The sequence below is a fragment of the Salmo salar genome, chromosome ssa03 (genome assembly GCF_905237065.1).
Source record: "Salmo salar chromosome ssa03, Ssal_v3.1, whole genome shotgun sequence".
Classification (NCBI taxonomy): domain Eukaryota; kingdom Metazoa; phylum Chordata; class Actinopteri; order Salmoniformes; family Salmonidae; genus Salmo; species Salmo salar.
In genome coordinates, this window is record NC_059444.1 from 49008276 (window position 1) to 49296633 (window position 288358).

The 288358-nt window shown below is 42.3% G+C and overlaps 6 protein-coding genes and 1 long non-coding RNA gene across 13 annotated transcripts in view; 5 read left to right on the forward strand and 2 right to left on the reverse strand.

The window, feature by feature from the left end:
- Positions 1-2809: 2809 nt before the first annotated feature.
- asphd1 (aspartate beta-hydroxylase domain containing 1) lies at positions 2810-99230 on the reverse strand. The gene is made up of 6 exons (XM_014192148.2): positions 98945-99230; positions 89123-89586; positions 37935-38141; positions 31094-31301; positions 30647-30760; positions 2810-4121 (listed from the first exon to the last, which is right to left on the reverse strand). Exons 2-6 carry the CDS (start codon positions 89570-89572, stop codon positions 4012-4014), a joined length of 1089 nt encoding a protein of 362 aa, XP_014047623.1. The 5' UTR covers positions 89573-89586; positions 98945-99230; the 3' UTR covers positions 2810-4011.
- On the forward strand, positions 22563-185217 carry sez6l2 (seizure related 6 homolog (mouse)-like 2). Of its 2 annotated transcripts, none has more exons than XM_045714905.1 (19): positions 22563-23001; positions 101511-101587; positions 102551-102679; positions 129729-129944; positions 130070-130203; positions 134550-134742; positions 135035-135220; positions 135440-135623; positions 156788-156951; positions 157254-157448; positions 157606-157744; positions 158300-158496; positions 158907-159101; positions 177473-177667; positions 179290-179481; positions 179636-179674; positions 180770-180887; positions 181078-181189; positions 183869-185217. In XM_045714905.1, exons 2-19 carry the CDS (start codon positions 101530-101532, stop codon positions 183896-183898), a joined length of 2676 nt encoding a protein of 891 aa, XP_045570861.1. In that variant the 5' UTR covers positions 22563-23001; positions 101511-101529; the 3' UTR covers positions 183899-185217. The 2 variants fall into 2 exon arrangements, with proteins under 2 accessions (XP_045570861.1, XP_014047622.1); XM_014192147.2 differs by lacking the exon at positions 22563-23001 and adding an exon at positions 99348-99789.
- Positions 143129-144597, reverse strand: LOC123741660 (uncharacterized). The gene is made up of 2 exons (XR_006769149.1): positions 144197-144597; positions 143129-143570 (listed from the first exon to the last, which is right to left on the reverse strand). It is a non-coding gene; the product is annotated as an uncharacterized lncRNA (long non-coding RNA).
- Positions 185218-197060: 11843 nt separating the features above from the next.
- On the forward strand, positions 197061-233113 carry kctd13 (potassium channel tetramerization domain containing 13). Of its 2 annotated transcripts, none has more exons than XM_014192149.2 (7): positions 197061-197315; positions 209098-209359; positions 211899-212068; positions 212369-212458; positions 212810-212862; positions 224024-224219; positions 231585-233113. In XM_014192149.2, exons 2-7 carry the CDS (start codon positions 209125-209127, stop codon positions 231819-231821), a joined length of 981 nt encoding a protein of 326 aa, XP_014047624.1. In that variant the 5' UTR covers positions 197061-197315; positions 209098-209124; the 3' UTR covers positions 231822-233113. The 2 variants fall into 2 exon arrangements, with proteins under 2 accessions (XP_014047624.1, XP_014047626.1); XM_014192151.2 differs by having other exon boundaries at positions 212372-212458.
- Positions 233114-239103: 5990 nt separating this feature from the next.
- On the forward strand, positions 239104-261870 carry hirip3 (HIRA interacting protein 3). 4 transcript variants are annotated; one of them, XM_045714300.1, is made up of 9 exons: positions 239104-239334; positions 240376-240496; positions 243859-244021; positions 244491-245102; positions 245269-245459; positions 246767-246911; positions 247647-247745; positions 259257-259416; positions 260426-261870. In XM_045714300.1, the coding sequence occupies exons 1-8, from the start codon at positions 239264-239266 to the stop codon at positions 259385-259387; spliced, it is 1533 nt and encodes a 510-aa protein (XP_045570256.1). In that variant the 5' UTR covers positions 239104-239263; the 3' UTR covers positions 259388-259416; positions 260426-261870.
- Positions 261871-262585: 715 nt separating this feature from the next.
- Positions 262586-273406, forward strand: antkmt (adenine nucleotide translocase lysine methyltransferase). 2 transcript variants are annotated; one of them, XM_014192152.2, is made up of 6 exons: positions 262586-262691; positions 265583-265745; positions 267371-267475; positions 271532-271672; positions 272232-272282; positions 272548-273406. In XM_014192152.2, exons 2-6 carry the CDS (start codon positions 265584-265586, stop codon positions 272758-272760), a joined length of 672 nt encoding a protein of 223 aa, XP_014047627.1. In that variant the 5' UTR covers positions 262586-262691; position 265583; the 3' UTR covers positions 272761-273406. The 2 variants fall into 2 exon arrangements, with proteins under 2 accessions (XP_014047627.1, XP_014047628.1); XM_014192153.2 differs by lacking the exon at positions 267371-267475 and having other exon boundaries at positions 272548-273400.
- A 3710-nt stretch (positions 273407-277116) lies between these two features.
- xpo6 (exportin 6) overlaps positions 277117-288358 on the forward strand; it is a 65154-nt gene continuing 53912 nt past the window's right edge. The window contains exons 1-4 of the mRNA XM_014192154.2: positions 277117-277675; positions 280710-280800; positions 281660-281772; positions 286053-286250. Of these exons, the coding sequence (XP_014047629.1) occupies positions 277673-277675; positions 280710-280800; positions 281660-281772; positions 286053-286250 (405 nt within the window). The 5' untranslated portion in view covers positions 277117-277672. The remainder of the gene's footprint in view (positions 277676-280709; positions 280801-281659; positions 281773-286052; positions 286251-288358) is intronic.

The window sequence follows — 288358 nt, forward strand, 5'->3', positions numbered from 1 at the left end:
GTCAGTCAAAACCTGGAAAATTTCAAGAACTTTGAACGTTTCTTCAAGTGCAGTCGCAAAAACCATCAAGAGCTATGATGAAACTGGCTCTCACGAGGACCGCCACAGGAAGTTACCTCTGCTGCAGAGGATAAGTACATTAGAGTTACCAGCCTCAGAAATTGCAGCCCAAAAAAATGCTTCACAGAGTGCAAGTAACAGACACAGCAACATCAACTGTTCAGAGGAGACTGCGTGAATCAGGCCTTCATGGTCAAATTGCTGCAAAGAAACCACTACTGAAGGACACCATTAAGAAGAAGAGACCTGCTTGGGCAAAGAAACAGGAGCAATGGACATTAGACCGGTGGAAATCTGCCCTTTGTTCTGATGAGTTCAAATTTGCGATTTTTGGTTCCAACCGCCGTGTCTTTGTGAGATCCAGAGTCGGTGGACGGATAATCGTCACGTGTGGTTCCCACTGTGAAGCATGGAGGAGGAGGTGTGATGGTGTGGGGGTGCTTTGCTGGTGACACTGTCAGTGATATATTTAGAATTCAAGGCACACTTAACCAGCATGGCTACCACAGCATTCTGCAGCGATACACCATTGTCACGTCCTGACCCTGGTATGAGGTCATTTTTCCCTAGTAGATTGGTCAGGGCGCGACAGGGGGGTGTTTCGTCTATGTGTTTTGGGTTTTCTGTTTTCTATGTGGGTTGTCTATGTTGTCATTTGATATGTTGCGGCCAGGTATGGTTTCCAATCAGAGGCAGCTGTCTATTGTTGTCTCTGATTGGAAGCCATACTTAGGCAGCCTGTTTTTCATGGGGTTTTGTCGGTGGTTGTTTCCGTTTAGTCTAGAGTACCTGACGGGAATGTTGTTGGTCATTTTGTTATTTTGTTGTTTAAGTGTATTCATTAAAGAAACAGAATGAGCACTATACACGCTGCGTCTTGGTCTCCATTCAGCGACCCCCATGACAGCCATCCCATCTGGTTTGCACTTAGTGGGACAATCATTTGTTTTTCAACGGCACAATGACCCAACACACCTCCAGGCTGTGTAAGGGCTATTTTACCAAGAAGGAGAGTGATGGAGTGCTGCATAAGATGACTTGGCCTCCACAATCACCCGAACCTGAACACAATTGAGATGGTTTGGGATGAGTTGGACCACAGAGTGAAGGAAAAGCAGCCAACAAGTGCTCAGCATAGGTGGGAACTCGTTCAAGGCTCTTGGATAAACATTCCAGGTGAAGATGGCAGAGAGAATGCCAAGAGTGTGCAAAGCTGTCAAGGCAAAGGGTGGCTACTTTGAATAATCTAAAATATATTATGATTTGTTTAACACTTTTAGTTACTACCCGATTCCATATGTGTTATTTAAAAGTTTGTCTTCACTATTATTCTACAATGTAGAAAATAGTAAAAATAAAGAAAAACCCTTGAATGAGTACGTGTGTCCAAACTTTTTACTGGTACTGTATATATATAAACCCAGCAAAAAAAGATATATCCCTTTTTCAGGACCCTGTCTTTCAAAGATAATTCGTAAAAATCCAGATAACTTCACAGATCTTCATTGCAAAGGGTTTAAACACTGTTTCCCATGCTTGTTCGATGAACCATAAACAATTAATGAACATGCGACTGTGGAACGGTCGTTAAGACACTAACAGCTTACAGACATTAGGCAATTACGGTCACAGTTATGAAAACTTAGGACACTAAAGTGGCCTTTCTACTGACTCTGAAAAAAAAAAAGAAAGATGTCCAGGGTCCCTGCTCATCTGCGTGATCGTGCCTTGGGCATGCTGCAAGGAGGCATGAAGACTGCAGATGTGGCCAAGGCAATAAATTGCAATCTCCGTTCTGTGAGGCGCCAAAGACAGCGCTACAGGGAGACAGGACGGACAGCTGATCGTCCTCGCAGTGGCAGACCACGTGTAACAACACCTGCACAGGATCGGTACATCTGAACATCACACCTGCGGGACAGGAAGGCAAAAACAACTGCCCGAGTTACACCAGGAAAGCACAATCTCTCCATCAGTGCTCAGACTGTCCGCAATAGGCTGAGAGAGGCTGGACTGAGGGCTTGTAGGTCTGTTGTAAGGTAGGTCCTCACCAGACATCACCGGCAACAACGTCACCTATGAGCACAAACCAACCGTCGCTGGACCAGACAGGACTGGCAAAAAGTGCTCTTCACTGACGAGTCGCAGTTTTGTCTCACCAGGGGTGATGGTTGGATTCGCGTTTATCGTCGAAGGAATGAGCGTTACACTGAGGCCTGTACTCTGGAGCGGGATCGATTTGGAGGTGGAGGGTCTGTCATGGTCTGGGGCGGTGTGTCACAGCATCATCGGACTGAGATTGTTGTCATTGCAGGCAATCTCAACGCTGTGTGTTACAGGGAAGACATCCTCCTCCCTCATGTGGTACCCTTCCTGACTCATCCTGACATGACCCTCCAGCATGACAATGCCACCAGCCATACTGCTCGTTCTGTGCGTGATTTCCTGCAAGACAGGAATTTCAGTGTTCTGCCATGGCCAGCGAAGAGCCCGGATCTCAATCCCATTGAGCACGTCTGGGACCTGTTGGATCGGAGGGTGAGGGCTAGGGCCATTCCCCCCAGAAATGTACGGGAACTTGCAGGTGCCTTGGTGGAAGAGTGGGGTAACATCTCACAGAAAGAACTGGCAAACCTGGTGCAGTCCATGAGGAGGAGATGCACTGTAGTACTTAATGCAGCTAGTGGCCTCACCAGATACTGACTGTTACTTTTGATTTTGCCCCCCCCCCTTTGTTCATGGACACATTATTTAATTTCTGTTAGTCACATGTCTGTGGAACTTGTTCCGTTTATGTCTCAGTTGTTGAATCTTGTTATGTTCATAGAAATAGTTACACATGTTAGGTTTGCTAGAAATAAACGCAGTTGACAGTGAGAGGACGTTTCTTTTTTTGCTGAGTTTATATATATATATATATGCATGCTCACATAAAATCTATTGAGTCAAACAAAATGAAATATCTATATCACAGTATATACCAAAAGGGGTCACCTTAAATAAACATCAGGCACAATTGAGAAAAGAATAGATAGAAAACAGGCACAACAAAATAACAAAAATGAATAGATAAAACAGTGGTTAATTGACTTTTTTCCCTCACAGTTTCTGCAGTTACTTATGAAAACCATGTCTACATATGTTGAGCAAAAACTGTGATGATACAGTTCTACAAAATAAGAAATATTTACTTGTTTTATTGGAGGATTCATTTGCATCATGAGGTCACCTATCAAAAAGCTGTGATCGTCCCGCAATGTAATTTGTCTGTTTTGCTATTAAGATAGTGCCGTCCAAATGTGTGTGTGAGTGCACGTGTGCAGTTTAAAGCAGCAAAGACCAGTTCTGATCTTAGATGACTGTATGTTCATTCTGTTTCTACCCACTGGGCAAAACTGGTTGAATCAATGTTGTTTATATGTCATTTCCCCCCCCAAAAATGATATGTCATGATGTTGAATCAACATGGATTTTAAAGAAGTCATCAACATAAGGAAATTGTAGTCTTTTTTTCACCCACCGTTTTACCGAAATCCAATGACATGGGGATTTATTTATTTTCACATTGAATTCAGCTTAGTTGACAACTCAACCAAATCCAGGCTGTATTTCATGCGGCCGTGATTGGGAGTCCCATAGGGCGGCGCACAATTGACCCAGTGTTGTCTGGGTTTGGCCGGGGTAGGCCGTCGTTGTAAATAAGAATTTGTTCTTAACTGACTTTCCTTTAAATAAAGGTGTAAAAAAAAATATATAACAAAAAAAATAATAATCTAAACTAGACATTTGGACTGTTTCAGTGGATTCACTAGTAACACGCACAGTGATACTCGGACTGGATGAACATTGAGGTTGAAGAGCACAGCCCTCGAGACTAGGTTTGGGCACCTTTCCCTCATATCAAAGAAGCGTGGAGCACAATTAGAACATGTGCACAGTGGAAGTTGTAGTTCATTGGTCAGGGCAGAAAATGTAGTCCAGGGCCTGTCTTTCTGCTGCAGCCACATTTGGATGCCAGAGGTCCACACTGAAAATCACCCGTGGCCCGTCCTCTGCCACCCCTTAACGAAAAACAAAAACAAGAAAACATTATAAACTAAGGCTGAGATTCAATCCAAGATGTGTTATAGAGCAGCACACTATACAGCCAACAATGCGCTTTTTAAAGACATTTTCCCCGACGTTCGCAGAGATTGCATTCATGGTAAGAATGTTGTCTCAAAAAGAAATGACCTTTAAAAGTCTGTTATAGTGTGCTGCTCCGTAACCCAGTTCAGATTGAATGCCAGTCTTTGTACAGATAATGCACTTGTGATTATGGAATTAGCTTCCAAAATTGAACAGAGTGGATGGGACTGTAACCAATGCTCACACACAGTCAGAATTCTCAGAACTGTTGTCTGCGAAACTACTGCTTACGGTACCATCTAGTGCTCTAAAAAGACTAAGTCTTGTTTTATGGTCATTTTTTTTTACGTTCAGAATGAGAAAGTGTTGGCTATATTAAAATTATGACACTCAAATTAAACATTACTAAACTAAATAATGGGGGCGTACAAAACATTAAGAACACCTGCTCTTTCCATGACAGACTGACCAGGTGAATCCAGGTGAAAGCTATGATCCCTTATTGATGTCACCTTAAAGAAGGATTTTTAAGTCTTGACATGACATGGTGTGTCATTCAGAGCGTGAATGGGCAAGACACAAGATTTAAGAGCCTTTGAACGGGGTATGGCAGTAGGTGCCAGGCGCACTGGTTTGAGTGTGTCAAGAACTGCAACGTTGCTGGGTTTTTCACACTCAACAGTTTCCCGTGTGTATCAAGAATGGTCCACCACCCAAAGAACATCCAGCCAACTTGACACAAGCATTAGTCAACATGGGCCAGTAACCCTGTGGAACGCTTTCGACACCTTGTAGAGTCCAAGCCCTGATGAATTGAGGCTGATCTGAGGGCAAAATGGGGTGCAACTCAATATCAGGAAGGTGATGGGGTCAACTTTGGGGTCATGCTAGGGGCTGCACCAATTGATTGATGTATTATAATAATTGATTATGCTTATGTTGTATTAATAGAAGGGGAAGGGCTATAAGAACCCTCCCTCACTACATCTATAGGGTCCTGGACTACAGATTATAAGGTTTAACCTGTTGGGTCTAGGGGGCAGCATTTGCACGTCTGGATAAAAAAAATGTACCCGATTTAATCTGGTTACTAATCCTACCCAGTAACTAGAATATGCATATACTTATTATATATGGATAGAAAACACTCTAAAGTTTCCAAAACTGTTTGAATGGTGTCTGTGAGTATAACAGAACTCATTTGGCAGGCAAAACCCTGAGACATTTTCTGACAGGAAGTGGATACCTGATGTGTTGTATTGACTTTAAACCTATCCCATTGAAAAACACAGGGGTTTAGGAATATTTTGGCACTTCCTATTGCTTCCACTAGATGTCACCAGCCTTTACAAAGTGTTTTGAGTCTTCTGGAGGGAGATCTGACCGAACAAGAGCCATGGAACGGTGATGTCCCATTAGACACCTGGCGCGCTAGTTCATGTTGGGTACCCTCGTTCCAATACGTTATAAAAGAGTATGCATTCGTCCACCTTGAATATTATTCATGTTCTGGTTAAAAAGGCCCTAATGATTTATGCTATACAACGTTTGACATGTTTGAACGAACGGAAATATATTTTTTCCCCTCGTTCATGACGAGAAGTCCGGCTGGCTTACATCATGTGCTAACGAGACGGAGATTTTTGGACATAAATGATGAGCTTTTTTGAACAAAACTACATTCGTTATGGACCTGTGATACCTGGAAGTGACATCTGATGAAGAGAATCAAAGGTAATGGATTATTTACATAGTATTTTCGATTTTAGATCTCCCCAACATGACGTCTAGTCTGTATCGCAACGCGTATTTTTCTGGGCGCAGTGCTCAGATTATTGCAAAGTGTGATTTCCCAGTAAGGTTATTTTTAAATCTGGCAAGTTGATTGCGTTCAAGAGATGTAAATCTATAATTCTTTAAATGACAATATAATATTTTACCAATGTTTTCTAATTTTAATTATTTAATTTCTGACGCTGACTTGACTGCCGGTTATTGGAGGGAAACGATTTCCTCAACATCAATGCCATAGTAAAACGCTGTCTTTGGATATAAAAATGAACTTGATAGAACTAAAAATGCATGCATTGTCTAACATAATGTCCTAGGAGTGTCATCTGATGGAGATTGTAAAAGGTTAGTGCATCATTTTAGCTGGTTTTATGGTTTTGGTGACCCTGTCTTTGACTTGACAAAACATTACACACAACTCTTGTAAATGTACTGTCCTAACATACTCTAAATTTATGCTTTCGCCGTAAAACCTTTTTGAAATCGTAAAACGTGGTTAGATTAAGGAGATGTTTATCTTTCAAATGGTGTAACATAGTTGTATTTTTGAAAAATTTGAATTTTGACATTTATTTGGATTCAAATTTGCCGCTCTTGAAATGCACCTGCTGTTGATGGAGTGCACCACGGGTGGCACGCTAGCGTCCCACCTAGCCCCAAGAGGTTAATATTGTTCCACAGTTCTTTTCTAGTCTCTGCCTCTTATAAGAAACGGTCTGAGAGATGTGTGAGTTATTGCAGTCAAAACAGGGTGTCAGTGAGAAAGCGCCTCAAGGCTAAAAGAGATGAATAGACACAGAACCATGCAAGGGAGTGAAAGAAATAAGAGACTAATCAGACATACCACTATAAAGCAACTTGGGGAGTGGAAAATTACTGCTGAGAACTATTGTTCTCTCCTGCAAGTTTGTAAAACTGTATATGCATGGGCTTGGTCTCATGAGTAGAAGGTGTTGACGTAGGCAGTTACATCACTAGGGGTTGACTGCAAGCATATTAAAAGCAATTTGGACTTTTCCTATTTTGCAGAACTCAGGAGAGACATCAGTTGTATGTTTGATGTTTGATCTTTGACTTCTGTCTACAGCTGTATTTTGATTAAAATTGTTATGATTTATAAGTGCACATTTTGAGTATTCTTTATTTGTTAAGTAAATAACAGAGCCCAGAAAAGTGGAACCAACAAAGTTGTTCCTAATGTTTTGTACGGAGTGTACTGTATATCAGCCTAATCGAGGTGAAGATTACACCATACATTTTGTGCATCTAATGGTAATGTCCGCAATAGAAGCCATTTGTGGTTTTGGCAGCTCTAACGCTGTTACACCTCTGACACAGCCTAAACGAAAGCAATGCGCTTGATGGCTAACGCAGGTTCCCGCTGATCTGATTGAATCCTGGCCTAAGTTTATATCTTAAAAAATAAATAATGTACACCACTGGTCAAAGGTTTTACAACACCTACTCATTCAAGGGATTTCTTTATTTTTACTATTTTCTACATTGTAGAATAATAGTGAAGACAGCAAAACTATGAAATAACACATATGGAATCATGTAGTAACCAAAACAAAGTGTTAAATAAATCAAAATGTATTTTATATTTGAGATTCTTCAAATAGCCACCCTTTGCCTTGATGACAGCTTTGCACACTCTTGGCATTTTCTCAACCAGATTCATGAGGTAGTCACCTGGAATGCATTTACATTTACAGGTGTGCCTTCTCAGAAGTTAATTTGTGAAATGTCTTTCCTTCTTAATGCGTTTGAGCCAATCAGACGGTAGGGGGTATACAGATGATAGCCCTATTTGGTAAAAGACCAAGTTCATTTTATGGCAAGCACAGCTCAAATAAGCAAAGAGAAACGACAGTCCATCATTACTTTAAGTCATGAAGGTCAGTCAATATGGAACATTTCAAGAACTTTGAAAGTTTCTTCAATTGCAGTCGCAAAAACTATCAAGCTCTATGATGAAACTGGCTCTCATGAGGACTGCGACAGGAATGGAAGACCCAGAGTTACCTCTACTGCAGAGAACAAGTTCATTAGAGTAACCAGCCTCAGAAATTGCAGCCCAAATAAATGCTTCATAGAGTTCAAGTAACAGACACATCTCAACATCAACTGTTCAGAGAAGACTGTGTGAATCAGGCCTTCATGGTCAAATTGCTGCAAGGAAACCACTACTGAAGGACACCATTAAGAAGAAGAGACTTGCTTGTGCCAAGAAACACGAGCAATGGACATTAGACCGGTGGAAATCTGTCCCTTGCTCTGGAGTCCAAATTTGAGATTTTTGGTTCCAACCGCCGTGTCTTCGTGAGACGCGGTGTGGGTGAACGGATGATTTCTGCATGTGTATTTCCGTTAAGCATGGAGGAGGAGGTGTTATGGTGTGGGGGGTGCTTTGCTGCTGACAGTGTCTGTGATTTATTTAGAATTCAAGGCACACTTAACGAGCATTGCTACCACAGCATTCAGCAGCGATATGCATCCCATCTGGTTTGCGCTTAGTGGGACTATCATTTCTTTTTCAACAGGACAATGACCCAACACACCTCCAGGCAGTGTAAGGACTATTTTACCAAGAAGTTGAGTGATGGAGTGCTGCATAAGATGATCTGGCCTCCACAATCCCCCGACGTCAACCCAATTGAGATGGTTTGGGGTGAGTCGGACAGCAGAACGAAGGAAAAGCAGCTAACGAGTGCTCAGCATATGTGGGAACTCCTTCAAGACTGTTGGAAAAGCATTCCAGGTGAAGCTAGTTGAGAGAATGCCAAGAGTGTGCAAAGCTGTCATCAAGGCAAGGGTGGCTACTTTGAAGAATCTAAAATGTAAAATATATTTTGATTTGTTGAACACTTTTTTGGTTACTACATGATTGTTATATATGTTATTATATGTTATTTAATAGTTTATGTCTTCACTTTTATTCTTCAATGTCAGAAAATAGTAAAAATAAATAAAAACCCTTGAATGAGTAGGTGTTCTAAAACCTTTGACCGGTAGTGTATGCCAAGCCATTTTCTGAGAACCCTAACCTCGAAAGCCATTGACCAATTTATGAAGGTTGATATTGCTAGTAATATAAATTGGAACCGGCAATTTTTTAAAATACACTGCTCAAAAAAATAAAGGGAACACTTAAACAACACAATGTAACTCCAAGTCAATCACACTTCTGTGAAATCAAACTGTCCACATAGGAAGCAACACTGATTGACAATACATTTCACATGCTGTTGTGCAAATGGAATACACAACAGGTGGAAATTATAGGCAATTAGCAAGACACCCCCAATAAAGGAGTGGTTCTGCAGGTGGGGACCACAGACCACTTCTCAGTCCTATGCTTCCTGGCTGATGTTTTGGTCACTTTTGAATGCTGGCGGTGCTTTCACTCTAGTGGTAGCATGAGACAGAGTCTACAACCCACACAAGTGGCTCAGGTAGTGCAGCTCATCCAGGATGGCACATCAATGCGAGCTGTGGCAAGAAGGTTTGCTTTGTCTGTCAGCGTAGTGTCCAGAGCATGGAGGCGCTACCAGGAGACAGGCCAGTACATCAGGAGACGTGGAGGAGGCCGTAGGAGGGCAACAACCCAGCAGCAGGACCGCTACCTCCGCCTTTGTGCAAGGAGGAGCAGGAGGAGCACTGCCAGAGCCCTGCAAAATGACCTCCAGCAGGCCACAAATGTATATGTGTCTGCTCAAACGGTCAGAAACAGACTCCATGAGGGTGGTATGAGGGCCCGACGTCCACAGGTGGGGGTTGTGCTTACAGCCCAACACCGTGCAGGACGTTTGGCATTTGTCAGAGAACACCAAGATTGGCAAATTCGCCACTGGCAGCCCGGTGCTCTTCACAGATGAAAGCAGGTTCACACTGAGCACATGTGACAGAGTCTGGAGACGCCGTGGAGAATGTTCTGCTGCCTGCAACATCCTCCAGCATGACCGGTTTGGTGGTGGGTCAGTCATGGTGTGGGGTGGTATTTCTTTGGGGGGCCGCACAGCCCTCCATGTGCTCGCCAGAGGTAGCCTGGCTGCATTAGGTACCGAGATGAGATCCTCAGACCCCTTGTGAGACCATATGCTGGTGCGGTTGGCCCTGGGTTCCTCCTAATGCAAAACAATGCTAGACCTCATGTGGCTGGAGTGTGTCAGCAGTTCCTGCAAGAGGAAGGCATTGATGCTATGGACTGGCCCGCCCGTTCCCCAGACCTGAATCCAATTGAGCACATCTGGGACATCATGTCTCGCTCCATCCACCAACGCCACGTTGCACCACAGACTGTCCAGGAGTTGGCGGATACTTTAGTCCAGGTCTGGGAGGAGATCCCTCAGGAGACCATCCGCCACTTCATCAGGAGCATGCCCAGGCGTTGTAGGGAGGTCATACAGGCACGTGGAGGCCACACACACTACTGAGCTTCATTTTGACTTGTTTTAAGGACATTACATCAAAGTTGGATCAGCCTGTAGTGTGGTTTTCCACTTTAATTTTGAGTGACTCCAAATCCAGACCTCCATGGGTTGATAAATTGGATTTCCATTGATTATTTTTGTGTGATTTTGTTGTCAGCACATTCAACTATGTAAAGAAAAAAGTATTTACTAAGATTATTTCTTTCATTCAGATCTAGGATGTGTTGTTTAAATGTTCCCTTTATTTTTTTGAGCAGTATATTTTTTCATATCTAAAAAGCTTATTAACTACGATCTAGTATAAGAAGTCAAACAGAGCTACTGTAGAACGTTGCGTTAGTACTAACTTCTGTTCCCAGGAGGAGGGAAAACGAGGTACAACATACTATGAGGAGTCACACTCTCATGACTTTGGTTGAAGGATCTGAAGTCAAACTTGACAAGGCCAATGAAATCCACGTGAAATTCAATGTGACCTTTGAGCCACGTTAATCTTGTTTATGCACTCTGGACATGCTTTAATATTATCCAACTTGATAACTACCATCAGGTCTTAATGGCCTGGTACTCAGGGCTCTATTGTCCCTTTAACCACTCTGACATCAATACAGATGCAATCAAAAATCACATCAAACACTTTATCATAACAGTAGGCCTATTGTACTTTTTAAAACTCACCTCACTGTGATGAATTTGAATAAAGAATTTCAAAAGCATGGTTGTTGTTTCAAAGCCTAACACAAGAAACAGACAGCGCTTTCTAAGGTGATGATTAATTCAAAACACCCATACCATATTAGAGCTTATGCTTATGATTGAGCCCAAGCCTGAAAGAAAAACCTGAATTAAAATTATGATTGTGCCATTATACAATACTCAGTGTACCGCATATTAGGCATGGCAGAAAAACATAAAACAAAACTGATTTAAGATATCTTTGGTACATAATTGTTCTAGCATTTGAGTGTGAACTGTATTATTTTGCATACTGGGTGGACTGGATACCTTACGCTAGGCTCCAAAATGTATATCCATGAGTTAGGGAGAGAGGGCGATGTTGTTGGATTATGCAGGGCGGCTTACAGTTAGCCTACAATTAGTGAGTTTGTATTGTATTGTATTTAATTTTGAATAGCCTAATAATAGGGATCATAATTAATTGGGTGACACATTACCTTTAGCAATACAGAATATCTCACTACCATGCATTTCCATCTCTTCCTCTCTGTCCTTTATTCCTTGCTCGAGCCGCAGATGGGCTGTCAACAGTTTAGTGAAATATGCTTCTTTGCGAAAACATTTTACTTTTGATATTCCTGAACAGATTTCACTTGGTTTCCAAAATTAAGCACTGGTTAGCTGCAGAAACAAGGTTGATGAGCCCATGGCATTCAGAGTTTGGGCGTAATATCACCTGTCGGGCAGCGAGAGCATGCTCCTCAATCAGTGGTTGATGCATGGAGTGAAATAAGTGTTCTTATATTTACTTCACAAAGCACGTGCTCTGCTATAAAACGAAGTAGCCTACAAAACGGACTGGCGGGAAAGCCCGTGGCCTCCATTCGCTACTCTAGCGCATACAGATTACGTATTTTCCCCAGGCCATATTCCTGCCCATGGGCCATTCTAAATCAAAACAAATTTGACATATTAGTAAAGACAAGATTAAATTGAGAATAGTCTGATGGGTGAAAATATTATCATTTGATGGGGGAACAGCTTGCAAATATTTTTTTTGCTACATTCTCAAATCATCAATAGCCTATAGTCACACCATGCAGCCCATATATTTTTTGATTTCAAAGGCATTCTATGGTTTGTATCACTCACAACAAAAGTTGCCAAATAACTCTAAATCTAGCTTACAGGACCTGTTTCAAATGATTGCTTTCATGCTCAACAACTTTACTCGCTCCATAATGGGAAAATATCCTTTCTATTTTATTCAGCTAAGTTCAATTATATTCTTCTTACTGAACTCAGCAAAAAAAGAAACATCCCTTTTTCAGGACCCTGTCTTTCAAAGATAATTCGTAAAAATCCAAATAACTTCACAGATCTTCATTGTAAAGGGTTTAAACACTGTTTCCCATGCTTGTTCAATGAACCATAAACAATTCATGAACATGCACCTGTGGAACGGTCGTTAAGACACTAACAGCTTACAGACGGTAGGCAATTTAGGTCGCAGTTATGAAAACTTAGGACACTAAAGAGGCCTCTTTACTGACTCTGAAAAACACCAAAAGAAAGATGCCCAGGGTCCCTGCTCATCTGCGTGAATGTGCCTTAGGCATGCTGCAAGGAGGCATGAGGACTGCAGATGTAGCCAGGGCAATAAATTGCAATGTCCGTACTGTGAGACGCCTAAGACAGCGATACAGGGAGACAGGACGGACAGCTGATCGTTCTCGCAGTGGCAGAGCACGTGTAACAACACCTGCACAAGATCGGTACATCACACCTGCGGGATAGGTACAGGATGGCAACAACAACTGCCCGAGTTACACCAGGAACGCACAATCCCTCCATCAGTGCTCAGACTGTCCGCAATAGGCTGAGAGGCTGGACTGAGGGCTTGTAGGCCTGTTGTAAGGCAGGTCCTCACCAGGCATCACTGGAAACAACGTCGCCTATGGGCACAAACCCACCATCGCTGGACCAGACAGGACTGGCAAAAAGCGCTCTTCACTGATGAGTCACAGTTTTGTCTCACCAGGGGTGATGGTTGGATTCAAGTTTATTGTCGAAGGAATGAGCGTTACACTGAGGCCTGTACTCTGGAGCGCAATCGATTTGGAGGGTCCGTCATGGTCTGGGGCGGTGTGTCACAGCATCATCGGACTGAGCTTGTTGTCATTGCAGGCAATCTCAATGCTGTGCATTACAGGTAAGACATCCTCCTCACTCATGTGGTACCCTTCCTGCAGGCTCATCCTGACATGACCCTCCAGCATGACAATGCCACCAGCCATACTGCTCGTTCTGTGTGTGATTTCCTGCAAGACAGGTATGTCAGTGTTCTGCCATGGCCAGCGAAGAGCCCGGATCTCAATCCCATTGAGCACCTCTAGGACCTGTTGGATCAGAGGGTGAGGGCTAGGGCCATTCCCCCCATAAATGTCCGGGAACTTGCAGGTGCCTTGGTGGAAGAGTGAGGTAACATCTCACAGCAAGAACTGGCAAATCTTCTGCAATCCATGAGGAGGAGATGCACTACAGTACTTAATGCAGCTGGTGGCCACACCAGATACTGACTGTTACTTTTGATTTTGACCCCCCCCCCTTTGTTCATGGACACATTATTCAATTTCTGTTAGTCACATGTCTGTGGAACGTGTTCCGTTTATGTCTCAGTTGTTGAACCTTGTTATGTTCATAGAAATAGTTACACATGTTAGGTTTGCTGGAAATAAACGCAGTTGACAGTGAGAGGACGTTTCTTTTTTTGCTGAGTTTATATATATATATGCATGCTCACATAAAATCTATTGAGTCAAACAAAGTTAAATATCTATATCACAGTATATGCCAAAAGGGGTCACCTTAAATAAACATCAGGCACAATTGAGAAAAGAATAGATAGAAAACAGGCACAACAAAATAACAAAAATGAATAGATAAAACAGTGGTTAATTGACTTTTTTCCCTCACAGTTTCTGCAGTTACTTATGAAAACCATGTCTACATATGTTGAGCAAAAACTGTGATGATACAGTTCTACAAAAAGAAGAACTGTAAGTAAGAAATATTTACTTGTTTTATTGGAGGATTCATTTGCATCATGAGGTCACCTATCAAAAAGCTGTGATCGTCCCGCAATGTAATTTGTCTGTTTTGCTATTAAGATAGTGCCGTCCAAATGTGTGTGTGAGTGCACGTGTGCAGTTTAAAGCAGCAAAGACCAGTTCTGACCCAATTTTGACCCTCCCTTTGTTCAGGGACACATTGTTCCATTTATGTTAGTCACATGTCTGTGGAACTTGTTCAGTTTATGTCTCAGTTGTTGAATCTTGTTATGTTCATACAAATATTTACACATTTTAAGTTTGCTGGAAATAAACGCAGTTGACAGTGAGAGGACATTTATTTTTTTGCTGAGTTTATAAAATCACATAAAATAAAATAATGGCACAGGACTTAGAAGCATATTTTGTCAGCTAAATGAACAAGCCTACAGCCTATGTCATGGAGCATAGCAATATAACATACTGTAGGCCTACAGTAGACAAACTCATATTCTGAAATACATTTTCTTCATATCACGTTTCCATCGGCCTGACTAAAATAAATAATGGCTCTATTGTGATGGTGTATATTAAATTGATTTATTATAATTTTTGTCAATGTAGGATGTTCCAAATGCGCCCATTAGCCGTGTGGAGGCCTGGAGACGCTAAACATGATTGTTGACTAACGGTCAATTACCATGAGACCAACAGTCTTTTGCATGGCAATAACCAGTTGACAAAATGTCATGACTGCCACAGCCATAGTCATAACATGACATTCCCTTTCAGTCAGTCAACTCCAGTACAACATATTATGGGGAAATAGAATCTGGCCCCATGCCGACCCAAAAGGATACTAAGCCCTGCAAGATGCGGCAGTCTGGGTATTGCGCTGCCTAGTGACTTTCCCCTGTCCCAGCTGTAAGCGCACTGGGAGCAGTGACATCAAAGTGATAAAAACTCACAAAAGTGTGTGGTGATGCCCAACTCGCCTCAGCACAAATATCTCCTACAGTCAACCCTTCTGTGACAACAAGCCTCACTCGGTTAAGGTCGTAAGATGTGTCCCGGCAATAGGCTGGCACCCAGTAGACCCAGTGAAAAACTGTTATTATACCCACCAGTCATGGGTGCCGGTGCCACAGAACCTTACAAGGTGCTGTCTGTCCATTTTCCAGCGGGCAAAATATTCTGTCAAAGTGGAATAATTTACATAATTATTCAACCCCCTGAGTCAATACATGTTAGATTCACCTTGCCATAGATTTTCAAGCAAATGTAAGTCAAAACTAACTCGGCATTCACTGTCTTCTTTTGTAAGGAACTCCAGTGTAGATTTGGCCTTGTGTTTTAGGTTATTGTCCTGCTGAAAGGTGAATTCATCTCCCAGTGTCTGTTGGAAAGCAGACTGAACCAGGTTTTACTCTAGGATTTTGCCTGTGCTTAGCTCCATTCTTTTACTTTTTTTTATCTTGAAAAACTCCCCGGTCCATTATGATTACAATCATGCCCATATCATGATGCAGCCACCACTATAATTGAAAATATGGGGAGTGGTACTCAGTAATGTGTTGTATTGTATCACCAATTTGTAAGTCGCTCTGGATAAGAGCGTCTGCTAAATGACTAAAATGTAAAATGTAAATGTATTGGATATGCCCCAAACATAACACTTTGTATTCAGGACAAAGAGTTAATTGCTTCGCCACATTTTTTGCAGTATTATTTAAGTGCCTTTTTGCAAACAGGATGCATGATTTGGTTAGTATTACAAAGTTTGGTTAGTATACAAAGTTGTTGATCCATCCTCAGTTTTTTCCTATCACAGCCATTAAACTCTATAACTGTTTTAAAGTCACAATTGGCCTCATGGTGAAATCCCTGAGCTGTTTCCTTCCTCTCCGGCAACTGAGTTAGGAAGGATGCCTGTATCTTTGTAGTGACTGGGTGTATTGATACACCAACAAATTGTAATGAATAACTTCACCATGTTCAAAGGGATATTCAATGTTGGCTATTTTCCATATTCAATGTCTTTTTTTTTTTTTTAGGTCTATCAATAGGTGCCCTTCTTTGCGAGGCATTGGAAAACCTCCCTGGTCTTTATGGTTGAATCTACGTGTGAAATTCACTGTTCGACTGAGGGACCTTACAGAGATGAGGTAAACATGCAAAAACCTGGTTAATCCTTAAGAGTCTTGACGCACCTGTGAAATAATAAAAATATTCCCCATCTAAATCTGTCAGTTTAAGCTAGAGATATCAGTTTTTGCATGGAATGAGTCTCAATCCATGGCATCCGTCTCTGTTGGCCTTCCACATCTGTGGTGGAGGGTGGCCGAGCTACAGCGGTGTTTCTCAGACCATGAGACAATAAAAAAATCAGTTCTCACAAAAACGTCTGTAGTGTCCAAAGTAATATGTGACTCGTTTCAGAAACTAGGCGTATGTCGCACGTCACTACTTCACAGAAGCGCCATTTAAACAAACTTTTTTTTTAAATCCAAATGCATTTCTTGGCAGAAATGCATTTTCGGAACATGTGAACTTTCATGTGCCTTAATAACAAACCTGTATGCCATCTGTAAATGCAAATACAATTGTTATATTACGAGCCTAGTTGGTTCAGCCACGTAAAAATATGGCAACCTTACCTCTAGCCATGACTGGCTGAGATAATGAGTGGGCTGGACATGCCAAGAGATGAGTTCGGATTGGTCTGCCATGTAGCACGTTTCTGTCTATAACATGAGCTGGTCAGTTTGAAAATCAGTGGTATGATAGCTAAAGAGATGGAGAAAAGTCTGCCATTTGTTTGCAAATATGCAGACATAGTCGAACAGAGAACACACAGAAGGCTGTTGTATGAAACACCTGTCTCCGGATTACATCTTCAAACTAAGGGCAACCATGGCATCCGTGACAGAGAGGGAGAAGCGTCGATCCATGTATATGGGTAAGATAGTCTAGCAAGCTACATTTTCAGATATTACACAATACTAAATTGTCAGAAAGTAGTTTTCTTTTCAAGTTAAAGTGTACTGTTAGCTAGATAGCTAATGTTAGCTGGCTGGCTAGCTAGCTAACGTTACGCGTATGATCTGTGTAGTAATATTATTCGTATCTCAGAGCCATTTGCAGTTATAGCCTAATGTTAGCTAGCTAACATTGAACCTGGTTGGTTAGCTACCTGCAGAGTCATACAGGGTAGTACTACTATGAGTTGGGATTATGGTTTATTGCTTAGCTAGCTAGCTACATGTCTAAACAACTATGCAAGTAACCACTTAAATAGAATGTGCATGATGTCACTACAACAACTGTCGATAGACGTACTGTAGCTGGTAAAGTCGATCTGGCTATCTACTCCGATTTCAGAGCACTCTCTTCAGGTGTGCCAGAGCGCAGAATAACTGACAAATTTACAAACGCTCAACACCCGTTGAATATGGCCGGTGTCAGTAAACATTAAATATTGAATTAATTAATTAATAATTAATTAAAGTAATTAAATTGTTGCCAGCACCTGGTTGCAGTCACCAATGCTCTGGATATCATTTTTAAAAAACTATCTAACCAGCGCTGCTAGGGTGAGTAAAATGGTCAGAGTGAGCTGTTCTCTCATTTGTGTCTGGAAGTAGCTAGCCAACATTAGCTTGGGTGCTTGACTATTGTTGTTCGGTCAGAATGCTCGGATAAACCCTACAGTCGTGGCCAAAAGTTTTGAGAATGACACAAATATTAATTTCCTCAAAATTTGCTGCTTCAGTGTCTTTAGATATTTTTGTCAGATGTTACTATGGAATACTTGCGTCCCACCCTAGTCAACAGCCAGTGGAATCGCGTGGCGCGAAATATAAATACCTCATAAATGCTATAACTTCAATTTCTCAAACATATGACTATTTTAAACCATTTAAAAGAGAAGACTCTCGTTAATCTAACCATATTGTCCGATTTCAAAAAGGCTTTACAGCGAAAGCAAAACATTAGATTATGTCAGGAGAGTACCCTGTCAAAAATAATCACACAGCCATTTTCAAAGCAAGCATTTATGTCACAAAAACCAAAACCACAGCTAAATGCAGCACTAACCTTTGATGATCTTCATCAGATGACACTCCTAGGACATTATGTTATACAATACATGCATGTTTTGTTCAATCAAGTTCATATTTATATCAAAAAACAGCTTTTTACATTAGCATGTGATGTTCAGAACTAGCATACCCACCGCAAACTTCCGGTGAATTTACTAAATTACTCACGATTAACGTTCACAAAATACAGAACAATTATTTTAAGAATTATAGATACAGAACTCCTTTATGCAATCGCGGTGTCAGATTTTAAAATAGCTTTTCGGGGAAAGCACATTTTGCAATATTCTGAGTAGATAGCCCGGCAATCACGGCTAGCTAATTTGACACCCACCAAGTTTGGCCCTCACCAAACTCAGATTTACTATAAGAAAAATTGGATTACCTTTGCTGTTCTTCATCAGAATGCACTCCCAGGACTTCTACTTCAACCACAAATGTTGTTTTGGTTCCAAATAATCCATAGTTATATCCAAATACCGCCGTTTTGTTCATGCGTTCAGGTAACTATCCGAAGGGTGACACGCGAGCGCATTTCGTGACAAGAAAATGCAAAATATTCCATTACCGTACTTCGAAGCATGTCAAACGCTGTTTAAAATCAATTTTTATGCCATTTTTCTCGTAAAATAGCGATAATATTCCAACCAAAAACATGGAGTCGTCTCGTGGACGCGCATCTCCAGTGTCATTGTTCCCTGCCTGACCACTCACAAAAACTCCTGCTGTTTTTCGCCCAGAGACTGCCGAGACTCATTCCACTTTCTGGCGCCTTCTGAGAGCCAATGGAAGCCTTAGAAAATGTCACGATACAGCAGAGATGCTGTATTTTTGATAGAGATGCCACAGAAGGAGAACAAATTGTCAGACAAGGCACTTCCTGTATGGAATCTTCTCAGGTTTTGGCCTGCCATATGAGATCTGTTATACTCACAGACACCATTCAAACAGTTTTAGAAACTTTAGAGTGTTTTCTATCCGAATCTACTAATTATATGCATATTCTCGTTTCTGGGCAAGAGTAGTAACCAGTTTAAATCGGGTAAATTTTTTATCCGGCCGTGCAAATACTGCCCCCTAGCCCCAACAGATTAAATACACAACAAGTAATTGATGGAATTGGAAACAGGTGTGATGGAAGAAAAGACAAAACCAATGGAAAATGAAAAGTGGATCGGCGATGGCTAAAAGGTCGGTGACGTCGACCGCCGAACGCTGCCCGAACAAGGAGAGGGACCAACTTCGGTGGAAGTCGTGACAATATGTGGATTCGCGTGGCGATTAACCACTGTGTCAAAGGCTTTTATTGACAATTACATTAAGTTGATGCAGAGTCAATATTTGCAGTGTTGACCCTTCTTTATCAAGACCTCTGCAATCCGCCCTGGCATGCTGTCAATTAACTTCTGGGCCACATCCTGACTGATGGCAGACCATTCTTGCATAATCAATGCTTGGAGTTTGTCAGAATTTGTGGGTTTTTGTTTGTCCACCCGCCTCTTGAGGATTGTTTCCTGGCCATGGACCCAAAATATCGATGTTTTGTTCCCCGAGCCACTTAGTTATCACTTTTGCCTTATGGCAAGGTGCTCCATCATGCTGGAAAAGGTATTGTTCTTCACCACACTGTTCCTGGATGGTTGGGAGAAGTTCCTCTTGGAGGATGTGTTGGTACCATTCTTTATTCATGGCTGTGTACTTAGGCAAAATTCTGAGTGAGCCCACTCCCTTGGCAGAGAAGCAACCTCACACATGAATGGTCTCAGGATGCTTTACTGTTGGCATGACACAGGACTGATGGTAGTGCTCACCTTGTCTTCTCCGGACAAGCTTTTTTCTGGGTGCCCCAAACAATCGGAAAGGGGATTCATCAGAGAAAATGACTTTACCTCAGTCCTCAGCAGTCCAATCCCTGTACCTTTTGCAGAATATCAGTCTGTCCCTGATGTTTTTCCTGGAGAGAAGTGGCTTCTTTGCTGCCCTTCTTGACACTGGGCCATCCTTCAAAAGTCTTCACCTCACTGTGTGTACAGATGCACTCACACCTGCCTGCTGCCATTCCTGAGCAAGCTCTGTACTGGTGGTGCCCCGATCCCGCAGCTGAATCAACTTTAGGAGAAGGTCCTGGCGCTTGCTGGACTTTCTTGGGCATCCTGAAGCCTTCTTTACAACAATTGAACTGCTCTCCTTGAAGTTCTTGATGATACAATAAATTATTGATTTAGGTGCAATCTTACTGGCAGCAATATCCTTGCCTGTGAAACCCTTTTTGTGCAAAGCAATGATGGCAGTATGTGTTTCCTTGCAGGTAACTATGATTGACAGAGGAGGAACAATGATTCCAAGCACCACCCTCCTTTTGAAGCTTCCAGTCTGTTATTCAAACTCAATCAGCATGACAGAGTGATCTCCAACCTTGTCCTCATCAACACTCACACCTTTTTTGGGATTCAGTTCATTTGCATGGCAAAGAGGGACTTGCAATTAATTGCAATTCATCTGATCATTCTTCATAACATTCTGGAGTATATGCAAATTGCCATCATACAAACTGAGGCAGCAGACTTTGAAAATTAATATTTGTGTCATTCTCAAAACTTTTGGCCACGACTGTACTCCTCGGCCAGAGCATCCAGTGTGCGCTCTGAACGCTTAGAGAGCGAAATGTTCTGATTTTTCAAGCTAGCATTTTTCAAGCTAGCATATAATGTCACAAAAACCCAGAAGACAGCTAAATGCAGCACTAACCTTTGATGATCTTCATCAGATGACACACCTAGGACATTATGTTATAATGATGGTGTGGGAGTCGTGCCTGGCCATGCAGTCATGAGTGAACAGGGAGTACAGGAGGGGACTGAGCACGCACCCCTGAGGAACTGATGCTCTCATGCATGCTTCAGTGTTGCTTGCCTCGAAGCAAGCACAGAAGAGGAGGGAGTTGGGACGGTTTTATGACTTAACAGCCGGTCATAAATAGTTTGTAGAGACTCTCCCTCTGGCTCCCTAGTGTGGGAAGACTAAAATCTCTTTGTTACAGAGAGACTTTTGCCGCCAAAACCTTTTCTCTCTAAGAGAATGAACTTTGGATCAGTAGTCATAAGATAGGAATGTTAAGAATGGTCCGGGGGATCTAAAGAATAATCCTGTGACATTGTTTATTATTTTGTGATGTGATTAAGGATGGTATAACAAAGTAACTAAGTTAGGAAGGAAAGAAGTTAGGAAGGAAACATCTGTCAAGTTTACATCTAAATGTTGAATAAAATAAATGATTAAGTGTCACGCCCTGGCCATAGTGAGGGTTTTGTTCTCTATTTTGGTTAGGCCAGGGTGTGACTAGGGTGGGCATTCTATGTCCTTTTTTCTATGTTTTGGTATTTCTTTGTTTTGGCCGGGTATGGTTCTCAATCAGGGACAGCTGTCTATCGTTGTCTCTGGTTGGGAACCATACTTAGGTAGCCTTTTCCCACAGGGTTGGTGTGGGTAGTTGTTTTCTGTTTGGTGTGTTCACCTGACAGAGCTGTTGCGTTTTGTTCCACTTTGGGTTTATTTTCAGTGTTCAAGTTATAATAAACATCATGAACACGTACCACGCTGCGCTTTGGTCTACTCCTTCTTCCACAGACGACCGTTACATTAAGTATGAGAGTATTTTTGAAAAGATTTAGTTTTCTAATGAGATAATTGTTTTTCATATAAGCTTTGCACAGTCAGTAGCCACGCCCAAGTGAACTCAGAGTTTGTGTCAGCATGATGGAACGCCCACTTTGGCCAGAGTGCGTAGGAGAGTTTACAGTCATTTGGTGATTTTCAGTAACCTATACTGTTCTCTTTGAAGTAGAAGAAGAATCGATATAAGTTTAAATATTAGACATGTGTAAGCAGAATGAAGGCTGAGCCCATGTGAGTGTACAAAGCTGGATCAACATCGAGTCAGCTATGTAAAAAACAGAACGTAAGCAGAATCTGTGTGGATGAGGCAAGGTAGACCAACAAGACGTGACTGGTCTGGGCCATATCTGATCTTGTGAAGGCTACTGGACATGCACATGGGTTAATCATACATAGACAACATCGGCCTGAACTTGTGAAGACCTTTGGACAGGAACATTAGATAATCAGCCATAAGCACCAGCAGGAGTGTGCATGTCACGCCATCAACAGAATCTATGCCCCAATGTCTGAGCCAATGGTAAATAAGTAAGACAACAAGATTCGTAAAGTGGAGTGACGATGTTATGTAAGGGTAAGACTGTATAAAAGACAAGTACAAAGAATGAATAGTCAGTTCTTCCATGGAATTGCTCGGCTTTGTTACTGTTTGTAATAAAGTGTAATTTAATTCACAAGTTCCGCTTTGGTGAAATATTTGATTAAATATTTTCCACAACATGTGCTTAAAAGGACTCGCTAAGAATGAACATATCAGACCAGCCTGACGGATGGCGTGAGCTGAGGGTTACGAAATGGTTTAAACTCTATAGGCCAGCCTGACAGACATTGTGAGCTGAACATTACAAAATGGTTTAAACTACTGACCAGCCGACGTACAGCGCGAGCTGAATGAGAATCCCCACAGACAACCATTGGTACATCTGAAGTATCTGTCTAACAAACACACCACTACCATAGAAGCTCTAAAAAGAAGAAGGACATAGTGCCCTTTGGTGGACAACCTGAGTCTTACATCGAGCCACGACCAATAGATGGATCGAATGGTCTCAACAGATAGACGATGATCAGGGACAGCTATGCGTAAGTATATCTTGCATTTCTAATAGTGATTCATATGTTGATGATGTAAAGAATATTTGCTGGTCTGTGGTGTGTAATGAGGAGCAATCAGACGCTGCACTTGACGCATTTATGAAACTACTTATTCCAGTTACTAATAAGCACGCACCCATTAAGAAAATGACTGTAAAAACTGTTAAATCCCCTTGGATTGATGAGGAATTGAAAAATGTTATGGTTGAGAGGGATCAAGCAAAAGGTATTGCAATTAAGTGTGGCAGCCCAACTGATTTGGCAAACGTACTGCATATATTAAGAAATCATGTGACTAAACTAAATAAAAAGAAAAAGAAACTACACTAGGAAATAAAGATACATGACATAAAGAATGATAGTAAAAAGCTTTGGGGCACCTTAAATTACATTTTGGGGGAAAAAATCCAACTCGCCTCCTTCATTCATTGAATCAGGTGGCTCATTCATCACAAAGCCCACTGATATTGCAAACTACTTTAATTACTTTTTCATTGGCAAGATAAGCAAACTTAGGGATGACATGCCAGCAACAAACGCTGACACTACACATCCAAGCATATCGGACCAAATTATGAAAGACAAGAAGTGTACTTTTGAATTCCGTAAAGTCAGTGTGGAAGAGGTGAAAAGACTATTGTTGTCTATCAACAATGACAAGCCACCGGGGTCTGACAATCTGGATGGAAAATTACTGAGGATAATAGCAGACGATTTTGCCGCTCCTATTTGCCACATCTTCAATTTAAGCTTACTAGAGAGCGTGTGCCCTCAGGCCTGGAGGGAAGCTAAAGTCATTCCGCTAACCAAGAATAGTAAAGCCCCCTTTACTGGCTCAAATAGCCGACCAATCAGCCTGTTACCAACCCTTTGTAAACTTCTGGAAAAAACGGTGTTTGACCAGATACAATGCTATTTCACAGTAAACAAATTGACAACAGAATTTCAGCATGATTATGTAGGGAAGGACACTCAACAAGCACACCACTTACACAAATGACGGATGATTGGCTGAGAGAAATTGATGATAAAGTGATTGTGGGGTCTTGTTAGACTTCAGTGCAGCTCTTGACATTATCGATCATAGTCTGCTGCTGGAAAAACGTATGTGTTATGGCTTTACACCCCCTGCTATAATGTGGATAAAGAGTTACTTGTCTAACAGAACACAGTGGGTGTTCTTTAAAATGGAAGCCTCTCAAATATAATCCAGTTAGAATCAGAAATTCCCCAGGGTAGCTGTTTAGTCCCCTTGCTTTTTTCAAATTTTACTAACGACATGCCACTGACTTTGAGTAAAGCCTGAATGTCTATGTATGCAGATGACTCAACACTATACACGTCAACTACTACAGCGACTGAAATGACTGCAACACTCAACAAAGAGCTGCAGTTCGTTTCAGAGTGGGTGGCAAGGAATAAGATAGCCCTAAATATTTCTAAAACTAAAAGCATTGTATCTGGAACAAAACACTGACTAAACCCTAAACCTCAACTAAATATTGTAATAAATATTGTGGAGATTGAGCAAGTTGAGATGACTAAACTGCTTGGAGAAACCCTAGATTGTAAACTGTCATGGTCAAATCATATTGATAGAGCAGTAGATAAGATGGGGAGAAGTCTGTCTATAATAAAGAGATGCTCTGCCTTCTTAACAACACTATCAACAAGGCAGGTCCTACAGGTCCTAGTTTTGTCGCACCTTGACTACTGTTCAGTCTTGTGGTCAGGTGCCACAAAAAAGGACTTAGGAAAATTGCAATTGGCTCAGAACAGGGCAGCACGGCTGGGCCTTGGATGTACACAGAGAGCTAATATTAATAATATGCATGTCAATCTCTCCTGGCTGAAAGTGGAGGAGAAATTGACTTCATCACCACTTTTATTTATGAGCGGTATTGACATGTTGAATGCACCAAGCTGTCTGTCTAAACTACTGGCACACAGCTCGGACACCCATGCATACCCCACAAGACATGCCACAAGAGGTCTCTTCACAGTCACCAAGTCCAGAACAGACTATGGGAGGCACACAGTACTACATAGAGCCATGACTACATGGAACTCCATTCCACATCAAGTACCTGAAGCAAGCAGTAAAATTAGATTTAAAAAACGGATGAAAAAAAACACCTTATGGAACAGCGGGGACGTGAAGCAACACAAACATAGACACACACACGATAACATACGCACTATACATACAAATGGATTTAGTACTGTAGATACAGTTGAAGTCACCTTAGCCAAATACATTTAAACTCCGTTTTTCCCAATTCCTGACATTTAATCCTAGTAAAAATTCCCTGTCTTAGGTTAGTTAGGATCACCACTTTATTTTAAGAATGTGAGATGTCAGAATAATAGTAGAGAGAATTATTTATTTCAGCTTTTTTTTCTTTCATCACATTCCCAGTAGGTCAGAAATGTACATAAACTCAATTTGTATTTGGAAGCATTGCCTTTAAATTGTTTAACTTGGGTCAAACGTTTCGGGTATCCTTCCACAAGCTTCCCACAATAAGTTGGGTGAATTTTGGCCCATTCTTCCTGACAGAGCTAGTGTAACTGAGTCAGGTTTGTAGGCCTCCTTGCTCGCACACGTTTTCAGTTCTGCCCACACATTTTCTATAGTACTGAGGTCAAGGCTTTGTGATGGCCACTCCAATACCTTGACTTTGTTGTCCTTAAGCCATTTTACCACAACTTTGGAAGTATGCTTGGGGCCAATGTCCATTTGGAAGACCCATTTGCGACCTAGCTTTAACTTCCTGACTGATGTCTTGAGATGTTGCTTCAATACATCCACAGAATTTTCCTGCCTCATGATGCCATCTATTTTGTGACGTGCACCAGTCCCTCCTGCAGCAAAGCACCCCCACAAAATGATGTTGCCACCCCCGTGCTTCACGGTTGGGATGGTGTTCTTCAGCTTGCAAGCCTCCCCCACTTTCCTCCAAACATAACGATGGTCATTATGGCCAAACAGTTCTATTTTTGTTTCATCAGACCAGAGGACATTTCTCCAAAAAGTACAATCTTTGTCCCCATGTGCAGTTGCAAACTGTAGTCTGGCTTTTTATGGCGGTTTTAGAGCAGTGGCTTCTTCCTTGCTGAGTGGCCTTTCAGGTTATGTCGATATAGGACTCGTTTTACTGTGGATATAGATACTTTTGTACCTGTTTCCTCCAGCATCTTCACAAGGTCCTTTGCTGTTTTTCTGGGATTGATTTGCACTTTTCGCACCAAAGTACGTTCATCTCTAGGAGACAGAATGCGTCTCCTTCCTGAGTGGAATGATGGCTGCATGGTCCCATGGTGTTTAAACTTGCGTACTATTGTTTGTACAGATGAACGTGGTACCTTCAGGCATTTGGAAATTGCTCCCAAGGATGAACCAGACTTGTGAAGGTCTACAATCTTTTTTCTGAGGTCTTGGCTGATTTCTTTAGATTTTCCTATGATGTCAAGAAAAGAGGCATTGAGTTTAAAGGTATGCCTTGAAATACATCCATAGGTACACCTCCAATTAGCATATCAGAAGCTTCTAAAGCCATGCCATCATTTTCTGGAATTTTCTAAGCTGTTTAAAGGCACAGTCAAGATAGTGTATATAAACTTCTGACCCACTGGAATTATGATCTGTCTGTAAACAATTGTTGGAAAAATGACTTGTGTCATGCATAAAGGAGATGTCCTAACCGACTTGCCAAAACTATAGTTTGTTAACAAGAAATTTGTGGAGTTGTCGAACGAATTCTAATGACTCCAACCTAAGTGTATTTAAACTTCCGACTTCAACTGTATGTCTATCCACAGTTGTCGTAGTGACATCATGAACATTCTATTGAAGTGGTTACTTGCATAGTTGTTCAGACATGTAGCTAGCTAGCTAAACAATAAACCTTAATCGCAACTCATAATATTACTACCCTGCATGAATCTGCAGGTAGCTAACCAACCAGGTTCAATGTTAGCCAGCTAACATTAGGCTATAACTAGCAATGCAAATGGCTCTGAGACACGAATAATATTACTACACAGATCATACGCATAACGTTAGCTAGCTAGCTAACAGTACACTTTAACTTGAAAAGAAAACTACTTTCTGACAATTTACTATCGTGTAATATCTGAAAATGTAGCTTGCTAGACTATCTTACCCGCATACATGGATCGACGCTTCTCCCTCTCTGTCACAGATGCAATGGTTGTCCTTAGTTGGAAGATGTAATCCGGAGACAGGTGTTTCATACAACAGCCTTCTGTGTGTTCTCTGTTCGACTCTGTCTGCATATTTGCAATCAAACGGCAGACTTGTCTCCATATCTTTAGCTATCATACCACTGATTTTCAAAACTCGGTCCTCCAGTAAGTGGAGAGCTTGATATCGTGATATTGTGAGCTTGATAGCGTGATATCTTTTTAAAAAACCTACACATACTGACCAGCTCATGTTATAGACAGAAACGTGCTACATGGCAGACCAATCCGAACTCATCTCTCGGCATTTCCAGCTCACTCATTAGGTTGCCGTCTTTTTCCATTGCTGAACCAACTAGGCTCGTAATATAACAATTGTATTCGTATTTACAGATGGCATACAGGTTTGTTATTAAGGCACATGAAAGTTCACATGTTCCGGAAATGCATTTTGATGTAAAAAATAAAGTTTCAGTTTAAATGGCGCTTCTGTGAAGTATTGACGTGCGACATACGCCTAGTTTCTGAAACGAGTCACATATTAGTTTGGACGCTACAGACGTTTTTGTGAGAACTGATTTTTGTATTGTCTCATGGTCTGAGAAACACCGCTGTAGCTCGGCCACCCTCCACCACAGATGTGGAAGGCCAACAGAGACGGATGCCATGGATTGAGACTCATTCCATGCAAAAACAGATATCTCTAGCTTAAACTGACAGATTTAGATGGGGAATATTTTTATTATTTCACAGGTGCGTCAAGACTCTTAAGGATTATCCAGGTTTTTGCATGATTACCTCATCTCTGTAAGGTCCCTCAGTCGAGCAGTGAATTTCATACGCAGATTCAACCATAAAGACCAGGGAGGTTTTTCAATGCCTCGCAAAGAAGGGCATCTATTGATAGACTGTAAAAACATTTTTTTTAAAGCAGACATTGAATGAGAGGAAGGAAACAGCTCAGGGATTTTACCATGAGGCCAATGGTGACTTTAAAACAGTTATAGAGTTTAATGGCTGTGATAGGAAAAAACTGAGGATGGATCAATAACATTGTAGTTACTCCACAATACTAACCAAATTATGCATCCTCATGCATCCGAAATTATAGTTTGTTAACAAGAAATGTGTGAAGTGGTTGAAAAACGAGTTTGAGTGACTCCAACCTAAGTGTTTGTAAACTTCCGACTTCAACTGTATCTATATATCTTTAGAGTTTAAGTTGTTGGTGCCCCAAATTCCTAATGAGTTAATTGTTACATGACTAATTTAAATCGATTAACAATTGAACTAAGTTAGTTGATAAAATAAATAAGTCAGCAGATTAATGATAGTCACGTCACGACAGCACCTCGTGGCTCTGCTTCCCTTTGTACCTATAATATTATGCAAACCCTGCCACATCCGATGAGCATCGGAGCCAGTGTAGTACAATTCAATCTTAGTCCTGTATTGACGCTTTCTCTGTTTGATGGTTCATTGGAGGCCATAGCGAGATTTCCGGGTTAGAGTCCTGCTCCTTGAAAGCGACAGCTCTATCCTTTAGCTCAGTGCGGATGTTGCCTGTAATCCATGGCTTCTGTTTGGGGTATGTACGTACAGTCACTGTGGGGATGACATCATCAATGTGTTATTCAATGTGTTTCTATGGGCTAAAGTAGTAAAGGACAAATTCAATGTTTTATGAAATAATTAAAATAATTAATACGTAAAGGTGTCCTACAATTCAAAATCAATTAGCTAAATGATCCATGGTATGACCATCTTAAAACAATTCCATATGTTAGCTTAGTAGACCCCCGAATACTTATTTACTCAAGACATTTCAGCTTTTCATTTTCATTTTATTTTCACTTTGACATGGGGTATAGTGGGTAGGCCAGTGACAAATATTTTCTATGTAATCCATTTAAAAAAAACACAACAAAATGTGGAAAAAGTCAAGGGGTGTGAATAATTTCTTAAGGCACTGCACCCCTTGAACACCATGGAACGGGGGTTAACAGAGGGCGCATTAAACATGGACAAGCTTCCAAACTAAGTTGTGCTTAGTTTTGAGACTGTATGAAGCCCAGCCCTTATGGACATAGGGGGCTCTGGCAATGGCTGACGTATCACCCCGTTTGTCCATAACCTAACATGGGGGCACTGATGTCACAGTGATGTTTTTGTGGAGGGGCCCACCGGTGCTAAGGCCCCTCACTCCGGAGGTCAGAAGCTGCTTCCTCATTGGAGGTGCCCGCAAGCCCCGCTTCCTCCATTTCCTTCAAATCCAGAAATTGGAAATTGGAATACGATTGCCATAACGCAAGAGGAAATTTAGCAAGCTTAATTTGCCGGAAGTTATGCATGCTAGTCAACATTAGCCATGATGAGGCTTCTAGTCTAAATTAGGCTAGCTAGCCTCTTTGACTGCAGCACGGTCCGTTGATATTTATAATAACCAAGCGACTTAATGCTAGCTATGTATACCAAACAAGAGATCTACCCAAGCAATTCCACCATTAGGAAGCCTGAATAGCTAGCCCTAATCTGCGAGTTAGCTAACCTGGCTAGCACGCTATGCAGCGCTTGTTAGCTAGATTGGTTTTGAAAGTTTACTTTGGACCGTAACCGACAACAGAGCACACAGGAGCCGGAAGACATTCGACTTGACCAATGACCCAATCCATCTCCACGTCCCTCAGCTCAAACTCAGCTGAGGTACGGGCACCGAGGAGAGGAGTCACCATCAGACACACCAAGCCCTCTAAAGAATGTTACACAATTGTCAAGAGAACCTGCGCCGTGGACTAATAGAGGAACAGTGCCCGCCATCTGCTAATCTCGCACACGAACTGATTCAAGTGAGGGCAGCGTGAGCATGCACTGAGCCCGATAAATACAAAACAACAAACCTGAGTATCTTTTAACTCATTGGGGCTTGGTCGCGAACCTGGCTTCTTAGACTTCATTGTTTTGGTCGCGTTAGCCATTTTACTTATTGCTATAGCCAGGTCAAGCTATCTGACGAATAATTAATTGTTCATCATTAGGAAATTTATGAGAAGTTTTCCGCACCTAGCGTCCAAAGGGTGAGCACGCTCTACCACTAAAGGACAGTTCAGTTGGCACAATGTAAGACAAATTGTTGCAAATTGTTTGTTTTAGTAGCATGAATCGTTCCTGAGGTTAAGAGCGGAATAATTGAAGGAATGAATCCGATCCTCAAGCTTATCACCTGTGGAAGGCGGGGTTTCCAACGAGGCGCGGATTTCATTGGCTTTGCCAGGCGTGATTTTAGATCCTTCGACCCAAGTCGCGAGAGTGCAACTCCCCATAGTATGTTGTACCTAAGTTGACTGACTGAAAGGGAACTGGAATCTGAGCACAGCTTGCGTTTGTTTGGAGAGTGACTGCCTTGTTGTGGGAGGTGGCGTTGACTGACCATTATGGGAGACAGTGTGCAGGAAGGAGTCATCCACCAGGAGGCAGTGTCCCTCTGACCAGCACTGAGGCTCTCCTCCCACTACCAGCTCACACTGAGGTGGGGTCTGCACTCCTAAAAAGTGGTGGTGTCAAAAGGATAGATTAATGGAATTATATAATTACACTGATTTGCATTGTATACAGCAGACCTGACTTACATATTAACACTTTGTTAACAAACAGTGGAGTAAAAAAATTAATTATTTGGGTTATGATGGAGTTAGATAGTTGTACTAAACTCATGAGGCATTTATCAAACAATATATCATTAATTTCAATGATCGTTAATATTAGACTGCACATTTAATGGACAAAATCATGCACAGAGAGCATGTAAGCAAAACTTTGTCAAGAACCATACTGAGACCCAATGATATGTGGGCTGGAATATGTCAGTCTCACTCACCGAGGTGGCAGCGTAGGCGAGTATTGGTGGGGCCATACGCTCCCCCTAGTGTGGTCCCAGGCCCTAGCAGCCAGAACCCGGCGGCCCCCAGGGAGTTGCTACTTATGAAGGTGCGCAAGGAGAGAAGAGTGCGGTAGGTGCAGGGACAGGAGCGGCAGTTCCCTGCTACACACACACCTGCGCTGTACAAGGGGAACACGGCTTGGCCCTGAGAGAGACACATAAACCTGTTACACATAAACCTGCCTTGTCACACAAACAACTGTGTTAAATAAATGTTACACACACCAATGCACCATACAAACACAGCTTTTTCAAACCCATGTACCCACACGTGTTTGTATTGTGTGTTTTGAACTGCTGCACTGCAAGCACGTTAGCACTTATTTTATGTATGACAATTTTATAGTTCTGATAATGTTGCCTCAATGCTTTTCCACTATACAAATAAGGAGAACGTAGCCATGTGGCTTTTGTAGGCTGGTATTTAGTTTAATAATTACATTTGAGTGTCATTATTTGTATCATCGATAGAGCCTAGGGGAGAGTGGGGTAAGTTGAGCCAAAGGGGTATGTTTCTGAAAGATTTGACCAAATATTTAAGAAGAGGTCATCATTTCATTGAGTCTATGAAGGAAGAAACCACATGGAAAAAGTGGTAAGGAAGTTAGGTCCAAAAAACATTAAGTCATTCATTAAGTCAAATTAATGTATTGTGGTAGAGGTTTCATGATACTTGTCTTTAAGCCAAAGTAGTTCATTTTAAGAATGTTCTATACCTCAGTTGGGGTCTCTGTAAGTATCAATATGAGGTCCTAAACCTAGCATGAAAGTGCATCATTCTAGCTCAGTGGGCTAATATAGTCAAAATGTTTGTATTCGGGCAAGTTGTGGCAATCGGAGGAGTTGAGATGGGACTTCGAATACCAGAGGGACAGGCTAATGGCTACTGGCAAGCAGATTGTCCTTTCCGGCCCTATCCCAACATAAGATCGTGGAGTTGATCGCTTCTCCCGGCTATTTGCACTGGACTCATGGATGAAATCGAACTCTGACCTGAAAAAGTGTTGGATTTTATCGACAACTTTGATTTATTTTGTGAGCAACCTCAGTTCTCAAAAACGGAAGGCCTGAATAGAAGAGGAGCTAGAATGCTGAGTTCTAATATTGCAAATATACTAAACAAGTGATGGGATTTCAGTCCTGGCCCTCAACAGCTAACCCTCATTTATTCTTGTATCTTACACCATTTCAAGCCAGACCTACAGTATTTTTAAACAAGGGGTTACCTACTGAACATAGCATGTTTGTGCTAGAGACTGACCATCTGATCTGAAATCCTGCAGCTGCAGGCTTGGCCTGATTCATGTAAATACAAGAAGTTTGATTTCGAAAATGGATTTTATAGTAATTCTGGCTTCTCCAACCAACGCAAACAGATAGGCTGAAAGATATTTGTACTGAGCTAAACTTAACTCCGCTGATAACTAAACCAACCTACTTCAACTTTAAACACCCTGATGAATCTACTGTTTTAGATATTACTCTGAACAATGTCCCTCATAAGTATATAGCCAATGGAATATTTGCTAATGAGCTCAGTGACCATTGTCCAATTGCCTGAATAAAATATGTTAAACTACCTAAATCTCTGCCATTCATTATTAAAGATCGATTTTTATTTATTTAAATGAGTAACATTTGTCTTACCTGAGGTTGTGTGACTGGGGGTGGGGGGTGTCATCCATCTCTGAGTCGGATCTGGCACTTAATTGTTTTACCTCTCTGTTCAACTCTGTTGCAGATAAGCATGCTCCATTTAAAATACTAAGGGTAAAAGACAGATCTAATCCATGATTCACCCATGAATTGTCTGAAAAAGTACAGGAAAGAAATTTAGCCTGGGCTAAGGCTAGGTTGACTGATTCTGCATCTGATTGGCAGTCCTTCAGACATTTGAGAAATAGATGTCTAACTCTGATTAGAAAGGCAAAATTGACATCTTACATTTTCTGAGAGTGGTGGAAATCCAGCTAACTTCTGGAAAGTGGTCAAGTCCTTGAAGCTAAATTCCACCCCCTTATTGCCCCAGCAGGTAATGACAGTCCCTGGTCCTATAATAGATCAAATGAACATTTTTGATGCTTTTAATAGCTCTTTTGCCTCAGCTGGCCACCTATTTGAAAGAATAGTTTCTGAAAATTCCTTTAATTCCACCTTTATTAAAATAATAATAATAAAAAAAACAGCTTGCAGAGAATGATCCACTCCTAGGCACACATTCTTTATTTTCAACCGTTTGTTGTCTCTGATGTACTAAGTGCCTTGCTAAAAATCCATGTAAAAAAATCTCTGCCCCACTTATTGCAGAAACATGAACCTATATTTTAAACTTAACAATTGTTTCTGGTATTATCCTTAAGATCTGGAAAGTGGCACATGTCCTCCCCCTACACAAAGGCGGAGACCATTTTGACTTAGCTTGGAAATCAGATGGTAGTTATCTATCTTGCCTTGTCAAAGTATTAGAATCCCTGGCCAACACTCAGCTAGGAACTTTTAACTTATCATTCTATTCTTAATGTGCAGCAATCTGGTTTTAGACCTGGACATAGCATCATTTCAGCTGCTACGCTTGTCTTAGATGATATGTTAAATTGCTTAGATCATAAAAAATATTGTGCTTCCTTATTTATACACCTGTCCACCACTACCTACTAATTCAAAGGTTTCTTGCAAGTGGTTTAAGAATTACTTGACAGACAGAACACAATGTGTATTTTCTGATGGTGTCAAGTCTAGTTTCCTTGATATTATGAAAGGTGTACTGCACGGGTCAATACTGGGACCTGTTCTTTTTACTGGTTATATATAAATAATATTGGTATATCTGTTAAAACCTGTAACATTCATCCGTATGCAGGCGAAACGGTTACGTATGCCCTTTCCTCAACTGTTGACCAAGCTTTATAAGAGATGCAAACTGACTGTTGCCATAGAAAAAGCCCATGTTGGCTTAAAACTTGTACTTAATGCAGGCAAAACTAAATATGTTGTTTTCTAATTCATGCAAATATGGCTCGGATGGATAAAACATTTATTCATTGGATGTTCTCTCATCCATCGAGTTTGCGCCTATAAATATCTGGGCATTTGGATTGACAAACATTTAATGCAAAAAAACCATAAGGATGAGATAGTTAAAACCTGTTGGGGTGTAAGGGGCAGTATTTTCAAGGCCGGATGAAAAAACGTACCCAATTTAAACAGGTTACTACTCTGGCCCAGAAACTAGAATATGCATATTATTAGTGGATTTGGATGGAAAACACTCTGAAGTTTCTAAAACTGTTTGAATGGTGTCTGTGAGTATAACAGAACTCATATGGCAGGCAAAAACCTGAGAAAAATCCAAGCAGGAAGTGGAAAGTCTGAGAATTGTAGTTCTTCTTTTGATTCTCTATTGAAACAACAGTGTCTGTGGGGTGACGTTGCACTTCCTAAGGCTTCCATTGGCTGTCAACAGTCAATGTACTCTCCTAACATAATCTAACTTTATGCTTTCGCCGTAAAACCTTTTTGAAATCGGACAACGTGGTTAGATTAAGGAGATGTTTATCTTTCAAAGGGTGTAAGATAGTTGTATGTTTGAAAAATTTGAATTTTGACATTTATTTGGTTTCAAATTTGCCGCTCTTGAAATGCACCTGCTGTTGATAGGGTGCACCACGGGTGGCACGCTAGCGTCCCACATAGCCCCAAGAGGTTAACTGACTTGCCTAGTTAAATAAAGGTTACACTAAGAAAATAACATTTCCACTTTCTAATTCTAGTCTAACCAATACCCAAATGGAGATTCAGTGAAAATAAAAATCTCATTGATTTATCAAGATCAGTCCCCATGCTTGTCTCAGAGCGACGCGAAACGGTGCTAAAATAGTTGTAGGCTAATGCTTCAAGTGCTATTGCTTCTAACTTCAATATGCTCTTTAAATAAATAAGACCTACACCACTTGAACAGCACATTACTCAACACTAGTGAGACTCATGTCGCCTACAGTATATCGAAAAATATGACGTGACTCTCTGCCAATAATTACATATAGAGGATTGGAGGATTCTATATTAAAACCAAAAGCCGCCTCATGGATCTCCCGCTGGCGGCCGGCACGGGTATCTGTAGCAACACATTTTGTATTGCGATGCGGTGACTTAGACAGCTGCGCAACTGGGGAGGCCCCATCCACAAAGTATCAAAATACAGAGAGGTGTTGGTAAAGGTATATTGTCCTGCTAATAGCCCATAATTTTCTATTCTAATATTGTACATGGTGTCCAGGTCAGGATAACCAAAACATTTATTTATTAAAGACTATCAGAAATAATGTTGGTACTTATTTATTTTGATCCAAAGCCATGAATGAGTGAGTCACTCAGCTTTATGCCAAAATAATATTTGTAAAGGCCAAAACATTTATTTCTGTTTTTAGAGGGAGAGAAACACTGAGCCAATTGTGATCTGCCCTATGGGACTCCCAATCACGGTCGGATCTGATACATAATAATATTAATAATACTTAACTGAGAAACTAACTTAGAAATACATTTGACGATAGAATTCTCCCACTACCCTCCATCTAGGCAAGTCTATTGTCCAGCTACCTGCTAGAACAGCGGGAACGTTTCCCTAGTCAGCGCCATTATTAGTGAAATGCCCCTTAAAGTGTTGCTCTGTGCTACCCAGTGTGGCGGGGTGGGGGTCCACCCCCCTTCCCTTCTCCTCCGTTCCCCTTGGGCTAAGTCTGTCTTCTGTGCACGGCTCTGTGGCCCATCCCGTATCCCCTGCCCTCATGCTTTGAACCTTGCGTGCTTTCAGTGGATACAGCTGGAGAACTGCAGTCCCATTGTGCACCACTCGGGAGCCATGACCAATATATATTGTCCTGCTAATAACAGGGTTAATAATTTATCTGTGAGAGTATCCAAGGGGCTTTTATATAATTCTAAATTAATAATAATAATAATAATAATCGCTCTGTTTTAAAAATAACAATATTTTGGAGATGATTTTGTTTTCAAATAACATAAAATTAGCGAGAAAAAGGCCATTCTTGAACATGGGATGAGACATTGTTACTAATTTGTAAATCAAGCCAGTTTGTTATTTAGAATTATTTATTTCTGTTTTTATAGGGAGCGAAACCAAAAACCTACAGTCATCTCATGGGTCTCCCAGTTGAGGCTAGTACGTGTATTGAACCAGCATCTGTAGCAACACAGCTTGCACTGCTATGCTGTTACGACTTCCACCGAAGGTGGCTCCTCATCCTTTTCGGGCGTTGCTCAGCGGTCGTCGTCGCCGGCCTACTAGCTGCCACCGATCCCATTTTCGTTTTCATTTAGTTCTGTCTGGTTTTAAACACCTGTGTCTTGTTTTTCTGATTTTGGTGGGTTTATATTTCCCCGCTGCAGGTTAGGCTGTGTGCGGGATTATTTGCTGTATGGTACATGTAAGGGGTGCGTGCCTGCACCACGGGCGTTGTTTGTTTTAAGTACGGTATGTGTTTACCGTCGACATATTGCTTGTGGCTAGTGGAGTTGAGATTTCTCCCCTGTGTGTGTCATTGGTGCATTTTCGGAACCGCCTAATAAACTGTTGATTTTCCTGGAACCTTTCTGCTCTCCTGCTCCTGATTCCACACACCCCCCTCCATCGAGAGGCATTGTTACATATGCAGTGTCTTAGACCATTGCGTCACTCAGGCTCTGTATAACATGACTGTTCGGGAGTGGGCTACAGTACTACAGTAAGAGCAAAATAATCCTAACAGTTTTAGTAAGTAATACTGAAGTCGTACACAATTATCAGTTTCTATTTAGGTTTATGTCGCCCATTCATTGTCAGAGACACAGTAGGACCCAAATGCATAATCAGTGCTCTAACTCCCCCCTGCGCTGGTCTGGAGCAATGAAGTGGTGACGCAGGGTACCGTACTAAACCACAAATTACCTCTAAGTACCGCAACATAAAACTTTTAGTGGAACAACCACTGTAGGTGCTGATACGATATGTATTGCGATTCTCGTGATTCTATATGTATTGCGATTCGATACTGTAATTTTATATTGATTCAATGTTCCAAACTTATTGCTCACCATATGTCTGCTGCAGAGGGAAAAGTGAGAGTCATGAGATAATGAGTGTTGATCAGTCATGTAAATTAAAGTGCTGAAAACAAATTGGCTCCCTATTTAAAAAGAAGATGGAGAACAAGCTATGATGGAAAAATACTGGAGTTCTGGTGCAGGTAAAGCAAACTAGCGCAAAAATAATATTGTGATATTCTCAAAACAATTCGATATGATATATCTTCAAAAATAATATCCCAACATGTAACTGTATCGATTTTTCCTCCCCATCACTACTAACTAGCCCCATAGATGTCCAACCAGCTTTGTCAAGGTCGCACACCAGTTTAGCCAATTCGCTTCGGCCGGCTGAAGAAATTGGGTAGCTAGTCAGTTCAGCCCCCCTTTAAAACTTCCGGTGGATTGTGGCATACCAAGAGTTAGAAGTGCAAACTTGTGGCACCAAAGCTTAGTGGCAGCTTGACTGCAACGGTGCAGACTGCCTCCATTTGAAGTAAATGACAGGCTCAGAGGCTATGGAGACATTAAAAATGTATTCTTTCTCCCTCTGTTTTGGAAGGACTCACTGATGTGACATGACTAGATCTGTGAAAGCTATGTAAGAGAACCCTTGCTTTCACCTAATTGTCCAATCAGGTTAGATCAGTGACTGAACAGGTACATGCTCATTGGGAGTTGTAGGTTTGTGTACCTTAGGTCCCAGGCCGGTCCAGCCAATCTTTGGATCAATGCCTCTCTGGTAGACCGCCTGAAACTCTGCGAGGATTATGGGATAGTTGGCCTCCAAGACCTCAATGTCATGTCGATGGGCGTCACGTGGAAAAAAAGGAATGCTGGGGACATCTGGGAGGAAGAAGAGATGAGGCTTTTGGATGGAGGAGCGATCATTTAATGTGGCCTGAGAAAGACAAATCACAGAGAAAGAGTCATACATTCTAGAGAAAGAACTAAACATTAGACATTGGTTAATACATATATATTGTAATTGTTTTACACTTAGGATGAAAACAAACAAAAACATGCAAAGGGATGTTTTGTAAATATTTTTCTTTTTGCTTTCTGTTCTTTAAATCCCAACCACCAGGACACCAAACACACACAGGGAGGCTGGGAACAACATATAGCAGCACCCCTGAAGCAGGTTAGGGATTGTCTTGCTCAAGGGCAAAACAGTAGTTCTTGAAGGGTTCTTTGGTAAGGGTGATGGTTCTATGTGAAACCATAATGACTCAAGAGCCATTTGAGGCCTTAAAGGGGCAATCTTTACTTCAAACAATAACACATTTGCCACCCCGCCATTGTTTTGGTAAACAGTTGAGGGATGTCATAGGAGAAATGTCACGTGACCGCCAAAACATGATACACCAAGCCGCGCTTCTTAAAACCCACTCGCTTAATGCGGAGTGCTACGGATCAGTAGTCATTTAGGCAGGTTACCTTAGTGTTCTTGGGCACAGGGACTCTGGTGGTCTGCTTGAAACATGTTGGTATTACAGACTCAGACATGGAGAGGTTGAAAATGTCAGCAAAGATACTTGCCAGTTGCTCAGCGCATGCTCGGAGTACACGTCCTGATAATCCGTCTGGCCCTGCGGCCTTGTGAATGTTGACCTGTTTAAAGGTCTTACTCACATCGGCTACGGAGAGCGTGATCACACAGTCACCCGGAACAGCTGTTTCAGTGTTACTTTCCTCGAAGCGAGCATAGAAGTAATTTAGCTCGTCTGGTAGGCTCGTGTCACTGGGCAGCTCTCGGCTGTGCTTCCCTTTGTAGTCTGTAATACTTTGAGAGCCCTGCCACATCCGACGAGTTTTGGAGCCGGTGTAGTACGATTCGCTCTCAGTCATGTATGGATGCTTTGCCTGTTTGATGTTTTGTCAGAGGGCATAGCGGAATTTCTTATAAGCTTCCGGGTTAGAGTCCCACTCCTTGAAAGCGGCAGCTCTACCCTTTAGCTCAGTGCGAATGTTGCCTGTAATCCATGGCTTCTGGTTGGGGTATGTACGTACAGTCACTGTGGGGACGACGTCCTCGATGCACTTATTGATAAAGCCAGTTACTGATGTGGTGTACTCCAATGCCATCGGAAGAATCCCGGAACATATTCCAGTCTGTGCTAGCAAAACAGTCCTGTAGTTTAGCATCTGGCATATAGACTGATTCACTGGTGCTTCCTGCTTTAATTTTTGCTTGTAAGCAGGAATCAGGAGGATAGAATTATGGTCAGATTTGCCAAATGGAGGGCGAGGGAGAGCTTTGTACGCGTCTCTGTGTGTGGAGTAAAGGTGGTCTAAATTTTTTTCCCCTCTGGTTGCACATTTAACATGCTGATAGAAATGAGGTAAAACTGATTTAAGTTTCCCTGCATTAAAGTCCCCGGCCACTAGGAGCGCTGCCACTGGATGAGCATTTTCCTGTTTGCTTATGGCGGTATACAGCTCATTGAGTGAGGTTTTAGTGCCTGCATCGGTCTGTGGTGGTATGTAGACAGCTATGAAAAATACAGATGAAAACTCTAGGTAGATAGTGTGGTCTACAGCTTATCATGAGATACTCTACCTCAGGCGAGCAAAACCTTGAGACTTCCTTAGATATTGTGCACCAGCTGTTTACATATATGCATAGGCCCCTGCCCTATGTCTTACCAGAGGCTTCTGTTCTATCCTGCCGATAGAGTGTACAACCCGCCAGCTGTATGTTCTTAATGTCGTCATTCAGCCACGACTCGGTGAAACATAAGATATTACAGTTGTTAATGTCCTGTTGGTAGGATATACGTGCTTCAAGTTCATATTATTTTCCAGCGATTGAATGTTAGATAGCAGGACAGAAGGCAAATACAGATTAGCCACTCGTCGCCTGATCCTCACTGATTCTGCAAAATCTCAGTTTCCCTCTCCAGCGAATGACGGAGGTCTGGGCCTGGTGGGGTGTCTGTAGTATAACCTCCTGTCCGACTCTTTGAAGAAAAACTCTTTGTCTAATCTGGAGGTGAGTAATTGCAGTTCTGATGTCCAGAAGCTCTTTTCGGTCATGAGAGACCGTAGCAGTAACATTATGTACAAAATAAGTTACAAACAATGTGAAAAAACAAACAAAATAGCATGGTTAGTTAAGAGCCGATAAGACTGCAGCCATCCCCTCCGGCGCCATCTTTCATAACACTTTCATATACAGTGTTTGTTTTTACTCTACTGTTTGTAAACAATGTCAATGATGTATATAAACCCTGGAAGCCACCGGCCGCCATATTGGTACACCTCATAAGGAGCAGTCCTCCATAGGAATAAATGGAATTCTACTGTATTTCAATAAAATGTATTTAAACCACAGCATTATTGAACACTTTTTTCTGATTAGTTTGAAGGGCATTCTAGAGTGTGCATTATTTAAGTGATAATGCCCTTGAAGCCGGTGTTTGGAGGAGATATTGGCACGGGTGTTGTTAGGTCCGTGCCAATATATTCTCCAAACACCGGCATTATCTCTGTTGTTGAAAACGAAATGTTAGTCTAATGTGAGATAATGTCTAGATGCTTTTTATAGTGGAAATCAGGTTTACAAATTGCCTGGCTAGGCTGATGAGACAGTGGATTGCACAGTCTGATGGAACATAGTAAATGAGCATTTTAACATAATAGATTTAGCTGGTGGTAACTTGTGGAATAGACACCGGCTGGAATGTGGTTTTAACATCTTACATCTTAGTCATTTAGCAGACGCTCTTATCCAGAGCGACTTACAGTAGTGAGTGCATTCATTTCATACTTTTTTCTCTAATTATTTTAACCAATCACCATTCAGGATTAGACCCAGCCGTTGTATAATTCTCTGTAATGCACGGCAATAACTAACAGTTACACGTTTGAGCTGTTTTTGCAAGCAAAAGTCAAATTGAAAACATTGGCATTGTTCAATTAGATTTTCATAATAGCAAGCTAATATTTATGAGGACTGATGGTTTGGTTAGCTAACTACTGTATCTATCAAGTAAACTTGGTAGCTACTTCAGTGGATGTTGAAAACATTTCTAGCAGCAAATGTGTTAAATTATAGCAGTGGTATAAGCTGGATAATAAACTCAGGGCTCAATGCGTTCTCTGAAAATAATGCAACCCCACGGAAGGTTACTGCCAATCGTGGCACATACCTTCCTCGTCGTGATTTATTTTCCAGAGAACCCATAGCCCCGTTTGATTATCCCTTAAGTATTTCTTGTTGTAGTGGGGACAGTAACATCAGGACTCTAAAAATAAATACTTGAAGGAATATGGATGGACATTATTCTTTGGCATCACCTTTCATTAAAAGGATCACAAACACATACATTCTCTCATCATACACATTTAAACCAGTCAGTCCATCATATTGAATACACTAAAAACAGAGGACATTGATACATTCACTCAACTGACCGCCGCCCCAACTGCACTGGATAGATACGTATGTTCAAAAGTTTGGGGTCACGAAGAAATGTCTTTGTTTTTGAAAGAAAAGCAAATATTTTGTCCTTTAAAATAACATAAAATTGATCAGTGTAGACATTGTTAATGTTGTAAATGGCTGATTTTTTTATGGAATATTTACATAGGCGTACAGAGGCCCATTATCAGCAACCATCACTCCTGTGTTCCAATGGCACGTTGTGTAAAACAGCAATCTCAATGTCAACAGTGGCGACTCCGGGATGCTGGCCTTCTAGGCAGAGTTCCTCTGTCCAGTGTCTGTGTTCTTTTGCCCATCTTAATATTTTCTTTTTATTGGCCAGTCTGAGATATGGCTTTTTCTTTGCAACTCTGCCTAGAAAGCCAGCATGCTGGAGTCACCTCTTCACTGTTGACATTGAGACTGGTGTTTTGCGGGCACTATTTAATGAAGCTGCCAGTTGAGGACTTGTGAGGCATCTGTTTCTCAAACTAGACACTCTAATTTACTTGTCCTCTTGCTCAGATGTGCACCGGGGCCTCCCACTCCTCTTTCTATTCTGGTTAGAGACAGTTTGCGCTGTTCTGTGAAGGGAGAAGTGCACAGCATTGTACGAGATCTTCAGTTTCTTGGCAATTTCTCGCATGCAATAGCCTTCATTTCTCAGAACAAGAATAGACTAACGGGTTTCAGAAGAAAGTTCTTTGTTTCTGGCCATTTTGAGCCTGTAATCGAACCCACAAATGCTGATGATCCAGATACTCAACTAGTCTAAAGAAGGCCAGTTTTATTGCTTCTTTATCAGTACAACATTTTTCAGCAGTGCTAACATAATTGCAAAAGGGTTTTCTAATGATCAATTAGCCTTTTAAAATGATCAACTTGGATTAGCTAACACAATGTGTCATTGGAACAAAGGAGTGATGGTTGCTGATAATGGGCCTCTGTACGCCTATGTAGATATTCTATTAAAAATCTGCCATTTCAGCTTCAATAGTCATTTACAACATTAACAATGTCTACACTGTATTTCTGATCAATTTCATGTTATTTTAATGGACAAAACATTTGCTTTTCTTTCAAAAACAAAGACATTTCTACGTGACCCCAAACTTGGCCCAAAAACAAAATTAGGATACTAAAAACATTTTCTATTTTGGCATCATAAACGGTAGACTGTTTGATTAGGCTAAACTAGCTGGCTGTATTTGCTAGCTACGTAAGTAAGTGAAAGTGAAAAGTGAACATCTCTCTATCCCTCTCTTGCTTCTCCTTCATTTTGGAAGAAATTAACTTGTTAAAAACGGTTCAACTATTGTCTTTCTCTCTTTGAGTCAACTACTCACCACATTTATGCACTGTAGCGCTAGCTAGCTGTAGCTTATGCTTTCAGTACTAGATTCATTCTCTGATCCTTTGATTGGGTGGACAACATGTCAGTTTATGCTACAAGAGCTCTGATAGGTTGGAGGACATCCTCCAGAAGTTGTCATGATTACTGTGTAAGTCTATGGAAGGGGGCGAGAACCATGAGCCTCCTAGGTTTTGTATTGAAGTCAATGTACGCAGAGGAGGACGGAAGCTAGCTTTCCTCCGGCTACACCATGGTGCAAACCAACAGAGTGCGGTTGAGGCTAATGCAGACCTTCATTGAAAAATAGTGTTTTAATCAATTATTTGGTGATGTGATAATATTTGCTTCAATATATCCACATCATTTTCCTCCCTCATGATGCCATCTAGTTTGTAAAGTGCACCAGTCCCTCCTGCAGCAAAGCACACCCACAACATGATGCTGCCATCTTCGTGCTTCACGGTTGGGATGGTGTTCTTCAGCTTGCAAGCCTCCCCCACTTTCCTCCAAACATAACAATGGTCATTATGGCCAAGCAGTTCTATTTTTGTTTCATCAGACCAGAGGACATTTCTCCAAAAAGTACGATCTTTGTCCCCATGTGCAGTTGCAAACCGTAGTCTGGCTTTTTTATGACGGTTTTGGAGCAGTGGCTTCTTCCTTGCTGAGCGGCCTTTCAGGTTATGTCAATATAGAACACGTTTTACTGTGGATATAGATACTTTTGTACCTGTTTCCTCCAGCATCTTCACAAGGTCCTTTGCTGTTGTTCTGGGATTGATTTGCACTTTCGCACCAATGTACGTTCATCTCTAGGAGACAGAATGCGTCTCCTTCCTGAGCGGTATGACGGCTGCGTGGTCCCATGGTGTTTATACTTGCGTACTATTGTTTGTACAGATGAACGAGGTACCTTCAGGTGTTTGGAAATTGCTCCCAAGGATGAACCAGACTTGTGGAGGTCTACCATTTTTTTCTGAGGTCTTGGCTAATTTCTTTTGATTTTCCCATGATGTCAAGCAAAGAGGCACTGAGTTTGAAGGTAGGCCTTGAAATACATCCACAGGTACACCTCCAATTGACTCAAATTATGTCAATAAGCCTATCAGAAGCTTCTAAAGCTATGACATAATTTTCTGGAATTTTCCAAGCTGTTTAAAGGCACAGTCAACTTAGTGTATGTAAACTTCTGACCCACTGGAATTGTGATACAGTAAATTATAAGTGGCAACAAATATTGTTGCCATAGGTTTGTCACATAATTAAATAGAATCTTGAGAGAATTGTTTGCCAGAAAATAAACATCAGGCGAACTGTTTAACAACAATAATATTTATTGCCACTAGTGGCAAAGATTTACCTCAGATACACCACTAGTGGCAAACATTGGCAAACTTCTGGCAACATCTTGTGGCACATTGTTTAGTTTGATGCAAATTTGCCACAGGAGGTTGGTTTGCAGCAACAATTCATTTTTGTAAAATCTCAAATTGGCAAAATTTGTGAGAAATATTTTGAGAAAGAAAAAGACTACGCTTCATTTACTATAGTCCTAAATGAACATAGTGAATTATCTTGCCATATCTAATTAATGTGTATTACGCTACTTTCCGACAGTATGTGTTACTACATGACATAAGATTACATTTTGAACACATTGAATTGGGGGTAATTACACTTTTTTTACCTCAGTTTGGTGATGTTAGTGTAGTGTAAAACATGATGATGCAAGATCAATTGCTTAACACTAGAACTGCTAAAGCAGTCATTTTGACTGCTCATGAATTGTAAAAAAGTATTACTTTGCCATTTTTTAAGTCATGCCCCCCTCCGTCCTTGACTTTTCCTAAATAAGTCTATATAACACACTGTTGTTGTTAGAATTGTAATATCACAAACAGAACTGGAGTTATAACCTGTTTTAGGAGGGCATGTCATTTATTTTAATGGTTTTCACCCTTTTCCCCTACTTCTCCAGACAGTAGGATCTGCTCCGCTCCTTCTGCTGACAATTGAATGTGCAGTGCTCAGATGATAATTGCCTCGAAACTTAACCTAAACTAATTTCACACATATAACAGATAAAATAAAGGAAGTAAAGTATGATGGGGATAAAGGGGATGAGTTGATGAGCGAAGGGAAGCGAACTATACATAACTATGTAATCACCAATTGTGAATGAACAGGGTGAGCCATTAAATTGTACTGATCTATTCTAATTATAATCTCAAAATGGTATGTACCCTATATCAGTCCACCGAATCCAAGCAGTCATATCAGTCTACTCTTGCCTACTTGGAGTAGGTGTCACACCCTGACCTTAGAGAGACGTTTATTTTCCTCTAGTTTGGTTAGGTCAGGGTGTGATGTGGGGTGGGCTATCTAGTTGGTCTATTTCTTTGTGTTGAGCCGAGTATGGTTCCTAATCAGAGGCAGCTATCTATCGTTGTCTCTGATTAGGAATCATACTTAGGCAGCCCTTTTTTCCACCTTTAGTTGTGGGATCTTGTTTTTGTGTTGTGCCTGTGAGCACACGATTACTTCACGTTTAGTTTGCTACTGTATTTGTTTTGGAGAGTTTCATTTATTAAAACATGTGGAACTCTACGCACCCTGCGCCTTGGTCTACTCATTTTGACGATCGTGACAGTAGGCTACACAGTGAGAGCGTGCGTAATTGTACATGCTTTAAATATTTGGGAAAATATGCACATCAGGCAGCAGGTGAGCAAGTGTCAGAGAATATGGTGATGAGGCTTGTGGAATCTTACATTGGCATGGGGATAAATATCACTTTGCTTGCAAAGAAAACAAGCCTGGCTGGCACCAGGAAAAAAGTGAGAAAAAGGCACTTGCACAGCCGTTGTACTTCACAGTCACAACAGTGCTGAAGAATGACAAGACAACTGGACACAATAAAGAGAAAAACGGAGACTATTATGCACTACAACCAAACAATGTTATGTCAAAGTGTGTCAAGCAGTGTCAACTGCTAGGACAAGGGTTAACAGCTAAATTAAATCCAACTGAAGACGCACACAATGTAAGCACGAGCTGACAATAATTGACTACTATATGACACTTATATTAATTATAATACCATTATTGCTTTTGTGCTGATTTTCACTATTTATCAAGGCCACTTAGCGCTTATAATGATATTTAGGTTGCTGATATTTTCATAATTTGACCACTGGCCTCGGTGGTTGGGGTATTTTTTTGATTTTGTCATTATTCTTTCTTTTCATAGTTGTAACAAAGGCACTCCACGAATAAAATCTATTGAACCCTTGAATGTTTTTGTTTTTACATATAGCCTAAAGTAACAAACTAATGAAAATGCTATTGTCTTATCTGAAATAAATAAAACAAATCCTATTCTAATGCTATCCAAGGCCTTTATACACACAAATGATTATTCTTACAATAGCATATTACATTTATTAATTACACTGTTAGAATGTTGCAGTCAGAATGACTGCTCATTAGCTTGAAGGGGGGTCCCTCAAGGCCCAACGGTTCTAGTGTTAAAACAGATCAATATCTTTGGTTTTGTACTGTTGATTTTGTCATACACACACACATGCAGGACTTAGAAAATTATAGCTGTGTTCTTTCTCAAATGGCACGGATAATTCTGGGCATTCACTATAAAAGTCACTGACCGCACACCAATACATGGATTTGAGAGTAAAACAATCACTGAAATAACAGCCAACACTTGTAGGGATCATGATTTGTTGAAGTTAAATAACAGAAAAAGTGGTTTGTTTACATTTTCATATTGGCAGCCCCCCGAAACCAACATCCGGCATTCCAAAATATAGATAGCAGCCTTACAATTCCTCATCTCACCAACCATATATAGGATTCCAAGATTCCATGTGGTCTTTGTATAATGTACAGAGTATACAACCCACATTTTTTTACCCTGTTCTGTTGATTTCAACGTTATATCAATATGATTGATTAAGAAAATAGTGTTGTGCTCACCTTTCCAAGTTGGCAACTCACTTGAAACAAAATGTAGAAATCCAAAATGTAGCTGGCTGTCTTCTACAAGTTGTCCTAAACCAGTGAAATAGACTGCATTCGGAAAGTATTCAGAAAGTATTTTTTCCCTCTCACACACACTCACACACACACACACACACACACACACACACACACACACACACACACACACACACACACACTACCCCACAATGACAAAACAAAAACAGGTTAAGAAATGTTTGCAAACTTATGAAAATAAAAACAGAAATATTACATAAATATTCAGACCCTTTACTCAGTGCTTTGTTGAAGCACCTTTGGCAGTGATTACAGACTCAAGTCTTTTTGAGTATGATGCTACAAGCTTGGCACACCTGTATTTTTGGGAGTTTCTCCCATTCTCCTCTGCAGATCCTCTCAAGCTCTGTCAGGTTGGATGGGGAGTGTCGCTGCACAGCTATTTTCAGGTTTCTCCAGAGATGTTCATTCAGGTTCAAGTCCTGTTGTCCTGTTGGAAAGTGAACCTGGTTCTTGGTCACCTCCCTGACCAAGGCCCTTCCATTTAAGAATGATGTAAGCAACTCTGTTCTTGGGGACCTTCAGTGCTGCAAAACATTTTTGGAACCCTTCCCAAGATCTGTGCCTCGACACAATCCTGTCTTGGAGCTCTACAGACCATGGTTTGGTTTTTGCTCTGACATGCACTGTCAACTGTGGGACCTTATATAGACAGGTTTGCGCCTTTCCAAATCATGTCCAATCAATTGAATTTACCACAGGGGGACTCCAAACAAGTTGTAGAAACATCAAGGATGCTCAATGGAAACAGGATGGACCTGAGCTCAATTTCGAATCTCATAGCAAATGGTCTGAATACTTATGTAAATAAGGTGTTTATTGTTAATACATTTGCAAACATTTCTTAAAACCTGTTTTTGCTTTGTCATTATGGGGTGTTGTGTGTAGATTGAGGGGGAAATCATTTTAGAATAAGGCTGTAATGTAAGAAAATGTGGAAAAAGTCAAGGGGTCTCAATACTTAAAACATTTTCTTAAACAGTGTAAGATTCCACAAGCCTCATCACCATATTCCCTGGCCATAGAGGGGTTTTTGTTCTTTATTTTGGTTAGGCCAGGGTGTTACATTGGGTGGGCGTTCTATGTTCCTTTTTCTATGTTTTTGTATTTCTTTGTTTTGGGCCGTGTGTGGCTCCCAATCAGGCACAGCTGAAGTTTGTTGTTGCTGATTGGGAGTCACACATAAGGAGCATGTTTTTCCTTTGGGTTTTGTGGGTAATTGTTTCTGTTCAGTGTGTTTCCTGACAGGACTGTTTCTGGTCGTTTTTGTTTCGTTTTTGTATTAAAATTCTAATGATGAACACATCCTTGGTCTAATTCTGACGACGGCCGTTACAAACAGGACATGCAACCTGACTCTTTCCCCCACCTAACTCTCGTTCTATTGATTTCAACTTGATAAACGCAAGTGTCGCGTTTTTCTTTACATTTTGGTGACCCCCAAACCAAAATGTTCTTTGGATGGTGGACCATTCTTGATACACAGAGGAAACTGTTGAGCATAAAAAACCCAGCAGCGTTGAAGTTCTTGACACAAACCGTTGCGTCTGGCACCTACTACCATAACCCGTTCAAACATTTCGATTTTTGTAATTTAGCAGACGCTCTTATCCAGAGCGACTTACAGGAGCTAAAAGTGCCTTGCTTAAGGGCACAGACATTTTTCACCTAGTCGGCTCAGGGATTGGTTACTGGCCCAACACTCTTAACTGCAAGGCTACCTTAAATATTTTGTCTTGTCCATTCACCCTCTGAATGGCACATACACAATCCATGTCTCAATGCTTAAACATTTCTTTAACTTGTCTCCTCCCCTCGCCTGCCTTTCTCTAAACAGATTATTCAGTCAACCTTTTAATCTGTTCTTGATTATGGTGATATTATTTATCAAAGTGCAGCTACTCTTAAACCTTTGGATGCCATCATTTAGTGCCCTTCGTTTTGTTACAGTGACAGTTTTGATACTCATCACTGCATCCTGTATCAAAAAGGTTGGCTGGACTTGGCTAAAGACCCATAGATCTCTACATTAAACCCTTTTTGTTTACAAGGCCCTACTTCATAAACTTCTGTCTTATCTAACTTTGCTGTTGAAGTATAGGCGCTGCCTCACTGTTCACAGGATTGGTTAACTCAAGGTTCCTAGGGTCTCCATCGAGCAAGGTAAATCAGCTTTTAGTTTTAATGCACCGTATTGCTGGAACAAAACTCAAAAAATACATTTCTTCTTGATGTTCTGGTGCCATTCAGGCAATTTAAAGTATTGATTGGGGACTTATTTGTGGAGGAATTTAACTGTTTTTTGGGTGATTTATGATGTTTTATTTGTGATTCCGATGACCATGTTGTATTATACAGGGTGTATTTGAAAAAGAGACCTAGGTCTCAATAAGTCTTCGCTGTTAAAATAAAAGGTAATACAAATATTATCTACATTGCTTGAAGTGGATTTAACAAATTACATCAATAAGGGATCATAGCTTTCACCTGGTCAGTCATGGAATGACCAGGTGTATCTGATGTTTTGTATACTCAGTATATTACAAATTGTTTCTGCATATTTGTTATTGATTTGAAATTGGACTATTTATCAAAATGTCTGGTCGAAAGGAAGCATCAACAGCATCATTATTGTGCTTGCGAAGCAACACTGCTATTAATGACACTTCAACTAATTATTATTACCTACAGCTTTTATACGAAACATTCCATTTCAATTTCAACTTAAGTTGCTTACATTTTTATTTCATACTTCATTTTTACTATTTCTACATTGTAAAATAATAGTGAAGACATCAAAACTATGAAATAACACATATGGAATCATGTAACCAAAAAAGGTGTTAGATTCTTCAAAGTAGCCACCATGCCTTGATGACAGCTTTGCACACTCTTGGCATTCTCTCCACCAGCTTCATCTGAAATGCTTTTCCAACAGTCTTGAAGGAGTTCCCCCAAGCTGAGCCATTGTGGGCTGCTTTTCCTTCACTCTGCGGTCCAACTCATCCCAAACCATTTTAATTGGGTTGAGGTCGGGTGATTTGTGGAGGACAGGTCATCTGATGCAGCACTCCATCACTCTCCTTCTTGGTCAAATAGCCCTTACACAGCCTGGAGGTGTGTTGGGTCATCGGCCTTTTGAAAAACAAATGATATTGTGGAGTAAAGTACATTGCGTCGCCGCAAGGGATAGTTAGAACGCTGATTATGCGTTGGTACACAGGCGGTAAAGTGTTTCTCTCCTCGCTGAATGACTGGGCGATATAAACTGATAATTGTTCATGTCTTCTAGATTGAATTTGAATGAACTGAATGGCAAGGATGAAGAAGAGGGTGATTGAATTTAGAACAATAGCTTACTAATTTCTCTTCCTCTGTCCAGCGTGCAGAACAGCTCACACCCAGGAAAAGACAACTTTTTTGTTGTTTCTACATTGTCAGAAGAAGCTACCTGGACTGTAACCTATTTCTGACTATAAACTCATGTTTTATTGTAAGAGAAACGGAAATGGCTTCAGGAATGGAATTTATACAACGAAAGAAAGTTGATATGAAAACCAATAGATCAGGAGAGAAATGGCATAGTGGTTGGCCAATAGGTAAGTACATGGAAATACATTTGCCAAAATTACACTGAACAAAAACGTGTTAGTCCCATGTTTTATGAGCTGAAATAAAAGATCCCAGAAATGTTCTATACACACAAAAATATTATTTAAAAATGTTATGCACAAGTTTGTTTACATACCTGTTAGTGAGCATTTCTCCTTTGCCAAGATAATCCATCCACTTGACAGGTGTAGCATATTAAGAAGCTGATTAAACAGCAGGATAATTACACAGGTCCACCTTGTGCTGGGGACAATAAAAGGCCACTGAAATGTGCAGTTTTGTCACAATACAATGCCACAGATGTCTTACGTTTTGAGGGAGTGTGCAATTGGCATGCTGACTGCAGGAATGTCCACCAGAGCTGTTGCCAGAGAATTTAAATGTTAATTTCTTTACCATAAGCCGTCTGCGTCATTTTAGAGAATTTGGCAGTACATCCAACCGGCCTCACGTGTAACCACACCAGCCCAAGACCTCCAAATCCGTCTTCTTCACCTGGGGGATTGTCTGAGCCCAGCCACTCGGACAGCTGATGAAACTGGCTAAGCATAACCTGTCTCAGGGAAGCTCACCTGCGTGCTCGTCGTCCTCACCAGGGTCTTGACCTGACTGCAGTTCGGAGTCGTACAACTTCAGTGGGCAAATGCTCACCTTCGATGGACACTGGCACACTGGAGAAGTGTGCTCTTCACAGATGAATCCCAGTTTCAACTGTACCAGACAGAGTGCCCCATGGTGGCAGTGGGGTTATGGTATATGCGACGGACAACGAACACAATTACATTTTTTATGAAAGGCAATTTGAATGCACAAAGATACCGTGACGAGATCCTGAGGCCCATTGTCGTGCCATTCATCTGCCGCCATCACATTTCAGCATGATAAGGCACACAAGGATCTGTACAAAATGTCCCAGTTCTTCCATGGCATGCGGATTCAGCAAGTTTGGGATGTTCTGGATCGACGTGTACGATAGCGTGTTCCAGTTCCCGCCAATATCCAGAAACTTCATACAGCCTTAAAGAGGAGTGGGACAACATTCCATTGACCACAATCAACAGGCTGATCAACTCTATACGAAGGAGATGTGTTGCACTGCATGAGGCAAATGGTGGTCACACCAGATACAGACTGGTTTCCTGTAAAGTACTTCAGTAAAATTACTTTGTCGTATCTGTACTTTACGATTTAACAACTTTTACTTTTACTTCACTGCATTCCTGAAGAAAATAATATACTTTTTACTCCATACATTTTCCCTGACACCCAAAAGTACTCGTTACATTTGGAATACGTAGCATGACAGGAAAATGGTCCAATTCACATACTTATCAAGAGAACATCCCTGGTCATCTCTACTGCCTCTGATCTGGTAGACTAACTAAACAAATGCTTTGTTTGTAAATTACGTCAGTGTTGGAGTGTGCCTTTGGCTGTACGTAAATAAAATAAAAACATTGTGCTATCTGGTTTACTTAATTATTTATATACTTTCTTTTGATATTTATTTATATTTTAAACAAAATACGTTAAGTCTTGCTCAAGTAGTATTTTCTATTAAAAAGGTATCTTTACTTTTACTCAAGTATTATACATTGGGTAATTTTTCCTCCACTGGGTATTTGTGACCAACAGATGCATATCTGTATTCCCAGTCATGTGAAATTCAGATAATCCCAGATAAAAGCCTAATATGTAGATGAAAGGCCTAATGAATTTAATTAAATTGACTGACTTCCTTATAGGAACTAACTCAGTAAAATCTTTCAAATTGTTGCATTTATATTTTTGCTCAGTATATATTAAAACTATTAGTTCTTAACAGTAAGCTTTTTGAAAAATCTTTCCAACAATCTCCCCCTTGATAATCACCAATCCTCGGTGTGAAATAGCAATGGAATTTATAGGCTTACTGCTGCTTTGGACTATAGGCTATGCATTCCAAACGATCATTTCTTTAGCCACCAGTGACTCACGGTGTATCAACATGTTCATATGGCAGAGGCTGGTAATCTCGCATTAGTTGACTTAACATAGAGATTATCATTTTAATTCCGATTTTTATGATTAACCACGTGACAATGATTTTGAGAAACAAAAAAGATAATTGAAATTAAACTGTTCCACAAAAATGCACATATGAAAATCAGATTTTTTTGATGTAAGGCATAATAAGTATCCTATTTTCAAAAATCAAAATCGCACCATTTTATTAACCCATGTTCTCTCAACTTCGGGTGTCACGTCTGCTGCTGCTCCTCCCCCCGCGTACGACGTTGCCAGAGTACTAACCACCGGTCCTGGGATTCATCATTACGCACACCTGGCACTCATCATTATGCGCACCTGTTAATCATTATGATTCACACCTGGACTCCATTACCTTCATCATCTCCTCCCCTTTATATGTCAGTGTCCCATGTTCACTCACCAGTTGGTATTGTTCTTGTGTATCGGCGGTTTGCCTTATGTTAGTGTCGTGTTCTTGGTTTTGTTGTTTTATTAAAATGTTGCACCTGCTTCCGACTCACCATTACATCGGGACCACCGGCCAGGCGATATTTTTTGCTTGATGCAGAACTAGTGCGAGAGGAGAGACTCTCGGACAGAAGCATCCACACCTCCATTAGTTTACAAAAGGATAGTCTAATTAAGGGGTCTCCAACAGGTCGATCATGAGCTACCAGTAGCTCGCAGCCCATCTATGAGTAGCTCACCAAACAATTCTGATAGTACATGCAATTCCACCGTTAACTGTCAAAAAAGTCTCACAAGTATCAGACACCGCAATCTCCCAGCTACTATTTAATCAATGCAACATTGACATTATCCCACCCCTGTTTAGCCACTATTGGCTTAAAAAGCCAAACCTAACAATATCTGCCAATTAATTTCCAGCAATATTGTCCGTCTGTCTGTGTGGTACACGTGTTTGTCTCACTCCATGTGTAGCCAGTTGTGATAACCGTCTTGTGGGTTGAAAGAAATACTTTCCCCTAAACGTTCAATAAAATGCTAACTGCAAAGTAGGCTAACCTGGCAGAAGTACTGTATATCATGAGTAAGTATATCATTAGTATCTATTATTTGCAAATGTTGCGCTAGATGCGCAATTCTGAAGTAATCCTGCTGCTGCTGAAGGCTGTTCACTGTGGCCATTATGGCATTCCCGACACATGAGTATCCGTCAAAAACACCACAACAAAGTCACGGACGGGACCGGTATATTAAATCAATGCCCAGGCTACATGAGTGTGTCTCCTGCTTTTCAGAGTCCAAAAGAGCCCATTCATTCAGTTTGGCGTGGGAGGAGGAGAAGGAGAGTAACTACTCCAGTCACTTATCCTATTCCTCCCTCTTTGGCCCAATGACTTGAGAGAAAGTTGACTGGGCTGATGTCGGGGGACACTCAAGAACTTGGATACCTGTGTCAACACCTGCTACCAACTAGCCAGCTTGCAATGGAGCTCGCGCCGCCTGGAATAGCTAACGAACGTTTCCAGCGCTGTAGAAGCCTAGTTTGTTACGTTTTTGTCCGGTACAATATTGACAATCCAGAGCTCCAATGTAGCAATTGTTTGCTGGCGGAGGATTACAGGAATGAGGTGGCTATGCTTAGTAAACAAATCTCAATTCTATGCAAACTTATGGGGAAAACTCTAATTTGAACCTTCTTAACTCCTATGGCTGGACGCCGCTCGGGCCAGATGGATGTTTCCCCGCCTTGTCATCTGTCCCTATCCAAATGGCTTGTGCTACCTGGAACTTGCCTGCCTACGAAATTATTTCCATCTGCTTCTCCTCCTCCATCCTGTAGTGAAGTAGACTGAGAACAGCAAGAAGAATGTTCCAATCAGCGCTCGGTCCCATTTCACAAGTAGTGGAAAACGAAGGCAGTGGCATGCTGCTAAGCGGACGGGAGTAACTGCGAGAGGTTCAGAGCAGATTGACATAAGGAATAGGTTCGCTGCACTGGTGCCTGATCTACCTGCGCCTTCATCGCTGGAACTGCCTGTGTCTGCGGCGGCGATGCTGACTCCAATTACGTTGTCAAGTTTAGCTCCTTTCCCCCTCTCTGGATCTGACGGGGCACTGGCTGCTGTGGGAGGTCTAGACCTATCACCGGGAGCAGCGGGCGTACGCTATTTGTATTTATTAGGGATCCCCATTAGCTGTTGCCAAGGCAGCAGCTTCTCTTCCTGGGGTCCAAGCATATTAAGGCACTTAGATTACAAGTAAAAGAAAATATAAAACAGTACATCATAACATTACACCACTACATAGCTACAATACAAAATGTATAATACCACCATACAACAATATTACAATGTACTGTACGTGTGTGTAGAGTGCGTGTGCTAGTGCGCCTATTCTGTACCTTTGTGTCTCTTCTCAGTCCCTGCTGTTCCATAAGGTGTATTTTTAGAAAAGACGGGGAGAAGCCTATCCATAATAAAGCATTGCTATCAACAAAGCAGGTCCTACAGACCCTAGTTTTGTCGCACCTTGACTACTGTTCAGTCATGTGGTCAGGTGCCACAAAGAGGGACTTACAAAAATTACAATTGGCTGTAGCACTTCTTGGAAGAACTTTGACATGAAATTCAATCCTTGGTCCAAATGCACTACCTGCTGAAGCCCAAACGTTGAAAATAATTTCACTAGGACCTTAATATTGGGAGCTGTGATTTTCCTCAGTAGAATGGCCTCAGGAAAACGAGTGGCAGCACACATTATGTTTAAGGGAAACTGGCTACCACTCTTGGCTTTGGGCATTAGACCCATGGTCTAATAGCTTGGCTAGGTGTGAATGCTGTGGTCAGTCATCTGAGTGAGAGTGAGGTCAGTCATCTGAGTGAGACTGATCACTAGAAATAGACTTCGATTTCAATTTGTGCCACCACAGTTCACAATGCAAGCTGCGAGAGCACTGATACCTGATAGTAATAGCGTGTAATTTATTTATTTTGTATTAGACCTTCCCCAAACCATAGCCCTAACCTTTACCACTTGAAATTATTAACATTGAGTTATTTCTGTTTTAACCCTGTAACCACACAAAATTAACCCTGTAACCACACAGAAATGTGGAATGTTACCAAATAGATAATAGTATCTATTGGCATTGGTAGAGAGGTAGCTAGAAAATGGAGTGAAAGTGCACTACAAATCTGTGGGCCAGGTGTAAATGGTTTGGCAGCCTTTCCAATAAATTGGAATACAAAAGAAGCCATCCACCCTTGATGGGCTATCAGACAAGAGAGCGAATAGACAGAGAGCAAGGGCTCCTGAGTTCTTCTGCAATATAGAATTAAATATAGAATTAGAGTTGGATGAAAGTATATTCAAACAAATGTGCAAGGATTTATACAGGATATTAACCTCAACATCAAAATCTTCATTCCAATTCCATATCTAAAACCTTGATTTTGGACAAAATTACCTGGATTGGACTATTACTATCAACGACTATGAAGAAAAAAAAATTCTAACAAGCGAAAACCTTCAGAAGAAACAAAGCGGAACCTGGAAATACCATCCAACACAAAGTTGAGTGAGCAATGTTCAGTCTGAACCTACTTTCCGAAGCCAAAAATTAAAGACAAACTCTAGGTAATTTTTTTATATAAAGTTTATTTATTAAGGCTACCAAGTTGCTAGGAAAGAATCTGACTGAAATTAACACTGAAGTGTGAGGTGTGAAAACTCACTTTTATAGATAACTTTGATACCTTCTGGAAACAGAAGATACTCTACAGGAATGATGGAGTCCATCCAAACCATCTTGGCTCCTGGACTCTGTCCATGCATTTCAAGGCTGCATTGAAACAATGACTTATCAATGACCCAAGACCAGCTCAGTTAATCCCTACCATTGTGACAATCATAATGCTGCATCAAATGTACATTATCCCAGGGGCATTAGCAGACAATGTAAGTAACTTAAAAATGATGTCCCACTAAATCCCTGAATACCTCTGATCCTACAGCTATTGTATGCAGTAATCATGAGCCAATGAACCAGAGATACACTGTTAGCACTGAGGCGGTGTGCCCTAGTAGGAAGACCACTTTGTGCAGCTCATCCTGCACTATCAGCTCTAACATAAATAACATGAGCAAGTATACTTCTGATAAGCTTCCCTGTAAAGCATTAAAAACAATCAAGAATTCCAGAAAAGTGCTAAAAATAGCCCATATTAACATATTCGGCCTGAGAAACAAGGTACATGAAGTCAATAACTTGCTTGTAACAGATGCCATTCATATTCTGACTATCTCTGAAACTCACTTAGATAATACCTTTGATACAGTGGTAGCAATACATGGTTATAACATCTACCAAAAAGACAGAAATGTCAACGTGTCACAAATCCCACCGAAGGTGGCTCCCCTGCCTGTTCGGGCGCCGCTCGGCGGTCGTCGTCGCCGGTCTACTAGCCGCCGCTGATCCCTTTTTCCTTTTCTGTTTGTTCGGTCTTATTGGTTGCACCTGTTCCCTGTTTTGTTTCTTGATTTCTGTTTATTTAAGCCTGGTAGGCCCACCTAGGTTTGTGCGGGATTATTTTCACTGTTTGTGTTTGGATGTGCTGGCTACGTCTTATTTCTCTCCAGGACTGTTTTGCCCTGTGTGTTTGGGCTGGTCCTCCTTGTTACGCGCCCTCTGTTTTTGGTGTGTCCGTTTTGTGCCGTAGAAATAAAGACGTTTGTACTTACCCTCTGCTCTCTGTGCCTGACTCCAGCCACCACTCCTAGGAATCTCTGACAGAATCCCGCACCCCGTATGGAGTCAGCAGGAGCAGCCGCGCCTCCTCTCCCATCGATGGAGGAACGGGTCCTTCATCACACAACCATTCTCCACCGGATCGGTTCAGCCATGGATCAGATGATGGAGAGGATGGACCGATGGGAGAGGAGTGGCCTCCTTACCTCATCTCCAGCTCCTCTTCCCCCCTCACCTACTACCCCTCCTCCGGCGTCCGGATCCGGGGCCCTACGTCTGGCTCTCCCCAGGGAGTACGATGGAGCGGTGGCTGGTTGCCAGGGGTTCCTGCTGCAGCTGGAGTTGTACCTGGCTACCGTTCGTCCGACTCCCTCGGGAGAGGAGAGCGTGAGCGTCCTCGTCTCCTGCTTAACGGGTCGAGCCCTGGAGTGGGCCAACGCAGTGTGGTATGGCCCAGACTCGGCGAGGGATCACTACCCCGAGTTCACCCGCCGGTTCCGGGCCGTGTTCGACCACCTCCCAGAAGGCCGGGCGGCGGTTGAACGGCTGTTCCACCTGTGGCAGGAGACGAGGAGCGTGCAGGACTTTGCTCTGGAGTTCCGGACCTTGGCTGCAGGGGCGGGTTGGAACGACAGGGCCCTGATGGACCATTATCGTTGTAGCCTCCGGGAGGACGTCCACCGGGAGCTATCCTGTCGGGACACTACCCTCTCCCTCGACGAACTCATCGATATGTCCATCCGTCTGGACAATCTGCTGGCTGCCCGCGGGCGTCCAGAACGGGCCCTGTTGGTTCCACCTCCAGGCCCTCCAGCTCCCATCCCCATGGAGCTAGGGGGGGCCGCAACGAGGGGGACCGGAGGAGGAGGCTCCTCCTGCACCAGGTGTGGTCGGAGAGGACACACTGCCGACCGGTGCTGGAGGAGCTCGTCTGGGAGTCGGGATGGCAGGCAGAGCACTCCTCGTTCACCCCAGGTGAGTAAGCACCAGCCTCACCCAGAGCTCCCTGTTGGCCATATGTTTGTGCTAATATGTTTTCCTGAGTTTTCACCCTCTTTTCAGCATAAGGAAACTTTATGGATCGTGGGCTCGCATTAAGGCTAGGGATTCCCCTGGTGTCGTTGGACCAACCTTTCCCTGTGCACTCCTTAGATAGCCAACCATTAGGGTCAGGGCTGGTCAGGGAGGCCATGGTTCCACTGGACATGGTAACGCAGGGGGATCATGGGGAAGGGATTAGTCTCTTCCTCATTGATTCGCCTGCGTTTCTGGTGGTGCTGGGGATTCCCTGGCAGGCCCATCACAATTCTGATATTGCATGGAGACAGGGGCTCTCAGAGGGTGGTCAGAGGAGTGTTCAGGCAGGTGCATAGGAGTTTCCATCGGTGCGACGACGGTGGAGAGTCCAGACCAGGTTTCCACGGTGCACATTCCCTCTGAATATGCCGATTTGGCTATCGCCTTCTGTAAAAAGAGGGCGACCCGATTACCACCTCATCGACAAGGGGATTGCGCGATAAACCTCCAGGTAAACGCTGCACTTCCCAGGAGTCACGTGTACCCATTGTCACAAGAGGAGACGCTGGCTATGGAGACATATGTCGCAGAATCTCTGAGACGGGTACATTCGGCCCTCCATGTCACCCATCTCCTCGAGTTTCTTTTTCGTGAAGAAAAAAGAGGGAGGTCTGCATCCGTGCATTGATTATCAAGGTCTGAATTCCATCACAGTGGGGTTTAGTTACCCGCTACCTCTCATCGCTACGGCGGTGGAATCATTTCACGGAGCGCGTTTTTTCACGAAACTGGACCTCAGGAGCGCGTACAATCTGGTGCATATTCGGGGTGGAGACGAGTGGAAAACCGCGTTTAGTACCACATCAGGCCACTATGAGTACCTCGGACTGCCGTACAGGTTAACCTGTTATGGCTAGGGGGCAGTATTTTCACAGCCGGATAAAAAACGTACCCGATTTAATCTGATTATTACTCCTGCCCAGAAACTAGAATATGCATATAATTATTAGCTTTGGATAGAAAACACTCCAAAGTTTCTAAAACTGTTTGAATGGTGTCTGTGAGTATAACAGAACTCATTTGGCAGGCCAAAACCTGAGAAGATTCTGTACAGGAAGTACCCTGTCTGACCATTTCTTGGCCTTCTTGATTATCTCTATCCAATACAGGGGATCTCTGCTGTTACGTGACACTTCCTACCGCTCCCATGGGCTCTCAGAAGGTGGCAAAAAGCTGAATCGTGGCTTTGCAGGGTCTGGCAGAATAAAAATATGCGCGTTTGGATAGTGGCCGGTCACAGTACTATGAAACTCAGGCTCGTGCACGAGGGGATCCCATGCTTTTATTTTCTCTCTCTTTGTACGTATACACGCTTTCCCGGTCGCAATATTATCGCTTTTTTACGAGAAAAATGGCATTAAAATTGATTTTAAACAGCGGTTGACATGCTTCGAAGTACGGTAATGGAATATTTTGAATTTTTTTGTCACGAAATGCGTCGTGCGCGTGACCATTATTTACACTTCGGATAGTGTCTTGAACGCACGAACAAAACGCCGTTATTTGGATATAACTATGGATTATTTTGAACCAAACCAACATTTGTTATTGAAGTAGCAGTCCTGGGAGTGCATTCTGACGAAGAACACCAAAGGTAATCAAACTTTTCTAATAGTAAATCGGAGTTTGGTCAGGGCTAAACTTGGTGGGTGTCAAAATAGCTAGCCGTGATGGCTGGGCTATCTACTCAGAATATTGCAAAATGTGCTTTCACTGAAAAGCTATTTTAAAATCGGACACCTCGATTGCATAAAGGAGTTCTGTATCTATAATTCTTATAATAATTGTTATGTTTTTTGTGAACGTTTATCGTGAGTAATTTAGTAAATTCACCGGAAGTGTTCGGTGGGAATGCTAGTTCTGAACGTCACATGCTAATGTAAAAAGCTGGTTTTTGATATAAATATGAACTTGATTGAACAAAACATGCATGTATTGTATAACATAATGTCCTAGGCGTGTCATCTGATGAAGATCATCAAAGGTTAGTGCTGCATTTAGCTGTGGTTTTGTTTTTTTGTGACATTATATGCTAGCTTGAAAAATGGGTGTCTGATTATTTCTGGCTGGGTACTCTGCTGACATAATCTAATGTTTTGCTTTCGCTGTAAAGCCTTTTTGAAATCGGACATTGTGGTTAGATAAAGGAGAGTCTTGTCTTTAAAATGGTGTAAAATAGTCATATGTTTGAAAAATTGAAGTTTTTGTATTTTTGAGGAATTTGTAATTCGCGCCACGCCGATCATTGGATATTGGAGCAGGTGTTCCGCTAGCGGAACGTCTAGATGTAAGAGGTTAAAGAATGCTCCAGCCGTTTTTCAATCCTTTGTAGACGAGATTCTCAGGGACCTGCATGGGCAGGGTGTGGTGGTGTATATTGATGATATCCTGATCTATTCCGCCACAGGCGCCGCGCATGTGTCCCTGGTGCGCAAGGTGCTTGGGCGACTGCAGGAGCATGACTTGTACATTAAGGCTGAGAAATGTGTGTTTTCCAAACGAGCCGTTTCCTTCCTGGGTTATCGCATTTCCACCTCGGGGGTGGTGATGGAGTGTGACCGCGTTAAGGCCGTGCGTAATTGGCCGACTCTGACCACGGTAAAGGAGGTTCAGCGGTTCTTAGGGTTTGCCAATTACTACCGGAGGTTTATCCGGGGCTTTGGTCAGGTGGCTGCTCCCATTACCTCACTGCTGAAGGGGGGGTCGGCGTGCTTGCGCTGGTCAGCAGAGGCGAACAGAGCTTTCAGTCGTCTGAAGGAGCTGTTTAACAACGCTCCCTCTTTAGCATTTATAGTGGAGGTGGATGCGCCCGAGACTGGGGTGGGAGCCGTGCTATCGCAGCGCTCGGGCACGCCACCAAAACTCCGCCCTTGCGCTTTCTTCTCAAGGAAGCTCGGTCCGGCAGAGCAGAACTATGACGTGAGGGACCGAGAGTTGTTAGCTGTAGTCAAAGCTCTGAAAGTGTGGAGACACTGGCTTGAGGGGGCTAAGCACCCTTTCCTCATCTGGACTGACCACCGTAATCTCGAGTACATCCGGGCAGCTAGGAGATTGAATCCGCGTCAGGCCAGGTGAGCCATGTTCTTTACCCGATTTCGTTTTACGATCTCCTATCGGCCAGGCTCCCTTAACACAAAGGCCGACGCGCTGTCCCACCTATATGACACCGAGGAGCGGGCCATCGATCCAACTCCCATCCTCCCAGCTTCATGCTTGGTAGCACCGGTGGTGTGGGAGGTGGATGCGGAGATCGAGTGGGTGTTACGGTTGGAACCTGCACCCCCTCAGTGTCCAGCAGGTGCTCAGTACGTTCCGCTTGGTGTCCGTGATCGATTGATTCGATGGGCCCATGCACTTCCCTCTTTGGGTCACCCTGGGATCGAGAGGACAGTGCGGAGTCTTAGGGGAAAGTACTGGTGGCCCACGTTGGCTAAGGACGTGAGGCTTTTATGTCTCCTCCTGCTCGGTGTGCGCTCAGAGCAAGGCTCCTCGACACCTGCCTAGAGGGAAATTACAGCCCCTCCCCATTCCACAGCGGCCGTGGTCGCACTTGTCTGTGGACTTTCTCACCGACCTCCCCCCATCTCAGGGGAACACCACGATCCTGGTCGTTGTGGATCGGTTTTCTAAGTCCTGCCGTCTCATCCCATTGCCCGGTCTCCCTACGTCTCTACAGACTGCGGAGGCCCTGTTTACCCATATCTTCCGGCACTACGGGGTGCCCGAGGACATAGTTTCTGATCGGGGTCCCCAGTTCACGTCCAGAGTTTGGAGGGCGTTCATGGAACAGCTGGGGGTCTCGGTCAGCCTGACCTCGGGTTTCCACCCCGAGAGTAATGGGCAGGTGGAGAGAGTGAACCAAGATGTGGGTAGGTTTCTGCGGTCGTATTGCCGGGACCGACCCAGGGAATGGGCGAGGTACGTCCCATGGGCAGAGGTAGCCCAAAACTCCCTCCGTCACTCTTCTACCAACATATCGCCGTTCCAGTGCGTGTTGGGCTACCAGCCGGTCCTGGCTCCATGGCACCAGAGCCAGACCGAGGTTCCTGCGGTGGAGGAGTGGGTACAGCGCCCGAAGGACACTTGGAGAGCCGTCCAGGAATCATTAAGGAAAGCGAGTGGACGGCAGAAGAGGAGCGCTGACCAGCACCGCAGTGAGGCCCCTGTGTTTGCACCAGGGGACCGGGTCTGGCTCTCGGCCCAAAACCTGCCCCTCCGCCTGCCCTGCCGGAAGCTGGGACCGCAGTGTGTGGGGCCGTTTAAAGTCCTGAGGAGGATAAACGAGGTGTGTTACCGGTTACAGCTTCCTTCTTACTACCGTATTAACCCCTCGTTTCATGTGTCTCTCCTCAGGCCGGTGGTGGCTGGTCCCCTGCAGGAAGGTGAGGTGCCGGAGGTCCCTCCACCCCCTCTGGACATTGGGGGGTCCCCAGCGTATACTATATGCGCCATTCTGGACTCCAGACGCCGGGTGGGGGGCCTACAGTACCTCGTGGACTGGGAGGGGTACGGCCCGGAGGAGAGGTGCTGGGTACCGGTGAAGGACATTTTGGACCCTTCACTTCTGAGGGACTTCCACCGCCTCCATTCGGATTGCCCTGCGCCTCGTCCTCCGGGTCGCCCTCGAGGCCGGTGGTGGCGCGCTGCGGGAACCGCGCATCGGGGGGGTACTGTCATGAATCCCCTGCCTGTTCGGGCGGCGCTCGGCAGTCGTCGTCGCCGGTCTACTAGCCGCCGCTGATCCCTTTTTCCTTTTCTGTTTGTTCGGTCTTATTGGTTGCACCTGTTCCCTGTTTTGTTTCTTGATTTGAGTTTATTTAAGCCTGTTAGGCCCGCCCAGGTTTGTGCGGGATTATTTTCACTGTTTGTGTTTGGATGTGCTGGCTACGTCTTATTTCTCTCCAGGACTGTTTTGCCCTGTGTGTTTGGGCTGGTCCTCCTTGTTACGCGCCCTCTGTTTTTGGCGTGTCCATTTGTGCAGGAGAAATAAAGACGTTTGTACTTACCCTCTGCTCTCTGCCCCTGACTCCAGCCACCACTCCTAGGAATCTCTGACACAACGAGGGCGGTGTTGCGGCCTATATTCAGAACCACATTCCTGTAAAGCTTAGAGATGATCTAATGTTAAATACTGTTGAAGGAATATGGCTACAGGTTCATCTGCCTCACCTAAAGCCCATTCTTGTGGGAAGCTGCTATAGACCACCAAGTGCTAACAGTCAGTATCTGGATAATATGTGTGAAATGCTTGATAATGTGATATCAACAGAGAAGTATATTTTCTGGGCGATATAAACATTGACTGGCCCACTAAATAAAAAAACTTCAAACTGTAACCAGTGCCTGCAACCTGGTGCAGGTTGTCAGTTAACCTAACAGGGTATTTACAAACAGCACAGGAATGAAATCATCAACATGTATTGATCACATCTTTACTAATGCTGCAGAAATTTGCTTTAAAGCAGTATCCAAATCCATAGGATGTAGTGATCACAATATAATAGCGATATCTAGGAAAACCAAAGTTCCAAAGTCTGGGCCTAATATAGTATATAAGAGGTCATACAAGAAGTTTTGTAGTGATTCATATGTTGATGATGTAAAGAATATTTGTGGTGTGTAATGAGGAGCAACCAGGCGCTGCACTTGACACATTTATGATATTGCTTATTCCAGCTACTAATAAGCACACACCCATTAAGAAAATTTGTAAAAACTGTTAAATCTCATTGGATTGATGAGGAATTTAAAATTGTAAGGTTGAGAGGGATGAGGCAAAAGGTATGGCAAATAAGTCTGGCAGCACAACTGATTGGTAAACATACTGCAAAGTAAGAAATCCTGTGACTAAACTAAATAAAAAAAGACACTGCACCATGAAACGAAGATAAATTATATAAAGAATGATAGTAAAACGCTTTGGAGCACCTTAAATTACATTTTGGAAAAAAAAGCCAACTCGGCTCCATCATTCATTGAATCAGATGGCTCATTCATCGCAAAAGCCACTGATATTGCTAACTACTTTAATGACTTTTTCATTGGCAAGATAAGCAAAGTTAGGGATGACATGCCAGCAACAAACACTGACACTACACATCCAAGTACATATATCTTACCAAATTATGAAAGACAAGAATTGTACTTTTGAATTCCATAAAGTCAGTGTGGAAGAGGTGAAAGAATTGTTGCTTATCAACAATGACAAGTCACCGGGGTCTGACAATCTGGATGGAAAATCACTGAGGATAATAGCGGACGATATTGCCACTTCTATTTACCACATCTTCAATTTAAGCCTACTAGAAAGTGTGTGCCCTCAGACCTGGAGGGAAACTAAAGTCATTCCGCTAGCCAAGAATAGTAAAGCCCCCTTTACTGGCTCAAATAGCCGACCAATCAGCCTGTTACCAACCCTTAGTAAACCTCTGGAAAAAAATTGTGTTTGACAATGCTATTTCACAGTAAACAAATTGACAACAGACTTTCAGCACGCATATAGGGAAGGACACTCAACAAGCACGGTACTTACACAAATGACTGATGATTGGCTGAGAGAAATTGATGATAAAATCATTGTGCGGCCTGCCTTGTTAGACTTCAGTGCAGCTTTTGATATTATCGACCAGTCTGCTGCTGAAAAAACTTTTGTGTTATGGCTTTACATCAACTGCTATAATGTGGATAAATAATTACTTGTCTAACATAAAACAGAGGGTGTAATGGAAGCCTCTCAAATATAATCCAGGTAGAAGCAGGAATTTCAAATTTTACTAACGACATGCCACTGGCTATGAGTAAGGCCAGTGTGTCTATGTATGCAGATGACTCAACACTATACACGTCAGCTACTACAGTGACTGAAATGACTGCAACACTTAACAAAGAGCTGAAGTTAGTTTTGGAATGGGTAGCAAGGAATAAGTTAGTCCTAAATATAAAAAAAAAACTAAAAGCATTGTATTTGGGACAAATCATTCACTAAACCCTGAACCTCAACTATATTTCGTAATGAATAATGTGGAAAGTGAGCAAGTTGAAGTGACTAAACTGCTTGGAATAACGCTGGATTGTAAAATGTCATGGTCAAAACATAATGATACAACAGTAGCTAAAATTGGGAGAAGTCTGTCCATAATAAAGCATTGCTCTGCCTTCTTATCAACACTATCAACAAGGTAGGTCCTACAGGTTCTAGTTTTGTCGCACCTAGACTACTGTTCAGTCATGTGGTCAGGTGCCACAAAGAGGGACTTGGGAAAATTGCAGTTGGCTCAGAACAGGGCAGCACGGCTGGCCCTTAAAAGTACACAGAGGGCTAACATTAATGGCATGCATGTCAATCTCTCATGGCTCAAAGTGGAAGAGAGATTGACTTCCTCATTACTTGTTTTTGTAAGAGGTGTTGACAAGCTGAAGGTAGCAAGCTGTCTGTTTAAAATACTAGCGCACAGCTTGGACACCCATGCATACCCCACAAGACATGCCACCAGAGGTCTCTTCACAGTCCCCAAGTCCAGAACAGATTATGGGAGGCGCACAGTACTACATAGAGCCATGACTACATGGAACTCTATTCCACATCAGGTAACTGATGCAAGCAGTAGAATCAGATTTAACAAGCAGGTAAAAATACACCTTATGGAACAACGGGGACGGTGAAGAGACACACACATGCATACTCACACATTATGATATTGTTGTATGGTGGTATTGAACATTTTGTGTAGGGATGTTAAATGTACAGTTTTATCTTTAGCTCATTCAGTACAAACATTTACCTTACGTTTTATGTATATGTAATGTGGGTGCTTTGGTGTGTTTGGACCCCAGGAAGAGCTGGCCTGTCTCCCCGTCTGGTACAGGTACCCCCGCCACACTCCCCCCCCTCTCTCCCGAGTTTCGCTCTCCAGCAAATATGCACAGTTGAGGCGAGTGACTGAACTTACAATGGCTAGACCCAAGTTGTTATATTTTTAGCTTATGCTTTATGCTATTTGCCTCCTGACTCCTGCGTGCTTTGTTGACTATGAACTTGCTTGTTTACCCAACCGTGGGACAGTCTGTTTGTTTCCACACTCGGGACTCTGACTCTATTGGTTACACGGACTCTTGGCCTTCCATCCTATTCTAACCACCTCATGTTACCTGATGACATTTCTGTACAATATGATCTTGTTGCCATCTAATGCACATTCAAATGTTATAAATGAACACTACAGAGCTCTCCCTGTCCTCTGCCTTAACCTGATTATATTACTGCTGATTATATATGGAAATGTGCATGTACACTGTTGCGAGCCCCAATTCTGATTTCTACTCTCGTAAAAGGCTGTGTTTTCTGCACATTAACACCAGCAGCGTATTACCTAAAATGTATCAATTGAAAGTGTGGGTTCACAGCTCCAATCCAGATGTGTTGGTCATTACTGAGACGTGGTTAAGAAAAAGTGTTTTGAACACTGATGTTAACCTTTCTGGTTATAACCTTTTTCGGCAAGACAGATCGTCCAAAGGTGGTGGAGTGGCAATCTTTACCAAGGAACACCTTCAGTGCTTGGTTGTCTCCACCAACTCTGTCCCCAAACAATTTGATTTGCTGGTTTTACGCATGAAACTTTCAAATGGCTCTTTGTTGACTGTTGCTAGGTGTAATCAGCCACCATCAGCACCGGCTTGTACCCTAAATGCCCTAAGCGCTCTCCTGTCCCCTTACACTAAGTCTGAATTTGTCCTGACAGGGGACCTAAATTGGGACATGCTTAAAATCACCAGACCAAATACTAAAGCAATGGGACTCCCTAAGTCTTTCTCAGATTACCAATCCTACAAGGTATGACTTCAAAACACCCAGAAAAGGCTACTCTCCTTGATGTTATCCTTAAAAATAATCCTGATAGGTATCAGTCAGGTGTTTTCTGTAATGACCTTAGTGATCACTGTTTTACAGCCTGTGTTACAAATGGCTGCTCAGTGAAACAACCTGTCCTGACTTGTCATAGACGCTTGCTAAAAAACTTTAATGAGCAAGCATTCCTTCATGATATGGCCTCTGTAAATTGGTATAGAATCAGCTTGATCCCCTCTGTCGAATACACTTGGACCTTTTTTAAATATTTTTTTGTGGTATCGTTAACAAATACATGGCCAAAGTTTGTTACTTTAAGGAGCAGTTCTCTCCATGTGGGTCTAACCCAAAGAAGTTCTGGAAAACGGATAAAGAGCTGGAGAATAAATCCTCCTCCTCACAGCTGCCCATGTCCCTTAATGTTGATGTGGTTGTTTCTGACAAGGAGAACATGGCTGAGCTCTTTAATCGCCACTTCATTAAGTCAGGATTCCTATTTGACTCTGCCATGCCTCCTTGCCCGTCCAACATTTCTCATCTCCTAGCCCTTCTAATGTGAGTATCCTCGATGCTCCTCCATATTCTTCCCCTGCCCTGCTACAAAGTTTCTCCCTGCAGGTGGTCACTGAGTCCGAGGTGCTAAAGGAACTCCTTAAACTTGACCTCCAAAAAAACATCTGGTTCAGACCCTTTCTTCTTTAAGGTTGTGTAACGTCCTGACCATAGAGAGCTCTTATTTTCTATGGTAGAGTAGGTCAGGGCGTGACTGGGGGTTGTTCTAGTTTATATTTTCTATGTGGGGTTCTAGGTTTATTTTTTATGTTGGTGATTTGTATGATTCCCAATTAGAGGCAGCTGGTTATCGTTGTCTCTAATTGGGGATCATACTTAAGTAGCATTTTTCCACCTGTGGGTTATGGGGTATTGTTTGTTTATGTGTAGTTGTATTGTCGTCACGTTTCGTTTATTCTTTTTTTTTTTTGTATATTGATAAGTTTCACTTTCTAATAAAAGATGTGGAACACTACTCACGCTGCATCTTGGTCCGTCTATTCCAACGAACGTGACAGGCTGCTTCCCCCATCCTCGCCAAGCCTGTCTCTCCTCTCTGGGGAGGTTTCCATTGCTTGGAAGGCAGCCACGGTGCATCCTTTATTTAAACAGGGAGATCAATCTGATGCTAACTGTAATAGGCCAATTACTATTTTGCCCTGTTTATCAAAAGTGTTGGGAAAACTTGTCAATCAACTGACTGGCTTTCTTGATGTCTATACTATTCTCTCAGGTATGCAATCTGGTTTCTGCTCAGGTTATGGATGTGTCACTGCAAACCTTGAAGGTCCTAAATTATATCCCCATTGCCCTTGATTCTAAGCAATGTTGTGCTGCTATTTGTATTGACTTGGCCAAAGCTTTTGATACGGTAGACCATTCCTTTCTTGTGGAGTATTGGAGTATTCGTGTCTGAGGGGTCTTTGGCCTGGTTTGCTAACTACCTCTCTCAAAGAGTGCAGTATATACGGTCAGAACATCTGTCTCAGCCACTGCCTGTCAACAAGGGAGTATTTAGATTAGATTTAGATTTTTATATCAAAATGCTGAATTTCCTAAAGTACCTAAAATGCATTAAAAACAGTGATTGTTGTCTCGGCATTGAATTGCCAAATAAATGTTTTTTTATGTAGAAAATATAAGAAACAAAGAGCTACTTTGTGCTATCGCAAAGGTCTTCAATATACTCTGTAATCCTGTAGAAACTCTTCTTCCTGGTTTTAAAATGAATAATTACAGAGGTGGGATAAAGGAGCGTCTTACTATAAGTCTTCAAGAAAGGAAATCAGGATGAAAGAAGTAAACAAAGAGATGGTAGCTAGGTATGGTAGCGGTTAGTAATCTCTGAAGTAAAGTAAGGCGAACAACGTTAGTAGTCGAGTAGCTGAGTGACGTTGGCCAAAATTAATTCCATTGTACCCAGGTGCATTAATGTTCCAGTCAGCTACAAATACACTACTCATTTCCACTCGTTTCCTGACCCCGATTGAGCTTTGTACTCTGGCTGCAGGCCATCCGACATCCTGCTTATGGTGTCGATATTTACATTTTACATTTTAGTCATTTAGCAGACGCTCTTATCCAGAGCGACTTACAAATTGGTGCATTCACCTTATAATATCCAGTGGAACAACCACTTTACAATAGTGCATCTAAATCTGACGCCTGAAGTGACGCCTGAAGTCATTCACCGGCTGTGTTTGACAGTGGCCAGTGATCACTTTGTGGACACTGACTACAATGGGGACCGGTTGAAACCTTGTTCTGTTCCCACCGTCTTTCCACCATTGACGGGAAAGCTCCTACCATTCAAGATATGTTGCTAGCTAGCTAAGTTGCTAACACTCGTAGCTCGTCACCACAAAGTAATTTATATTGTTATTTGTTTGCCATTCCTTTTACAAGTTTGTGGTGTTTTTAACTTAGCTACTACTGTTAACGGTAATGTTATGCTGTCCTACTGACTGGTTTGTTTATTTTGCTTTGTGATGCAAGTCCCTTTTTCATTATAATGTTACTGATCAGAAATAGTGTATTCTTTTCTACTAGGCATCACAGTTTTCTGTAGAGCTATTGATTGCATAAAATGACTTGCCCTAGTTAAGATGCATGAGTAGGACACAGCCCTAGCCAGAGCCATAAAGATAAATATATGGCTCTGGCTCTAGCTGGTGCATTAGTTGTAATGACAACAATCTAGCCCAACCTTTACATTATTTAAATTAAAACATTTATATTATCAGCTCCTGAATTGACATGCAATGAATGACTTTCTGTTTATTCCCAGAAAAAAAATACCCCAACCACCAAGACACACGGTCAAGATGCGCGGTCAAATGACAAAAACATTAGTAGACTAAACATCTGCCAACTAGCCTTGACAAATAGTGAAACTCAGCACAAAAGCAATAATGGAAGTATAATGAATGTGTCAATAAGACAACAATAAAAAATAATACATTATTGTCAGCTTATGCTTGTGTGCATCTTCATGCAATGGCCTCAGTTTGATTTCATTTAGCTGTTATCTCTTGTCCTAACAATTGACACAATTTTCGTAACTTTCACTTGCTTGACACACTTTGACAAACCTTTGTTTGGTTGTAGTGCCTAATAATCTCCAGCTTTCTCTTTATTGTCCCCCCATCATCTTGTCATTCTTCAGCACTGTTGCGGAGTACAACGGCTGTGCAGGTGCCTTATTTTGTGCAGAGGGAGGCAGCTCCTATCTCACTTTGTTCATGTTGCCGGGCAGACATGTTTTCTTTGCAAGCAACTGGTTTGTCAATGACAGTGAAGTGATTAAATTGTCCATGGTGACATTTCTCCCCTTGCAAACTTAAGGTTTCACGAGCCTTATCACCACATTCTCCATCACTCGCTCACCTGCTGCCCGATATGGATATTTTCCCAGATATTGAAAGCCATTCAGCATGTACAATTATGCACACTCACACTGTGTAGCCTACTCCAAAGTAGACTGATAAGACTGCTTTGATTAGGTGGACTGTTATAGGGTATATACCATTTTAAAGCTATGTAACTTTTTGGGTGACCTTACCAAATTCATATGGAAATGTGAGTCATTCTCACTGAAAGCAAGTCAAAGAAGCAGTATATCTGTTCTGTGTGCACTATTTCTAAGCTTCCCATTCTTAAGTTTCGTTTTAGCATCTTTTACTTTCAGTTTCGTACACCAGGTTCAAACAGCTGAAATACAATATTTTTGACAATGGTTTACATGGTATAATGATTCTCTACTACACTATACTTGCTTGTTTTGTCAACTGTTAGAATTTTATCGAACAGAAAATGGCAGAGCGATTTCTGCATATTGCATCTTTAATATTATAATTACAATGGATCAATGCAATGCTCTCCTGTTCTTCATTCATAAGTGGTGATTACATAATTATGCATCACTGTTTCTCCTCGCTTATCAACTCACCCATTCTACCCCTTTCTCCCCATTATACTTTACTTAATCTTTTTAATCTGTTATATTTGTTAAATTAGTTTAGGTTCAGTTTCAAGGAAATTATCGGAGTGATTATCTGTTGGGCTTTGCACTTTCCACTGTCTGAAGACGGAGTGGAGCAGGCCCTACTGTCGGGAGGAGATGCAACGGGGGAAAACCATTCAAAAAATGACAGGCCCTCCTAAAACTCTAGTTCTGTTTGAGATATTAACATTCTAACACGGACAGTATGTTATACAGACTTATTTACAAAAAGTCAAGGACGGAGGGTGGCATGACTTAAAAAAATGCAGAGTAATGAATAAATACAGTCAGAATGACTGCTTTAGCAGTTCTAGCGTTAAAGGTAGACTCTATGGCATTGTGGGTCAATTTCTGCAACAAGTAAGAGCATTGAAGTGCGAGGCTCAACTCCTCCGCTGTTTTGGTGCACATGCACAGAAAGTGTGTGACTGTGTGAGAGCGAAGTGTTGCAAATATCACCATGTTAAAATCTTTAGTGTTGCTCGTGGTAAAGTCATTTAGCGGAGTCTATCTTTAAGAAAGGGCTTTTCACAGCACCATAAAAGTTCTATAAAGAACCTTTTGAACATGGTTGTTTATAGAACCTTTCAAAAGGGGTTCTATATAGCACCAAAAAGGGTTCTGCTATCGTTACAAGCCAAAGAACCCTTTTCTGGTACTATATAGAATCATTTTTGTGAAAGGCCCAGTGAGGTAAAATTTCAGTTTTGTGTCATATTTGTACAACAGCTGGTGAAACCAATACTGTAAAAGTGTTTTTTAAATGTGATCAGTGTTATTGCTGATAGTTGCTAGCTGAAAATACAATCTACACAGGACCTTTTTGGCCTGCCTGGTGACATCACCAGACGGTATAAATGAATAGACCAATAAGAAACAGAGCTACAAACCTCTCTGCCAATAACAGCTCGTTTTCAGGTTACATATTCCTCCCATTAAGTCCTTCATTCAGACCACTCCCAGACAATCCTAGCAAAATTCTTCCATGAGAAAAGTTATATTTTCTAAAAAGCTATTTTTGTTTCGTTTTGAATATTTTAATGGAAAACATATTACAGTAAGGTTGTTCTGATAGCTGTACTCCTGTACAAAGTATTATATCTAGTGGTGAAGTTGGGTAACGTTAATGTAGCTTTTAATTTGCTAACTCTCGGTGCAGAGCTATTTCCTGTCAGAACAATCCGAGCAACAACAACAGACAGACTAGCTGTCATGACTTCCGCCGAAGTCGGTCGCTCTCCTTGTTCGGGCGGCGTTCGGCGGTCGACGTCACCGGCTTTCTAGCCACCGCCGATCCACTTTTTATTTTCCATTTGTTCTGTCTTTGTCTTACACCCTCTGTTCCCCATGTTGTGTTTGTGAGTGATTGTTCATTGTAATTCGGTCCGTCTTTGTGGGCTCATGATGTTACTTTGTAAATTTGTCTTTTTGAGTAAAGTACGTTGATTACTCATATCTGCTGCCCTGCGCCTGACTCTCTACACCAGCTACACACAGAGGACCCTTACACTAGCTTTATTTTTCTATCTTTGGTTAAAGATAAATCTGTAAGTACTTTGAGTTATTAGGACATGCTTTTGCTATTTCAAATTGTGTTTCTAGAATATTTGTTTTTTACATTTATTCTAGTTTTCTAAATTCCGATGATGCTAAGTTAATTGAGCCTATTCACTTAACATTGTGCGTTAGCATGCTAGCTAACGTTTCGTGATGTAATTTAGCTTCTTTGGGTTTTGGATGTATATAACTATTTTAAGTGTTCAGATATCTCTTGTGACAGAGCTAAAGTATAGTTATTATGCTATATGGACACTTATACACACAATCTATGTTTGTGATGTAAATTGTCATCATTTCTGCACGGTCATGTTGGCTAGCTAGGATTATTTTGTTGTTGCTAGCTCGTGATAGAAATGCTGTGCTGTATTTGTATCCATTTGTGTGAATGTATATAGTGATTTTTCTAATACATTTTTTCCTTTCAGTATCTGTTACAGTTTTACAAACTAAATATCTTCTACTAAAGATTCTTTTGTAACAGTATTTTTATTGGAATTTCACAATTTTCACCCATATTAAGAGATAAAACAACAAAGACAAAGCAAAAAACAGCACTCACTTAAACATACATACATACACCATCTTCCTCTCCCCGCTCAGCGCTTCTCTCACCCCATCCCCATCATTGCGTCTCTCAATACATACATTTTAAACAAACATACAAACAGAAATTAAACAAAAAAGCTCAGTTTAAACCAAGAAGTTAGGTTCAACACATGGAACGTACAGTGTAATTCTAAAATAAATAGATCACCACCATTCTAAGAGAATCCTTGCAGCATAATAGCTGATACCTCAGGTTCAAGATAATTTAGATAAGGTTCCCATATTTGTAGAACTGATATTTTCTAGAATGCAATGTACATGTTAGACAACAGGGGCACCCATTAAAATTGTATCTTATGCCAATCTTTAATAGAAGGAACCTTATCACTAATCCACTGTAAGAGGATGTTTTTCCTCGCTGCGAAAGTAAGGATGTTGAAAAGCCTCGTCTTACCCACAGAAGTAACATGCCTACTAGGGAGACCTAACTGTAAAGAAACTGGGTCCAATTGTAGATCAATTCTAGACCTAGGATCTTTTAAATTTCTTGCAGAACACCAGACCAGTATCTTTGTAATTTGGAACATGACCATAAACAATGTGTTAGGGTGCCTGTATCAATTTTAGATTTAAGACACAGAGGAGAAGAGGAAGAGGGGCTAAAAGCATGTCTGCGATTTGGGGATATATGCAATCTGTGTATTATTCTTAAGTGGATAGCTCTAGTACGATTACATATAGATATTGTTTTTGCATATCTCCAAATGTCCTCCCACATCTCTTCGTCAATAGTAACAGACAATTCTTTCTCCCACACTTCTTTCACCCTCTGTGTGTCAACAGCAGAAAAGGACCTTCAATTATCATAAAACAAACTTATAGACATTTTCCTTTGTGGGAAAAAAAAGCATTCTTTCAATGACAGACACATCAGGGTTGCCAATTTAAGATGATGCTCTTCAAAATATAATGTAGAAAGCGGAAGAAGTCCTGCTTTGGGAGTCGGTATTTCTCAACCATCTGCTCAAATGACAATAAAATCTTATAAGCAAATAAATAATTTAGTCTGCCTATGCCCTTATTAAGCCAAAAGTTACCAGCATTCAGCAATCCTGGACCAAAATCTGGGTTGTTAAGAATTGGGGTAAGAGCAGAGGTTAGTTTGGACCTTCCCAAAAAACGTTGAACTGACCTCCATACTTTGAGTGTGTTAAGTGTAATGGGATTATTGCAGTGATCTTTTACAGATGTGAAACTTCTGAAAAATAAAAGATCCTGTAATGGGTATTTTGAAAAAGAAGTCTCAATGTTTAACCAAATAGAGGAGTCATCATTTGTGATCCATTCAGAAATATAACATAGGTGGGCACACCACTGATAGAACCTAATATTAGGCTGATCCAAGTCACCCATAGAACTTGGCAGCTGCAATATTGCCATCTTAAGTCTTGGCTTGTATTTACTCCATATAAAGGAACTTAGCCAACCATTTACATCCTTTATTACCTTATTGGAGAGTAATACTGGGATAATTTGGATTGGGTAGAGTAGTCTAGGTAAAATGTTTATTTTCAAGAGGGATATTCTACCCAACCATGAAATCAGAAGTGAGTTCCAGCACTCCAGATCCTGTCTTATTGTATTAAACAAGGGAACAAAATTGGCTTTGTACATTTGCTGGAATTTAGGAGTTACAAATATACCCAGATACGTAAAACCTGAGGGAGACCATTTTAAAAGGAAAGGGGGGAGAAGTATTAGGTACAGAATGAAGGTTACCAAGTGGCATAGCCTCTGATTTACTTAAGTGAATCTTGTAGACTGAGAATTCACTGAATAATTCAATAATATTAACAAGAGATGTAATTGAAGTCTCGGGGCTAGAGATGAATATCAGGACATCATCAGCATACAAGCTTATTTTATGGTGAACACCAATGAGCAGCCCCTGTATAGCAGGCGTTACCTTGATGGCCTTGGCCAGTGGTTCCATAGCAAGTGCAAATAAGAGAGGAGACAGAGGGCAGCCCTGTCTGGTACCTCTGTGTATAGAGAAGCTATTTGACCTTAGCCCATTAGTGAGGACAGCAGCCTGAGGATCATCATATAAAACTTTCACCTATTTATAAAGTTGTCCCCTAGACCAAATTTAGTCAGAGCAAAGAATAGGTAAGACCCCTCCACATGGTTAAATGCTTTCTCAGCATCTAGGGAGAGCACAAGGCCATCCATAGCACTTCGTTGGTAGGCTTGAATTACATTAAGAAGCCGCCTGACATTGTTACATGACTTACGGCCCTTAATGAAGCCAGTTTGGTCTCCTTTCACAATAAGTGGCAGTGAGTCCTCTAATCTTGTGGCTGGAATTTTAGAAAGCAATTTTTATCCACATTCAGAAGGGAAATGGGTCTGTACGAGGAACAAGACTCTGGGCATTTTCCCTTTTTGAGAATAAGTGATATGTTGGCTTCTCTCAGCGTTTGAGTGAGGTGGTCATTTGAAAATGAGTGGTTAAACATATCATGCAATGGCTCAAGGATCAGGCCATGGAACTCCTTATAGAACTCACTACAAAACCCATCTGGTCCTGGGGCCTTACCATTTTGCAGATTCTTAATTGCGAACATTATCTCTTCCTCGGTAATAGGGGCATTAAGGAGAGACCTCTGTTCTTCGGAGATAGTAGGGAGCTCAATCTTAGAAAATAAGTCCTCCATTAATTTGGGTGCGTCATTTGTCAGGTCTGAGGCATAAAGATTTGCATAAAATTTCTTCAATTAGTCATTTATCAATTTATTTTTCATATAAATGATTGCCATCAGAATCAGTAATAGTAGCAATTGACTGTGAGTCAGCTCTCTATTTAGCTAGGTACGCCAAATACTTTCCTGGTTTATCTCCATGGTCATAAAGCTTTTGCCTGACAAATCTAATTTTCTTTTCAGCGTCCTGTGTTAGGAGAGAGTCCAACGTTGATCTAAGGCAGGGGTCACCAACACGGTGCCCGTGAGCTGCGTCTGAAATGTAATTGTATTCTGTTGCTATTCTTTTTAATCACACTTGCATTTATATATATTTAAAAATGACAATATCTTAAAAATATTTTCATTATATATGAGTTTAGATAAGTTTAGGTGAACTCTGACCTACTCTAGTTCAAAGGTCAGAATTGTGCGCATGAAAAAAACAGTGCTCGTGGAGAGTAAGCTAGCGGGCGCAGCAAAGATGGTAGCTGAATGCAGTTTCTTTCCCCAAAAACATGGCAGAAAAAAGGAAGAAAACGTATCACTTTTACAACGATTGGGAGGAGGATTTTTTTTTAATGACTGTTAAAGAAACCTGCGTGTGTCTCATTTGCGGGGTGACGGCAAAGCGGCACAATGTGGAGAGACACTTCACTACGTGTCACAAAAGCTACCATGCTAACTACCCACCGGGAAGTGCACTACGGGCAGAAAAAGCCTGTGAGCTAAAGGCAGCTTTGGGTAAGCAACAGTCTTTTTTCACGAGGACAGCGAAAAAGTCACAAAAAGCAACCGAAGCCTCGTTTAGAGCTACACCTTTTCTGATCAAGAAGAAGGCATTTTCAGATGGAGAAGTTATCAAAGAAGCAATGATGATAATTGCTAACACTGTACTTAAAGACGACATCCAACTGGGTGCATCTACGATGGTTAGACAAGTGTCTGGTAACTTGGCCGATCAGCTGGACCGGGATCTGGCGAAGTGCAGCTGGTTTAGCATCCAGTGCGACGAGTCCGTGGACAGCAGCAGTTTAGCGCAGCTGTTAGTTTTTATCCGGATGGTGTTTGAAGATTTCTCCCCAAGAGAAGAACTCCTGGCACTACTGCCCTTAAAGACAACTACGAGGAGAGTTGACATTTATAACACGGTGAAGGAGTTTTTCGTGCAGAAAAAGGTACCATTGGAAAAGCTAGTAGCGGTGACTACAGACGGGGCTCCTGCTATGATCGGCCGACATACAGGTTTCATTGCTCACTGTAAGTGACCCAGACTTCCCAAAATGTCTGCATTACCATGGCATCATTCACCAGCAGGCGTTATGTGCAAAAGTGATCGGCTTTGAGCACATGATGACTCCCGTTGTAAAAATCATAAACAACATCCGCTCCAAAGCAAAACAGCACAGAATTTTCAAGGTGCTATTGGAGGAGATGTCAGCTGAATATGGTGACCTGCTGCTACACACAGAAATCCGATGGCTCAGCAGAGGACGAGTTTTACTTCGTTTTTTGTCACTTTTGGGTGAAATCAAAGAGTTCAAGCAGTCCAAAGGCGAAGACGTCTCACTGCTAGAGGACACAGAGTGGACACTTGACCTTGCATTTTTGACGGACATTACTGGGAAACTAAACGACTTGAACTGCAAGCTGCAAGGCAAAGGTAAGACTGTTGTTGATCTGATAAGTGCTTTAAATGCATTTAAAGCCAAGATGAACATTTTCTCTGTGGATTTAATGAAAAAAATGTGCTGCACTTTCCCTCTGCGCAGTCGGTGCTGAAAGACAATTCTTCAGCATCTGAGACATTTGACAAAGTTGTAGAAAAGTACTGTGAAGTCATAAACGGACTTGGGCAAGAGTTTGAGAATAGGTTTTGTGACCTTCATCAGATTGAGCCATGTGTGTTGTTCATTTCCAATCCTTTCATGAATGTGGACACAACATTCTTTGCTGAGCAACTAAGTGCAACGTTCAACTTGGATGCTGGACAGGTGGAGATTGAAATCATAACATTGCAAAATGACCTCCACCTCAAAGCCTACCAGGCTGCACCAAACTTTTGGTGCCTTGTTGACACAGAGAAGTACAGTGGAGTATGCACAGCAGCTATGAAGGTTGCTAGCCTGTTTGGTTCAACCAATCTCTGTGAATCAGCGTTTTCTGACATGAACTTCATCAAGAACAAACACAGAACACGCCTCACTGATGCACATCTGAAAGACTCACTCACAATTGCAGTGTCAAGTTACACTCCAGATTACAATACACTTGTGAACAGCATGCAATGCCAGTCTTCCCACTAACAAAGAAACAGATACCAGATGTTGTCAGTGGCAACATGGCAGTGCCATGGCGAAGTTGAATTAAAATATTGAAGAATTGTGTTCAATTTAAAAGTGTGTTTAAAAATGCAGCAGATTTGGTCATTAGTTCAAAATGTGACAAGATTTATTTAAAAATAAGTAGTTTTTTCTAACATTACATAATTGATAACTTTTTGAAACAGTGCAACATAGTTCATGACTTGTTAAAAGGGTTTGTCAGTGGCTACTGAAAATGGGACATTTTTCCTACGAAATGTAGTGATGTAAGTGATCATCTGAAAATGTAACAATTACTGAGATTAAAGTGCTGAATATTGATATCTGTTTCCCACCTTATTGTCATTGTTGATAATTATTGTGAGAAATTATTAACGTGATCAGTGTCTTCACATAGATGAGTATCATTAATCATTATTAATAACATATAACTAATGGCAAACTGAGCAAATTTGTTATTTCAGAAAAGCGTATCAAACTGGTAGCCCTTTGTATGACTCAGTACCCATGAAGTAGCTCTCAGTTTCAAAAAGGTTGGTGACCCCTGATCTAAGGACTGATATTTCCTTTAATAGGGCAGGAGTGGGAGTTTTAATGTAGTCCTTCTCTTTAGTACCTAATTCACCCTCTAGCGTTTTTTGCTTTTTCCGCTTTTTCCGCCTCTTAGTAGCTGTGTATGACATAATCAAACGCCTGGCGTACGCTTTACAGGTTTCCCAAAAGAGCGAGGGGTTATCTGTTGATTGAGAGTTGATAGAGAAAAATGCTTTAAACTCTGTAATAAAATATGATGTAAATGTATGGTCTTTAAGAATGGTTGTATTCAACCACCAATGTCTTGACAGATTGGATGCCCTGCTGAGTTTTATGTCCAGGATCACCTCCATATGATCAGATATGACTATGCTTCCTATCCTAGCAGATAAAACAGACTGCAAAGTTGTCCTGGTTATAAAAAAGTAATCTATTCTAGTCTGACATCCATGAGGTGCAAAGAAAAAAGTGAACTCTCTGTTGGATGGATGAAAGGTTCTCCAAACATCAGCATACCCCAGATCATCACAAATAGCTTTAAGTGACTTAGCTTGTGGAGAGAGTGAAGCTATACCGCTGGGAAACTTGTCAATAAGGGGGTTCAACAAACAATTAAAATCACCTCCAACCACTGCAGTGTCTGAGTTTAATTCTGAAAAGTCTAGAAATACCTTAGTGAGGAAATCAGGGGGGTGGGGAGGGCTGGAAGTAAATATTCATTATGGAAATGTTCTGCCCTTGTAAAGTACCATTAATTATAACAAAATTACCAAATGTATCTTTCACACAATTCAACACCTTAAGTGGTAGGTTCTTTTTCACAAGAATTGCTACACCTCTACTTCTGGATGTAAATGATGAGAAAAACACTTGACCAAACGCCCCTTGCTGCAACTTCAGATGCTCCTTATCATCCAAATGAGTTTCTTGCAACAGAGCAATATCAATATTTTATTTTTTCAAAAAAGACTACCTTCTTCCTTTTAATGGGGTTATTGCTCCCTCTAATGTTCCATGTACCTACACGCAGTCTGTTACCTGCCATTGCACTTTGACCAAACAATATCCAGACTGAATCCTACTGTAAAGATGGGGTGGTACCTTTTCCCACTCTCATCAATCTCACCAAGCATAAACAAACGATATGAACCCTGAACCCGAACTATACTAAACCCGAAAATTAAACATGTAAAGATTCAAAAGGGGTTTTTCCCACTAGCTAACATGCAGGGGATTTCAACTCTCCAATGTAGACTCTTGTCCACATTGCCACTCAATAGCCTCATCCTTTATATATATGGAAATGAAAATCAATAGAAGAAGATTGAGGCTCTTCCACCTAAAACCAAGCCTGGGCACCAATATAGATTCAGACAAATACTGCTCAAAAAAATAAAGGGAACAATAAAATAACACATCCTAGATCTGAATGAATGAAATAATCTTATTAAATACTTTTTTCTTTACATAGTTGAATGTGCTGACAACAAAATCACACAAAAATAATCAATGGAAATTCAATTTATCAACCCATGGAGGTCTGGATTTGGAGTCACACTCAAAATTAAAGTGGAAAACCACACTACAGGCTGATCCAACTTTGATGTAATGTCCTTAAAACAAGTCAAAATGAGGCTCAGTAGTGTGTGTGGCCTCCACGTGCCTGTATGACCTCCCTACAACGCCTGGGCATGCTCCTGATGAGGTGGCGGATGGTCTCCTGAGGGATCTCCTCCCAGACCTGGACTAAAGCATCCGCCAACTCCTGGACAGTCTGTGGTGCAACGTGGCGTTGGTGGATGGCGCGAGACATGATGTCCCAGATGTGCTCAATTGGATTCAGGTCTGGGGAATGGGCGGGCCAGTCCATAGCACCAATGCCCTCCTCTTGCAGGAACTGCTGACACACTCCAGCCACATGAGGTCTAGCATTGTCTTGCATTAGGAGGAACCCAGGGCCAACCGCACCAGCATATGGTCTCACAAGGGGTCTGAGGATCTCATCTCGGTACCTAATGGCAGTCAGGCTACCTCTGGCGAGCACATGGAGGGCTGTGCGGCCCCCCAAAGAAATGCCACCCCACACCATGACTGACCCACCGCCAAACCGGTCATGCTGGAGGATGTTGCAGGCAGCAGAACATTCTCCATGGCGTCTCCAGACTCTGTCACGTCTGTCACGTGCTCAGTGTGAACCTGCTTTCATCTGTGAAGAGCACAGGGTGCCAGTGGTGAATTTGCCAATCTTGGTATTCTCTGGCAAATGCCAAACGTCTTGCACGGTGTTGGGCTGTAAGCACAACCCCCACCTGTGGACGTCGGGCCCTCATACCACCCTCATGGAGTCTGTTTCTGACCGTTTGAGCAGACACATGCACATTTGTGGCCTGCTGGAGGTCATTTTGCAGGGCTCTGGCAGTGCTCCTCCTGCTCCTCCTTGCACAAAGGCGGAGGTAGCGGTCCTGCTGCTGGGTTGTTGCCCTCCTACGGCCTCCTCCACGTCTCCTGAAGTACTGGCCTGTCTCCTGGTAGCGCCTCTATGCTCTGGACACTACGCTGACAGACACAGCAAACCTTCTTGCCACAGCTCGCATTGATGTGCCATCCTGGATGAGCTGCACTACCTGAGCCACTTGTGTGGGTTGTAGACTCCGTCTCATGCTACCACTAGAGTGAAAGCACCGCCAGCATTCAAAAGTGACCAAAACATCAGCCAGGAAGCATAGGAACTGAGAAGTGGTCTGTGGTCCCCACCTGCAGAACCACTCCTTTATTGGGGGTGTCTTGCTAATTGCCTATAATTTCCACCTGTTGTCTATTCCATTTGCACAACAGCATGTGAAATTTATTGTCAATCAGTGTTGCTTCCTAAGTGGACAGTTTGATTTCACAGAAGTGTGATTGACTTGGAGTTACATTGTGTTGTTTAAGTGTTCCCTTTATTTTTTTGAGCAGTGTATTTCAGTCTGAGCTATAGTGGCAGTTACTTTAGCAAGAAAAATAATAAAGATACACATATTACTGAACAGAAGCACATGAAGCACATGAGAACTCACACTACTGCTTCATGATCAGATTCAAATAAAAAAGTAATCAAATGCTGCGGAGGTGCAGCTTAAAGTTATTTACCCGAGAGAGTCAAACACAGCAGCCTCTTCAGGTGTGTAGAGTTTTTTAGGCGATCCGTTGACCATAATCTTCAATGTGGCCGGGTACAGCAGTGCGTAGCCCATCTTCATTCTCTTGAGTCGAGCCTTCACCTCATCAAACGCTTTGCGTCTTTGTACAACCGCTGTGGAATAATCATTGAAAAATGAGACCCTTGGACCTTGACGTTGACTACCGTCAGAACTGATGCTTCTAGCCACATCCATGACGCGCTGCTTGTCGGTGAAGTTGTGGAACTTTATAACCACTGGCTGTGGGCACTGGTTGGGGCCGGGTATCGGTGCTTGAGAGCGATGGGCTCTGTCCAGCTTCACATGACCAGCCTTAGTGTCCATTTATAGGTAACCAGGGATTAATTCCTCCAACATTTTTACTGAACGTGTCCCTTCAGAATTTGCCGTGAGTCCCACAACACGGATATTGCATCTGCGTCCTCGATTATCCAAGTCGTCAATGTGCTCTGCCATTTCACGCACCTGTTTCTCAAGTGCCTTTATCTTAGTGTCCATTGATGTAGTTGAAGTTTCCACAGTAGCAATTCTTCCTTACGCCTCATCCACACGCTTGACAACCCTCTGTCGTTCAGCTGAATGGCCTGCTATTGCTTCCAAGACCATTCCTACCTTAACATCGATCACTTTAGTAATGTTATCCATCATCCTTTGAATCACCAGGTCCATTGTGCCTGGATCCGTAGTGCCGTTAGCATCGCTAACATTAGCTAGCTCCTCCTGCACATCTACAGGGATGGTGGTTTTGGTCGAGTTCTTAGTAGTTCTGCAGGGCATGTTGTTGAACATTTTTGAGAAAAAGCAGTCAAGACTCTTTGTAGGATAACTTATTTAGCAAATGCTATCACTTTTTCAAGCTAGAAGATTAATGTAAAAAGAGAAATCTACGAATGCCACGGGAGCTCACTGAAACACAGTGTTCTCTTCCCGGCGCCATTTTGTCCCCCATACCTACTAAAGATTCTTAACCTGTTGGGGCTAGGGGGCAGTATTTGCACGGCCGGATAAAACACGTACCCGATTTAATCTGGTTACTACTCCTGCCCAGTAACTAGAATATGCATATAATTAGTAGATTTGGATAGAAACACTCTAAAGTTTCTAAAACTGTTTGAATGGTGTCTGAGTATAACAGAACTCATATGGCAGGCCAAAACCTGAGAAGATTCCATGCAGGAAGTGGAAATCTGATTTGTGGAATCACCTTCAACACTTTGCCTATGAAACACACCGTGAGTTAGGATTCATTTAGCACTTCATAAGGCTTCCACTAGATGTCAACAATTTTTACAAAGTGGTTTGAGTCTTCTATGGTAGAAACTGACCGAAAGAGAGGCTTGGAAAGTTGGTCATAGAGGGAGGGCCATTACTACTATGACGCGGGCGCCCATGGGTACCCTTTCATTTCGAAACGTTTAGTAAGACAATGCAATCGTCCGCCTTGAATATTATTGAAGCTCTGATTGAAAAAGGCCCTAAAGATTTATGTTATACAACGTTTGACATGTTTGAACGAACGTAAATAAATATTTTTGCACATTCGTGATGACAAGTCCCGTGCGCCTTATACATTATGAGTAGCCTCCGGAACGCGCTAACAAGAAGGAGCTATTGGGACATAAATTATTAACTTTTTCGAACAAAACTACATTTGATGTGGACCTGGGATTCCTGGAAGTGCCTTCTGATGAAGATAATCAAAGGTAAGGGAATATTTACAATAGTATATTTGATTTTAGATGGTTCCAAGATGGCGCTAACCTGTATCGCCTAGCCTATTTTTCTGAGCATAGCACCTCGTTTATTGCAAAGTGTGATTTCCCAGTAAAGTTATTTTTAAATCTGGCAATGAGGTTGCATTCACGAGATGTTCATCTATAATTCTTTGAATGACAATATTACATTTTAACAATGTTTTCGAATAGTAATTTTGTAAATTGTAGCGCTGATTCACCGGAAGCATTTGAGGGAAAATATTTTCTGAACGTCACGCGCCGATGTAAAATGCTGTTTTTATATATAAATATGAACTTTATCGAACAAAAAATGCATGTATTGTGTAACATGATGTCCTTTGAGTGTCATCTGATGAAGATTGTCAAAGGTTAGTGCTGCATTTAGCTGTGTTTTGGGTATTTGTGATGCATGCTAGTTGCTTTGAAAATGGCAGTGTGATTATTTTTGGCTGGGTACTCTCCTAACATAATCTAATGTTTTGCTTTTGCTGTAAAGCCTTTTTGAAATTGGACAACGTGGTTCGATTCAAGAGAGGTGTATCTATAAAATGGTGTAAAATAGTCATATGTTTGAGAAATTGAAGTTATAGCATTTATGAGGTATTTGTATTTTGCGCGACGCGATTCCACTGACTGTTGACTAGGGTGGGACGCAACCGTCCCAGGTTCCCAGACAGGTTAACGGTACCAGTGCCTCCCCGATTCTTAATTAGAAGAGTGTAAGGTGTCTGCCAAGCTTTGTAGCTTACACATTGTGAGAGCAGAAGAGTAAAAAGACTGACTACACCACAGGCCCAGCCACAGGAAAAGTGGATCCCTTCTTCACATCGCTATCGAGGACTTGCAATGATCCAAGCTTCATCTTCCTAAACACAGGAGGTTCAAGCTCCACATAGACTGAAAAACCATCAGAGAAGCACAACAGAGAACACAGAACTCCAGTGTCCGTAAGGAAGACAGAAGTTTCATCTCAGTCTGAAGCTAACCAGGCTCATCCCTCAAGAAAGACAGTTGAGGACCCAAACAAACAGTGTCCATTACACAACAAGCCTCACCCTCTGAGAAAATGCCGCAGCTTCAGGAGCAAGACACTGGATGAATGCAAGTCTTATCTCAAAGACAACCACATCTGTTTCAGATAATGTGCTTCAACCAAACATCTCGCAAAAGACTGTGAGACAGCTGTGTAGTGCAAAGAGTGCAACAGTGATAGACACCCATCTGCGTTACATCCGGGGCAAGCCCCATGGAAAACCGAGAACTCCGCAGCCAAGGAAGATCATGGCGGGGAGCATAGGGAAAGGGCAACACCTGCAGTAACCTCAGAGTTTACTGAGATCTGTGGAGAGGCAGTCAGCTCTAGATCGTGTTCCAAGATATGCTTAGTCAAAGTGTATCCTGAAGGTCATAGAGAGAAGGCAGTAAGAATGTATACCATCTTAGATGAACAGAGCAACAGGTCGTTAGACAGAATTGAGTTCTTCGATCTCTTCTCTGTCAGAGGAGGTTCAGCAACTACATTGTGGAGTCACTGGAAGGAAAAACACAGCTTACTCTTCCCACTCTCATAGAATGTGACATGATGCCTGACGATAGATCAGAGATTCCCTCACCTGAAATTGCACGTCATCTCCTGCATCTGATGCCTGTTGCAGACAAGATTCCAGCACTCGGCGCGGGCGCAGCAATCCTTCTCCTGCTCGGGAAGAGACATACTAAGAGTGCACAAAGTCAGAAAGCAATACAACGCACCCTATGCACAACGCCTTGACCTCGGATGGGTCATTTTCGGTGATGTATGTCTGAACGGATCTCACAAGCCAGCTAAAGTTAGCGTTTACAGAACAAATGTGCTGCAAAATGGACGCACATCATTCAGATCAAAGAGAGACTGAATAACACAACACAACTTTCAGAAGCTCAGAGTTGCATACAGGCCGCTGTCCCAGCTGGAGATACGGATGACTTCGGATGCAAAGTGTTTGAAAGAACACAAAACTACGACAAGCCAGCAGCCATCCTCAAACACACCACATGGTTCTCAGGCCCACTCTTCCTGACAAAGATAGAGATAGAAGAGACTACTCAGTTAGAAACCTTCGAACTCGTGGGATCCGATACTGACACGGAGATCTGGCCACAAGTCACAACCTTCATTACCGAAGCTACTGAAGTCCAACTTGGCTCACACAGGTTTGAACGTTTCTCCAGCTGGAAGTCACTCACCCGAGCAATGGCAAAACTACTCCAAATAGCCAAAGCATTCTCCAGGGCTCCAGACAGTGACAAGGGCAACCATCTTAAACAGGCCAAAACCACCATCATCAGATGAGTACAGCAAGAAGTCTTCAAAGAAGAAATCAAGTGCCTCACCAAAAGAGAAAAGGTCTCCAAACACTTTCCACTAAAGAAGCTGGACCCTATCATCGATAAGGACGGGTTGATAAGAATCGGAGGTCTCACAGTGGCAGCGGATATGTCATAGGAAAAGAAACACCCTCTCATCATGCCCAAGAACCACCACGTCACCACTCTGTTGGCGAGGCAATACCACAAGCAAGTTGCACATCAGGGTCATCACTTCACTGAAGACGCAGTCGGTCAGTTGGATTGTGGATCATTGGAAGTGAAAGACTGGTATCCAGCATAATCTATAAGTGTGTGATCTGCAGAAAACTTAGAGGAAAACTGGAAAAGCAAAAGATGTCAGACTTACCTGCAGACAGACTTGCCACTGATCCTCCGTTCACTCATATTGGACTGGACATCTTAGGGCCCTGGAGCATCACCTCTCATCGGACCAGAGGAGGCAGCGCTGAAAGTAAACGCTGGGCCGTCCTCTTCTCCTTGCATGAGTACAAGAGCGGTACACAACAAAGTGATAAACTCTGTCTACCCCCAGCTTCATCAATGGTTTGAGAATATTCTTCTCTATCCGAGGACCTGCAAAGCAACTACGCTTGGATCGTGGCACAAACTTCAGCCTGCAAAGAGCTGAAGATCAGAACAGCTGACTCTGAGATGAGTACTTACCTTCAAGACCAAAGATGCACATGGTCTTTCAATCACCCTGTGCGTCACATGTGGGAGGAGCTTGTGAGAGAATGATTGGAATCGCTCGTCGCATTCTGGATGCCATGCTTCTGGAAGTTAGTTCTACTCGTCTAACACATGAAGTCCTCACCACACTCATGGCTGAAGTCTTGGCCATCATGAATGCTCAACCCATAGTTCCAGTGTCCATGGATCCAGAGATGACAGCAGTTCTTACACCTGCAATGCTTCTGACACAATTTTTTTTTAAACTACAACAGCACCTCCAGGAGACTTCAACCTCAAAGATCTCTACAGCAAGCAATGGAAACATGTTCAGAGCCTCACAGACACATTCTGGAAAAGATGGAGGCAAGAATACCTGGTGACACTCCAGTCATGCAGATGGCAAGTTGACAAACCTCTCACTAAAAGACACGCAAGTCCACCGAAACGAATGGCCTGCTGGACTCGTCGTCAAAACTGTACCAAGCGGTGATAACAAAGTCAGGGCAGTGGAAGTGAGAGTCATGAGACAGGGCACCCCTAAGGTGTTCTTCAGACATGTCTCCGAAGTCGTCCTACTCCTCCAAAAGTAAACATAGTGACATAGCGGGGAGTGTTCTGATAGCTGTACTAATGTACAAAGTATCCTATGTTGTCATCTAGTGGCGAAGTTGGGTACTGTAGCTTTTAATTTGCTAACTCTCGGTGCAACGCTATTTCCTGTCAGAACAATCCGAGCAAGAACAACAGACAGACTAGCTCTATTTTTCCATTTTACTAGGATTTGGTTAAAGATAAATTTGTAAGAACTTTGAGTTATTAGGACATACTTTCGCTAATTCAAATTGTGTTTCTAGAATATTTATGTTTTTTACATGTTTATTCTAGTTTTCTAAGTTCCGATGATGCTAAGCTAATTGCGCTAACTATCACCCATTCAATTAACATTGTGTGTTAGCATGCTAGCTAACGTTTCGTGACGGAATTTAGCTTCTTTGGGTTTTGGATGTATATAACTATTTTAAGTGTTCAGATATCTCGTGACAGAGTTAAATTATAGTTATTAAGCTATATGGACACTTAGATTGTGTGTATATGTTTGTGATGTAAACTGTCATCAGTTCTGCGTGGTCATGTTGGCTAGCTAGGCTTATTTTTTTGTTGCTAGTTCGTGATAAAAATGCTGTTCTTTATTTGTATCCAGTTGTGTGAATGTTTATAGTGATTTTTCTAATACATTTTCTCCTTTCTGTATCTGTTACAGTTTTACAAACGAAATATCTTCTACTAAAGATTCTTAACGATACCAGTGTCTCCCTGATTCTTTATTGGAAGAGTGTAAGCTGTCTGCCAAGCTTTGTAGCTTACACATTGTGAGGGCAGAACAAAAGTTTACACAGAAATGATTTGATATTGAGATAAAAACAGCAGCATTGGGCCTTTTAAGTGTGTAGGTGGAACCTGAGATTCTGATTCACCTTTAATATCGGTTTCATCTGGTGTCTTTTAAAAATGCAGGCAATTCTTTCCAGTATTGGCACAGATACACAATCACTTGGTTTACAAACAATGGAGTAAATCAACCACTAACACCTTATTTGGATAGTCCATCTCTAGATGCTCTACAGACTATTAGTAACATTTCTACTAACCCTAAGCCTTAACCCTAAATTTAACCCTTGTCCTAACCCTTAACCCTTACCTTTATTCTATACCTATCCCTAATCGCAAAACTTAGAAGGGGTTGGGTTAAATGCGGAAGACACATTTCAGTTCAATGCATTCAGTTGTACAACTGACTAGGTATCCCCATTTCCCTTTCCAGTTGCTTATGAAAATATAGTTTGTTGATAGTATGACCATGTGTAGAGCATCTACAGATGGATTATCCGTACTATCCAAATAAAGTGTGACCAACCAACCACCATCTTTTGGGTAATGATGGGGTTAGACAGTTGTATTAAGATCATGAGGCATTTCATATTATTCAAAAATCAATGGTTATATCATTCATTCATTGAAATGACTGTAAATTTCAGATTTCACATTACCTGCTCCCGGAGTCCTTTATGAATGCGTCCCATGCCAGCCCAGCTGTAGCGCTTTGCATACTCCTGCAGTGCTGCATACAGCTTCCTGCCACTCGCTGTGGCCTGGGCTGGGAACAGGGCATGGCTCAGCACAGGGGTCAGGTAGCCTTGCTCCTGCTCCTCCTCTCCCGTCTCCATGGTGATGCAGGGAGTCCCCCGATCGCCAGTGGCCACATTTGATGTGGCTCTGCACACTGCTCCAGCACAGCTGCTGGCGCGGGACAACACAGAGCGCCTGGAGCCGGACTTGTGCTTACCTGGGATGGCTCGGCCTGGAGCTGGTGGGTCAGAGCCCACCCTGTAACAATACCATAGGAAGAGGAGCAGCAGGGTCCACAGGAGCCCATTCAGAGGACGGACCCCCAGCACAGCACAGGGGGGCAATGGGAGCAGATCCATGGGCCAGTCCATCCTACAGTGATGAACTGAAATAACAGAGGGGAAGTAAAGGAGAAAGAGCAGGAGATAAGTATGCTATAGAAGGAGGAATCGAGAGAGATATCAATAGGTGCCGGTTTTCCAGACACAAATAAAGCCCTGGACTATAACTAAATAGGGCTATCTTCTGCATTCCAGGTGACTACCTCGTGAAGCTGGTTGAGAGAATGCCAAGAGTTTGCAAAGCTGTCATCAAGGCAAAGGGTGGCTACTTTGAAGAATCTCAAATATAAAATATGTTTTGATTTGTTTAACACTTTTTTGGTTACTACATGATTCCTTATGTGTTATTTGATAGTTTTGATGTCTTCACTATTATTCTACAATGTAGAAAATAGTACAAATAAAGAAAAACCCAGGAATGAGTACAGTGAGGGAAAAAAGTATTTGATCCCCTGCTGATTTGGTATGTTTGCCCACTGACAAAGAAATGATCAGTCTATAATTTTAATGGTAGGTTTATTTGAACAGTGAGAGACAGAATAACAACAAAATAATCCAGAAAAACGCATGTAAAAAATGTTATAAATTGATTTGCATTTTAATGAGTGAAATAAGTATTTGACCCCTCTGCAAAACATGACTTAGTACTTGGTGGCAAAACCCTTGTTGGCAATCACAGAGGTCAGACATTTCTTGTAGTTGGCCACCAGGTTTGCACACATCTCAGGAGGGATTTTGTCCCACTCCTCTTTGCAGATCTTCTCCAAGTCATTAAGGTTTTGAGGCTGACGTTTGGCAACGCGAACCTTCAGCTCCCTCCACAGATTTTCTATGGGATTAAGGTCTGGAGACTGGCTAGGCCACTCCAGGACCTTAAGGACAGACGTTCCGCTAGCGGAACGCCTCACCAATATCCAATGGTATAGAGTGGCGCGAATTACAAATACCTCAAAAATGCAAAAACTTCAATTTTTCAAACATATGACTATTTTACACCATTTTAAAGACAAGACTCTCCTTTATCTAACCACATTGTCCGATTTCAAAAAGGCTTTACAACGAAAGCAAAACATTAGATTATGTCAGGAGAGTACCCAGCCAGAAATAATCACACACCCATTTTTCAAGCTAGCATATATGTCACAAAAACCAAAACCACAGCTAAATGCAGCACTAACCTTTGATGATCTTCATCAGATGACACTCCTAGGACATTATGTTATACAATACATGCATGTTTTGTTCAATCAAGTTCATATTTATATCAAAAACCAGCTTCTTACATTAGCATGTGACGTTCAGAACTAGCATACCCACTGAAACTTCCGGTGAATTTACTAAATTACTCACGATAAACGTTGACAAAAAACATAAATTATTTTAAGAATTATAGATACAGAACTCTTTTATGCAATCGCGGTGTCCGATTTTAAAATAGCTTTTCGGTGAAAGCACATTTTGCAATATTCTGAGTAGATAGCCCGGCCATCACAGGCTAGCTATTTTGACACCCACCAAGTTTGGCACTCACCAAACTCAGATTTACTATAAGACGAATTGGATTACCTTTGCTGATCTTCGTCAGAATGCACTCCCAGGACTTCTACTTCCACACCAATGTTGTTTTTGTTCCAAATAATCCATAGTTATATCCAAATAGCGGCGTTTTGTTCTTGCGTTCAAGACACTATCCGAAGGGTGACGCGCCGGCGCGTATCGTGACAAAATATTTCAAAATATTCCATTACCGTACTTCGAAGCATGTCAAACGCTGTTTAAAATCGACCACTATCCAAATGCGCTACTGTTTTTCAGCCAGGGACTGCAGTCATCATTCAACGTTCTGGCGCCTTCTGAGAGCCTATGGGAGCCTTAGAAAATGTCACGTTACAGCAGAGATCCTCTGTTTTCGATAAAGAGGTTATAGAAGGCCAAGAAATGATCAGAGAGGACACTTCCTGTTTAGAATCTTCTCAGGTTTTGGCCTGCCATATGAGTTCTGTTATACTCACAGACACCATTCAAACCGTTTTAGAAACTTTAGGGTGTTTTCTATCCAAATCAAACAATTATATGCATATTCTAGTTACTGGGCAGGAGTAGTAACCAGATTAAATCGGTTACGTGTTTTATCCGGCCGTGTCAATACTGCCCCCTAGCCCTAACAGGTTAAGAGATGGATCTGGAAGCCCTCAGAATCCAGTCAGGCTATCCTGCACCCTCAGAGTTTGATCTTGGTCGGAACAGCCGGCTTGTACGGCCTTTCAACAAAAAATAGGTGGATGTATATTTTACTTTGTTTGAGCGGATTGCCACATCCCTAAAATGGCCGTGAGATATTTAGTCACTGCTCCTCCAAAGTGTTGTTGTGAGAAGGGCTCAATGTATATGCCACTTTATCTCTTGACCAGAGTTCAGATTATGACACTGTTAAAGCTGCTATCCTTCGGGTTTACGAGTTGGTCCCAGAGGCATACAGACAACAACAAATTACGAAAGACAGAATCACAAAGCCATGTTGAGTTTGCAAGGGAACAAGTATGTCTTTTTGATCAGTGGTGTGGTCCTCAAGAGGTCAAGGACCTGGAGGATTAAAACACACTCATACTTCTCGAACAGTTCAAGAATTGCCTTCAAGAAAGGGTTAAGACCTACATTTATGAGCACAAGGATCTCACTCTTGAGAAAGCTGCAGTCCTTGAAAATGAGTTTGTGTTGACACAAAATTAACTTCACAAACAAAGCACCCAGTAGTTAGTCCTTTCACAAATAGCAAACCAGTGAATTCACCTCATACTACTAGGTTTCAGTCTTTTTCTACAGTGCCCAAAGATAAAGATCGGCAGAAAACTGTTTTTTTGTATCCGCTAGTTTTTCATTACTGCCGTGAGAAAGGACACATTGTCCTAGGTTAAAACAGAAAACAGAGAGAGAAAAATATGTTTATTCTTGTGGGAGCCTTTAACCCCTGTGCGGCCTGGACATCCAGCGAAAAATCATATCACCATTAGCATAACAAAATGTAATAATAATTTTTTTTCAATTTTTTTCTTCATATTATATCGTTTTATAGATACACCTCTCCTGAATCGAACCACGTTGTCCGATTTCAAAAAGGCTTTACAGCAAAAGAAAAACATTAGATTATGTTAGAGGAGTATATCGTAAAAGTAGCCACATAGCCATTTTCCGACCAACCACATGCATCACAAATAACCAAAAAACAGCTAAATGCAGCACTAACCTTTGACAATCTTCATCAGATGACACACCTAGGACATCATGTTACACAATACATGCATTCTTTTGTTCGATAAAGTTCATATTTATATATAAAAACAGCATTTTACATCGGTGCGTAACGTTGACTAACTATTTTCCCTCAAATGCATCCGATGAAACAGAGCTACAATTTACTAAATTACTATTCGAAAACATTTTTAAAATGTAATATTGTCATTCTAAGATTTATAGATGAATATCTCTTGAAAGCACCTGTAATGCCAGATTTAAAATTAACTTTACTGGGTAATCATACTTTGCGATGAAAGGGGATGCGATACTCTGAAAAATAGGCTAACGTTACAGGTCAGCGCCATCTTGGAACAATCGCATATCACATCTAGTCTTGTATACTATTGTCAATAATCCCTTACCTTTGGTTGTCTTCATCAGAAAGCACTTCCAGGAATCCCAGGTCCACAACAAATGTATTTTAGTTCGAAAAAATTACTCCTTTATGTTCCAAGAGCTTGTTCTTGGTAGCGCGTCTGAAGGCTGATCCAAATGCTCCGTCGGCCGCGGGACAGCCATTTCGAGAAAATGCATTTTTTTCCCATTTAGGTTCGTTCAAACATGTCAAACGTTGTATAACATAAATCTTCAGGGCGTTTTTCAACAAGAGAGCCAATAAGATTCGAGGGGGACGATTGCATTGTGTTTCAAAACGTTTCGAAAGGGGAGGGTAACCAGGGGCGCCGGCGTCATAATGGTGATGGCCCTCTCCGTGTGACCACATTCCACAGCGTCTCATTCATTCAGTTTTAACAGTAGGAGACTCAAACCACTTTGTAAAGACTGGGGACATCTAGTGGAAGCTATAGGAAGTGCTCAATGAACCATAGCTCACGGTGTGATTAATAGGCAATGTGATGAAGTTGAGTTCGCAATTCAGAATTCCACTTCCTGTTTCAATCTGTCTCGGGGTTTTGACTGCCATATGAGTTATGTTATACTCACAGACACCATTCAAACAGTTTTAGAAACTTTAGGGTGTTTTCTATCCACAAGTATTAATTATATGCATATCCTAGCTTCTGAGTTTGAGTAGTAGGCCGTTTAAAATGGGCACAAATTTGTTTCAAAATGCGCGTGGCGCCCCCTATCCTAGGCGACCGTCAAGAGGTTAAGTCTGGTTGGGATTGATGTACGTATCTCCTAAACAAGATTTTGGAAAATATGTGTATGAACCCTTTGTTTCAGACAGGTTTATGTCTCTGCAGAGTGGAGATACTTTTAAGCAGCTGGTAAAGATACTTTGAGACATTTGGGCAGACCAATCCTTCATTTTGGAGGGTGTTTTTCTTTGTCTGACAATTCAGCAACTGATAGTCTGGTAGTACAAGGTGGGGAGATTTGTTTCATGGAAGTTCCTTTGTATACAGTAATGTGGAACTCGAGTCTGATCTTATTTCTGGTACCGTTGTCGTTGGAGTGAGGCCTAGCCTACCGGTGAAGGGGTCTTATTCATTTTGGGAAACAATTTGGCTGGAGGGAAGGTCGTGCCAAATCCTGTCATTTGTAAGGAACCCAGAGTAAAGGAACACTGTGTTCCCAGCGTGCTATGTGTAAGAAAGTTGCTGGGAGCAAGTCTAATGTCGAGGAGGATGTCAGAGATCCCACCATGGTCGATCTCTCCGATGTTTATGGGTGATCCTGATTTCCCTAAACCTCCTGAGTGCCTCTCAAATTGTCGTTCCAGTTACGCTTCGACAAAAGATGCTGAGGTTGGCTTAATATGGTATTATGGCAGGCCATCAAGACATATGACCGGATCTTGCGTAACTTCTTCTGGCCTGGTCTGAAACAGGATGTTGTGGCTTACTGTAAATCATGTTGTGTTTGCCAGCAGACGGGTAAACCGAACCAAGCTGTACTGGTTGCACCTTTGCAGCCTATTCCTGCTTTTGAAAGCCTTTCAACAGGGTTCTGGTGAATTGTGTTGGTCCTTTGTACAAAGCAAAGAGTGGTAATCAGTTTCTCTTGACCATTACGTGCGCTGTCACTCGTTTCCCTGAGGTCAATCCTCTGAGGAAAATCATGTCTCCCAATATTGTTAAGGCCCTGATGAAATTATTTTCAACATTTGGACTTCAGCAGGTAGTGTAGTTGGACCAAGGTTTGAATTTCATATCAAATGTCTTCAATGTTACCCATTGCCTCTCTAGTGCCTACCACCCAGAGTCTCAAGGTGCTCTTGAGAAACTTCATCAGACTTTGAAGTCCATGTTGAGAGCTAACTGTTTTGAGTTTGAGAATGACTGGAACGAAGGTGTCCCTCTTCTGCTGTTTGCAGCATGGGAGGTTGTTCAGGAATCTCTCGGTTTTAGTCCAAATGAGCTCGTTTGAATATCATGTCAGAGATCCTTTGAGTTTGCTGAGAGAGTGGTTGTTTCAAGACAACAAACACCTTAAAAACAAATCTGTTGGCGAACGTTAGTGCTTTTTGATACAGATCTCACCACGCCAGCGAGTCTGCCAGTGAGAATCTGGAGAAGGCGCAAATGAAAATGAAAGTTTGGTACAATCAAAACGCCTGAAACCGCACTTTCGATGTTGGTTTTGTTTCCCGTTCTGGGGTCACCGTTGCAAGCTCGCTTTTCAGGCCCTTACCCCATACTGAAAAACATGTCATCTGGATTACATCATCACCATGCCGGAGCTCAAGAACAAAAAAAATGCCTGTGTCATGTCAACATGTTGAAACCATACTTCACCCGCTACGATCAGGCGGACAAGTCGGTGGAAACCGATAGTGATGTTTTGCTGCTGTCACTGTTGACTATAGTCTTCCTCAAGAGCACAAGGAAAGCCCAATACACCCTGTGCATATTGGACGATTGAGTAACTCAGAGATTCTAGAAAACCTTGCTGTATTTTGGCACACTCGTCTCGGAAGGAAAAAGGAAACAATGTTTCACTGCTTTTAGAATATCGGGGTTTATTCTCAGATGTGCCAACTCAGACAAATGTACTAGAGCATGACATTTGGGGACTCTGACCCAATCAAACAACATGCCTATCGAGTGAATCCTAAAAAGAGAGAGAAGCTCCATTACATTTGGGGACTCTGACCCAATCAAACAACATGCCTATCGAGTGAATCCTGAAAAGAGAGAGAGAAGCTCCACAGTGAGGTGGAGTTCATGCTTGAGCACAGCATTGCACAACATGACAACGGTCAGTGGAGTTCGCCCTGTATTTTAGTACCTAAGGCGGATAGGTCTCTGCTGTTTTGTTTCCGATTTTCGGAAACTCAATGCCATTACTAAGTCAGACTCGTACCCTTTGCACAGGGTCGATGATTGTGTGGACCTTGTTGGTGCTACTAAGTACGTTAGCAAGTTTGATCTGCTGAAGAGATATTGGCAGGTCCCTCTAACTGAGCGTGCCTACCTTTGTCTCCCGTTCAGGTTAGGAAATGCCAGAGACATGTTTCAAAGGCTCGTGCACATCGTGCTATGTGGCCTAGAAAATGCTGAAGCATATTTGGATGTGGTCATATTTAGCACCACCTGGCCCCAACACCTTCAGGATATTAGGAGTCTGTTTGGCGTTTCGCAGCTGCCAACCTGACAATTAACCTGTCAAAGAGTGAAATTGCAAAGAGTGAAAAAGCAACAGTGAAATATCTCGGGAAGGTGGTGGGGCAAGGGAGAGTCCGAAAAAGTGGAGGCCATCAATAACCTTCCAGTGCAAGCTTCTGTGCTGATTCTTGGGAAAGGCTGGCTACTACTTGGCTTTTTGCAAGAACTTTGCCCAGGTTGATGCACCACTTACAGATTGACCAGTCTGAAAGTCATTTTCTGTTGGAGCATCGACAGTCAGGAGGCATTTGAGAAGACAAAGACTCTTTTGGTCTCTGCACTGGTGCTAGCTGCTCTGGATTTCCGTTGTCCATTTGCTTTTTACACCAATGACAGCAATGTAGGAGCAGGGGCTGTGCATCTACAGAAAGACGATACAAATGTTGAGCACCCTGTGGGGTATTTTTCCAAGAAATTGGCCTCATATCAAAAACACAACTCGACTATCGAGGATGCTTGGTACTGGCTCTTTAGCACTTCGAGGTTTATGTATCGGTCTCTACACCTCTGGTGGTCTACACCGATTATAACCCTCTCATTTCCCTGCAAAAGACAAGTTCCACGAACCGCCGACTCCTTCACTGGAGTCTCATATTACAAGTCCGTAGTAAGGACAACTTGGTTTCTGATTTTGTCTTTCAAGGGTGGGCAGTCAATATGTTTTTGTGTTTAGCCAGTATGTAGCCCAGGCTTACAATTTATTTTGAATGCACGTTCTGCCATATTGGAGATTAGTTTTGGTGTGCTCGTCCAAAGGGATGAGAGAACATACATGATTTTACAATTTTTTCAAAACTTCTGTGTTTTAGGCAACTATATATAGAAATATATTTATAGAGAAAAAAATTAAAAGGTGGCTGTTTTTGTCTTGTATTTAACTGTTGACAGTCAGTAGACACCATGTTTATATTGTAAAAGGCGACACATTTAAGTAGCGATGCATATAAGTTGATGGAAGTTATTTTCTGTTGGTTGTGAGCAAATTTGTCCAACAAAAATATGGGATATATTTGTTGTCTTAAGGGGGAAGGTATTACCGGTTTTGGTTTTTCCATTTATATTTCGAGGTAGCACGTAGGGTGAACCGATTTGTTGTCACCTTGCTAGTAAGTATGGGTTACACCTGTGCTGGCTCGTCATCTCGATAGTCGGAAGTCACCTGGAATGCATTTCAATTAATAGGTGTGCCTTGTTAAAAGTTAATTTGTGGAATTTCTTTCCTTCTTAATGCGTTTGAGCAAATCAGTTGTGTTGTAAAGATAGCTCTATTTGGTAAAATACTGTATACCACCCCTACCTTGTCACAACTCAACTGATTGCCTCAAACAAATTCAGAATGAAAGAAATTCCACAAATGAACTTTTAACAACACACCTGTTAATTGAAATGCATTCCAGGTGACTTTCTCATGAAGCTGGTTGAGAGAATGCCAAGCGTGTGCAAAGCTGTCATCAAGGCAAAGGGTGGCTAATGTAGAAAATAGTAAAAAATAAAGAAAAACCATGGAATGAGTAGGTGTGTCCAAACATTTGCTGGGAATGTACAAGCAAAATATGTTGCGCCCCTGCCTTTGACAAAGTGAGCACTGTTTATCACAGGATGGCATCAGCGCTCACCTAAAAAGCCCATAATTTTTATGTGTTGTTGGGGGTGTGTCTTGGTCAGTTTAGCTCAGAATATGTCTTCCTCTCAATCTTCCACCATAGCAGGCCATCTAATAAGTGGTCTCAGGGATGGAGAACTCTGGAAGTTCCTTTGGTCTCTACTGAGTTACCTAAATCCGATTTTAGTGTTCTTGCACCTTATTGTTCCACAAATCTTCATAATATTCTTAAATTTGATGTTCTGGTGCCTCTATGACAATTCATAAAGCTGATTGAGGACTTATGTTACTTATGAATGTGTTTGTTTTTAATGACAGTTTTTTACTTTCTGCTTGCATTTCGTATTTATATTTTGATGTGTGTATTTTCTACAATTTCTGTAAATTAGGGCTCATCTGTAAAATAGACCTTGGTCTCAGCATGACGCCCTGATAAAATAAAGGGGGAAAAATAGCAGTTGAGGAATCATATTATAATTTGTCTGAAATTAGTTTACAATCTTGCACACATCCTAATACATAGGCCTATTAGATTCAGTATCCCGCGTTTAAAGGATTTACTGTATGAGCGAAGGTCTTTTTTGGCTTACACAAAAAGCACTCGCTAGAACTGCCCCCTCCCGTGCATTAATAAGGTATCATCGTCAGCGCACATTTCAGTAAACATATTGACAACATAGCACAACTGCGCAGATACTTCCATCACAGCCTTTCACTTGTAGTTTTGTCGATGACAATCACTGTAAGCGTTCCCGGGATAATGTCCAAATATAGAGAGGGGGTGGACAAAGCATTGAGTAGCCTAGGCTATTTATTCTGACAATAGTCGACATCTAAATATATAAATTAATTTCTAGGCTACCATTTAAAAGGCATCTGGTATGCGTGCATGCATGGTTTCTAATACATTTTAATTGTAGCCTAATGACTCACCACTGTCCCTCTTTTTTTCTGTGCTTCACTGTCTATCTGTCTTGATGGGCTGCGCCGATGCAACTCGATACAATTTGTTCCGCATTCGATGTTTCGGCAAAGCGCCAGAGTATAATGTCCTCCTTTACGGAAAATACCGAAGGGTATATGATTTTAGACTTATTTATTTATCGTCTGGTCAATTGAAGTGAAAAAATATTTTTGTATTCTAATTAGCTTGGTATAGGCAATCTTAGTTTAAATGTTGCATGCTATCCCATCTCTAGCCTGGGCTTTTAGATGTGTGTTGCTGTTTCAGCACTGTTGGTGTACAGCTCTTCGCCAAGACAACCAAGTTCATGCAAATCTGCGAACATCCACCAGGGCGCATCTGTGAGCTATGACTCCCGACTTAAATGCCCTCACACACACCAACGCTTCAACCATACAGGTAGAACCAGCTACCAGCGTTCCACCCACCCGCTCGCTCCGGGGCCTAGAAATAAGAGAGAGGCGCATAGACATACCATCAACGAGAAAGGGGGGGAGCGGAGTCAGAAGACAGCAGGATACCTTTACACATATTTGGGAAGATCAATGGTAGTGATTAGGATATTAGAGGGGTGTAGTCACAAAGCCCCCTGCATACTCACACAAAGAGCAGGGCCGTGTGGGAGCAAATTATAATTTAAACAAATTTTATGTGCAGCATCAGCGCTGGTATTTTACGTAAGGGACTCGAAGGAACGCAGTAAAAGAGAACGTAGCTCAACCAACAATAGCCCGATTTTTGACTGAAACGCGAATACCGGTGTGTAAGAGAAGCGCATAATAATAAGGGAATAGATCAGGACGTGATTTTCCAGGTACGTATGCTTCCCTCGCTGCTAACTATTACGCATAGGCCTAATAATAAGCGCAGGTCTCTTTTTCTAATCCATCACATTGCACAACAAACGCTACCTGCATTGAAATCTTAAACCAAATAAAAAATACTCCTGATTTTCTCTGACGCAAATACAAATTAGGCCTATTCATTTTTCATAGCCGTCCGGTGAGAGTGGTTATCGAGCAAATAGAATGATTTGGTGGATATTTTGAAAAAGAAAACGGAACGCCATTGAAAGCATGAAGGAATTAAACATTCTCCTGCGATGCATAACTTAACATTATAGGCCTATTCTATGAGGCCTATCATGTTTAGTTTAATGTAGCTATACAGATATATGATCTCTATTACAGTATTTTAGATCTGAGTGACCGTGACAGCACAGAAGGCATGTCATACGACCACGGATCTAAACCCCCTTGGGCCTTAGGACCCGCATAATGTAAATACGTGTTCACAATCTGAAATGTGATAGCCTTTTCCTCTTTATCTTATATTGTGAGATAGATTTACATGATGAGACATTGATGGAAGGCAACACTAAAAAACACCAATGATAATGCTGCACTGCTGATAATATCACGTTTGGAGCAATTTTACCTTTACCAAGGCACTTTTATTGTAGGTTTAAAGATACAAAATGCAATATGGGGATATGTTCAATGACATTGAAATGCTTGATATACCCATTGATAGAATTTATGTCTCTTAAGGTTAGCACAATTCTTATTTACAGTGACGGCCTACACCGGCCAAACTCGGACGATGATGGGCCAATTGTGCGCTGTCCTATGGGACTGCCAATCACGGCTGGTTGTGATACAGCCTGGATTTGAACCAGGGTGTCTGTAGTGACACCTCTAGCATTGAGATGCAGTACCTTAGACCGCTGCACCACTCGAGAGCAAGCTATCATAACCTAAAATAAGGTTTCTTTACCCCATTGTTTACAAATAACAATAGCATGTACAAATGTAAATACATGTTTTAAACTATCACCTGGATTACATTAATTTGTCTTTGAATTGAGAGGGGTTTGTACATTAGGGATGGATGGGTTGGGGAAATGTAACCATCCCTAATACACATTTTGTAAATGTAGAATTTGTTGTTAATTTACTTCCCTGGTTAAATAAAGTGAAATAAAATAAATAAACAACATGTTTAAACATTTTGAGGCTATACCTTGTTTGTTTATTGTTTGTAAACAATGGAGGGAGCAATATTACCTTTGGCTTATGATGGAGTAAGACAGTTGGCCAAAGCTCATGTGTATGCGATATTCTTTAGGAATCAAAAATGTAAATGACCATTGAACAGATTCCCAGGTCCAAGACTGCACATCGTAATATCTGTCTCTCTAAAACAGGGGCGTCAAACTCATTTTGCTCTGGGGGCCTCATTCGGTCTTCGATGAGGTCCGAAGGGCTGCACTGAAATTGGTTATATTTCTTGCCTGTTGAAATATTTTTACTCCACCTGCGAGCTGGATTGGACTCCCTCCGTATGTTGACACCCCTGCTCTAAAGCTTAGGTTTTTAATATATGATCAGTGTAGTTGCTAGTGCTGTTGTTCTGATTGATAAAGTACAATACTGCAGTAAGGAATCATTTAGGTTGTATCTGCTCTTCTTTCTTTCTTTCCTTCCTTACAATCTCTTTCCCTCCCCACTTCTGTTTCCCTCCCCTCTCTGTCAGGCTGTTCTGATACTAAACCATGGCGTCTACAGTTCTTGCTGTGACACTATCTGTCACCATCCTCCACCTAACTACAGGTAACGTGTGTGTGTGTGTGTGTGTGTGTGTGTGTGTGTGTGTGTGTGTGTGTGTGTGTGTGTGTGTGTGTGTGTGTGTGTGTGTGTGTGTGTTTTTAGTGCTGAGCGATTAATGTTGGTTATTTTTCTGCAGTTTCTCTAGAGATAAATCAGATCATATGCCCGAACTGTGCTTAGTAGTTGGGAGTTGTAGTTTCCAACAGGCCAATGTTCTATATACTGTAGTTTACTGTAGAAAATGTAATAATTTACTACAATGATCATAATCCATTCTGCGGCTAAACTTGTCCGGTATTTGTATATTTTACGCCTGCTAAGAGAGAAGAATACGCAATCAAAAGGGGATACGTAGAGAGCAGTTTATTTGCGAGGTCTCTCTACCTGAAAATACCGTATATGATCTAAGTGATTGATAGTTGGCATTCAGCAGTCATAAAAGTATGGCTAATTTACTTTGAAAAACTACTAAAATAGTGACTTTGTCAGACAGCATGGCCAGCAGCTCTATAGAGATGAGATGATGATTTGGAATTAAATAAGTCATCAACTAAATCAAATGTAATATACACAACAACTTAAATATTTTATTAAAGTAATGTGAATAACTGATGGTTAATATATAAGTGATGAACAGTCATGGGCAGTCCCTACCATCATGGGACTTTTATTAATTGATTTACTCTGTGTTACAGCATTCAACCCACATAATGCATAGTGCATTTAATGTTTTAAAAAATTATCAAAATCGAAAATGGTGATTAATTTTTAGTAATCAACTGACCTCAAAGCTCCAATCGCTCAGCACAAGCGTGTGAGAGAGAGAGAAAGACGCAGAAATGTTTCTTGTGACAGATGTTTTTTGAATTAAAAAATATATATAATTTGCCAATCATAGTTTAAATTCCTCCATTTCCTCTGAAGTTAATTTTTTTCACAAGTCATTATATATCTCTTTCCTCTTAGGCTTGAACTTTGTGACCCCTGACCCTGAGGCTCCTCCCACAGCAAGTCCTGGTCCCCATCCATTGGGCAAGCTGATCCATGCAGCCCTTCTGAGTAAGGAGTACCTGGGCCATGCCCCAGATGATACAGGTAGCATAGCTCACCAGTAGCAGTTTTAGATTATTATATCAATACTGATATTCATTCATATGCTACTACTAATTAATAATAACAATAACAGTAATACTGTATTTTTATTTGTAAAACCCTTTTCAAATACACCAAAACAAACTGCTTAAATAGAATCAAGATGGCATCAGTGGTGTAGGGTAGGCGGGGGCCATGATGCGGACCAATCAGCACACTCATGACAAAACTGTGCGTGTTTAAACCAGGGATGGGCAACTTTGATGGGGGTGGGGGCCACAAAATACCCACACATGCAGTCCTTTTGGGGCCCTAAGTGAAATTAAGTTTTACAGTTCATTTCCTGCAATTCTACACATTTGCCATGGGGTGTTGAGAAAATGTATACATCTTATAAATAATTTCATGCAATTCTACTCATTTTGCCATAGGTTGTGGAGAAATGTTAGCATTTTTTAAATATGATAACTGACTGAGTGATTTGTTATCAACGTGGGCCCCCCGGTTGGTATTTCAACCATTATTACTATAACTTACAATCAAAAAAATGTTAGCTGACATGAGTGACTTTCAGTGACTGACATCACAAGAGAAAACTGCTGATGCAAAACCATATTTTGAAATGGCACCTTGTGTATTCCACAATTCTAACTCTCAACAGTAAGTTGAGACCTCGAGTGAGTCCACCCCTGCCAAAAATATAAACGAAATATGTAAAGTGCTGGTCTCATGTTTCATGAGCAGAAATGAAAAATACCAGAAATGTTCCATACGCACAAAAAGCTTCTTTCTCTCAAATTGTGTGTACAAATTTGTTGACATCCCTGTTGTTGAGCATTTCTCCTTTGCCAAGATAACCCATTCACGTGAAAGGTGTGACATGTCAAGAAGCTGATTATAGAGCACAAGGTGCCGCAGACCATGTGTATGTAAATTTAGACTTGAACCCGATCGAACATCTCTGGAGAGACCCGAAAATAGCTGCGCAGCAACGCTGTGCACCTTGTGCTAGGGACAATAAAAGGCCACTCTAAAATGTGCAGTTTGCCACACAACACAATGCTACAGATGTCTCAAGTTCTGAAGGAATGTGCAATTGGCATGCTGACTGTAGGAATGTCCACCAGAGCTGTTGGCAGAGAATATAATGTTAATTTCTGTACCATAAGCCGCCCCCAACGTCATTTAAGAGAATTTACATACACGTGGTCTGCGGCCTCACAACCGCAGACCACGTGTATGGCGCTGTGTGGGCGAGTGGTTTGCTGATGTCAACGTTGTGAACAGAGTGCCCCATGGTGGCGGTGGGGTTATGGTATGGGCAGGCATAAGCTACGGCCAACGAACACAATTGCATTTTATCGATTGGCAATTTGAATGCACAGAGATACTGTGACAAGATCCTGAGGCCTATTGTCGTGCCATTCATCCGCCGCCACAACCTCAGCGATGCAAGGCCCCTGTCGCAAGGATCTGTACATAATTCCTGCAAGCTAAAAATGTTCCAGATCTTCCATGGCCTGCATACTCACTAAACATGTCACCCATTGAGCATGTTTGGGATGCTCTGGATCGATGTGTACGACAGTGTTCCAGTTCCCGCCAATATCCAGCAACTTCGCACAGTCATTGAAGATGAGTGGGACAACATTCTACAAGCCACAATCAACCACCTGATCAACTCAATGCGAAGGAGACTGCATGAGGCAAATGGTGGTCACATTAGATACTAACTGGTTTTCGGATCTCCACCCCTACCTTTTTTTAAGGTATTTGTGACCAACAGATGCCTATCTGTAATCCCGGTCATGTGTTATACATAGATTAGGGCCTAAGGAATTTATTTCAATTGATTGATTTCCTTAAATGAACCGTAACTCAGTAAAATAATTCAAATTGTTGCATGTTGTGTTTATATTTTGGTCAGTGTATGTACAGTGCATTCAGAAAGTATTCAGACCCTTTGCCATTTCCACATTTTGTTACGTTACAGCCTTATTCTAAAATGTATTAAAACGTTTTTTTCCATTATCTACACACAATACCCCGTAATGACAAAGCAAAAACAGGTTTCTAGAAATGTTTGCAAATGTATTATAAATAAAAAACTGATATCATATTTACATAAGTATTTAGACCCTTTACTCAGTACTGTGTTGCAGCACTTTTGGCAGCTGTTATAGCCTCGAGCCTTCTTGGGTATGACGCAGAAAGTTTGGCACACCTGTATTTGGAGTTTCTCCCATTCTTCTCTGCAGATCCTCTCAAACTCTGTCAGGTTGGATGGGGAGCATTGCTGCACAGCTATTTTCAGGTCTCTCCAGAGTTGTTCAATTGGGTTCAAGTCCAGGCTCTGGCTGGGCCACTCAAGGATATTCAGAGACTTGTCCCAAAGCCACTCCTGCATTGTCTTAGCTGTGTGCTTAGGGTTGTTGTCCTGTTGGAAGGTGAACCTGCGACCCAGTCTGAGGTCCTGAGCGCTGTGAAGCAGGTTTTCATCAAGGATCTCTCCGTACTTTGCTCCGTTCACCTTTCCCTCGATCCTGACTAGTCTCCCAGCCCCTGCCACTGAAAAACATCTCCACAGCATGATGCTGCCACCATCATGCTTCACTGTAGGGATGGATGGTGCCAGGTTTCCTCCAGGTGTGACTCTTGGCATTCAGGCCAAAGCATTCAATCTTGGTTTCATCAGACCAGAGAATCTTGTTTCTCATGGTCTGAGATTCTTTAGGTGCCTTTTGGCAAACTCCAAGCGGGCTGTCATGTGCTTTTACTGAGGAGTGGCTTCCATCTGGCCACTGATTGGTGGAGTGAAAGGCCTAATTAGTGGAGTGCTGCAGAGATGCTTGTCCCATCTCCACAGAGGAAGTCTAGAGCTCTGTCAGAGTGACCATCAGGTACTTGGTCACCTCCCAGACCAAGGCCCTTCTCCCTAAATTATTTTTTAAATGTACCCTTTATTTTACTAGGCAAGTCAGTTAAGAACAAATTCTTATTTACAATGACTAACTGGGGACAGTGGGTTAACTTGTTCAGGGGCTGAACGACAGATTTTTACCTTGTCAGCTCGGGGATTCAATCTAGCAACCTATCAGTTACTAGTCCAATGCTCTAACCACTAGGCTATCTACCGCCCCAATTGCTCAGTTTGGCCGGGCGGCCAGCTCTAGGAAGAGTCTTGGTGGTTCCAAACTTCTTCCATTTAAGAATGATGGAGGCCACTGTGATCTTGGGGGCCTTTAATGCTTCAAACATTTTTTGGTACCCTTCTCCAGATCTGTGCCTCGACACAGTCCTGTCTCAGAGCTCTACGGACAATTCCTTCAACCTCATGGCTTGGTTTTTTTTCTCTGACATCCACTGTCAACTGTGGGACCTTATATAGACAGGTGTGTGCCTTTCCAAATCATGTCCAATCAATTGAATTGACCTCAAGGATGATAAATGGAAACAGGATGCACCTGAGCTCAATTTCGAGTTTCATAGCAAAGGGTCAGAATACTTATGTAAATATGTTATTTCAGTTTTTTATTTTTAATCAATTTGCAAAAATTTCTAAACACCTGTTTTCGCTTTGCCATTATGGGGTATCGTGTGTACATGAATACTTTTTTTGTATATATATTTTTTTTTAATTTTACAAAATGTACATCAATGTATTTTATTTATTCAACCTTTATTTAACTTGACAAGTCAGTTAAGAGCAAATTCTTATTTACAATGACTGCCTACAATCCCAACCTTCCTCCCTCCACACAACACATCCCAAAAAGTGGAGCAACAGAAATAAATAAGTAAATGAATTAATAGTAAACCTTAGACCAACTTGCTTGGACTGGATAGCATTATATTGATGACTCTACCTATTATGTAATGACTACTGGAAATACCTACTGGGAAACCTTAAAGCATCTCATCAGAGGGGAGCCTCTGCAAGCCATTGAAGTATGATATAAATGGTTGCCATTTTCTAACAAATGTATCAGTGGAACTCCTAAGAGAATACTTAATCTTCTCAAGCTTTAGGAAGAACATTACATCATTTAGCCATTGAGAAGTAGAGGGGGGCTGCTGAGCAGACTTCCACTGGAAAATAAATCTATGTCGAGCTAATAAGGATGTAAAAACAACATCAGCATGTTTGGGGTCCAAGTAGAACAAGTATTCTGGAATACCAAAAACAGCTATCAAGGGACATGGCTGCAGATTCATTTCAAACACCATTTTAAAAATAGAATCCCAGTAATTTTGTAGTTTAGGGCATTAAATGAATATGTGACTAAGGTCACATGGTGAGACATGACATCTATCACACTCATCATTTACGTTTGTATATATTTCAGACCATCTGGATTGTACTTTATCAATCGCCTCATCCCACCACTCGTGTATATTCAACACCCATTTCCCGTTCCCAAGCAGATTTAGTTTTGTTGGTGGAGTGTTTGTCCAATGACATAATACACAGATAGATCAGATAAATGACTGCTTTCTGTCGAGGTAATATAGTCAATATGCCATCCCAGGGTTAGCAAGGGGGTGGAGCAGGGAAGCCAGACAATTGGGAGGAGACACAATGCCTAATTTGAAGGTAACAGAAAAAGTGTGATGGATGCAAAGAGTATTTAGAGGGCAAGTTGGGAAAACTAGAAAGAATATCCATATATTCTACATATAAGTCTTTCCTTGTCCAGTAAGAGAAAGCATTATCTATTAGGGAAGCAGGGAATAAGTGATTCTTATGAATAGGACCCATATTAGATGCAGAGGAGAATTTTAAATGCCTTCAAAACTGGTGTGGAAAGTGTGGAAAGCACTACAGGATTGCCAGTATAGCAAGAGCGGGATGCTGGGAGAGAAGAGCAGAGTAAAGCAGGAAGAGAAGCAGAAATACAAGAATGTGCCTCTAGGTGGCACCTGGAGTATGTAACCAGAATGGCCATTTCTGAAAGTTGTCTGCCCAGTAATAGTATAAAAAGTTGGGTATTGCAAGCCCTCCGCTAAACTTGCATCTCTGAAGTAAAGATCGACTGACTCTGGGTACCTTTCCTCCACAGAAAAATGTGGTAACAGCCTGATTGATTGACTTTAAAAAGCACTTTGGTAAAAACAATGGGTTAATCTTGTTAAAATGTCAGTTAAGAACAAATTCTTATTTACGATGACGGCCTAGATTGAAAATAGATCATGGAACTTGGGTAAACTGTTCATTTTTACAGCATTAATCCTTCCTATAAGTGATAGTGGTAAGCTACCCCATCTCTGAAAATCAGTTTTAATTTGCGTAAGGAGAGGAGCAAAGTATGCAGAAAAAAGAGCATGTAATGAACGAGTTACATTCACTCCGAGATATTTGAAACCAGAGCGGCTAAGCTGAAAATCCAAGTCTGTCTGCTGGAGCTGTAGCGCTGCTGAATTTATTACTTCTTCAAGGATGGGAGGAGAATCAAAATCATCTGCCGTTTCAGCCTCAACTGTGGGTGTCTCCAGTTCACCCAAAAATGTAGTCATATTGGCAGTATCTGATGGAAATGCAGACGTATACAGGGAGGAATAGAAAGACTTGAAGGTGTCATTGATCCCCCGTAGGGTCAGAAATCAAGCTATGAGAGGAATCTTTAATTTGGGGAATCAGACGGTTGCAGCACTGCGTTTTAATTGGCGTGCGAGCAGACGACTTGCCCTGTCGCCATGTTCACAGTAGCTACCACGTGAATGCAATAGTAACCATTCTTTATCTTTAGTGGACAAGAGATTGATTTCAGATTGTAAATTCAAGTGTTGCTTATATATCCCTGGTGATGGCATCAAGGCATATTGGTGGTCTAAGTCAAGGATGGCTTTAGAGAGTTCTTCAAGTTTAGCTTCCCGAGTTTTGTTTAAATGAGAAGAATTATGTCAACAGTGAAGAGGCGACTCTGGGATGCTGGCCTTCTAGGCAGAGTTGCAAAGAAAAAGTCATATCACAGACTGGCCAATAAAAATAAAAGATTAAGATTGGCAAAAGAACACAGACACTGGACAGAGGAACTGCCTAGAAGGCCAGCATCCCGGAGTCGTCTCTTCACTGTTGACGTTGAGACTGGTGCTTTGCGGGTACTATTTAATGAAGCTACCAGTTGAGGACTTGTGAGACGTCTGTTTCTCAAACTAGACACTAATGTACTTGTCCTCTTGCTCAGTTGTGCACCGGGACCTCCCACTCCTCTTTCTATTCTGCTTAGAGCCAGTTTGCGCTGTTCTGTGAAGGGAGTAGTACACAGCATTGTACAAGATCTTCAGTTTCTTGGCAATTTCTCACATGGAATTGCCTTCATTTCTTAGAACAAGAATAGACTGAGATTCGGAAGAAAGTCTTTGTTTCTGGCCATTTTGAACCTCTAATCGAACCCGCGGATGCTCCAGATGCTCCAGGCCAGTTTTATTGCTTCTTTAATCAGTACAACAGTTTTCAGCTGTGCTAACATAATTGCAAAAGGGTTTTCTAATAATCAATTAGCCTTTTAAAATGATGAACTTGGATTAGCTAACACAACGTGCCATTGGAACACAGGAGTGATGCTTGCTGATAATGGGCCTGTGTACGCCTATGTAGATATTCCTTTAAAAATCAACCGTTTCCAGCTACAATATTAATTTACAACATTAACAATGTCTACACTGTATTCCTGATCAATTTGATGTTATTTTAATGGACAAAAAAAAAAATTCTCTTTCAAAAACAAGGACATTTCTAAGTGACCCCAAACTTTTGAACAGTAGTGTACATTGACCAATACTACAGGTGTGTGCCAAATGTTGCCAGTTATGATTAAATATCTACCATTACTGTCTAAAATAGCATTAGTTGTAGAGAAATTTATTATTTTACTAACCAAAATTGCAACCCTTCTGGCTTTGGAGTTAAAGTCTGAATGGAAAACCTGACTGAACCTGGAGTTTTGAAGCCTTGAGTGATTTTTAATGCGAATATGGGTCTCATGTAAAAATACCAAATCTGCTTTTAGCTGTTCAAATGGGAGAAGACCCTAGACCTCTTGACAAGATTATTCATAGTTTTTTATTCCAAGATAAAAACTTTATAGGATTAGGCCTGCCTATTCCCATAATACTATTATTAGCATTGTTAGCCATCTACAATATTGAAAGGAAAAAGGTGTGAAAACAGACCAAGCATTTGCAAAGATAAGAGAAAACTGATGAAAAAAGCACCAAAAAATTATGATAAAAAATACAAATAGGACCAAAGAATGTCACTCACCCTCCCCTTCCACCCAAACCCAAAGTCTCCTTCCCTAGCAAATTGAGATAGTAGATTGAAGTTTGCGCAGCTTCAGTGCATATAAACAGAAAACCTTCCTATCCAAATGCGGAGAGGCTCCATAGTAGTGAGTAGTGAAATATATTTGAAAAGGCATTCACAAAACGGTAAAGTAGGTCAACAGATAACAAAAACCCCATAACAGTAAAACGGAACGGTGCTGAGTCAGGGAGTCTTCAATCAGTGCAACACGTACAATGTGTGTTAAGGATGGCCAAATAAGTGTCCCGCAGTATGTTACCCTGTTACAAAAAAGAAAAGGGGCTGAGTGTCTATACATGTACAAATGATCAATGCGGTGTAATAAAGTGGTTTAAAGTCCTTCAGTGAGTATCTAAATGAAAAAAACGAAAAAAGGAAAGCTCTGCAAAAGCCTGGAATTGTAGCCATGCATTACTACGCAAGCCATCTAGCCAAATAAAAAGGACCTCCCAAACATGTAGCTTCAATAACAACCACACAAGACAGTATTAGTCATTTTTATCATAGTTAAATAGTGTTTCTACAGAGTAGAAAAGGAATGGCAACGGGGGAAAAAGGCCCTGCCGTAAAAATCTAAACACACTTTCGACTTGGAGGGTAGGCTAGGCTATGCATGCTACCTGGCAAAAGAGTAGGTCATAGATCCAAGATACAGCTCAGAAGTGACTGTCGAACCAACGCTGGGCATCCTCGTGGGAGTCAAACTGTAGCTTCCCCCCGGCATGTTCAAATTGGAGACGAGCTGGGAAGTGGAGTGAGAATTTCATGTTCTTATCATGAAGGTTGCGTTTCACATCGAGGAATTTAGCTCTTTTCTTGGTGACACTCGAGCTGAGGCCAGGAAAGATGAACACCTTGTGTCCGCAGAAGTGTAGTTGGTCTCTGCCTTGCCTCTGGAGGATGCGTTCCTTGTCACAGTAGTACTGAAAACGGACGATAAACACTCTAGGCTTGGAGTTGTCGTCTCCTCCCGCTGGGGAGGGGCCAATGTGGTGGGCTTGGTCCAGCTTCGGGGGTGATGGAATGATGGCAGGACCTAGCACCTCCACGAAGAAGTCTGACATGAACTTAACTGAGTCCACTCCTTAAAGTTTCTCTGGTATACCAACAACCCAAAGATTGCAATGGTGAGAATGGGATTTCAGGTCATCTGTCTTGTCAATCAGCTTTTGGTTTCCGGAGCTCAGACGGGCAACCGTTTTCTCAAGGGCTACTATGCAGTCACTGTAGTTATACAGGTCAAGTTCAAAGCCGTCAAGTCGGCGCCCATGTTCATCCGCAGCGGCTCGGACACCATCCATGACGGCGGAGAAGGGGGCCAGAGCAGCATCGATGGCAGTTTTGATCTGAGTGCCCCTTAAATACAGTTCAACTATGATGGCTACAGGTTCATCTGCCTCACCTAAAGCCCATTTGGGTGGGAAGCTGCTATAGATCACCAAGTGCTAACAGTCAGTATCTGGATAACGTATGAGTTATTAACAGAGGTATATTTTCTGGGTGATTTTAAATATTGTCTGGCTTTCATCAAGCTGCCCACTCAGTAAAAAGCTTCAAACTGTAACTAGTGCCTGTAACCTCATTCAGGTTATCAGTCAACCTACCGGGGTTGTTACAAACAGCACAGGAATGAAATCATCAAATGAGAGATATGCTTACTTACAAGCCCTTAACTAACAAAGCAGTTTTAAGAAAATACATGAAAAAAAGTAAGAGATAAGAATAACAAATAATTAAAGAGCAGCAGTAAATAACAATAGCGGGGCTATATACAGGGGGTACCGGTACAGAGTCAATGTGTCAATTTGCGGGGGCACCGGTGTCGAGGCAATTTAGGTAATTATGTGCATGTAGATAGAGTTGTTAAATTGGCTATGCATAGATAATAACAGAGTAGCAGCAACATAGTGGGGTGGTGTCACGTCCTGACCAGTAAAGGGGTTATTTGTTATTATAGTTTGGTCAGGACGTGGCAGGGGGTATTTGTTTTATATGGTTTTGAGTGTGTGTTTATCTAGAGGGGCGTTTTATTTATGTTTCCGGGGTTTTTGGTTTAGTTCTATGTTGTACTGTTCTATGTCTGTTTCTAGGGTGTTTATTTCTATGTTTAGTATTTGGGATTGGGGCCTTCAATTGGAGGCAGCTGGTTATCGTTGCCTTTGATTGAAGGTCCTATAATTAGGAGTTTGTTTGTTTTGGGGATTGTGGGATATTGTTTATTGTATTGCTGTGTGTTGCCTACAAGACTGTTTTGTCGTCAGTTTATCATTTTTCGTGTTTGTTTTGGATAAATAAAAATGTGCATTCACGTACCCGCTGCGCCTTGGTCCATCTATTACGACGGCCGTGACAGAATCTCCCACCTCAAACGGACCAAGCAGCGGAGGAAGGAGCAGCAGCAGAGCTTCGTGGAATCATGGACATGGGAGGAAATTCTGGATGGGGCTGGACCATGGCACCAGGCTGGGGAATCCCGTCACCCACCGGAGGAGATGGAGGCAGCGAAGGCCGAGCGGCGGCAGTATGAGGCTTTGTACGCGCCGATGGGGAAGCACGAGAGGCACCCCCAAGAATATTTTTTTTGGGGGGGGGCACACGGGTAGTTTGGCTGGGCCAAGGGTGAGCCCTAAGCCAGCTCCCCGTGCTTATTATGGGAAGCATTTGGAGTGGAGAGCGCCGGAGTATGCGGTAGTGCGCACGATCTCGCCCATGCGCACGCACAGTCCGGTGCGAGCGATCCCAGCCCCTCGCAAGTGCCGTGCTAGAGTAGGCATCCAGCCTGGAAGGAGGATGCCTGCACAGCGCATCTGGCCACCAGTGCACCTCCTAGGCCCAGGCTACCTGACGCCTGCTCTACGCACAGCAACCATCAGGCCTCTGCACAGCCCAGTTCGCCCTGTACCAGCACTCTGCTCGTGCAGGGCTGCTATTTCCATCCAGCCAGGACGGGTTGTGCAAGAGGTGCGCTCCAGACCTCCAGTGCTTACCCATGGCCCGGTGTATCCAGTTCCTGCTTCTCGTACTAGCCCTGGGGTGCGTGTGCTTAGTCTGGTGCGCCCTAAGCCAGCCCCACGCATCAGGCTTCCAGTGCGTCAGCCCAGTACCGAGCTTCCGACGACAGTGCCTCGTCCAGAGTGTCCGGTAACAGTGCCTCGTCCAGAACTTCCGGCAACAGTTTCCGGGTTAGAGTCCCACTCCTTGAAAGTGGCAGCTCTACCCTTTAGCTCAGTGTGAATGTTACCTGTAATCCATGGCTTCTGGTTGGGGTATGTACGTACAGTCACTGTGGGGACGACGTCCTCGATGCACTTATTGATAAAGCCAGTGACTGATGTGGTGTACTCCTCAATGCCATCGGAAGAATCCCGGAACATATTCCAGTCTGTGCTAGCAAAACAATCCTGTAGTTTAGCATCTGCTTCATCTGACCACTATAGACCGAGTCACTGTTGCTTCCTGCTTAAATATTTGCTTGTTAGCAGGAATCAGGAGAATATAACTATAGTCAGATTTACCAAATGGAGGGCGAGGGAGAGCTTTGTACACGTATCTGTGTGTGGAGTAAAGGTGGTCTAGAATTTTTTCCCTCTGGTTGCACATTTAACATGCTGATAGAAATGAGGTAAAACTGATTTAAGTTTCCCTGCATTAAAGTCCCCGGCCGCTAGGAGCGCCGCCTCTGGATGAGCGTTTTCCTGTTTGCTTATGGCGCAATACAGCTCATTGAGTGCAGTTTTAGTGCCAGCCTCGGTTTGTGGTGGTATGTAGACAGCTATGAAAAATACAGATAAACCCTCAAGGTAGATAGTGTGGTCTACAGCTTATCATGAGATACTTTACCTCAGGTGAGCAAATCTTGAGACTTCCTTAGATATCGTGCACCAGCTGTTTACATATATGCATAGGCCCCAGCCCCATGTCTTACCAGAGGCTGCTGTTCTCTCCTGCCGATAGAGTGTATAACCCGCCAGCTGTATGTTCTTAATGTCGTCGTTCAGCCACGACTCGGTGAAACATAAGATATTACAGTTTTTAATGTGCTATTGGTAGGATATTGTACTGCTCGGGCGTCGTGGGTGAGGAATCAAACGCAGGAAGCAGCGAATACAGGGTAGTGGCTTTTAATAGGCCAAATGGCGAAAAACACAAGCCACCCCAAACAGTGATGAGAGCGCACACAAAACAAAGTGCCCCAAACACAGGGGGAAAAACACAGTCGGCGCAAAACCAACGCACTAGCGCAAAAACACAACCAACGTGTACACAAGCATACAACAGATAAACGCAATCCCGCACAAAGAAAAGGCGGACCAGCTAATATAAATAGCCCCATTAATCACCCTCATTCAGAACAGGTGCACACAATCACAAACAGGGGAAAAACAAAAAGGGAATCAGTGGCAGCTAATAGGCCGGTGACGACGACCGCCGAGCGCCACCCGAGCAGGAGGGGGCGCCACCATCGGTGGGAATCGTGACAGATATATGTGCTTTCAGTTCATCCCATTTATTTTCCAGCGATTGAACGTTAGCTAGCAGAATGGAAGGCAAGGACAGACTCATCTCCTGATCCTCACCTCTTTCCATGAAGCCTACGTTTCCTTTTCCAGGGAATCAAGGGGATCTGGACCTGGTCGGGTGTCTGTAGTATATCTCTAGAATCTATTTGGGCACATGTGTTAATCACATCTTTTTACTAATGCTGCAGAAATTGGCTTTAAAGAATTATCCAAATCCATTGGATGTAGTAATCACAATATAGTAACCATATCTAGGAACCAAAGTTCCAAAGGCTGGGCCTAAGATACTGTATAAGAGGTCATACAATAACTTTTGTAGTGATTCTTATGTTGTTGATGTAAAGAATATTTGTTTGTCTGTGGTGTGTAATGAGGAGCAACCAGACACTGCACTTGACACATTTATGAAATTGCTTATTCCAGTTACAAATAAGCACGCACCCATTAAGAAAATGACAGTACAGACTGTTAAATACCCTTGAATTGACGAGGAATTGAAAAATTGTTACGGTTGAGAGGGATGAAGCAAAAGGAATGGCCAATAAGTCTCGCTGCACAACCGATTGACAAATGTACTGTAAATTGAGAAATCATGTGACTAAACCAAATAAAAAGAAGAAACTATTCTATGAAACAAAGATAAATTATATAATGATAGTAAAAAGCTTTGGAGCATCTTCAATTACATTTTAGACAAAAAGGCAAACTCGGCTCTATCATTCATTGAATCAGATTCATCACATCACATTCATCACAAAACCCAATGATATTGCCAATTACTTTAATGATTTTTGTCATTGACAAAATTAGTACATTTAGGCATTGACATGCCAGCAACAAATGCTGACACTACACATCCAAGTATAACTGATTAAATTATGAAAGAAAGTGAGTTTTTTATTGATTTTTATTTCACCTTTATTTAACCAGGTAGGCAAGTTGAGAACAAGTTCTCATTTACAACTGCAACCTGGCCAAGATAAAGCAAAGCAGTTTGACACATACAACAACACAGAGTTACACATGGAGTAAAAGAAACATACAGTCAATAATACAGTAGAAAAATAAGTCTATATACAATGTGAGCAAATGAGGTGAGATAAGGGCAATAAATAGGCCCTGGTGGCAAAGTAAATACAATATACCAAGTACAACACTGGAATGGTAGATTTGCAGTGGATTAATGTGAAAAGTAGAAATACTGGGGTGTAAAGGAGCAAAATAAATAAATAAATACAGTAGGGAAAGAGGTAGTTGTTTGGGCTAATTATAGATGGGCTATGTGTCACGTCCTGATCCTAGTAAGATGTCATTTTCTATAGTAGAGTAGGTCAGGGTGTGACAGGGGGTGTTTTGGGTTGTTCTATGTTTTCTATTTCTATGTTGGGATTGTTTGAGTTGATCTCTAATTGGAGGCAGCTGATAGTCGTTGTCCCTGATTGAAGATCAAATTTAAGTAGGGGTTTTTCTTCCTGAGTTTTGTGGGTAGTTGTTTTCTGTTTAGTGTATGTCACCTGACGGAACTGTTGTCGGTCGTTTTGTTGTTTTTGTTTAAGTATATTCATTAAAAGTACATATGAACACTTCACACGTCGAACCTTGGTCTCCTTTATACGACCCGCGTGACAGAATCACCCACCAAAAAAGGACCAAGCAGCATGCCCAGGAGGAGCAGGGATCCTGGGCCAAGGAAAGGAGAGAATGGAGGACGTCCTGGACATGGGAGGAGGTAATGGCAGGGGACAAGACCCTGCCATGGAAGCAGGTGGAGACAGCGAGGGAGGAACGGCGACATTACGAGGAGCTAGCCCAACGAAGGAAGCACGAGAGGCATCCCCCCAAGACATTTTGGGGGGGCACACGGGAAGTTTGGCAGAGTCAGGATGGAGACCTGAGCCAACTCCCCGTGTTTACCGTGGGGAGCGAGTGACGGGGAAAGCACCGTGTTATGCGGTGATGCGCACTGTGTCGTCAGGGCGCACTCACAGGCCGGTGCGATATATGCCTGCGCCCTGCATTATTCGAGCTAGGTTGAGCATCCAGCCAGAACGGGTTGTGCCAGCTATACGCTCTCGAGATCTCCAGTGCACCTCCACGGCCCAGTAAATCCTGTTCCTGCTCCCCGCACTCGCCCTGAGGTGCATGTTACTAGTCTGGCGCCTCCTATGCCAGCCCCACGCATCAGGCCTCCAGTGCGCCTGCCCAGTCCGGGGTGTCCTGTTCCTGCTCCCCACACTCGCCCTGAGGTGCGTGTTACTAGTCTGGCGCTTCCAAAGCCAGCCCCACGCATCAGGCCTCCAGTGCGCATCCCCAGTCCGGAGCCTCCAGCGACGCTCCTCAGTCCGGAGCCTCCAGCGACGCTCCTCAGTCCGGAGCCTCCAGCGACACTCCTCAGTCCGGAGCCTCCAGCGACGCTCACAAGTACGGAGCCTCAAACAACGCTCCTCAATCCAGAGCCTCCAGCGACGCTCCTCTTCTCGGAGCCTCCAGTGACGCTCCTCAGTCCAGAGTCTCCAGCGACGCTCATCAGTACGGAGCCTCCAGCGACGCTCATCAGTCCGGAGCCTCCAGCGACGCTCCCCAGTCCGGAGCCTCCAGCGACGTTCCCCAGTCCGGAGCCTCCAGCGACGGTCCGCAGCCCGGAGCCTTCAACGGCGGTCCGCAGCCCAGAGCCTTCAACGGCGGTCCGCAGCCCAGAGCCTTCAGCGGCGGTCCGCAGCCCAGAGCCTTCAGCGGCGGTCCGCAGCCCAGAGCCTTCAGCGGCGGCCTACAGCCCAGAACCTCTAGCAATGATCTACAGTCCGGTTCTTTCGACGACGATCCACGGTCAGGTGGTAAAGAAGCAGAGGGATCAGTAGGTGGAGTGGGGGTTTACGTCCCGAACACGAGCCACCTCCATGGGGGGAGGCGCTAGATAAGAAGGTTCTGGGTACTGCATATGAGCCGCCATAGACATTAGTCGCCCACCCTACCCTCCCTTTGTGTTTTGTTGTTGGGGGGGTTTGTTGTGTGGGGGGGTTTGTTGTTGGTTTTTTTTTAGGTGCGGTTGGAGTCCGCACCTTTGGGGGGGGTACTGTCACGTCCTGACCATAGTAAGTTGTTATTTTCTATGGTAGAGTAGGTCAGGGGGTGTTTGTCTGTTTTTGTATTTCTATGTTCAGTTTCTAGTTTTGTATTTCTATGTTTGTGTTGATCTCCAATTGGAGGCAGCTGATCCTCGTTACCTCTAATTGGAGGTCATATTTATGTTGATGTTTGTCCCACCTGTGTTTGTGGGTGACTATATTTTGAGTAGTATGTTTTCTCTCTGCGTCACGGTTTGTTGTTTTTATGTTTCAAGTATTAGTGTATTGCAATGCAGTTTCATGTTAAATAAAATATGTGGAACTACGAACACGCTGCAATTTGGTCCGATCCTTTTGACAGCCGTGACACTATGTACAGGTGCAGTAATCTGTGAGGTGCTCTGACAGCTGGTGCTTAAAGATAGTGAGGGAGATATGTGTTTCCAGTTTCAGAGATTTTTGTAGTTTGTTCCAGTCATTGGCAGCAGAGAACTGGAAGGAGAGGCGGCCAAAGGAGGAATTGGCTTTGGGGGTGACAAGTGAGATATACCTGCTGGAGCGCGTGCTACGGGTGGGTGCTGCTATGTTGACCAGCGAGCTGAGATAAGAGGGGACTATACCTAGCAGGGTCTTGTAGATGACCTGGAGCCAGTGGGTTTGGCGACGAGTATGAAGCGAGGGCCAGCCAACGAGAGTGTACAGGTCGCAGTGGTGGGTAGTATATGGGGCTTTGGTGACAAAACGGATGGCACTGTGATCCATTTTTCATTTGGAAGAGTCAGCTTTTTAAACCAACATGGCTCAGTTTAAATTGTTTTTACATTGTAGTGAAACAAAATCTCATTTGATATGCGTTTTGACATAAAATTACTACATCCAATTTATTGAGTAGGGTATTGGAGGCTATTTTGTAAATGACATCGCCGAAGTCGAGGATCGGTAGGATGGTCAGTTTTACGAGGGTATGTTTGGCAGCATGAGTGGCGGATGCTTTATTGCAAAATAGGAAGCCAATTCTAGATTTAACTTTGGATTGGAGATGTTTGATGTGAGTCTGGAAGGAGAGTTTAGAGTCTAACCAGACACCTAGGTATTTGTAGTTGTCCTCATATTCTAAGTCAGAACCGTCCAGAGTAGTGATGCTGGACGGGCGGGCAGGTGCAGGCAGCGATCGGTTGAAGAGCATGCATTTAATTTTACTTGCATTTAAGAGTAGTTGGAGTCTACGGAAGGAGAGTTGTATGGCATTGAAGCTCGTCTGGAGGGTTGTTAACAGTGTCCAAAGAAGGGCCAGAAGTATACAGAAAGGTGTAGTCTGTGTAGAGGTGGACCAGAGACTCACCAGCAGCAAGAGCGACATAATTGATGTATACAGAGAAGAGAGTCTGCCCAAGAATTGAACCCTGTGGCACCCCCATAGAGACTGCCAGAGGTCCGGACAACAGGCCCTCCGATTTGACACACTGAACTCTATCAGATAAGTAGTTGGTGAACCAGGCGAGGCAATCATTTGAGAAACCAAGGCTGTTGAGTCTGCCAATGAGGATGTGGTGATTGACAGAGTCGAAAGCCTTGGCCAGGTCAATGAATCCGGCTGCACAGTATTGCTTCTTATCGATGGCGGTTAAGATATCGTTTAGGACCTTGAGCGTGGCTGAGGTGCACCCATGACCAGCTCTGAAACCAGATTGCATAGCGGAGAAGGTACGGTGGGATTCGAAATGGTCGGTAATCTGTTTGTTGACTTGGCTTTCGAAGACCTTAGAAAGGCAGGGTAGGATGGATATAGGTCTGTAGCAGTTTGGGTCTAGAGTGTCCCCCCCTTTGAAGAGGGGGATGACCGCAGCTGCTTTCCAATCTTTGGGAATCTCAGACGACACGAAAGAGAGGTTGAACAGGCTAGTAATAGGGGTTGCAACAATTTCGGCAGATAATTTTTGAAAAAAAGGGTCCAGATTGTCTAGCCCGGCTGATTTGAAAGGGGTACAGATTTTGCAGCTCTTTCAGAACATCAGCTGACTGGATTTGGGAGAAGGAGAAATGGGGAAGGCTTGGGCGAGATGCTGTGGGGGGTGCAGTGCTGTTGACCGGGGTAGGAGTAGCCAGGTGGAAAGCATGGCCAGCCGTAGAAAAATGCTTATTGAAATTCTCAATTATAGTGGATTTATCGGTGGTGACAGAGTTTCCTATCCTCAGTGCAGTGGGCAGCTGGGAGGAGGTGCTCTTATTCTCCATGGACTTTACATTGTCCCAGAACTTTTTTGAGTTTGTGTTACAGGAAGCAAATTTCTGCTTGAAAAAGCTAGCCTTCGCTTTTCTAACTGCCTGTGTATATTGGTTTCTAACTTCCCTAAAAAGTTGCATATCACGGGGGCTGTTCGATGCTAATGCAGAACGCCACAGGATGGTTTTGTGTTGGTTAAGGGCAGTCAGGTCTGGAGAGAACCAAGGGCTATATCTGTTCCTGGTTCTAAATTTATTGAATAGGGTGTGCTTATTTAAGATGAAGAGGAAGGCATTTAAAAAAAATAACCAGGCATCCTCTACTGACGGGATGAGGTCAATATCCTTCCAGGACAACCGGGCCAGGTCGATTAGAAAGGCCTGCTCTCTGAAGTGTTTCAGGAAGCGTTTGACAGTGATGTGTGGAGGTCGTTTGACCGCTGACCCATTATGGATGCAGGCAATGAGGCAGTGATCGCTGAGATCTTGGTGGAAAACAGCAGAGGTGTATTTGGAGGGCAAGTTGGTAGGATGATATCTGTGAGCGTGCCCATGTTTACGGATTTTGGGTTGTACCTGGTAGGTTCATTGATAATTTGGGTGAGATTGAGGGCATCAAGCTTAGATTGTAGGATGGCTGGAGTGTTAAGCATGTCCCAGTTTAGGTCACCTAGCAGCACGAGCTCTGAAGATGGATGGGGGGCAATCAGTTCACATATGGTGTCCAGAGCACAGCTGGGGGCAGAGGGTGGTCTATAGCAAGCGGCAACGGTGAGAGACTTGTTTTTAAAGAGGTGGATTTTTAAAAGTAGAAGTTCAAATTGTTTGGGTACAGACCTGGATAGTAGGACAGAACTCTGCAGGCTATCTCTGCAGTAGATTGCAACACCGCCACCTTTGGCCGTTCTATCTTGTCTGAAAATGTTGTAGTTAGGGATGGAAATTTCAGGGTTTTTGGTGGTCTTCCTAAACCAGGATTCAGACACGGCTAGGACATCCGGGTTGGCAGAGTGTGCTAAAGCGGTGAATAAAACAAACTTAGGGAGGAGGCTTCTAATGTTAACCTCTCTAGGCTAGGCGGGACGAATTCGTCCCACCTACGTAACAGCCACTGCTATCCTGTGGCGCGATTTTCAAAACCTTAAAAATCCTATTACTTCAATTTCTCAAACATGACTATTTTACAGCCATTTAAAGACAAGACTCTCGTTAATCTAACCACACTGTCCGATTTCAAAAAGGCTTTACAACGAAAGCAAAACATTAGATTATGTCAGCAGAGTACCAAGCCAGAAATAATCAGACACCCATTTTTCAAGCCAGCATATAATGTCACCAAAACCCAGAAGACAGCTAAATGCAGCACTCACCTTTGATGATCTTCATCAGATGACAACCCTAGGACATTATGTTATACAATACATGCATGTTTTGTTCAATCAAGTTCATATTTATATCAAAAACCAGCTTTTTACATTAGCATGTGACGTTCAGAACTAGCATACTTCCGGGGAATTCGCTAACATTTTACTAAATTACTCACGATAAACGTTCACAAAAAGCATAACAATTATTTTAAGAATTATAGATACAGACCTCCTCTATGCACTCGATATGTCCGATTTTAAAATAGCTTTTTGGTGAAAGCACATTTTGCAATATTCTAAGTACATAGCCCAGGCATCACGGGCTCGCTATTTAGACACCCGGCAAGTTTAGCACTCACCATAATCATATTTACTATTATAAAAGTTTCATTACCTTTTGTTGTCTTCGTCAGAATACACACCCAGGACTGCTACTTCAATAACAAATGTTGGTTTGGTCCAAAATAATCCATCGTTATATCCGAATAGCGGCGTTTTGTTCGTGCGTTCCAGACACTATCCGAAATAGTAAAGAAGTGTCACGCGCATGGCGCAATTCGTGACAATAAAATTCTAAGTATTCCATTACCGTACTTCGAAGCATGTCAACCGCTGTTTAAAATCAATTTTTACGACATTTTTCTCGTAGAAAAGCGATAATATTCCGACAGGGAATCTCCTTTTCGGCAAACAGAGGAAAAAATCCCAAAGGCGGGGGCGGTCGGGGTCATGCGCATAAGCCAGTGTCCCTTGATCGGCCACTTGAGAAAGGCAATGTGTTTCAGCCTGGGGCTGGAATGACGACATTCTGTTTTTTCCCGGGCTCTGAGCGCCTATGAACGACGTGGGAAGTGTCACGTTAGAGCAGAGATCCTTAGTAAATGATAGAGATGGAAAAGAAGTTCAACAAATGGTCAGACAGGCCACTTCCTGTAAAGGAATCTCTCAGGTTTTGACCTGCCATTTGAGTTCTGTTATACTCACAGACACCATTCAAACAGTTTTAGAAAATGTAGGGTGTTTTCTATCCATATGTAATAAGTATATGCATATTCTAGTTACTGGGTAGGAGTGGTAACCAGATTAAATCGGGTATGTTTTTTATCCAGCCGTGTCAATGCTGCCCCCTAGCCCTAACAGGTTAACATGCATAAAACCAAGGCTATTACGGTTACAGAAGCCATCAAAAGAGAGTGCCTGGGAATAGGAGTGGAGCTAGGCACTGCAGGGCCTGGATTCACCTCTACATCGCCAGAGGAACAGAGGAGGAGTAGGATAAGGGTACGGCTAAAAGCTATGAGAATTGGACGTCTGGAACAGAGAGTAAAAGGAACAGGTTTCTGGGGGCGATAAAATAGCTTCAAGGCATAATGTGCAGATAAAGGTGTGGTAGGATGTGAATACAGTGGAGGTAAACCTAGGCATTGAGTGATGATGAGAGAGATATTGTCTCTAGAAACATCATTGAAACCAGGTGATGTCATCGCATGTGTGGGTGGTGGAACTGAAAGTTTGGATAAGGTATAATGAGCAGGGCTAGAGGCTCTACAGTGAAATAAGCCAATAAACACTAACCAGAACAGCAATGGACAAGGCATATTGACATTAGGGAGAGGCATGCTTAGCCGAGTGATCATAAGGGTCCAGTGAGTAGTGAGGTTGGTTGGGGTCACGATTATTCAGCTAGGCGGGCCATGGGTAGCAAGCTGGCAGAAGATTGAGGTCTGTTTTTAGCCACCTCGTGCGTTTCCGTTGGTAGATTAGTGGGGTTCTTTGTGGTAGAGGGGACCAATCCAATTGGCAAAATAGTTATACATTTTTTTAAACATTTTTTTTTATAAATTGTCATTTAGCAGACGCTTTTATCCAGAGCGACTTACAGTAGTGAATGCATACATTTCACACATTTTTTTTCTGTGCTGGGCCCCCGTGGGAAACGAACCCACAACCCTGGTGTTGCAAACACCATGCTCTACCAACTGAGCTACAGTTGTCCGATAGACCTATTCAGATAGCAGCCGGTAAGACAGCTAACGATTAGCGGGCCGCAGTTAGCAGATGGGCGTTCAGGTTACGTCGCGATGGAGGGGCCAGTTGGATAACTCCCTCGGGCAGATAACGCCGGTAGTCCAGTTGTGAAGGCCCGGTGGGGCTCCGCATCGGCAGTAAAACTTGGCTGGATAGGTGATTATAGCCCAGGAGTGGCTGATGTAACTCTTCAGCTGGCTAGCTCCGGAATAATTGGTGTTTGCTCCGGGACTGACATTAGCCAATAGTCACTCGGATAGCAGCTAGCTAGATGCAAGATCCGAGTGTGGAACAAGTGAAAAAATAATTGTCTATCAACCATGACAAGCCAACGGGGTCTGACAACTTGGATGGAAAATGACTGAGGATAATAGCGGACGATATTGCCACTCCTATTTGCCATATTTTCAATCTAAGCCTACTAAAAAGTGTGCGCACTCAGGCCTGGAGGGAAGCAAAAGTAATTCCGCTACCTAAGAATAGTAAAGCCCCCTTTACTGTCTCCAAAAGACAACCAATCAGCTTGTTACCAGCTTTCATGGAAATTCTACACAGGGATATTCAAAGTCAATCTTAAATGAATCGTTGTTTATTATCAGCATGCTGGAGAGGACACAGTCAAATTTAGATGCATAAAGTACCGGTCTGAAGTGAAGTCCCGTTAGTCCTCTTATATACTGCAGACAAGTTATCTTTGTATGATTTTGCTTATTTGCATGATTTGCATGATATAGCGTAAAGTCATAACACATATGTTTTTCCAGCAGCAGACTATGATCGATAATGTCAAAAGCTGCACTGAAGTCTAACAAGACAGCCCCCACAATAATTTTATCATCAATTTCTCTCAGCCAATCATCAATAATTTGTGTAAGTGCTGTGTGTCCGTCCATATAAGCATGCTGAAATTCTGTTGTCAATTTGTTTACTGTGAAATAGCATTGTATCTATTCAAACACTATTTTTCCAGAAGTTTACTAAGGGTTGGTAACAGGCTGATTGGTCGGCTATTTGAGCCAGTAAAGGGGACTTTACTATTCTTGGGTAGCGGAACAACTTTAGCTTCCCTCCAGGCCTGAGGGCACACACTCTCTCGTAGGCTTAAATTGAAGATGTGGCAAATAGGAGTGGCAATATCGTATGCTATTATCCTCAGCAATTTTCCATCTAGATTGTCAGACCCTGGTGGCTTGTCATTGTTGATAGGCAACAATAATTTTTTCACGTCTTCCACACTAACTTTACGGAATTCAAAAGTACAATTCTTGTCTTTCATAATTTGGCTCTATATACTTGGATGTGTAGGGTTAGCGTTTGTTGCTGGCATGATATACCTAAGTTTGCTTATCTTGTCAATGAAAAAGTCATTAAAGTAGTTGGCAATATCAGTGGGCTTTGTGATGAATGAACCATCTGATTCAATAAATGAAAGAGCCGAGTTGGCTTTTTTTCCCCAAAATTTCATTTAAGGTGCCCCAAAGCTTTTTACTATCATTCTTTATATAGTTTATCTTTGTTTCATAGTGTAGGTTATTTAGTTTAGTCACAGGATTTCTTATTTTGCAGTACGTTTGCCAATCAGTTGGGCTGCCAGACTTAATTGCCATACCTTTTATCTCATCCCTCTCAACCGTAACATTTTTCAATTCCTCATCAATCCAAGGGGATTTAACAGTTTTTACAGTCATTTTCTTAATGGATACGTGCTTATTAGTAAGTGGAATAAGTAGTTTCATAAATGCGTCAAGTGCAGCGTCTGGTTGCTCCTCAAATAAACGCCACAGACCAGCAAATATTCTTTACATCATCAACATATGAATCACTACAAAACTTATTGTATGACTTCTTATACACTATATTAGGCCAAGCCTTTGGAACTTTGGTTTTCCTAGATATGGCTATTATATTGTGATCATTACATCCTATGGATTTAGATACTACTTTAAAGCAAATATCTGCAACGTTAGTAAAAATGTGATTAATACATGATGATTTAATTCCTGTGCTGTTTGTAACTACCCTGGTAGGTTGACTGACAACCTGATCCAGGTTGCAGGCACTGGTTACAGTTTTAAGTTTTTTCCTGAGTGGGCAGCTTGATGATAGCCAGGCAATATTTAAATCACCCAGAAAATATACTTCTCTGTTGATATCACATACATTATCAAGCATTTCACACATATTATACAGATACTGACTGTTAGCACTTGGTGGTCTATAGCAGCTTCCAACAAGAATGGGCTTTAGGTGAGGCAGATGAACCTGTAGCCATATTCCTTCAACAACATTTAACATTAGATCGTCTCTAAGCTTTACAGGAATGTGGTTCTGAATACAGACCGCAACACCACCTTCGTTGCCATTTCGGTCTTTTTGGTAGATGTTATAACCATGTATTGCTACCACTGTATCATCAAAGATATTATCTAAGTGAGTTTCAGACATAGTCAGAATATGAATTTCATCTGTTACAAGCAAGTTATTAACTTAATGGACCTTGTTTATCAGGCAGCATATGTTAATATGGGCTATTTTTAGCACTTTTCTGGGTTGCTTGATCGTTTTTAATGCTTTACTGGGAAGCTTATCAGAGGTAGACTTTCTCGTGTTATTTACATTGGAGCTGATGGTGCAGGGTGAGCTGGATAAAGTGGTCTTCCTACTATTGCACACCACCTCAGTGCTAACAGTGTAACTCTGGTTTATAGGCTCGTGATTACTGCTTACAATAGCTGTAGGATAAACAGATGTATTCGGTGCAATTAGGGGTACATAAATTAAATTACTTACATTGTGTTTGCCAATGCCCCTAAGATCATGTACATTTGATGCAGCATTATGACGACTCATTGTCACAATGGTAGGGATTAACTGAGCTGGTCTTGGATCATTTACCAGTCATTGTTTCAACGCAGCCTTGAAATGCATTGACAGAGTCCAGGAGCCAAGATGATTTGGATTGACTCCGTCATTCCTGTAGAGTATCTGCTGTTTCCAGAAGGTGTCAAAAGTTATCAATAAAAGTGACTCCAGCAGAGCTACAGTAGTCTTTTAGCCAGATGTGTAATGCCAGCAGTCTGCTGAATCTTTCACACCCGCGGCCCAACGATGGTACTGGACCTGAAATTATTGGCCATGTTTTGGAGTCTTTTAGTGCTCAAATCAGTTCTTTAAGATCCATTTTCAAATGTTCTGAGCTAGCCCTCATGTTGTCGTTTGACCCCACATGGATTATGACAGTGTCAGCTCCCAGCATCTGTGGTAGAACAGTCGGAAGCAGCCTTGTTATGTCCTGTAGTCATGCTCCTGGGTAGCACAGGGTTTTTGCCTTGGGGCCCGAGATGTTTCTCACCATAGAGCTGCCTATGATGACAGCTGGTGATGTTGAATGGGCCAGTCTCTCAGGCAGCCTCACGGTCTGGTGAGGATCTGAACCCGAGGTAAAAGCCACCGGAGATGGAGACAGAGCCGGGGACGAAGACGCAGGTACCTCCGAATCCGATCTTGATTGGGAAGCCACCACTGACGAAGGCGCCGATACCTCTGGATCCAGGGCGGCAAAGCTGTTTCTGGTCTGTGTCAGTTCCGGGCTCAACATCTCCATGGAGACCCCTGTTTTCAGAGGACATCTTCTTCGACTTACACGGCGAGTGACGTACCTCCATGGCTGGTTGGTTGGGTCAAGATCAGCTGCAACACTTAACAAAGAGCTGCAGTTAGTTTTAGGATGGTGGCAAGGAATAAGTCAGTCCTAAATATTTCAAAAACTAAAAGTATTGTATTTGGGACAAATCATTCACTAAACCCTAAACCTTGAAATTGAGCAAGTTGAGGTGACTGAACTGATTGGAGTAACCCTGGATTGTAAACTGTCATAGTCAAAACATGTTGATACAACAATAGCTAAAATGGGGAGAAGTCTGTCCATAATAAAGCCCTGCTCTGCCTTGTTAACAAAACTATCAACAAGGTAGGTCCTACAGGCCCTAGTTTTGTCACACCTGGACTACTGTTCAGTTGTGTGATCGGGTGCCACAAAGAGGGACCTCGGAAAATTACAATTGGCACAGAATAGGGCAGCACGGCTGGCCCTTAAATGTACATGGAGAGCTAACATTAATAATATGCAGGTCAATCTCTCATAGCTCAAAGTGGAGGAGAGATTGACTTCATCACTACTTGTTTTTGTAAGAAGTGTTGACTGGCTTAATGCACCGAGGTGTCTGTTTAAACTACTAGCACATAGCTCGGACGCCCATGTATACCCCACAAGACATGCCACCAAAGGTCTCTTCACAATCCCCAAGTCAAGAACAGACTATGGGAGGTGCACAGTACTACATAGAGCCATGGCTATGTGGAACTCTATTCCACATCAGGCAACTGATGCAAGCAGTAAAATCTGATTTATACAACAGATACAAATACACCTTATGGAACGTCGGAGACTGTGAAGAGACACACATACAGTACTGTCACGCCCTGATCTGTTTCACCTGTCCTTGTGCTTATCTCCATCCCCTCCAGGTGTCGCCCATCTTCCCCACTTATCCTCTATAGGTATTTATACCTGTGGTTTCTGTCTGTCTGTGCCAGTTCGTCAAGCTTACCAGCGTTCGTCCTGTCAGCTCCTGTCTTTTCCTAGACTCTTTTTTCTCGTCCTCATGGTTTTTGACCCTTGCCTGTCCTGACCTTGTACCCGCCCCCTGACCACTCTGCCCGTTCCTGATCCTGCCTCAGTCTGGAGGTATTCGTGGCTGAGTAGAGAAGTTTTCGAGGCTCCTGTGTCCGGGAGAGAGGCTGCCCGGAAGTTACTCCAGCTTCGGCAGGACACCCTCAGTGTGGCAGACTATGCAGTGGAGTTCCGCACGCTAGCAGAGGGTACCTGGAACACGGACGCGCTGTTCAACACGGTCCTGCACGGATTATCGGAGGAGGTAAAGGATGAGCTGGCAGCCCGAGAACTACCGACGGATCTCGACTCACTCATCGCTTTAACCATCCGGATCGATGGTCAGCTATGGGCACGTAGGAGGGAGAAGAGGTCCGATTGTGGTCCCAATCGCTCACTCAGGGATCCCACCTTGCAGCTGATGAACTCCGGAAGTTCCCGACGTCTACGTCCCCGAGAGGATCCGAGCTTACCCGAGTCTCTCCAAGAGCCTCCGGAGACTGCCGATTCACCTCTTCCCGAGCCGATGCAGCTCGGTAGGTTTAGGCTGTCTCCAGCCGAACGCGTACCAGACTTGAGACTCAGAGTCGTCTGTATTGCGGTATTGCCGGTCATTTTGTGTACCCTCCGTACTTTTCCTACCTTTTCTGTGTCTAGAGGGTCAAAAACCAGGAAGACGACCCTGTACCTGCCCGCCTGACCACTCTGCCCGTCCCTGAGCCTGCCTGCCGTCCTGTACCTTTGCTCTACCTCTGCCTGTCTCTGACCTTGAGCCTGCCTGCTGTCCTGTACCTTTGCTCCTACTCTGGATTATCGACACCTGCCTGCTTTGCCTGCCTTGCCCTGTCGTTTGCCTGCCACTGTGGTTACAATAAACATTGTTACTTCACACAGTCTGCACTTGGATCTTACCTTGATTCCTGATACAGTACACATGATAAGACACACACTTTACACACACATACACATGGATGTTTTTTTGTAATATATGGGAATGTGGAGTAGTGGCCTAAGGGAACACACTAAATGTAAATGGTGAAGTGTTATGAAATGTAATGTCATGCAATATTTTAAACTGTAAGTAAATGCCTTATGTTGCTGGACCTCAGGAAGAATGGAGATCCTTAATAATTACAAATGCAAACCAGTGTGCCTAGAACCTACTACCATACCCAGTTCAAAGGCACTCAAATCTTTAATCTAGCCCATTCACCCTCTGAACAGCACACATACTGTACACAATCCATGTCTCAATTGTCTCAAGGCTTAAAAATCCTTCTTTAACCGGTGTCCTCTCCGTCATCTGCACTGATTTGAGGTGGATTTAACAAGATTTAACATCAACAATATGAAGGGTGGTACTCAGTGATGTGTTGGATTTTCCCTAAACATAATACTTTGTATTGAGGAAATAAAATGTATTTCTTTGTCACATTTTAGGCATATTTACTTTAGTGCCTTATTGCAAACAGGATGCATGTTTTGGAATATGTTTTGTACTTACTCCGCAATAATCATCTAAGTGACAGAGTAAAAAGAAGGAAGCCTGTACAGAATTCAAATAGTGTTTCTATGGGCTATAGTAGTAATGGGCTATAGTAGTAGTATTTAGATTTTGGTATGACCATCTTAAAACAATTCCATATGTTAGCTTAGTAGAATCCCCCCTCCATTTTGACATTATGGAGTATTGTGTATAGGCCAGTGAATATCTCAATGTATTCCATTTTAATTTCAGACTGTAGCACAACAAAATGTGGAAAAAGTAAAGAGGTGTGAATACTTTCTGGAAATTGATCCACCTACAAAAGAGGGGTTCCGCGGGCCGCTAGTTGCCAATCTCTGGTTTAAACACTCTTCCCTGATTGCAGGTACAACCACCAACCCTACTCAGGCTGTACCACAGCTTGGGCAGACTGGGCCTGCAGCCACTGTGATGCTACCAGGGGTGCTAACCACGGCCCTGACCTCATCGCCTCCAGTTAGCCTATCAGGAGCAGGGAAAACTGTAACGTCATCACCCACAGAGGAGGAGACGACAACCACTTTGATCACCACAACGACCATCACCACGGTGCACATGCCGGGTAAATGCATTGTGTGATTGCAAGCCTAACATGTTAGGATGATGGTAGTGTTTCATAGGCATTACTTCCATAAGGTTGAGATATTTGTGCATTTTCAGTCAAGTGTCCTGACTTTCTCTCTCCAGTGCAGTGCAATGCCAGTCTCTCTGGGATGGAGGGCATTGTGGAGTCTCCAGATCCTCTCTCCTCATCCCCTTACTCTCCTCTGGAGTGCACCTACAGCATCACAGTGTATCTGGGTTATGGAGTGGAAATTCAGGTAAGTCACCGTTAGTCATCATCATCATACCACTATTGTTTGTTTTTTATTATTTGCACACAACAAAAATACAAAGCAATGGGATGAGAGTTTAAGAAGCAAGTGAAAAGTGCATGTATGGGAAAGAGTCTGGAAAGGCTCCTTGATGTTATAGGCACAAAGCATCTAATGAAGGGGGCTATGCTTTTATACTGATTGGTTCTCTTGTGTCTTTCTCACTCAAACAACCACTTGGAGAGCCAAAAATCAAATTTTGGTTTTCATACATTTTTACGATATAGCCAATTTTGACTTTGTGGCTGTGAACTCTAGTGGAAAACGTTTATCAAGCACATAGGCTTGAAAATCACAGCACCAGTTTAAGCACCACCTTCTCCCAATACTGATTTGTCTAAATAGTCAATGAAGAAAACCCAAAATCAGGAACTACTCCAGTGTTGCCAATTTAGCAACCTTGTCAGTATATTTAGTGACTTTTCAGACCCCTCCAACAACTTTTAGTGGTAAAAGATTCAAGCAAGAAATACAGTTACTTTTCGGGCTGCCTTCAGGGAGTTGGACACTGAGGGATTCTATGGTTTTGATAGCATTTAGCTAGTCTTGCTAATACCAGCCTCTCTACGTCCTTGATGTGAGAGTCTGGAACAGCTACTTTGATGTGTCGGCAAGAAGCGACCATAATGAAGGGGCTGTGTGCCCTCAGACTTCAAAGCAGCATCCTACGCTGGTAGGATATCCCCATTTTGAATTTAATCATGATCTATTGTTTTACATAGGACAGCTTAAGCACTTCCGCTTCCAGGATAAGCAAACACACACAGTGGCTAGCTTGCACAAACTTTCAGGTTCGGACATCATTTGCCACCAATCCATTTTTTATTTTTATCTATTCAGGGAAAACACATTGAGACCATGGTCTCAATGGGTTTTCCCTGAATTAACTGATGACCTAGTAATAGAGTACTGTAACTGTTTTTCATAAATGTTGAGTTTTGTATTGATTGCTGTTTTGTTTGACATTGTGTTGGTTGTTGTATTGTTGCTATCAGGACCCCCTTGCGAAGGAGCAAGGGGGTCCACCACTACCACATATCTACAGTACAAAATCCATGTGTATGTGTGTGTATAGCGTGTGTCTGTGCCTATGTATGTGTTGCTTCACAGTCCCCGCTGTTCCATAAGGTGTATTTTTATCTGTTATTTAAATCTAATTTTACTGCTTGGTAATGATGGACTGTCATTTCTCTTTCCTTATTTGAGCTGTTCTTGCCATAATATGGACTTGGTCTTTTACCAAATAGGGCTGTCTTCTGAATACCATCCCTACCTTGTCACAACACAACTGATTGGCTCAAATGCATTAAGAAGGAAAGAAATTCCACAAATTAACATTTAACAAGGCAAACCTATTAATGTAAATGCATTCCAGGTGACTACCTCATGAAGCTGGTTGAGAGAATGCCAAGAGTGTGCAAAGCTGAAAAAACTATATATTTTGATTTGTTTAACACTTTTTCGGTTACTAAATGATTCCATGTGTGTTATTTCATAGTTTCGATGTATTCACTAGTATTCTACAATGTACAAAATAGTAAAAATAAAGAAAAACCCTTGAATGAGTAAGTGTTCTAAAACTTTTGACTGGTACTGTATGTACAGTTGAAGTCAGAAGTTTACATACACCTTAGCCAAATACATTTAAACTCAGTTCTTCACAATTCCTGACATTTAATCCTAGTAAAAATTCCCTGTCTTAGGTCAGTTAGGATCACCACTTTATTTTAAGAATGTGAAATGTCAGAATAATAGTAGAGAGAATGATTTATTTCAGCTTTTATTTATTTCATCACATTCCCAGTGGGTCAGAAGTTTACATATACTCAATTAGTATTTGGTAGCATTGCCTTTAAATTGTTTAACTTGGGTCAAACGTTTCGGGTAGCCTTCCACAAGCTTCCCGCAATAAGTTGGGTGAATTTTGACCCATTCCTCCTGACAGAGCTGTTGTAACTGAGTCAGACCTTGCTCGCACATGTTTTTCAGTTCTGCCCACACATTTTCTATTAGATTGAGGTCAGGGCTTTGTGATGGCCACTCCAATACCTTGACTTTGTTGTCCTTAAGCCATTTTGCCACAACTTTGGAAGTATGCTTGGGGTCAATGTCCATTTGGAAGACCCATTTGCGACCAAGCTTTAACTTCCTGACTGATGTCTTGAGATGTTGCTTCAATATATCCACATAATTTTCCTCCCTCATGATACCATCTATTTTGTGAAGTGCACCAGTCCCTCCAGCAGCAAAGCACCCCCACAACATGAATCTGCCACCCCCGTGCTTCACGGTTGGGATGGTGTTCTTCGGCTTGCAAGCATCACCTTTTTCCTCCAAACAAAACAATGGTCATTATGGCCAAACAGTTCTATTTTTGTTTCATCAGACCAGAGGACATTTCTCCAAAACGTACAATCTGTGTCCCCATGTGCAATTGCAAACCGTAGTCTGGCTTTTTTATGGCGGTTTGGAGTAGTTGCTTTTTCCTTGCTGAGCGGCCTTTCAGGTTATGTCGATATAAGACTCGTTTTACTGTGGATATAGATACTTTTGTACCCGTTTCCTCCAGCATCTTCACAAGGTCCTTTGCTGTTGTTCTGGGATTGATTTGCACATTTCGCACCAAAGTACGTTCATCTCTAGGAGACAGAACACGTCACCTTCCTGAGCGGTATTACGGCTGCGTGGTCCCATGGTCTTCATACTTGCATACTATTAATTGTACAGATGAACATGCATTTGGAAATTGCTCCCAAGAATGAACCAGACTTGTGGAGGTCCACAATGTTTTTTCTGAGGTAATGGCTGATTTCCTTTGATTTTCCCATGATGTCAAGCAAAGAGGCACTGAGTTTGAAGGTAGGCCTTGAAATATATCCACAGGTACACCTCCAATTGACTCAAATGATGTCAATTAGCCTATCAGAAGCTTCTAAAGCCATGACATCATTTTCTGGAATTTTCCAAGCTGTTTAAAGGCACAGTCAACTTAGTGTATGTAAACTTCTGACCCACTGGAATTGTGATACAGTGAAATAATCTGTCTGTAAACAATTGTTGGAAAAATTACTTGTCATGCACAAAGTAGATGTCCTAACCAACTTGCCAAAACTATAGTTTGTTAACAAGAAATTTGTGGAGTGGTTGAAAAACTAGTTTAATGACTCCAACCTAAGTGTATGTAAAGTTCCAACTTCAACTGTATGTGCTGAGAGAAGGACAGTGCACCGTCTAGCCATACTCCCAAGTACTTGTATGAGGGGACTACCAAAAGCTCTAAACCCTCAGAGGTAGTAATGACACCTGTGGTAAGAGGGGCGTTCTTCTTACCAAATCATATTACCTTTGTTTTGGAGGTGTTCAGAAGAAGGTTAAGGGTAGAGAAAGCTTATTGGACACTAAGAAAGCTTTGTTGTAGAGTATTTAACACAAAATCCAGGGAGGGGCCAGCTGAGTATACGACTATCATCTGCATATAAATGGATGAGAGAGCTTCCTGATGCCTGAGCTATGTTGTTGATGTAAATTGAGAAGAGAGTGGGGCCTAGGATTGAACCTTGGGGTACTCCCTTGGTTACAGGCAGTGGCTGAGACAGCAGATTTTCTGACTTTTTACACTGAACTCTTTGTGAGAGGTAGTCCTGACTTAATGAAGTGGTGATTAAAGAGCTCAGCCATGTGCTTCTTGTCAGTAACAACCACATCATCAACATTAAGGGACATGGGCAGCTGTGAGGAGGAGGGTTTATTCTCCAGGTCTTTAACCGTTTTCCAGATCTTCTTGGGGTTAGACCCACAGAGAGAGAACTGCTCCTTAAAATAACTAATTTTGGCCTTCCCGGGTAACCTGAGTGCACTTATTTCTCATTTGCCTGTACGATAGCCAGTCAGCCTGAGTATGCGTGTGCCGAGCCTTTCTCCAAATGCAACTCTTGAGGTGGAGTAACTCTGCAAGATCACGGTCGAACAAGGGGCTGAACCTGTTTTTAATTCTCATTTTTAACAATACCATTACCATTGAAAATATCAAAAAAGAAGGTCCAAGCGTCTTCTACTGGGGTAGAGGAGAAATAAAAAGTAGGCGGGCTTGGATTTCCCATCTACCTGTTTGCTCAGAGTAGTCCTCTGCAAGCAAACAGTTGCAGTATACATCATGTGAAATCCATTGGACATTGTGGAGAACCAGTTTTGAATAATGTAAACATGGTGGTTGGCAACCAGTGTTAGGCATTTTTACTCCTTAATGATTCCTAAATGAGTCACTAGATGTCCACCATCTCCCCTCTCCCCAGGTGAAGAAAGTGAAACTGTCCAAGGACGAGTCCCTGACTATCCTTGGCTATGGAGGGACGGGACCAGAACTCTTAGCCAATGAGACCCTAATGAGTGACGGTCAGGTGATTCGAAGCTCAACCAATCAGGTGCAGATTTACTACCGCAGTCTCCGGCAGACCGATCATGGCATGTTCAGCCTACACTATCAAGGTAAATTCAGAGTGGCGTCTTTTCTTTTTCCAATAAAATATTTTTTTGTCAATAAAATGTTCTTATAAGGGTGCAGTCCACAACAAGGAGGTTATTATTTTAGTTTAATAAAAAAAATGAAACAAAGACATCTCATTTTTCGCATGAATTATCAAGGTATTCCATCCCAGTGAGCGGTTTGAGTGTTATGGTTTGTTTACATGTCATCCTGCCTTGTTTTGTGCAATTAATCTGTAGCTTTCTCTCTTTCCTCCATCTTTCTCACTCCCTTAATCTGTGCTACATGCAACAGCCTTCCTCCTCTCCTGCTCATTCCCTCTTTCTCCTGAGGGAGGGGGTGTGACAGTAACGGACATCCACCCCGGAGGCCAGGCCCACTTCCACTGTGACCCTGGCTTCCAGGTCAGGGGCCACGAGGTAGCCACTTGCTTGAACATGACTCAACCTCATTGGAGCTCTGCTGAACCTCAGTGTGTGGGTCAGTGTCCGCTATCTTCTGACAGTAGAATCTTTGACCATGTCAATATGATCCAACAATTGTCTGGCCTGCACAGAAAATGTGTATCTGAAACTTACAATGCAGCTTTGTTGTGGCCAGCATGGGTACTGTAAGCTCATGAGAAATTATGTTTGTCCACGGAAGGCCCCACATCTCACACAGTGTGTATAACTCTTGATTTTTCTTCCCAACTGTCAGCTGTGTCATGTGGAGGGTGGATCCGAAATGCTACCGTGGGTAGAATCTTCTCGCCGCCTCCTCCATCTGCGAGTAACCACAGCAACGGCAATAATCTGAGCTGCCATTGGCTACTGGAGGCCAGGGAGGGACACAGGCTTCACCTCCACTTTGAGAGGGTTGCTCTGGACGAGGATGATGATAAGTAAGTTAAGATGTTAAATGGGCAATCTGCTATTGCTACATCAATTTCTTTACTTTGAAATTAATGATATATACCTTTTAATCCTTGAAGAATATAATTTATAAATGCCTCATGAGCTTCAACTGTTTTACCCCATCAGTACCCAAAATATAACCTTGTTTTTACTTCTATGTAATTGTAAACAAACACTGTATAACATCAAAACATGTAGAAGTCTCATGGATGGTCAGTCTATGAATTTGAGAGTGGTTACATTTCTCCAGCCCCATCCCTCAGCTATTTACCAAATCAGTGACAGGGTGACAGCGGTGTTATTGTTTAAACTGCAGATTCAGCTGCTCAATTCTACATAAATAATGTAAAACCCATCTTAGTACAATTCTATTTTCTAACCCAGTACTGTGTATTGGTTAGATAATAACTTCCTTCTCATGGACTTTGAAAAAGTGAAGTTGCAAAAGTACAACAATAATTTGGCTGCATTGTATTGTGAGTTCCCTGCTAAAAAAAAATACAGCATAGACCATCATAGGCTGGTCCAGTATAGATGCTGGTTTTGCTGGTGACCAGCCTTCGCTGAGCCTTCACTGTGTTTTTGCTGGTGACCTGCTTTCACTGTGTTTTGGACACTGGTGTTCTGACAAACAGAGTGAAAAACTAACAGAGTACCCGTCGTTGGCTTCACCCCTCAGCATCCACTCCACCTTAAAGGAAGGTGTATAATGGTGGCCCACTAGATGTGACCTGTTTCACCTTGTAGCATGGGTCGAACGGTGGAGGAGTGGCAATTGCATATACAGTGACTTCAGAAAGTATTCAGACCCTTTGACTTTTTCCACATTTTGTTATGTTACAGCCTTACTCTGAAATGGATTTTTTTTAAATCCACAGCAATCTACACACAATACTCAATAATGACAAAGCAAAAACAGGTTTTGAAAATGTTGCAAAATAATTTAAATTAAAATCATAAATACTTTATTTACATACACTACCGGTCAAACCTTTTAGAACACCTACTTATTCAAGGGTTTTTCTTTATTTTTACTATTTTCTACATTGTAGAATAATAGTGAAGACATCAAAACTATGAAATAACACATATGGAATCATGTAGTAACCAAAAAAGTGTTAACCTGTTATGGCTAGGGGGCAGTATTTTCACGGCTGGATAAAAAAACGTACCCGATTTAATCTGGTTACTACTCCTGCCCAGTAACTAGAATATGCATATAATTATTGGCTTTGGATAGAAAACACCCTAAAGTTTCTAAAACTGTTTGAATGGTGTCTGTGAGTATAACAGAACTCATATGGCAGGCAAAAACCTGAGAAGATTTCATGCAGGAAGTGGCCTGTCTGACAAGGTGTCGTTCTTCTTGTCTCTGTTTATTGAAGAGTGAGGATCTTAGCTGTCCCGTGACACTTCCTACGGCTGCCATAGGCTCTCAGAAGGCGTCAAAACGCTGAATCATGGCTTTGCAGGCTCTGGCTGAAACAAAGTAGCGCGTTTGGGTAGTGGCTGGTTACAGTACTGTGAGACTCAGGCTCGTGCCCGCGTCGACCGAAAGCTTTGTTTTCTTTCCTCTGTTTAGCTAAATGGACATTCCCGGTCGGAATATTATCGCTTTTTTACGAGAAAAATGGCATAAAAATGGATTTTAAACAGCGGTTGACATGCTTCGAAGTACGGTAATGGAATATTTAGATTTTTTTTGTCACGAATTGCGCCATGCGCGCGACCCTGATTTACCATTTCGGATAGTGTCTGGGACGCACGAACAAAACGCCGCTATTCGGATATAACGATGGATTATTTTGGACCAAACCAACATTTGTTATTGAAGTAGCAGTCCTGGGAGTGCATTCTGACGAAGACAACAAAAGGTAATCAAACTTTTATAATAGTAAATCTGATATTGGTGAGTGCTAAACTTGCCGGGTGTCTAAATAGCTAGCCCGTGATGGCTGGGCTATGTACTTAGAATATTGCAAAATGTGCTTTCACCAAAAAGCTATTTTAAAATCGGACATATCGAGTGCATAGAGGAGTTCTGTATCTATAATTCTTAAAATAATTGTTATGCTTTTTGTGAACGTTTATCGTGAGTAATTTAGTAAATTGTTAGCAAATTCCCCGGAAGTTTGCGGGGGGTATGCTAGTTCTGAACGTCACATGCTAATGTAAAAAGCTGTTTTTTGATATAAATATGAACTTGATTGAACAAAACATGCATGTATTGTATAACATAATGTCCTAGGTGTGTCATCTGATGAAGATCATCAAAGGTGAGTGCTGCTTTTAGCTGTCTTCTGGGTTTTTGTGACATTATATGCTAGCTTGAAAAATGGGTGTCTGATTATTTCTGGCTTGGTACTCTGCTGACATAATCTAATTTTTTGCTTTCGCTGTAAAGCCTTTTTGAAATCGGACAGTGTGGTTAGATAAAGGATAGTCTTGTCTTTAAAATGCTGTGAAATAGTCATATGCTTGAAAAATTGAAGTTTTTGTATTTTTGAGGAATATGTAATTCACGCCACGCCTATCATTGGATATTGGAGCAGGTGTTCCACTAGCGGAACGTCTAGATGTAAGAGGTTAAACAAATCAAAATGTGTTTTATATTTGAGATTCTTCAAATAGCCACCATTTGCCTTGATGACAGCTTTGCACACTCTTGGCATTCTCTCAACCAGCTTCACCTGGAATGCTTTTCCAAAAGTTTTGAAGGAGGTCCCATATATGCTGAACACTTGTTGGCTGCTTTTCCTTCACTCTGCGGTCTGACTCATCCCAAACCATCTCAATTTGGTTGAGGATGGAGGATTGTGGAGGTCCAGGTCATCTGATGCAGCACTCCATCACTCTCCTTCTCAGTAAAATAGCCCTTACACAGCCTGGAAGTGTGTTGGGTCATTGTTCTGTTGAAAACAAATTATAGTCCTACTAATCTCTAACCAGATGGGATGGCGTATCGCTGCAGAATGCTGTGGTAGCCATGCTGGTTAAGTGTGCCTTGAATTCTAAATAAATCACAGACAGTGTCACCAGAAAAGCACTCCCACACCATAACACCTCCTCCTCTATGCTTTACGGTGGGAAATGCACATGTGGAGATCATCCATTCACCCACACCGCGTCTCACAAAGACACAGCGGTTGGAACCAAACATCTCAAATTTGGACTCCAGACCAAAGGACAAATTTCCACCGGTCTAATGTCCATTGCTCGTGTTTCTTGGCCCAAGCAAGTCTTTTCTTATTATTGGTTTCCTTTAGTAATGTTTTCTTTGTAGCAATTCAAACATTAAGGCCTGATTCACACAGTCTCCTCTGAACAGTTGATGTTGAGATGTGTCTGTTACTTGAACTTTGTGAAGCATTTATTTGGGCTGCAATTTCTGAGGCTGATAACTCTAATTAGGGATAGGCGTCCCGTCAACAGGACAGTTGTAAATCATGCAGCGCTGTGTGTCACGATCGCAGATTGTAGAGAAACAACAAATGTCAGTACATATAGTGTCTTATATCGGCTGCAAGCTTAAATTATTGTTAATATAACTGCATTGTCCAATTTACAGTAGCTATTACTGCGAAAAAATGCCATGCTATTGTTTGAGGAGAGCTCCTAACAACAAAACTATTTTTTCACCGCGATAGGTTTGAGAAATTCATCTCTGAAGGTGAAATGTGTACTTACATTCTGAAATCTTGCTCTGATTTATTATCCAAAGGGTCCCCGAGATAACATGAAGTGTCGTTTTGTTAGATAAAATCCTTTTTCATATCCTAAAAAGGTCCATATAGCATGCACAATCAATTTTGTATTTCCACTCGTTGTATTTGCAAAGAAAGGAATCTGTGAAAATCTAACCCTAAATGTTGTTTCAACCAGTCAAATCACGTTCGTATTTATTCCTCAGAAATCCTAGAATGTAACCAGACTTCACTATATCATTAGGAGTGTAGTATATCCTATAGGACACCAAATTTGGTCAGAGAGCGATGCCTTCATGTCGCGCCGATGACGTGGGCGGTCTTCACTTGATTGACTGTAACTTTGTCAAATAAGCACCAATCGCAAAATGTTGCTGCTAACCTTGTGCAACAGCAAGCATTTTCCTTTTGGACAAAAATTATAAAAATATGGAGAGTTATGAAGTTATGAAAACTGGGTGTTTTGCAAATGTTGAACTTATAATATGGCTAATAATACTGGAAAAGCTAAATCAAAGTCCAAGTATACAGATTTGACGATATTGTTGCAGAAAAATGTAATGTGAATATAAATGTCTCCTTCACGATTTGCCCAAATATACCTGGGTGACTTCACACTAAATGTCATGTAGTTTGCTCATACTTCAAGTTATCCGCCTGAAACCTTACACATACACTGCTGCCATCTTGCGGACACCATCGGAATTACAACCAGAGTGATGGCTAGATTTGGGACCTTTCATTTGCATTTCAAAGATGGTTGTTTTTTTCTTTGTATTTTCTTCTACCAGATCTATTGTGTTGTATTCTCATACATTCAATTCACATTTCCACAAACTTCAAAGTGTTTCCTTTCAAATGGTACCAAGAATATGCATATCCTTGCTTCAGGGCCTGAGCTATAGGCAGTCAGATTTGGGTATGACATTTTAGGCGAAAATTGAAAAAAAGGGGGCTATCCCTTATCCTCTGCAGCAGAGGTAACTCTGGGTCTTCCATTCCTGTGGCGGTCCTCATGAGAGCCAGTTCCATCAAAGCGCTTGATTGTTTTTGCAACTGCACTTGAAGAAAGTTCTTGAAATGTTCCATTTTGACTGACCTTCATGTCTCGAATTAATGATGGACTGTGATTTCTTTTTGCTTATTTGAGCTGTTCTTACCATACTATGGACTTGGTCTTTTACTAAATAGGGCTATCTTCTGTATACCCCCACTATCTTGTCACAACACAACTGTTTGGCTCGAACGCATTTATAAGGAAAGAAATTACACAAATGAACTTTTAAGAAGGTACACCTGTTAATTGAAATGCATTCCAGGTGAATACCTCATGAAGCTGGTTGAGAGATTACCAAGAGTGTGCAAAGCTGTCAAGGCAAAGGGTGGCTATTGGAGGAATCTCAAATATAAAATATATTTTGATTTGTTTAACTCTTTTTTTGTTACTACATGATTCCATATGTGTTATTTCATAGTTTTGATGTCTTCACTATTATTCTACAATGTAGAAATTAGTAAAAAAATTAAGAAAAACCCTTGAATGAGTAGGTGTTCTAAAACATTTGACCGGTACTGTAAGTATTCAGACCCTTTACTATGAGACTCGAAATTGAGCTGAGGTGCTTCCTGTTTCCATTGATCATCCTTGAGATGTTTCTACAACTTCATTGGAGTCCACCTGTGGTAAATTCAATTGATTAGACATGATTTGGAAAGGCACACACTTGTCTATGTAAGGTCCCACTGTTGACAGTGCATATCAGAGTAAATACCAGGCCATGAGGTCGAAGGAATTATCCATAGAGCGGATTGTGTCGAGGCACAGATCTGGGGAAGGGTACCAAAAAATGTCCGCAGTATTGAAGGTCCCCAAGAAAACGGTGGCCTCCATCATTCTTAAATGGAAGAAGTTTGGATCCACCAAGACTCTTCCTAGAGCTGGCCACCCGGCCACACTGAGCAATTGGGGGAAAAGGGCCTTGGCCAGGGAGGTGACCTAGAACCCGATGGTCACTCTGACAGAGCTCCAGAGTTCCTCTGTGGAGATGGGAGAACCTTCCAGAAGGAAAATCATCTCAGCAGCACTCCATCAATCAGGACTTTATGGTAGAGTGGACAGGCAGAAGCCACTCCTCAGTAAAAGGCGCATGACAGCCCACTTGGAGTTTGCCAAAAGGCACCTAAAGACTCTCAGACCATGAGAAACAAGATTTTCTGGTCTGATGAAACCAAGATTGAACTTCACATCTGGAAGAAACATGGCACCATCCCTACGGTGAAGCGTGGTGGTGGCAGACTCATGCTGTGGGGATGTTTTTCAGCGGCAGGGACTGTGAGACTACCAGGATCGAGGCAAAGACAAATGGAGCAAAGTACAGAGAGATCCTTGATGAAAACCTGCTGTAGACCTCTTAGGATCTGAGACTGGGGTGAAGGTTCACCTTCCAACAGGACAACGACCCTAAGCACACAGCCAAGACAACGCAGGATTGGCTTTGGGACAAGTCTCTAAATGTCCTTGAGTGTCCCAGCCAGAGCCCAAACTTAAACCCGATCAAACATCTCTGGAGAGACCTGAACATAGCTGTGCAGCAACTCTCCCCATCCAACCTGACAGAGCTTGAGAGGATCTGCAGTGAAGAATGGGAGAAACTCCCCAAATACAGGTGTGCCAAGCTTGTAGCGTCATACCCAATAAGACTTGAGGCTGTAATCGTTGGCAAAGGTGATTCAACAAAATTGCTGATTAAATGGTCTGAATACTTATGCACATTTAATATCAGCTGGGGAGGGTTTGGCCGGCAGGGATGTCCTTGTCCCATTGCGCACTAGCGACTTCTGTGGCAGGCCAGGCACAGTGCACGCTGACACGGTCGCCAGGTGTACAGTGTTTCCTCCAACACATTGGTTCAGCTGGCTTCTGGGTTAAGTGGGCATTGTGTCAAGAAGCAGTGCGACTTGGTTCGGTTGTGTTTCGGAGGACACACGGCTCTCGACCTTCACCTCTCCCGAGTCCGTACGGGAGTTGCAGCGATGAGACAAGACTGTTGCTACCAATTGGATACCACAAAATTGGGGAGAAAAAGGGGTAAAAAATATGAAAATAAATAAATAGATTGAGGGAAAAAACTATTTAATCAATTTTAGAATAAGACTGCAACCTAACAAAATGTGGAAAAAGTCTGTATACTTTCCAAAGGCACTGTACTCCTCCACATGTATTTTGATACTGTTCAAGTGCAACCATGAGTTGTTTTATGTGTTTTTGTCTATCCTCAAGGGCTCCCTCTAATTCCTGATTTAGGTTTTGACTATTTTCTAGCGCAATAGCCAATTCCTGCTTCTGTTCATCTAATCTATGTGCACGCCCTTCGGATATCCCCAGTTTTTAATTAATTGCCTCGTTCTTGTCTACTGCATTTTACATCGCAGGTCTCTATTTTTCTCTTTTTCCATATTCACCCACTGCTGATAAAATGCCATGGTTAGGATGCCTGCATCTTGTGGTCTGGACCATTCCAGTATTCCACACTACGATTGCATCCACACACTCTTGACTGGTTTTAAACTTCCCATCTACGAGATAATGTGTGCCAATTTTGTCCAATTTGGAATATTTTCCCACCATTTATTTGGTTATTTGTGCTGGTCATATGCCTTTTTTAGTGTATCTAATGCTTTGGTAACATTGTCCCCTTCTACCCCTCCCACTCCGGGAGTCTCCTGGACTCTAGAAGCCATATGTTATTTTTGTCACGCTGTATAATGATAGGAGACAGGCGCAGGAATACGTAATAGTTTTTTTTATTTCTCCACCCAAAATAAAGTATGTCATGAAAATGATGGGGACGAAGCCCAAAACAAACACGTACTGTATATATATATAACACAGGGATGTAACCCAAATAAAAGAGTGAGGTGTAAACCTCTAACCTAAAACCTCTAGTGCACAAACACGTAGCATGAAAGCCGATACAACAGAGCACAGGTACTCACAAGACCAATGGACAAGGACGATGGGGAACAGAGGGCACATATATACACATACTAATCAGGGGGAATGGGATCCAGGTGTGCGTAATCAGACAAGACAGTCTGCGGTTGGTGGTAATGAATCCAGTTTAGTGACGTCTAGAAGGCCGGTGACGTAGACCTCCGGAGCTGGTGAACGGAATGAGCAGCATTACCAGGGGATCCGTGACAATTATTGACTCGATGTCACCCCCCAATCTGTTAAGAAGTAACAACTTAGCATGTGATTGGGTTTTAGTCCAATTTCTCAACATAAAATACCACTGTTCCCAACACTCCTCATTACCAAAATTACTCACGGTTGTTCTCCTATTTCCACCTAATCTGTCATGGTTCTCTGCCCCAATATGGCATGGACCAACCTCTCTCTTTATTGCTACAGTTACTACAAACGAATCATGTCAAACATTCATACACACACACACCCTACAGCCTCACAGCCACCTCGGCTGGGCTTTCACCCCCCTTATGTGTCTAGAAGGAAATCAACCCCACCCAGGATTTACCCCCTAGAATTTACCCTCCGCAGGGACTACCCTGCTCAGTGCTTACCTTCCGGGACATACCCTATACTTTATGGTGCTCGCAGGAACCAACCCACTCGGGATTTACCCCCTAGGACTTACCCTCCGCAGGGACTACCCTGCTCAGGCTTACCTTCCTGGACTTACCACATACCATGAATCTACAACCAGTCGTTATATAATGAGACTACTGAATGAGCTCAGGCTTTCAAGGTCTGTGTCATATTATTGTTCAGCCTACGACTTTCATCTCCACAAGATGTCAGAATGATCGGTAACAGGTGTAGGAACTGTGCTTACCTTGATTCGGACTCTCCGGTTCTACTGTAAATCGTGGTGAATCCTGCCAACAACACCAACTGTCATCTGCAGAATCTAACAGACTAGTCAAAGCTCAAACCAAATTTATTCACCCAATGGGTCAAACAGCTGAAAAGACAGCAACAGGTTTCCACCAGCACAAGTATTTATACCCTACTATTAGGCGCATTCTCCTCCTTGCACATCTAGACAGCCAATACAACTCTGTTGCAAGGCAGGAAGTTATGTGATGTGTGTAATAAAACTGTTCCTTCTCACTTCATCTGACCTGACCTGACCTTGGCTACATTCCTCACTAATCCACAGCTATCCAGCCTTATCAGTGACCACAACCAAGTGATTGCCTTTTCCCTCACTCAGTAACTTTCCAGACCGCTAGTTTTTATCCACCCTCCATTGACCCCACCATATACATGTAATCATTAACTTCTAGTATTTCAAGCTAGAATCCAATACTGGTGACTAGCCTAAGCTGGTCACTATGAAAACCAGCATCAAGTCACATCGTGCTGGCTTGCAAAGTGATGTTTAATTCATATTGGAATACAGCCAGGGTGGGGATAACCAACAATTTGGAACTTTTCTTCACCCACAATCTACATTCAAAAGGACTGCCATGATTAAAAATAATAATAAATGAGACTACCCAAACCCTCTAAACTGGAACAACTATTTCAGTAACGGGTGCAAGAAGTCCTACTAACAGATTGGATTAGTTTCGAAAAACGTATGTTATTTATTTTTGAGTAAAATAAGATTAATTAATCAATCAATGCAAAAACAAAAACAAATTAATAAGATATTGAAACAAATAATTTAAAAACTCAACTGCAATAGAGCATGCTGGGAAACATGATAATGATGGGCATGGTCAGACCAGTTTTACCAGCTAAACCATGTTGGACCAGCATAGAACAGCATGAACCAGCTTGGTAACCACCATACCAGTGTCCAAAACACAGTGAAGGCTGGTCACCAGTGTCCAAAACACAGTGAAGGCTGGTCACCAGCTAGACCATTCTGGTAAACCAGCATAAACTGCTAGACCATATGCTGGTCAGACCATCTTGACCAACTAGACCACAAAACAAAACATTTCAAAATTTGGTTGTGCATCAGCAGTTTTTCTCTTGTCGTTATATATGACATTTTTTTCTTGTGAATTTTGCTATTTTGCCTCATGACTCCTGCATGCTTTTTTGACGACAAACTGTCTTTACCCAGCCGTGGGACAGACAATGTTTGTTCCCACACTCGGGACTCTCTATTGGTTACACTGACATTTGGGCTCCCATCCTATTCTAACCACCTCTCGCCGGCTTTGTATTCATGTTACCTGATGACATTTCTGTACAATATGATCTTGTTGCCATCAAATGCACATTCAGATATCATAAATCAGCACTACAGAGCTCTCCCTGTCCTCTGCTGTGCCTTGATTGTATTACTGTTGATGATATCTGGAAATGTGCATGTACACCCTGGCCCATCTGAGCTCTTTAATCACCACTTCATTAAGTCAGGATTCCTATTTGACTTAGCAATGCCTCCCTGCGTATCCAACATTTCCTCACCACCGCTTCTAATACGACTATCCCCGATGCATCTCCCTCTTTTCCCCCTGCCCCGCTACAAAGTATCTCCCTAAAGGCAGTCACTGAGTCCAAGGTGCTAAAGGAGCTCCTGAAACTTGACCCCAAAAAAACATCTGGGTCAGATGGTTTAGACCCTTCTTTAAGGTTGCTGCCCCTATCATCGGCAAGCCTATCTCCAACCTCTTTAACCTGTTTCTCCTTTCTGGGGAGGTTCCCATTGCTTGGAAGGCAGCCATGGTTCATCCTTTATTTAATGGGGGAGATCAAGCTGATCCTAACTGTTATAGGCTTATTTTTATTTTGCCCTGTTTATCAAAAGTGTTGGAAAACTTGTCAATAATCAACTGATTGGCTGTCTTGATGTCTGTAGTATTATCTCTGGTATGCAATCTGGTTTCCACTCAGGTTATGAATGCACCACTGCAACCTTAAAGGTTCTCAATGATGTTACCATTGCCCTTGATTCTAAGCAATATTGTGCTGCTATTTTTATTGACTTGGCCAAAGCTTTTGATACGGTAGGCCATTCCATTCTTGTGGGCCGGCTAAGGAGTGTTGGTGTCTCTGACTGTTTTTGGCCTGGTTTGCTAACTACCTCTCTCAAAGAGTGCAGTGTATAAAGTCAGAAAATCTGCTGTCTCAGCCACTGCCTGTAACCAAGGGAGTACCCCAAGGCTTGATCCTAGACCCCACGCTCTTCTCAATTTACATCAACAACATAGCTCAGGCAGTAGGAAGCTCTCTCATCCATTTATTTGCAGATTATACAATCTTATACTTATACAATCTTAGCTTGTCCATTCCCGGATTTTGTGTTAAATGCTCTACAACAAAGCTTTCTTAGTGTCCAACAAGCTTTTTCTACCCTTAACCTTGTTCTGAATACCTCAAAAACAAAGGTCATGTGGTTTGGTAAGAACAATGCCCCTCTCCCCACAGGTGTGATTACTACCTCTGAGGGTTTAGAGCTTGAGGTAGTCACCTCACCCAAGTAGTATGGCTAGACGGTACGCTGTCCTTTTCTCAGCACTTATCAAAGCTGCAGGCTAATGTTAAATCTAGACTTGGTTTCCTCTATCGTAATCGCTCCTCTTTCACCCCACCTGCCAAACTAACCCTGATTCAGATGACCATCCTACCCATGCTAGATTACAGAGACATAATTTACAGATTGGCAGGTAAGGGTGCTCTCGAGCGGCTAGATGTTCTTTACCATTCGGCCATCAGATTTTCCACCAATGCTCCTTATAGGACACATCACTGCACTCTATACTCTGTAAACTGGTCATCTCTGTATACCCATCACAAGACCCACTGGTTGACGCTTATTTATAAAACCCTCTTAGTTCTCACTCCCCACTATCTGAGATATCTACTGCAGACCTCATCCTCCACATACAGCACCAGTTCTGCCAGTCACATTCTGTTAAAGGTCCCCAAAGCACACACATCCATGGGTCGCTCGTCTTTTCAGTTCGCTGCAGCGAGCGACTGGAACGAGCTGCAACAAACACTGAAACTGGACAGTTTTATCTCCATCTCTTCATTCAAAGACTCAATCATGGACACGCTTACTGACAGTTGTGGCTGCTTCGCATGATGTATTGTTGTCTCTACCTTCTTGCCCTTTGTGCTGTTATCTGTGCCATAATGTTTGTACCTTGTTTTGTGTTGCTACAATGTTGTGTAGATACCATGTTGTTGTCATGTTGTGTTGCTACCATGCTGTGTTGTCATGTGTTGTCCTCGGTCTCTCTTTATGTAGTGTTGTGTTGTCTTTCTTGTTGTCATGTGTGTTTTGTCCTATATTTATATATTTCTTTTTAATTTTTAATCCCAGCCCCCGTCCTGCAGGAAGCCTTTTGTCTTTTGGTAGGCCGTCATTGTAAATAATAATTTGTTCTTAACTGACTTGCCTAGTTCAATAAAGGTTAAATAAATATGTCAGTCACTGACATTCACTCAATTAGCCATGTCAGCTAACAATTTTTTGATTGTTAAGTTTGTCTAGCCAGCTATCTAAACTTGTTGAATGCTGACCAGGCATGCAGGGCACGTGCCCAGGGGCCCTGACCTGCAGGGGGGCCCCATTGATTGTATTGATGCATTCAGATATCATATTGACATGGCATAAGTCATGGAAAATTTTGTAGAATTGTAGGAAATTAGTTATAAAAAGTGAACATTTTCTCTCTGCCCCGTGGCAAAATGTGTAGAAGTGCAACAAAAACTGCTTTAACACTGCAGAATTTCTGTAAGCCCCATGACAAAATGTGTAGAATTGCCAGAAATATACTTTAAAAATGTTCACTCCACCGTCAAGACGGGGCCAGTACAATGTTTTGCCTGCGAGGTGGTGGGGCCACCCAAGCAAATCTCGCTTAGGGCCCCCAAAAAGCTAGGGCCCTTGCTTCTGGTATATTGCATTTAGTTACGAGAGTTAAGTAGTCTAACTGCACAGATAGATTGATTGCACAAATCAGTTGACTGCATGTGTGGGTATAGATGTGGGTACGCCACTTATTTTGTGGCCCCCATCAAAGTTGTCCATTCCTGAGCTAGACCATGCTGATCAGACCAGCTTGACCACCTAGACCATGCTGGTCAGACCAGCTTGACCAGCCTCTGACCAGCCCTGACCAGTTAAAGACCAGCATGGACCAGCATAAAACAGCATGGACCTGCTTGAAATGTATACTGGTCTATGCTGTTTTTTTCTCAGCAGGGTTGTTTGAAAACGGTGCAAGATGTATAAAATATGTTCAAATACCCTGTGTAAATAAGCTCTATGAGAGTTACTCTCTCGTGGACAGACTACATAAACATAAATTGTACCATAGATCTGTCATGATACAACAGGATGAGTGAGATAATGAGCAGCATTAGTTCCAGTGGTTTGGACATGCCTGTAACTTGCAAAGACTGAGGATGGAGCTCTTCGTTCTAATTCCGGTCCTCATTCTACCTCTTCTCTTACTGTATGGACCCAGAACTTAATCGAGCATCTGACCAAGAATTTAGTTCTGGGTTAAGAGATTATATTCAAGTTAACAGTCCAACTATGAGAATGCCACAGTTTATTTAGTGATCACAGAGAGTTTCTACAGCACCAACTTGCGAGTTGGTCATCTCCCGCTTTTACAGTGTATGTGCAGCCAGGATCCATACAGAGAGCAAGGCCTCTGCTTTCTCTTTGTTTGCCGTACTGGTGTGTGCTTGTTTCGGGAGGCGGGGTTAGGGCTGTATTTGCGAACCTGAAGCTCATAGCAAACTTGTAAATTATTTTCAAGAAGAGAGACACTGAAGCCCAGCTAGCCTGTTTCAAATGGAGGTCGCTAACAAACGTTTTCAACGCTGCAGGAACTGTGTTGGTGGGAGTGTTGCCGCCGTGTTGTCTCTCCACAGCCGACTGGCCGGTGCCCTGCAGTGATTCCTCCCTGAAGGGGTTTCCACCTTCCCTGGAGAATAGAGTTAGTAGGATGCTTTTGGATGACTTAGTGGATGTTCCTATTCTTGACCCTACTAAGCAGCCATGGAGGCATGTCACTCGCCGTGGAAGTTGAAAGCAGCAGCCTTTGGCAATAGGGGCCTCCTTGGCAGTGGTAAGCCCGGACCAGATACATACTTCAAACAGCTTCATCACCCTGGATCAAAAGGTTCGGGCGCCTTCGTCCCTGGGGACTTCCACTTCGAGATCAGATGCGGAGGTACCTGCATCTTCATCCTATGTTCTGTCTCCCTCTCTGGTGGTGTCTACCTCGGTTTCAGATCTTCAGAGCTCCCACCTTCATTGGGCCATGAGGATGTCTGGGCGAAAGAAAGTCCGGACCTCCTCAGCCATTTCACCAGCTTTCATCATCGGTAGCTCTATGGTGAGAAACATCTCGGTTCCCGGGGAAAAAACCTTGTGCTATCCCAGAGCATGAGTACAGGACATTACGAGGCTCTCTCCTACCATTCTCCGACAGCTGTTGGGGGCTGATGCTGTCGTAGTCCATGTTGGGTTAAATGACATTAGCTCGGGAACTGCTAAAATGGATTTTGAAGAACTGATTCTGGCTCTGAAAGATTCCAAAAAGCGGCCAGTTATTTCAGGCCCGGTGCCATCACAGGGCCACGGCTGTGAAAGATTCAGCAGGCTACTGGCATTACACATCTGGCTAAAATACTACTGTAGATCTGTTGCATAGCTTTTATAGATAACTTTGACACCTTTTGGAAACAGAAGATGCTCTACAGGAATGACAGAGTCCATCCAAATCATCTTGGCTCCTGGATCCTGCCCACGGATTTCAAGGCTGCATTGAGACAATGACATATCAGTAACTAAGCCCTGCTCAGATAATCCCTACCATTGTGTTGCTGAGTTGTCGTAGTGTTCCTGCAAATGTGCATTGTCCCAGGGGCGTTGGCAATCATAATATGAATAACCTAATTTATGTCCTTCTAACTCCCCTCAATGCCTCTGTCAACCCTACAGCTATCATGAACCTGAGTTATACTGTTAGCACTGAGGCGGATTGCACTAGTAGGAAGTCCACTATGTGCAGCTCACCTTGCATTATCAGCTCAAACATAAATATCACTGTCATATCTACCACTGATAAGCCTCCCAGTAAAGCAATAAAACAATCAAGAATTCCAGAAAAGTGCTAAAAATAGCCCACATTAAACTGGTACCTTCAGACTAGTCTTGTGAGGTTTATGGGCATCCAAGGGCAACACAACCGACAAGTACACTTCTTTTCAAAAGTTAGGGGTCACTTGTTTTTGAAAGAAAAGCACATTTTTTTGTCCATTAAAATAACATAATGTATTATGTTGTAAATGACTATTGTAGCTGGAAACGGCTGATTTTTTATGGAATATCTACATAGGTGTACAGAGGCCCATTATCAGCAACCATCACTCCTGTGTTCCAATGGCACATTGAGTTGGCTAATCCAAGTTTATAATTTTAAAAGGCTAATTGATCATTAGAAAACCCTTTTGTAATTATGTTAGCACAGCTGAAAACTGTTGTACTGATTAAAGAAGCAATAAAACTTGCCTTCTTTAGACTAGTTGAGTATCTGGAGCATTTGTGGGTTCGATTACAGGCTCAAAATGGCCAGAAACAAAGAACTTTCTTCTGAAACTCGTCAGTCTATTCTTGTTCTGAGAAATGAAGGCTATTCCATGTGAGAAATTGCCAAGAAACTGAAAATCTCGTACAACACTGTGTACTACTCCCTTCACAGAACAGCGCAAACTGGCTCTAACCAGAATAGAAAGAGGCCAAACCGTTCGGATGCTACATACATTTTTTTATTATGTGAATTAGCATTCTCCTACCCAATAATAGCAAAGCACCCTTTACTGGCCCAAACAGCCGACTAATCAGCTTGTTACCCACCCTTAGTACATTTTTTGAAAAAATTGTGTTTGACTAGATACAATTATTATTTTTTATTTTTTTTATTTCACCTTTATTTAACCAGGTAGGCTAGTTGAGAACAAGTTCTCATTTACAACTGCGACCTGGCCAAGATAAAGCAAAGCAGTTAGACAAATACAACAACAAAGAGTTACACATGGAATAAACAAACATATAGTCAATAATACAGGAGAAAAAGTCTATATACAGTGTGTGCAAATGAGGTAAGATAAGGGAGGTAAGGCAATAAATAGGCCATGGTGGCAAAGTAATTACAATATCCCAATTAAACACTGGAGTGATAAATGTGCAGAAGATGAATGTGCAAGTAGAGATACTAGGGTGCAAAGGAGCAAGATAAATAAATAAATACAATATGGGGATGAGGTAGTTGGATGGGCTATTTACAGATGGGCTATGTACAGGTGCAGTGATCTGTGAGCTGCTCTGACAGCTGGTGCTTAAAGCTAGTGAGAGTGATATAAGTCTCCAGTTTCAGTGATTTTTGCAGTTCGTTCCAGTCATTGGCAGCAGAGAACTGGAAGGAAAGGCGACCAAAGGAGGAATTGGCTTTGGGAGTGACCAGTGAGATATACCTGCTGGAGCACATGCTACGGGTGGGTGCTGCTATGGTGACCAGTGAGCTGAGATAAGGCGGGGCTTTACCTAGCAAAGACTTGTAGATGACCTGGAGCCAGTGGGTTTGACGACGAGTACGAAGCGAGCGCCAGCCAACAAGAGCGTACAGGTCGCAGTGGTGGGTAGTATATGGGGCTTTGGTGACAAAACAGATGGCACTGTGATAGACTGCATCCAATTTGTTGAGTAGAGTGTTGGAGGCTATTTTGTAAATGACATCGCCGAAGTCGAGGATCGGTAGGATAGCCAGTTTGGCAGCATGAGTGAAGGATGCTTTGTTGTGAAATAGGAAGCCGATACTAGATTTAATTTTGGATTGGAGATGCTTAATGTGAGTCTGGAAGGAGAGTTTACAGTCTAGCCAGACACCTAGGTATTTGTAGTTGTCCACATATTCTAAGTCAGAACCGTCCAGAGTAGTGATGCTGGACGGGCAGGCGGGCAGTTGCGGGCAGCGATCGGTTGAAGAGCATGCATTTCATTTTACTTGCATTTAAGAGCAGTTGGAGTCTACGGAAGGAGAGTTGTATGGCATTGAAGCTCGTCTGGAGTGTAGTTAACACAGTGTCCAAAGAAGGGCCAGATGTATACAGAATGGTGTCGTCTGCGTAGAGGTGGATCAGAGAATCACCAGCAGCAAGAGCGACATCATTGATGTATACAGAGAAGTCGGCCCAAGAATTGAACCCTGTGGCACCCCCATAGAGACTGCCAGAGGTCCGGACAACGGGCCCTCCGATTTGACACACTGAACTCTATCAGAGAAGTAGTTGGTGAACCAGGCTAGGCAGTAATTTGAGAAACCAAGGCTGTTGAGGCTGCCGATAAGAATGTGGTGATTGACAGAGTCGAAAGCCTTGGCCAGGTCGTTGAATACGGCTGCACAGTAATGTCTCTTATTGATGGTGGTTATGATATCGTTTAGGACCTTGAGCGTGGCTGAGGTGCACCCATGACCAGCTCTGAAACCAGATTGCATAGCGGAGAAGGTACGGTGGGATTCGAAATGGTCGGTAATCTGTTTGTTAACTTGGCTTTCGAAGACCTTAGAAAGGCAGGGTAGGATAGATATAGGTCTGTAGCAGTTTGGGTCTAGAGTGTCTCCCCCTTTGAAGAGGGGATGATCGCGGCAGCTTTCCAATCTTTAGGAATCTCAGACGATACAAAAGAGAGGTTGAACAGGCTAGTAATAGGGGTTGCAACAATTTCGGCAGATCATTTCATAAAGAGAGGGTCCAGATTGTCGAGCAGGGGTCCAGATTTTGCAGCTCTTTAAGAACATCAGCTATCTGGATATGGGTGAAGGAGAAATGGGGGAGGCTTGGGCGAGTTGCTGTGGGGGGTTCAGGGCAGTTGACCGGGGTAGGGGTAGCCAGGTGGAAAGCATGGCCAGCCATAGAAAAATGCTTATTGAAATTCTCAATTATAGTGGATTTATCGGTGGTGACAGTGTTTCCTAGCCTCAGTGCAGTGAGTGGGCAGTTGGGAGGAGGTGCTCTTATTCTCCATGAACTTTACAGTGTCCCAGAACTTTTTTGAGTTTGTGCTACAGGATGCAAATTTCTGTTTGAAAAAGCTAGCCTTAGCTTTCCTAACTGCCTGTGTATATTGGTTCTTGACTTCCCTAAAAAGTTGCATATCACGGGGGCTATTCGATGCTAATGCAGTACGCCACAGGATGTTTTTGTGCTGGTCAAGGGCAGTCAGGTCTGGAGAGAACCAAGGGCTATATCTGTTCCTGGTTCACATTTTTTGAATGGGGCATGCTTATTTAAGATGGTGAGGAAGGCACTTTTAAAGAATAACGAGGCATCCTCTACTGACAGGATGAGGTCAATATCCTTCCAGGATAGCCGGGCCAGGTCGATTAGAAAGGCCTGCTCGCTGAAGTGTTTCAGGGAGCGTTTGACAGTGATGTGTGGAGGTCGTTTGACCGTAGACCCATTACGGATGCAGGCAATGAGGCAGTGTTCGCTGAGATCTTGGTGGAAAACAGCAGAGGTGTATTTGGAGGGCAAGTTGGCATCTTTGAGGGTGCCCGTGTTTATGGATTTGGGGTTGTACCTGGTAGGTTCATTGTTAATTTGTGTGAGATTGAGGGCATCAAGCTTAGATTGTAGGATGGCCGGGGTGTTAAGCATGTCCCAGTTTAGGTCACCTCGCAGCACGAGCTCTGAAGATAGATGGGGGCAATCAATTCACATATGGTGTCCAGGGCACAGCTGGGGGCAGAGGGTGGTCTATAGCAAGGGGCAATGGTGAGAGACTTGTTTCTGGAAAGGTGGATTTTTAAAAGTAGAAGCTCGAATTGTTTGGGTACAGACCTGGATAGTAAGACAGAACTCTGCAGGCTATCCCTGTAGTAGATTGCAACTCCGCCCCCTTTGGCAGTTCTATCTTGTCGGAAAATGTTATAGTTAGGGATGGAATTTTCTGGGTTTTTGATGGTCTCCCTAAGCCAGGATTAAGACACGGCAAGGACATCCAGGTTGGCAGAGTGTGCTAATGCAGTGAATTAAACAAACTTAGGGAGGAGGCTTCTAATGTTAACATGCATGTTACCATGGCTTTTACAGTTACAGAAGTCAACAAATGAGAACACCTGGGGAATAGGAGTGGAGCTAGGCACTGCAGGGCCTGGATTAACCTCTACATCACCAGAGGAACAGAGGAGGAGTAGGATAAGGGTATGGCTAAAGGCTATAAGAACTGGTCGTCTAGTACGTTCGGAACAGAGAGTAAAAGGAGCAGGTTTCTGGGCGCGATAGAATAGATTCAAGGCATAATGTACAGACAAAGGTATGGTAGGATGTGAATACATTGGAGGTAAACCTAGGCATTGAGTGATGATGAGAGAGATATTGTCTCTAGAAACATTTAAACCAGCTGATGTCACCGCATGTATGGGAGGTGGAACTAAAGGGTTGGCTAAGGCATATTGAGCAGGGCTAGAGGCTCTACAGTGAAATAAGACAATAATCACTAATCAGAACAGCAATGGACAAGGCATATTGACATTAGGGAGAGGCATGCGTAGCCGAGTGATCATAGGGGTCCAGTGAGTAGTTAGGCTGGCTGTAGACACGGCGATTCAGCCAGCTACCAGGCCGGGGCTAGCAAGCTAGCAGAAGGGCCTTAGAGTGACGTCGTGACGGAAGAAGTCTGTTATAGCCTCCTCGTGCGGAGCCTCCTCGTGCGGTTACGTCGATAGACCAGTCGTGATGGATTAGTAGGGTTCCGTGTAGCAAAGGAGTCCAGTCCAATTGGCAAAATAGGTATAGTGGCACAATAAATTGGCCGATGGATCTCTTCAGCTAACAGTCCAATATGCTCTAGACAGCTAGCGGGCTGCGACTAGCAGGCTAGCAGATGGGCAATGGTGGGACGTCACGACGGAGGGGCCTGTTGGGAAAAAAAACTATGTGCTACCACAATGCTATTTCACAGTAAACAAATTAACAACTGCACATTTATAGGGAAGGGCATTCAACATGTGCGGGACTTACACAAATGACTGATGATTTGCTGAGAGAAATTGATAATAAAACGTTTGTGGGATCTGTTTTATTAGACTTCAATGCAGCTTTTGACATTATTGATCATAATCTGCTGCTGGAAAAACATATATGTTATGGCTTTACATCCACTGCTATATTGTGGATCAAGTGTTACCTGTCTAACAGAACATGGGGATGTTCTTTAATGGAAGCCTACCCAACATAATCCAGTTAGAGTCAGGCATTCCCCAGAGCAGCTGTCTAGGACCCTTACTTTTTGAAATCTTTACTAATGGCCTGCCACTAGCTGTGCGTAAAGAATGTGTGTCTATGTATGCTGATGACCCAACACTATACACATCAGTTATCACAGCACGTGAAATCACTGCAACACTTAACAAAGAGCTGCTGTCAGTTTCAGAATGGGTGGCAAGAAATAAGTTAGTCCTAAATATTTCAAAAACTAAAAGTATTATATTTGGGACACATACACTAAACCTGGTCAAAACATATTGATGCAACAGTAGCTAAGATGGGGAGAGGTCTGTCCATAATAAAGCGCTACTCTGCCTTCTTAAGAACGCTATCAACAAGGCAGGTCCTACAGGCCCTAGTTCTGTCGCACCTTGACTACTGTCCAGTCGTGTAGTCAGGCGCCACAAAGAGGGACGTCAGAAAATTACAACTGGCCCAGAACAGGGCAGCACGCCTGGCCCTTAAATTTACACGGACAGCTAACAGTAATAATATGCATGTCAATCTCTCCTGGTTCAAAGTAGAGGAGAGATTGACTTCATCAGTACTTGTATTTGTGAGAAGTATTGACATGTTGAATGCACTGAATGCTGTCTGTTCAAACTACTAGCACACAGCTCAGACACCCATGCATTCCCCACAAGACATGCCACCAGAGGTCTCGCACAGTCCCCAAGTCCAGAACAGACTATGGGAGGCACACAGTACTACAAAGAGCGATGACTACATGGAACTCTATTCCACATCGCGTAACTCATGCAAGCAGTAAAATCTGATTTAAAAAATATATAAAAATACACCTTGTGGAACATCGGGGACTGTGAAGACACTTGCACAGGCAGACACATGCATACACGCACGATAACATACGCACAACACACACACACGTACACATATTTTCTGTTGTAGATATGTGGTAGTAGAGTAGTGTCCTTGGCAGCGGCTAATGGGGATCCATAATAAATACAAATAAAATTATTAAACGTCTTGAAGTAATAACCTCTCTCCACTCTTCTTTTCTCCCTTTTAACTTTCTTTCCTTTCTATCGTCTTTCCTCCCTGCCCGCTATTCTTCCTCCCTTTGCCCTCCATTCCCCCCTTTCTCCCCATCTTCCGCCTCTCTACTCTTCTTTCTTTCCCTTTATCCTTTCTTCTCCCTCTTTGTCAGGCTGATTGTGCGCAGCGGAAACAACTCCATGTCTCCGCTGCTCTTTGACTCAGACCTGGATGATGTTCCAGAGCGTGGCATCGTGAGCGAGGGCTCCATACTCTACCTGGAGCTCACAGCCGACTCCTCTTCCATCCCATTACTGCTAGCTCTGCGCTATGAGGGTGAGACCTTAAAATGCTCCCAGCATCAGTACACACAGTTTCTCTTGTCTCTTTTTCACTCTTATTTGTAATTGACTGTGATATGACTGTACAATACAGACACTGCTGCTTGCTTTAGTTTAGGGCTGTCCCCGACAAAAACATTTTGGGGGTCGACCGAGAGTCGTTGTGTTCTTTCGACCAATAGATTGGTCTTTTCTCTACTTTAATTAATCTTATATTATGCACTTATCCTACTTCTCTCCTTTTCTCTCCTCATATTCACACGTGCACACTGTTTTATCTCTCTCGCTCTCTCTCAGCCTTTGACGGGGAACACTGTTATGAGCCCTACTTGCCCCATGGGAATTTCAGCAGCAGTGACATCACCTTTCCGTTGGGCACCACAGTCACCTTCTCCTGCTCCCCAGGCTTTGTCATGGAGCAGGGCTCTGGGGTCATTGAGTGTGTGGACCAAAGCGATCCACACTGGAATGAGAGCGAGCCTGTGTGTAAAGGTAATACTATTGAATATTACCACTACATTATGATAATTTGTTTATAAAGCCCCTTTCATTCACTAAACTAAAAACTAAAGACAATAATACAAGTTATGTTACAATAACTTTTTTCCTGTGCTACTACCTCACACCCTCTCTTCCCACCCCCTCTCAGCTTTGTGTGGGGGAGAGTTGACCGATCCCTCCAGTACTGTTCTATCCCCCGATTGGCCACAGAGCTACTCCAAGGGGCAGGACTGTGTGTGGCAGATCCATGGCAATGAGGAGAAGCGCATCGAACTGGACATCCAGATGTGAGTTTGGCCTCACCAACACCCAACAGGCATAATTTTGGTCTTTGAAGCTGTGGTTGAAGCATTTGGGAGAAGGAATTGTTCTCCTTTAATTTTCCCATGCCTCTTTTGCTTCTGAAACCTCACTGCATAACATGAGCGCTCCCTTTGCATAGTTTTTTTCCCCCACTACACAAGAGGTATATGATGGAGGTATAACTCAAAATAAGCATGTTTATGTTTCAGAAACGTGCATGTTTTGTTAGGAATATACTTGAGGTATAAAATGTAGGTCGAACAATGTGAGCCTTGCGTTTCGCTGCTTCACTGATGGCTACTTCCGTGGCTGGTGTAGCACATCTTTTTGATTATAATGGCTGGATTTCAACTGTGACTGACAGACATAAAAAAAAACTGATGTGATGCTTCCAGTGAAGTTTTTATTGTAAGGATTAGAAATGACAATGTTTGTGAGAAGCTACATTTTATGATGACATTTTATGATTCCATTCGAAGTGACATTGTGATTTAACGTGAAAGTTGTTTTCCTCTCCATGTATTTTGTCGCTCTCAAAGTTTGAATATCCGCCACAACGACGTTCTCACCATATTCGATGGTCACGACCTCATGTCCCATGTGATTGGCCAGTACCTGGGGTCACGAGAGCGTTTCCAGGTCGTGTCAGGTGGTTCTGAGGTCACTATTCAGTTCCAGAGTGACCCTGACGACTCCTCCTTTATTCTCAGCCAGGGGTTCCTTATTCACTACCGTGGTACGTACACATACAGGACTTATTGGCCTCACCAACACCCACAGGCATTTGGCCGAAGCAAACCTACACAGAAAATTGTCCAAAACTAAGAAACAAAAACTATTAAAAAAAAAAAAAGAAATTATAACATAACTCAAACGGAAGGAGTTTGCATTTTGGCGTTTTGCATTTTGATTTCCCATACATGACATCACACAAATACAAAATCTACATTTTCCTGGCGTGTATTCAGTGAAGCAAAATGTTAATAACTTTGTAGATATAATATGAACAGACAATACGATTACGTATTCTACCTCAATTGTGTGTTCTACATGATATATTTCAATCTGAATGTTCTGAAACATTATATCCTCCTGAACAAGTACCTGGTTTATCCTACATCTAATGACATCTTCTTTTTTATCCAGAGGTAGAGCCTAATGACACCTGCCCTGCCCTCCCTCAAATCGAATTTGGCTGGATTAGCTCCTCCCACACCTCTCCCGTGAGGGGAAGTGTGTTGACCTATCAGTGCCAGCCGGGGTATGACATCAGTGGCTCTGACATCATCACTTGCCAATGGGATCTTTCCTGGAGCAACAGCCCACCCACCTGCATCAAAGGTGAGCTAAAGTGCGTTCCTGCCCGACTAAGTTGGCATGATCTGGCATGTGTCAGCATGCCAGATCATATATTATAGCAATCTGGTGCCCAACAGCACAGTCAATGTGGCATGCAATCATTGGTTGATGCAATGCAACACCTGAGTAGGGGAACACAACTCTATACTTCCAACAACACTTCGGATGTGTTTGAGAGCATCAATTTTACTCTGTTGCACATCACCGACTGAGCATACTAGCTGATTTACAAATCACTTTACATCTTAGAAGTTGAGTAAGGCCTAGATTCAATCAGATTGAGCGTTAACTGGCAATAGCCAACACCCGCATAGCTGATGTTTTGGTGGTGTCGGAGGTGGAACTGCATTGGAGCTTTCAAATCAGTGAGCAGCTGCTCTTGATCATTGTCACAAAGCCACACCCGTCTCACTCGCGTTAAAAGTTCAGAACGAGAAAGTGTAGGCTATATAGAAATAATGACGCTCAAATTAAAAATCATTGAACTAAATAATGAGGATTTCTCTCAGCCTAATCAAGGTGTAGATTACATATCATATTCCAGTGTTCGACCTTGTAAGCAAGGCTACATGGGATTTATCTTAATGCGACTCTGGGCAGCCAATGGCAATGTCCGCTTTAGGTAGAATACCAGGAGCCGTTTGTAGATTTGACAGCTCTAACGCAGTTCCACCTCCGACACTGCCAAAACAACCACTATGCAGATGTTGGCTAAATTGAATAGAGCCTTTGAAGATTGCAGAATTAGGTTGCTGTTAAACATTATGATTGGTTTCATATTATTCCAATTAAAAGTCCCAATTTGACATATCACTTTACATATATACGTTTTGGGAGAAATTTACATTTCATCAGAATTTGACCCAAGTCATGTTGGAAAAGTGTTCGGAAAAGTGACGTCGAGAGAATAACACACGAGTGAATACACAGCAGGAGTAAAGCCACTGTCCACATAAGACGGTAAAGACCAACATCATACCGAGCCCTCTTTTCTTTTTTTTTTTTTTAATTGGCACTGATTAAAACCAACTTACCATCTGAGCATATCCTCTGATTTCTTTATTCTGTATCAGCAAAAAATTGGTTTATCATTTACACGGTGTGCAGGCTTTTAACATAGCCCTTTTTACACCCCTGCTGGTTTACCCCTACTAGCTAACCACTAGCAGCCTTGAAACACATAACTTATTAGCAGTTCATCACATCAGCATTTCTCATGCTTTTACACAAAATCCAGAAACTTTTACCATCATAATAGACATTGAACGTTTATAACCTAAACTCTGCATAATTGTATGGCACGTTAGAGTGCATGAAGTCATATTATTTTACTGTCAGCCGTTGTTGCCATTAATGCTAGTTTGACCACCAGAGGGCATCTTTGAAAAGCGAAGTTATTGAAATGGCATGGAGCTGTAGGCTAAGAGTCCTGTTTACTGTAGCTGTTATAGCATAACTTACTTATTGGCATACAGGCATACTTCAATATACAGTATATCATTCATTCATTTGTGCATGTCATCACACAGCATACAAGTCATCCATGTCTTTAAATACAGTCAAGCATTTTAGTTATAAAACGAAATAACAAAGGGAGCCTTGAATAATTAAACAATGAAAAAATCGCAACATGTCGGCTAAAGCAATTGAATTCACAAATGCATTTGGCTGTTTTTAATATTGGCTGTACTAGAGACTTTAAAACCTTTTTTTGTAGAAAGGTTGCTTAATTGATTAATATTATGGTGTTTCTATTCCAAGAAAAGCGGAAATGCATTTTACAGTAGCCTCAGGGTTTCCGTAAGAAAAGAATGGCGCTGTACCATGTGATCGGTCGGGAGTAGACCTAGGCTACTAAGTGACTGCGAGTGAAGAGCAAAATAATCTTAACATTTCCACACCCTAATTGTAGACTAACCAATACCCAAACGGAGTATGTGAAAATAAAAATCTGATTGATTTATCAAGACCAGTCCCCATGCTTGTCTCAAAGCAGCGTGAAACGGAAATAGTTGCTTCAAATCCTATTATAACAATTGGATGACTTTGGGTGTTTCAGTAAGCAACAATTTGTTGCCTTCATTAGCCTACTTAATTCCATTATTTATGTCATTCAGTGATATTCATTCCCATAGTAATTCATTATGGATCCATCCAGATGTGGTTAGAAAACAGTGCATTTGGTGGGCTATGCAAAGAGATGGGAGAAGTGACATGCCTCCCATACATCCATTAATATACTGCTCAAAAAAATAAAGGGAACACTTAAACAACACAATGTAACTCCAAGTCAATCACACTTCTGTGAAATCAAACTGTCCACTTAGGAAGCAACACTGATTGACAATACATTTCACATGCTGTTGTGCAAATGGAATAGACAACAGGTGGAAATTGTAAGCAATTAGCAAGACACCCCCAATAAAGGAGTGGTTCTGCAGGTGGTAACCACAGACCACTTCTCAGTTCCTATGCTTCCTGGCTGATGTTTTGGTCACTTTTGAATGCTGGCGGTGCTTTCACTTTAGTGGTAGCATGAGACGGAGTCTACAACCCACACAAGTGGCTCAGGTAGTGCAGCTCATCCAGGATGGCACATCAATGCAAGCTGTGGCAAGAAGGTTTGCTGTGTCTGTCAGCTGCGTGTCCAGAGCATGGAGGCGCTACCAGGAGACAGGCCAGTACATCAGGAGACGTGGAGGAGGCCGTAGGAGGGCAACAACCCAGCAGCAGGACCGCTACCTCCGCCTTTGTGCAAGGAGGAGCAGCCGGAGCACTGCCAGAGCCCTGCAAAATGACCTCCAGCAGGCCACAAATGTGCATGTGTCTGCTCAAATGGTCAGAAACAGACTCCATGAGGGTGGTATGAGAGCCCGACGTCCACAGGTGGGGGTTGTGCTTACAGCCCAACACCGTGCAGGACGTTTGGCATTTGCCAGAGAACACCAAGATTGGCAAATTCGCCACTGGCACCCTGTGCTCTTCACAGATGAAAGCAGGTTCACACTGTGCACATGTGACAGACGTGACAGTCTGGAGACGTCGTGGAGAACGTTCTGCTGCCTGCAACATCCTCCAGCATGACCGGTTTGGCACTGGGTCAGTCATGGTGTGGGGTGGCATTTCTTTGGGGAGCCGCACAGCCCTCCATGTGCTCGCCAGAGGTAGCCTGACTGCCATTAGGTACCGAGATGAGATCCTCAGACCCCTTGTGAGACCATATGCTGTTGCGGTTGGCCCTGGGTTTCTCCTAATGCAAGACAATGCTAGACCTCATGTGGCTGGAGTGTGTCAGCAGTTCCTGCAAGAGGAAGGCATTGATGCTATGGACTGGCCCGGCCGCCCCAGACCTGAATCTGGGACATCATGTCTCGCTCCATCCACCAACGCCATGTTGCACCACAGACTGTTCAGGAGTTGGCGGATGCTTTAGTCCAGGTCTGGGAGGAGATCCCTCAGGAGACCATCCGCCACCTCATCAGGAGCATGCCCAGGCGTTGTAGGGAGGTCATACAGGCACGTGGAGGCCACACACACTACTGAGCCTCATTTGACTTGTTTTAAGGACATTACATCAAAGTTGGATCAGCCTGTAGTGTGGTTTTCCACTTTAATTTTGAGTGTGACTCCAAATCCAGACCTCCATTGGTTGATTAATTGGATTTCCATTGATTATTTTTGTGTGATTTGGTTGTCAGCACATTCAACTATGTAAAGATAAAAGTATTTAATAAGATTATTTCATTCATTCAGATCTAGGATGTGTTATTTTAGTGTTCCCTTTATTTTTTTGAGCAGTGTATATTTAGTCCATTAGGAAAATATGATGCTGTACAATGTGACCGGTCGGGAGTAGGCCTAGGATACTAAATGACTGCGAGTGAAGAGCAAATTAATCCTAACATTTCTACACCGTAATTGTAGGCTAACCAATACCCAAAGATGTTGATGAACAAATACTGTAAATGCGTCTATGTGCGTGTTAGATGGTCCAATTACAACTTCTTCTGACAAGTACAGAAAAACAGTGTCTTTTTTTTGTGTGTGTGCGCAAGACAGAGGGAGAGCAATTCTTACACTCTAGTTTTAAATTCAATCACTCTCTTCTTCTTCATCCTCATCATTCAGTTAATTGAAATTCAATTGAAATATATTTTGTCACTCCCATGGCAAAGTTTAAAAACAGACAGATTTGTGAAATTGATTTATCCAACATTTTGTGGTTGCATGAGATTTGGTGATCACAGAATCAGTAGGATATTAAATAAACACTCAAATAGGCAACAGAAGCAGGAACAGCATAGGGCTGAGTGACTCACTCATTCCTGGCTTTCGTTCAAAATAAGTTATATTATAATGCAGGGTTAAAGACACATTCTTTCACATTCTTTGATATTGAGTTTGAAATGTAAAACTTTAGACTACTTAATCATTGAATACATTGCAAGTTTTCTATTTTTTGGCCATTTCTTTGTCAGTGGGCAAACGTACAAAATCAGCAGGGGATCAAATACTTTTTTCCCTCACTGTATCTACCACAAACAGTGACGACATAAGCTCAAAACTTTTAAAGGAAGAACCACTGTAGCTATAGCTCGCCAAATGCTAACCTGAGTGCTAACATTACTAAAATTAGCAGCAGCAGTAACAGTAAAATTCAGGTATAATGGCAAACACAAACATTGGCTATCATGATATCTTGCAAGTTGTATCCGCCAATAAAGATCAGGTAGTTCAGCAAAAATAAAGACATACCTTGAAATAAATAATGACATTAATCTGATTCATATTTCACCATTCATTTCTGCAAAACATAGTGTTGGATGCTGTAGCTTGCTTGCTAACTATCTAGCTAGCTTATTCCATCAGCAAACACCATGCTAAATCCGAATGGGCCAGCTTGTTTTGCATGGCCAGTTGGACTTAGATAGCTGGCTATCTTAGTTTTTAATCATCTACTAACAACATAACATGACAAAACATTTTAGGGCACTTTAGTACCTACTTACCCGATTCACCTCCATCACAGAAGTCGTCCGCCGTCGTGCTGTAACACCGGTGGTGTCAGTGGACTTGAAGCCGGCAGGATTTAATTGTGGGCAGAGAACTGGTTTTTACTAGCCCGAGCTTCATGGTGAATACACTATTCCACTGTTGGTAGCCATCGTAGTCCTTTGGGGCAGAGTGGGACTGAAGCGCCAGGGGTTCCCCTGAACTATTCTTTCTGAAGAGGTCCGACTTTTTTCCAAATAAACCAAATATGCCTACTGTTTCATTTTTTTTGTACTTTTACATGCATTTTTAAATTATTACCCTTTTTTCTCCCCAATTTTGTGGTATCCAATTGGTAGTTACAGTCTTGTCTCATCGCTGCAACTCCCATACGGATTCCAGAGAGCGAGAGCCGTGCATCCTCCGAAACACAACCCAACCAAGCTGCACTGCTTCTTGACACAATGCCCACTTAACCCGGAAGCCAGCCGCACCAATGTGTCGGAGGAAATACCGTACACCTGGCAACCGTGTCAATGTGCACTGCACCCGGCCCACCACAGGAGTCGCTTGTGCACGATGGGAGAAGGACATCCCTGCTGGCCAAACCCTAACCCTAACCCGGACTACGCTGGGACAATTGTGCACCGCACCATGGGTCTCCCAGTTGCGGCTAGCTGCGACAGAGCCTGGACTCGAACCCAGAATCTCTAGTGGCACATGGCGATGCAGTGCCTTAGACCACTATGCCACTTGGGAGGCCCCAAAGTGTATAATTATTATACTTCTTAAAAACGTTTTAATCAATTTCCGTTGTTCGATATGTGGAAATATACAGTGCATTTGGAAAGTATTCAGACCCCTTCACTTTTTCCATATTTTGTTACATTACAGCCTTATTCTAAAATATATACATTTTAAATCCTCATCAATCTACACACAATACCCCATAATGACAAAGCAAAACCAGTTTTGGGGTGTTTTTTGCAAATATATTACAAATAAAAAGCAGAAATACCTTATTTACGTAAGTATTCAGAACCTTTGCCATGAGACTCGAAATTGAGCTCAGGTGCATCCTGTTTCCATTGATCATCCTTGAGATGTTTCTACAAATTTATTGGAGTCCACCTGTGGTATCAGATATGAAGGTAAGACCGAGATGCAGACCACGTCAAATAACAAATACTTTAATAATCCCAAAGGGACAGGCAAATGGACAGATCAAGGCAGGCAGGGGTCAATAGTCCAGAGAAGTGGGGGAAAGATACAGGACGGCAGGCAGGCTCAAGGGCAGGCAGAGTGGTCAGGCAGGCGGGCAGGGCAAGGGTCGAAAACCAGGATGGCGAGAAAAAGAGAGACTGGGGGAAAAGCAGGAGCTGAGACAAAACGCTGCTTGGCTTGAACAAACAAGACGAACTGGCACAGACAGACAGAAAACACAGGTATAAATACACAGGGGATAATGGGGAAGATGGGCGACACCTGGAGTGGGGTGGAGACAATCACAAAGACACATGAAACAGACCAGAGTGTGATGTGTGGTAAATTCAATAATTGGACATGATTTGGAAAGGCACACACAAGTCTATATAAGGTCCCACAATTGACAGTGCATGTCAGAGCAAAAACCAAGCCATGAGGTCGGAGGAATTGTCTGCACAGATCTGGGAAAGGGTACCAAAAAATGTCTGCAGCATTAAAGCTCCCCAATAACACAGTGGTCTACATCATTCTTATATGGAAGAGGTTTGGAACCACCAAGACTCTTCCTAGAGTTGCTGCCCGGCCAAACTGAGCATTCAGGGGAGAAAAGCCTTGGTCAGGGAGGTGACCAAGAACACAATGGTCACTCTGACAGAGCTCCAGAGTTCCTCTGTGGAGATGGGAGAACCTTCCAGAAGGACAAACATCTCTGAAAAACTCCACCAGTCAGGCCTTTATGGTAGAGTGGCCAGACGGAAGCCACTCCTCACTAAAAGGTACATGACAACCTGCTTGGAGTTTGCCAAAAGGCACCTAAAGGACAATCAGACCATGAGAAACGAGATTCTCTGGTCTGATGAAACAAATATTTAACTGTTTTGTCTGATAGCCAAGTGTCTGGCTCATCACCTGGCTAATACTATCCCTACGGTTTAGCATGGTGGTGGCAGCATCATGATGTGGGTTTGTTTTTCAGCGGCAGACTAAGAGACTTGTCAGAATCGAGGGAAAGATGAACAGAGAAAAGTACAGAGATCCTTGATGAAAACCTGCTCAAGAGCTCCGACCTCAGACTAGGAGGAAGGTTCACCTTCCAACAGGACAACGACCCTAAGCAAAGAGCCAAGACAAAGCAGGAGTGGCTTCGGGACAAGTCTCTTAATGTCCTTGAGTGACCAAGCCAGAGTCCAGACTTGAATCCGGTCTAACATCTCTGGAGAGCCCTGAAAAGAGCTGTGCAACGACGCTCCCCATCCAACCTGACAGAGCTTGAGAGGATCTGCAGAGAAGAATGGGAGAAATTCCCCAAGTGCAGGTGTGCCAAGCTTGTAGCGTCATACCCAAGTAGACTCGAGGCTGTAATCGCTGTCAAAGGTGCTTCAACAAAGTACTAAGTAAAGGGTCTTAATACTTATTTAAATGTATTATTTCATTTTTAATACATTTACAAAAAATTCCTAAAACCTTTTTTTGCTTCGTCATTATGGGGTATTTTGTGTAGATTGATGAGGGAAAAAAACATTTAATCCATTTTAGAATAAGGCTGTAACGTAACAAAATGTGGAAAAAGTCAAGGTTGTCTGAATACTTTCTGAATGCACTGTGCAACCTTCCCTTTAAGGGTAATTATTTATTGTACCAACAACATTTTTACATTTTTAGTCATTTAACAGATGCTCTTATCCAGAGCGACTTAGAGTAGTGAATACATTTCATGCATTTTTTAAAATATTTTGTTTTTGTACTGGCCCCCCGTGGGAATCGAACCCACAACCCTGGTGTTGCACATACCATGCTGGTGTTGCAAACACCATGCTCTACCAACTGAGCCACAGGGAAGGCTACATTTGCAAATCCCAATAAAACTGTATCACGTTTCGAAGTTTACTTTCCTTGCTTTGTCCAACAACACTATTATGAATCTAGCAAATACGTTTTGTGGTTCAGAGTGCACTATTTATTTAGTTCCATAGTGCAAATATTTACTAGCAAGTTTCTCACACTGGCTTTATTTTTTATTTCATCTTCATTTAACCAGGTAGGCCAGTTGAGAACAAGTTTTCATTTACAACTGCGACCTGGCCAAGATAAAGCAAAGCAGTGCAACAAACAACAAAACAGAGTTACACATGGAATAAACAAACATATAGTCAATAACACAATAGAAAAGTCTATATAGAGTGTGTGCAAATGAGGTAAGATAAGGGAGGTAAGGCAATAAATAGGCCATAGTGGTGAAATAATTACAATTTAGCAATTAAACACTGGAGTGATAGATGTGCAGAAGATGAATGTGCAAGTAGAGATACTGGGGTGCAAAGGAGCAACAAAAATAAATAACAGTATGGGGATGAGGTAGTTGGATGGGCTATTTACAGATGGGCTATGTACAGGTGCAGTGATCTGTGAGCTGCTCTGACAGCTGGTGCTTAAAGTTAGAGAGGGAGATATGAGTCTCCAGCTTCAGTGATTTTTGCAGTTCGTTCCAGTCATTGGCAGCAGAGAACTGGAAGGAAAGGCGACCAAAGGAGGAATTGGATTTGGGGGTGACCAGTGAGATATACCTGCTGGAGCGCATGCTACAGGTGGGTGCTGCTATGGTGACCAGTGAGCTGAGATAAGGCGGGGCTTTACCTAGTAAAGACTTATAGATGACCTGGAGCCAGTGGGTTTGGCGACGAGTACGAAGCGAGCGCCAGCCAACGAGAGTATACAGGTCGCAGTGGTGGGTGGTATATGGGGCTTTGGTGACAAAACGGATGGCACTGTGATAGACTGCATCCAATTTGTTGAGTAGAGTGTTGGAGGCTATTTTGTAAATGACATCGTCAAAGTCAAGGATCGGTAGGATAGCCATTTTTACGAGGGTATGTTTGGCAGCATGAGTAAATGATGCTTTTGCGAAATTGGAAGCTGATTCTAGATTTAATTTTGGATTGGAGATGCTTAATGTGAGTCTGGAAGGAGAGTTTACAATCTAACCAGACACCTAGGTATTTGTAGTTGTCCACATATTCTAAGTCAGAACCGTCCAGAGTAGTGATGCTGGACGGGCGGGCAGGTGCGAGCAGCAATTGGTTGAAGAGCATGCATTTCATTTTACTTGCATTTAAGAGCAGTTGGAGGCCACGGAAGGAGAGTTGTATGGCATTGAAGCTCGTCTGGAGGTTAGTTAACACAGTGTCCAAAGAAGGGTCAGGGTGGAGCCATGGGTGGAGCAGGGTGGTTGCCTAGCAACCAGACCTGGGTTCAAACGCTATCTCTATGAAAACAAAATAAATAAGTTTTAAGTGAGAAGTCATTGGTCTGAAGCCGAGACATAAAGGAAATTCCCGAGCACCACAATGCTTGCTCTATCAAGTTTTTCCAGCAGACAGCTTTGACCTACTATTATACTTCAAACAATGAATAGGCATGTTGTTTAGGATTTAAACCTCACCGAATCTTGATGTGCCCTGTGGAGATCATAAGAGTACATGGCCATTAAGGCCAGATCGTTCTTCGAGATGTTCAAACATTCATAGATGACCAGCAGGGTCAAATAATAATCACAGTGGTTGTAGAGGGTGCAACAGATCAGCACCTCAGGAGGTAATGTCAGTTGGCTTTTCATAGCTGAGCATTCAGAGGTGGCCACAGCAGGTGAGGTAGAGAGAAAGAGAGTGAAAGAGGGAGGGAGAGAGAGAGGGTCGAAAACAGCAGGTGCGGGACAAGATAGCACGTCTGGTGAACAGGTCTGGGTTCCATTGCCGCAGGCAGAACAGTTGAAACTAGAGAAGCAGCATGACAAGGTAGCACCTCTGGTGAACAGATCAGGGTTCCATAGCCACAGGCAAAACAGCAGAAACTGGATCAGCAGTACGACCAGGTGGACTAGGGACAGCCAGGAGTCATCTGGCCAGGTAGTCCTGAGGCATGGTCCTAGGGCTCAGGCCCAGAGAGAGAGAAATTCCTTCAGAAAGTATTAACATCCCTTGCTAACAAAGCAAAAAGTTAAAATAGATATCATTTTTGTATACCTACAGGGGTCCTAAAATTCCAAATCAAATGGCTAAATGATGAAACAATTTCATATGTTAGCTTAGTAGATATTGCGATCTAAGGGCTTAGACTTACAGGGGTTAAAGTGGTAACTACAGAATTTACATGAGCCAAGTGATAACTGACAGAGTTGTGGACTCGAGTCACATGACTTGGACTCAAGTCTACTGTAACATGAGTCACAAATTAAATTTGATGATTTGAGATTCGACTTGACAGAAAATAAAATGACTTGACTTGGACTTGAGACTGATGACTTGAAATGATTTGGCCAGGTTTGTAATGTTGTGGCACAGAGACTACGTGGATTACTCTACACGCAGCCAGAGACAGTAGCCGCAGCATCGCCCATGCAAAAAAACCTGCAACAGATTGGCTAGTGAAACGCACAATGGGCTCTATGATTGGACCAGCAAACTGTCAATTAACACAGGTCGGGTGGTGAGCTGGCGAACAGATTGTTGATTTTTTGTACAGCTATAGGATCTGGTGCAGAGCAAATGTCAAATTATAGGAAGAGAGGATTGCCATAATGAATAAATATGCAGCTCCAAAAATGTTTGGTAATCAAGAATATTAACTGTTTACTTTGCAAACTCATCAGCAATGGGGCAACAATTACTAGCATAGGCCTACTGGTATTTTGGTAGGTAATAATTGCTTGAAATAGATCATTTACATATGAAGCTTGCATTTGGAATTTGTTTAAAATGAATTATTACTATGGCACCATACTCCTGCCATTGGAGAGTGCTTTTTTTTTGTCTTGTTTAAACGCATAGGCCCTTACTGGGGTCCAGCAACAATAAGGCAGTTATATACAATAAAAAATATAACATTACATTTCATAACACTTTTCACAACATATTCAGTGTGTTCCCTCAAGCCACTACTCTACTACCACATATCTACAATACAAAATCCATGTGTACGTGTGTGTAGAGTGTGAGTGTTAGCATGTGTATTTGTATGCTTGTGTCTGTGTCTGTGTATTTGTATCTGTTTTTTATCTGATTCAACTGCTTGCATCAGTTACCTGAAGTGGAATAGAGTTCAGTGTAGCAATGGCTTTATGTAGTACTGTGCACCTCCCATAGTGTGTTCTGGACTTGGGGATTGTGAAAAGACCTATGGTGGCGTGTCTTGAGGGGTATGTATGGGTGTCCGAGCTGTGTGCTAGTAGTTTAAACAGACAGCTTGCTGCATTCAGCATGTCAATACTTATTACAAAAACAAGTAGTGATGAAGTAAATCTCTCCTCTACTTTGAGCCAAGAGAGATTGACATGCATATTATTAATGATAGCTCTTCGTGTGTCACGTCCTGACCAGTAATAGGGGTTATTTGTTATTGTAGTTTGGTCAGGACGTGGCAGGGGGTGTTTGTTTTATGTGGTTCGGGCTATGTATTTAGGTAGAGGGGTGTTTGGTTTATGTGGTCCGGGGTTTGTTAGTCTATGTTCTACGTTAGTGTATTTCTATGTTCTGTCTAGTCTATTGTAGTTCTATGTTTAGTTAATTGGGGTTTAACCTTCAATTGGAGGCAGCTGGTTATCGTTGCCTCTGATTGAAGGTCCTATAATTAGGAGTTTGTTTTTCATGGGATTTTGTGGGAGATTGTTGCTGTGTATAGCTTTGTGCCTTACCGGCCTGGTCTTTGTCATCGTGGTTTTTGTATACGTGTTTGTTTTGGTTTTTCCTTCTTTGTCCTTTAATAAAAGAAGATGAGTATACATTTTCCCGCTGCGTCTTGGTCCTCCACACACGACACTTGTGACAGAATCTCCCACCAAACACGGACCAAGCAGTGGAGGAAGGAGCAGCAACAGATGGACTACAAGGAGTTGGGAGGACATCTTGGAGGGGAAAGGATCCTACACATGGGAGGAGATCCAAGCTGGAATGGATCGCCTGCCATGGAAAAAGGTGGAGACAGCGAGTGAGGAACGTCGTAAATGGAGCGAAGAGAAGAGGAACAGTTACAGAGTGCTTCCTCATTTTTGAGCTACAGCCATCTTCGTTCCCTTCGGATCGGTCGAAAGATAGCATATATTATTACGCTAATGTCGGGAAGGGCGCTCTCCTGGGCTACGGCAGTTTGGGAGCAACAATCCACCATTTGTCGTCCTCTGGAAGACTTCATGGCAGAGGTGAGGAAGGTATTCGATTCTCCGGTATCCTGGAAAGAGGCGGCCCGAAAACGTCAAACAACTCCCATAGTGTGACAGACTACACAGTAGCAGCTTGGGAGTTACTGCTGGACCTCAATTCCCTCCTCGCCCTTACTATTAGAATTGATGGGCGTCTATGGGAATGCAGGCGTGAGAGGAGGTCTGGTCTTGGTCACACTCGTTCATCCGCTGCTGCTTGTACAACTCCGAAGGAATCTGGAAGTCCCCGAAGGCTGTATTTCCGAGAAGACCTGAAGCCACCCGAGTTCCCTCAAGAGTCATCGGCAATGGGTGAGTCAGATACATCGGAACCAATGCAACTGGGCAGAGCTAGATTATCGCCTAGGGAACGTTCACATAGGCTAAGCTCCAACAGTTGTCTGTATTGTGGTGCTGCGAGGCATTTCATAGCCACCAGCCCAGTGAAGAGACCTGAATCATTAGTAGGTAGAAGTACACTGGTGAGCCAAACTGGGAACCCTCTAATTCCCATCACCTGTACTCCTTTTTCTGTTAGACTGGTCTCCCCACAGCAGGATAAGTCTCTTCGGGTGCTCATTGACTCTGGGGCAGATGAAAGTTTCATGGACGCTATCCTGGTATCGGAACTAGGTATCCCCACTCAACTCCTCTCCGTTCCCATGGATGCATTCGTCCTTCTGCCTCTCCTGCCGGCGCAGTGTTCTTCTTTGTGGGGAAGAAGGACAAGGCCCTGCGTCCATGTATTTATAACCGGGGCCTCAATGACATCACGATCAAGAATCGGTACCTGCTACCACTCCTCTCCTCGGCTTTCGAACCTCTCCAGGGGGCTCCCATCTTTCCCAAACTGGACCTTCGGAATGCCTACCACCTTGTTCGGATACGCAAAGGAGACGATTGGAAGATGGCATTCAATACTGCCAGTGTACACTATGAGTACCTGGCCATGCCGTTTGGACTCACCAACGATCCCGCTGTCTCCCAGGCACTGGTCAACCATGTGCTCCAGGACATGTTGAATCATTTTGTACAGTTGAAGTCAGAAGTTTATTTACATACAATTAGGTTGGAGTCATTAAAACTCGTTTTTCAACCACTCCACAAATTTCTTGTTAACGAACTATAGTTGTGGCAAGTCGGTTAGGACATCTACTTTGTGCATGACACAAATAATTTTTCCAACAATTGTTTACAGACAAATTATTTCAGTTATAATTCACTGCATCACAATTCCAGTGGGTCAGAAGTTTACATACACTAAGTTGACTGTGCCTTTAAACAGCTTGGAAAATTCCAGAAAATTATGTAATGGCTTTAGAAGCTCAAAAATAATTTGAGTCAATTGGAGGTGTACCTGTGGATGTATTTCAAGGCCTACCTTCAAACTTAGTGCCTCTTTGCTTGACATCATGGGAAAATCAAAAGAAATCAGCCAAGACTTCAGAAAAAAATGGTGGACCTCCACAAGTCTGGTTCATCCTTGGGAGCAATTTCCAAATGCCTGGAGGTACCACGTTCATCTGTACAAACAATAGTACGCAAGTATAAACACCATGGGACCATGCAGCCGTCATACCGCTCAGGAAGGAGACATGTGCTGGAGGAAACAGGTACAAAAATATCGATATCCACAGTAAAACAAGTCCTATATCGAAATAACCTGAAAGGCTGCTCAGCAAGGAAGAAGCCACTGCTCCAAAACCGCCATAAAAAAGCCAGACTACGGTTTGCAACTGCACATGGGGACAAAGATCGTACTTTTTGGAGAAATGTCCTCTGGTCTGATGAAACAAAAATATAACTGTTTGGCCATAATGGCCATCGTTATGTTTGGAGGAAAAAGGGGGTGGCTTGCAAGCCGAAGAACACCATCCCAACCGTGATGCACGGGGGTGGCAGCATCATGTTGTGGGGGTGCTTTGCTGCTGGAGGGACTGGTGCACTTCACAAAATAGATGGCATCCTGAGGACAGAACATTATCTGGATATCTTGAAGCAACTTCTCAAGAAGTTAAAGCTTGGTCGCCAATGGGTCTTCCAAATGTACATACTTCCAAAGTTGTGGCAAAATGGCTTAAGGACAACAAAGTCAAGGTATTGGAGTGGCCATCACAAAGCCCTGACCTCAATCTAATAGAACATTTGTGGGCAGAACTGAAAAAGTATGTGCGAGCAAGGTCTACAAACCTGACTCGGTTACACCAGCTCTGTCTGGAGGAATGGGCCAAAATTCACCCAACTTATTGTGGGAAGCTTGTGGAAGGCTACCCGAAATGTTTGACCCAAGTTAAAGAATTTAAAGGCAATGCTACGAAATACTAATTGAGTGTATGTAAACTTATGACCCACTGGGAATGTGATGAAGAAATAAAAGCTGAAATAAATCATTCGCTCTACTATTCTGACATTTCACATTCTTAAAATAAAGTGGTGATCCTAACTGACCTAAGACAGGGAATTTTTACTAGGATTAAATGTCAGGAATTGTGAAAAACTGAGTTTAAATGTATTTGGCTAAGGTGTATGTAAACTTCTGACTTCAACTGTATTTGTCTGCCTTGATGACATCCTGGTTTTCTCTCGTTTTGCCCAAGAACACGTTCTCCATGTTTGACAAGTCCTTCAGCGCCTCCTGGAGAATCAGTTGTTTGTAAAAGCTGAGAAGTGCGACATCCACCGCTCCACTATATCCTTTCTGGGATACGTCATTGCTGAAGGGAATGTCCATGTGGATCCGGAAACGGTGAGAGCGGTGGTGGATTGTCCCCAACCCACGTCCAGCCGCAACGGTTTCTGGGGTTTGCTAATTTCTACCGCCGTTTCATTCGCGGCTACAGCACCCAGGCGGCTCCCCTCTCACCTCCCCCAAGGTACCGTTCACATGGTCCCCAGCAGCGGACAGGGCTTTTATGGATCTGAAGCTGCGATTCACTACATTCCTCATCCATCCGGACCCGACCCATCAGTTTGTGGTTGAGGTTGGTGCTTCCGACGTGGGAGTAGGGGCCGTCCTTTCTCAGCGATCTGTCCAGGAGCTTCATCCCTGTACTTTCATGTCCCATCGTCTCAACTCTGCAGAAAGGAACTATAACGTTGGGAACCGGGAACTCCTGGTGGTTAAGATGGCTCTGGAGGAGTGGAGGCACTGGCTGGAACGGGGCGTAACATCCATTTTTGGTATGGACTGACCACAGGAATTTAGAATACTCCGCACTGCCAAATGCCTTTGGGCCCTGTTATTCACCAGGTTCAATTTCACCATCTCCTACCACCCAGGGTCCAAAAATGTGAAGCCGGACGCCCTCTCTCGCCTGTACAGTTCCGCTGCCACACCCTCTGAATCTGAAACCATCCTCCCTGCCTCATGTCTGGCGGCTTCGGATGTCTGGGGTATTGAGACCCTGGTCAATATCTAGGTCAACTAGAAAATATACACTATATTTACAAAAGTATGTGGACACCCCTTCAAATTAGTGGATTTGGCTATTTCAGCCACACCCGTTGCTGACCGGTGTATAAAATCAAGCACAATGCCATGCAGTCTCCATAGACAAACATTGGCAGTAGAATAGCCTTACTGAAGAGCTCAGTGACTTTCAACGTGGCACCGTCAGAAGATGCCAACTTTCCATTAAGTCAGTTCGTGAAATTTCTGCCCTGATAGAGCTGCCCCGGTCAACTGTAAGTGCTGTTATTGTCGAGGAGCAACAACGGCTCAGCCGCAAAGTGTTAGGACACACAAGCTCACAGAAGAGGAGTGCTGAAGCATCTAGTGTGTAAAAATCGTCTGTCCTCAGTTGCAACACTCACTACCGAGTTCCAAACTGCCTCTGGAAGCAACGTCAGCACAATAACTGTTCATCGGGAGCTTCATGAAATGGGTTTCCATAGCCGAGCAGCCTCACACAAGCCTAAGATCATCATGCGCAATGCCAAGCGTCCACTGGAGTGGTGTAAAGCTCGCCGCCATTGGACTCTGGAGCAGTGGAAACGCGTTCTCTGGAGTGATGAATCACACTTCACCATCTGGCAGTCCGACTGACAAATCTGGGTTTGGCGGATACCAGGAGAACGCTACATGCTCTAATTTATGCCAACTGTAAAGTTTGGTGGAGGAGGAATAATGGTCTAGGGCTATTTTTCATGTTTCGGTCTAGGCCCCTTAGTTCCAGTGAAGGTAAATCTTAACACTACAGCATACAGTTATATTCTAGATGATTCTGTGCTTCCAACTTTGGCAAAAGTTTGGGAAAGGCCCTTTCCTTTTTCAGCATGACAATGTCCCTGTGTACAAAGCGAGGTCCGTACAGAAATGGTTTGTCAAGATCAGTGTGGAAGAACTTGACTGGCCTGCACAGAGCCCTGACCTCAACTCCATCGAACACCTTTGGGATGAATTACTTGACTGACTTTATTGTCCCCATGGGGAAATTTTGTTGCAGTGTTTAAAGTGGTGTTTAAATACAAAACAAATTGACAATACAACTTTCATAACAGTTACATACCAATAAAAAGAGACAAGCCTGCTGGCCTTACTGGGTCGATAGGAACATTAGCCCGAGCTATTTAGGAGGGATATCACACCTGGCACAAATTATTGTCTCGTTCTGTTTTTCCTGCTGAAGGGAATTAGAACGCTGACTGCGATCCAGGCCTAATCGCCCAACATCAGTGCCTGACCTCACTTATGCGGTTGTGGCAGAATGGAACCAAGTCCTCGCAGCAATGTTCCAACATCTAGTGGAAAGTCTTCCCAGAAGAGTGGAGGCTGTTATAGCAGCAAAGGGGAGACCAACTCCATATTAATGCCCATGATTTTGGAATGAGATGTTCGATGAGTAGGTGTTTAAATACGTTTTGTCATGTAGTGTATTTTAAATCAATGTTGTGATGATATACGCAAATAAAATGCCATTATCCATGAGAAAGATTTTTGGCGCTGACAGCTGATCTTCTCATGCATCTGAAGAAAATTCTAAACTGCAACAGCTGCTCTGTCAGTTGGAGGTGGGCTGGGGGCGGGGCTCGGGAACATTTCAAATTGTGATTGACAGCTCAGGAGTTTCATGTCTCTTTTCAAAATAAACAGTTCATTGTACTATGGTTCATAAGTTCATACGGATTCAGCATAATACATGTGGCGGCAAAATATATTTAATGAAAAAATATATATGTTATGATTTTCTGAAATTATGTATTTCATAAATATATTCTGGAAATATATGTTAAAAAAAATTACAAATCCTGCATATACTGTATGTACATACACGGAGTGTGCAAGACATTAGGAACACCTTCCTAATATTGAGTTGCATACTCTTTTTGCCCTCAGAAGCCTCAATTCGTTGGGGCATGGACTCTACAAGGTGTCGAAAGCGTTCCACAGGGATGCTGGCCCATGTTCACCCCAATGCTTCCCACCACAGGAGGCTGCTGAGGGGAGGGCAGCTCATAATAATGACTGGAATGGAGCAAATGGAATAGCGTCAAACACATGAAAACCATGTGTTTGATGTTTTGATACCATTCCACTCATTCCACTTCAGCCATTACCACAAGTCCACCCTCACCAATTAAGGTGCCACCAACCTCCTGTGCTTCCCACAGTTGTGTCAAGTTGGCTGGATGTCCTTTGGGTGGTGGATAATTCTTCCCAGCAGCGTTGCAGTTCTTGACACTCTCGCACTTGACAGTTCTCGCACCGCTCAAACCGGTGCGTCTAGTAGATACCCCGTTCAAAGGCACTTAAATCTTTTGTCTTGCCCATTCACCCAATGAATGGCACCATACACAATCCATGTCTCAATTGTTTCAAGGCTTACAAATCAATCATCTACATATCAGAAAATAGGTGTGCTGGAGTTCACTCATTTAGCTCTGTTTCATCTGTAATGCCAGGGTAGATAAAAAAAAAATGTATACAAATATTACGTCATGTCTTGTATACCCTTATCGTCCACAGTCCAGCAGTGTCCTGATCCGGGGGAGGTGGTGAACGGAGCGCGTTCGGTACGCCCAGAGTCTGGATTCGCTGTTGGAACAGTGGTGCGCTTCTCCTGTAACCAGGGTTACCAGCTGGAGGGCCCTGGCCAGATCTCCTGCCACGGACGGGATACAGGCACACCCAAGTGGAGTGACCGCAGCCCCAAATGTGTCTGTGAGTCACTCCTCTGGGTGTTTGTCTGTGTGTGTTGAGATTGATGTCAAACACTAATTCTATGGGACTATACACTGCCTTCAGAAAGTATTCACACCCCTTGACTTTTTCCACATTTTGTTGTGTTACAAAGTGGGATTAAAATTGATATAATTGTATTTTTTTTTGCCAACGACCAACACCGAATACTGTAATGTCAAAATGGAAGAAAAATTCTAACATTTGTAAAAAAAAAAAAATGTAAGTATGAAAAATAAAACACTAATATACTGAATCTGGATTAGATAAGTATTCAACCCCCTGAGTCAATACATGTTGCATCAGCTTTGGCAGCGATTACAGCTTTCTAGATAAGTCTCTAAGAGCTTTCCACACCTGGATGTGCAACATTTGCCCATTATTATTTCAAAATTCTTCAAGCTCAGTCAAATTGGTTGTTGATCAATACTAGACAACTATTTTCAGGTCTTGTCATAGATTTTCAAGCAGATTTAAGTCAACACTGTAACTCGGTCACTCAGGAACATTCACTGTCTTGGTAAGCAACTCCAGTGTAGATTTGGCCTTGTTTTATGTTATTGTCCTGCTGAAAGGTGAATTCATCTCCCACTGTCTGGTGGAAAGCAGACTGAACCTTTCCTCTAGGCGTTTGCCTGTGCTTAGCTTAATCACATTCCTTTTTTATCCTTAAAAACTCCCCAGTCCTTAACAATTACAAGCATACCCATAACATGATGCTGCCACCACTATGCTTGAAAATATGGAGTGGCACTCGGTAATGTGTTGTATTGGATTTGCTCCAAATTTCTTTGCCACATGTTTTGCAGTATTACTTTAGTGCCTTGTTACAAACAGGATGCATGTTTTAGAATATGTGTATTCTGTATAGGCTTCCTTTTTTCACTCTGCCAATTAGGTTAATATTGTGGAGTAACTATAATGTTGTTAATCCATCCTCAGTTGTCTCCTATCACAGCCATAAAACTCTAACACCTTTGGCGTCATGGTGAAATCCCTGAGTGGTTTCCTTCCTCTCCTGCCTGTATCTTTGTAGTGACTGGGTGTATTGATACACCATCCAAAGTGTAATTTATAACTTCACCTTGCTCAAAGGGATAGTCAATGTCTGTTTATTTTTATTTTTACCCATCTACCAATATATCTTTGTGGTTGAAACTGTGTTTGAAATTCACTGCTCGATTGATGGACCTTACATATAATTGTATGTGTGGGGTACAGAGACAAGATAGTCATTCAAAAATCAGGTTAAAAACATTTAATGCACACAGAGTCAGTCCATTCAACTTATGTGACTTGTTAAGCACATTTTTACTCCTGAACTTATTTAGGCTTGTCATAACAACGGGGTTGAATACTTATTGACTCAAGACATTTTAACTTTTAATTTGTAATTAATTTGTAAACATTTCAAAAAACATAATTCCACTTTCACATTATCGGGTATTATGTGTAGGCCAGTGACAAATAATCTCAATTTAATCAATCTTAAATTCTGATTGTAACACAACAAAATGTGGAAAAAGGGCTGTTCATATTTTCTGATGGCATTGCTCTCTCTCGCTCTCTCTCTCCATCCATCTTTATTTCCTTTCCCTAAACAGTGAAGTATGACCCATGCCCAAACCCAGGTGTGCCAGACAATGGTTACCAGACATTGTACAAGCATAGCTACCAGGCAGGAGAGACGCTACGTTTTTTCTGCTATGAGGGCTATGAACTCATTGGGGAGGTTATTATCAACTGTGTCCCGGGCCACCCATCTCAATGGAACAGTCCACCACCATTCTGCAAAGGTGACAATTTACATTGGACTGCTGGAAATGAGGAAGAGGGGTTAGAGGGGTTTCAAGAAATTCTGCATGAGAATTGAAACACTTGAACATTTTGCAAAGAATGAATGAGGAATGATGATCTTATAATAATAATCTGCCTCTCTCCATCTATCAGTGGCATACGAGGAGCTGTTGGATGATCATAAATTAGAAGGTGATTTTTCTTCTTATTCTACGTCTTCTTTAGGGGAATTTCAGCACTTTTCAACCTCATATTCATTCTCCAGTTACTTACAAAGACTATGAGATTCATGGTGACACAGGGAGGAGGAAAATTCCTCCCCCTGGCTAGAAACTCGTAGTAGGTTTTGAAAAACACTGTTTTTTACTTTTAATGCAATTTGATGTCAGAACCTTTCTTCTTATTTCTAACTACAGAACATAGAAACGTCATGGTAACCAATTTTCAACATAGACAAATTTGTATGATGAATTTGTACTTTAGAAACAACGTCAGATCTTCAACTTTATCTCCACTATCAGATTTATTTTTAAATCCAGTTTATCTGTCACGGTTGTCGTAAGAACGGTACCAAGGTGCAGCGTGTGTAGAGTTCCACATCTTTATTCCAAAGTGAAACTTCGCAAAACAAAATATATCAATAAACGAACAACGAAACGTAACTATGTGGTGCACAAACACAAAACAATATCCCACAAACAATAGCTATTTAAATATGATCCCCAATTAGAGGCAACGATTACCAGCTGCCTCTAATTGGGAACCATACCAAAACACCAACATAGAAATTTTAAACTAGAATACCCCCTAGTCACGCCCTGACCTACTACACCATAGAGAAACAAGGGCTCTCTATGGTCAGGGCGTGGCATTATCAACAAGTTCATAATTGTTATGTTGGATTCACGTCTCCATCTCAACCAAAAAATTTAAGTTAAAGAATAGGGCTGGATTCAATCTGATCACGGGTTGTGGAAAATGCGTATTTTAAGGTCAATGTTCCCGCGTTCATGGTAAATGCTGCAGATTCCGTCTCAATCGTAGTGATAACACATTGGGAATTCAACAAACTTTTGGCTGTCTTTTTGAGTGGTGAATATAGGTTGTAATCTCATTGATCAATGTCTCAACCAAATATTACCTAATTGCTCACGTTGAAATGACGTGGTGTTCTCAGTGGGATGGTAATAGAAATAATGAAAATTAGGTTGAAAAGTGGTGGAATTCCCCTTTAATTGCCTTTCTTTAACTTCTTCTTTAATTTATTATTTTGGATTATTTCCCTAGTATCCCAGTCATTTGAGCCCTCCCACCAGATGCTAAGTGAAAACATTGCCTTGGCAATCATCCTGCCAATCATCCTGGTCATCCTTCTGATTGGTGGAATCTACATGTATTACACAAAGTAAGTGCTGCGCAGTTCAGTAGTCACAATTCAAATGCATTCTTCTTACTTTCACCAGATATTGGCATGGTCTGACCTAACACACACACACACAACAGTACTGAGCCATTGCATAGATCAGATATCAGAAGTTGACTGTATTCTGTATTCTCTCCCTTTAACCTTTATTTCCCTTTTCCCTCTCCCTCAGTGTATGTAGGTTGCAGTGGAAGCCACTTTTCTGGAAGTCTCTCTCTCACACCCACTCATACAGCCCAATTACTGTGGAGTCTGACTTCAACAACCCTCTATACGAGGCAGGGGTGAGTATTTTCTCTATTTTTGCCTAATCAAATCAAACTTTATTTGTCACATGCGCAGAATAAAACAAGTGTAGACCTTACCGTGAAACTTACAAGCCCTTAACCAAGAGTGCAGTTCAAGAAGAGTTAAGAAAATATTTACCAAGTAAACTAAAGTAAAAAATTAACACTATAACATAACAATTACGAGGCTATATACAGTGGGTATCGGTACCGAGTCAGTGTGCGGGGGTACAGGTTAGAGGTAATTTGTACATGTAGGTAGGGGTAAAGTGACTATGCATAGATAATAAACAGCGAGTAGCAGCAGTGTACAAAGCAAATGGAGAGGGGATCAATGTAATAGTCCGGTGGCCATTTGAATAATTGTTAAGCAGTCTTATGACTTGGTGGTAGAAGCTGTTAAGGAGCCTTTTGGTTCTAGACTCCGGTACCGCTTCCCATGCGGTAGCAGAGAAAACAGCCTATGACTTGGGTGACTGGAGTCTCTGACAATTTTATGGGCTTTCCTCTGACACCGCCTATTATATAGGTCCTGGATTGCATGAAGCTTGGCCCCAGTGATGTACGGGGCCGTATGCACTACCCTCTTACGGTCAGATGCCGAGCAGTTGCCATACCAGGCGGTGATGTATCCGGGCAGGATGCTCTCGATGGTAAAACTTTTAGAGGATCTGGGGACCCATGCCAAATCTTCTCAGTCTCCTGAGGGGGAAAAAGCGTTGTCGTGCCCTCTTCACAACTGTCTTGGTGTGTTTGGACCATGATAGATCGTTGGTGATGATGGACACCAAGGAACTTGAAACTCTTGACCCGCTTCACTACAGCCCCATTGATGTGAATGGGGGCCTGTTCGGCCCGCCTTTTCCTGTAGTCCACGATCAGCTCCTTTGTCTTGCTCACGTTGAGGGAGAGGTTGTTGTCCTGGCACCACACTGCCAGTTCTATGACCTTTTCCCTATAGGCCGTCTCATCGTTGTCGGTGATCAAGCCTAACACTGTTGTGTCGTCAGCAAACTTAATGATGGTGTTGGAGTCGTGTTTGTCCACGCAGTCGTGGGTGAACAGGGAGCACAGGAGGGGACAAAGTACACACCCCTGAGGGACCCCAGTGTTGAGGATCAGCGTGGGAGACGTGTTGTTGCCTACCCTTACCACATGAGGGCGGCCCGTCAGGAAGTCCAGGATCCAGTTGCAGAGGGAGGTGTTTAGTCCCAGGGTCCTTAGCTTAGTGATGAGCTTCTTGGGAATTATGGTGTTGAACGCTGAGCTGTAGTCAATAAATAGCATTCTCACATAGGTGTTCCTTTTGTCCAGGTGGGAAAGGGCAATGTGGAATGCGATTGAGATTGCATCATCTGTGGATCTGTTGGGGCGATATGCGAATTGGAGTGGGTCTGGGGTGTCCGGGAGGATGCTGTTGATGTGAGCCATGACCAGCCTTTCAAAGCACTTCATGGCTACCGACGTGAGTGCTACTGGGCGGTAATCATTTAGGCAGGTTATCTTCGCTTCCTTGGGCACAGGGACAATGGTGGTCTGCTTGAAACATGTATGTATTACAGACTCAGTCAGGGAGAGGTTGAAAATGTCAGTGAAGACACTTGCCAGTTGGTCCACGCATGCTTTGAGTACACGTCCTGGTAATCCATCTGGCCCCGTGGCTTTATGAATGTTGACCTGTTTAAAGGTCTTGCTCACATTGGCTACCAAGCGCGTGGGGTACATAATGGGTGAGTATTGCCCAAGCCCTCTCACTTTGGGACTAGATTCTATCAGATCCGCATAGTGGTTGTTTTGGCAGTGTCTGAGGTGGAACTGCATTAGAGCTGTAAAATACACAAGTGGTTCCTTGCGTTACCCTATCACGGACTCTGCAATTGCATGCAACGAAACCTCACCCGACTTTATACCAGACAAGTCAAGCAGCCGCATTACAAGTTCAAACACTCTGTGTGATGTTCTATTGTCTACACCTCGATTAAACTGATAGAAATCCCCCTTCCAAATTAACATGAAAACATGCATTAGCCTGTCATTATTTCTATTATGTATAGAAGCTACAGTTTCTATCGCCATTTTGAACTTCTAATGAGGTAGTAGGGACAATAAGAAAAGGAGTGGTTGGTGGCACAAGAGCAGGTGCTCACCGATTTGTCATTTCATACCGCTGTTACACCTCCAACACCGCCAACGCGGGTTAACGCTCGATCTGATTGAATCGAGGCCTTAGCTATAGCTGTGTAGGAACTAGCTAGCCTGAACCCCTAACCAGGACACGATTAGCCCTGTCTGTGTAACCAACTGGGAATCAAACCCTAGGTTGTTAGTATTGCAGAATTTTACTTTGTTGTGGAGTTATCTATGTCAGTGAGCTGGAGTTTAATGTAGAGCTCATGTACAGGTATATTGTATCAACTTTAATAAACTGCCACTTATTTTTTCAACTTTTCACCTTTTGACTAGTATTTAGGAAAATGTTATCTGTAACTTTGCTTTTTATTTGGCTGGAAGTTGCCATGCTAGTGACTGTAAGTTAACGAAAAGTGTATACTCTAATTCGTTGCTTAAGAATCCTGGAGATTGCATGTCCTAAACTGCTGAGGATATTTTGCTGTAGCATTTTCTTCTTCAAATTAATTGTTATTTGGGTCTGTTGTATTGCTACCTGGTTCCTAGGACACACGGGAGTATGAGGTGTCCATTTGAAGAAGAAAAGTCTTGAGAAGAATTAAAACCCACAGATAGATAAAGAGATCTGGAGGAAGAGGAACTTTTCTTTGTCTTTCAGATGACTTCTTTCACTTCCCTCATCTCCCATCCTGCTATTTCCTCTTCCTTGCCTCTCACTTTCGTTCTCTCTCTTTATCTTTGAGTTTGTGTCTTTACACCTCATTTTTCTTTTGTTTGTGTCTCTCTAATTTCCCAGTCGCTCTTTCTGTCAGTGATTGTAGGTTTGCGTTTCCTTGGGCCAGATTCAATCCGATCGTGTTTTGTCCGCTATGCAGAACAATGTTAAAGGCAATGTTCCAGCGCTAGTGGAGACGACATTCACGGTAAACTCTGCATATGTCGGTTCAATTGGAAATTACCTTTAAATGTCAATTGCACTTTAACGTGGATTTTCCACGGCCCAGATTGAATCTAGGCCCTTGTCTTCATCTGTTCATTGTGTGCAGCGATGACTGTCTCCCAGTGGTGTGCTGTTTTCCACAGTTCAACTTGTTGTCTAAAATTAGGATTGGTGCCTTACAGAGGTTAAGCGATGGATAATATGGAAGGAGAGACAGAAAGAGGGAAAGCTGAGATATATTTATGAGGTAAAATCACATAGAGAGAAACAAAAAAGAAAAGGCAGAGACAGGAAAGCAGACACACTCTCATGCTCAGTTGCACACAGTATACACACACAGACACACACAGAGAGAGAGAGAGCGAGAGAGAGAGATGCATACACACATTGAATATAAATATTTGGTGGAATATTGAGGCTCATATATACAGAAAATTCAGTGCCAAAATATAACATTGCATAATGTAATGTAACTTCATGTTTCAACTCTCGTTGCCATAGTAAAATGTAAAATTACAAAGCCAGCATTTCATATTGTTCTTTGCCATTTCTGAAGTGTATTTCCACTTGACTGAGAAAACGGTAAAGACCTGAATGTCATCACGCTTATAGCACGCAATGATTGTATATTTTACCGCTTCTGCTGAATCATGTTATGATTATCAACGATTATCATTGTTATCAGTGTAAATTTGAAGATGTTGTATATGCACTATGTTGAAGAAAAAAAGCTAACTTGGCTGCTTGCTGTGATGCAGTATTTAACTGATATGCTTTTTGAATTTCTTACCAGTTTATTGTCTGAACAGTAAATCTACTTTAATTCACTGTGCCAATATAGGGGTCCAGGGGACTCTTTTGCATTGTAAAGGTATTATTTGCATTATATTTTGTCATGAAGGCATTATTTATTTGCTGAAATGTAAGATTAAATAAAAGTCTCTGAATGGTGAAAGGAGGTCTTGTCTTCATTAAATACCAAATGTATATAGTCCTGTGTGGCTCAGTTGGTAGAGCATGGTCTTTGCAACACCAATGTTGTAGGTTTGATTCCCACGGCGTACCAGTATGAAAATTAATGCACTCACTACTGTAAATCCCTCTGGATAAAAGCATCTGCCTTTTTCTTTAAACATTTCTTATAGCTTTTAAAGTCTATTGTGCATGTACAGAAGACTGAATGCCCAAGACAAAATATCAGATGTGTACATTGTTTAAAGTTTGATTTTTTATACTCTATGGAGGAACTGCTCTGTGGAGGAACAATCACACCAATTTACTGCTGTTAATCTGTTAAATAGATTGAGGAACAGGTTGAGCTGACCAACCCTTTAAGCCTGTCACCCATATTTAATGACATAGGAGATAAGGGTGACAGCACAAACTTAAGTCAGTGCAACACAGTCAAAGACAGTAAACTAACTGATACAAAAACACCAAACAAACACAGAGTGGGAAAGAGAAATGCAGTGACACATAAATATGGTGAGGAATGGGTCACACAGCAAAATAAACCCAAAACACTGTTTTGTTTCTGTAAATCACCAAATAACAGTAAATGAGCAATGCTAGCATGTGATATCTGTGCAAATTAGTATCACTTTCATTGTGTTTCCAGATAGTCAAAAGGATGTGGAATCAGAATCATGTCGAGTTCAAGTACAGTCATTGCAAAATGGATTTAGTCTTAAAGGGCACTGTGACACATTTATACATTCTATTGCTAGCGACAACAAAGTGAAATTAAACAAAATAGTACAAACAGAGAATGTAAATGAGGCTCATGTTCAAAACCTATTTCCTGTGGAGAATTCAAGTGAGGGAATGTCAATTGCTCAGAGAAGATCCTCAGACTGCCAACTTAACAAAATGTACCTGCTTCTATTTTTCATCCTGATGTAGCAAAGAGTTTGTATGAGAAAGTGTCAGTGATTTTTGATTTTATTTAGATTTTATTAGGATCTCCATTAGCCGACGCCAATGGCAACAGCTAGTCTTACTGGGGTCCGACACATAACGAAAAATACATTACAGACAACAACAAAAAATATTTAACTAGGCAAGGCAGTTAAGAACAAATTCTTATTTATAATGACAGCCTAGGAACAGTGGGTTAATTGCCTTGTTCAGGGGCAGAATAATAGATTTTTACCTTGTCAGCTCAGGGATTCAATCTAGCAACCTTTCGTTTACAGGCCCAACGCTCTAACGACTAGGCTACCTGCCGCCCCCTAGGCACCTGCCTGCCAGTTATCAAGGGGTTCATTCATGTTTTACTAATATGACCAAGCACAGTGCAGCATTTGCTAAGTTCTGTGGAGCAGAACTAATTCTTCATTGGTAGAGCAGAGTATTGTCAATGTGAATAGTCAAGCAGGAAAGTTGAACAGCCATTCTAAAAGTGAACCATGCAATTCATCCACCTCTGGCCTGCTCGCCTCCCTACCTCTGAGGAAGCACAGTTCCCGCTCAGCCCAGTCAAAACTGTTCGCTGCTCTGGCACCCCAATGGTGGAACAAGCTCCCTCACGACGCCAGGACAGCGGAGTCAATCACCACCTTCCGGAGACACCTGAAACCCCACCTCTTCAAGGAATACCTGGGATAGGATAAAGTAATCCTTCTAACCCCCCCCTTAAAAGATTTAGATGCACTATTGTAAAGTGGTTGTTCCACTGGATATTTAGGTGAATGCACCAATTTGTAAGTCGCTCTGGATAAGAGCGTCTGCTAAATGACTAAAATGTAAATGTAAAGTTAATGAACTGCAGTGCAGATTATTTGAGCAACTGGGCAATGAGGAAGTTCTTAAAGAAGCAAAATCACCTTGCATTGAAATACAGACACAAAGCATCAAATACAATAGTATTAGTTAGTGTCCAATGCACATATCAAAACATCAAAAGGGCTGCTGGACAAATTTTTCAAAAAATTCTAAATCCTTCAGTCTTAATAAAAAGACAGGGATGAACAATGATCAGAATTTGCTGTGTAGTGAGCCACATTCGGTCAATAGGTTGAAATATTTAGCAGGATTTCCTGAATGATAGAGAAATAACATGTAGATTTGAAAACAGAGCTGCAAAATGTTTGTTCAACTCATCTTTGCAGTCTTTCTTACATCTCAGGATAGTGATGACTACTGTATCTTCAAACATTTTGACCCACAATCCAGAACATAATGTTCAGAGGCCTGGACACATCTTTAAGCATTGTGAGTTAGAGCAAGTTTTGATAGAGATAAACCAGAGCATTCTATAACTGGTAATAGGTCAGCATAATGACCCACTAGATTTTATATATCAATTACTCCACTGGATACACAATTTGGGCATCAAACAGTGGTCAGTGTTATGCACACTGATAGCTGTGAAACTAGCAAAAACAGCATCTCACACAATGAGCATTACTTCAGCAAAGTTTTTCAGGTTCTACTAAATACAGAGACATCATTGCTTGATATTCTATTCAGGCAACTAATCGCTAAAGGGGGTGCACCCACAAAATGCAGTCAATGTGATGGCGTATTGATTAAATAGACTGTTTGGACCACCACACCAGATATTCTTCTTATTTTTGTGCCCCGTGTAGCAGAAAATTGTACATTTAAGAGACCCCATTTTTCCATCCAGTAAGATAGAAATCCCAGTTGTTTGGCAACAAGAAACAGATGTACCGATTGAGCTCTGTAATATGTCACTCAAGCACAAGATTTACAATGGGGCATTTCTGGTCAGAGCTGGATTTTGACACTTTTAAGATACCGGCAGATAGATGACTTACACATTTCTGTTGGCAGGAATAGGGAAGGGGTTGGCACAAGTACAGAAGAGGTTATGTATTTCTATGAAGTACAGTACCAGTCCAAAGTTTGGACACACCTACTCATTCAAGGGTTTTTCTTTATTTTTACTATTTTCTACATTTTAGAATAATAGTGAAGACATCAAAACTATGAAATAACACATATGGAATCAGGTAGTAACCAAAAAAGTGTTAAACAAATCAAAATATATTTGAGATTCTTCAAAGTAGCCACCCTTTGCCTTGATGACAGCTTTGCACACTCTTGGCATTCTCTCAACTAGCTTCATGAGGTTGTCACCTGGAATTAACAGTTAACAAGTAACAGTTGTGCCTTGTTAAAAAATAATTTGTGGAATTTATTTCCTTCTTAATGTGTTTGTGACAAGGCAGGGGTGGTAAACAGAAGACAGTCCAATTTGGTAAAAGACCAAGTCCATATATTGGCAAGAACAGCTCAAATAAGCAAAGAGAAACAACAGTCCATCATTACTTTAAGACATGAAGGTGTAATGCTTTCGTTAGGAGAAGTATCGGAGTCAGGCGCAGGACACAGGGATGAGTGCAAACAAAACGTGTTTACTCAAAACCATAATAAAACTTCTTCCACAGAAATAATACAGGGTTGGGAGAAACACCTCCAACAACCACAAAACAGGAAACAATCACAGACAAGACAAACAGGGAAGCCAGAGGGTTAAATAATGAACATAATCAGGGAGTCATAAACAGGTGTGTATAATTAAGACAAAAGCAAACGAACAGGGAAACATAGATCGGTGGTAACTAGTAAGCCAGTGACGTCGACCACCGAACGCCGCCCGAACAAGGAGAGGGACCGACTTCAGCGGAAGTCGTGACAGAAGGTCAGTCAATCTGGAAAATTTCAAGAACTTTGAAAGTTTCTTCAAGTGCAGTCGCAAAGACCATCAAGCGCTATGATAAAACCGGCTCTCATGAGGACCGCCACAGGAAAGGAAGACCCAGTTACCTCTGCTGCCAAGCATAAGTTCATTAGAGTTACCAGACTCAGAAATTGCAGCCCAAATAAATGCTTCACAGAGTTCAAGTAACAGACACATCTCAACATCAACTGTTCAGAGAAGACTGCGTGAATCAGGCCTTCATGGTAAAATGGTTGCAAAGAAACCACTACTAAAGGACACCAATAATAAGAAGAGACTTGCTTGGGAAACATGAGCAATGGACATTAGACCGGTGGAAATCTGTCCTTTGGACTGATGAGTCCAAATTGGAGATTTTTGGTTCCAACCGCCATGTCTTTATGAGACGCAGAGTAGGTGCACAGATGATCTCCATATGTGTGGTTCCCACCGTGAAACATGGAGGAGGAGGTGTGATGTCTGGGGGTGCTTTTCTGGTGACACTGTCTGTGATTTATTTAGAATTCAAGGCACACTTAACCAGCATGGCTACCACAGAATTCTGCAGCGATACGCCATCCCATCTGGTTTGCACTTAGTGGGACTATCATTTCTTTTTCAACAGGACAATGACCCAAAACACACCTCCAGGCTGTGTAAGGGCTATTTGACCAAGAAGAAGAGTGATGGAGTGCTGCATCAGATGACCTGGCCTCACAATCCCCTGACCTCAACCCAATTGAAATGGTTCGGGATGATTTGGACCGCAGAGTGAAGGGAAAGCAGCCAACAAGTGCTCAGCATATGTGTGAACTCCTTATAGACTGTTGGGAATGCATTCCTTATGAAGCTGGTTGAGAGAATTCCAAGAGTGTGCAAAGCTGTCATCAAGGCAAAGGGTGACTACTTTGAACAGTCTCAAATCTCAAATATATTTTGATTTGTTTAACACTTTTTTGGTTACTACATGATTCCATATGCGTTATTTCATAGTTTTGATGTCTTCACTATTATTCTACAATGTAGAAAATTGTAAAAATAAAGAAAAACCCTTGAATGAGTAGGTGAGTCCAAACTTTGGACTGGTACTGTACATCACAGAAGACCGAAATGTAACAAAACTATTTGACATAGAAACACCGGATTTTTGTTCTAAATTACATAAATATATATTTATGAACTATGAAATTATGAAAGAATTTAATAACATTCCACCCATGAGGCCAAAGAGGGTGCTTTTGGTCATTTAGTGCAGGAAAGGGCTAACCAGTCTATTTCCCTTCTACACTGACATCAATAGTGACATCAATAGCTAGGGATCATAGGTTACACCTGGATTCATGTGGTCAGTCTATGTCATGGAAAGATGGTTTTATGGTTTCATTATGGTTTCACAGAACTAGGATAAGACACATGAGGCCTTCAGCTACTAGAGGGTGCAACTAGTATAATACACATGAGGCTATAAGCCGCTAGGCCATACAGTATAATCACAGATAAAACAGTGTTATAGAAAAATATTTGCTATAATCATCTAGCTATACAGCAAACTGAAAATAAATTAAAACTCTGATAGGATCTGTAAGGACCAAGAAACACTTATAAGCATAGCACCAGTCACATACATAACATAACTAATACTGACTGTTAACTACTACATACAGTAATATTATGAGGTGAAGTACATTGAGAAATTGTAATGTTTTTAATGTCATTGTATAATTTCGGAACATATTTGTAGATTATGCACTATGACTATGCAAAGCTGCAAGAAAATATTGATTCAGTATACACATAGCGTTTTAGCGCAGACCTTTATTTTTGAGACAAAATCGGAAAACCGGAAGTCTTATTGTTGCTGTCGGGACGCTAATCTTGTCGGGATGGTGGCTGCAAGAGTGCGCTTGTTTGAAATGGAAAAACGTTGCGGTAGCTTTTGATAAAGAAGAACATCAAGACGAAGCAGCTGCTTTATAAGTGGGATGCACTGTTGAGCGCTACATCCCGAGGGGTTCTTGCTGGTGTACGGAGATTGTGACAGCCAGGTAAATGGCGTCCCTTGAGAAGGCAAGAACAAGATGTATGTCAGGAGAAGTGCAGTATTATCATAAGGAGCGGTGAAGGCCCCTCAGAGGAGAAAGGGGAGGACCATCCTCTTCAGTGAACTTCAGAAAAATATATATTCTTAAACATTTAAAAAGTTATCCTTTTCAGATAAAACTATACTAAATATATTCACATTTCACCAAATAATTGATTAAAACACACATCTTTGCAATGAAGGTCTACAGTACCCTCAACAGCACTCTGTAGGGTAGCACCATTGTGTAGCCGGAGGACAGCTAGCTTCCATCCTCCTCTGGGTACATTGACTTCAATACAAAACCAAGGAGGCTCTTGGTTCTCACCCCCTTCCATAGACTTACACAGTAATTATGACAACTTCCGGAGGACGTCGTCCAACCTATCAGAGCTCTTGGAGCATGAACTGACAAGTTGTCCACCCAATCAAAGGATCAGAGAATGAATCTAGTACTGAAAGCAAAAGCTACAGTTAGCTAGCGCTGCAGTGCATAAAATGTGGTGAGTAATTGACTCAGAGAGAGAAAGACAATAGTTGAACAGTTTTGAACAAATTCATTTCTTCAAAAATTAAGGAGGAGCTAGAGAGAGAGAGAGAGAGAGAGAGAGCGATTTGGTCATTTTTTTCCACTTTCAGTTTCACTTACTTAGCTAGCAAATGCTGCTGGCTAGTTTAGCCTACTCAGATACCCTGCTCAAACAGAGGGATGCTATGTTAGCTAGCTGGCTATGACTATCCAACACAGTTTAAAAAATCTGACGCGTTTCAGCTGCATGGCCTTCTCCCTGACGAAGGCCATGCAGCCGAAACGCGTCAGATTTTTAAAACATTGTTTCTATTGAACATGCCATACAAATAAAGACATTTTAATTAATTATATGAAGAGTGCCTTGGTCCTCCTTTCTTTTTGATGACCAATTCACCCCTTTTACCAAAGAGCACCGTCTGTCTACCAAAATGTACTATTGTGTACCTTAGTAGCACTTCATTTCCTCTTTTTCCTACACTGAAACTCTTCCAAGTCAAGGTAAGCGTTTGGTTTTATTTATTTATTTTTATTGCCACTGGGGCCCACCAGTGTAACCGCTTACTGACTAAACACTTACTTTACTGCATCATTGTAGCATGTTTACTAACGCATTAGTTCTGTTAGCTATGTTGACTAGGACGTTACTTTAGCTAATATGGGGACAATGATGTAGGCTGTGTGTTGCAGTTATGACATGGTTTGGCTTGGAAAGTTTTTTTCGTCTGGTCACGTACAGCTGATATGTTGTGCATTCAAGTCCACAAAGGAAAGGAAAGGAAAAAGTGAGAGGAGGAGAGCGTATAGAGGTGAGAAGGAACCAATGTAAAGAGGGTTTCAGGTTGGATATTCGCCAGATATTTTCGCTTTCAAACCTCAATAGCTTTCAAACCACTTAAGCCACAAACTCCAAATCAGTGTCAGGATGTTGTAAAAATTGCGCACAACATTGCACATGTCTTATTTTCACGTTTTGGACATTAATTCGCTTCCCAAAGCTAATAAACATGTGGAAATATGAGCAGCATTCCGTATTCCTAGTTGAATTAATTAGGGAGCGTAAACAAAGTACAAACTTTTTTACATTTGAATTTCAATAGGTCCTTGGTCATGTGACCTACTGACCTCAACCAAGGTTCAGAATGTCCACTGACTAGCCTTCTATATTGCACACCCTTTTGTTTGTCCCTTTTCATCTCAGGTGATTTTGCATGAATTTTTCAACATTTTACATTTCAATAGCTCCTTGGTCATGTGACCTACTGACCTCAAACAAGGTTCAGAATGTACATTCAGTGGGCCTACACATTGCAAAAGGTGCCACTGAGTGTACATTCTAAACCTTGTTTGAGGTCAGTAGGTCACATGACCAAGGAGGTATTGAAATTCGAAAGTTTACAAAATTAATGTAAAATAATTTGAGATGAAAATGGACAAACTAAAGGGTGTACAATATAGAAGGGTAGTCAGTGGATATTCTGGAAGTAGTTTGAGGGTTGTAGGTCACATGACCAAGGAGTTGTTGAAATTAACTTCTCTAGGGCCAGTGGGACGATTTCGTCCCACCTACGTAACAGCCAGTGGAATCCCGTGGCGCGTTATTCAAATACCTTAGAAATGCTATTACTTCAATTTCTCAAACATATGACTATTTTACACAATTTTAAAGACAAGACTCTCGTTAATCTAACCACACTGTCCGATTTCAAAAAGGCTTTACAACGAAACATTAGATTATGTAAGCAGAGTACCCAGCCAGAAATAATCAGACACCCATTTTTCAAGCTAGCATATAATGTCACATAAACCCAAACCACAGCTAAATGCAGCACTAACCTTTGATGATCTTCATCAGATGACAACCCTAGGACATTATGTTATACAATACATGCATGTTTTGTTCAATCAAGTTCATATTTATATCAAAAACCTGCTTTTTATATTAGCATGTGACGTTCAGAACTAGCATACCCCCCCCCCCCCCGCAAACTTCCGGTGAATTTACTAAATTACTCACGATAAACGTTCACAAAAAACATAACAATTATTTTAAGAATTATAGATACAGAACTCCTCTATGCACTCGCTATGTCTGATTTTAAAATAGCTTTTCGGTGAAAGCACATTTTGCAATATTCTAAGTAGATAGCCCGTCATCACAGGGCTAGCTATTTACACACCCACCAAGTTTAGCCCTCACCAAAGTCAGATTTACTATAAGAAAAATGTTTTTGCTGTTCTTCGTCAGAATGCACTCCCAGGACTTTTACTTCAATAACAAATGTTGGTTTGGTCCCAAATAATCCATAGTTATATCCAAATAGCGGCGTTTTGTTTGTGCGTTCAAGACACTATCCGAAAGGGTAAATAAGGGTTACGCGCCCGACGCGTTTCGTGACAAAAAAATTCTAAATATTCCATTACCGTACTTCAAAGCATGTCAACCGCTGTTTAAAATCAATTTTTATGCAATTTTTCTCGTAAAAAAGCGATAATATTCCGACCGGGAATCTGTGTTTTAGTTCAAAGAGAGAGAAAGTAAAAACATGAGGTCACCCTGTGCACGCGCCTCAGTCTGATGGTCCTCTGATCGGCCACTTACCAAAGGCGCTAAAGTTTTTCAGCCAGCGGCTGGAATTACATCATTCAGCTTTTTCCCGGGTTCTGAGAGCCTATGGGAGCCGTAGGAAGTGTCACGTTACAGCAAAGATCCTAAATTTTCAATAAACAGAGCCAAGAAGCCCAAGGAATGGTCAGAGAGGGTACTTCCTGTACAGAATCTTCTCAGGTTTTTGCCTGCCATATGAGTTCTGTTATACTCACAGACACCATTCAAACAGTTTTAGAAACTTTAGGGTGTTTTCTATCCAAAGCCAATAATTATATGCATGTTATAGTTTCTGGGCAGTAGTAATAACCAGATTAAATCGGGTACGTTTTTTATCCGGCCGTGTAAATACTGCCCCCTAGCCCTAACAGGTTAAAAAGTTAGAAAAATCCATGTAAAAACGTGTGAGATGAAAATGGACAACTAAAGGGTGTGCAATATAGAAGGGTAGTCAGTGGACATTCTGAACCTTGGTTGAGTCCAGTAAGTCACATGACCAAGGAGCTATTGAATTTAGAACGTTTAAAAAATGTATGTTTAATCGTGTGAGATGAAAATAGACAAACAAAAGGGTGTGTTACATATACGGTTACTCAGTGGATATTCTGAAAGTAGCTTGAGGGTTGTAGGTCATATGACTAAGGAGCTATTGAAATTTGAAACTTTTATTGTAAAATCTCATGAGATGCAAATGGACAAACAGAAGGGTGTGCAATGTGTAGGCCCACTGAGTGTACATTATGAACCTTGTTTGAGGTGTGTGGGTCACATGACCAAAGCGCAATTGAATTAAAAAAATTAAAATAAATAATTTAAAATATTGCTAGATGTAAATCCCCCCAAAATTGTGTGCAATATGTGTCTCTGCCATCGGGGTAGTTAGAACCCATTTTGAAAGTTTTAGGAGTAATGGTTAAAGAGATATTGAAATTAGAAAAATATGATTCGTTACTATGTTGACGGTCCCTAACTGCTGTTGGTGGACGTAAGGAAAACTACAGGCGAATATCCGTTGAATGTCTAACCTGAATTTGTCTTTACCTCGGTCGAGAACCGATACAATGTGGTGTTTACGCATGATCATGTGTGTATTAATTCCGCCGATTCTGTTGAAAAACTTTTCTTAAACGGAAGCAAACGAAACGGGGATACAAATGCCAGAATTTGTCCTATAGAAACTATTGTTTGCAACTGTTGGACTAATGATTACAAGGCGGTATTGAATGTGTCACTGTCTGTCCATGTGTCACTGTCTGTCACCTTAAAAATGTATCTCGACCTGTATGCACCTACGTTCATTCACAGGCTAGGTTGTAGCAACCTCATGATGGGTATAGGGAAAATTTGAGTATCATATAGTAGCCTAAACCTATCGATGTTACATTGAATGGAATATGAATGACAGTAATCCAATATGCTGTAATAGAAATAAGACCATGCTCATGAAAAAAAAAGCAGCATCCCTCATCATAAACAGCACTGACAGCCACTGATAACAAGACATATACTTGGAATACGTAGGAGGAATGGAGGGGAAAAGGAGAGGCAGAGGAGGTCTGAGAGAGAGAGGGAGGAAGAGGGTGAGCTTGAGTCGGTAAAAAATTTAGGGAAAAAGGGAGATGGTTTGTTTTGGAAGAATGAAGAAAGTGTAAGCAGGGTGAGATGAAGACAGGAGGTATCGGAGGTGGTAGGTGTGTTGAAGTTCCCGGAGCCGAGGCTTGCACCGAGGGTCAGGATAAAGATGAGTCTGTGACAGTTGGAGTGACCCTTGCCTTTTGGCTGATCCCTTTGTGGTTTCAAGGTGGGTGAAAACAGAATTGGGTGCTGTGGATTCGGTAACCAAAGGTGGTCTTGTGATAATTGTTTGTGTTTCTGCTGGTCAGAGGGAGAAGGTGCTCTGCGTTAAATGAATGGGGGCAAGAAATTTGAATTGTTTTGCTTTCAAGAAAAGGGTGCCATTGAAAGGAGTGATTACTGAGGTAGCAGTAAATGTAAAAGTTGACCAACAGAAGGGGAAGATTGCCGGTGTTTGTGACGCTCGTCGTTTGGTGCGACGCAGACAGGGTGGCGTGAGTGGTGGAACAGAAGAGTCATTGTCTGTTCTTTTGACTTTTGATGTTGAGTCTTTGCCCGACAAAGTGATGTTAGGATATATAAGTTATGCTGTACGAGCTTTTGTGGTGAATACATTACCTTGTTACAGGTGTCAAGCTTATGGGCATGTGACAGCAGTATGTAGGAGGGAGGTTCCTAGGTGTGAGAAGTGTGCAGAAGGGCATGAGACAAAATAATGTGTAGCATTGGGAAAAGTAGTGGTATGTGTTAATTGTAGGGGTGCCCATGGGGCTGGTGATCAGAAGTGTCCTGTGCGAGAGAGGCAGGTTGAGGTTTCCAGGGTTAGAGTAGTGCAGAAGTTGTCATATGCTGAGACAGTGAAGAAAGTAGAGGAAGATGGGTCAAGGGGGAGGGATCATGAGAGGAGTGGTGTGAGTAGTAGGTCTGTACCAGTACAGAGGGATAGGTCAACAAGTGATATATGTTTCAGTAAGATTGGATTTTTAGCATTTATAGCAATGGTTATCAACTGTACTGCAGGGATGGAACATAGGTCGCAGAAAATTGAGGTTGTGGTGGCAGCTTCAGAGAGGTATTTGGGTGTGCGAGACATATGAGTAACAGGGTGTGTTAAGTGGTGGTGTCCCATCCTTTCAGGTTGTTGGCCTGAGGTAGGACTAAATATATTTAAATAGTGGAGTAGGATGGTGTTATTCTTTTTGTGAGTGTAGTGTTAGATGTGAGGGTATTTGTTTACTTATGCATATATTTTTTTTAAAGCAAAGTATACGGGAGTTGTACTCCAGTCTACTAGGTGGCGGTAATGCAACATTTATTGGAGGCCAAACGTTGTTAAACCTCATCGAAGAATAAGCTAATCTTGTCGATGGTGTTAGCTAGTCAAGCAAGCTAAGCATGTCAAAATGACCTCGTCCTAATTAACCACAGTATTTACCTAATTCGTACAACTAGCTAGCAACCTTGTTAAGTGTTTTCTTTTTCCGTTGTTTTAAATTCTCATTTTAATAGCATTGGAGATTTGGAACCACCACAAAAGTTAACAGCTAATGTTAGCTAGCAATTCGGCTAGCCTGGTGAGTACGTTAGCTAGCTAACGGCTTGCCTTTAGCATCCAACCAGAGACGGTACGGTAGCTTGAAACTAACGTTAGTAAATGTAACTAGCTAGGTAACAAGCCAAATACTAATTAGCAAGTTAACTAGTGTGATTTTAGCGAGCTACTTTGCTGTCTTCCATGTGTCTAGCAAGATGCCTTGCAGTGTCTGGAAAGCTAGCTAGCTAGCAGTTAACGTTACCCATTACAATTTAACCTGGACATGATGATACTGCCCTAGAAGTAGGCAGGGCAAACACCCAAAATCGTCAAAATAAATTAAATCACAGCACGTTTTTGGACTCATCCAGTAGTTTTACCTGATTAAGTAGTAACACTACCACTGGAAACTACTGTAGATTATAATTTAACATGAAGAAAAAATGTGACTTGCTTCAGCTTTTTGAAATAATTTGTGGCCACTCCTCAATTGTCCAGTTTTTGATCGGTACCAGAGAGTAATTCTGTTCTGATTTCAGATTTAAATAGCAGAGTAGAGGAAGATTTCATATGCTCTCATTTTGTGTAATTTGTTGGGAAAGTGGTCAAAGTAGTTGATTTGTGTTAAAAGTAACATTTGTTTATAGTGAATGGAATGTTGGGAGTGATGTCACAATGGGACCTTTTAGAGGTGTAAAAGCTATCAAAAAGTTGTATGCAAGCACACTATTCCAGACCAGTCTACACGTTTTAAAGTTAAAAAGACATTACTAGCTTAAACGGTGTAAGAGGAGTAGCCTTGAAAATAATAACTATAAATCGGAACTAATTATTGCAATATTAAAAGTTTAATGTACATTTTTATTTTATTTTTTACTTTTCACCCGGTTTTCTCCCCAATTTTGTTATAGCCAATTGGTAGTTACAGTCATGTCCCAACACTGCAACTCCCGTACGGACTTGGGAGAGGCGAAGGTCGAGAGCCATGCGTCCTCCGAAACACAACCCTGCCAAGCCGCATTACTTCTTGACACACTGCTCGCTTAACCCGGAAGCCAGCCGCACCAATGTGTTGTCGGAAACACCGTACAACTGGCAACAGAAATCAGCGTGCATGCGCCGAGCCCACCACAAGGAGTTGCTAGAGCGCGATGGGACAAGGACATCCCGGCAGGCCAAACCGTCCCCTAACCTGGACAACGCTGGGCCAATTGTGCACCACCTCATGGGTCTCCCGGTCACGGCCGGCTACGACACAGCCTGGGATCAAACCCGGGTCTGTAGTGACGCCTCTAGCACTGCGATGCAGTGCCTTAGACCGGTGTGCCACTCGGGAGGCAAAAGTTACATTCCTAAAACTTAAGTTGAAAATGACGGTGTCGCTGCTTCCTGTTGACTAGACATTTTGATAAATAGCCCAATGTAAAACAGTTTAAGTGTCCAGAATCAATAACCAATATGCAGAAATATGCACATCCTATTAAAACTAATACAGCTAAAATATGTGAATGTGTACATCACTAGTTAGAGGACAATTTGTAGAAGACGGCTAGCTACATTTTGAAGTGTTGCATTTTTATTCAAGTGGGTCACCAACGCGGTAAGTGTAATGCAACACTTTTTTTGTTAATCACTTCCATCGATTTCACGCTGAAATCAATAGAACAGGGGGTGTACAGCTGTTTAAACTAACACTATTCAAAGGCCACAGGGAAACTTGGAATACCCTATATACATGGTTGTTTAGATGAGGATTTGTAGAAGCCTTCTACAATCTAAATGGAGTGTACAAATCATTAGGAACACCTGTTTTTTCCATTAGACTGGCCAGTTGAATCCATGTGAAAGCTGTGATCCTTTATTGAGGTCACCTGTTAAATCCACTTCAATCAGTGTAGATGAAGGGGAGACAGGTTTAAAGAAAGATTTTTAAGTCTTGAGACAATTGAGACATGGATTGGGTATGTGTGCCATTCGGAGGGTGAATTGACAAGACAAAATATTTAAGTACCTTTGAACGGGGTGTGGTAGTGCCAGGTGCACCGGTTTAAGTGTGTGAAGAACTGCAACGCTGCTGGGTTTTTCACGCTCAACAGTTTCCTGTGTGTATTAATGGTCCACCACCCAAAGGACATCCAGCCAATTTGACACCACTCTGGGAAGCATTGGAGTCAATTCAAATTTTATTTGTCACATGCCATGAAATGCTTACTTACAAGCCCTTAATCATCAAAGCAGTTTTAAGAATATAGTTACAAAAATAAAAAGTGAGGCTGTATGCAGAGGGAACTGGTACCGAGTCAATGTGTGGGGATACAGGTTAGTCGAGGTAATTGTACATGTAGGTAGTGGTAAAGTGACTATTCATAGATAATAAACAGGGAGTAGCAGTACTGTAAGAAAAAAGGGAGGGTGGCCATTTGTTTAATTGTTCAGCAGACTTATGGCTTGGGGGCAGAAACTTAAGGTGCCTTTTGGACCTAGACTTTGCGCTCTGGTACCGCTTGCTGTGCTGTAGCAGAGAAAAGTCTATGACTTGGGTGACTGAAGTCTGACAATTTTTTGGGCCTTCCTCTGACACCACCTAGTATATAGGTCCTGGATTGCAGGAAGCTTGGCCCGGTGATGTACTGGGCCATACGCACTACCCTCTGTAGCGCCTTACGGTCGGATGCCGAGCAGTTGCCATACCAGGTGGTGATGCAACCGATCAGGATGCTCTCAATCGTGCAGCTGTATAACTTTTTGAAGATCTGGGGACCCATGCCAAATATTTTCAGTGTCCTGAGGGGGAAAAGGCGTTGTCGTGCCCTCTTCACAACTTTCTTGGTGTGTTTGGGCCATGATAGTTTGTTGGTGTTGTGGACACCAAGGAACTTGAAACTCTCGACCCGCTCCACTACAGCCCCATCGATGTGAATGGGGGGCCTGTTCAGCCCTCTTCTTGTAGTCCATGATCGTCTCCTTTGTCTTGCTCACGTTGAAGGAGAGGTTGTTGTCCTGGCACCACACTGTCTCATTGTTGTCAGTGATCAGGCCTACCACCGTTGTGTCGTCAGCAAACTTAATGATGGTGTTGGAGTCGTGCTTGGTCATGCAGTTGTGGGTGAACATGGAGTACAGGAGGGGACTAAGCACGCACCCCTTAGGGGCCCCTGTGTTAATTATAAGCGTGGCAGATATAGTTGCCTATTCTTACCACCTGGGGGCGGCCGGTCAGGAAGTCCAGGATCCAATTGCAGAGGGAGGTGTTTAGTCCCAGGGTCCTTAGCTTAGTGATGAGCTTTGAGGGCACTATGGTGTTGAACGCTGAGCTGCAGTCAATGAACAGGATTCTCACATGGGTGTTCCTTTTGTCCAGGTGGGAAAGGGCAATGTGGAGTGCGATTGAGATTGCATCATCTGTGGATCTGTTGGGGCGGTATGCGAATTGGAGTGGGTCTAGGGTTTCTGGGATGATGGTGTTGATGTGAGCCATGACCAGCCTTTCAATGCACTTAATGGCTACTGACGTGAGTGCTACTGAGCGGTAGCCATTTAGGCAGGTTACCTTCGCTTTCTGGGCACAGGGACTATGGTGGTCTGCTTGAAACATGTAGCTATTTCAGACTCCATCATGTACAGGTTGCAAATGTCAGTGAAGACACTTGCCAGTTGGTCTGCGCATGCTCCGTGTATTCGTCCTGGTAATCTGTCTGGCCCTGCTGCCTTGTGAATGTTTACCTGTTTAAATGTCTTGCTCACATCGGCTACAGATGCATGGGCCAGCATCCCTGGGATTGCTTTCGACACCTTGTAGAGTCCATGCCTGACGGATTGAGGCTGTTCTGAAATGCAACACAACATTACGAAGGTGTTCCTAATGTTTTTTTTAGTCTTTTGTACATTAATTAGATATGGCAAAATAATTAAATCAGATATACTTCTCACTACTTTAACCATTTTGAGATGATAAAAGGCTACTAAGCACAATTTAACCCGGCGCTCCAGACTAGAGCGTCCATTGGGTTTGTGCAGCAGGCTGAACGTTTGACATCCCTACTAGAAGGCAGGTTTCTGACGAAAGTAGAGGGATCGCTAGCTAACGTTACCTACTCGGCTAGAGTGCAGTATCTCTAACTTAAAGTATCTAAAGCCAGGATAGCTAACTACTTGTCTGATCTGTTTATATAATGCAAGCGCTTTCCAAAAGAATGTGACACCTGCTCGTCGAACATCTTCCAAAATCATGGGCACTAATATGGAGTTGGTCCCCCCCACTTTGCTTCTATGACATCCTCCACTCTTCTGGGAAGGCTTTCCACTCGATGTTGAAACATTGCTGCGGGGACTTGCTTCCATTCAGCCACAAGTGTTAGTGAGGTCGGGCACTGATGTTGGGCGATTAGGCCTAGCTCTCAGTCGGCGTTCCAGTTCATCCCAAAGTTAATGGGGTTGAGGTCAGGGCTCTGTGCAGGCCAGTCAAGTTCTTCCACACAGATCTTGACAAACCATTTCTGTATGGAGCTCGCTATGTGCACGGGGGCATTATTATGCTGAAAAAGGAAAGGGTCTTCATAACCTCTGGCCTGCTGGCCCCCCTACCTCTGAGGAAGCACAGTTCCCGCTCAGCCCAGTCAAAACTGTTCGCTGCTCTGACACCCCAATGGTGGAACAAGCTCCCTCACGACGCCAGGACAGCGGAGTCAATCACCACCTTCCGGAGACACCTGAAACCCCACCTCTTTAAGGAATACCTGGGATAGGATAAAGTAATCCTTCTAACCCCCCCCCTTAAAAGATTTAGATGCACTATTGTAAAGTGGTTGTTCCACTGGATATCATAAGGTGAATGCACCAATTTGTAAGTCGCTCTGGATAAGAGCGTCTGCTAAATGACTTAAATGTAAATGTAAATAACTGTTCCAACAAAGTTGGAAGCACAGAGTCCCCACTCCAGCCGACACTTGGCATTGCGCATGGTGATCTTAGGCTTGTGTGCAGCTGCTCGGCCAATGAAGACCCATTTCATGAAGCTCCAGACGAACAGTTCTTGTGCTGATGTTGCTTCCAGAAGCAGTTTGTAACTCTGTAGTGAGTGTTGCAACCGAGGACAAGGGCTGTCCCCAACTGAAAACAAAAATTGTGGTCGACTGAATGTCAATTTTTTTAACTTATTTTTCCATATGTAGACATACCCTATGTGTTTTAATAACATCAACTATGTGCGTTGAGCTTGTCTGATGCTTTACGCTTACGGTTTGATACCTCGAGGGTGCTAGAGATCGAGGTAACCAGAAGGAAAACAAATGTAACCTGACCGAACTATTCTCCTCCTGCCCCTGCTGGCTTTCACATATTCTGCCATTACTCTCCAGAAGTTTCCAATAATAAGGCTACATGAGGAGTCTGCAACCTTTCTGATGTGAAATGCAATTTTTTTTCTACCGATCCAGTTATGGTTTTCATATGCACATTTTTGCGAAACAGTTTAATTTAATTTATAATAACGTTTTCATATCTAAAAATCATTCATGTGGTTAATCAATTCTATCCAAATTAAATGAAAATGATACTTTTTAGGTTTAACTTCTATTGCCATCTATGTAAAAATTGCCTACATAAAGCCCCCCACCCCCCAAAAAAATTGCTGCCTGCAGGTAGAAAATATACAGATTAAAAATGTCCTATATATCACATTGGCTGCACATGGCCTGTCTGCAACGAACTTGAAAACATTGTATCGACTATTGACTTGGATCTGGCCAAAAGCTTGCATCAAAATATTCACATTTTGTACTGCTTGAGCTCCTATTAGCTCAAGAGTATTGTGGAGCTCCTGCACCTAAATATAAACAGTACCAGCACCCAATATGAGTACCGGAACTGTTTTCAGTCCAAGTCGAGCACTGATAAGAAGCCTATTTCATGACTTTTCCACTGGATCAGAGCATGTCATTTCTTTCCTTTCACGCTGAGTGGTTATCAAAAGGGAGAGAGCTGGAAAGATTTTTCAAATATAGTGAGGAACTATTGTAATTCTCAATGGATGTAAAAACATACTGTTTGCTTTCTGTTTGAGGTGAATAAAACATTACTTTGAGAAACTCCACAGGTCATTAGTGGTGGTGCGTTAAGCCAATCAGAAATACTATCAGATCTCCAAATGGGCACATTTATATTAGAGGTCGACCGATTGATATGAACTCAGCAAAAAAAGAAACATCCCTTTTTCAGGACCCTGTCTTTAAAAGATGATTAGTAAAAATCCAAATAACTTCACAGATCTTCATTGTAAAGGGTTTAAACACTGTTTCCCATGCTTGTTCAATGAACCATAAACAATTAATGAACATGCACCTGTGGAACGGCCTTTAAGACACCAACAGCTTACAGACGGTAGGCAATTAAGGTCACAGTTATAAAAAATGAGGACACTAAAGAGGCCTTTCTACGGACTCTGATAAACACACACAAAAAAAGATGCCCAGGGTCCCTGCTCATCTGCGTGAACGTGCCTTAGGCATGCTGCAAGGAGGCATGAGAACTGCAGATGTGGCCAGGGCAATAAATTGCAATGTCCGTACTGTGAGACGCCAAAGACAGCGCTACAGGGAAACAGAACAGGCAGCTGATCGTGCTCGCAGACCACGTGTAACAACACCTGCACAGGATCGGTACATCCAAACATCACACCTGTGGGACAGGTACAGGATGGCAACAACCACTGCCCGCGTTACACCAGGAACGCACAATCCCTTCATCAGTGCTCAGACTGTCCGCAATAGGCTGAGAGAGGCTGGACTGAGGGCTTGTAGGCCTGTTGTAAGGCAGGTCCTCACCAGACATCACCGGCAACAACATTACCTATGGGCACAAACCCATCGTCGCTGGACCAGACAGGACTGGCAAGAAGTGCTCTTCACTGACGAGTCACGGTTTTGTCTCACCGGGGGTGATGGTCGGATTCGCGTTTATTGTCGAATGAGCGTTACACCGAGACTCTGGAGTAGGATCGAGTTGGAGGGTCCGTCATGGTCTGGGGCGGTGTGTCACAGCATCATCGGACTGAGCTTGTTGTCATTGCAGGCAATCTCAACGCTGTGCATTGTGGTACCCTTCCTGCAGGCTCATCCTGACATGCCCCTCCAGCATGACAATGCCACCAGCCATACTGCTTGTTCTGTGCGTGATTTCCTGCAAGACAGGAATGTCAGTGCTCAGCCATGGCCAGCGACGAGCCCGGATCTCAATCCCATTGAGCACATCTGGGACCTGTTGGATTGGAGGGTGAGGGCTAGGGCCATTCCCCCCCCAGAAATGTCTGAGAACTTGCAGGTGCCTTGGTGGAAGAGTGGGGTAACATCTCGCAGCAAGAACTGGAACATTTGGTGCAGTCCATGAGGAGATGCGCTGCAGTACTTAATGCAGCTGGTGGCCACACCAGATACTGAGTGTTACTTTTGATTTTGACCCCCCCCTTTGTTCAGGGATACTATTCAATAGCTTTTTAGTCACATGTCTGTGGAACTTGTTCAGTTTGTCTCAGTTGTTGAATCTTAAGTTTGCTGAAAATAAGCGCAGTTGACAGTGAGAGGACGTTTCTTTTTTTGCTGAGTTTATATACACTACCGTTCAAATGTTTGGGGTGATTTAGAACTTTCCTTGTTCTTGAAAGAAAAGCAAAAAAAAAATGTCCGTTTTTAAAATAACGTCAAATTGATCGGAAATACAGTGTAGACATTGTTAATTTTTTAAATGACTGTTGTGGCTGGAAACGGCAGGTATTTAATGGAACATCTACATAGGCGTACAGAGGCCCATTATCAGCAACCATCACTCCTGTGTTCCAATGGCGGTTGTGTTAGCCTTTTAGAATTATAAACTTGGATTAGAAAACCCTTTTACAATTTTGTTAGCACAGCTGAAAACTGTTCTGATTAAAGAAGCAATAAAACTGGCCTTCTTTAGACTAGTTGAGTATCTGGAGCTTTAGCATTTGTGGGTTCGATTACAGGCTCAAAATGGCCAGAAACGAAGACCTTTCTTCTGAAACTCGTCAGTCTATTCTTGTTCTGAAAAATGAAGGCTATTTCATGTGAGAAATTGCCAAGAAACTGAAGATCTCGTGCAACGCTGTGTACTACTCCCTGCACAGACAGTGCAAACTGGCTAACCAGAATAGAAAGAGGAGTGGGAGGCCCTGGTGCACAACTGAGCAAGAGGACAAGTACATTAGTGTCTGGTTTTGAGAAACAGACTCCTCAAAAGTCCTCAACTAGCAGCTTCATTAAATAGTACCCGCAAAACACCAGTCTCAACATCAACAGTGAAGAGGCGACTCTGGGATGCTGGCATTCTAGGCAGAGTTGCAAATAAAAGCCATATCTCAGACTGGCCAATAAAAAGAAAAGATTTAAGATGGGCAAAAGAACACACACTGGACAGAGATATGGCTTTTTCTTTGCAACTCTGCCTAGATGGCCAGCATCCTGCAGTACGTGAACAATGGTGGATATCTTGAAGCATGTCGGGACAACCGACTGGGATAGGGAGAGATTGAGTATGTCCATAAACACTCCAGCCAGCTGGTCTGCACATGCTCTGAGGAAGCGGCTGGGGGTGCCGTCTGGGCCGGCAGCCTTGCGAGGGTTAACACACTTAAATGTTTTACTCCCGTCGGCCACAGAGGATAGCCCACAGTCCTTGGTAACGGGCCACGTCTGTGGCACTGTTATCCTCAATGCGGGCGACGGTGTTTAGCTTGTGCGGAAGCAAGACGTCGGTATCCGAGTCGTGGCTGGTTTTCCGTTTATAGTCCGTGATTGTCTGTAGATACTGCCACATACGTCTCGTGTCTGAGCCGTTGAATTGCGACTCCACTTTGTCTCTATACTGACGTTTTGCCTGTTTGATTGCCTAACGGAGGGTATAACTACAGTGTTTGTATTCAGCCATATTCCCAGGCACCTTGCCATGGTTAAATGCAATGGTTTGCGCTTTCAGTTTTGCGCGAACTGTCTACTTTCTCTTTTGCAGCTCAAGCAGTTATTCTAGGCAAGGCTCTTCTGTGTCACACAAGTAATTTGCTGAAGGCCTAAGCCTATACTTCGCCATCTACAGGTATAACGTTATTATTGAATGAAGTTCTAAAACAAGCTTTAGACTTTTATTTTGGAAATAAAACTGGATGCTCTAAAGCAACGTTAACTGGTCTGGGCTAGAGTTGCTTGATTTGACTAGCTACGTTCATGTCTTTTGCAGATGCCACAACTGACAAATGTTTGTACGTATAAAAAAAAAGATCTCTAACCCAGTGAAGGGAGACACAAAGTAATTGAACGTGTAAATATTAATTCATAGTCATAACGGAGAGATCTAATTTAACGTTTACATTTCATGTTTCAGCATTGGCTTTTCTTACGATACTAACAATTTATGTGTTTTTTTTTTCTTACGATCCTAACGATACGTACAGTCGTGGCCAAAAGTTTTGAGAATGACACAAATATACATTTTCACAAAGTCTGCTGGCTCAGTTTGTATGATGGCAATTTGCATATACTCCAGAATGTTATGAAGAGTGATCAGATGAATTGCAATTAATTGCAAAGTCCCTCTTTGCCATGCAAATTAACTGAATCCCCCCAAAACATTTCCACTGCATTTCAGCCCTGCCACAAAAGGACCAGCTGACATCATGTCAGTGACTCTCTCGTTAACACGGGTGTGAGTGTTGACGAGGACAAGGCTGGAGATCACTCTGTCATGCTGATTGAGTTCGAATAACAGACTGGAAGCTTCAAAAGGAGGGTGGTGCTCGGAGTCATTGTTCTTCCTATGTCAAACATGGTTACCTGCAAGGAAACGTGTGCTGTCATCATTGCTTTGCACAAAAAGGGCTTCACAGGCAAGGATATTGCTGCCAGTAAGATTGCACCTAAATCGGAATAATCAAGAACTTCAAGGAGAGCGGTTCAATTGTTGTGAAGAAGGCTTCAGGGCGCCCAAGAAAGTCCAGCAAGCGCCAGGACCGTCTCCTAAAGTTGATTCAGCTGCGGTATCGGGGCACCACCAGTACAGAGCTTGCTCAGGAATGGCAGCAGGCAGGTGTGAGTGCATCAGCACGCACAATGAGGCATAGACTTTTGGAGGATGGCCTGGTGTCAAGAAGGGCAGCAACGAAGCCACTTCTCTCCAGGAGAAACATCAGGGACAGACTGATATTCTGCAAAAGGTTAAGGGATTGGACTGCTGATGACTGGGGTAAAGTCATTTTCTCTGCTGAATCCCCTTTCTGATTGTTTGGGGCATCTGGAAAAAAGCTTGTCCGGCGAAGACAAGGTGAGCACTACCATCGGTCCTGTGTCATGCCAACAGTAAAGCACCCTGAGACCATTCATGTGTGGGGTTGCTTCTCAGCCGAGGGAGTGGCTCACTCACAATTTTGCCTAAGATCACAGCCATGAATAAAGAATGGTACCAACACATCCTCCAAGAGCAACATCTCCCAACCATCCAGGAACAGTTTGGTGACGAATAATGCCTTTTCCAGCATGATGGAGCACCTTGCCATAAGGCAAAAGTGATAACTAAGTGGCTTGGGGAACAAAACAGAGATATTTTGGGTCCATGGTCAGGAAACTCCCCAGATCTTAATCCCATTGAGAACTTGCGGTCAATCCTCAAGAGGTGGGTGAACAAACAAAACCCCACAAATTCTGACACACTCCAAGCATTGATTATGCAAGAATGGGCTGCCATCAGTCAGGATGTGGCCCAGAAGTTAATTGACAGCATGCCAGGGTGGATTGCAGAGGTCTTGAAAAAGAATGGTCAACACTGCAAACATTGACTCTTTGCATCAACATCATGTAATTGTCAATAAAAGCCTTTGACACTTATGAAATGCTTGTAATTATACTTCAGTATTCAATAGTAACATCTGACCAAAATATCTAAAGACACTGAAGCAGCAAACTTTGTGGAAATTAATATTTGTGTCATTCTCAACTTTTGGCCACGACTGTACTTTCAACCTTTTGGCAGATATCTTGCTCCATACTGAAACCACCTATTCTCAACCACAGAGAATGGGCGCATATCAACAGCTATAAGCCAAAGACTGTAAAAAATGTAAACACAGCCTACCTATCGCTCTTGTAATTTCTTTGGCCCGGTCAGAATCAGCTGCCAAGCGCTGCTTGAATGACAATGTTTTTTTGAGTTTCTGTCTTGCTCTGGTTTACTGGGGTGATGTCAGCATAAATCTGTCAACATATTTCAGGTGTTGGCAGCTGTATAGACAGTTCTCGTTGTGTGTGGTGAATTACTGTTAACGTTTTATCCACAATTGTCCACCGCCATTGCAATCTAATCTACTGGGAAGCCAACATTTTCCCAAACTGTAGATTTAAACAATGATGGAGGATCCTCCAATTCTGGTTTATCAACTATTCCACTCGCCACCATACAGAACTAGTTCCCAGCTGCGCCTCACGAAAGGACAGTTTGAAATGCACCAATTAAGATTAGAATTTTGATTACAACGTGCGCATAGGCTCTAGTTTTAACTGAATAGCCTGAAATCTTTTTCTTCTCAGATTTACTCAGGAGGCAATAGGCCTACAATGCAGTGTAGGCATAGCCTGTAGGCCTAGTGTTTTCATTTTGAATTAAAACTATTTATGTATTCATTCGGCTTCACAGTGCTGTCTGAACAGAGGTCCCCGTGTACCATTACACCCCTAACATACGCGTAATTTTTGTTGTCTGTGATATTTGTTTTTGATAATTCAATTGAAATCACATCCCCCAACTGAGGTCTCCTGTTTTTAAATCAGAAACTTCTGTAACTGCAAGCACGCTTGATGTCTGCCGAGGCTTCCGCAGGGAGTGTGGCAGCTGCCTCCATCCTCGCCACCCAGTCCTCTGGCCAGGGCAGCGAGGAGAAGGGGGTTGGAGGTGGTCTGGCGGGGAGTAAATATGTGAAGCTGAATGTTGGGGGCTCCCTGCATTACACCACAGTACAGACCCTGAGCAAAGAGGACAGCTTACTAAGGAGCATGTGCAATGGAGGAGCAGAGGTCACCATAGATTCGGAGGGTAAGTATGGACCTACAGTTGATGTCTTAAGGTTACATACACTTAGGTTGGAGTCATTAAAAGTCGTTTTTCAACCACTCCACAAATTTCTTGTTAACAAACTATAGTTTTGGCAAGTCGATTAGGACATCTACTTTATGCCTGACACAAGTAATTTTTCCAACAATTGTTTACAGACAAATTATTTCACTTAGAATTCACTGTATCACAATTCCAGTAGGTCAGAAGTTTCCGTACACTTAAGTTTATTTTTAAAAATGTTTTAAGTGTTTTATTGAATATTTGAAACATACAATATACTTGCAGTGAAGCCGCTCAATAACTACATCATACCAGTCATTCAACAGATTCCCATTCAGAGCGACACACAGAAGCATCCAGGGTCGATGCCCTGCTCGTGGGCATGTTGACCGATCTACCACCAGGCCAAAAAATATGAACCCAAACCCTCCAAGATCCCCCCCACAGTTCGCCAATAGCTGTCCCTCAACCATTCGAGACCCCTCCCACAGTCCCCCCCCCCCCCGGAAGAAAAATTCAATGAATTCCATTCCCCACCCCCAAGAACCCCCCCACATACACTAAGTTGACTGTGCCTTTTAAACAACTTGGAAAATTCCAGAAAATGATGTCATGGCTTTAGAATCTTCTGATAGGCTAATTGACATCATTTGAGTCAATCGGAGGTGTACCTGTGGATGTGTTTCAAGGCCAACCTTCAAACTCAGTGCCTCTGCTTGACATCATGGGAAAATCAAAAGAAACCAGCCAAGACCTCAAAGAAATTTGTAGACCTCCAAGTCTGGTTCATTCTTGGGAGAAATTTCCAAACACCTGAAGGTACCACATTCATCTGTACAACCAATAGTACGCAAGCATAAACACCATGGGACCACGCAGCTGTCATACCGCTCAAGGAGGAGACGCGTTCTGTCTCCTGGAGGTGAACATACTTTGGTGTGAAAAGTGCAAATCAGTCCCAGAACAACAGCAAAGGACTTTGAAGATGCTGGAGGAAACGGTTACAAAAGTATCTATATCCACAGTAAAACGAGTCATATATCGACATAACCTGAAAGGCCGCTCAGCAAGGAAGAAGCCACAGCTCCAAATCGCCATAAAAAAGCCAGACTACGGTTTGCAACTGCACATGGGGACAAAGATCGTACTTTTTGGAGAAATGTCCTCTGGTCTGATGAAACAAAAATAGAACTGTTTGGCCATAATGACCATTGTTATGTATGGAGGAAAAAGGGGGGCTTGCAAGCCGAAGAACCCCATCCCAACCGTGAAGCACGGGGGTGCAGTATCATGTTGTGGGGGTGCTTTGCTGCAGGAGGGACTGGTGCACTTCACAAAATACATGGCATCATGAGGACAGAACATTATGTGGATATATTGAAGCAACATCTAAAGACATCAGTCAGGAAGTTAAAGCTTGGTCGCAAATGGGTCTTCCAAATGGACATTGACCCCAAGCATACTTCCAAAGTTGTGGCAAAATGGCTTAAGGACAACAAAGTCAAGGTATTGGAGTGGCCATCACAAAGCCCTGACCTCAATCCAATAGAAACTTTGCGGGCAGAACTGAAAAAGCGTGTGTGAGCAAGGAGGCCTACAAACCTGACTCAGTTACACCAGCTCTATCAGGAGGAATGGGACAAAATTCACCCAACTTATTGTAGGAAGCTTGTGAAAGGCTACCTGAAAAGTTTGACCCAAGTTAAAGAATTAAGGCAATGCTACCAAATACTAATTGAGTGTATGTAAACTTCTGACCCACAGGGAATGTGATGAAAGAAATAAAAGCTGAAATAAATCATTCTCTACTATTATTCTGACATTTCACATTCTTAAAATAAAGTGGTGATCTTAACTGACCTAAGACAGGGAATTTTTACTAGGATTAAATGTCAGGAATTGTGAAAAACTGGGTTTAAATTTGGCTGAGGTGTAAGTAAACTTCTGACTTCAACTGTATGTGTTATTATGGATGCCAGTGTTTCCCAATATTTTATTCTAGGATCACGCAGGCTTGCACGTTTTTGTTCCTTTCCAGCACTACCACACTTGATACAACTAGTCAACTAATGGTCACCAAGGTTGCGAATCAGGTTTGCTAATGCTGGAAGAAAACATGTAGTCCTATGGGAGCCAAAGGAAAGGATTGGAAACACTGGGCTGTGTTCAGCAGGACATAACGGTGTGCATCATTCAATTTATTGGAAACAATGCTGTACTGAACAACCAGTTGAAGAACGTTGTGATTTATGGTGGCTCAGAGGGCAATTTTGTGCGGTGTGCTGCTGCACTGGTTTTGATATTTCAAATGGTCACACCCATATCGACAGCTGAATAACGTTGCTCACCATTTACTCCTGTTTGCAGTGTGTGACGGGATGTGACTTATTGACCTTTTTGTTTTCTCCATATCCTCAGGAATTCCTAAAGCAATCGACACATGGAAAAATGTGAAATTTAGATGAGATAGGCAAGAATCAATCAGTGCTCACTCCTCAATATTTTTCCTCTTTCTTAGGCTGGGTAGTGTTGGACAGGTGTGGTCGCCATTTTGGCTTGGTACTAAACTTTATGCGGGACGGCTCAGTACCGCTTCCGGAGTCCCACCGAGAGCTGGAGGAAGTTCTGAAGGAAGCTCAGTACTACAGGGTCCAGGGACTAGTCCAGCACTGCACGTCTGCCATGCAGGTAAGACCCAGACTGACCCAAAGCAAATTATCATTGAGTGTAAAGCACTGAGCTGAGTGTCAGTAAAATGAAATGTCCTTCACTCTTTTTGTCTTTGAGCTAAATCTGTAAGTCTTATCAAAAGGCTTTCAAAGTGCAATATACTGTATGTTAGTCAAACAACTATTATGCACATACAATCTCTAATGCTTACATTGGATCCCAATGTTTGTGTGTTGAATACCCAGCCCAAAGTGTCAGAAGCCTCCCATAGTGTGAGTCAGATGTTCATGTGAATCAAATGCCTTTAATGTCCCACAGAAGCAAAGGGACGTCTATGAGGGGGTTTGCCGCATTCCCATGATTACCTCAACCAAAGAAGAACAGAGAATGATAAACACCTGCAGGAAGGTGAGAGGGATAGAAAGAGGGTGGGTGGATGGGAGGAAAGACGGGCATAGGTAGGAAGGCTGTTCATTACAGATGGCATACTGGTTTGACTTGAAATGCTTACTTTATTCTCAGACCTTAGGTCTGGTATCATTGCTTAGCTTTAGCTCTCATACTGATTTTTAAGTCCATGTGAGTTTTTATTGCCTTTTGTAAAGTGTCTGAGTGTCCGAAAAGCACTATACAAACAAAAGTTATTATTAGATTGGACCCCCAACATTTTTCAGCAGCTGAACTTTTCAAAATAAATGTAATAAAAAATGCTCTGTTTGCTTCTGTTAAATTAGTTCTAATGTTTCCTGTTTCCCACAGCCTGTAGTAAAACTACAAAACAACAGAGGGAACAACAAGTATTCGTACACCAGGTATTTTTTTTAATCATTTTCTGAGACCAATGTGTCTTTTACAGATGAGCCTTGAATTACAGAAATGATAGAAAATACACACATCAAAATGCAAGCAGAAAGAAAACACGGTCATAAAAACAAAAACTCATTAATAAGGTCATCAATCAGCTTTCTTAATTCCCCTAGAGGCACCAAAACATCAAATTTAAGAACATTTTGAAAATTGTTCCACAAATAAGGTGGAGGAAAATGAAAAGCTGATTTACCTAACTCAGTAGAGACCAAAGGAATTTCCAGAGTTAAGCATCCCTGAGACCGAGGTGTGGTAACTCATGTCTAAGGTTTGGTGCAAGGGAGTTTTTGTAAAAGAGCTTTATAGATGAAAACATAGCAATGATTCAAACTACGTCACATCAGAGGGCCAAACAACTGTCTGGTAGAGAAGGCAGTGATGAGTACTAAAACTGTCGCCGGTAACAAAGTGCAGTGCTCTATTATAAGCTGCTTTAGTAAAGTGGCAGCTGCATTCATATAGATGTCGCCATAGTCTAGGATCAATAGCAACGTCGACTGAATAATCCGCTTTCTATTGAAGCCCATTTGTATTCTCAACAGCCAGTGGAATCCCGTGGCGCGTTATTCAAATACCTTGGAAATGCTATTACTTCGATTTCTCAAACATATGACTATTTTACACCATTTTAAAGACAAGACTCTCGTTAATCTAACCACACTGTCCGATTTCAAAAAGGCATTACAACGAAAGCAAAACATTAGATTATGTCAGCAGAGTACCTAGCCAGAAATAATCAGACACCCATTTTTCAAGCTAGCATATAATGTCACATAAACCCAAACCACAGCTAAATGCAGCACTAACCTTTGAGATCTTCATCAGATGACAACCCTAGGACATTATGTTATACAATGCATGCATGTTTTGTTCAATCAAGTTCATATTTGTATCAAAAAACAGCTTTTTACATTAGCATGTGACGTTCAGAACTAGCATACCCACCGCAAACTTCCGGTGAATTTACTAAATTACTCACGATAAACGTTCACAAAAAACATAACAATTATTTTAAGAATTATAGATACAGAACTCCTTTATGCAATCGCTATGTCCGATTTTAAAATAGCTTTTCGGTGAAAGCACATTTTGCAATATTCTGAGTAGATAGCCCAGCCATCACGGGCTAGCTATTTAGACACCCACCAAGTTTGGCCCTCACCAAAGTCAGATTTACTATTAGAAAAGTTTGATTACCTTTGCTGTTCTTCGTCAGAATGCACTCCCAGGACTTCTACTTCAATAACAAATGTTGGTTTGGTTCAAAATAATCCATAGTTATGTTCAAATATCCTCTGTTTTGTTCGTGCGTTCAAGACACTATCCGAAGGGTAAAGAAGGGTGACGCGCCCGACGCGTATCGTGACAAAAATGTTCTAAATATTCCATTACCGTACTTCGAAGCATGTCAACCGCTGTTTAAAATCAATTTTTATGCTATTTTTCTCGTAAAAAACGATAATATTCCGACCGGGAAACCGTGTTTACGTTCAAAGAGAGAGAAAATAAAAACATGGGGTTGCCTCGTGCACGTGCCTCAGTCTCATTGTCCTCTGATAGACCACTTACCAAAGGCGCTAATGTTTTTCAGCCAGGGGCTGCAAAGACATCATTCTGCTTTTTCCCGCCTTCTGAGAGCCTATGGGAGCCGTAGGAAGTGTCACGTTACAGCAGAGATCCTAAGTTTTCAATAAAGACAGTCAAGAAGCCCAAGAAGTTGTCAGACAGGCCACTTCCTGTAAGGAATCTTCTCAGGTTTTTGCCTACCATATGAGTTCTGTTATACTCAGACACCATTCAAACAGTTTTAGAAACATTAGGGTCTTTAATATCCAAAGCCAATAATTATATGTATATTCTAGTTTCTGGGCAGTAGTAATAACCAGATTAAATCGGGTACGTTTTTTATCCGGCCGTGCAAATACTGCCCCCTACCCCCAACAGGTTAACTAAGTCATCAATATGCTTTTTAAGACAGCTTTTCACCTATCCAGATGCCCAGATATTTGTAAGCAGGGACACGATCAATATAAGCACCATCCAATGTACATATGCTTAAATCATCTGTAATTTTTAAGTACTCTAGAGATCAACCTGTACTTAGTTTTACCTGTATTCAATACTAATTTCAGGACAGTTTTTCTGTAATACAATGAAAGCATACTGTAGTTCCGATAGCGCCTGGTCAACCGTGGGGGCAATGGCATACATGACAGTATCATTGGTGCGGCATACAAGTGCAGGTACATTTATTTTTTTACAGAAAAGTCAATATTCTTAATGTAAACATATTACAAAGTACAGACCCAGAATCGACCCTTGTCTTTCAAGTAATTTTTAAACCAGTTACATGCAGCCTTGTCTAGGCCAATTGAGGAAAGCTTTGCAATTAGCAGTATCGAAGGCCTTTGACAGGTCAATGAAGAGCCCGCACAATGTTGCCTTTTATCCATACCTTTACCCACATCATTTATACATGTAACTAGGGATGCAGCAGAGATAGTGCTATGACCTGGTCTAAAACCCGACTGATGTACATTTAGAATACATTTCAAAGATAAGAAAGATCTTAGTTGAGAATGAATCAATGATTCTAATCTTTTAGCTAGGCAAAGTTTAAAAAGAGGACAATAATTATTTAGGTCACAAGGGTCACCACATAGTTAATGATTCCACAATTGTTGTAGAGCTGCAGCAAAAATGGATCAAGCATATCAGCCCCAGTGGATTTAAAAAACCAAAAATTTGGCATCTAGTACATCACAGTTAGTAAATTGTTGAAATGAAAACCAATTCACTAGAAGTAGACGTGTTAAATGGGCAGTCGGCTAGAGGCTGGTAGAGGGTAGAGCAGTCGATTCACTGACCAGGGTCAATAAAACCCCTGTCTCTCAAATAAAAAGCCTGCTGAGATAAAATTATGATTAAAATCATCACTTATCCCATTCTCAGTTATGATACCAGAGTCAGACAGAACTTGTTAGGCAAATAAGAGGAATTTGTACTCTTCAGTGCATTTACTGTTTTCCAACATTTTGAAGGATCACCAGCAGTCAGAGATGGAGCTTTAAACTTGATTTAGCTCTCTTAACTAAGAAACGGATATATCACTTCGATTTTCTGAAAGATTACCATTCCACTACAGAGTCCATTGTCTCCCCTATGATTTTTGTTCAGCAGCAGTGGCAAAGTTAAGGGGAGGGTGGGCGTGGCCAATGGCCAAGCCTCTGATCTAAAATTGTAGAGGCTGTCCTCTTGACCGAAGAGACAATGTTGCTGTTTTAACCTCCCTGGGCAAACGTCCCACCCTAGTCAACAGCCAGTGGAATCGCGTGGCGCGAAATACAAATACCTCATAAATGCTATAACTTCAATTTCTCAAACATATGACTATTTTACACCATTTTAAAGACAAGACTCTCATTAATCGAACCACATTGTCCGATTTCAAAAAGACTTTACAGCGAAAGCAAAACATTAGAGGAGAGAGTACCCTGCCAAAAATAATCACACAGCCATTTGCAAAGCAAGCATATATGTCACAAAAACCAAAACCACAGCTAAATGCAGCACTAACCTTTGATGATCTTCATCAGATGACACTCCTAGGACATTATGTTATACAATACATGCATGTTTTGTTCAATCAAATTCATATTTATATCAAAAACCAGCTTTTTACATTATCATGTGATGTTCAGAACTAGCATACCCACCGAAAACTTCCGGTGAATTTACTAAATTACTCACGATTAACGTTCACAAAATACATAACAATTATTTTAAGAATTATAGATACAGAACTCCTTTATGCAATCGCGGTGTCAGATTTTAAAATAGCTTTTCGGCGAAAGCACATTTTGCAATATTCTGAGTAGATAGCCCGGCCATCACGGCTAGCTAATTTGACACCCACCAAGTTTGGCCCTCACCAAACTCAGATTGACTATAAGAAAAATTGGATTAACTTTGCTGTTCTTCGTCAGAATGCACTCCCAGGACTTCTACTTCAACAACAAATGTTGTTTTGGTTCCAAATAATCCATAGTTATATCCAAATACCGCCGCTTTGTTCATGCGTTCAGGTAACTATCCGAAGGGTGACGCGCGAGCGCATTTTGTGACAAAAAATGTCAAAATATTCCATTATCGTACTTCGAAGCATGTCAAACGCTGTTTAAAATACATTTTTATGCTTTTTTTCTCGTAAAATAGCGATAATATTCCAACCGGGCGACGTTGTATTCATTCAAAGGCTGAAAGAAAAACATGGAGAATTCTCATGAACGCGCATCTCCAGTGTCACTGTCCTCAGCCTGACCAGTAACAAACAGAGCTGCTGTACTTACCCCAGAGACTGCAGACACCCCATTACACTTTCTGGCGCCTTCTGAGAGCCAATGGAAGCCTTAGAAAATGTCACGTTACGTATTTTTGATAGAGATGCAACAGAAGGAGAACAAATTGTCAGACAGGGCACTTCCTGTATGGAATCTTCTCAGGTTTCGGTCTGCCATATGAGTTCTGTTATACTCACAGACACCATTCAAACAGTTTTAGAAACTTCAGAGTGTTTTCTATCCAAATCTACTAATTATATGCATATTCTCGTTTCTGGGCAAGAGTAGTAACCCGTTTAAATCGGGTACGTTTTTTATCCGGCCGTGCAAATACTGCCCCCTAGCCCCAACAGGTTAAAGCATATTTCCTGCAATTCTACTAATTTTGCCATGGGTGGACATTTTTACAGTTCTTGTTTCCTGCAATTCTACACATTTTGTCATGGGGTTGAGAGAATTTCAGTTTCAACCCTTTTAAGCCCAATGTTACATATACGCAGTAATGGTGCGTGGGTAAAATCACTGGGAAAGCAGGTTCATGTTTCAGAAATTTTATGTCCACTGTTTGGTTCTAGTTTTCAGAGTAAATAACTCATGGACACTAGAGAAGCTTAAACAAGATGAATTCTTCCCAAAGGGTCGACACAGCTGTATTCAGACAAAAACATGTTTCCACCACCACAAGTACAGTTGAAGTCAGAAGTTTACATAAACATATTTAAACTCAGTTTTTCACAATTCCTGACATTTAATCCTAGTAAAAATTCCCTGTCTTAGGTCAGTTAGAATCACCACTTTTTATTTTAAGAATGTGAAATGTCAGCATAATAGTAGTGATTTATTTCAGCTTTTATTTCTTTCATCACATTCCCAGTGGGTCAGAAGTTTACATACACTCAATTAGTATTTGGTAGCATTGCCTTTAAATTGTTTAACTTGGGTCAAACGTTTCGGGTAGCCTTCCACAAGCTTCCCAAATTTTGGCCCATTCCTCCTGACAGAGCTGGTGTAACTGAGTCAGGTTTGTAGACCTTGCTTGCACACGCTTTTTCAGTTCTGCCCACAAACCTTCTGTAGGACTGAGGTCAGGGCTTTGTGATGGCCACTCCAATACCTTGACTTTGTTGTCCTTAAGCCATTTTGCCACAACTTTGGAAGTATGCTTGGAGTCATTGTCCATTTGGAAGACCCATTTGCGACCAAGCTTTAACTTCCTGACTGATGTCTTGAGATGTTGCTTCAATATATCCACATAATGTTCTGTCCTCGTGATGCCATGTATTTTGTGAAGTGCACCAGTCCCTCCTTGCTGCCACCCCCGTGCTTCACGGTTGGGATGGTGGTCTTCGGCTTGCAAGCCTCCCCCTTTTTCCTCCAAACATAACGATGGCCATTATGGCCATACAGTTCTGTTTTTGTTTCATCAGACCAGAGAACATTTCTCCAAAAGGTATTGTCTTCGTCCCCATGTGCAGTTGCAAACCGTAGTCTGGCTTTTTTATGATGGTTTTGGATCAGTGGCTTCTTCCTTGCTGAGCGGCCTTTCAGGTTATGTCGATATAGGACTCGTTTTACTGTGTATATAGATTCTTTTGTACCTGTTTCCTCCAGCATCTTCACAAGGTTGATTTGTACTTCTCGCACCAAAGTACATTCAGCTCAAGGAGACAACACACATTTCCTTCCTGAGCAGTATGACGGCTGCGTGGTCCCATGGTGTTTATACTTGCGTACTATTGTTTGTACAGATGAACGTGGTACCTTCAGCCGTTTGGAAATTGCTCCCAAGGATGAACCAGACTTGTGGAGGTCTACAATTTTTTTCTGAGGTCTTGGCTGATTTTCTTTTGATTTTCCCATGATGTCAAGCAAAGAGGCACTGAGTTTGAAGGTAGGCCTTGAAATACATCCACAGGTACACCTCCAATTGACTCAGATGATGTCAATTCACCTATCAGAAGCTTCTAAAGCCATGACACAATTTTCTCGAATTTTCCAAGCTGTTTAAAGGCAGTCAACTTAGTGTATGTAAACTTCTGACTTACTGAAATTGTCATACAGTGAATTATAAGTGAAATAATCTGTCTGTAAACAGTTGTTGGAACAATTACTTGTCATGCACAAAGTAGATGTCCTAACCGACTTGCCAAAACTATAGTTTAACAAGAAATTTGTGGAGTGATTGAAAAATGAGTTTTAATGACTCCAATCTAAGTGTATGTAGATTTCCGACTTCAACTGTTTATATACTCCAATTTAGGACCTCCTCCTTGTCTCCAATCCTTACATGTTATGGTTCGACCGGAACAGGGTAATAGGGTAATAAACCATCATTTCTCCCTTCAGGGGATCTGACCTGATCTCAACCCCTCCTTCACCTAATCCACAGATGTCAATCCGCTTCCACTATAGCAGTCTTGTGACTTCCTCCCATCCACCCAACACATTCCAAAGCCATCTGTATTCTACAGATAACGATTAACTTCTGATGTAAAAACCTGTCTCTTTCACTCCTTTTTATATACTATGCTTCTGCATCTCACAATGTTCCAAGTTTCACCCAGAATCTAACTCCACTAAACGATTGATTTAGAGTCAGTGTGGATGAGGTGAAAAAATTGTCTATCAACAATGACAACCCACCGCGGTCTGAAAATCTGGATGGAAAATTACTGAGGATAATAGCGGACGATATTTCCACTCCTTTTTGCCACATCTTCAATTTAAGCCTACTAGAAAGTGTGTGCCCTCAGGCCTGGAGGGAAGCTAACTTTGAGTAAAGCCACAGTGTCTATGTATGCTGATGCCTCACCACTACACACGTCAGCTACTACAGCAACTGAAATGACTGCAACTCTTAACAAAGAACTGCAGTTAGTTTTAGTGGGTGGCAAGGAATAAGTTAGCCTTAAATAGTTCTATAACTTAAAGCATTGTATTTGGGACAAATCATTCACTAAACCTTAAACCTCAACTAAATCTTGTAATAAATAATGTGGAAATTGAGCAAGTTGATGATTAAACTGCTTGGAGTTACCCTGGATTGTAAAATGTCATGGTCAAAACATGTTGATACAACATTAGCTAAGATGGGGAGAAGGATGTCCATAATAAACCGCTGCTCTGCATTCTTAATTTTTTAAAATTTTATTTCACCTTTATTTAACCAGGTAGGCCGGGTGAGAACAAGTTCTCATTTACAACTGTGACCTGGCCAAATAAAGCAAAGCAGTGCGACAAAAACAACACAATTACTGATGGGATAAACAATCGTACTGTCAATAACACAATAGAAAAATCTGTGTACAGTGTGTACAAAATAAATTAAGGAGGTAAGGCAATAAATAGGCCAATAGTGGCGAAGTAATTACAATTTAGCAATTTACACTGGAGTGATAGATGTCCAGATGAGGATGTGCAAGTAGAAATACTGGTGTGCAAAACAAACAAATATTGGGATGAGGTAGGTAGTTGGTTGGATGGGCTATTTACAGCTGCAGCGATCGGTAAGCTGCTCTGACAGCTGAAGCTTAAAGTTGGTGAGGGGGATGTGTCTCCAACTTCAGTGATTTTTGCAATTTGTTCCAGTCATTGGCAGCAGAGAACTGGATGGAAAGGCGGCCAAAGGGGGTGTTGGCTTTGGGGATGACCAGTGAAATATTCCTGCTGGAGCTAGGGGTGGGTGCTGCTATGGTGACCAGTGAGCTGAAATAAGGCGGAGCTTTACATAGCAAAGACTTATAGATGACCTGGAGCCAGTGGGTTTGGCGACGAATATGTAGCGAGGACCAGCCAACGAGAGCATACATGTCGCGGTGGTGGGTAGTATATGGGGATTTGGTGACAAAACGGATGGCACTGTGATAGACTACATCCAATTAGCTGAGCAGAGTTTTGGAGGCTATTTTGTAAATGACAACGCCAAAGTCGAGGATCGGTAGGATACGAGGGTATGTTTAGCAGCATGAGTGAAAGGCTTTGTTGCGAAATTGGAAGCCGATTCTAGATTTAATTTTGGATTGGAGATGCTTAATGTGAGTCTGGAATGAGAGTTTACAGTCTAGCCAGACACCTAAGTATTTATAGTTGTCCACATATTCTAGGTCAGAATCATCCAGAGTAGTGATTCTAGTCGGGCGGTTGGGTGCGGGTAGCGGTCGGTTGAAGAGCATGCATTTCGTTTTACTAGCATGGAAGAGCAGTTGGAGGCCACGGAAGGAGTGTCTTAAAAACACTATCAACAAGGCATGTCCTACACTTAGGAAAATTGCAATTGGGGCAGGGCAGCACGGTTGGCCCTTGGATATACACAGAGAGCTACTATTAATAATATGCATGTCAATTTCTCCTGGCTCAAAGTGGAGGAGAGATTGACTTCATCACTACTTGTATTGGCAGCAGCTAATGGGGATCCATAATAAATACAAATACCATCTTCCTCTCTTATGTTGACAAAAGTCTATCACACTGCCAAACACAGTAGTGATTTTAGCGTGTAAATATTGGTAGGGCAAACTCCCCCCAAATTTTATGGGGATGCATGCCAGCAAAGCCACTATACAACACTAAACAATACATTAATTGCACTATTACAGTGCCAGCAAACTGTTAGGACCTACATAAAGCTGTCCCAACACCGCTACACCTGGCTATCAGCGGAGGCTTGTCTGCCAGTGAAATGGTTCATTCAGCCGCATTTATTGCCTTTCAAAAAAACACAGCTTTTTATATGTACTGCTACAGAGTTCAGAACACAGGCCGTTCTTACAGTTTTCACCCTGTACATCAAGTCAGAACCATAGGATAAATAAAGGGGGCTTATAAGCAGACAATGAAACCTATTACAATATTCGATGATGACATTTCGCCAAAACAGGCTATAGGCTACATGTGCACCACCAAGTCAGAACAGTAGGCTAAATTATGAGGGGGAAATTGACCAAATTATTAGGGTGAGGCACATGGGCTACTAACAGCTAAACAACATACACTTAGTATTTCTTTCTTAGCTACAGTATACATACACTACCGGTCAAAGTAGCCACCCTTTGCCTTGATGACAGCTTTGCACACTCTTGGCATTCTCTCAACCAGCTTCAGCTGGAATACTTTTCCAACAGTCTTGAAGGAGTTCACACATATGCTGATCACTTGTTGGCTGCTTTTCCTTCACTCTGCGGTCCAACTCATCCCAAACCATCTCAATTGTGTTGAGGTTGGGTGATTGTAGAGGCCAGGTCATCTGATGCAGCACTCCGTCACAGCCTGGAGGCGTGTTGGGTCATTGTCCTGTTGAAAAACAAATGATAGTCCCGCTAAGCACAAACCAGATGTGCTGGTGTGTAGCTGCAGAATGCTATGGTAGCCATTCTGGTTAAGTGTGCCTTGAATTCCCCACACCATCACACCACCGCCACGCTTCACGGTGGGAACCACACATGCAGAGAGCATCCGTTCGTCTACTCTGCATCTCACAAAGGCATGGCGGTTGGAACCAAAACCTCACATTTGGACTCATCAGACCAAAGAACAAATTTGCACCGGTCTAATGTCCATTGCTCGTGTTTCTTGGCCCAAGCAAGTCTCTTCTTATTGGTGTCCTTTAGTAGTGGTTTCTTTGCAACATTTTGACCATGAAGGCCTGATTCACGCAGTCTCCTCTGAACGGTTGATGTGTCTGTTACTGTTACTCTGAAGCATTTATTTGGGGGGGTAGATATGTAGCCTATTTTAACCTACTATGTGTTCAACGTAGGCCTACATTCCATGAGACTTTTAAAAACATTATGCAGGGCGTAATAGGTGACTGAAAATTGTGTTGTAGGCTATTGCGTTTATGTATGATGCAAGAAACTAATTTTACAAAATAAAATTCATGTATTAATACAATGGGGAATCAGACAATGTAGGCTACCTTTTGCCTATTGGCTTTTTTTTTGCATATTCAAGCCCGTCTCAAAATACAAACATTTTTTTTTTAAGACAAAATCAAAGCTCTTACCTGACTCTCTTTTGAAAGATTGCAAGAAATGTTCAGGTTTTGTGCTTTTATTGAATGCAATCACTCTCCCATTGCTGACCAAAAAGTGCTATAACTGGGCAAATAACTTGCTAAATAGCAAAGAAAATCAACAAATGTGCAAGGTGAGGGCTGCAAAATCTGCTCTTTGATCTCAAAAGCACATATTCGACAGCAGATGATTGAAAGACTGCCTACTACATCAAAATCACTGAGTCAATCTTGAGGTTTGTTGCATTGAAAGTGGCTGATACTATGTTGATTTGATCACAATTCCCACATTAGAAGGAAACAATCTGTTTAAGGAAATGTGTAAACTAAAGGGGCAACTCTAGTAAAGTTCAATCTCGCACGGGCCAGCATTTGTTCTGCGCAGAAGTCCTGAGGGAGTTGCGTGGCTGTGTGTGCGCAGCTTAAAGGGAACATTGCCCAGAAGTTTAGGTATATCCAATAGGTAGTCATGTTATAGCTACTGTTGACTTTTTATAAGTGATTCCATGCCCAAAGTCTCTATTTTAGCAAGCACTGCCACAATTCAGCTAAGCAACAAAAAAGTTATATTAGTTACTGCCTACTCTTAGAAATGTAAAACCAAATATTTCACTTTGAGATTTCAGTGTTTCATGTATGTCAGTCATTGTTGCCAAGGGGTGATGCATCGCAAGTCAGGATCTCATGCTCTCTGCATGTGTATGTTGACAATGGTGCTGTCTTAGGGATTGACCCAACTCCTTGCTTTTCCCTCAGTAACTCGGACGACAACCTGCTGAAAAACATTGAGCTGTTTGATAAACTGGGGCTGCGCTTCAACGGGCGTGTCCTGTTTGTCAAGGATGTGCTCGGGGACGAGATCTGCTGCTGGTCCTTCTACGGTGAGGGCCGCAAGATCGCTGAGGTGTGCTGCACATCCATTGTCTACGCCACTGAGAAGAAACAGACCAAAGTAAGCCCAATTAAACCAATTTCACTCTGAGCTTCCACAGCTTAAACACTAACATTCAGGCTAGCAACATCAGGGTTTAGGTAAATGCTAGGGCCTTTAAAGTATTTACACCCCTTGACTTTTTCCACATTTTGCTGTTACAAAGTGGGATTAAAATGGATTTAATTTAAATTTTTGTAACGACGTGAAGTACTCTTGTTTCAAAGTAGATCAAAAATTCATACTTTTTTAAGAACATTATCTTGACTAGATGAGTCAATACATGTTAGAATCACCTTTGGAAGTTATTACAGCTATGAGTATTTCTGGATAAGAGCTTTCCACACCTGGATTGTACAACATTTGCCCATTTATTATTATTTTCAAAATTCTTCAAGCTCTGGCAAGTTGGTTGTCAGTCATTGCTAGACAACCATTTTCAGGTCTTGCCTTGTATTTTCAAGCTATTTAAGTCAAAACTGTAACTCAGCCACTCATTCACTGTCTTGGTAATCTATTCATGTTCGCATACGCCGACTCATGGACCCTCTATATCCAGGTTGCATTCGGACCAACTTTTGTATTTATTAGGATCCCCATTATCTTCCTGGGGTCCAAACATATTAAAACACTTACATATAAAACAAAAGATACAGCAGTACATCATATTACACCACTACTTATCTACAATACACATGCGCACTAGCACTCGGTGCACACAGGGAGCAGCGTGAACAGCAACAACGAAGAATGGCAGACATTGGATGAACATAAAATGTTAATATCTGTGAGTGATGAAGAAAAATCTGTTTCAGCGACAATTATTTGAATAATTCCATGTATCTTTTGTGCACAAAAGTGATGACTGAAGTCTCTTATTAGTCTGACCTCTGTGGCTGTCTATGGAAATTGTCTTTCTGGGCCGGGCGTCAGTTACACTGCAGCACCGACGCAAAACTGTAGGAGCAATCGAAACTGTGTTTTAAACAAAATTATAAACACAACAATTTCAAAGATTTTACTGAGTTCCAGTTCCAGTAAGGAAATGTGTCAATTGATTAGGCCCTAATCTATGGATTTCACATTACTGGGAATACAGATATGCATCTGTTGGTCACAGATATCTTTAAAAAAAAAAAAGTAGATGCGTGGATCAGAAAACCAGTCAGGGTTGACCACCATTTGCCTCATGCGGCACGATCTCCTTCACATAGAGTTGATCAGACCTGTGGAATGTTGTCCCACTCGTCTTCAATGGCTGTGTGAAGGTGCTGGATATTGGCGGGAACTGGAACACCTTGTTTGAGAAAAGCTTTTTGACCGTCTGGAAAATTTCGGGGATCTTTTATTTCAGCTCATGAAACATAGGACCGACACTTCACATGTTGCGTTTTTATATTTTTGTTTGGTGTGTATATATAAGGAAATTGGCAACTCGTTCTCATTCTGCGAAATAAGGTAGGCTACGTGATTTCAACATCTGAACAAAGTGGACAGGCTAGCATGCTGTTCAAACAGTTGGAGGCGGACAGAATGGTGTATTCATAACAATTCAACTGTTATGCCCTGTTAGCTAGCTAATAGATCCAAGTTTGCAAAACTTGAAATATAACGATTCCTATATAGATTAGCTGGCTACTCACTAGCACATGGGCTTGTGCTTATGAGATTGTTTGTTTATTAGACTTGTGTTAATTTCCTATAATGCCTGCTACAAGAAGTGAATGTGTAACAAAATGGGCATTTTCATAGACTTGAAAGCCAGATCAGTGATTATTTTGGTAAAATAATTATATTTATTAGTTGGTCTTGTTTTATTTTACCCTTATTTTAGCAGTTAAGTTGACTGAACACATTCTCATATACAGCAATAACCTGGGGAATAGTTACAGGGTGGAGGAGGGGGTATGATTGAGCCAATTGGAAGCTGGGGATGATTAGGTGGCCATGATGGTATGAGGGCCAGATTTGGGAATTTTGCCAGGACACCGGGGTTAACACACCTACTCTTATGGTAAATGCCATGGGATCTCTAGTGACCACAGAAAGTCAGGACACCCGTTTAACATCCAATCCGAAAGACTGCACCCTACACAGGGCAATGTCCCCATTCACTGCCCTGGGGCATTAGGATATATTATTTTGACCAGAGGAAATAGTGCCTCCTCCTGGCCCTCCAACACCACTTCCAGCAGCGTCTGGTCTCCCATCCAGGGACTGACCAGGACCAACCCTGCTTCAGAGGCAAGCCAGCAGTGGGATGCAGGGTGGAATGCTGCTGGCTTATATTTAGCCTAGGTATAATTTCACAAACTCTGAATTCATTAGACTATTGCTGACTGTTTGAAATGCAGTGTATTTGACAATTATTTGTACAACAAAGCATTAGACAAAAACATGAAAAAAATCTAGATACACTATATATACAAAAGCATATGGACACCCCTTCAAATTAGTGGCTTTGGCTATTTCAGCCACAAATAAACTCAGCAAAAAAAGAAATGTCCCTTTTTCAGGACCCTGTCTTTCAAAGATAATTCGTAAAAATCCAAATAATTTCACAGATCTTCATTGTAAAAGGTTTAAACACTGTTTCCCATATTTGTTGAATGAACCATGAACAATTAATGAACATACACCTGTGGAACGGTCGTTAAGACACTAACAGCTTATAGAAGGTAGCCAATTAAGGTCACAGTTATGAAAACTTAGGACACTAAAGAGGCCTCTTCAGTGTCCTGACTCTGAAAAACACCAAAAGAAAGATGCCCTGGTTCCCTGCTCATCTGCGTGAACGTGCCTTAGGCATGCTGCAAGGAGGCATGGGGACTGCAGATGTGGCCAGGGCAATAAATTGCAATGTCCATACTGTGAGACGCCTAAGACAGCGCTACAGGGAGACAGGATGGACAGCTGATCGTTCTCGCAGTGGCAGACCACGTGTAACAACACCTGCACAGGATCAGTACATCCGAACATCACACCTGCAGGACGGGTACATGATGGCAACAACAACTGCCCGAGTTACACCAGGAATGCACAATCCCTCCATCAATGCTCAGACTGTCCGCAATAGGCTGAGAGAGGCTGGACTGAGGGCTTGTAGGCCTGTTGTAAAGGCAGGTCCTCACCAGACATCACCGGCAATAACGTTGCCTATGGGCACAAACCCACCGTCGCTGGACCAGACAGGACTGGCAAAAAGTGGTCTTCACTGACGAGTTGCGGTTTTGTCTCACCAGGGGTGATGGTCGGATTCGCGTTTATCGTCAAAGGAATGAGCACCGAGGCCTGTACTCTGGAGCGGGATCGATTTTGGAGGTGGATGGTCCGTCATGGTCTGGGGAGGTGTGTCTCACAGCATCATCGGACTGAGCTTGTTGTCATTGCAGGCAATCTCAACGCTGTGCATTACAGGGAAGACATCCTCCTCACTCATGTGGTACCCTTCCTGCAGGCTCATCCTGACATGACCCTCCAGCATGACAATGCCACCAGCTATACTGCTCGTTCTGTGAGTGATTTCCTGCAAGACCGGAATATCAGTGTTCTGCCATGGCCAGCGAAGAGCCCGGATCTCAATCCCATTGAGCACGTCTGGGACCTGTTGGATCGGCGGGTGAGGGCTAGGGTCATTCTCCCCAGGAAATGCACTGCGGTAGTTAATGCATCTGGTGGCCACACCAGATACTGACTTACTTTGGATTTTGAACCCCCTTCCCTTTTGTTCAGGGACACATTATTCAATTTTTGTTAGTCACATGTCTGTGGAACCTGTTCAGTTTGTCTGAATCTTGCAATGTTCATACAAATATTTACACATGTTAAGTTGCTGAAAATAAACGCAGGTGACAGGACGTTCATTTTTTTGCTGAGTTTACGTGTATACAATCGAGCACACAGCCATGTAATCGCCATAGACAAACATTGGCAGTAGAATGGCCTTACTGAAGAGCTCAGCGACTTTGAAAGTGGCACCGTCATAGGATGCCACCTTACCAAGTCAATTCGTCAAATATCTGCCCTGCCAGAGCTGCCCCAGTCAACTGTAAGTGATGTTGCTCCTAGATGTTACCACTTTACAATAACGGCTCAGACACGAAGTGGTAGGCCACACAAGCTCACAGAACGGCACCGGCGAGTGCTGAAGCATGCAGCGAGTAAAAATTGTCTGTCCTCTAATGCAAGACTCACTACCGAGTTCCATACTGCCTATGGAAGCAGCATCAGCACTGTTCGTCGGGAGCTTCATGAAATAGATTTCCATGGCCAAGCAGCCGCACACAAGCCCAAGATCACCATGCGCAATGCCAAGTGTCGGCTGGAGTGGTGTAAAGCTCGCCACCATTGGACTCTGGGGCAGTGGAAACCCGTTCTCTGGAGTGATGAATCACGCTACCTGTCCGACGGACAAATCTGGGTTTTGCGGATGCCAGGAGAACGCTACCTGCCTGGATGCATAGTGCCAACTTTAAAGCTTGGTGGAGGAGGAATAATGGTCTGGGGGGGGGGTGTTTCGTGGTTCAGGCAAGGCCCCTTAGTTACAGTGAAGGGAAATCTTAATGCTACAGCATACAATGACATTCTAGACGGTTCTGTGCTTCCAACTTTGTGGCAACAGTTTGCGGATAGCCCTTTCCTGTTTCAGCATCACAATGCCCCGGTGCACAAAGCGAGCTCCATACAGAAATGGTTTGTCGATCGTTTTGAAAGATCTTTCCTGGCCTGCACAGAGCTCTGACTTCAACCCCATCGAACACGTATGGGATGAATTGGAACGCTGACTGCGAGCCAGGCCGAATTGCCCAACATCAGTGCCTGACCTCACTAATGCTCTTGTGATTGAATGGAAGCAAGTCCCCGCAGCAATGTTCCAACATCTAGTGGAAAGCCTTCCCAAAAGTGGAGGCTGTTATAGCAGCGAAGGGGGGACCAACTCCATTATTAATGCCCATGATTTTGGAATGAATGTTCGACAAGCAGGTGTCCACATACTTTTGGTCATGTAGTTTATATCGTGAATTGGCCATAAGTTCGAAAAAATGTAAATATGATTTTTATGCCATATCGCCCAGCCCTAATACTTATAACATGATGTAGACAGCACTATGCTTGAAAATATGGAGAGTGGTAGTCTGTAATGTATTGGATTTGCCCCAAACGTAACACTTTGTATTCAGGACACAAAGTAAAGTGCTTTACCAATTGTTTTGATGTATCACTTTAGTGCCTTGTTGCAAACAGGATGCATGTTTTGGAATATTTTTATTATGTCAATTAGGTTAGTATTGTGGTGTAACTCCAATGTTGATTTATCCTCAGTTTTCTCCTATCACGGCCAGTAAACTCTAACTGTTTTAAAGTCATCTTTGGACTCATGGCAAAATCCCTAAGCGGTTTCCTTCCTCTCCGGCAACTGATTTAGGAAGGACGCCTGTATCTTTGTAGTGACTGGGTGTATTGATAAAATGATTAACTTCACCATGTTGAAAGGGATATTCAATGTCTGCTCCCCCCCCCCATCTACCAATAGGTGCCCTTCTTTGCAAGGCATTGGAAAACCTCCCTGGTCTTTGTGGTTGAATCTGTTTGAAAGTCAGTGCTCGACTCAGGACCTTACAGATAATTGGATGTGTGGGGTAGTCATTCAAAAATCATGTTAAACACTTATTGCACACAGTGAGTCCATGCAACTTATTATGTGACTTGTTAAGCACATTTTTACTCCTGAACTTATTTAGGCTTGCCATAACAAAGGGGTTGAACACTTGTTGACTCAAGACATTTACGCTTTATTTTTTTTAATTCTTCAAAATTTCCAAAAAACTATTCCACTTAACATTATGGAGCATTGTATATATGCCAGTGACCAAAACATCTCAATTTAATGTCTAAAAAGTAAAGTGGTGTGAACACTTTTTGAAGACACTGTATAATGGTATTCAATACTTAATTGGTACAGTGCCTTCGGAAAGTATTCAGACCCCTTGAATTTTATTCCACATTTATGTTACAGCCTTATTCCAAAATGGATCTACACACAATACCCCATAATGACAAAGCGAAAACAAGTTTAGAAAATGTTGTAAATGTATTAACAATGTAAACTGATACCGTATTTACATAAGTATTCAGACCCTTTGCTATGAGATTTGAAATTGAGCTCAGGTGCATACGGTTTATATTGATCATCCTTGATGTTTCTATAACTTGATTGGAGTCCACTTGTGGTAAATTCAATTGATAGGATATGATTTGGAAAGGCACACACCTGTCTATTTAAGGTCCTATAGTTGACAGTGCATGTCAGAGCAAAAACTAAGCCATGAGTTCGGCAGAATCGCCCGCTGAGCTCTGAGACAGCAATGTGTCAAGGCACAGATCTGGGGAAGGTTATCATAACATTTCTGTAGCATTGAAGGTCCCCAAGAACATTCTTAATTGAAAGAAGTTTGGAACCACCAAGACTCTTCCTAGAGCTGGCAGCCCGGCCAAACTGAGCAATCCACTCCTCAGTAAAAGGCACATGCCAGCCCTCTTGGAGTTTGCCAAAAGGCATCTGAAGACTCTCAGACCATGAGAAACAAGATTCTCTGGAACCCAAGATTGAACGCTTTGGCCTGAATGCCAAGCGTCACGTCTGGAGGAAACCTGGCACCATCCCTACGGTGAAGCATGGCAGTGTCAGCATCATGATGAGATGTTTTTCAGCGGCAGGGACTGGGAGACTAGTCAGGATCGAGGGAAAGAAGAACGGAGCAAAGTACTGAGAGATCCTTGACGAAAACCTGCTCCAGAGCGCCCAGTACCTCAGACTGGGGCGAAGGTTCACCTTCCAACAGGACAACAACCCTAAGCACGGAGCCAAGACAACGCAGGAGTGGACATGTCTCTGAATGTCCATGAGTGGCCCAGCCAGAGCCCGGACTTGAACCCGATCGAACAATCTCTGGAGAGACCTGAAAATAGCTGTGCAGCGACACTCCCCATCCAACCTGACAGAGCTTAAGAGGATCTGCAGAGAAGAATGGGAGAAACTCCCCAAATACAGGTGTGCCAAGCTTGTAGCGTAATACCCAAGAACACTCAAGGCTTTAATCACTGCCAAAGGTGCTTGAACAAAGTACTGAGTAAAGGGTCTGAATACCTATGTAAATATTTTCATTTTTAATTAGCAAAAGTTTCTAAACCTGTTTTTGCTTTGTCATTATGGTGTATTGTGTGTAGATTGAGGTTAAAAAAAACAACAATTTAGTACATGTAATGTAACAAATTGTTGGAAAAAGTCAAGGGTTCTGAGTACTTTCCAAAGGCGCTTTAATATAGAATTCTGTATGCTACCCATTCTTTGCCTCCCTGTGTCCTGCTCTTCCTTCTCCCTTTCAGGTGGAGTTTCCTGAAGCCCGTATCTTTGAGGAGACACTCAACATCCTCATCTATGAGAATGGGCGTGGTTCTGGTCCGGGAGGCGTGGCCCTTTTGGAGTCATCATCGCCTGGGGCCAGCCAATCAGAGGAGGAGGGGGCCAGCGCAGGGGACCGAAGGGTGAGGAGGATCCACGTGAGGAGGCACATCATGCACGACGAGAGAGGACACGGCCAACAGACTGTGTATAAGGACTGAGAAAAAAGAATGAACTGTGGGGATAAGGAGAGGATAAAGAGAGGGAGTTAGCGGCAGGGTAAAGATACAGGTTGTTTGGCGGCGGGGTGTTTGCATGGAGAGGTTAGGGCGGCTGTTTAGTGGGGGGGTGGGACAGGTTCTTATATAAGGAAGCAGATGTGGGACTTCAAGATGCTTATTATCAAGGACAGATATTATTTTTTGGTGCCCGATTGGGAAAACAACCCCTAACCCAAAGGTGGGACTAATACACTAATGAATGTGCACACTTATGGGAGAAGGGTAGAGAGAATTGGACCACAGCATAGGTCTGCAAATACCTAGGGGCTAGTTTGGGCTATCTCCCGACCAGGTTTGGGTGGTGGTTATGTGACTGGAAGATGGAGGGGTTCGCTGGTTCAACTAAGGTACTTTAACTGCACTTAAAGGGAACCGGGATGGTGGAGTGGGGTGGTGGTAGTAGGTTAGATGAAATGAGACTGCTGAGCATTGCTGGATGTTTATTCCTTTTGAATTGATTACTGTTGTATGTATTTGTCTCTATTTATTATTTTGTTAATTTGTCCTTTTATATAACTTGAAATACATTATTTATTATTTATTCTGTATAGATGATGGTGGGAATTGTGTGTTGAGGGTGCTGATCTGATTTGATGTTTTGACCAGTTTACGCACTGATCACTTTCCTAACCGACACTTGATGCCATGCTCATCCAATATGTTGAGGCAATGTCACGTATGGCCATGTCATGTATAACTGCCATGTGAGCTCATGTTTACACATTGACTTGCTAAATCATGTTTTAATATTTTTTTGTCCAAGATGCTACCGTGCCTAGTTGAAACAGGATTTCATGGTGTCTGAAAATCATGTTTAAGTCTTTGTATTCAATTTGGTACATATTCCTTCCTCACACTGAAGTCTGATCACAAAAAGCGAAGATTTTTTTATTTTCTTTTAACAGGTGAAATGTAGGACGTGATCTGAACCTGGGAAGTGTTTTTATGTCCCAGTGGTTATTGGACACTTGTTAACCCATAGAAGCATGTAAATCTCACATCCTAATCCTATAATAAAAATATGTTTGGGGCAGTCCTGGAATAAAACGCATTTGTAAAGAATGTTTTTTAATACAGGACTAGGGGCTTAATCTGGGTCAACCGTCCCATAATGTCTGCCAAGATGCGGAAACCATTTTTTCCCCGTCAAATGTTCTTTATGATATTGTAACGATCTTGGGTTTTAGACATTTTATGGACCATCAACATTATCAATAAAAGTCTAAAACCTGCATCTTGGTGTTTTGTGTGTTGGATCTAGTGGAAAATCCCACTCTTCCTGCCTCTTAATCTTCTCGAATGGACAGAGGAATTTGAATTCACCTTTCCATTAATGCAGGTGAAGGACGAGAAGGCCGCGTTATACTATTGAGATCCAGGCTGTATCACAACCAGCTGTGATTGGGAGTCCCGTAGGGCGGCACACACTTGGCCCAGCGTTGTCCGGGTTTGGCCGGTGTAGGCCGTCATTGTAAATAAGAATTTGTTCTTAACTGACTTGCCTAGTTAAATAAAGGTTACATTTAAAAAGATGCCCCTCTAGGTATCTGGTAGAGCCAAACATACGGTTTACACAAGATTGGCTATCTTTTTGTCTTAATTTAAGGTTAGCCGTGTGTAAATTTCAGGTCAGTGCTTGACTTGGACTGAAATAGTTGCAGGTACTCATTTTGGATGACGGTACTGTTTACATTCAGGTGAAGGAGCTCCATAATACTTTTGCTGAGATTCTATAATAGGAACAGAAGCTCAAGTAGTAGAAATGTTATGGTTCCAATACTCTGCTCCTATGAGCTTCTGCCTAAATCATGCACTGGGTTAAGTTTAAAATAACATTTTAAGATAAATTGTAGAGAGGCGGGGTTTAGCCATTCTTGTGGCTGTTAACTAGTGACGAAACTAACATAGCAGGCGTAAAAGAAAGACTTCCAACTTCAGTGCGTTCAAGACGACAGAACTTGAGAAAAATTTTTTGAACGGTCGTCCAACTCGGAATTCCAGAGCTCCAACCTGGAGATCACTGACATCATGATTTGCCCTCGTTTTTTTTGCGAGTGTCCTAGACCTTTTGCAACGCCCACTTCCGCTCAACACACAGCTTCATGTCCTGTACGCTTGATTGTAGCCATACTAGCCTCTAAGTCTCGTATCATTATTTCAGTATATTAATATTTCATTTCTCTAGTTTTTTTTTAATCATTATTATTAAAAATTCTCCTTATCGGTTCAGTTAGATTTTTGTAATTCGGTTGTGTTCTTTGTCTCTTAGCTAGCCTCTCTTGGGTAGGGGGCAGTATTTTGACGTCCGGATGCAAAGCGTGCCTGTAGTAAACTGCCTGCTACTCAGGCCCAGAAGGTAGGATATGCATATTATTAGTAGATTTGGATAGAAAACACAGAAGTTTCTAAAACTGTTTGAATGATGTCTGTGAGTATAACAGAACTCATATGGCAGGCAGAAACCTGAGAAAAAAAGAACCAGGAAGTGTGGAAATCTGAGGTTTGTAGTTTTTCCAAGTGATTGCCTATACAGTGACTTAGGGTTCATTTTGCACTTCCTAAGGCTTCCACTAGATGTCAGTCTTTAGGACGTTGTTTCATGCTTCTACTGTGAATGGGAAGAGAATAAGAGGTCTTGGAATCAGATGACTGAGAAAATGACATGAGCTCAGTGGCACGCACTCCCGTGAGAGTTAGCTGTGTTCCTTTTCATTTTTGAAGACAAAGGAATCGTCCGGTTGGAATATTATGGAAGATTTATGATAAAAACAACCTAAAGATTGATTCTATACATCGTTTGACATGTTTCTACGAACTGTAATATAACTTTTTTGACTTTTCGTCTGAACTTACTGCGCGAGCACAGTGCATTTCGGTTATTCGACTGAACGTGCGAACAAAAAGGACGTATTTGGACATAAATATGGACTTTATCGAAACAAATGAACATTTATTGTGGAACTGGGATTCCTGGGAGTGCATTCCAATGAAGATCATCAAAGGTAAGTGAATATGTATAATGCTGTACTCAGATTATTGTAAAGTGTGCTTTCGCTGTAAAGCTTTTTTGAAATCTGACACAGCGGTTGCATTAAGGAGAAGTGTATCTATAATTCTTTGAATAACAGTTGTATATTTTATCAACGTTTATGAGTATTTCTGTAAATTGATGTGCTCATTCACCGGATGTTTTGGGAGGCAAAACATTTCTGAACATTACACGCCAATGTAAAATGGGGGTTTTGGATATAAATATGAACTTTATCGAGCAACATGAAGTCCTATGAGTGCCATCTGATGAAGATCATCAAAGGTTAGTGATTCATTTTAGCTATATTTCTGGTTTTTGTGACGCCTCTCTTTGCTTGGAAAATGGCTGTGATTTTTCGTCTGGGTGCTGTCCTAACATAATCTAATGCTATGCTTTCGCCGTAAAGCCTTTTTGAAATTGGACAGTGTGGTTGTATTAACGGTAAGATTATCTTTAAAATGGTGTATAATACTTGTGTGAGAAATGTAAATTATGAGATTTTTGTTGTTTTGAATTTGGCGCTCTGCTATTTCACTGGCTGTTGGCGAGGTGGGACGCTACCGTCCCACATACCCTAGAGAAGCTAGCTAAACTCAAACTTAACATGTGTAAATATTTGTATGAACATAAGATTCAACAACTGAGATATAAACTGAACAAGTGCCACAGACGTGACTAACAGAAATTGAATAATGTGTCCCTGAACAAAGGAGGGGGAGGGGGGGGGGGGTCAAAATAAACAGTCAGTATCTGGTGTGGCCACCAGCTGCATTAAGTACTGCAGTGCATCTCCTCCTCATGGACTGCACCAGATTTGCCAATTATTGCTGTGAGATGTAACCCCACTCTTCCACCAAGGCACCTGCAAGTTCCCAGACATTTCTGGGGGAATGGCCCTAGCCCTCACCCTCCGATCCAACAGGTCCCAGACGTGCTCAATGGGATTGAGATCCGGGCTCTTTGCTGGCCACGGCAGAACACTGACATTCCTGTCTTGCAGGAAATCACACACAGAACGAGCAGTATGGCTGGTGGCATTGTCATGCTGGAGGGTCATGTCAGGATGAGCCTGCAGGAAGGGTACCACAAGAGGGAGGAGGATGTCTTCCCTGTTAACGCACAGCATTGAGATTGAGCTTGTTGTCATTGCAGGCAGTCCGATGATGCTGTGACACACCGCCCCAGACCATGACGGACCATCCACCTCCAAATCGATCCCGCTCCAGAGTGCAGGCCTCGGTGTGTCGCTCATTCCTTCGACGATAAACGCGAATCCGACCATCACCCCTGGTGAGACAAAACCGCAACTCGTCAGTGAAGACCACTTTTTGCCAGTCATGTCTGGTCCAGCGACGGTGGGTTTGTGCCCATAGGCGACATTGTTGCCGGTGATGTCTGGTGAGGACCTGCCTTACAACAGGCCTACAAGCCCTCAGTCCAGCCTCTCTCAGCCTATTGCGGACAGTCTGAGCACTGATGGAGGGATTGTGCGTTCCTGTTGTTGCCATCCTGTACTTGTCCTGCAGGTGTGATGTTCGGATATATACCGATCCTGTGTAGGTGTTGTTATACATGGTCTGCCACTGCGAGGATGATTAGCTGTCCGTCCTGTCTCCCTGTAGCGCTGTCTTAGGCGTCTCACAGTACGGACACTGCAATTTATTGCCCTGGCCACGTCTGCAGTCCTCATGCCTCCTTGCAGCATGCCTAAGGCACGTTCACGCAGATGAGCAGGGACCCTGGGCATCTTTCTTTTGGTGTTTTTCAGAGTCAGGTCACTGAAGAGGCCTTTCTACTAAGCTTTCATAACTGTGACCTTAATTGCCTACCGTCTGTAAGCTGTTAGTGTCTTAACGACCATTCCACAGGTGCATGTTCATTAATTGTTTGTGGTTCATTGAACAAGCATGGGAAATGGTGTTTAAACCCTTTACAATGAAGATCTGTGAAGTTATCTTTGAAAGACAGGGTCCTGAAAAAGGGACGTTTCTTTTTTTTGCTGAGTTTATTATCGCGCTAACTAGTAAGGTGGCTAGCAATTAGCCAACGCCCCTGTCCCTTACCAACCATGGCACTGTTTTACTCAAGGAGCTTGCAAGAGCTGCCAAAGATAACAGTGACGGATGTACATCGTCTGGCCAAGACAAGTAGCAAAGCACCAAGGATTCAAACAGTCTCCAGTTATCTTTTCAACTATGAAGGTAAGTATAGCCAATTTGCCTATCAGACCAGACAAGGACTTTTACTCAAAGCTGTAACGTAGTTTAAGACATGCATTTTACAGTAGCTAGGTAACATTATGATTGCTCATTCTTTTTATTCCAAACAATTTTCGAACAGGGACAAAGTGACAGGAGAGGTCAGCATAGGGGCTTGCTGCTACAGGTCCATGAGGAAAAATGAGAAACCACAGTTTGAGTGTAGGGTGAAAAGTCAGCTGTTTGTGACAGACTACATGCCGGTTACACAGTCAAGAGATGAAGCCTAGTCTTAGACTAAGAAGTTCCTGTCAATGGAGATCTGCATTAAGAGGCATTGCTTAGTCTAGGACTAGGCTTAACCCATATCTATGAAACCGTTCTTAGTGTAGTAATTGTTAAGTTGTCTTCCTTGCTGTTTATGTAAGCTCTTATGTTGGACGCATTAGATTCAATTTAAACAAGGGCATTTACCCTTAATAGAAAAGTTTAAACCCGTATTGCTGTAATGAATTTAGTGGCTGTTGCATGTTACGCCAGTCACTTCTGTTTGCCGGTCGTGACACATGTTGAGTGATTTTTTTTTTATAGTGAAATTGTATTTTTATATCCCCACGTAGGTTGTACTTAAGCCCTAAGAGCCAGTAACAATGACACAACATCACTGTTCATGTGTTGCTGGCACTGCATTATGCAACCACACAGTTGCATTACTATTCCAGTCTGCACACTATTCCGAGATGGGAACACCAGTCGTCCCACCTGTGCACAGCTGCACAGAGGCCTAGCAGCAGTGGCATAAGCCAAGAACTATGGCATGTTTTAATAGCTATACCAAATAACATATGGTTATAGTGTCATAATGCTAATAAATTATTTAATGAAAATGTAAATCGTCTCGTGATTAGATTTAGAATAGTGCCCCTGTACTGTCTTTTTACAGGGTCTGCAACCTTGGGCCCATAGGAAAAATGACCATCACCAAAAAGCGCATGGCAGGAGGAGGGATTAGGTGAGTATTACCTAATAGCCAGTATAGTAGGTAGTAGCTGGTCATATCCTATCACACTTTGACTATATCAAATTATTTAATTTCAGGTGGTTTCAAGTACATTGTCTAGATTGGCTAACCACAGCAGCTGCTGTACACTACAGCGCCCTTGTTGAAACACTCCCTGACCTCTCAGTTCTCCAGATAGAAGAGGCATACAAGAGCTTTGACCCTCTATCCAAGCCATTGATCTGCAGCATGGGGATGTCTGCTGAAAAGCATTTAGTCGACTTCCACTTTGGAAAGGTACAGGTGGGGAGCCTCCTGTCTTACCAGCAGCCTCCAATCACAACGTGACACACAGTTCACCATAAGGAGACACCACCATTCCCGTCACTGCCCCTGGATGGCAACTTTCAAGGCTGCACATTTGTGCTCAGTGAAGAAGACCTGCTTCACATAGTTTCTTCAGGTGAGAGAATACAGAGACCCAGTGGTGTTCTCACTAATTAGAGAGAAGGGTGACTGATACTAATGTGTACATGCAAAAGTTCTTAGGCAGGAAAGACTAAACAAGGGAGAGGCTCCTTTATCTTTCAATTAATTAAAGAGAAACAAACAAACCAATCTCTGAAATTAATTTAATAATTCAGTTACGTGTTTCTGTCCTCTTGTCTGTGTAAATAAAAACTCTTTAACATTTTGTTCAGAGTATAAGCAGAGGTGTTAAATAACAAATGGACTACAGGGTGTAAGACAATGGATGATCACAGCAAAAAAAGTAAAGATGCATTGCAGTAGTAGCCGATTGCTCCTTGGCCCATGCCTTCACAAGAGGCCTGAACGGATAAACATAATTTAAAACATGAATGATATAAAAAAAAAAAGCTATAGAAATATGATTATATTTATATACTGAGGTAATGATAAAACGAGCGACTTCGAGGCTAGTATGGTATAATCAGGCTGACAGGAAACTATGTATAGGGTAGGAAGTTGAACGGAAGTGGGCGTTGCTACGTTGTGCAAAAGTTATGTTGTCTTGAAATCCACATGACGACACAAACAGCAAGTAACACGTAGCTAGTTGCGTCATTACGCTACGCAATGTGCCAAATCTGGAGGGAAAAAAGCAAGCAGAAACGTTTTAACTAGCTAAGAAATGGTGTCAGCGGAAGAAACACAGATTCGGAGGTTCGTTTCTGGACAACTCCGTGATTGTCCTGACCTAAGGTAAACTCCCTTTTGCAGTTTCTTTAGACGAAGTCAAATCATGCATGGAAATTCCTGCTAGCTTGTGGCAAAGGTTTAACTTACCATAACCGGTCTTGCGTGGTAAGCTTGCATGTTCCCCTGTATGCCGTGTCTGCTCTCTAACGCCAAGGGCCCGGTTTCCCAAAAGCTAAGTTCATCATTATAACCATAGTTAAATCTCGAGCTGTTTCCCTAAACCATAAACGCGTATTAATTACCGATTGCCTCAGACCACTCGAATGCCTCGTTCACAATACACATAAGCACTTCGTTTAGTGATGCAGTTCGCGAACTATTCGTTATTTTTGAACGACTCTTTTTACTGACTGTAAAGTCGTTATTTTTTCTTAATGACTCGTTCATAAAAGGCGATGCATGGTCATTCAGACGTCTGTATTGAGGCCCCCCGAAGGGCGCTGTGGTCTAAGCACCTCATCTCAGTGCCAGAGGCGTCACTACAGTCCCTGGTTCGAATCCAGGCTGTATCACATCCGGCCGTGATTGGGAGTCCCATAGGGCTGCGCACAATTGACCCAGCGTTGTCTGGGTTTGGCGGGGGTAGGCCCTCATTGTAAATAAGAATGTGTTCTTAACTGACTTGCCTAGTTAAATAAAACAATTCATTTTGCAGAAGTCAGAGCATTCATACTTTGCAGCAGAGCTCTTGTGGAGAAAGTTGTCCTTCAGTGGATTTTATATGGTGGTTGGCAACCAACTTTAAGGTTAATAAGGTGCATTATTTTTTTAATTTAACTGGGTAAGTCAGTTAAGAACAAATTGTTATTTACAATGATGGTCTACCCCGGTCTAAACCCTACCCAATAATCTTGTCTCTCTAAGGAAATTAAATATATAATACTACATCCCCTGAAGATTTCCTCAGCACTACGTCATATTCGTTTTGGGGAAGATTCTTGAAACATTCCAAAGAATATACCGTCTCGTCATACTGTCTGTCTGTTTCATTGAAAATGTATGTATTTCATTCTCTTTTTTTCCCCCCCTTACTCTGTCTCCTAGCACATTGACTCTTGGCATCTTAAGAGGGCGATATTTGGCATGTGTTGGTCGGGACTCACTAAACCAGGAGGACAGACAGTTGATGAAGAGAGTGGTAGAGGAGGAACTGATGAGGATGCAGGTAAGGACATTCGTGAGTAGATACGATTTTTGTCAATCAATACATCTCCCTCAGACCTGGATCAAATAGGTAAGTACTTGAATTAAACTCAATTTAGTTTGCCCAGTACTATGGAACAGTCTCAAAGGTGCAAACCCTCAAACTAAATCAAGCTGATTGCAAGTACTTTCACATGTAGCCTATGTCTGTATGTATTTGTAAGTAAAGATTTTGACATGTATTTGACCCAGAGCTGCTGTCCTACAATCTTTCACAGTTTGAGGCCCCATAACTTTTGATAAAATATTTTCTTTCTCCGTTGAGTACACACAGATCTGAAGTGATTAGGTGAAAAGATGACCACTACAGCTCTTGGGTGGTCAGGAGTGTGGAAGGAATATTTTTAAAGTACATTTCGTTCTTAAATGCACTGAACAAAAATATAAACGCAACATGTAAAGTGTTGGTCCCATGTTTCATGAGCTGAAATAAAAGATCCCTGAAATTTTCCAGACGCACAAAAAGCGTATTTCTCTTAAATTTTGTGCACAAATTTGTTTACATTCCTGTTAGTGAGCATTCCTCATTTTCCAAGATATGCCACACCTGTCAGGTGGAAGGATTATCAAGAAGCTCATTAAACAGTATGATCATTACACATGTGCACCTTGTGCTGGGGACAATAAAAGGGCCTTATAAAATATGTGGTTTTGTAACACAACACAATGCCACAAATGTCTGTTTTGAGGGAGAGTGTAATTGGCATGCTGACTGCAGGAAGGTCCACCAGAGCTTTTGCCAGAGAATGTAATATTAATTTCTCTGTCATAAGCTGCCTCAAGTCGTTTTGGAGAATTTGGCAGTACGTCCATCCAGCCTCACAGCCGCAGACCATGCAGTTTGTTGTCGTAACCGACTTCAGTGGGCAAATGCTCACCTTCGATGGCCATTGGCACTCTGGCGACGTGTGCTCTTCACGGATGAATACCGGTTTCAACTGTACCGGGCAGATGGCAGACAGCATTTTTATAGTGTTGTTTAGGCGACGGTTTGCTGATGTCAATGTTGTGAACCGAGTGCTCCATGGTGGTGTTATGGTATGGGCAGACATAAACTATGGACAACAAACAGAATTGCATTTTATCAATGGCAATTTTAATGCATTGTCGTGCCATTCATCCGCCTCATGACTTCATGTTTCAGCATGATAATACGCAACCCCATGTCGCAAGGATCTGTAAACAATTTCTGGATGCTAAAAATGTCCCAGTTCTTCCATGGCCTGCATACTCACCAGACATGTCACCCATTGAGCATGTTTGGGATGCTCTGGATTGACGTGTACGACAGCGTGTTCCAGTTCCCGCCAATATCTAGCAACTTCACTCAGCCAATGAAGATGAGTGGGACGACGTTCCACAGGCCACAATCGACAGCCTTATCAACTCTATGCAAAGATGTCGAGCTGCATGAGGCAAATGGTGATCACACCAGATACTGACTGGTTTTCTGATCCATGCACCTAACTATTTGTATTTTTATAATTTGTAGTGTATCTGTGACCAACAGATGCATATCTGTATTCCCAGCCATGTGAAATCCATAGATTAGGGCCTAAAGAATTTACAGTACATTCGGAAAGTATTCCCCTTGACTTGTTCCACAATTTGTTACGTTACAGCCTTATTCTAAAAGGGATTGCATTTCCCCCCCCCTCAATCTACACACAATACCCCATATTGACAAAGCAAAAACAGGTTTTTTGAAATATTTGCACATTTTATAAAAATAAAAAAACTCACATTTTAGCATTCAAACCCTTTACTCAGTACTTTGAAACACCTTTGGCAGCAATTACAGCGTCAAGTCTTCTTGGGTATGACAGTACAAGCTTGGCACACTTGTATTTGTGGAGTTTCTTCCCTTCTCTGCAGATCTTCTCAAGCCCTGTCAGTTTGGATGGGGAGCATCGCTCCAGAGCTATTTTCAGGTCTCTCCCGATTATGTTCAAGTCCGGGCTCTGGCTGGGCCACTCATGGCCATTCAGAGACTTGTCTTGGCTGTGTCCTTAGGGTCGTTGTCCTGTTGGAAGGTGAACCTTCGCCCCAGTCTGAGCGTTCTGGAGCATGTTTTCATCAAGGATCTCTGTACTTTGCTCCGTTCATCTTTCCCTCGATCCTGACTAGTCTCGCTGCCACTGAAAAAATCCCCACAGCATGATACTACCACCACCATGCTTCACCGTAGGGATGGTGCCAGGTTTCCTCCAGACGTGACACTTGGCATTCAGGCCTAAGAGTTCCATCTTGGTTTCATCAGACCAGAGAACCTTGTTTCTCATGATCTGAGAGTCTTTGGGTGCCTTTTAGCAAACTCCAAGCGGGCTGTCATGTGCTTTTTACTGAGGAGTGGTTTCCGTCTGGCCACTCTACCTACCATAAAGGCCTGATTGGTGGAGTGCTGCAGAGATGGTTGTCCTTCTGGAAGGTTCTCCCATCTCCACAGAGCAACTCGGGCGCTTTGTCATAGTGACCATTTGGGTTCTTGGTCACTTCCCTGACCAAGGCCCTTCTCCCCCAATTGCTCAGTTTGGCTGGGCAGCCAGCTCTAGGAAGAGTCTTGGTGGTTCAAAACGTCTTCCATTTTAAGAATGATGGAGGCCACTGTGTTCTTGGAGACGTTCAATGCAGCAGACATTTTTTTTTGTACCCTTCCCCAGATCTGTGCCTCGACACAATGCTGTCTCGGAGCTCTACGGACAATTCCTTCGACCTCGAGGCTTGGTTTGTGCACTGTCAACTATGGGACCTTTATATAGACGGGTGTGTGCCTTTCCAAATCATATCTAATCAATTAAATTTACCACATGTCTACTCCAAGTTGTAGAAACATCAAGGATGATCAATGAAAACAGGATGCATCTGAGCTCAATTTCTAGTCTCATAGCAAAGGGTCTGAATACTTATGTAAATAAGCTATTTCTGTTTTTTTTTATTTTTATAAATGTGCAAAATTGTCTAAACCTGTTTTTGCCTTTACATTATGGGGTATTGTGTGTAGATTGAGGGAACATTTTTTTTTTATCCATTTTTGAACAAGACTAACGTAACAATGTGAAAAGTCAAGGGGTCTGACTTTCTGAATGCTGTGCATTTCAATTGACTGATTTCCTTATGAACTGTAACTCAGTAAAATCTTTAATTGTTGTGTTTTTATATTTTTATTTCGGATGAGAACTCACTACAGTTTTCCAGTCCCAATTACATTCATGTTATTGCTCCTGGTAGGTGCATGCTGTCACGACAGTCCCGAGCTGTTGCATTTATCTCGATTTTAGCTGGTTTCAATTATAATCTGACCTGGGACCTCTGCCCCTCTCTCAGGACAGTGACAGCAGTGACAATGAAGCCATTATTGTCGTTACCCCGACGCCTCTCCACAACAAACGGAAGAGGGGTGAGGAGGAGGACAAAACAGAGAAAGCAGGCAGGACCAAAGCAGATGGATCCAAGGCAAAGAGATCTCGGCGTCAGTCGGCCCAATCAGGTCATTTTCAATAGTAGTGGCTCATTGAAGTTCTCCTCACTTAAAACGGCACAGAACTGTTAAAAAAAATACTGTCTGCCGTACTATTTATTTATATTAAACTTTTTGTTTAAAATGTCTGAAAAGGTATATTATCCAATAACTTGAGTTAAAATGTGTCCACAGCTCAACTTATATTATGTGCAGTCCCATCTATTTAAGTTTTTAATTATAGCGGTGCAATGAAAATGCTGCCCTTTGTCATAGTGAAAGCCCACAGTGTGTGCTGCGGTTCATATTGCTGGTCAAATATTAACTTGAGACACATTTATTCAGATTTGTGTGAACCATACCTATTATGTAGTTTTGAGACTCACCCCATGATTTGTTTTAAAGAGTTAAGACTTACCATATCTGTGATAGCCACTGTATTTGAAGAAATACTTTCTCAATCTAATTTGGCCATTTTATTTCCTTTAACTATTTTAAGATTCCCCAGATTCTGGAATCGAGAGAGTGGGAAATGGAGAAAGGCAGAGGGCAGAAGAAGAGGGGAAGGACATTGGAAGTGATGAGCAAGTTTCCCAAATCGACACCAAGAAAAACAAAGGGGGACACAAAGGAGTACCAAATGGTGGGAAGACAGAAATTAGCTCAGAAAGTGATGTTGAGATCAAAACGGTGAATCGGAGGAAGACAAAACAAGACTCTGAAGTCGAAGAAGATTTTGAGGAGAACAAAAAGAAGAAACGAGATGAAACCCACAAACAGGAAAAGGACAAAGTCAATTCAGAAAGTGACTCTGAAGAGGATAAAAAAAGGAAAAGAACGGGAGGAAAAGAAAATGTGGATGTGAAAGTGAAAGTGCAGAGCAAGTGTTTGAAAAGGAACAGAGGGAGGGAGAGTGAAAATGAGGAAAAGGGAAAACCATTGCAGAGAAGAGAGAGTGTGCAGGTTGAGAGTGACTCGGAGCACATTGGAGAGGCTGAAGTAATGGAGCAGAAAAGGGTAAAAATACAAACAAATGACAACGACTCCAGGTCAGAGAGTGAGGGAGAAAAGAATGACGGTGCATCTTCAGAGGAAGCCAGCGGGGGAGCGGGTGAGTTATGAAGTGGGTGTGTTCATGAGCATGCATAATGTGTCCTAGTAAAGGCCCAAACATAGTGAAAAATCCAGGGATAGGATATCATTATGTAGCCCTAATGACAAGCGTTCAAGTAATGTACTATTTCCCCCTCCCTAAAGTAATTTTTCTTCTTTCTCAGATGAAACCAAAGAAGTGATGGCTAAGACGAAGGATGAGCCAGCCCAAGACTCTGACTCTGGCTCATCCCTCCCATCATTGGAGGACGAACAGGAAAGTGAGGTCAGGCCAGAACAGGTGAAAAAGAGGAAGTCTGTGGCGAAGCGGCCAATAAAGGGCGAGGGCAGTGAGAGTGGATCCAAAGGTGGAAAGGTGAGGCCAGCGGCTTCTATGCCAACTCAAGCACACAGTAGGCACAGGTAGTTGCCAACACATTTTCACATTCGCAATGTACCTGGTTCAGACCTGGTTCAAATACTGAAGTAGTTCTGAAGATATTGGCTCAATATAATATGCAGTATGGTGAAACTACAAGCCAAAGGCAAGGTGGAGCTACTGCTATATTGCCCATGCATCCCCAAATCCCTTCTGATCTATACAAAGTGTTGTCTGGAAACCCAACGTTGAATTGCATTTAATTCTATGTTGGGCAGAAGTTAGCGTTTTGAATCAGGAAAGTTTCCCATCCTGACCTCTACAAGCCATAATGTTTAATAAAATTGAATTTTAACGTTGATGTAATTATACTTTCCTGTGGATATATTGTCTCGCATTCCCTACCACCAAAAGGACCTACTGCATGGACAACCGGTAAAGTATGTTAAAATATAATTTTATTCAACATTCTGGTTTGTAGAGGTTTTAAGAGGAAACTTTCCTGACTCAAACGCTAATTTCTACCTGACGTAGAATTCTGTACACTTTTATGTCTGGTTTCCAGGCAGTATAAAGTGTAGAGGCAAGGGGCTCTTTCTGGAGTCGGCCTTACACCGAACCCAAACTGGCTGCGCGCATGTGCCATTGTGCGCTATCGTGCATACATTTATTTTGTCCCCCTACACCAAACGCGATCACGACACGCAGGTTAAAATATCAAAACAAACTCTGAACCAATGGCATTAATTTGGGAACAGGTCGAAAAGCATTAAAAATGTATGGCAATTTAGCTAGTTAGCTTGCTGTTGCTAGCTAATTTGTCCTGGGATATAAACATTGAGTTGTTATTTTACCTGAAATGCACAAGGTCCTCTACTCCGACAATTAATCCACACACAAAAAAGTCAACCGAATCGTTTCTAGTCATCTACACCATCTTTGAACTTATATGGTGATTGGCATCTACACTTTCATAGTATTACCACGACAACCGGCAAAACGGTTCGTCTTTCAATCACCCACGTGGGTATAACCAATGAGGAGATGGCACATGGGTACCTGCTTCTATAAACCAATGAGGAGATGGGAGAGGCAGGACTTGCAGCGCAATCTGCATCAGAAATAGAATTGACTTCAATTTTAGCCCTTGGCAATGCAGACAGACGCTCATTGGGTGCGCAATAATTGAATAACATATTTTCCTACATTTATTTTGCAACGCTCGCGCATGCAACGTGAGCGGTGTAGTCATGGTATTAGCCTAGGCTAATCCTGAAAATGTGCTCCATCCATGTAACATGAAGGACAACGAGGCGGTAGCCAGGCTGAAGCGTTACATCGCCCTCTGTGGTGTGAGACGGAACTACAAGAAGCTCCTGGATGGCTGCCACTCCATCAAGTCAAAGGTGGCTGTGCTGAAGAGGGAGCTTGAAGAACTGGGTGTCGAAGGTAATTGGGGAGGCAGGGGAAATGAATTAGAATTCTCTAATTTGGTCCATATGCTCTCGCTCACTCCACCAAATTGAAAATATTTCAATGAACTGGATAGGTTGTATGCAATAGCTCCATGTAGCCTTTCAATTGGTTAAAGGGCGAATCCACTTGATTGTTTACACCTATGTGATGCTCTTAAAGTCATGTTTATACCTAGCGCTAATATGTGTCCTTTGGCCTGATCTTGTCAACATTCTGATTGTGCACACATTTTGACATACACATGGTATAAAAATGTCTCTGTCCACTGTGCCGCATTGTTACCAGATTTCCAGAACCCTGCCTGTATGCGTAATTGTTTTAATAATGTTAAATGTATTTAAAGACTCTTATTGATGTCATAAGTCAATTGTGCCACCTGTCAATGATTTGAGGGTGAGATGACGATGATTTAAATGGTTTCACTGTCCAGATGCGTCTACACTTGTAAGTATATCCAGACACGATGCGTGCCTGAATTCCTCAATGTGATCAGATCTTCCTAATAACCATCATCACAATGCGTCTTTTAATCGTCTACACCTATATAAAAATTGGGGACAATCAGAATGTGGACAAGATTAGTACAAAGGACACATTAGCGCCTGGTATAAACGGGGCTGATATCTGTGAGGTGGAGTGAGCCATGGTGGCATTGCTGGACAGTGGAAAACTTGCCGGGGTCTAATGGCTTCTCTCTCTCCCCCTCAGGCCAGCCTTCTATAGAGAAGTGTAAGAAAGCCAGACTTAAGAGAGAGGAGGCTCAGGAGTTGGCAGACCTAGATGTCGGCAACATCATAACAACACAAGGTGACATTTTCGCCCACTCCTTAACCTCTCTGGGGTATGTGGGACGCTAGCGTCCCACCCACGGGACACACTATTCAACAGCCAGTGAAATAGCAGGGCGGCAAATTCAAAACAACAAATTTCATAATTCAAATTTCTCAAACATACAACTATTATATCCCATTTTAAAGATACACTTCTCGTTAATCCAACCACATTGTCCGATTTCAAAAAGGCTTTATGGCGAAAGCATAACATTAGATTATGTTAGGACCGCACCGAGGCAAGAAAAACCACACAGCCATTTTCCAAGCAAGGAGAGGCATCACAAAAACCAGAAATACAGATAAAATGAATCACTAACCTTTGATCTTCATCAGATGGCACTCATAGGACTTCATGTTACACAATACATGTATGTGTTGCTCGATAAAGTTCATATTTATATCCAAAACCCCCCTTTTACATTGGCGTGTAATGTTCAGAAATGTTTTGCCTCCCAAAACTTCCGGTGATTGAGCACATCAATTTACAGAAATACTCATCATAAACATTAAAATATTCAACAATTATTCAAAAAATTATAGATACACTTCTCCTTAATGCAACTGCTGTGTCAGATTTCAAAAAAGCTTTACGGCAAAAGCAAATTTTGCAATAATCTGAGTACAGCGCTCAGACACCAACAACAAGCAATACAGATACCTGCCATTTGAGTCAACTAAAATCAGAAATAGCATTATAAATATTCACTTACCTTGGATCTTCATCAGAATGCACTCCCAGGAATCCCAGTTCCACAAATGTTTTATGTTCGATAAAGTCCATAATTTATGTCCAAATACCTCCTTTTTTGTTTGTGCGTTTAGTCCACTACTCCAAATGCAGGAAGCGCACGCAAAATGTCACGACAAAGTCAAAAAAAGTTATATTTACGTTTGTAGAAACATGTCAAACGATGTATAGCATCAATCTTTAGGATGTTTTTATCATAAATCTTCAGTAATATTCCAACTGGACAATTCCATGGTCTTCAAAAAGGAAAAGGAACGCAGCTAACTCTGACGTGAGTGCGCGCCTCTGAGCTCATGTCATTCTGTCATCTGACTCCAGGACCTCTTACTGTCTTCCCATTCACAGTAGAAGCATGAAACAACGTCCTAAAGACTGACATCTAGTGGAAGCCTTAGGAAGTGCAAAATGAACCCTAAGTCACTGTATAGGCAATCACTTGGAAAAACTACAAACCTCAGATTTCCCACTTCCTGGTTGGATTTTCTCAGGTTATTGCCTGCCATATGAGTTCTGTTATACTCACAGACATCATTCAAACAGTTTTAGAAACTTCAGTGTTTTCTATCCAAATCTACTAATAATATGCATATCCTACCTTCTGGGCCTGAGTAGCAGGCAGTTTACTACAGGCACGCTTTGCATCCGGACGTCAAAATACTGCCCCCTACCCAAGAGAGGCTAGCTAAGAGACAAAGAACACAACCGAATTACAAAAATCTAACTGAACCGATAAGGAGAATTTTTAATAATAATGATTAAAAAAAAACTAGAGAAATGAAATATTAATATACTGAAATAATGATACGAGACTTAGAGGCTAGTATGGCTACAATCAAGCGTACAGGACATGAAGCTGTGTGTTGAGCGGAAGTGGGCGTTGCAAAAGGTCTAGGACACTCGCAAAAAAAACGAGGGCAAATCATGATGTCAGTGATCTCCAGGTTGGAGCTCTGGAATTCCGAGTTGGACGACCGTTCAAAAGATTTTTCTCAAGTTCTGTCGTCTTGAACGCACTGAAGTTGGAAGTCTTTCTTTTACGCCTGCTATGTTAGTTTCGTCACTAGTTAACAGCCACAAGAATGGCTAAACCCCGCCTCTCTACAATTTATCTTAAAATGTTATTTTAAACTTAACCCAGTGCATGATTTAGGCAGAAGCTCATAGGAGCAGAGTATTGGAACCATAACATTTCTACTACTTGAGCTTCTGTTCCTATTATAGAATCTCAGCAAAAGTATTATGGAGCTCCTTCACCTGAATGTAAACAGTACCGTCATCCAAAATGAGTACCTGCAACTATTTCAGTCCAAGTCAAGCACTGACCTGAAATTTACACACGGCTAACCTTATGCCTAACCTTAAATTTAAGACAAAAAGCTATCCAATCTAGCGAGTCTGGCCATTGCCAGAGGGGGGAGAGAGAAGAGATCAAGGTAGCCTATACAATTTGATAGACCACAACATTAACGAGTTGTCCTCTTACCAAATATATTTTTCTTACGTCGGTGATAAGGCTACACAACGTTCCTGCAGATTTTTTGGGGGTTCTTTAAACCATTATTTTGTCAACAGTATGGTGCAGTAACCTGCTTCCTGTAATGAAAGTATCTGCCCCTATTTCGCTTCTCTTGCACTCCCGCTCCCCCATTGCACACAGAGTAAAAGGAAAGTTGCAACTCTAGTTAATGTTGTAAATACTACCACCATAACTGTTAACGTACCAGCATTTACACCCGGTGCACATGACCGTAAGAAAGACTGACTAATGGGCCCCAATTGGCCTATTTAGTGTCACCATGTAATTCTGAGTTCAGTCGAACAAATAATGGAGTGAGCGTGCCTAAATATACAATTGTGTGTTGTCTTTGTGACCGGTATAGTGTTTCATCAGTGATCATTTTTGTTTGCATTATTTTTGAGTTGGGTTATGGCCTATTTAGTGTCACCATGTAAGTCTGTGAGTGTTCAGACTTATTCTTTGACAGGTGTTGCTCGCATTTTGCGCAAGGAAAACAATACGTAATTCGATAAATTGAACTAATTCCTGCGCATAAGCTATACATATAGTGACGATATAGGAAAGATGGTTTAGAGACTTGTCAACCAAGCTCGAGTTATCAGTGTGGCCCTATCACCTGGACATGTTGAAATAATGTATCTTCACACAGAATAGAAACCTTCAGGCTTCTGTCATAACTGTCAATTTATTGGAAAAAAATGTACAATTACAGGGGGCAGTTTGGGGAAAAAAACTAATCCCGTCTGATTCGTCCTCTGGAATAACTAATCCTGTGCAAATAGGTCTTTGGTCACGTGCATGCGACGCATACATGTGTGACGTAAAGAGAACAGGTTGAGGGAATAGGGAATGTTTTTGTTAACAGAACTTTTCAAATGGCTTTATGTTGCAGCTTCAGCAACATGGACAGAGCGATAAACACTTTGCTCTGTTGTGGTGAGGAGAGAGTAAACAGGTGCTAGTCAGTCACTTGTCTTTTTTATTTTACTTTTTTTTTTAACAAAGCGCATCAAGTCAGCCCGGCACAATCAAATCAATTGCTGTTTGGACTCGCTCGTCATTTGTATGACTTAATTATTTAATCAAACCATGTGTTGAAAGCATCAGACATGCTCAGTGATATAGTTGATTTGATTGGAACGCATAGGATGTGTCAGTATATGAGAAAATATACATGGGAAAATGTAGTCCAATCGATTGGTTGAAATATTGTTTGGGGTGGGGGAAAGTCCTAAATTGAGAAGATGCGCCAACGGAGCGGAGCACCACATTTGCCATGGCTACATCAAGTAGCCTATATAGGCATACCAATGGAAAAAATTTGTAGGACATTACATTTACTGTTCGATCAATTGCATAGCCATCTAGCAACAATATCATATTTGGGGAGTTTCTCCCATTCTTCTCTGCAGATTCTCTCAAGCTATGTCCGGTTGGATGGGGATCGTCGCTGCACAGCTATTTTCAGGTCTCTCCAGGGATCGGGTCCAAGCTCTGGCTGGGCCACTCAGACTTGTCCCGAAGCCACTCCTGCGTTGTCTTGGCTGTGTGCTTAGGGTCGTTGTCCTGTTGGAAGGTGAACCTTCGCCCCAGTCAGGTCCTGAGCGCTCTGGAGCAGGTTTTCATCAAGGATCTCTCTGTACTTTGCTCCGTTCATCTTTGCCTCGATACTGACTAGTCTCCCTGCCGCTGAAAAACATCACGGCATGATGCTGCCACCATGCTTCACTGTAGAGATGGTGCCATGTTTCCTCCAGACGTGACACTTGGCATTCAGGCCAAAGAGTTCCATCTTGGATTCATCAGACCAGAGAATCTTGTTTCTCATGGTCTGAGATTCTTTTGGTAAACTCCATGCGGGCTGTCATGTGCCTTTTACTGAGGAGTGGCTTCCGTCTGGCGACTCTACCATAAAGGTCTGATTGGTGGAGTGCTGCAGAGATGGTTCTCCCATCTCCATAGAGGAACTCTGCAGCTCTGTCAGTGACCATCAGGTTCTTGGTCACCTCCAAGGCCCTTCTCCCCCGATTGCTCAGTTTGGCCAGGCGGCCAGCTCTAGGAAGAGTCTAGGCGGTTCCAAACTTCTTCCATTTAAGAATGGAGGACACTGTGTTCTTGGGGACCTTCAATGCTGCATACATTTTTTTTGGTACCCTTCACCAGATCTGTGCTTCGATACAATCCTGTCTTGGAGCTCTACGGACAATTCCTTCGACCTCATGGCTTTGTTTTCCTCTGATGTGCACTGTCAAGTATGGGACCTTTTTATATAGACAGATGTGTGCCTTTCCAAATCATGTCCAATTATGAGTTTACCACAGGTGGACTCCAAGTTGTTGTAAAAACATCTCAAGGATGATCAATGGAAACAGGATGCACCTGAGCTCAATTTTGAGTCTAATAGCAAAGGGTATGAATACTTATGTAAATAAGGTATTTCTGTATTTTGTTTGCCCCCAAATTTAATAAACTGTTCATTTTGTCGTTATGGGGTATTGTGTGTAGATTGATTTAAAACTTTTTTTTATCATTTTAGAATAAGGCTGTAATGTAACTGGTAAAAAGCCAAGGGCTTTGAATACTTTCCGAATGTACTGTGCTTAGTTACATATGAGAAAATCAGTCGAAGTAAATAAATGAGGCCGGTATCTATGGATTTTACATGACAGGGAATGCAGGTATGCATCTGTTGGTCAAACACCTTGTGAAAAATTGGCCCTCACAACGGGCTTCAGGATCTGGTCACGGTATTTTTGTGCATTCAAATTGCCATTGATAAAATGCAATGATGTTCGTTGTCTGTAGCTTATCCCTGCCCATACCATAACCCCACCGTCACCATGGGGCACTCTGTTCACAACATTGACATCTGCAAACTTCTCGCTCGCATGATGCCATACACATGGTCTGCGTTTTTGTGTGTGGTTGGACATACCGCCAAATTCTCTAAAACGACATTGGAGGCGGATTATGGTAGAGAAATGAACATTCAATTCTCTGACAACTTTGGTGGACATTTCTGCTGTCAGCATGCTAATTGCGTTCTCCCTAAACTTGAGACATCTGTGGCATTGTCAAAACTGCTTATTTTAGTGGCCTTAGGGTCCCCAGCACGAGGTGCACCTGTGTAATTATCGAATTTTGTCACATGCGTGAAATGCTTACTTACAAGTCCTTAACCAACAATGCAGTTCAAGAAATAGAGTTCAGAAAATATTTACTAAATTAAAGTAACACCGTAACAAGGCTATATACGTGGGTACAGGTTAGTTGAGGTAATTTGTACATGCAGGTAGGGGTGAAGTGACTATGCATAGATGATAAACGCCGAGTAGCAGCATTGTAAAAACAAAGGGGTTGGGGGGGTGTCAATGTAAATAGTCTGGCCATTTGATTAATTGTTCAGCAGTCTCATGGCTTAGGGGTAGAAGCTATTAAGGAGCTTTTTGGAACTGGACTTGGTGCTCCGGTACCGCTTGCTGTGCGGAAGCAGAGAGAACAGTTTATGACTGGGTGGCTGGAGTCTTCGCCAATTTTTTTGGGGCCTCCCTCGGACACAGCCTAGTATATAGGTACTGGATGGCAGGAAGCTTGGCCCCAGTGATGTACTGGGCCGTATGCACTACCCTCTTTAGTGCCTTGCAGTCTGATGCCGAGCAGTTGCCATACCAGGCGGCGATGCAACCGGTCAGGTTTCCCGAGTGGTGCAGCAGTCTAAGGCACTGCATCTCGGTGCAAGAGTCATCACTACAGTCCCTGGTTCGATTCCTGTATCACATACGGCCGTGATTGGGAGTCCCATAGGGTGGTGTACAATTGGCCCAGCGTTGGCCGGGGTAGGCCGTCATTGTAAATAAGAATTTGTTAACTGACTTGCCTAGTTTAAATAAAGGTTTAATTAAAAAAAAATTAAATGCTCTCTGGTGCAGATGTGCAACCTTTTGAGGATCTGGGGACCCATCCCAAATCTTCTGTTTCCTGAGGGGGAAAGGTGTTGTCATGCCCTCTTCACGACTGTCTTGGTCTGTTTGGACCATGATAGTTTTTTGATGTGGACACCAAGGAACTTAACTCTCGACCCGTTCCACTACAGCCCCTCGGTGAATAGGGTCATGTTTATCCCTCCTTTTCCTGTAGTTCACGATCAGCTTCTTTGTCTTGCTCACGTTGAGGGAGAGGTTGTTGTCCTGGCACCACACCCATCAGGCCTACCACCGTTGTCATCAGCAAACTTAATGATGGTGTTGTAGTCATGCTTAGCCACGCAGTTGTGGGTGAACGGCGTACAGGAGGGGACTAAGCACACAACCCTAAGGGGCCCCCATGTTGAGGATCAGCGTGGCAGATGTGGTTGCATACCCTTAACACCTGGGGGTGTCCTGTCAGGAAGTCCAGGATCCAGTTGCAGAGGCAGGTGTTTAGTCCCAGGGTCCGTAGCTTAGTGATGAGCTTTGTGGGCACTATGGTGTTGAATGCTGAGTTGTAGTCAATGAACAGCATTCTCACATACGTGTTCCTTTTGTCCAGGTGTGAAAGGGCGGTGTGGAGTGCGATTGAGATTGCGTCATCTGTGGATCTGTTTGGAATTGGAGTGGGTCTAGGGTGTCCGGGAGGATGGTATTGATGTGAGCCATGACCAGCCTTTCAAAACACTCATGGCTACTGGCGGGAGTCCTTTAGGCAGGTTCTTCGCCTTCTTGGGCACAGGGACTATGGTGGTCTGCTTAAAACATTTACAATAGGTATTACAGACTCGGTCAGGGAGAGGTTAAGAAATGTCAGTGAAGACACTTGCCAGTTGGTCCACACATACTAGGAGTTCACGTCCTGGTTATCCGCCTGGCCCCGCGGCCTTGTGAATGTTGACCTGTTTAAAGGTCTTGCTCACATTGGCTACGGAAGGCGTGATCACCCTGTCATCTGGAACAGCTGGTGCTCTCGTGCATGCTTCAGTGTTGCTCGCCTTGAAGCGAGGGTAAAAGGCATTTAGCTGGTCTGGTAGGCTTGCGTCACTGGGCAGCTCGTGGCTGGTTTTCCCTTTGTAGTCTGTAAAAGTTTGCAAGCCCTGCCACATCCGACGAGTGTCAGAGCCGGTGTAGTAGGATTTAATCTAGTCCTGTATTGACGCTTTGCCTGTTTGATTGTTCGTTTGAGGGCTTACCGGGATTTCTTATAAGCGTCCGGATTAGTGTCCCGCTCAATGATAGCAGCAGCTCTAGCCTTTTTGCTCTGTGTGGATGTTGCCTGTAATCCATGGCTTCTGGTAGGGATATGCATGTACAGCCACTGTGGGGACAATGTTGTCGACACAATTGTTGGCGACTGAGGTGGTATACTCAATGATATTGGATGAATCCCGGGACATATTCCAGACTGTGCTAGCAAAACAGTCCTGTAGCGTCCGCATCATCTGACTACTTCCGTATTGAGCGAATCACTGGTGCTTCCTGCTTTGGTTTTTACTTGTAAGCAGGAATCGGGAGGATAGAATTATGGTCAGATTTGGGCCGGGGTCTCGGAGAAGCAGTATATACTTTGCATCGGACTCATTAAAGAAAAAAATCTTTGTCCAGTTTGACGTGAGTAATCGCTGTACTGATGTCCAGAAGCTCTTTTCGGTCGTAAGAGACCGTAATAGTAACAACATTATGTTCAAAATAAGTTAGAAACAATGCGAAAAACACACAAAATAGCACAGTTGGTTACGAGCCCGTAAAATGGCAGCCATCCCCTACAGCGCCATTATATGTCATGCTGTTTAATCAGCTTCTTGATATGCCACACCTGTCAAGTCGCTGGATTATCTTGGCAAAGGAGAAATGCTCACAAACAGGGATGTAAACAAATTTGTGCACAAATTGAGAGAAGTGTTTTGTGCGTAATGAAACAAGGGACCGACACCTTGCATGTTGCGTTTTATATTTTTGTTCAGTGTAGATGACCAGCAGGGTCAAATAATAATCAATAAATAATCATAATAATTGGTTGTAGAGGGTGCAATTTTTTATTTAACTAGCCAAGTCAGTTAAGAACAAATTCTTATTTACAATGATGGCCTAACCCGGACGACGCTGGGCCAATTGTGCACCGCCCTATAGGACTCCCAATCATGGACTGGATTCGAACCAGGGTCTGTAGTGATGCCTCTAGCAATGAGGTGCAGTGCCTTAGACTGCTGCGCCACTCGGGAGCCCCTACATGTCAGCACCTCAGGAGTAAATGTCAGTTGGCTTTTCATAGCTGAGCATTGAGGTGGAGACAGCAGGTGCGGGAGGGAGAGATCCTGTGAACGGGTCAGGGAGCAGTTTGTTTTATTGACAAGGGTGCTGGCTCCACCAGTCCACACACATTGGACAACTGAGATATATTGTTATGCTTTTATTGTTGATCTTCGGTAATGTGTAACCAAACCCTGGGCCGGGAGATACCATTGATTTTTAATACAGAGTAGGTTTTTTTGACCACTTACATGTTAATGTCAAGTCTATTTCCAAAAATAGACATGATTAGAATATGGGCCAAAACAACAAATGCAGACGTAATGGTTTTATCAGAAACTTATCTAAAGAAATCTGTCAAATAACTTGATTTCTATGTATTTATTTTTTAACCTTTATTTAACAAGGCAAGTCAGTTAAGAACAAATTATTATTTTCAATGCCGGCCTAGGAACAGTGGGTTAACTGCCTTGTTCAGGGGCAGAACGACAGATTTGTACCATGTCAGCTCGGGGATTCGAACTTGCAACCTTTCGGTTACTAGCCTAACGCTCTAACCACTAGGCTACGCTGCCGCCCCTATTGATGGGTACACAGTTTTTAGAACGGACCGGATGGGTAAAGGTGGAGGGGTTGCAATTTATGTGAAATCTGAGTTTAACACCTCTCAAATTCTCTCGATTTACCAAAGCAAAACATTTTGAATTGCTTGCGGTTAAAGAAAACAACATAATATAATGACTCCCACATCACTGTAGTCGGCTGCTACAGACTGGCTTCGGGAGACACACTTAACTCTCTGATGCCCTGCACAAGCTAAATGACTCTGAATTCATTCTTTTAGGAGATTTGAGCTGGGACATGCTTACATCTCTATCGGACTCTTTTAAAGAACTGTGTGACTCTGAATCTTGCTCAATTAATTAATGCTCCTACAAGACCGAATCCCAGAGCATCTAACAAATCAACACTTATTGGACATTCTAACGAATACCCCTCAGTCTGATTCCCGATGTTGGGACTAGTTTTATATCAAATTTGTGATAAGCATGCCCCTGTGAAGAAATTTAGAATCAGTGGAAGGGACAATCCCTTGTTTTCGGATTACTTGGCAGAATTAATTAGAGATCTCTTGGGCTCAAGCTAGACATACAAATGCTCCTGTTGACTGGGCCTCCTTCAGAGCACTAAGAAACAAATGCACAGGATTGATCAGGAAGTCTAAATCAGATTACTATTTAAGTGCAGTCACAGAGAACCTAAACAACCCTACCAAGTTCTGGAAGATTATCAAATCAGTGTAGGGTTCTAATGTAACCAATTCCATACCCAGCATTTGGAAATCAGCTTATGACCTCCCACTGCTATAGGGTGGAGATCCCTCAGATACTAATAACTATCGTCCTATCTCTAAACTCCCTATCCTGGCCAAAGTCTATGAATCCCTAGTGAACTCATTTAAACTTCTTAATTGAAAAGAACATACCGAGCGGGGTTCAGTCTGGCTTTAGATCGGGGCACAGCACCACAACTGCAGCTATGGCAGTGGCAAATGACATCATTAATGCACTTGATAAAAAGCAACATTGTGTTTGGATTTATCAAAGGCCTTTGATTCAGTTGACCATGAATTGTTGTTAGCTAGACTCGGAAACATTGGTCTCAGTGAAGGGGCAGTAAATTGGTTTAGGAGCTATCTTTCTGACAAAACAATGTGTATATACTGACAATCACAAGTCTAGCTTTCTTGAGATTAATAGAGGTCTACCCCAGGGTTCCATTTTAGCTCCTGTGTTATCGATTTTTATTAATGGTTTGGGAAATGCAACCAGCAAACTTACATCTATATAGAATGTACAAATGTACCTTTACCAGAGCTAGAACTCTGCCAGAGAACATTAGCATTGTCACATCTGGTGACTTATCCATTGAAAAAGTGGCATCCTACAAATACCTAGGCATTTGGTTGGATGACAAGTTGTCCTTTAAAGTTCATGTGGATAGTCTTGTGACAGAGCTTAAATTGAAATTGGGTTTTTATTTTTGTAATAAGGCTTGCTTCCTGCTTATGGCTAGAAAGAAGCTTGTTCTGGACACTTTTCTCTCTGTAATTGATTATGGTGACTTGTATATGCATGCAACCTCTGTCTTACAGACTGGACTCTGTTTCTCATGCATCCTTGCGCTTTATTACAAATGCCAAGTCACTCACCCACCATTGTCCCAAATGGTAGGTTGGACCTCACTTTATATTTGCAGAAAGATACATTTGTGTTCATTTACAAAGCCCTTTTGGGTAAACTCCCTCCTTACCTCTGTAGTCTGGTCTCCTTCACCACCAGCAGTTACCATACCCGGTCTGCTAGGTGGTTGCTACTTAAAGTCCCCAGGATATTCACAGTATAAGGCAAGACTGCCTTCTCTTCTTATGCACCAATCGCATGGAATAATCTACAATCCATGCTTCATCTAGATATGTTAGTGCCACTGAATGAATTTAAATATTGATGGAGACTCTGTTAGAGTAGTGTAAATGCTTTTTTTTTAGGCTGTATCATGTTTTAATTATGTAATGAATGTTGCTGTCTTCTTGGCCAGGTCTCCCTTGAAAAAGTGACTGAGTATCAATGGGCTTTTGGTTAAATAAAAAAGAATACTTAAATACACACAGGATAAGACAGGACAATTACACCAGATAGGACAGAATGACCCTAGCCCCCTGGGCCAACAACGCAGGATAACCCCACCTTACTTTGCCAAAGTACAGCCCCCACACCACGAGTGATATCAAGACCACCAAGTTACTACCCTGAGACAAGGCTGAGTTCAGCCCACGAAGATCTCCCCACCGCATGAGGAGGCTTAAAACAGGACAGGAAGATCATGTCAGTAACTTAATCCACTCAAGTCGAGTATAACGAAAAAAGCCTGAAGTTACACCCCCTCCTAGAGACGGCATGGAAGAGCACTCGTAAGCCAGTGACGTGTCCCTCTTAATAGGTTCAGAGAATCCCAGTGGAGAGAAGAGAGCCGGCCAGGCAGAGACGGCAAAGGCGATTCGTCACTCCAGTGCCTTGCTGTTCACCTTCGCACCCCTGGGCCAGACTGCACACAATCATAAGACCTACTGAAGAGACGAGTCTTCAGTAAAGACTTAAAGGTCAAGACCGAGTCATCTGCATCTTTCACATGGATAGGCAGACCATTCCATAAAAATAGGGGAAAGCCCAGACTATACCTAGTTCTTTGCTCACTGAATAAGGGAATTATTTTATTGTACTTTTTGGTTGTAGGCTAATGTTATAGCATAATACCTCCAGGAGAGCTACTGGGCGTGTAGACTTTTGTTCCAGCCCTACTCTAAACACCAGATTCTACAAATCAACTGCTCAACCGGACCTTGTTAAGCTGACTTGGGTGTGTTTGAGCAGTGCTGGATCAAAAGCCTGCACACCCAGTAGCCTAGCTCTCCAGATGATGAGTTGACCACTTGTTTTATACTATAACAGTGCTGTATATTTGACTTTTAAGGCTTTGTTTTCAGTGGTATCGTTATGGTATTGACTATCATTATAGCTGGTATTGGTATCGAAGCCAAAATTCTTAGTTTATGATCTAGCTAATTGGAGTAGCCTAAACAAATGCAGATGGTCAACATCATACTTCAGCCATCTATAGCCTAGCCACTATGCTATTACATCCGTTAGGCTACAGGAGAATGCTCATTGCTAAAATAGCACACCTGCCTGAGGCTATAGCCTTTGACGCAAGAGCCATCCCTAAACATATGGCACTATTAGCAGGTGTGTGGCACGCAGACCAATTTTTATTAAATTGTATTCAAAATGGCATTAAAGATCTTAAGTCTCTTAAATTCAACTTCATGGAACCTGCAGATGCCGTGAATAAAATCAGATGCTATAGGCCATGCAAAAATGGGTCTCTAAACAGGATTTAAAAACCTCAGTGGTATCTGCCTCTCTTACAGGACAGGGTAAATTACCTCTGCTATAATGACACTGCTGCTAACTACTCACTCAACATAAATCAATGTGTCACTTTGTCTATTAATAAAGACCTATGAAGATAAAGTGGTAGGGTAAAACAAAGAATGTTCACATTGATGGATGTACTAACTGATAAATTAACTAATGTTCTCCCTCTCTCAGGTCGTCCAAAGCGGAGAGGGGTGTCCATATGGCAGCAACAGTCCTCCCCTCCATCCTCTGCTTATAAGCGTGTAGTCAACTCAAGCTCAGACAGTGAAGAGGACAGTCACGCAGGCAGGGGGTGCAAGAGAGCCACAGACTGGAGTAATCTGCAGGGGATCATCAGTGATGACACAGACAGCAACTGACAGGCTTTGCTCTTCTGGTCAGGAGGATCAAGTTGCCTCCAGACTAGAGGTCTTCACAGGTCCAAAAAGTTGGACCGGTTCTGAAATGGACCTGGGGCTGTCCCACCTGGACCCGTTATGCATAAAACATTCTAGACCCGTTCCTGGTCGGCTCCACACATTTTTTACATTTTACATTTTAGTCATTTAGCAGACGCTCTTATCCAGAGCGACTTACAGTAGTGAATGCATACATTTCATACAATTTCATACATTTTTTTTTTCTGTGCTGGCCCCCCGTGGGAATCGAACCCACAACCCTGGTGTTGCAAACACCATGCTCTACCAACTGAGCTACACCCAATCCGAATGAGAAAAGCAACAAAAGTATTTTTTTAAGCTACTTTATTAATTCTGGAAACGAACCCGACCGGGTAACGGGTACAGGTGGGTCTGTGAAGACCTTTTGCATTTTCCTCTACACTATGGAAGTTTTGTTGCACGTTGTTTACCGCCCATTTTAGCTTAATGTTGTCTGTATGGTTCTCTGATACACATGATTAAGGCCTAGATTCAATCAGACCAGCGATGGCAAACACTTGCATAGCAGATGTTTTGGTGGTGTCAGAGATGGAACTGTGTTAGCGCCGTCAAATCTGTGAGCTGTTGCGGTCATTGTCACAAAGCCACACCTGCCCCACTGGTATTAAAGTTCACAATGAGGAAGTGTCGGCTATATAGAAATAATTACACTCAAATTGAAAAATCATTAACAAAATAATTACGATTTTTATCATCCTAATCGAGGTGTAGATTACATCTCACATTCCAGTGTTCGAACTTGTAAACCAGGCTGAATGTTATGAGCGACTCCGTGCAGCCAATGGCAAAGTCCGCATTAGGTGTAATGCTTGGAGCCACTTGTGGATTTGACAGCTCTAAAACAGTTGGACCTCTGACACCACTTGTTTGCTAAAGCAGATCTGATTGAATAGAGCCCTAAATCAGTTTCTCCCCTCATTAAAACACTTAGTTGTAGGCTAAACAAACCTTTGCAATATAAGCTTTTGCCTTAACTACTTCAGTGTTGCCATGTACAAAGAAAAGAGGCATATTCTTGTATATAGGTACGCAAATATGACTACTTTCCTTCTATTGCCTTACAGTTTGAGACACGTTAGGTTAGCTGTTGAGTCAAGTGTGTGATTTATATTACTATTAGTGCTGTGTTCTGTTCCATTTAAGTCATGATTCAATAAAGCTTTGAATTTGTATAAATGGTAAGTGTGTTGTCCTTTTCATTGATCAAATAAGTTTGACACCGGTTGCATTTCAATTTGAACATTCTCAGATTTTAGGACACTAGCACCACCCTGCCCTAAAATTCCCATATTCAAATCCCCTAATCAAATCAGTGACTTTGCTTCACAATCAATTTTAGATACTTTTGGATTATTATTTGGACATGTGCGAAAAATGCTAATATCGGTATGACATGAATGGTATTCTTGCCACAATGGAAACGGTGCCAGGGAAATGAAATCAAAGCAAGGTTGGACAGCATTTGATGCTTTGGTTTCATTTCCCTGGCACCGTTTCCAAATGCTAATGTTTTAGCATTTGTGGCAAGAATACCATTCATGTCATACCGATATTAGCATTTTTCACACCTGGGGTGTTTACATTCCACTGATTCTGCTTGGATTTATTTATGTCGCACCACGTTACCGTTTGCTTTTGTCCAAGAAACGTTTTGTAACAGACTTGGTGGATTGACATTACCCCTGCTTACAGGGTAAAGAAATCAAAATGTATTTTTATTTGGGTGGCCTAACCCTTTAATTAAACCAAGCCTAAAAGTTTTGGAGAATGGAGATAATGTGTAAGACTAAGAGATCCAAATAACACATTTTTAAGAGGCTTAACATTGAGGCTAACTGTATATGTTTAGTTAATATTTAAACAAAATACAGAAACCACCTGGAGTACAGTGGAACGTAGAAAGGCAATAGATTATATGCTGGTACAACGCATTAGCAGACGGACTCATTCGTCCGGTCCGTCACGAGTAAGATCCGTCAAAGGTTGCAATTTGACAGGTCTGTATTTGCTACACGGTTATTTTATTTTCTCTTACCTACATTGTATCACGTATTAGAACAAATGAATGCATAACTTCTGTCCTCGTAAATCCTCAAGCGAGTTATGTCACATTGCTTGTTCGTTATAACAAGTAATAAAAGGTTAGCTCAGAAATGCAAGATCTCGTCAAAACAGTGGATCAGCACAGTCGGTCATCTCTCGTGGAGATGAAACCGCGAGAATCTGTGAAGGCTCACGTTTAATTATAGTATGGGTCATGGCTAGAAGGGATCCAGATTTTGTCAAATTAACGCGCATTTTAGCTAAACCTTTAATTAACCTGAACACAATTCTACTCATCTGCTACGAAAAGTCAAATCTGACGTTAATTTGACAAAAACTGGATCCCTTCTAGCGATGACCAGATTGTGATTATGAGCAGCAGTAGTTCCTGGTTTTTGTTATTGATTATTTGGACAAAGATTGGGCGAAGGCTTGATTTTGATCTGCCCGTGTGCAGATGATAAACGGTTTCAACTAGATTCCATAGCCACAAAGTCACAATTGGCTATATCATAAAACATTTTTGTTGCGCAAAATAGTACGCAGCATCACCTGGATATGTATGCAGCAAAAGTTCAACATTAACCTACCATTTCTGTCAAGCCGTCTATGCATACGTTTGATAAATCCAACATATGCACCACACCGAACGCTCTGCAACAATGCTGCAAGGCAAACGCAGTGTTTCATTGGAAATGAATGTAATTCTGGTGTACAAAAATGCAATTTTGCTGTCGGTGTGTTCTTAGCGTTACAGATTATAGTTTTGGAAACCGAAAACTGTATGGAGATGGGGGGCTTCCATAACGCAATTTAGGAAATGTCTGCCTGATTTTTCTTATTGCATATAGGTTGGGTATTTCCCCCATAAATTCAATGATTTACTCTGAGCATTATAGGCTGCATTTCAAACTCATAAAAGACACACCCTTGTCCACTTACCATCGCCTTATGCACTTGGGGGAATCCTCGCAGCCATATTTGTCTTTGGTCCTAATGATTAGCCAACGTAAGCCCCTCAGCCCTCACGATTTGGAAAGGCACACACCTGTCTATATAAGGTCAGACAGTTGACGGTGCATCTCAGAGCAAAAACCAAGCCATGAGGTCAACGGAATTGCCGTAGAGCTTTGAGACAGGATTGTTTCGAGACACAGATCTGAGGAAGGGTACCAAAACATTTCTGCAGCATTGAAGGTCCCCAAGAACACAGTGGCCTCCATCATTCTTAATTGAAAGAAGTTTGAAACCACCAAGACTCTTCTTAGAGCTGGCCGCCTGGCCAAACTGAGCAATCAGGGGAGAAGGGCCTTGGTCGGGGAGGTGACCAAAACTTGGTCACTCTGACAGAGCTCCAGAGTTCTTCTGTGGAGATGGGAGAACCTTCCAGAAGGACAACCCCTGCAGCACTCCACCAATCAGGCTTTTATGGTAGAGTGGCCAGATGGGAGTCACTCCTTGGTAAACGGCACATGACAGCCCGCTTGGAGTTTGCCAAAAGGCACCTAAAGGACACTGACCATTTGAAACAAGATTCTCTTTTCTAATGAAACCAAGAATGAACTCTTTGGCCTGAATGCCAAGCGTCACGTCTGGAGGAAACCAGGCACCGCTCATCACCTGGCCAATTCCATCCCTATGGTGAAGCATAATGGTGGCAGCATCATGCTGTGGGGATGTTTTTCAGCGTCAGGGATTGGGAGACTAGTCAGGATCAAGGGGGAAGATGAACGGAGCAAAGTACAGATGAAGTACAGATGATGAAAACCTGCTCCAGAGCGCTCAGGTTCACCTTCCAACAGGACAACGACCCTAAGCACACAGCCAAGATACCACAGGAGTGGCTTCAGGACAACACTCTGAATGTCCAAGAGTGGCCTAGCCAGAGTCCTGACTTGGACCCAATCGAACATCTCTGGAGACCTGAAAATAGCTGTGCAGCGACGCTCCCCATCCAACCTGACAGAGCTTGAGATGATCTGCAGAGAAGAATAGGAGAAACTTCCCAAATACAGGTGTGCCAAGATTGTAGCGTCAAGGCTGTAATCACTGCCAAAGGTGCTTCAACAAAGTACTGAGTAAAGGGTCTGAATACTTATGTAAATGTCATATTTCTGTTGTTTTTTTTATATATAAGTTAGCTAAAATTTCTAAACCTGTTTTTGCTTTGTCATTATGGGTTATTGTGTGTAGATTGATTCTAAAAATGTTTTTCCCTCATCAATTTTAGAATAAGGCGGTAACGTAACCAAATGTGGAAAAAGTCAATGGGTCTGAATCCTTTCCGAATGCACTGTATGTTGAAAGTTTATGAATGTCATTTGTAATAAACTAGCCTATATTGTAGTAAAAACTGAGTCATACAAAGATGAAACACCATTCAATTATATTTTTTCCAGAACAGGAATGTGTCGTTAGCTATCATCTTTCAATATTCCAGGTTTATTGATAGCCCTGATAAAGACTCATTAGATTATGTGCTGCAACAGGACTAGAGACTACTAGGCTATACTAACTGCATATTATAAACTGGGTAATTTGGCTCCTGCATGCTGAAAGCCGTGGCATATCAGACTGTATACCACGGGTATGACAAACCAATGATTTTACTGTTCAAATTACGTTGGTAACCAGTTTATAATAGCATTAAGTTACCTCGGGGGGTTTGTGGTATATGGCCAATATACTACGGCTAAGGGCTGTGTCCAGGCATAACGCGCTGCTTCGTGCTTATGAACAGCCCTTAGCCATTGTATTTTGTTCATATACCACACCCCCTCGGTTCTTATTGCTTAAATATAACACATTTCTTTATTGCCTAAATATATATTTGTTTTATTTCAAGTATGGAAGAGGACAGTCCGGAAGAGTTTCTTGCAGAGTTCAAGGAGAAACATCTAGGTGCTTGGGGAATTGTCCAGATAACTGCTGGCACAGGGCTAGCTGTCTATGGCATGTGGGCAGGGGTTCTCATGCCGGGATTTCGAAAAGTCCCTCTGAGGTTACAGGTAAGACCTGGGTTGTGTTCACTGGGGTGCAATTAAATTACAGAATCATCAGATATAAATATACTGAACAAAAATATAAATGTAACATATAACAATTTCAAAGATTTTACTGAGTTACTATTCATATAAGGAAATCAGTCACAATAAATTAATTAATTAGGCCCTAATCTATGGATTTAACATGACTGGGAATACAGACATGCATCTGTTGGGGACAGATACCTTAAAAAGAAATGCAGGGGCGTGGATCAGAAAACCAGTCCGTATCTGGTATGACCACCATTTGCCTCATACCTCATCTCTTTTGCGTAGAGTTGATCAGGCGGTTGATTGTGGGCTGTGGAATGTTGTGCACAATTTGAGAGAAATTAGCTTTTTGTGCATATGGAACATTTCTGCTATATTTTATTTCAGCTCATGAAACATGGGACCAACACTTTACATGTTGCGTTTTATATGTTTGTTCAGTGTATATTATGTAGATCAGACTTGTCTTTCTGTCATGAGGATTGGGGAATTGTGTCGGCTCTATAGTTTACACTTCACTTTAAAGCATCCAGGAATGATGCTTTATAATATGAGCCTTTATAATGTCTTATAATAAGGCTTATAATATGCTATTCCTGTCTTTATATCACATTTCTAAATGGGCAAGCTCCGTTCAATAACAAAGAGGGCTACCCGCCACTGTTTTGGTTAACAGCTGTGGGATGGGGCTGGAGAAATGTAATCAGTAACCACTCTCAAATTCATAGGCAGAGCTATGGATGCAAGGACTGACCATCCATGATACCAAAATGATAGTTTTAACCATGACGCTATACAGTGTTTGTTTACAATGACATTGTTTACAAACAATAGAGTAAAATAAGCTTATATTTTGGATTCTGCTGGGGTACGCACGACAGTTGAACTGAGCTCATGAGGCTTTTATAAGTCATATTCTTTGAGAATCTATGGGTTTATCATTAAATGTAAAAGTCCCAAAATGGATGTACTATTCACGGATTGCCATTTTTTTATTAAATCAGAATCATTATGAGATGATTATAAGACGGGGATGAGCAACTCCAGTCCTTGGGGTACCGGAGTGGTGTCAAACTGATTGCATTCTAAACTGAAGATCATCATTAGTTGATTATTGGAGTCAGGTGTGTTCGCTGGGGCTGGGGGAAAAAATGTGAGACCAATTAGGCCCCAAGGACTGGAGTAATTTAGCAGACACTCTTATCCAGGCCAACTTACAGTAATGAGGGCATACATTTTCGTACTCGTCTCCCGTGGGAATCAAACCCACAACCCTGGCGTTGGAAACGCCATGCTCTACCAACTGAGCCACATAGTACCATTTCTGCTTTTTTCTTGTTTTTCAAGTGAAGGTATTTTAAGGGAGTATGCGAGCACCTTCGTTCGGTTCGACTAGCTGAGGTCAGCTAGTCGCCAGCCGAACAGAAGCATGCTGACGCCTTTATAAGACAAGGGCGTTATACATGCTCATGACAACTCTTACAATGCATTATAACCACATCGTAGTACATTGCATCTGTAGGCTTTTAAGTAAAGTGTTAAAGACATTTCTGTCTCCTAGTTCTGATAACCGATGTGGGTTGCGATATTTTCTGCAGGTGCCCTATCTCCCCGCCAGCAAGAAACAAGTGCGGAATGTGATGGCACTGCTGAGTGGTCGACATGGTAACCTTGTGGACTTGGGCTCCGGTGATGGCAGGATTGTAAATAATTTAATTATTTTCTTAAAATAGTTCAATAAAAAACATGAGCTGGCGCACACCCTGAAAAATATGTTTGTGTGGAGGTGCTGACTATAAACTATCAAAATAAAGCGAGTCGCACACTCCATATATAAACTCCCAGTAATTTATTGGGTATTTACCAATGTTTCGGCACCACTGTGCCTTCTTCAGGGTAATGTCATGAACACTTGAACCAGGTTATGTAGACAAACATTGTAATTAGTGCAACCAATGACAATAGTGAGGGGAGTGTCATAATTATGAAGTTAATTAGTGAAACTGTTAAAAAAACAATAGTTTATGGCATATTAAATATATTAGGCTATTGTTATCATATAGAAACATAATTGAATATTGTACATAATACTAGCATCAACATGCATTATTGTTTAATTCAATTTCACATATTTAATTGTTTCATATTTCATTTCATATTTGTTACATGTAATCTTTTGGTTCAACCTTAATGCATAATAAGCATCATCAACCGGGGAACATATTAGGTGTATGCTAATAGGCTGTAGAAAGAATATATCAATTTATAAGACTTGTTCATAAAATTTAAAATTGTTCATAAGAAGGGCCTGAGATCAAAGTCAATATTCAAACCACTAGCGATCAATGTTTTAGATAGGATATCCAGTAAGCCTCCCTTTTTAGAAGTAGTAGGATCTCGATGTTACCTCCTCTACTTGGTAGAGCAACAGACTCAATGCCTGTGTATTTGAGGGAGGAGATTGGATGGTTAGCTTCAACAAAGTGAGACGCTGCTGGATAGTCATGCGAAATTGAATTAAACAATAATGTATGTTGATGCTAATATTATGTGCAATATTCAATTGTTTCTATATGATAACAATAGCCTAATATATTTAATATGGCATAAACGATTGTTTTTTTAAGTTTCACTAATTAACTTAATCATTATGACACACCCCTCACTATTGTCATTGTTTGCACTAATTACACTGTTTGTCTACATAACTTGGTTCAAGTATTCATGACATTACCAAGAAAGCACAGTGATGCCGAAATGTTGGTAAATACCCAATAAATTACTGGGAGTTAAAATATGGAGTGTGCGACTATTTATTAAAATAGTTTAACCTGCTTTTTTGCAATAATCACTGATCTGGCTTTCAAGTTTGTCTATGAAAATGCCCTTTTTGTTACAAATTTAACCAGAACCATGCATAATGCACATTCACTAATGACTAACTTATTGTAGCAGGCATTATAGAAAATGAACACAGGTCTCATAAACAATCTCTCAAGTACAAGCCCACATGCTAGTGAGTAGCCAGCTAATCTTTATATTTCAAGTTTAGACAACTTGGATCTATTTGCTAGCTAACAAGTTAGAACACTTGAATTGTTATGCCCTTCTGTCTCTCTCCAACTGTTTGAACAGAATGCTAGCCTGTCCACTTTGTTCAGATGTGGAATTAAGTCACCTACCTTATTTCTCAGAATGAGAACGAGTTGACAATTGCTTATATAATTGTGTTTTATGCTTATTGTACACTTATAAAACACAGACTAGACTGCTAGTATAACAGTCTTTGGCAAAAAATGCTACTAGCGGTATGTTATGCCTCCCGCTATAAACTGAGAATATATTTTCCAGAATGTTTATTTACACTCCTGTTTTAGTAGTGTTTGCTCTGTGGAGTGGAGACATAAATAGGGTATCGTTATAAAGGTTCACTTTTCCTTTATTACAGTAAAATAATGTCTCAATGTGTTTCAGTGTCCATATGACTGATTCTGTTGGACCAAACCTGAAATGCAAATAGCAAGTAGAAACAATAGTGTGTGATTGTGGCCCGTAATTCGGAGCGTTCTATGCCCCCCCCCTCAAGTACCCTGTCTTCATGCTTGTGTGACACTTTTGATATTCTGGATTTCCCCTGATTGTCTATGTAGGTCAAAAGGGAAATAAAAGTATTATCTGAGTTTTTCGGGGGTGAAGGACGGCTGGCTAGCTAGCTACTGGTGTCGCTCCCGCCTGCTATGTACCGGAGCCCTCCTAGCTAGCTAGTTAGCACCCAGTGTCCTTCGCTAACGCCTGCTGAACACCTACCATCTTTAACAGAACTGTGGGAAAACAGTGCCTAACAGGGCTGTGTGTGTGTGTGTGTGTGTGTGTGTGTGTGTGTGTGTGTGTGTGTGTGTGTGTGTGTGTGTGTGTGTGTGTGTGTGTGTGTGTGTGTGTGTGTGTGTGTGTGTGTGTAAATAGTAAGCTTCACGCAGCACTGAAGGAGCGAAGGAGACGAGAACAAGCAGACATAAACGCTCATAAAAACATGATTATTGAGAAACATACAGTTGAAGTCGGAAGTTTACATACACTTAGGTTGTAGTCATTAAAACTAATTTTTCAACCACTCCACAAATTTCTTGTTAACAAACTATAGTTTTGGCAAGTCGGTTAGGACATCTACTTTGTGCATGACACAAGTAATTTTTCCAACAATTGTTTAGACAGATTATTTCAATTATAATTAACTGTATCACAATTCCAGTGGGTCAGAAGTGTACTAAGTTGAATGTGCCTTTAAACAGCTTGGAAAATTCCAGAAAATGATGTCATGGCTTTAGAAGCTTCTGATAGGCTAATTGGCATCATTTGAGAAATCAGCCAAGACCTCAGAAAAAAAATTGTAGACCTCCACAAGTCTGGTTCATCATTGGGAGCAATTTCCAAACGCCTGAAGGTACCACGTTCATCTGTACAAACAATAGTACGCAAGTATAAACACCATGGGACCACGCAGCCGTCATACTGCTCAGGAAGGAGACACGTTCTGTCTCCTAGAGATGAACGTACTTTGTGCAAATCAATCCCAGAACAACAGCAAAGGACCTTGTGAAGATGCTGGAGGAAACAGGTACAAAAGTATCTATATCCACAGTAAAACGAGTCCTATATCGATATAACCTGAAAGGCCGCTCAGCAAGGAAGAAGCATGAAAAAGCCAGACTACGGTTTGCAACTGCACATGGGGACAAAGATCGTACTTTTTGGAGAAATGTCCTCTGGTCTGGTGAAACAAAAATAGAACTGTTTGGCCATAATGACCATCGTTATGTTTGGAGGCAAAAAGGGGGAGCCTTGCAAGCCGAAGAACACCATCCAAACCGTGAAGCACGGGGGTGGCAGCATCATGTTGTGGGGGTGCTTTGCTGCAGGAGGGACTGGTGCACTTCACAAAATAGACAGTATCATGAGGAAGGAACATTATGTGGATATATTGAAGCAACATCTCAAGACATCAGTCAGGAAGTTAAAGCTTGGTCGCAAATGGGTCTTCCAAATGGACAATGACCCCAAGCATACTTCCAAAGTTGTGGCAAAATGGCTTAAGGACAACAAAGTCAAGGTATTGGAGTGGCTATCACAAAGCCCTGACCTCAATCCCATAGAAAATGTGTGGGCAGAACTGAAAAAGCGTTTGCATGCAAGGTCTACAAACCTTACTCAGTTACACCATCTCTGTCAGGAGGAATGGGCCAAAATTCACCCAACTTATTGTGGGAAGCTTGTGGAAGGCTACGTGAAACATTTGACCCAAGTTAAACAATTTAAAGGCAATGTTACCAAATACTAATTGAGTGTATGTAAACTTCTGACCCACTGGGAATGTGATGAAATAAATAAAAGCTGAAATAAATCATTCTCTCTACTATTATTCTGACATTTCACATTCTTAAAATAAAGTGGTGATCCTAACTGACCTAAGACAGGGAATTTTTACTAGGATTAAATGTCAGGAATTGTGAAAAACTGAGTTTAAATGTATTTGGCTGAGGTGTATGTAAACTTCTTACTTCAACTGTACATTCGAATTCATTTAATATATCGTTCAGCTCTAATTTTAAGTTTGGGCTCCTGCAGAAATGGAATGGGTATCAGTGTATGCTGAAGGTGTAAACTGCAACAGCACTTTGGTGTCCACAAGGTGTGTGTGTGCATGTGTGAAAGAGAGAGAAACGGTACCTTTGAGAACCAAGTTCATGTTTTTATCTTTTCAGGTGCTGGAAGCACACAAACACGGCTTTGGTCCCACAGTAGGATACGAACTCAACCCCTGGTTAGTTCGTCTAGCTAACTTCCACGCATGGAGAGCAGGTCATTATGGGAAGGTGTCGTATCGGCAGGAAGACCTCTGGAAGGTGTGAAACGGGCAGATGTTATGTCTTTTTCTCAACCCCAAACCAACTGCTAGCTTCTTCACTTCAGATCTAAGAGGATTGGATAGTTAAACAATATGGCCAATAGCTTAATCTTGCACTCTGATAGGCTTGTTGGAATTTTCAGCATATTGCTTACACCTATCCAATTATTTAAAAACGACATACATGTCCTGGGGGCAGGGGCTAGGGGTTGATTAAGTTTTGAGTTGAGTTCACATGTTTGGTTGTTGGTAAAACTCTTCCACATATTTTATACCTTTTTCACTATTACTAGTTCCACAAAGAGTTACTACTAGTTGTTTTACCAAGCCTTATTGTTAGGGCCCAGAGTTTTCCAGATTAGGTCAGGAAAAACACAGGACCCTACATACTGTAGTTTCTTGGTTACTCTTATTTGTTTTTGGTCACTGTTTGTATTGCTTTGTTCAGTTACATTCAAAGAGGACATGTTTACACTGTAAAAATACAATTATGATAAACATAAAATGTGGCTAATAGGTTTATTTTTGGATTATGATATTTGCATTTCTCATTCCAGGTGGACCTTACTGAGTGTAAGAATGTTACTGTGTTTTTGGCCCCCAGCGTGGTAAGTATTTTTTTGCATTGGCACACATTATTAATTAATGTGTGCAGACGATATGGATACTCAGCCATAGCGGTCAAACCATTTGCTCAGTAAGTTGGAGCATGGTGCCACTGGTGACGAGGATGAGGGTTCAATTCCCATATCATCTGGCTTCTCACTGCCGGAACAAAAACACCTGTTCGCTAGCAATCAATTAATACAGCTGCTAGCCAACTGATTTGAAAAACAAACAGCTGGATGAATATGTGTGTATGTGTTTGCCTAGCTCTCTTTACTGCAGGAGAAGATGGAGGCTGAGCTTCCAGATGACGCCTTGGTAGTAGCCGGTAGATTTCCCTTCACTGAGTGGACTCCATGCAGGATTGAAGGAGATGGTGTAGACAGAGCTTGGGCCTATACCATGCAGGCCCAAAGACTGCCAGCAGGGAGTGCTGTGCTACCTGTACCTAAAAGAGTTGAAATCACCAGTTTGAACTGAAAGTGAGAGAACTGTCTGGACCAGGAAGACATGAGCATGAGACATAAGCATGAGCGTTTGTCTGATGGAAGAAACCATTGGTAGTCTGAGGAGGAGGGACAAACCATTTTCATCTACATGGGTTGACACAAGTAGCTGACTGAGACCCACTCCTCACAGTGTTGAGTTGGTAGTTAGAGAAAAGAATTGAGAAAAGAACAGGGAGTGAGATGCCGTCTGAGTATATGAACCTGTCAACAGATAAACTACCAAGCACATAGTACAATCCAGACATCTTTAAAAACCATACCTTTTCCACATTATGTTACCTTACAGCCTTATTCTAAAATGGATTAAATAAAAACATGTCCTCATCAATCTACACACAATACCCCATAAAGACAAAGCAAAAACAGGTTTAGACATTTTAGCAAATTTATTCAAAATAAAAACCAGATACCTTATTAACGTAAGTATTCAGTCCCTTTGCTAGGAAACTTGAAATTGAGCTCAGGTGCATCTTGTGTCCATTGATCATCCTTGAGATGTTTCTACATCTTGATTGGAGTCTACCTGTGGTAAATTCAATTGATTGGACATGATTTGTAAAGGTACACACCTGTCAATGAAATAAACATCCTCTCACTGTCAACTGTTTATTTTCAGCAAACTTAACATGTGTATGTGAAAATATTTGTATGAACATAATATTCAACAACTGAGACATAAACTGAACAAGTTCCACAGACATGTGACTAACAGAAATGGAATAATGTGTCCCTGAACAAAGGGGGGCGTCAAAATCAAAAGTAACAGTCAGTATCTGGTGTGGACACCAGCCGCATTAAGTACTGCAGTGCATCTCCTCTTCATGAACTGCACCAGATTTGCCTGTTCTTGCTGTGAGATGTTACCCCACTCTTACACTAAGGCACCTGCAAGTTCCCGGACATTTCTGGGGGGAATGGCCCTAGCCCTCACCCTCCGATCCAACAGGTCCCAGACGTGCTCAATGGGATTGAGATCCGGGCTCTTAGCTGGCCATGGCAGAACACTGACATTCCTGTCTTGCAGGAAATCATGCACAGAACGAGCAGTATGGCTGGTGGCATTGTCATGCTGGAGGGTCATGTCAGGATGAGCCTGCAGGAAGGGTACGACATGAGGGAGGAGGATGTCTTCCCTGTAACGCACAGCGTGGAGATTGCCTGCAATGACAACAAGCTCAATCCGACAATGCTGTAACATACCGCCCCAGACCATGACGGACCCTCCACCTCCAAATCGATCCTGCTCCAGAGTATAGGCCTCGGTGTAACGCTCATTCCTTCGACGATAAACGCAAATCCGACCATCACCCCTAGTGAGACAAAACCATGACTCGTCAGCAAAGAGGGCGGCAGGTAGCCTAGTGGTTAAAGCGTTGGACTAGTAACCGAAAGGTTGCAAGATCGAATCCCCGAGCTGACAAGGTAAAAATCTGTCGTTCTGCCCCTGAACAAGGCAGTTAACCCACTGTTCCTAGACCGTCATTGAAAATAAGAATTTGTTCTTAACTGACTTGCCTAGTTAAATAAAGATAAAATGTTAAAGAGCACTTTTTGCTAGTCCTGTCTGGTCCAGCGGCAGTGGGTTTATGCCCATAGGCGACGTTGTTGCCGGTGATGTCTGTTGAGGACCTGTCTTACAACAGGCCTACAAGTCCTCAGTCCAGTCTCTCTCAGCATATCGCGGACAGTCTGAGCACTGATGGAGGGATTGTGCGTTCCTGGTGTGACTCAGGCAGTTGTCGTTGCCATCCTGTACCTGCCCGCAGGTGTGATGTTCGGATGTACCGATCCTGTGCAGGTGTTACAAGTGGTCTGCAATTTATTGCCCTGGCCACATCTGCAGTCCTCATGCCTCCTTGCAGCATGCCTTAGGCACGTTCACGCAGATGAGCAGGGACCCTGGGCAACTTTCTTTTTGTGTTTTTCAGAGTCAGTAGAAAGGCTTCTTTAGTGTCCTAAGTTTTCGTAACTGTGACCTTAATTGACTACCGTCTGTAAACTGTTAATGTCTTATCCGTAGTGCTCCGAGACAGGATTGTGTCGAGGTACAGATCTGGGGAAGGGTACCAAAACATTTCTGCAGCATTGAAGGTCCCGTAGAACACAGTGACCTCCATCATTCTTAAATAGAAGAAGTTTGGAACCACCGAGACTCTTCCTAGAGCTAGCCACCCGGCCAAACTGAGCCATCGGGGGAGAAGGGCCTTGGTCAGGGAGGTGACCAAGAACCCGATGGTCACGCTGACAGAACTCCAGAGTTCGTCTGCGGAGATGGGAGAACCTTCCAGAAGGACAACCCCTGCAGCACTCCACCAATCAGGCCTTTATGGTAGAGTAGTCAGACAGGAGCCACTCTTCATTAAAAGGCACGACAGCCTGCTTGGAGTTTACTAAAAGGCATCTAAAGACTCTCAGACCATGAGAAACAAGATTATCTGGTCTGATGAAACTAAGATTTAACTCTTTGACCTGAATGCCAAGCGTCACGTCTGGAGGAAACCTGGCACCATCCCTACGGTGAAGCATGGTGATGGCAGAATCATGCTGTGGGGATGTTTTTCAGCGACTGTGAGACTAGTCTGGACCAAGGGGAAAGATGAACGGAGCAAAGTACAGAAATCCTTGATGAAAATCTGCTCCAGAGCGCTCAGGAACTCAGACTGGGGCGAAGGATCTCCTTCCAAAAGGACAACGACCAGCCAAGACAACGCAGGAGTGGCTTTGGGACAAGTCTCTGAATGTCCATGAATGGCCCATCCGGAGCCCGGACTTGAACCCGATTTTAACATTTCTGGAGAGACCTGAAAATAGCTGTGCAGCGACGCTCCCCATCCAACCTGACAGCTTGAGAGGATCTGCAGAGAAGAATGGGAGAAACTCCCCAAATACAGGTGTGCCAAGCTTGTAGCGTCTTACCCAAGAAGACTCAAGGCTGTAATCTCTGCCAAAGGTGCTTCAACAAAGTACTGAGTAAAGGGTCTGAATACTTATGTAAATGTCATATTTCCGTTTTTTATTTTTAATACATTCACAAAACATTCTAAACCTGTTTTTGCTTTGTAGGGTATTGTGTGTAGGGTATTGTGTGTAGATTGAGGAGAAAAAACATTTAATAAATGTTAAGGCTAATGTAACAAAAAATGTAAAAAGTCAAGGGGTCTGAATACTTTCCGAATGCACTGTATATCACGATCATAAAGGTGTATGAAGTAACAAGTTATGGAGCAAACACATAGGTTGTAATATACGTAGGTTGTAATATGAATGCACACAGGCGCTAGCACAAGCACTCTACACACATGTACATTGTAATATTGTTGTATGGTGGTATTATACATTTTGTATTGTAGATATGTACTGGTGTAATAATGTTATGATGTACTGTTTTATATTTTGTTTTATGTGTAATGAAATTTCCTTAATGTGTTTGGACCTCAGAAAGAGTAGCTGCTGCCTTGGCAATAGCTAATGGGGATCGCTAATAAATACTAAAATGTTTGTTTTTTTAATGGCTTCCACAGTGATTTAACCCACGCTTCGCTACCGTTCTAGCCCTCAGTTAAGAGCTAGATTGTAGCTTCAACAGTTTTAAGACTAATAAGATTGAGTTTTCACCAGATCATCAAAAGTCAACCCAACCTTTGTTTTCCCTTTCAGAAAATGTTTTGGTGTTGTATGTGACATACAAAAATATATAGATCTGGAGTGAGTTTCACAAAAACATGAAGACCATTTTTAGCACTAGGCAAAGGACATGGGATGATTAAGGGCGAAACACACCTGATCAGGCACAAATGATCATGGTGAGGACATCATTCCCCAGGGGCTCCTTGTATGCCTGATTCTGAGTTAAGATTGGCGTGTGTTTATTTAGCCCTCTGTAGACAGAAACAGCGTCTAACTGGCAAGATTCATGTGGGTTTATAAAGCCCACTCGGGCCACTCCAGACAATGACAGTCAGAGCCAGATGGTGGCTGAGATTCAGACTAGTGTCTCTCAGCATCTCATATCGAATTTTTGGTACACCGGTGTCACTGCTCTGATGCATCACTCAGACATTTCTGGGGGTAATGGGCATTGCTGAGTATCTTCAAAGAAAGAAAAATGTGCACCGGGCCAAGGTTCTGATGGGGTGGAGGGAAGCATGTGGGGTTGATCTTGATGTGTGTGTGCTGTAAATTGATAACACAGAATTCCTATTCTAAATGTGACACCCTTGGTGGGGCATTTGCAAATATAGATAGACTTGTGAAAATATTTAATGTAATACGGTATATTTTGTTTGTGGCCGGCGGACTCATCCGGCTCAAGATTACAATGTTACTTCCTGTGGGGAGGGGCTGATTCACAGGGAGGAAGTTGCGACTGCAAGGCCTCAGGCTCAGTACAGCCGCTCCAAAGCAACCAGTTAGCTTAGCCAAAGCTAACACTGGGTCTGGGCAGGGCAGAGCCGCTTGAGGAGAATAACACAGAAAACAGGAACAAAGCACGCTGCTGTAAATTCAGTTTGTATTCGATTTTCCGGAGGACTTACGACGCAAACCCCTCAAACAGACAATCTTTAATGCGTGCTTTATTTTTAACCGGGGTTCCCACTGCAACAGCTAGGCAGAGTTAGCTACATGTCTGGTTCACCTCCACTAAACCCTGTGTAGCAACATTATCAACAATAGCAAGGGTCGTCTCTTAAAAGCCATACATTGTATCGACATCTATATTAATAAATGACTTTACCTGCATTTTTATGATGCAATGTCTTGTAGTCGCGAGTGGGCCCATTGCCACAACATGAGCCTCTGCCGGTGTAGCCAACACCTCAAGTAGCCTGCTTGCTACAAATATTTATTGGACGCCAGGAGAGCCATCAAAATTAACTCCGAACATGGTGAGTATGTGTTTTAGTTTGCCACATTATTACAGTTAATTAGCTAATTAACTAACATGTCAGGAAATGGATACTATTAAAAATCCAATACATAGCGGACAATGTAGAATAGATGCTGTAGACTTCAGCAAAGCGATAACTGAACAGAAATTGTCTATCCTTTACTGAGTATAATATTTGTATGAAAATGTGAAACCCTTAGTATTGAGTCATATCCATTTATTTCGCTGATCATTTGCATGTATGTGTTAGTTACCGGTATCGTCAAATGTGGCGTATCATAGCTTTAAAGCTTTCTAACTGATCTATTCAACGATATTTTCCCAGTATATAATTCCAGAATTCTGGAAGAAGATACATTTTAAAGAGCATTCAAACCCTGTCGCACAAGATAACGGTTCTTGTTTGTACTCCACACATGATTAGGCTACCTGGTTTCCGGGATGTGTGTCGAATTCGTCTGTCTGCGACACAAGACGCCCATCTTGCAAGACCAAGTATTTGCATTGAGTAATCCTTGCATGTTGCGGCCCATTTGAAGAATTCGGGCCTTTTGATCTGCAAGATGCTTCAGATATGCAGAGAAATCACTATATTCCTTTTTGCTATATGATATGCAGAGGAATCGCTATATTCCTTTTTGCTATACTGTCCTTCCTGACTCAAATGCTAATAATTGAACACAATTCTCTCTTAAATAGTGAATTGACATTTTAGTTGTCATCACAGACCCCTTTGCTGCTAGTTTAGTGCATACCATTATACTATGATTATGAATGGCAGTTGAGTGGAAATTACCAATGCGATGAGGAAGTTTGTGAGTATTTTCCATATGCGTCACAGTGAAGCATCTGTCCAGGGCCCTATGCAATTTGTATAAATTTGTGACACCCATTTGACCTTACTGCCCCTAAAGCTGTGTGTACACTACATTACTTTCAAAATCCTAACATTGTTGCGCCTCTCACATTAAACCATTGTCATTCCTGTCGTTTTTTTCACCCCCCCCAACGTAGTGGTGTGCAGACTAAACAATGTGACATAGACGGGGTCACACAAGATTTTTCACTTGGTCGTGAGGATTCTCGATACCACGCTGTCTTGCTAAAACATTGATGTGATTACATTTTAACGTAGTTAAGAATTAGCTGTGGCTCAAAGCTGCGGCTGGAGTGGTGTAACGCTTGCTGCTATTGGACTCCGGAGCAATGGAAACACCTTCTCTGGAGTAATGAATCACTCTGAATCACGCATTCTGACAGACAAATCTGGGATTGGAGGATGTCAGGAGAACGCTACCTTCCCCAATGCATAGTGCCAACTGTAAAGTTTAATGGAGGAAGGATAATGGTCTGCGGTTGTTTTTCATGGTTCGAGCTAGGCCCCTTGGTTCTAGTGAAGGGAAATCTTAATGCTACAGCATACAATGACATTCTACAATTTTGTGCTTCCAACTAGGAAAGGGGAAGGCCCTTTCCTTTTTCAGCATGACAATGCCCACTTGCACAAAGCAAGGTCCATACAGAAATGGTTTGTCGAGATCAGTGTGGAAGAACTTGAATGGCCTGCACGGAGCTCTGACCTCAACCCTATCAAACACCTTTGGGATGACTGCGAGCCAGGCCTAATCACCCAACATCAGTGCCCAACCTCACTAATGCTTGTGTGGCTGAATGGAAACAAGTCCCTGCAGCAATGTTCCATCATCTACTGGAAAGTCTTCCCAGAAGAGTGGAGGCTGTTATAGCAGCAAAGGGGGGACCAACTCCATATTAATGACCCTGATTTTGGAATGAGATGTTCGATGAGCAGGTGTCTACATACTTTTCGTCATGTGCTACCTGTCCCAGACCTGCTGTTTTCAACTCTCTAGAGACAGCAGGAGCGGTAGAGATACTCTCAAAGATCGGCTATGAAAAAAAACAACTGACACTCTTGTGTTACTGACTTGTTGCACCCTCGACAACTACTATGATTATTATTATTTGACCATGCTGGTCATTTATGAACATTTGAACATCTTGGCCATGTGCTGTTATAATCTCCACCCGGCACAGCCAGAAGAGGACTGGCCACCCCTCATAGCCTGGTTCCTCTCTAGGTTTCTTCCTAGGTTTTGGACTTTCTAGGGAGTTTTTCCTAGCCACCGTGCTTCTACACCTGCATTGCTTGCTGTTTGGGGTTTTAGGCTGGGTTTCTGTACAGCACTTTTGAGATATCAGCTGATGTAAGAAGGGCTATATAAATACATTTGATTTGATGTAGTGTGTGTAGCCTATATATTTTGAGTTCAATAACATTTCTTGTGAACTTCAGAGCTGTAACGATTTGATGCTTTGGTTAAAGGCTACAAACACATACTAGTAGTAGTCATCGCCCATGCTCGAGAGTATACACATTCTGGGTGATGCGAATCAACATTATCATCTCATTGGCTATTGCTGATCACTGTTCAAAATCTTTCGTTGCATATCTCACACTACAACAGCATTGCAGATTTTGTGCCGATAAAATCAAACATGTTTGAAAATATCCGTACAGCTCGAAGACTGGATCCGTAGCCCCTAGATTGTCTCTATGACCCACTCACATTCAATGAGCGTCGGTGACAGCCGCACGCCCCGAGTAGGCAACAACATCGGGATTTATTCTCTGATCTCAAACTAAATCGTGGCCAAAATCGTGTAGTGCATTCCCAGCTTAATGAAACTGTCATCAGTGTGCTGCTAACAGGGTACTTTCCTCTACTGTCCCTGTCCCCATACCGGGCTCGAACTAGTGATCCTCTGATTGCAAACACTCGGACCGCCCTTGACAACGTACCAACCAAAGGAGCTAAAGAAAACAATCCAATTCGCTAGCTCCATTGGCAAAATTGTAAGCTAGCTGTGGAGTGAGTTTAGTTCACATTCTTAACTTTGATAAACTAACAATATTTTCTTAAAGCTCTCTATCGCTCATATTTTCCAATTCCTATTCCCCGCCTTTCTATCATTCCTCCCTCCCTCGCTCCCTTCTTCCTTTGATCCGGCAGGCATCAGAGGAGAGCTCACTGCGCGCTCTGGAGAGTCTCATGACAGAGTTCTTCCACAGCTGTACAACCAACGAGCGTAAGAGAGAGATTGGTGAGTGTGGCACTGGTGGTAGTACCGTGCCTAAATTTGATATGGGTGCAGAAACCTCAATATTCAAAAGTATTGTTGTGCAACCTTCTGAGCAAGTCTGGTCACCCTTATGAAATTTGGCATTATAGTAGGATGGACCAGAGCCATGTACTGTGGTGCACTTGATATGTGATCTTAAAATTGTAATGGGTGCTGCTATGTTGGCTCAAAGTTCCATGATAATTGCATTCATTCAACTCTATTGTCATGGAACATTTGGTGGCGAAATGGTGGCCAGTTTGCGGAACTTTTTATATTGATTTGCTATGGACTATAGAGTGTGGATGCATTTTTAATTACAGATATATCCTCATATTTGTAAAGTAAAATAATTCAGTGCTGAGGCAAAAGGCTTGTAGTGAGGACGAAGGGCTACTACTCTGAACTGTGTTTGGTGAGCTTTCTGGCGCCCAGAGCTGCTGAGGCATCGCCCAAGTGGGTGCTGCACATTGTGAAGGAGGAGAGGTCCAGTAGCTACACGACAGACTGGTTCCGTAGTCCTGCACTAGACTCATCAACCATCGCCCTGACCATCTTCCTCTGATCATGTCATGAACTGTCTCTCTTCATCATTAGAGCATGCATGCACTCAGACTTGGCCTCTATTGGTTGACCTAACTAGCTAAGCTACTCATGATGATGTATTGCTTGTTTGTTTTTTGCATTTTAAGCGCTTTGACATTCTTATGAAAAGCACTATAGAAATGTTATTATATTTGTGATAAGTTGTCATAATTACTTTTTTTATGTAAGCAATGACTTGAAATGACTCCAAAAAATGTTTAATCTTGTACTTCCTTTATTTCTGCCCTTTCTGCAGAAGAGCTGCTGAATAACTTTGCTCAGCAGATGGGAGCTTGGCGCCACTGCTTGTTCTTCCTCTCCAACACTCGCAACGAGTATGTGATGATGTACAGTCTCACAGTGTTTGAGGTAAGTTAATTTGGTGAACGTTATGAATAGTCAAAATCAAATAAAATGTTATTGGTCACATACACATGGTTAGTAGATGTTAATGCGAGTGTAGAGAATTGCTTAGGCTTCTAGTTCCGACAGTGCAGTAATATGTAACAAGTAATATCTAGCAATTTCACAACTAGCTAATGCACCGAAATGTAAAGGGATGGAATAAGAATATGTACATATAAATATATGGATGAGTGAAGGCCGAGCGGCATAGGCAAGATGCAATAGATGGTATAAAATACAGTATATACATATGAGATGAGTAATGTAAGATATGTAGACATTATTAAAGGGGCATTTTTTTTAAGTCACTAGTGATCCATTTATTAAAGTGGCCATGATTTCGAATCTGTATGTAGGCAGCAGCCTCTCTGTGTTAGTGATGGCAGTTTAATAGTCTGATGGCCTTGAGATAGAAGCTGTTTTTCAGTCTCTCGGTCCCAGCTTTGATGCACCTGTACTGACCTCGCCTTCTGGATGGTAGCGGGGTGAACAGGCAGTGGCTCGGGTGGTTGTTTTCCTTGATGATCTTTTTGGCCTTCCTGTGACATCGGGTGCTGTAGGTGTCCTGGAGTGCAGGTAGTTTTCCCCCGTGATGCGTTGTGCAGACCTCACAACGCATCACCGTGTCCGGTAGTAATAAGAGCACACCATTACATAGCAATGGTTATTTTAATGGGGCTGCTTTCTGTTGATAAATAAACTCAAGAAATTCTCAGTACTTAATGCAGATGTCACACATTGACATTTTCAGAACATGAGACATTGTGGTAAAGACATCTCTTTGCTCGGAGATACAGGACTTTAAAGTATAGTTTATTTTATACTAAACTAACATTGGCTAACCTGTTGATATTTCAATTGGTACGGCTGTATTTATGGCTAAGCTTGTTGTGACTTGGTAGTGGTGTGAAGCCTGATTAGGTCAGTGGAAGGTTGACATGCTTTATTGTTTCTATGGGTTTTTGCAGCTGTGTATGGGCTACACTTTTTCAGAGTAGTAGTTTCCTGGGTGATGATTGTAGCGGCATAATTGGAATTTTGTACGTTGGTTTTGAATTTGTATTCTGTTCGTTGGAACTTGTACTGTGTATCTTTTCAACATCACTTTGCTTGATGATCATTTCCATGTTTCCATGGAAATGGGTCTCTCCAAGAGGTTCTTGGATGCATGTCCTTTGTGTAGGCTCATTGGTGTTTGATGACTGTTGTTGAAAACATTAACGTTGTAGTCATTATGCAGATATATTTTTGGAACCTCCAAACAAGAAGTTCCCTCGTGAAAATAAACTTATTCTAGTCTGTATTTTTATATGTGCATCAGTGCATGGCTGACTTCCGAACGTCGTTGCTGTAAATTAGTGTGTTCTCAGTCAACGAGAATGTGTCAACTTGCCTTGTAAAACAAGGGTTAAATAAAATGAGGCATGTCACAAATGAAACAATTTTCTTAGTTTAAACAATTTGAAAAAATTGTTTTTCCGTTTAAATTATAAGAAAATTCATAAAATACCATGTGAATTCACAATGTAGCTGCCAGCAACGGTTTGGGTCTTACGGTGCGTTCCTTTCAGATGGTTAAGCATTGCACCTGTACTAACATTACTGTACCTCAATTCCACCTCGCAAAGTTTGCATTTCCTTCTCATTTAACTTCTTTTAGTATTGCCTTACAGCACTTCGCTGCTGTCGCCTTTTTTCCATCTGTTAACAACAGTGACGTAGTGGTGGTGAGCCGACTTCAAAATAATTTATTCCTCCCAGTGTCGACTCCCATTTCTAAGTGTCAAGATTCGATTCCGCTATGAATAGACTCCTAAGACACTCACATCTTTCATAGCGAGCTAGCAAGGGATGGAGAGAGATGGGCACAGTATAGGCAGGTTGTCTGCCTAGTGGCCGGTCTGAATCGTGCACTAGGTCTATCGACAATCAAAAGCTGTATCTCGCAATTTCTTTGCTTGCAATGTTTTCAACTTCAGTAAAGCAGGGCCCATCAATGAATAGGCTAGGATATTGAGATGAGCGAGATGCAACACTGCTCTCACACAGTCACACAAAGTATCTGCGCATGTGCATGGGTTTACTTCACGCTGTTCACAGTATCACTAAATTGATCACTAACAATTTGAAGCTGAGCCATTTGCTCGTTCTCTGCTGCGCAGTACAGTCATATCGGACTAAGATCATAACATGGTGTCAGAAGTGCTTCAACCTTGTCAAATGTAAGACAGAAGAGATTATTTCACAGAAAATAATGTTCCTTGAGTTTAGACTGACGAAAAGTAGCCAACTGCTCTCTGTCTCATCATTGAGAAGAGCACCCCAAAGAGAGCCATTGCTATGGTTACTCACCGACTCAGCTGCCATGAGCAGAATGCATGCAGAGCGAGGTGCCTGCGCGCAGGGAGTCTGCGAGTGGGAGGAGCAGCTAATGGATTTACTAACAGAGGAAGTTATTTCTGGTTTCTGGCAGGGCTGGGTTTTAAATTTGGCAGAAGCAATCGGGTCTGGGTAGATTGGGTAGGGCCTGAATATCGCGGGCATGGGTAGGGCTTAAAATGCGTGCCTGTGCAGGGCTCTACGTGGTAGCCAGGGCACAAAAACAGCGGCGAAGTGCAGCCTTGCGCTCCACTCTTAGTTGTTGTGGAAATTGACCCACTATGCTGTTTACTTTCTGCATGTACGTGATATCGCGGAGTATAACTTTAAATGACACAGCTTTCCCCAGGCCTTTTATATCCTATCGTCTAGTTAGGCTGTAACACAGAAAATAATATTTTTAGTGTTAACTGCACTGTGATTTAAATTTGGTTTGTTAAGGATCCTAATTTAGTTTTAACATTTAAACGTTCACACCTCTTATAAAAATGGGTAAGATATATTATCGGGGCTAGGCTAAAGAAACGGACTGCCGGATCATTTTCTTATTAGATGAAACAAAAATTGAAGGCTCTCCACACTTGAAGACTATTTCCATCACTAATGCTTCATGAACTTTGGTGATAGCCTTTTAATGAGGAACTCATTTGGGGATTGGGATGAGTCTGCATCTTGTGGTCAGCCCTGGGTCCTGTGGCAATATAGCTTGAAAATAAGCTGCTGTTTTTCTTCATGATTTCCGAAAGTGTGCCGCCATCAATATTAAACATGCCATAACACAGGATTTTCTCTTAACACTGAACAGGTCATAAGAATGTTTTTTCTGAAACTGTGTTATGGGTACCTCTTTGGGTACTAGGAGAGAGCATCTGTAATGTAAGGTTATGGAGGCCTTTGCAATTGTTTCTGTAGCCTAAAGTATATTATTAAAGGGATACTTTTGGATTTTGGGAATGAGGCCCTTTATCTACTTCCCCAGATTCTGATGAACTCATTGATACCATTTTTATGAAGAAAGTTAGATGTAGTTTCACGAGCCAATGCTGACTCTGGGGAAGTAGATAAAGGGCCTCTTTGCCAAAATCCAAAAGTATCCCTTTAATACATTTTTTTCTCACTGTAATTTATAATTATGAACATCACTAAAAGCCCAAAGATATAAGCTGTCCTCCATAACGGTTCATAAGTGTTATTAAGCTTCATAGCATGTGTCATAACTTGTCAAATATATATTATGACAATATAATTTCTTGTGTATGTGACTTTGGGTGTCTTGAAAAGCACTTCAAATTAAATGTATTATTATAATGCAATAAGTGCATATATTCATGCATTGTGACATATTGCGATATTCTTAGTCTTATGACACCTGATTATAACGGCTGCATAATAGCGTCAAGAGTACTTCCATGGCACATGTAAAAACTGTCAGAAAACGTGTTGGATAGCTCATAATGTTGCAACATTTTAGGATTTTATGATCGTGTTATGATGCAGAACGGTAATTAATGGCTAAACCTACTCCAGGGTTCTCACAATGTACACCTTTTCCAAAATGTTAAAAAAAATTATCTGTTAAAATTTGAATTTCCCTCAACCCATAGTCATTTTATAACCCTTGTTATTGTTAACACATTGACATTACACATGTACCCAACCTAGTGGTGTGTTGCTGATGACTGGAATGAATATGCAAGAGAAGACACCCTACACTTTGAGTCTCAGCTATCACATTATAGGCCTAATTATGGTTATGATCATGATAAGTTATAATAGTGTTTTAAAACAAGTTTGGCTAGTTCAAATAAAGTTATGCAAAGTGGTCGTCATAACACCTGAAAATCTGCCCATTGTTGCCTTTTCAGAACCTGGTCAATAAGATGTGGCTGGGAGTAGCCTCACAGGACAAAATGGAGATCCGTAGCTGCCTGCCCAAGCTGTTGCTGGCCCAGCACAAAGCTATGCCCTTCTTCATACGCAACAAACTCTGTAAAGTCATAGTGGATATTGGTCGCCAGGACTGGCCCATGTTCTACCATGATTTCTTCACCAACACCCTTCAGGTGAGCCCTGCTAAAATTGTGTTAAATATGTTATGTTTGCTTTGCCAATATACCAAACGGTAATGCTTTATTTGATTAGTGCCTCTCAAATGGTTCATAGAGGTTCATCTAAATCTCCACTAGCCCTAAACCTAACTCAAGTTGTTGCATATCAGGAAGGAATAGGTGGCACCCCAGGTTTTCTGAGGCAAAAAATTAACTCAAAGTTGAGTGGATAAACATTTAATAACTTCCTAATATTGAGCTGAAACCTCCCCCCTCCCGTTTGCCTTCAGAACAGCCTCAATTTGTCAGTGCATGCACTCTACAAGGTGTTAAGCGTTCCATAGGGATGCTGGCCCATGTTTACTCCAATGCTTTCCACAGTTGTGCCAAGTTGGCTGGATGTTCTTTGGGTGGTGGACTATTCTTGATAAACTGTTGTGTGAAAAACCCAGCAGCATCGCAGATCTTTACACAAATCGGTGCGCCTTGCACCTACTACCATACCCTGTTCAAAGGCATTTAAAACTTTTTTGTCTTGACCATTCACCCTCTGAATGGCACACATACACAATCCATGTCTCAAGGCTTAAAAATCCTTCTTCAACCTGTCTCCTCCCCTTCACCTACACTGATTTGAAGTAGATTTAACAAGTGACATCAATAAGGGATCATAGCTTTCACCTGGATTCACCTGGTCAGTCTGTCATGGAAAGAGCAGATGTTCTTAAAGTTTTGTGCTCTCAGTGTATCCATTTGGGCCTCATGCGGTCAATTTGCAGTGTACAAATTATTTATGTTCCGGCCCCCCGACCATCCGCTCAAGAAAAGAAACGCCCCATGGCTGAATGTAATTGTGACCCCTGGAATAGGGGGAACTCTTGGTCACAATTAACAACTTCATACTTTATTTATCTAAATATTAAAATCACGATGTTTAGGCCGGCAATGGCCTTCATCGGAATGTTGCATATCAACACGTATACTCAGGCTGACTGGCTCTTGTTCAGGTAAATGAGAAATATGTGCACTCAGGCTATCCGGAAGGCCAAAGTTAGTTACTTTAAGGAGCGGTTCTCTCTCTGTGGGTCGAACCCTAAGAAGTTCTGGGAAACGGTTAAAGACCTGGAGAATAAACCTTCCTCCTCACAGCTGCCCATGTCCCTTAACGTTAATGATGTGGTTGTTATTGACGAGAAGTACATGGCTGAGCTCTTTAATCACCACTTCATTAAGTCAGGATTCCTATTTGACTCAGCCATGCCTCTTTCCCTGTCCAACATTTCCTCATCTCCCACCCCTTCTAATGCGACAAGCCCCGATGCTCCTCCCTCTTTTTCCCCCGCTACAAAGTTTCTCCCTGCAGGCAGTCACTGAGTCCGAGGTGCTAAAGGAGCTCCTTAAACTTGACCCAAATAAAACATCTGGGTCAGATGGTCATACTATGGTATGCAATCTGGTTTCCGCTCAGGTTATGGATGTGTCACTGCAACCTTAAAAGTCCTCAATGATGTCACCATTGCCATTGATTCTAAGCAATGTTGTGCTGTTATTTTTATTGACTTGGCCAAAGCTTTTGATACAGTAGACCGTTCCATTCTTATGGGCCGGCTAAGTACTATTGGTGTCTCTGAGGGGTCTTTGTCCTGGTTTGCTAACTACCTCAAAGAGTACAGTGTATAAAGTCAGAAAATCTGCTGTCTCAGCCACTGCCTGTCACCAGGGGAGTACCCCAAGGCTCAATCCTAGGCCCCACACTATTCGCAATTTATATCAACAACATAGCTCAAGCAGTAGGAAGCTCTCTCATCCATTTATATGCAGATGATAGTCTTATACTCAACTGGCCCCTCCCTGGATTTTGTGTTAAACGCTTTACAACAAAGCTTTCTTAGTGTCCAACACACTTCCTCTGCCCTTAACCTTCTTCTGAACACCTCCAAAACAAAGGTCATGTGGTTTGGTAAGAAGAATGCCCCTCTTCCCCACCGGTGTGATTACTACCTCGTGAGGGTTTAGAGCTTGAGGTAGTCACATCATACAAGTACTTGGGAGTATGGCTGGACGGTATACTGTCCTTCTCTCAGAACATATCAAAGCTGCAGGCTAAAGTTAAATCTAGACTT

Excerpts from the sequence above, each read along its gene's own strand:
- asphd1 (XM_014192148.2), bottom strand. The coding sequence starts at position 89,572 with ATGGACTGGCCCATGGATCTGCTCCCATTGCCCCCCTGTGCTGTGCTG. Across the intron at positions 38,142-89,122 it reads ATAAAGGACTCCGGGAGCAG|GCCACATTAAATGATCGCTC; the intron begins GTAATGTGAAAT and ends TGTCTTTCTCAG. Across the intron at positions 30,761-31,093 it reads TCGCCTACGCTGCCACCTCG|GAGTGCAGACCCCACCTCAG; the intron begins GTGAGTGAGACT and ends ACCACTTTTTAG.
- sez6l2 (XM_045714905.1), top strand. The coding sequence starts at position 101,530 with ATGGCGTCTACAGTTCTTGCTGTGACACTATCTGTCACCATCCTCCAC. Across the intron at positions 135,221-135,439 it reads TGCTGAACCTCAGTGTGTGG|CTGTGTCATGTGGAGGGTGG; the intron begins GTCAGTGTCCGC and ends CCCAACTGTCAG. Across the intron at positions 157,449-157,605 it reads GAGCGAGCCTGTGTGTAAAG|CTTTGTGTGGGGGAGAGTTG; the intron begins GTAATACTATTG and ends ACCCCCTCTCAG.
- kctd13 (XM_014192149.2), top strand. The coding sequence starts at position 209,125 with ATGTCTGCCGAGGCTTCCGCAGGGAGTGTGGCAGCTGCCTCCATCCTC. Across the intron at positions 212,069-212,368 it reads ACTGCACGTCTGCCATGCAG|AAGCAAAGGGACGTCTATGA; the intron begins GTAAGACCCAGA and ends AATGTCCCACAG. Across the intron at positions 224,220-231,584 it reads CTGAGAAGAAACAGACCAAA|GTGGAGTTTCCTGAAGCCCG; the intron begins GTAAGCCCAATT and ends TCTCCCTTTCAG.
- hirip3 (XM_045714299.1), top strand. The coding sequence starts at position 239,264 with ATGGTGTCAGCGGAAGAAACACAGATTCGGAGGTTCGTTTCTGGACAA. Across the intron at positions 245,103-245,268 it reads GGAAGCCAGCGGGGGAGCGG|ATGAAACCAAAGAAGTGATG; the intron begins GTGAGTTATGAA and ends CTTCTTTCTCAG. Across the intron at positions 246,912-247,646 it reads TGAAGAACTGGGTGTCGAAG|GCCAGCCTTCTATAGAGAAG; the intron begins GTAATTGGGGAG and ends TCTCCCCCTCAG.
- antkmt (XM_014192152.2), top strand. The coding sequence starts at position 265,584 with ATGGAAGAGGACAGTCCGGAAGAGTTTCTTGCAGAGTTCAAGGAGAAA. Across the intron at positions 267,476-271,531 it reads GCTCCGGTGATGGCAGGATT|GTGCTGGAAGCACACAAACA; the intron begins GTAAATAATTTA and ends TTATCTTTTCAG. Across the intron at positions 271,673-272,231 it reads GGCAGGAAGACCTCTGGAAG|GTGGACCTTACTGAGTGTAA; the intron begins GTGTGAAACGGG and ends TTCTCATTCCAG.